Source organism: Astatotilapia calliptera, chromosome 15 (genome assembly GCF_964374335.1).
Source record: "Astatotilapia calliptera chromosome 15, fAstCal68.1, whole genome shotgun sequence".
NCBI classification, from domain to species: Eukaryota; Metazoa; Chordata; class Actinopteri; order Cichliformes; family Cichlidae; genus Astatotilapia; species Astatotilapia calliptera.
Genome location: NC_137436.1, coordinates 38,216,562 through 38,460,788, shown reverse-complemented (window position 1 = coordinate 38,460,788; position 244,227 = coordinate 38,216,562). Strand labels below are relative to the sequence as shown.

The window sequence follows — 244,227 nt, the reverse complement described above, 5'->3', positions numbered from 1 at the left end:
GACCTTAACCACCAAATCCATCATTGCCATCGCTCAGCATGCGAGTTGGATGCAGAGCTCGACCTGCTCCATCACATCCACAGCTTTCTATTAGAGGATGGCGTTCCTGAAGATGCGGTACAAGGAGAGAACGATTAGTCACACTGCACACTCTTCCCCCACTTTTCCACCCCCAACCTCTTTTTTTTACAGCAAAGACGAGATGAGGTCTGCTGCTGCGTTCACTTCCCGTATGTCCTGGTGAAGCACAGGTGGGATGAGATTTATGTCAGTTTGTGGATGGAACATATGCCCCTCTTCAACGCCACACTTCATTCTTCTCATACTTTTTCTTTGATGCAGGCACTTCCTCCTCATTCCTCAGGTTCTTTCCCTTAAAATCTAACAGCCGATTCAAATCATTTTCTCACCTACACGGGAATACTCTGAAGCTTCCCGTCATCGTTAGCTGTTCCCGATGGAAATATTCCTGTTTTCAAAGTGCTGGAAGTCAGTAAAAAGCATGAAAACATGCCTGCTGTGAGGGACACAAAGCCCACGCTCTCATCAGGACATTAGCAGATCTTCAAATAAGGTAAGGGCAGCCTCAGAAGAACTACAAAACATGCCATCATTTATTTAATAAAAACGAAGGCAAAACACAGATGTTTATGTGACGCTTCTTCGAGTGACTCTTCACAATCATTCTGCGTCTGAAAATTAAAAATATTATATCATGATTTTAGTTTTAGTTTATGAAGGCCTCTGAGGGATTTTGAAAAAAGGCAAATCATTTTCTTCTTCCCACATTATAATTAGGAGGTGCAGGCTGTATTATAAAGTATTCAAACCTCCCGTCTTACATTGTATTCACATCAGATCAGAGAAATTCTATTAATCCCAGAGGGGAAATTGATTTGTCATAGCATGCAGCAGAAGTATAAAAACAAGTGTCGCAATAGAGATACAGATAGATTCATTTACTATTAACTCTAATGTTTATGAGATATTAGCAGGTATCAGGTGCTTCAGCAGCCCCAAAGCTCTGATTCTAGAATCGCCCCTGGCAGGTATTACAGGTGTACAGGTGTAATACTTAATAATTGAAAAAAAATATACAAGATATTCAAAAACTGCAAGCTAAGAATGGGAGGTTATACACTCTATAATACAGCTCTAACACTGCTGTGTAATTACAGTGTGAGAAGGAGAACATTGTTTGTTCTCTCCACTTAAATAAATAAATAAAAAAGTTTAAGACACTTGAAAAATGGCACAAAAAACAAACATATTTTGCATGTTTGGATCTTAACAAGATTCCAAGTAGAGCTTCAACATGCAACAAGAAGAAAAGGGAGTGAGACATAAAAACATGATTATGCAATTTATTGAAAACAAGCTTAAACTGAAACAAGCTGTTTGACAGCTGATCAAAATTTTAGGACCACGCCTCAAAAAAACCCTGTAAAGCCCCCAAAACAGAAATCAAAGTTCCAAACATGAACTCAGTAATGAACAGCTCCTCCGTTATTGTAGATCACTTTAAAAATTCGTTGCGGCAGTGGGAACATTTCTCCAAGTGGTGAATTGGATTTAGATCAGGGGAACATGCGGGATGGTCCAAAAGAGTGATGTTATTCTCCTGGAAGAAGTCCTTTGTCCTGCAGGCATTGTGTACTGTAGCGCTGTCCTGGTGAAAAACCCAGTCGCTACCACACAGACGAGGGCCTGTTTGACCCCCCCTGCACCTCCTGAAGCTCCATTGTTCCACTGAAGGAAAAAGGACCCCAGACCACCATGGTGCCCCCTCCACTGTGGAGCATAGAAAACACCTCAGGTGGGATCTGCTTGTCCTGTCAGTAACGTTGGAAACCATCAGGACCATCAAGGTTACATTTTTTCTCATCAAAGAATAAAACTTTCTTCCACCTTTCAATGTCACATGTTTGGTGCTCTCTTGTCCAAACGGTCGGTTCTGTGGCGTTCAAGGAGACGAGGCCTTTGAAGACGATGGTTGCGGGGCTGCAGTCAGCACCAGTAACGGCCTTAATTTGGGTCGAGGATCGTCTTGACGGCTCAGTGCTGGTGAAATTTTTTTGGGTCTTCCACTTGACGTTTTTGTTCCATAACCCTTTAAGATCATGTAAGAAATTCCAAGTAACTCTTTCTGCGTCCTACCTCAGCAGCGATGGCGTGCAGTTCAACAACCCGACTACATTTAAAAAGGGAACATTTTCAATAAATTGCATGCTCAAAAAATGTTTTGTCTCACTCCCATTTCTTGTTGAAGCTCGACTTGGAACCTTGTTAAGATCCAACCATGCAAAATAAGATTTTTTTGCTATTTTTCGAGTGGTCTTAAACTTAAACTGGGCTGTACTTATCATTATATTTCTTTTACTTGAAACTAAAACCAGTCATTGTGAGGCTCAAACCTTTGGCTTTGTGCTTACAAAACAACAACAACAAAAATTTCCTCTGACCTCTGGGAAAGTGTGGAATAAAGTCTGGAGCTCTGAATTCCTCGATGAGTACAACTACAAAGAACCATACAAGGAAAAAGTGATCCCCATTCATGCAGTCCAAGTTAATGTCTGTCAGCGAACTGGTAAACCAGCTGCTGAGGAAGAGGAGAAGAGTGAGCTGACTGAGCATGAAGTCATCGTCTGTGGATGCAGCGATGGTGACTGCTGATGAAAGGATGCAGGGTTAGCAAGCTGTTAAAGCAAACAAGCAGACCCACCGGAGAGAGCTCGTCGGTCTGGTCTGTGAGCGGACGGGACCGAGGTACCACACAGTTCTTGGCTGGACTAAATGGCCAGCGAGTGATGTGCCGGTGGTCCATGATGGCGTTCCGGATGTTCACACTGGACAAACCTGGGATGTTGTGGATTTTGGCCTCAGCGGCCTGCAGCTCATAAATGTCCTTCTATCTCTGATGGTGCAAGCGAAAGACCTCCAACAATGATAATCGCAGCTGGCTTTCATAAACAGTGTAACTGTGTTGTGCCTGCTTATTTATTCCATTGCCTAATGTCGGTTTGAAGAGAAAAGGGAAAATTGTAAATCAATGCTAGGGTTTAAAAATTAAGCCAGAAGCAGCCAGTCATCAATTAATCAACGAGGAAATTAAATTCTGTCACCTAACTGATCATAAATATCTCTGATTTGAAGGTTTAATTCTTTTTTAAAACAAAAATCATCAGTGAACGGGAAATTTTTGCAAAGGATTTAACTTTGGACATTAAAGAACTGCGTCTGAAGTATGCACTGATCTGCAAATTGTAAACGTGAACCGTATAAAGTAACGGTATGTGTTAGACTGACAGCACATGAATGCCAAAAACACAACTGCTTTGCAATGACATGAGCAGCGTTCTCCACCTGGTTGTTGTTCAGTTCAGCCATGTTGTCCATATTGATGTGTTGTTTGTGTCTCTGTTAATGATTGTGCCGGGGTTTTTTAATATTGCAATATTTCTACTTTGTTCCCTTCCTTATTTCAACCAAATACTTTGTTTATGATTCATTCTTCAGATTACTACTTTTGTTTGACTTTGATGATTACATTGAATTCATTAATTACATTTTTTGGCTTTAAATTAAATACATTTTGGAACAGTAAAAAGCTACAATGCCATAATGCAGTATTTGCCCCCTTCCTGATTTTTTTTTTCCATATTTGTCATATTTACTTATAAAACATCTTTAAAAAATTTAAATGATCGTTTTATTTCAAGGTTCAAGGTTCAAGGTTCTTTATTTGTCACATGCATAGTTATACAAGTATAACACACAGTGAAATGTAGCCTGACACGCTCCTCGACATGTGCAAAAATTGGGGGGGGGGGGGGGGGGTGTAGAGGAGGAACACACACACATATTATATATATATATATATATATATATATATATATATATATATATATATATATATATATATATATATATATATATATATATATATATATATATATAGTATATACACTGGGTGAATGTGCAGTAGAATGTGCAGTAGTAGCAGCACAGTAGCAAAAAACTACAACACATCAAAAAGTAACACATCATGCCACAATCTAAAGAAACAAAGCCACAAAGCCATTTCTGATGCTTTAGGACTCCAGCAAACCACAATGAGAGATATTATCTACAAATGGAAAAACTTGGAATAGTGGTGAACCTTCCCGGGGGTGTCCAGCCTAAATTACTCCAAGAGTGCATCAACGACACAATCAGGAAGTCACAAAATAACCCAGAACAAATCCTAAAGAACTGCAGGTCTCAATCCCAAGCACAGACCTTATGTGCTAAAGTAGAAGTACAGATACTAGTGTTAAAAATACTCCAGTAACAGGTGAAGTACTGATTCCCCTTCTTTACTCAAGTAAAAGTGAAAAAGTACAGGTTCTAAAATCTACTCTAAGTAATAATACAAAGTTAGCATACCTCAGTTTGTTTTGCAGCACATGAATAAAAAAAATTACTTCACATCATGTGCAGATCAATACTTTATTTATATAGCACATTTAAAAGACCAGAGGTACTCCAAAGTGCTTCTCAATAATAAAATATGAAATTAAATTAAATATTGGTACAGATACATTTCCAGACAAAACAAAGCACTAATTAACCCGTGTTAAAAGAAATATTTCACACCTAGTGTAAAGGTTAGGTAAAATCAACGCAGAAATATCAACAAACCCAGTAGCTTTAAAATTACATACAAATGCAATAAAAGTACAACGTGTACATGCGATAAATCACTAACTAATCTAAAATGCAAGATCAATTAAATATGTTTTCAATCGTGTTTTAAAAGACTGAATCAATCCCGATGAGCGAATATCAGCTGGGAGACTGTTCCAGAGGTTCGGTGCAGCAATGGCAAAGGTACGATTTTCAGCCGGGACCGAGGTTGCACCAAGAGCATTTGACTCGATGGTCGAAATGCTCTCCTGGAAGTTACAGGCTGAGAAGTTCAGTTAAATAGCACGGCGCAACATTATTTACGATTTTGAATGTAAGCAATAAAATCTTAAAATCAATCCGATATTTGATGGGCAGCCAGTCAGCAAGTATCGGGGTGATGGAATCAAACCTTCTAGTACCAGTTAAAAGGCGTGCCGCTGTTGTAGTTTATGAAGGGCAGATTGGAGGCCCAGGTAAAGGGAGTTGCAGTTGAGGTAACAAAGCGGGGCAAACGACAACCGACAAATATCTGACTTTTAAAAATAGGACTTACATGTACACGAAGTTCAGATATTTATTTAAAAATGTAGTGAGTCACAAAAATAAATACTCAAGTAAAGTACAGATACCTGAAAATTGTACTTAAGTACAGTAACAAATCGAATAGAATAGAATAGAATAATCTAATGATCTATAGGGATTATTATAGGGATAATCAAGGGGAAATTTGGTTCTAACAGCAGCAAAAAACACACACATATATATACAAACATATATACAAACAGAACAGGACACAGGACAGAAACACACACAATTTTTACATCATGGACATTAGTTACCAAATCAGACTACTGTACAGTTATTAAAATGAAAGTACAGATAAGTGGTAAACCCAGGGTGTAGTGTGCAAACAGAGCAGGACACTGAAAAATGTTTAAATAGTTAAGAATATTTAGAATAATCAGAAAAGTACAGATTGTGTATTGTACCTGTGCATTAAAAAGTAAACGTGTAACTTCCAATAAGTTAGCATATATAAACTGAGAAAAGTAATGTGCAAGTTATAATAGTAGTAGTTGTTCGGTTGATTAGTGCAAGTTGCAACGCTGATGTAAACATCTATGTTTGTTGGGAGCAGTTCTGATTGTACAGTCTGACAGCTGCAGGGAGGAAGGACCTGCAGAAACGCTCCTTCATGCATCGAGGATGCAGCAGTCTGTCACTGAAGGAGCTCTGCAGTTCAGCAACATTTACATGCATGTGGTGGGAGACTCTGTCCATCAGAGGAGTTGTTTTGGCCAGAGTCCTTCTGTCTCCCACCACCTGCACTGGGTCCAGGGTGCATCCCAGAACAGAGCTGGTCTTCCTGATGAGTTTATCTAACCTCTTCCTCTCAGCTGCCGATAAACTGCTGCTCCAACATACAACACTGTAAAAAATGACAGATGCCACCATAGAGTCATAGAAAGTCTTTAGAAACGCTCAGTCGCCTCAGCAGGTGGAGTCTGCTCTGACCCTTCCTGTAAAGAGCATCAGTGTTGTGGCTACAGTCCAGTTTATTATTCAGGTGAACACCCAGGTACCTATAAGAGTCCAATATCTCAATGTCCACTCCCTGGATGTTCACCGGTAACAAAGTATTTGTACTTTGTTTCACCCCTCCTCTGTTAAGGTCAGAGTTCATTATTCAACTACAAAAGAGAAAATGGGCAAAAATGGCGTCCGTGGGAGAAATCCAAGGAGAAAACCACTGCTGACTAGGGATGGGTACCGGTGTCCATGGCACCAGTTCTGACATAAACGGTAGTAACCAGACCGAAAAGCAGCGCACATTTCGGTGCTTTATTTCGGTGCTTTTTTTCCTGAGCTGTGATACACTTCTAGCCAATCATTTTACGTTTCCGAGGATAGTAGGCGGGGCCAGGTACGTGCGTTCTTTTATGCAGAGCTACAGATTAAAAATGCCCAAGGCGAAGCGGTCAAAAGTCTGGCTGTACTTCACAGCAAAAGATGCAAACTCAGCAGCAACAAGTGCTTTAAGCTGATACTGTGATACTGTCAAAGGAGGTAACACCTCGAATCCGATGAAACACCTGGCGACGCATAGCGTTTTGTTAAAAGCCGAGAAATGCGCCGTACTTGATAGCTTGCTGCAAGACCTCACACCGAGCGCATCTACTGTGCGTGGGTTGCCTGTTATCTGACCCGGAGTTAGCAACATCCCCCAAAAAACCCGAAGAGGAGAGTCCTGGCCCCTAGCCCTGCCAGTGTAGCAGAAATGATGACGGATGATGATGCAGCAGCCGTTCTTCTCTGCGTGAGTAGCTAATTTACGTTGAGTAGGCTAACCACGTTATTACATTAATGCATGTAAAGTGAACTAACAAACATCATCATAGCTACATGCGGCTGTCTTCTTGTTTGATGGCAGATGCTCCCTTCACCCTGGCTAAAAAGGCTAAAATGACCAAAGAAAAAGTGGAAAACAGTTAAACATGAGAGGTTTTGGACAAAGTTTGTGTTTTTTCCATTGTTTAAGCACTGCTTCCAGCCAAGAGTGATGCCATATATGCCCCATAGCTGCAGAAAAGGCTAACATTGTTATCTTTTTACAAAAAACCAGCTGAACATGAGAGGTTTTTGGACCAATTTTGTGTTCTCCATTCTTTAAGCACCGGTTTGAGCACCGTTTGAGCACCGGCACCGTTTCAAAAGTACCGATTTGGCACCGGTATCGGATAAAACCTAAACGATACCCATCCCTACTGCTGACCAAAAAAAAGGACAAAGGTTTGTCTCATATTTGCCACAAAAATACCTCGATGATCTCCCAAGACTTTGGGGGAAATATTCTGTGGACTGATGAGACAAAAGTTGGTGTTTTGGAAGGTCTGAGTCTCATCATAAAGTCCCAGCATAAAACTAACACAGCATTTCAGAAAAGGCCCATGGATGTAGTAGCGTGATGGTCTCGTGCTGCTTTGCTGCTTTAGGACGACGTGCCATAACTGATGTAACCATGAATTTTGCTCTCTGACAGAAAATCCTGACAGTCTGTTTGAGCCCTGAAACTCAAGCACACTGCAGCAGGATTGTGATCCACAACACACCAGCAAGTCCACCTCCGAATGGTTCATTCCTCTTTAATAGAATAGAATAGAATAGAATTCAACTTTATTGTCATTGCACATGCACAGGTAGAGGGCAACGAAATGCAGTTTGCATCCATCCAGAAGTGCTTTAGTGATATAGATATATTACAATATATATTAGCAATAATATAGATATGTGAGTATATTACAGAAATGGGTCTATTATGGTATGTTATAATGTACACGGTATGAAGTATGTTGTGAATATTCTATAACTATAAGTATGTACAGGCTGTAGTGAGTAACTGACATCATCATTTTTACTCAGTACATTTGTATTTAATCAGATTATCTTTGTGTAATATTAAACCCTGTTTGATAATGTGAAGCATGGATGTGTGACAAATATGCAAAAAAACTAAGAAATTATGAAAGGCTTTCATAGCACCATATGTGCAGTTGAGCAATTTCACAAAATTGCATCATTTTTCAGTGTCAGCTACAGAAACAGGCCGTGCTTGATAAGAGCTCACCTAAGTGCTAGAGTGCTGGAGTTTACAAGAAATCTTGTGTAAGAAGTGCAGTTGGCATGAACCACGACTCAGCGCAGAAAGACCGACTGAGCAAATTAACAGGTTGCTGCACAGGCTACCCGTGTGGGTACAGCAAGTTCTGGGTCTCGTTGTCACGTGCCATGCCCGATCCACTAAAGTTTACCGTGTTGATACTCGTTTGGCCCTGCTGGACCCCAATAGGTGACTCATGTCAAAACAGTTTCAAGAGTTATACAATGCTCTCCAACATGGCTGGAAACCGTCAGCAACAGCTGGGCAGGACAAGTAGCAAGTCTCGGCTCTGCATTTCATCCCTGAGCAACACTTCACTGATTAATCACCCTCTCCGAGCACACTTTCCACAGCTGATGAGAACTGCATGAAGCTCTGGATCCTGATCTGCTGAGGTGGGGTTACCCCCACTCGTAACACGGGCTTTCCTCCCAACAAATACTCTGATATCAGGGAAGCAGACACATCACAGTGTGTGTGTTTATATGTTTACAGAATCAACAGGCCTCGACCCTTTTTCATGGATTGGTCTTTAATCTAATGGATTAAACAATAAATGTACTGTGATGTTGCTCTCCAATGGCTCGGGATTTACTGCAAAGACAGTACAAGAAGCATGGATTCATTAAGGTCCTGATTTTGGATTTTTCTTGCAGTGAATCTTGTTTAAATATCCGCACCAGTACCTGTTTACTGGGAAGAGCTTGGTTACTTTGCTCCCAGCTGCTTTTGGGAATTCAATGAGTATCTGGCCTCTTTCCTCCCACTGCCTAAACACTCACAGGCTGAGCACCCTTGCACCCCTGAGTTCCCTGCAGCTGTCCTCTGGGTGTCAGAACAGCTGGATACCAGACCTGACGGTGATGGTGGTGCTGCGCTAGCAGCAGCAGGCGGCTCGTATTCCCCAGCTGCTGGAAAGCCCGACTGCTCACTGTGCCGTCTCTGGGGAAGCTTCACTCAGGATAAAAAAGAAAACTGAACTGAACATAATAGGAAGGAAAAAAATCGAGCGGAGGCAGCCGGGTCAGCTCACTCTGGGAACGCAGGCTGTGGAGACATAACCTAAACAAGCACAAGCTCTGGAGAGTGGAGCGCAGACCTGCAGGCCGGTGAGGGTGGTGCATGGTACAGCACATCACTGCACACACCTCAGACACCACCACCTCCTCCTCACCCATCCACCCCCTGCCCCCCTTTGGTCATTCAGAGGCGGTGGAGGATTTCGCGGTATGACCATGTGCTTATAACACTGAGCCTATTCATGCCGTCTGCCCATTCATCATCAGCATTTAGGGAATACAGGCAGGACTGTTTGGATTCTCAGCACAAGGCCGCTCCAAAATATGAAACCTGAACCCCCCGTCTGTTCAGTGTGAGCACGGGTGGAGTAAACATTTAGTGCTCATGCCTGAGGATTTGGAGACCACAATTGTTCTGTGCAGCACTGAAGTATTTCTGGCGGAACGATGGCTTTCCTTCATCCTACTTCAGTTTGAGAAGCTTTCTTTTCTCAGAGGCTGCCAAGACGCATCTCTCAAACATTTTATCCTTCCAGGCAGCTTCACTGTTCAGAAACACAAAAGAATAAATGCGATCTACGTGACTTTTCCAGCCTCATGCTTCTTATTTTTCTGGTCTGTTTCCCAGAGATTTTATAAACCAGAGGTGGAGCCGAAGTGTTGCAACAGTCACCGCAGACTGAAATCAAGTCACTAGAAAAACTTAAGTAGAACAATTTCTTTGTGTGCATTGTTTCCACTGGGACGTCCCAGTGGAAACAATGCACACAAAGAAATTGTTATAATTTAAGAGCGCAACAAGACATTAAACATCTGAAGACTTGATCCCAGTGTCCACACTCACAGATCTGTCTGTTGCACATTGGATACTTTATCAGGTACGCCTTGATGCTGTGTATTTGTAGCATAGATTCAACAAGGTGCTGCAGACATTTCTCAGAGATTTTGCTCCATAGCATCACACAGTCGCTGCAGATTTCAGATCATGCACCAGAAGCCTTTGATACAAGGCAAGATAGATCCATACTGTACTTTAAAGTTGTTTGCACCACGTTCTGAAACTACCATCTAAATATCACAGCAGAAATCTTCTAACATTCTACTTTAGTTAGTCTGTGTAAATTTTAGCCACAGATTCCCATCCTTAGCTAACAGGAGTACCACCAGGCGTGGTCTTCTGCTGCTGTAGACCATTTCTGTGCATTTGGAGATGCTCTTCTGCAGATCTCAGCTGATTTGAGTGGATACGTTACAGTTGCCTTCCTGTCAGCTTGAAGCAATCTGGTCATTCTCCTAAGACCTCTGGTATCAACAAGGCATTCTCACTCAGAGAACAGGATGTTTTCTCTTTTTCAGACTGTGCTCTGTAAACCCTGGAGATGGTTGTGTGTAAAAATCCCATCAGACGAGCAAGCCTTTCCCATTCGGATGCTCAGTTTAAACTTCAGGAGCTCATCTTAACCATGCCTAAATGCACCGTGTTGCTACCATGTGACTGAGCGATCAGATATTTGAGCACCCTGATGATGCTGCTGCTTCTTTCCTGTTCATCGTCCTCTTGTTCCACAGCAAAAGCTCAAAAGTGATGTGATGGAAAGGAAAAACAGCTCAAAGAAGCAGCCTCAATAGTCAGTTGTTATTTTCATTAAAGTGTCAGATAGAAGAGAAGCAATCACAGCCTATTGCTTAATTCAACACTTTGGGGGATTTTTTGCATTGGAACTGAATGACTCACTCTACTGGCGTTTTCCACTTGTTTCAACAAAATAAGTCTTCAGTCACCACTGGTCCTGGTGACTTGTTAACATGAATATCTTCACAGGTTCAGTCCCTGGCAGCGTTGATGGCTCTTGGCCTTCTTAGCGTTTGTTCACATGGTGTTTTTATAGAGGGTAACGTCTCCAGCGGCGGCTCTTCATTTCCCCACAGGCGAGCAGACCGCAGACTTCCTGGAAAAGGCTCAGTGGCACGTTTGCAGATCAGTGAGCCTTGCACATAGGCAGGCATTAGGTGACCTTTAAAATCAAGTCATGTTTGTTAACTGCAACAAGTAGATGGATTAAGCATCTCTTGACGGCTTAATGGGAAAACACACAATGCTAAAATCTCCATCCACATAGCTGTGAGCTAGTATATTAGAGGTAAGGCCCTATGATCCCCTATGACAGACCTTCCCAAAGTGGGGGGCGCAGAGCCATTGAAGGGGGGGGCATGAAAAGGAGAAAAGGAAAAGGAGTAGCCAGCACGGGGCTCCCACACAAATGCAAAGCAGGAGATGAAGCATCGCTGAATATGTTTCCAAACCAACTTCATTCTAAGCCAAAGACTAGAAAATCTGGTGAAGCAAATCTTCCCTTTGGCTTCACCTTCACAAGTGCTGAGGTAGGTCTCCCTGCAGGATTGGTTTTCCCTGTGTAGGGAGCAGCGCTGGGCTGTTTAAATCACGGACAAACAGTATCCCACATTCTTGATTTTCTACTCCTGACATTTTGGAGATGTTAGCGCTTTATACAGTAAAGTTACAGCGGGATAATATCAGGCTGATCCTGCCAGGATTTGTTCCCTCGGTTCAAATCACGGACAAACAGGATCCCACAGCTGTTTATGTTTTTAAACCCATTTTGGACAGAGAGATATTTTTGAAAAATGTATTGACAGCAATGTTGAATATTATTACACAGGAACAAAACAACTACACGTAAAATAATCACACGTGACGCCTCTGCCTTTCTAAATGAAGGGACAGTAACTGCGTGTGTGTGTAAGCATGTAAACACTGCAGACAGAGACAAAATACTGTTAATCTGACTATCTGCCATTCTGCAATTCATCTCATGTAAACAATAACGTGGCGCACAGCGTGACGTGAAAAAGGGCACATACCTTTGACGTTGCATGACGAACTCTGTATTCCTCGTCCACACATAAACCCAAAAAAGGGGTTTTTAAAAATCTCCGTTTTCGGTGATTCGAAACGCTGTTTACGTGTGAACGAAACGGCTGCGTTTTCAAAATCACCCGTGTAGGTGCGGACGCAGCGTAAAAGAGTTAGTAGTTTATTTTCTTACTACCTGTAATTTATCGCAGGTTACTTGTATTTGCTTAATTGTTTACTAAATGTTTGAGGTGTGAAAAAAACGCAATGGAGCAAAATATGGGCGTGTGTGGTTGGAGGATGTGTTTGTGCGTGTGCATGCGTGGGGGGGATATTTTTCTTGTAAAACAAAGGGGGGCCCAGCAAAAAAAGTTTGGGAACCACTGCCCTATGAGCACTCTCAGCTGGAAAGAAAAACTCCCTTTCCAGAGGAAAAAACCTCCAGCACAACCAGGCTCGCGGAGGAGCAGCCGCTGGGGGTTGAAGGGAAAGAGAAGAGGGTGAAAAAAGATAAGATAGAGACAAAACCCACAGTATGAGAGAGAGGATAGAGTTTAATGACATGCAGCAGGGATTTATAAATATACAGGAAGCTATCAACTGGGATTTTCCCACACTACCATCTCTGGGGTTTATCATCTAACCAAGCAGCAGTTCTCTGGGTGAAAATGCATCGCTGGCGCCAGAGGCCAAAGGAGGGTGGCCGGACTGCTTTGAGCTGACTCAAATAAGTCCTATTTTCCTTTAGTTTGCTGTGGTGGTGTGTTTATACCAGGACATTGTGGGTTTACAGAGACAGAGAGTGGGTGTGGGTAGGTAAACCAATTCAGAGCCACCTAAAAGAATGTTGTCTATACAAGAGATGAGTGGGAGGGGTGCTAATAAGAGGTGAGATGCAAAAGGGTCTGGTCAGTGATTATGGGGTACCAGGCTACAAGCTGACCATCTCCATCCCTTTATGTCCCAACTTCCTGCCCTCATCCCAAACCGGTCACAGCAGATGGCCCCGCCCTTCCCTGAGCCTGGTTCTTCCAGAGGTTTCTTCCTGTTAAAAGGGAGTTTTTCCTTTCCCCTGCCACCAAGAGCTTTCTCCCAGGGGCTCGTCTGATTGTTGGGTTTTCTCTGTATTATTGTAGGGTCTCTACTTTACAATATAAAGCGCTTTGAGATGACTGTTGTTGTGATTTGGCTTTATATCAGTTGAATCAATTGCAATTGAATCAAATCTATTGATGGCTGCTTCCAGCAGGATAACGTGCCATGTCACCAATCTCATTAATCACAAACTGCTTTCTTGAACAACACAGTGAGTTTGTACTCAAATGGCCTCCACAGTCACCAGATCTCAGACCAGTAGAGCCCCTTTAAAATGTGGCAGAACAGGAGATTCACATCATGGATGTGGAGCCAAGAAATCTGCAGCCACTGTGTGATGCCATCATGTTAATGCACCCTACTGAATCTTTACTGTAAATACTTGTCTTTACTGAGTGCACCTGTGCTATAGCTGTGCAGTGGTAGATTTTAATCCTGAAGAAGCTGCATAAAAAAAAAAAATTACAGCTTGGAAACAACAGAAATGTCACCTGTAGCACAGAGTTACAGCCACTATCCACATCCACCTAGTCTAGCATGACTTCCAGGTAGGAATAAGAGTTTTCTGAGGCTTCTACTCCTTTCTGAAAATTAACAGCAAAGTTCACAATGCCCACTTTGGGAATATGATTCACAAATAAAGCCTGCTGCAGTCTCCTCCTACTCCGCAGCGACAGCCGAACAGCATATTTCTATCATTCACCACCGTTTCACCCTGCGTTATAAAAGGTGTAGGAGTTTCTCTGCACAGCAGGCTGATGCTTTAGAAGAGGCAGGACAGCTGAAGCGAGGTGAACCTGGGTCAGCGGCAATATTGAAAGGGACTCGTGCACTTTGTTCCTCAGAGATGTTTAACCGAAGAGTGTCTGGTACAGTGGAGTTAAATGATGGTGGTGCAGACACTACTGAAGAAGCAGGAACATTAGTTTGCAGCAGACTAAACACATAGGTTTCCCTATCTCTCACACACACACACACACGGGTACGCCTATAAATCATCTGAAGTGTTGGGCATGACTGGCCTGCACGCCTTTCATTTAAAGCAGCTGCAGAAATAAACGTGCCGTAATTATTAAAGGTGGACCGAGACGCATGGTAATGGACTTGTGTTGAGATTGGCACCCGGATGGATTTATGACTTCACTGAAAAGGCAACTGACAGCATGAAGTCTTTATGCGCTCTGAATTTAGGTGATAAAGTAACCAAACACACAGACTCGTGTGAGGATTAAAGCCTTCAAATCTGGTGCAAATTAATAAAGTTAATAAACTAAGAAACTCAGACCTGCACAAAGACCATCTGAGCTGCTTTTTCAGGTCAAGTGTTTAACCTCTGAGTAAACACCCAGAGCAGCCCTCCCTCTGCTGGACAGACAGATTAGACCCTTTATTTTGATTTTCCAGGGAAAACCAAATCAACTCGGTTTTTCAGTTAAGAGACTGAAGAGAGAAGAGAAATCACGATAGCTGCGTCTCTTACCATCAAAGGAACATCGACAGATGTTTATTAACAAGCTGTGTCATAAACAGAGAAAATTATTTTAGGATTTTTGCCGTTTTCAACATATTCGTCGTCTTTTGAAATTCTTGTTTCTTTGACACTTGTTTTTTGTAAAATAAATAAATAAATAAGCGAAATCCAGCATTTGAAAATCAGAAAATTAGCATGTGTGATTATTTTTGTCATTGACTGGCACCCGCATTCAGCGTGAAGTACAAAGCAGCTGCAAATAAGCTGAAATTATACATCAGAAGACAAACGAGTCAAAGCCTCAGGGCCTCAGCTCTCCAAAATCAGTTTTAGACCCCCTTCATTATCTTGTAATCAAGCTGTCTCAAATCACAGATTATCCTCTTTACAGGAAGCAAAGTATAATAGGCCAAAGCAAAGACAGCGTGACGATAACGAGCGTACAACAGCCGAGAGGAGCGTCTCTGTCGTGCTCTTTAAGAGTCCCTGAGAAAGAAGAAAAGTCCTTTGGGCTTGAAGTATTGTTGTTATTTATTACATTTGTCTGTTTAAACTTTTTAAGGACATCTTCAATCACTTTATAGGTCCCTTACTAGTACTGGTTTGGACCTGCTTCTGTTTCTGAGCTGCTGCAATTCGTCATGGCAGAGATTTGACAAGGTGCTGGAAACATCCCTCTCAGGTTTTGATCGATGTTGACATGATAGCTTCACACAGTTGCTGTAAAGGAGAATCTCCGGTTCATTTGAAATCACCGTAATGTTATGGGGTGGTGTGTTATCCAGCCAGAAGGAGCCATGGGACACGCGGTCTTAACAGCTGGACGTGTTTAGCAACAACACTGAGGAAGGATGTAGGATTTAAACGATTCTCAGCTGGTACTCAGAAGCCCAGTGTGCTAGAACTACTTGTTGTTCCTAGAGTATTTAAAAGTAGAATGGGAGGGAGAGCCTTCAGTTTTCAGGCCCCTCTTCTGTGGAACCAGCTTCCAGTTTGGATTCGGGAGACAGACACTATCTCTACTTTCAAGATTAGGCTTCAAACTTTCCTTTTTGCTAAAGCATATAGTTAGGGCTGGACCAGGTGATCCTGAATCCTCCCTTAGTTATGCTGCAATAGACGTAGGCTGCCGGGGATTCCCATGATGCATTGAGTGTTTCCTTTCCAGTCACCTTTCTCACTCACTATGTGTTAACAGACCTCTCTGCATTGAATCATATCTGTTATTAACCTCTGTCTCTCTTCCACAGCATGTCTTTATCCTGTCTTCCTTCTATCACCCCAACCGGTTGCAGCAGTTGGCCCCGCCCCTCCCTAAGCCTGGTTCTGCCAGAGGTTTCTTCCTGTTAAAAGGGAGTTTTTCCTTCCCACTGTCGCCAAAGTGCTTGCTCATAGGGGGTCATATGATTGTTGGGTTTTTCTCTGTATCTATGAAGCGCCTTGAGGCGACTTTTGTTGTGATTTGGCGCTATATAAATAAAATTGAATTGAATTAAAAAAAAAAAAATACCCCACAGTACTAACACCACGAGCAGGGGCCTGAACTGACGACACGAGTAGGATGGATCAGTGCTTTTCATGACCCTACCATATGAATATTGTGTAAATGGTAGCCTCACTCTCCTCTTGTTAGCCGACAGGAGCAGCATCTGGTGTGGTCTTCTGCTGCTTAAGCCTATCGGCTTCACAGTTTAACCATATTGCGTTCAGAGATGCTCTTCTGCATATCTTAAATGTAAGAAGTGGCTATTGAGATTGCTGTTGCCTTTCTAGAGCCATCTACTACCACTGACTGGATACTTTTTCAGACCGTCCCCTGTAAAACCCCAGAGATGGTTGTGCAGAAAAATCCCAGCAGATCAGCAGTTTCTGACACACTTGGACCAGCCCCCCGTCACCAACAACCGTGAGTGGAATTTAGGATTGTTGTCTAGTTTGATTTTAAAAGGAAAGTTTTTTCTTTCTTCATGAGCAGGCTGTGAGTTAAGAAAACCTCTCTGTCGTACAATAACCTGTTAACAGTGTCAAACGGCTGTTTGATGATTTTAATGAAGTCAAATGAAGAACTCAAAGTAAAAGAACCAACACTGAGCTGAATCCTCAAGTCTGTATGTATTGAAATCCTTCCATATTACAGGTATAACGTACAGTACATGTATATTGGTGTACAGACAGGCAATTTAAAAAAGGGGGCTAAAATTATTGAACGATACAAAGAACAGCATATACAAAAGCTTATTTAATGATTCAAGTACCTTTAACTTTATACTTCAGTCCTCTGGAGAATTCAAAAGCATCTGTACAAAATGTACAAGAATTGTATCCCAAGTTTCATCAGCCCCAGGTTTCCTCTGCGATTAACATCTGACTGTATGTCGTGTAACTTTCAAAGTGAAGTGCAGGAGAAGCGAGGAACACAGAAACTCACAGTACAAAACTTCCATCAGTGAAGTTGCAGAAGTCGAATTTGAAGATTTCACTGAACTCACCCGGAGGCGTCTAAACTGGATCCATCGGGTTAATGTCTCAGCTCAACACACGAGAGGACGGAAACAACAAATGTCTCACAGCAGGTGCATTACTCACTAACACATCCGGTTACTCTGCATCGCTCTGAGTTTACAGGTCTGTCATTTTCAAAACATTCCCAAAAACCTGCTAACAAATTTCATTGAAGGGTCGGTGTAGTTTGCTCCTAATTAGCTATGAGAGACTGTGTGCACCATTTACATGTCTGAGTAAACCTCGGCCTCTGTGCTTCAGCGACAGCCGTTCAGTGGATCTATATTTAATCTCGTCTTCTGTATAGTTAGAGGCAGGAAACAGCACAGTGCTGAATTCAGCTGGTCTGAACACGCACACAGCAGATTAATTGGACAGAAAAGCACTGATATTGCTTATAGATTCATCCATGAAATAAGAAGATGCTCATTTTCAGAATTTTTAGTTTTCTGCTGCTTTTTAGTTACGCTGTCAGGGGCAAATGTGTACTTCCCAATGAGTTGCCGAGCGGTTTCTGGCAGTTGTGAGTTGAAATTGACCACAAATGCGTATTATATAAAGTTGCTTTGGTTGCTAGCAGATTGCCACAGTTGTGGAAGTCTGCACAGCAGATGCTAAGTACTTTTGAAGTGGTAGTAAATCTTGAAAAAAGTCTGACCAAAATAATGAAACGATGATAAGTCAGTGGTAAGGCACAACTTCCATATCTAGTTTGTGTCGCACTTTTTCGAGCTTCACTAAAACTCAGCGGTGTTTGCGGATGACTGTACACCGCCCATGCAAACTATAGGCGACAACTGCAATCTACTAGCAACCAAAGCAACTGCAAGGAGCTATCTGATGCCTTTGCGACCGCCAACAGCGACTCATCAGCCGGTCAGAGAACTCACATTTTTCAGTAACGACCAAACCGAACAGCAACCTTGCACAGAGGAAAAAACAAAGCCAACAGTTGTGCGTTGATTGCACTGAATTTTTTGGTGTCAAAGACCAAGCGTGCAATACCCTCAACCTTTAGGTGACCACGTGGGAGGGAGCGTGTCTCCAAAGAAAGCCGGGACACGGACTGACTGCATTCGCTCTCAGACAGATTGCTGAGAGTTTGCAGATAACTGTTGATACAGTCAGTCTGCAGTGGTGAGGGCGACTCATCTGTGATGCACATCTTTACAATAGGAAACTTGACTCACCTGGTCTAAACCGGTTGTACCGTGGTTATATTCCTACATCAAAGCAAGGCTGATGAGCACCTGCGTCATTTTGCAGTTAAATTGCCGTCCTGCAGCAACTACATCGTTATTTATGGAAGAATTACTGCTTCAAATTTAAGCGATTTCATGCAACTGCCAACGTGACCTCATTCAATCACAAACTGATATCAGACTGACTCCAGCATCTTCTTCCCGTCCTCAAAGCTACACCTATTTCAAAGGCAACAAGTTTATTGCACAGTCGCAGCAACGTTTTTGGTACAGCCACTGTATTTTGTGTGACTGCAGCATTAGATACATTACAGACAACTGCTAAGCTATAAAACACATTTTACCGCGCGCTGCTGTCGTCTTATTAAAGGGCTTGTATAACGATCGATAGCCGACTGGTTTACAACAGCAGGAGGATGTTTTGTTTTTCTGACGAGCTGCTGTGAATGTCGAGCCACTCGACTATGGCAGGATTGACCAGCATTAACTGTTTTCTTTTAGTTTTTCATGGATCTACTCTGGGAAAATGCCATTATGATAAAAACAGCGTTACACTGTCACACCGACAAACACCTGGAAAATTATTGACCCATAAAATAAAGCGTTGCCTGTATCTACACAGTGAAATCATCCCAATAATGACCGATGGTTTTTCAAACCACTGCAGGTACTTGTGAGAAATTACATTTCTAAAAAAGAAAAGCATTTAAAAATCAAGTCAAATCAACTATTTAACCTTACATGTGAATTCATTCTGGGTTTGCTGCTGTCAGAGATCACTGTACACTTCAAAGCCACCATCCAAACTGGTAGACGTCTGTGGTGATTTAACATAAAAGCATACGGACACTTATACACTTACTGATGATTCTCTAAAGAAAAACTTACATTAAAAAAAATGCTGCAGCTCATTAAAAGAGTCCCAATGAAAAGCAGAAGCAGTTAACAAAAAGCATGAAACAGAGCCTTTAAAAGTCTGCCGTGGGCTTACTTCTCTGTGCAGCTCTGATGCACCACAACTTTAACTTTATTAAAAAAAAACAATAAGTGTCCTTCACCGTCACAAAGTGTGACAGCAAACATTTAACTCAGTCAAAGTAAGCGATAGCCTTGACGGCATCTTTACATTCAGTCTGAGTGTAATTATCATTGGATTTAAGACTATGTGAATCCTTCCAAAGGCGTTAACACTGTACCATTTACTTACTGTTATACATCCTATTAACATGCACAGTTTAAAAATAAAAAAAATCCACTGTTGAAGCTCCCCTTCAATTGAACGAAGCACTCGCCTTGGTGAAAACGAACTGATGAAAGGGAGCTTTGGCTACATTAGATACGGTCGCTGGCTTTGATGGGCCGTTTCTGAATGAGTGTGAATGCGAAGTGGACATCATTCCAACTTTTGTTTTTGTGAAAACAGCCCTTCTGACCGCGGGTGGACGGCGCTCTGCAGCGTCACGGCCGCTGCGAGTCGTACTGCTAGTAGCGGTTCAGCTTGTCTGGGTCATTGGAGGCCATGTGGGTGAAATCCTGGAAAATGTCCTGGTACGTTTCATCTCCTGTAAAAACACGGGGGAGAAAAGATGTGAGTAACAAAACTTTTTTTATTTTCTTAGGAAACAGTGTAAGACCATAGACTGTATATCAAAGATGGACATTTTGACCTTTAAAAAAACAAAAACAAAAACTAGATAAACAAACAAAAGGATTATAATTTACAAAAATACATCATTTTGTAATTAATAAGATTTAAAACTAGCGACTGGTCACTTCTGTACAGTAGTATTTTTTGCAACCAGAAGGGTCGCCCCCTGCTGGTCATTAGAAAGAATGTCGGTTTAAGGTACTTCCACAAAGCAGTGAATTTATGCTTCAGAGTTAAATCTGCACCGCCTTAAGATACGGCTGTGAAGTAATGAATCCTTCTTTGAAGACCACTTTAAGTCCACTCCCTGGGGGGGCGCACGTGCAGCTGGTGCACTGTAAAGTCCCCGTTGGTGAGTCTGTGTGGTCACAAAAAACAGAAACGTGGCATCCCCACAGACCCTTGCGGTCCAATCTATATCGCTCAACGTCTGTGTTAAATCTAGCCGTCAGTAACCTGAAGAAATGCATCTGTACATCGTGTTAAAGCAGCTGCAACGATATTTATTGGCCTGTTCAGTACAGTAAATTCCTTCTGTGCATTTGCTTCCACTTTTTCCACCAGAGTTTCTTTTTTTTTTTTTTTTATTCATCAGTGAGAGAAAAACAATTATTGCCTCAATATAACTCGCAGATTTCAGTAAATCCCTGGAGGGAGACTCAGAAACTATTGCAATGTGAATGAGGAACAAAAAGTCCAAAACGTAAGGAACAAATATGTTTGCCAGGATTTTATTTGTTTCTATTGTAGCTGGCACCGTATCTAAAAACACAGAGTTACTGTAAAGTAATCACAACATAATCCCCGAGCACAGGTCTGAATACTGGCAATCATGCCGGCCACTTGGTAGGCTTTACAACGATTCACCAAAGTCGTCTAAATCAACCACGAAACCCTACGCTGTAACCTGACGTGCCTCTCCCTAGAAATGCACTGTGATTGGCCCGTTTAGTACCATCCTTCCCTCCTATTCACATCCAGCTATTTCTTCTGTCGTTGTATCGCAAATCAAATGAAAGAGAAACGATCAATTCAGCAAGAGAATCTTAATTGCCAACGTAGTGGCAACAATGTTACCCCGAACACAGGTGCCACTTAAGTGGTTTTTGTAATTTGCAGTTCCACTTTCAGCCTCATCATCGGACAGTTATCGCAAAGGTACAGCCAGACGTCTGCGAGCCTGCCTGTTTTTGTGACTCCAGCTGCACAGACTCTACATAGGACTCAGACAGAATTATGGAAATTATGTACATCTTTTATATACAGTCTATGACAAAAACACTTCATTGTAGATACGTTTAAGAAGGAAAAAAAACTGTTTACTGGACTGCTCATAACTTATGTTCACTACAAACTAAAGTATTGACGGAGCTGCATGAAATAATAAATCCTCCATCTCGTATCTTCTGCTGTAGCACAAATGTTTTGTTTCCTGCGTAGAGGCAGGTGTTTAAACAATGTTCACAAATAGCTGAACTTTTCCCCATATTCCCCTTCATATTCTGCCAAAGTCTTCAAGTTGTCAAGACTACAGTGATCATAAACCCCAATGCCCTCATTGTGCAGATGTAAAGCAGGTAAAACATGCACAGAGTTTCATGCAAAGTGGGGAGGGGGCTCATGCAGCGACAGTGTCATCAGTGTCAACAAGAGTGAAAAAGAAAAAATAATTAGCCATACCTGTTAAGAGTGCTGGCGTGGTTGCGAAATATGAAACAGAACAATGTAGAGGGGAGAAAAGAGGCGAAGGACAGAAGAAGCAAAAGGCAAATGTTTGAGGAAACAGTCAGCGAGGCCCTCGTTAGCAACGGGACACGGACTCGGAGAGAAAAGACAGCCCACAGACAGCAAGTTTGTTTCATCAACAACTGTATTGTGTTTAAAGTGCAGGAGTTTATGTACAAAAATACAGTTGTGTTGGCCTCAGCACCCCAAAGAAAGAGAGAAAAGAAGAAAGGCACAAACTCTGGGGAGGAGAGTGAGAAAAGCAAAATACAAAAAGTGACAGAACAGATTTACATAAAAGAGAACGTGAGAGTGTGTTAGGAGGAAGAGAAGAAAATTCCACCTTAATCAGATCAGTGGTTCTCAGTCGGTTTTAAGGGTAAATTTCTTGTTTTGGGGGGTTTTAAGAACACGACATGATGTTGTAAAAGAATAGTATTTAAAAACATCGTAAAATTATTTTTAAAAAATCATTTAAATGCCAAGAAATATTAAACCGAGAACCACGGCTCTGCACTTCAAACACTCGAGTCAAGAGAACTTCTTTTAAAGAGAAAAGAAAAGGAACAGAGGACTGATGAGGTCACCTCTCCCTCACATTCATTAACCCTGAATATCCCTCATCACTCTCAGCACTCATCAGCTGATTGGAGGGTGCTGATGAAGAGGCGCTGGAGTACCAAACATGTTTTTAAATCTCCTTTTCTGCTCAACACAAACATCCTCTTACAATCACTGCTAACAAACCTGCTGCTGACCTGTTCGGCATCAGCAGCAGTTTCTAAATCAGTCTCTATCAATAACCATTAAATAAACAACAACAAGACAAAAGAACTTCTAGTTATTTGTTGTAAGGTCCAAACAGCTACTAACAGTGCATCTTCCTCCAGCTGTGCATTTCGCCCTTAGTGTAAACGCTCCGTTCTTCGAGAAGAAATGAGCTCAGCCCTCCTCTTCCTGTGTGTCAGCACACACAAATGAATAAATCCTTTTGCTCCACAATCGCACACAAACATTTCATAGAGAACTACTAAACACCAGATCTCTAACATCCAGGGACATCCACACAAATCAGCGATTAGAAACGTTGCATTGACGCTCTGCCTGCAGCAGGGGGCGCTGCTCTTTCAGTGACCGTTTCATCAAAGTGCTTTGGCGCCCTCCGAGCAGTCGGGGCAACATGAGAGAGACGATGTGGGATGAAACTGGGGTACAATTCAATCATTCATTGCCTGTCAGCAAACCTCACCCTCCTCTCCGTCTACATTCATTTTGAAAACCTAGATTGTTTTACAGTTTCTTTGCTTGTTTTTTTTTTAAATAATAAAGCTCCCATAATGATTAACGTGAATATAAGCCAGGACAAGCAGGCGATCAAAAGCTATACATGGTTACATGTGGATACGTTTCTAGACTATTGCACTATTGCTGCTTGAAATGTACCACCTTCAAATCCACTAACATTCAGGACGATTAGTGCAAGGGCTCTAAAAGTCCTTTTGTCTTACAATTCTGGATTTCCCATGATTATGGGCAATGAACAAGCACACTACAACCAAGACACTTAAAAGAAAAGTATGCGAACACAAGAGTCCTCATGGCACTTACTGCTGTGCAACCAGAGTCACTCTAAAAACATCATTTACAGCATGTACAGTAAGAATACCTAGACTTACTAGAGTCATCTCTATAAAAGAAAACTGCTCTAAAAACATCTGTCATGTAACACCAGAAAGATGCGTCATTAAATAAGTAAACAGGACTTGACAAGCAGTTAAGACTTCAAATAAGAACCATACAGTCATGGGAAAAGGTACAGCAGTTGCATAACCATTAACAGGAAGGTGCATAAATGACTTCTGAAAGGTCAGTTGGAAAGGAAAAAAGATTACAGACACGCCTCTCACGACGATTTTAAAAAGCATCATTCAAAAAGTCTTGATTATTGCCAGATACTGTAGTAGAAACTGCCCTCCCTCTGAGGTCTGAGTGTCACTGGATACTGGTGGCAGTTACTGGGCAGATTTATTTATTTTTTTATTTATATATATATATATATATATACTTTTTTTTTTTTGCAAAGATACTGTGACTGCTGGCAGAAACACAACAGGAATTTAAAAATAACAATTACTTTAATCAAAACAAAACAAAAACCTACCTTCTAATCACCTCTAAAACCGAGGAAAAATATTTTTGTGCTATCAGTAACTTGACATGAGTAACAGTCACTTAAATGGAAAAGGTGGATGTTCCAGTTTGGAACAAAAACTAATACTGCCCAGAGTCGATGGCTTTAACCCTGCCGCTGAGGGACAAGGTGCAGAGCTGGTGGAGCACCTGGCAGGAAGTTGTAACAGCAGGACACACGAGCACAGCTGGCAGAGTTAGGCTCAGCTCACTTAAAGGCCAGTGGATTAAATTCCTCTCAATAAAGAAATCGCCCAAATTTTTAACAATACCCCTGAGAATGGATGATTGGGGGTGGTGCTCTTTTAAGTCAGCTGACCCCAACTCCGACACTTTATGTTTCCTAGGCGTCGTTGGCTCAACACGCAGCGGCTGGTTATTCAGATTCATCCAGCTGCAAACTAATAAACTCCTGCATGCACTTCCTGTACTGCATCTCGGTGGGGCTGTTGGAGTTATATTGACCTGACTGGCTGTAGGGCCCCTCCGCCTCCCGCATCTCCTCGTTCATCTTGGCTAGTCGCAACCTGGGGAGCGAATAAAGAAACAGGGAATTAAAGGTAACAGCACATCTCAATCCACTCTGTAATCTAAGATTAGTACCACGACACTCACAGGGTGACAATGTCTGCGTTGGCCGCCTCCACCGCTATGGACAGCGGTGTTTTCTCCTCAATGTCTGTAGCGTTTTGATTCGCTCCTCGTTTCAAGAATAAACACACTTGCCTGCAACGGAAATGCAAGTTGTTTTTTTTTGAGTGTAAAACATAATCCGCGTTGCATTTGTAGTAATAAAGGTGGGGAGAAGTGGAAACAAACCCCGTGTGTCCCAGCATGGTGGCATGATGGAGGGGACCTCGGCCCTGAGCGTCCTGTTGGTTCACATTCGCTGCATTTTGGAGCAGAAACTCACAGGTGACCAGAGACCCCTGAAATTTACAGGTGTTTATAATGACACATGCCTTTCTTTCAAGAAGCACAACACATTAGGTCTAGATTTGTTTTAATTCACACACTATGCTTTTAACAGGTAAACATGGAGGAGTATAGATATTAGTATCTGCAAATGTCTCAAACCCAAACTAAAGGAAAGTTGGATTAAACTAAACAGGTGTGATATCGTTTCCATGAAGTCAAATGCTCGAGTAAATAAGAACGTCTCTGTAATTTTTAGATAATACTGGCGTTCATCACTGCTACCCTGCAGGCTCCTAGTCGATGCATGTATGGCATTAATATCCAATTTCTAGGTGACTTCCTTCTTGAGTTATCGTACAAGATATTCATAAAGCTTGACCTTAAGATCGATGTTCAGTGAGATTCTAACTCCTCACAGATTATTAAGTAGATATTTAGTAAATCGCAACCCCCAATCCCGCCCACTCTGCAGGCAGAGGAGCCTTTTACGACCGAGAGGAAAAAGCTACGAGTTTATTATTTGGCTGAAACTTGACGCAGACATCGAAGACAGGCAACACTTTATTTCATCCACCTGTGTGACATAAAACTGGTGAAAAGGTTTTAAATCTGCCGACCACTGAGTTTAGCGATGTATCGTACCAAGCTGAATTACTGTAGCCATACTGACCCCCTGCACTGCCATGATCAGCGGGGTCCTCTTTTCCTCCTCCGTATTGACCCAGTTGACCTCGGCTCCGTGGGCTAGCGCCTCTGCCATGTCCGGCAGGCTGCGGGCGCAGGACGCCCAGTAGAGCTGAAGACCCGGGCTGTACTCCTTGGGTTCATAGAAAACCATCTCCTTACAGGGTGACGGAGGAGGCAGTGTGGCGGGCATGGGCATGGGTGGAGTCTCAGCGGGTTCTGAAAATGAGAAGATGGGTGTGAGCGAAGTCAAAGAAATTTTCCTTCTAACTGAAAAATACTATACCTTCTACAACACGCCTTACAACACAAAGCATGTATGATTGCATAATGCCCTATTTCTCTCTCAGAATCTCAGCGTCTCAGCACAGAAGAGAACAGAGGTGAGTGCGTCTTACCTGCATCTGCCAGGCTGTCATTGGAGGGGGTGGTGGCCAGCATCTCCCTGCTCCCATCAGCACTGTTCTGGATGCCGCTGTCTGCACTTTTTACTGTAAAACAGAGTCTGAGTCACTGCTTGTAGAAGAACGTGAAGATATTTGCTGAGCGTATGAAATAAAAGGAGCACTCTGCTACTGCTGCTTGTTTCTGGCAGTGGAAAGTAACTCTTATCAGAGCTTGTTTGTAGCCAATCAATGTGTTCGGCCTCTCAAACTTATTTCAGCCTGATTAACAGAAACAGCAGGTGTTCCTAATATTTTTTACTCAAGGTGCCGACAGTGTGGGAAGAGAAAGAGAACCGGATGACAGATCCCCGCCTTCACCTTAAATTCCAGGTCCCTAAAAACCAAAAATATGACACAGATATATGCGAAAATACCAACACACTAAACAAAACCATGTGTGAGAAACACTCCCCACCCCTCAGTCCAAAAGAAAAAATGCAATACGGAAAACGTGACTGGATGGCTCATTAGCACGGTCCGTATGAAGAAGGAAATGAGGAGGATGAAGAGTTGTTAGTCCTCAGCCCAACGCCGTGACTTCAAATGGACACAGGGGATGGAAAGCAAGCGAAACACTAAGCATTCAGTACTTACTGCTCCTGAGCTTGGAGGAGGTGTCAAAGTAGGAGAAGAGCGAGTCAAGCTCGTCAGGACAGAAGAGAGAGTCCCGGCGGGCCTCGGCACCACTGGCAGCAGCTACGCAAGGGATGATGGGAGTTTGGAGAGCGAAGGGTGTAAATTGAGTGGCAGGGTGGGGTTATAGGGAGAGGCAGTCAGGGCAGGGGTTAGTTCGGAAGCACAGAACAGCCAGAGGGGGAGGAAAGGACAGAGAGATTTAGGGAAAGGGGAAAAGCAGGGTGGAAGCACAGACAGTTAGACTACTGGCTCGGCTGACGCTGGAAGAGACAGACTCTACGGAAAGCAATGGGAGGCAAAGAGAGCCGAGACATACGCTATTCACAAAGAACATGCAGTATGCCGATGGGTGGACACTTCTTCATGGTAGGAAGCGTCGCACGAGCAAATCCTTCTTCGTGTGATGTATTTATTTAGTTTGTTTGTTTTTACTGGAGAAAGTTCTGATTCTGAGGGAGAAACAACCAAACTCTGAAATCAGATTAATTAATTTTGTTTGGGTGCTATAAAAAGAAACAAATTAAAAGATAAAGATACATTTAAATGAAAAAGAAAACAACAACATGTTAAAAAAAAAAAAAAAAGTATAAAAAAATATTACAAAATATGTTTTGGAGGCAATGATCCACTAACAGTTCGAATCCCGAGGCTTGCAGCGAAGCTAACTGTCGGTTTAAAGCTGTGTTTCTCATTTACTTTGAACTGACCTGTCTGCCCTGAAGCATTCGAACCAGGTCGAAGTTTTGGTGTGGGTGGAGGCGCTTTTGGTGGCATGTGCTCAGAGTTGCCGCTCAGCCTCTTCTCCTGTTTGCTCAGAGAGACCACTTTGCTGCGAAGCTCCTCGTCTGACGGCCGGCGTACAAATCGACGATCCACATACTTGGCTTTGATGTAGGCCTCGACCTCGTGCCTGTGAGCGAACCAGAAAAACATTTCATTTATGAATGAAGTGAAAATGAAAGTTGGCCGTCAGTGAGTCATAAGTACAATTTACTAGGAAACAAAATAGGTTACAAAAGCAATTTTTTGGTCTGAAATTACAAGCATGCTCTCTTGTAACTCGGTACCTCGGATCTCCCGGCTGTGGTTTTCTTGCTCCAAGCTCCTCTCGCCGAGCTTCATAGATCTGGTTGATTACTTTGTTGCCCAGTTCACACATTAACTGGAAAACATGTAGATTAACATCAGTGGACTAATGTTACTCCAGACATATGTTACTCTTCCTGATCCTTAATGGATTTTATTAAAAGGCAGAGTGATAACAAAATAAAAACTGTGTGTGTAACCAAGGCAGACCATTCATGTGCATTTGTTTGTAAACCTTCTTCTTACTCACCTTTAGCAGTTCTGGTTCCCAAGTGTCCAAAGTCAAAGAACGAACCTTGGAGAAATGCACTCCCAGACTCCTGTAGGTGGCAGAAGCAGGAAAAAAAGCAAGACAGTGTCAGCTCTGTGTACTTTAAATTGTGAAAGCGATAAAATGTTTTTGTTTTAGCTTTGTGGTGAAAACTGTGGTCTCACATGTTCACTCACAAAAACCCATGCACAGTATGGAGAGAACAGATTTACAGACAACACAGTCCCACTGTCTGTGAAATATACAAATGCACGTAGTGGGAAAGGAAAAAATTGTTTTTGATGTGTCCTCTAACAATCTTACTAAATTCACACAAATCAGGAAAATTGCAAAAAGGCCCAGTGTATTTTTGGGTTGGTATCCTTGATGATCAATGCTGTACCGTGAAAGCGTGGGAAGCGACCTGACGCTTTTTATCTATATTAAACTTTAATTACATTTACCCAGGAAAATAATTAAAGGTTATCACAACATCTCAGTTCACACACCAGTGAGTTTACAGTTCAGAAACCCCTGAAGACATCTGTGATCCCGACGGAGGATTTTATATACTGGAGCCAACATACTTTGCATAACTTCTAGTTTTCACAGACCTAACATGAACTCTTAATGAACTGCATTCCTGCAGTGTGGTAGACAAATAAATAAAATGTTCCAGAAATGTCCAGGTTTTCTTCTTTTTTAACTTCTTTAAATTTTCTAAGCAATTAAAAGTTGGTTACTTAAGAATTTGATATTTTCCTTTAATCCTTTGTTATGTTTTGCTTCATCTTTATGTAAGAAGTTGCTCACAGCAATAATCAAAGAGCTGTTATAAGGATTTGCTTATGAAAATATAGCATTGTACCTGTGGATGCCAGAGCACTGTATACACAGGGTGATGCCCAGGTTGATGCTGGCCCAGCGGGGCTCCGGCTGCCCACAGTCGCAGCAGCAAACATTGCCTGGGATGGCCAGGACTTTCTGCAGGGCACTCTCTCCTTTCAGTGATCTCTCCTTTGGCTCCCCTCCAGAGTCCAGGCTCCCTGTTGATGTGGACGACTTCCTATCCAGCTTCTGACAGGAAAGAAACGGGGAAGGCGCACAGACAAAAATAAAGGACAAAGCAGACGTATTAAAATGAGTAAATAAAAATTGATCTTCAGGGGAAAAAATGCAAGAAGCAAACAGTCAATGAAAAACTCTGTTATTTGCATAAATCTACACAAATAAGTGTTGCAAAATTAATAGAAATCCTGCCACATTAGTTTTGAGTCAAAAGACTTTGTATCTTGGCTTTCTGGTGTATGTGTGGGTTTTTACCTCACTGTCATCTCCCTTGTCGCGGAAGGCGGTGGCGATGCTGTTCTGGACAGCTTTGATCCAAGCCTGTCGCAGCTTCTCGGAGTCTGCCTGCATCATACAGCTCCTGTGGGGGCAGACAAGCGTCACACAGCTGCTGTCGGCTCAGAGCAGGAGTGTCGGCACCAGAAGGCGGGTAGGCTGGTGCTCCACCTTGCCACCTTTTTAAAAATACTCATGTGCTCATTAAGCTGACAGAGGGCGTAACGTCACTGACTCAAACCTACTTGGTGGGTGACACGACTTCAAAACAGAAGCGACGCTCTATGTCCTCGCAGTGCTTGACTGTGCATAGCCTCAGGTCTTCTACCACCACTGTAGGGTTGTCCTGCAGGCACAGCAGAGGGACTTACATCCAGCAACAGGCGCCCACTTCTTTTACCACAAAGGTTATTGTTCGCAGAACTATATTGTCCAGTTTCCTTAACATTTTTATTAAGTTGGTAGTGACAAGTTCTGTCGCACTAATAATAATTACAGTTGGGGTTATTTTGTTGTAGCATGATGCAAAGCGCAGAGTATGTAACAAAGCCCCAACTGCTCTTGCTCTTTTGACTTTGGTACTATAATCTGGGACAAAACTAAATGTTAGGCCTCTGTGACACAAGCCTCGAGGCCGGTCGGCAAACACCTGGCAACCACAGGCTGCTAAGGACAAATTTGCTGATTGGAGAGTGGTTGCTGGCAGTCACCAGGTGAAAACAGCTGCATGGAGGTATATGGTGCTGCGCTGAAACCTTCCTTGCAATTGCCTTGGTAGCTAGCACACTGACCTGTCTGCACACATGCACCAACTCTTCACTGAGCAGCAGTGAAACTTTGAGACTGTAAGCCTTCAAAATAAAAGTTGTGTCTCACAGCTGCACCCAGCATGTTTACAGAAGCACGACTCTTCCTCGGTTTGCTAAAGCTCAGTGACTAGTTTTTGGTGCAGCACCCTCTTTCTGATCAATTTCATTAGCAACATCCAGCAACCGCTCTCCAACTGGTCATTGAAAAGATTTTTTTCCCTAGCAACCTGTGGTTGCAGACTTGTCTCTAAACCTGTGTGGTTGGAGAGTTTTCATATTCTGACAAGGATAAATGTACATAAAGTAGAGATTCATTTAAAAAAAAACAACTAAACTTTTCCAGTATATAAGAGGACTTTATTGTGAGCTCTTTCTATCAAACACACAGAAACCAGGCGCACAGCTGTGCCGTCCAGTTAAAAATACACAGAGAGATGTTTGTGCTGGAAGTCAAACGCGTGCATGACTGTCATGGTGGCCGTGCAGAAAGTCACTTGACATACCTTAAATTTCTTCTGGTAAACCAGCTGATTGTTTTGGATGGTGAACCAGCGCCTGAAAGAAGATCACAAGTTTATTAGAAGATAAAGTCACATGCAAGTGATGCTCCTAAAATAAGACGCTTTGATATCTTCTGATGTGGATGAGAGAGAGTAATCCTAAGGCATGTGAACACAACACACACAAAGACAAACTATGGTATTCTGCAAAAGTATATGTTGGTTTGATTCATAACATGTTTATATCCACTTGGGGAAAAAATGGTCAAGAGGAAGCAAAAACTTGAGTCTGTATGTTCTCGATTTCATTTGTGTTGATTTACAGGAATTAAAACACAAAGATGACAAGATGAATGGAAATTCTTCCAAATTATTAACACTTCCTGTGAATCTTAGCTAGCTTTACTCTGCGTCTGTGATTAATAATCATTCTTAAAATGCACTTGAAGCTTTTCCTAGGATATCAAAGTATATAAAACTCTGCAATCAGTCCAAAGGAACCACTTCAAAATAAACTCTATACATTATACCTATTCCATGTCTTGAAGGCATTGCTGGCCCTCTTAAACAGATAACCCTCCATGGCGATGCCGTTGTCTGTATCCACATTGTACTCCAGCTTTGTGTCGTCATTCGAGAAATCCTGAAAAATAATAAGGAAGGAAGAGAGGAAAGCAAACAACTGAATTAAAACAGGAAAAAACACATTAAATCTTCTGATGCTGGTGAGTTCCTCTTGTTTATCTATATCAGGGTTTATCTGTATAAGCTAAGTGAGTGTCACGGCCCCGCTGACCTGACTGACGATTCGCGAACCAGGAAAGACAAACAGCAGCCACAGCGTACGAGCACAGGCCAATAATCTATAGCTACCAATGCAATGTAATGTAATGCTTGAGAAAGAAACCTAAGTGAAAAAAAAGTGTGTCGAGATACACCGTATTTGTTAACAATTAACAAAAATCCAGCAACAAGGCAAACCAACATTTGTTATTTAAAATACTGGAGACACGCAGAAGTATACAAAGCAATAAACGTGGTGTTATGAAGCTTTTATTGCATAGCTTCTTACAGCAGTAGTGACGCACTGCTCTTCAACGTGTAACGCAGGAAAAAAAAACAACCTGTCATGCATCCCATCTCTGATTGACTCTCAGTCGTACGTGTTGTCATGTGACTGCCCTCTCAGTCTGGCTTTAACTACCAGAGCAGCTGCCACACTCCTAACACCCTCCCAGCTTTCTCAGCTTCAGGTGACACCGGACACCAGAAGCATGCGCGTGCGTGTGTGTGTGTGTGTGTGTGTGTGTGTGTGTGTGTGGACTCATTTTACATCAGGTGTCACCGTCTCCAAAATCAATTACAGCTCGATACATCAAGATCTGTTACTGTGGCGAGCTGGGGACTCATCCTCTCTGTTGTCCTTCTAGAAAGATCCACAGTCTTTTTTGTAACTCAGACTTAACTCATTCAACCTGCATTAGAAAAGCAGTCATCGGCTCTCAAGCTAGTTGAAGCTTAGTTGAAGCTAGTTGAAGTCTTTCTTATCTGTTTTGAAAGTGTATATATATATATATATATATATATATATATATTTTTTTTTTTTTTTTTTTTTTTTTTTATATATTTATTTATTTATTTTTTTCTGTACGAGTTGTTAAGCAACTTTAAAATGTTTTTTTTTTTCCCCCTTACATACCTAAATCTGGGTTTGGGGTTGTGACAAAACATTACATTACAAAAATACAGCACAAAGCTACAGCACCATGATAATGCTGGAAAGTGTTGACACAGTGGGTCATTTCAGCAGTTATCAAATGTCACCTGACCATCGCAGATGTGTCAGATGCATTTCCAGAGAAACACTTCTTTATAGGAATTATTTAACATTTCAGTTTCCTAATATCATTAGTTAATTAGTCTCATTAAAAAAACAAAAACAAACAACAAAGGGATGAACGTCGGGGTGCCAAACATACACAAGTAAATTTATACTGGAGAAAATAAAAGTAAAGACCATGAAAACTTGTGAGTGTAGTAATCTGTTTTTTTTTTCTAAAAAATACCCATTTTTGCTTCCATATTCCAGCTTTAATAAAATAAAAATAATATAATATAACCCTTTAGTTCACACAGGGTACAATCAGGTGTTTTCTGTTATTTTGTTTTGCTTTGTTTTATTATATTTCCTCTTTTCATTGTCTTAAGCCATTCTAAGCATACACAGGTTCACCTCATTTAGTTGTCATGTAATTAAATAAGTAAAATTGCTATAGCCATTAATATCTGTGAAACCATTTACCTGATTTGGAATGTTTAAAGAATATTATGAATATTATAAAATTATGTAAAGCTATCAACAAAATATCTATGCCTGACCTGCAAGATTGTGGTTTCTACAGGGCTTCAAATCTGCTGTCAGAGACTTCATTCTACATTAACTTTTGGTAAACTCCTGAGAGTCCATATTCATAGATTCACAGTATCAGATATTACTCTAAAATATCTGAAGCACCTAGCTCAAGCAGTTTTCTAAATAAGGGAATTTTGGCTCCTCAAAAAATTGCTGCAGGAAAAACATCTAAAATCTGCCGTTATTCCTTCCTCTGAAACATTTATATGATTAAACTAATGACAGCAGGGACCAGAAAATTTAAAAAAAAAAATCCTACTAAATCTGATTCATTCCTCTGGATTTTTTTCAAGGAACATCTGGGATTTTCAGGAGCAAACACTGAATGATCCACGAGTCTCTCATGGTAACTTCCTGAATGTACAACCCCTGTTACAGCCCAGAGATGTAGATGTAACCCATGAAAAATATGTCCTATTCCATGTTGTACCGAAAGGATATGCACACATGCACACACACAAACACACTGGCAAGCACAATTTTCCAGCACGACATACACTGGAATGAGTCGAGTTATTTTTGTGCACAAGGGGAACAAAACGTGTCTGCGTTTAGTTTCTGATTAGGGACACAATGGAAAGTCCAGGCATTAATAAATCCCCGTCTTCCTGAAGGTGGGACAAAATTTAAGTCCCATAACTTTTAACAATTATTCTTTAAACTTCAAACACTAGAAACAGCGGCCCCTAATTTCAGCTTGATGTGTGGTGGCCGTCACCCACACATCAAACAAATGCTACAAATGTTACTATTAAAGAATGACAGAGTTTCAGCTGCTGCTGTCACGTGAAAAACTTTCCAGTTCTTGGTTTCAACTACTGGTTGAGAAACCTGACGTGACCACTTCAGCTTGGGAAAGTATCGTCAAACCCATGACATAAACCTAAAAACAGGTAGTGGCTGAAACAAAGCTCATAGGCGCTTGTTCTTAGTTCCTGATTTTAAATATATTATCTAAGAAGTAAAGAAAAAAAAAGTTATGAAAAACCGCAAAACAAAACAAATATGTAGAAAAGAAAAAACCCCGGCATTAAACCAGAAGACTTCAGTGACGCAGACACTGACAATAACGATGACACATCAGAATGAAACGAGCTGCATTAGCAACACTAATGCATGTGCTGCACTTCAGAGTAAGAAAACAGACAGAGATGCAGATAAACACTGTAATGAGGTCCTGCAACGCATGCAGGGGAGGAGATGAAAGGCCGAGAATCGATGCATTGACTCTACGTACAGAGGTCGACCTCCAAGCGCAAAAGTTGCTGTAGTCTGGTAAAAAGTGGAGCTCTGTCACCTCCTAAAACACCACACACAAACACACAGCGAGAGAACGACACACAGAGAGAAGAACATTGCTTTTGCTAATGCTAACACAGAAGAATCGGTCACGGATGTAAGTGTATGAAGCCACAGACACAAACACATGCTTTACAAGTTCTTATCGGATGCACTCACCAGATACCAAACGTAGTGAAAGCGACTGAAAATCCTCATTTTCCCCAGATTATTGCACACAAATCAATTTGAATGTGTGTTTGCTTACGCGCGTCTCTGTGCAGCATCCCAACAACAGAAGCTACCTGAAGCAGTGTGGCCTGTCTCGTCAACAAACCCTCGCCACCTCCTCTCCTGTGGCTGTGCGTCTATCAAAACCTCCGTCACAGCCTCTGCTGCTCCTCCTTTAAGTGAAGGTCACCAGTGTGTCTGTGTGTGTCTGTGTGTGTGGCTCTTGTGACTGCTGGGTTAGAATAATCAAGTGGACCACGCAGAGGAGTTCGAGCATCAAACATTTATAGTGACTACAGTTTAACACTCAGTGCGCTCAGCTTTTCCCCTCGCTCTTTCATCTCCCTTGGGTGTGTGTAAATAAAGTAGCCAGTCTTTCAGGCAAACTGAATATCTGTAGCATTTGACCCTTTAACATGAACTGCAACCAATAAATAAATAAACGTCTTCTGTAAATGCCGGCTGAGTGTAGGCGTTTCTTGCACAGCTGTTACAACTGCAGTCACTTGTTATTTGCTCACTCTATGAGATAAAACAGACATCTTCAGCCCATCTCAAGCTTTCATGTAGCTACTGAAACATGCACTGAGGTGTCAGTGCTTCGAGTTATGCACACATTAGCAGAAAGGAAGTATCATAAGCACAACCTCAGGACCCCCCTGAGGACTGAAGCCTCCTTCCACACATAATGATGGGAAAGGATTTCAACTCAGATAAAAGGCAGTTACCAGTAGCAACGACTCATTTTGTTTGGCAGACATCAAACACATAATTCAATTCACCAAAAAAAAACTATTTTAACTCCTGAGTAAATGTCTGGTTTTAACAAAGTTGGGGAGCAAAAAGTGAAGCGCGGGTGTGAAAGTCAGAACTACTACTCAACTTCTTAATCCCATAGATCTGACTCCTGCAACAGCAGATCAACAAGCGTCAAGTCAGGCCTATATTTGATTTAAGTACAGTGGCCTATCTTATCAGACTAATGTCATGTTAGGGATATTTAATAAAGAAATACCAGCTCTAGAGGTTCTCTAAAGATATAGTGGCTTTTATCAGTGCGCTTTACTTCATACAAGTGTACTACACTCTGCAAATAACAGAACCTTATTCAGGATGACAAAATCATGTGCATGTTGTCAAAAAAAGCTATTTTCACTAAAACGATGTGAGCTGAAGATTACAAAAACGCACAGTGCAGGAAAAATGAAGAGAAACACTGCTTACCTGCAGTGCAGCCTGGAGGGAGTAGAAGAAGAGAAGAGGAGGAAAAAAGAGCAGAAGCACAAGAAAAGAAGAGACAGTTGGTTAGGAGTGTCCACGTACAGCCAGACAAGAGAGCAGGGTGGGAGCCAGACCGCATAAAAATAGCATCTAGATAAATTGAGGGAGGTGAAGTGGGGGATAGGTGCTCAAGGACAGGCGGGAGCTGGCACACGTACCATCAGTGACTGGGTAAAACAGGAAACAAGGATAAATAATGAGACTGAGGGGACAAAAGGAAAGATGGAAAAAAAAGGATGTCAAATGAAAGACGGGGCAGAAGAAGCTTCGCACATGCAGAGACTGAAACGAAGGTCACTGACAGGCAGACAAATGAACAGAAGCCCAGCAAACAACAGCTGGGTAAGGACACAGGCAGTCTGTGGGATGTTCAATTAAAGTTAAGAGCAAATTTACTGCCACCACATAATGTAATATAACAACCCACATCCTGTCGAGGTTTTTGTCTGCTGTGGGTTTGTACTCTGCTATCGGAAATGCTTTCAAATAACAAGAAAAATACTAGGATTAAAAGCTAAAGAGTTTAAAAATAAAAAAAGATCTCATTTGAGAAGCTTATCTTTACTTTTGCCAAATTAACAAATTATAGGAGAAATATGAAAAGCATGACTCTGGACAGAGACGCCGAAACCAAACCTTGTTTGTTTGGAAATGGGTTTCCGTAAGCTATCAATATTGCACGGGTGTGTGGCTTAGATGCTCCACAGGGATCACCTTACACCTGAGGGTGGAGTCCTACCTCCATTCATTCAAATGATAAACATGTTTCTATAAATAAACCAGCATATTCAAGTTGTTTTGGGAAGAATTCACTTTTTTTAAATTGACTCCAACTCCAATTATAAATCCAATCTAACCATTTTACTGACCAAGATTCGCAGCAGGCCTGTTAGAGCTGTAAAGGGCAAGAGGTAAGTGTAACCGCTCGATCACAGGGCTCTACCTCAAAGTGTTTTGATACATTTCCCCCAAATGTTCATATTTGTACATAAGTTACCCTGAGAATAAGCCTGGACGCTTTCACTTGTCATTCGTGCTTTTCATTCACATTAGTGCAGCTAATTATGGTGTTCTGTGGATTGAAGGTTATTTTCGTGAGCAAGTGCTGCAAACATTTTTGCACAAAATTGAGGGAACAAAATAAATAAATAAATAACACCAGATTTTGAGTGTGTTCGCACCTTTTGTTGGATGGTGGAGTGCTTCTGCTCCATGTCCCTCTTCTCTTTGGCAGCATCCACCACCAGCTGGTCCAACTGCAAGAGACAGAACAACCAGTAAGCCAAGCACACCGAGCCGACCGGTGACAAGCGTTTCATTCAAAATGACAAAACTAAACACTAATTAAGAAAAATATCTATTTATTTCGAGTTAAGGAATGAATGATCCAGTGCCACCACATCTTTAAACTGCACCTAAAAGGTCGCGTGAGCATGCGTGCGTTGATGATGCTAACGCCACTTTCCACGGGCCAGACTGAGAGAAACATGCTTTTTCTCCTCTAACCAAAATGTACTCCTCTGAGGAGAAATTAGACGGGAGATGATTAATTCTCTTTGTCCCTGTGAGCAACCGACACATGTGGAGAGGAAAACAAAAAATCTTTTGAGCTGTGAAGGAAGAAACATTTTTTTCTTTTTCTTAAAGGCTTCAGTGAAGCTCTGGAGGTCACTGGGTGATGCCGAAAATATGCCAGTTTGCCTTGCAGCACTGAAATTCTGCTCTGTGCGTCTTTATAGTCTGTCGCCGCAACGTGACCTAAATTGGCATCACCAGCCTCAAAAACAAAAGATTCAGTATGTGATTGCAGGGCACCGATTTAAGGGCGAGCGGGGTTCAAAGTTTCATCAAGCAAATTTTGCAGCAATTTTCTGCTTTGTATCAATAAACTAGATGGAAATTCATACATTTGTTTCCTTTCTTAAAGCAGAGTATAATAAACGTGTGGTTTCTTTTACAAAATACACACAAACGTGTTACTATCACACAGTTTCAGAGACGCTTTGAGGGAGCTGCGTGTTTTGTTGTGCTCAGAGAGGAAATGGGTGGATGGCTGAGCAGCAGGCTGATAACACAGATGGGAAATGTTTTCCCTGTTGCCTCTGCAACAACTAGTCCGGTCTGCCTGGAGCTCATGCCATCTATCGAGGCCTGTCTTTATTTTCAAAGATGCTTCTGTGCGTAGCTCTCCTCACATTTTGTGACAGTGACTCATATTGCCTTTAACATCTTATCTTCTCAGGCCGAGACAAACGTTTGTCTCTACTAACATCAGTTCGTCATTTACGGACCACAGCCGTCAGATTAAATCACTCCTGACATGTAGCTGCAATGACAACGTCTGTGATTCATGGAAACGATATGAAACATCTTTCTGAATGAGCATTAAGCTCACGTGTGCTTGATCCTGAGGCTCTGTGTCACGGAAACATGAAGTCAGCAGTACATTTATGTCTAGAAGCAGCATTACGGTTTCAACTAGCGGTGGAAAAGCGGCATGTTTGACACGAATCACTGTGAGCTGTCAACCGAAGCCAACAAAAAGAGAACATCAGCAATATCAGTTCAAACTCTAAGTCATGTGATCTTGATTTCACCTCCCTGTGAAGCTACTGTCTACACACCAGCTCACATTTTCAATAAGTATTTAAGTCTTTGGTTTTCATCCTCCTCTGTTGTTCCATTTTTCATTTTTTTAAGTTTCTAAACGTTTCCAGGTATCAACGCCCCCCCGCAGCTGCTTTTACTCCAGCTCAGGGTTTATTCATCTTTCTAATAATTTACTCGCACTCTTGATGACTTTCTCATAGTTTAGAAGCATCGCGTCATATTATCAGACCTGTTGGCAGCTCCTCCACACCTCCCTGCACAGCCTCTCCACCTTCTTCAGCTTCATGATGGAGGTATAATGCACCGTCCACGGCCGCTGCTTTCTTTAGCACGGCCTTTGATCTTCCTCTCCTTCTGGTTTGTGCTGCCCCAAATTCAGCACGACAGGCTTGTATTCCACAGCACAGTTAAGCTCTTACTTGTTCATCCACTTGAAAACAAACCCTCTGTCTCTTTCCCCCCTCCGTCTTCAGGGTCTTTTTCAGTTCTGTCCTTTTTTCCCCTTTTCCTCACACAACACTCTCTTCTCTCTCCGTCGGTCTTTCGAGTCCATGCCTTTCTGTGCTTCTTCAGTCACATTTAGCTTCAAGAAGATTACACTCTGCCTCTTATCCTTTCCTAAAATCTGCTTTTCAAAGAGGTCCAGCCTTCCTTCGCTTCTCTCTCTTCTTTTTTTCTGTCAATGAGAATTTTCCAACTTCAGAACACAAGGGTAAGAAACCACACGCTTCTCTCCAACCCAATTAAGAGCTGCTGAATGGGCTCCTCAGATCTGGCTGTCAAAAAAGTCCCCCAAAAAATCCACACTGCATTTCCTTCTTTCACAGTTTGGCTATACGTTCAACAAGCTCCTCTTTTCTCTACTGCTCTGCCTCTTGTAACTGCACTCCTTTCTCCTTGGTCCTGGTCTGCTGCTTCAGCCTCTGAGCAAACAGCCTATATATTCCACAGCCCTGCTTCTTTCACTCAGCTGACTGTCAACCCTCCGAGTCCAACTGTGGGAAAACCCATTCCAGCTCACAACCTTCTTCCTCATTCCCGCTAAATGTAAAAGCTTCACTGTGATTACAATCTTCAAGTAACATTCAGGCTCAGAGGAAGGGCTTTGTTTATGAGAGGATGCACACAGACACACACGAGGGTGGAAACTGAGTTGACGAAAGTACTGCAGTACACACAAACCCACACATATACACGGACGAGATAGAAACACAAACACAGAGGGAGAAGAGTGGCGACCTCAATTTGCAGCTGAACTTATGGTTGGGCAGATGCCAGCATTTTCGCATTGTCATTACCAGAAATACTAGTTTAAAAATACACACACACACAAGTTAAAATGAAAGGTGACAACAAAGCAGATGAGCATGACAACAATGTGAAGAGATGAGTTTCAGAGTAAAGTGTTGCAACATCTCCAGAGGCTTGGTAATGAACTAATCATTTGATTCAGGTGTGTTGATCTAAAACCTGGAAGACACCGGCCCTCGAGGCCTGGAGTTCCCCACACCTGCTCTAATGGAAAAAGAAAGACAAGCAAACCTGTTTCTTTAGAAAAAAAAATAATGTAAATATTAGTCTTTCCCTCATAATATAAAGCGTTTACTCTTTACAGTGCACTGTTATGTAAACTTGGAAAGCAATTATTCTGCTGCTCTTCTAAAAATAACATCACGAGTTTACGATATCTTCCAATTAATCAACAGGCGTGGCTGAGCGGCGAGCACTGCAGTGGATTCGTTTTATGCAGAGCATCAAACTAGAAAGAATAAAACCAAAATAGCAGCGAGCTGTACGTACGCTGCGCAAGCCGAAGGAACAAAAGGGAACAACGGCAGATAGATATATTTATGTACAAATATGAGCGCCTTTTTAACTGTGGCTGTGTGTTTGGATCCATCAGTGTCTGAAAGTCCTGGAAGATTTTTATATTTGGATACAGGTAACGTAGGAACACACCAACCCTAATTATGGGTGCATGTGTGTGCAGAGTGTAGCCTGTACCTGCCCTCCCAGCTGTTTCATAAGAGGCTGCAGTTCACTGAAGAGGTCATAACCTTGGTGGAAAAACGTCAGATGGGCGTACATGAAGGACAGCATCTATAAAAAAAACAACAACAACGTGTTTATTAAAACACTTAAGAGGAAGAAGGGTCTTTCCATCTCCATTCATCAAATTTAAACAGAAAAAAACCCCAAGTGACCATCACAGGTTTGTCTTTCTACTGGAAAAAGCTCATTCTTAATAGGAAGCATGCAAAATTTCCCTACTGTAAAAGGTCCCTTAAAATCCTTTGTCTAAAAACACCCGTGTCACATCCTACAGCGTTCCAGCATCATTTTTTAACTCTCCCTTGAACACCAAGTAGGAGTAATCATGGTTTCTCTTTTCTGAACTGAGCAGTTTCTGTTTCAAGCCTGCTTCAAAACACAACGACTGGCTGTGATTTCTCTCTACAGCTTACCAGGGCTACCCTTGGAAAAACCCGGACTCTATACTAATAGTCATCAAACACCAGCTTTATTGATATATCTCGAGGCGTTAAATCTCATCGTTAAGAGTGCAGGAGAGGTCCTCAAATAATGGAGGGAAAGAGCTAAAGGAGGCATTTTAAATTTTCATTATCTAGAAAACTATCTGAGCTCAGTCCTTCGAAATCATTTAGGCCGAATATCTCATCTTATGGCTCTAAGAACTAAGGACTATAATGAGTTAACACAGGAATATTTGGATGTATTTGTCTGATCTCTGACAGCAGATTAGGAGGCCTGAAAAAACCAAAAGTGTACAGTCAGGGGACTGAGAGTTTATTTAATGATAATGAAGCTTACACATGAAAACACATTTTCATCTGTCTTGCTCCTTTCACTCAGAGCAGGTTTCTGTTAATATTACATGTAACATTTGGGATTTTGACGAGTCATTTTCCCAACATGAATCTTCCTATTTGAATTTTTCCAGGCAAATCTGGTCATGTGGGAGGCAGTTGATGAACTGAGAGTGAACGACCCAGAACAGAAAGCTCATTTCATTTGAGAGAACGAGTAAACTTACTGATTTTAGGATCTCCGACCTTCTCTTGGACTGTAGCACGTTTATCTGAAAGTTCATAAAAACCAAAACAGTGAGAAGTAGGGATTATTATGAGAAAATATCTGGGACAATGCGGTATCTGACAGAAAAATGCAGAGAGAGAGTAAAAAGTGGAGTGGAGATGGGGGGGAAAGACTTAAAGAGCGTGAGACAGAACAGAAAATGAGACGAGCTGGTGGAGATGAAACAAAAAGAAGTGCCTGAGAAAAATCAAAGAAAGCTGACAGGCGTGAAATGACTACTACTGAGGCTGGATAAAATCGCACCATCTCCCTCAGCATTAATAGGCAGCGTTTCATTATGCCAGCACCAGGGGGAGCCCTCTGCCTCATGTTTAGGGATGTGGGTTGAAGCCTGTCTCACTTTTCATCTTTGCCTCATCGCCTCCTGTCTCTCCGTCTCCTTCTGTGTGTGAATGTTTGTGAAGAAGGCTCTGCCATTCGTCCAGACTAATTACCGCCGTCCTCATCTGGCCTTGGATTTTCTCATAGCTTAATGCTGCAGAGCAGGGATGTGTTGTGGTGGAAGGCCAGCTTCAGAAGTAATCCCACACTTCGCTTCATACTTCTGAATTAACCTAAGTCCAGCGGCCCCTTTTTGTTTGTGTAGTGAAAACAGGGTCACCATGCTTCAATACCCCGGAGAATAAAAGTAAAGGAAATGTCTTTTATGGTCAGCAGTAATTTCATGGCTGCAGGTTTTAAGGCAATTTTCTCAAGCGACTCTAACCACACTTGTGTTTATACACAGATGTTAACTCCCATCCTGGGGAGGAAGCTTATTTTTTTCCATCCCCAAACCACAACAGTTGACGCATCGCGACTTTTACAAGCCCCCCTCCTTCTCGATTACAGTCAATTAGTAGCTTTGACCAAAGCAGCACCTCTAAACGATGGTTATTTAACTCTCAGTGTGCAATATAGTGTCAACACTACAGCCGCAAGCAAACTATCAGAGCAGTTATTTGGAAATTGGTTTGTAAAGCTGCAGCAATTGCAAACTTGTGGGAATGTAACATTTCAATTTGTCACGTTTGGTTTGTCAAGTTTTTACGCACAAACAACTTTCACTTATCTCTAATAGTGGTGAAAACAATAGAAGTGGTAACATACGGGGGTGGGTTACTGAGCGAGATGCTTTTCCATTTTTCCAGACTAGCAGCACACTTCACCATCAGTGAGCCAGGAAATCCCTGAAGTTTAATATTTTATGCTGCAGCTCTACGTGGCACAGCATAGTAAAAGAGACATGCTTCACTCTTAAAACGCCGTGAATGCGAGTCTGGCTTACAACCTCACTCATATATTTTCCTCTCCCGCTACCATCTTGCATGTCACTATAAACTGCGTACTGTATAATCAAGCACAAATGCCACAAAGATGAAAAAAATAAACTAAAAAGCACAAAAAATAAAATAAAGTTAAAGTCTGTCTCAAATGTTTCCTGCAAGCACCGCTGCAGAAGTTAGTTTTTAAAGTGCTGACAGCACTGTCCAAATGTGAAACTTTAATGGAGACCCATTTAAAAATCAGCTGAGCTAGCTGCTAGCTTATAGATTTCCTATAAGCACACTAAAAAGCGAGATAAAAACCAGACTCGTTTCTCACAGCCAGGACTCTTTTTTTTATGAGATGGTGATTATAGAGTGGGCCACTGGAGCAGACTGCCAAACCTATATTAAAACCTCCAGTTTGGTTTCAATTCACCATCTCATTTGCTCAAGGAGTGAAGGGTGCCCATACAGCATTGTCTGTTCTTTTGGGAGGGAGATTCAATAACAGGGCCGCCAGCTGCCTTATCAGAAACCACAAAGCATTCATCAGCACTGCTGTGGCTGAGAGCAGAGCTGATGGATTCAATGGCACAAAAGCACTGAGTAAGGTTACAGCAGAAAATATCTAAGTGGCTTTGACAGAGAAAATGAGAAAGAAAACGAGCAAAAGGAGACGAACAACATTAATTCAAAAACTGATTTTGGAAACTGAAGAAACTTTTCCGACTAACCAGGTTATTAAACCTCTTTCTGAGTACTTTTTTTGTTCACTTTGGATAAAACAGAATCAAACGCAGCATTCCTGTGCAAAAATAGCATTTTTTAATTAAATGCTGAATAATAAGTTCTCATCCAAATTCTGAACATGACAGCGTGCACCTCAGCTTTTTTGAGATCCATACTTAAAAGCTGAATGTCAGCAATCTGTTGCTATATATAAATATAGTCTGACTGAAAACTGCCTCAGTTTCAAGTCAAAATCTCCCTGAAATAGCACCGCATTTCTTTTTTTAGATCATCCTACGTGTAAGCATAAAACCCTGTTACTGCTATTTAAAATGCACAGTAGGCCACATGTCAGTGCATCCCTTGCTGTCATTCAACATCCAGCGGGCTGTACCTGTAAGACGTAGTCGAGGACAATGTGCCGGAAGCACTTGCGCGTGGCAGTGAGGATGTTGGTGGCCTCCTCCACCTCGTGCTGCTTGTTACGGGGAGCTTGGGCATTCTTGATCAGCGCCGTCTCCTTTTCCTCGCTCACTTTGTCAAATTGCTTCTTGGCTTCTTTGAACTTACGCAGGTCACTTCAAAGGAAGAGAGGTTTATTAGTATAAACATGACAGCAGATCCTGGGTTTTTGTGCGTCTCTCAGGGTACTCCGGCTTCCTCCCACAGTCCAAAGTGATGCAAAGCTTTGGGTAAACTGGTGAATCTAAAGTGACCATAGAAGTGAATGTGAGGTTATAGCCTGCACGGACGGACAATAACTTATAGCCTTATGACAAAGCCACTTTCAATTGTGTCCAATTAATCTTATAAAAAGGATGTGGGCTTTTCAGCAGTTTGAGCAATCATATATGATCGTTTATACTAATCGTGATGCGTTTTACAACAACCACAAACTTTGGTGGCCGAGTAGGACTGAACTGTACGAGCATAAAGCCAAAGGAGCTCAACATTTAGTGTCAGAACTCAAGAGACACGACAGCTAATGTCACATTTTAGACTATAAACATGTGAAAGACGAAAGCTTGCACTGAAAGACTGAATTCTTACCCTAATTTAGGACAAACTTTAATGAGTTTCCACGAAGAGTGGGACTTCAATAATCTAAGACGTTAAAGTTTAAAGGGAAAGGTCCATAGTTACAGGAATCTCTGAATATGAATGAGCACGAGAATGGTCAGGCAACAGGAACATGTCAATTTAAAACAAAGGCAAACTCCTTGACCTGCTTCTTGTTAACCACATGCCCCACACTTATCATTTGCAGCCATTTTCCTGAGTGAGATTAAGTCACATTTGAGCACCACAAGATACTGAGTAAAGTATAAGTGCTGCTGATGTGGGTGTTTAGTCCTGATGTGCCAGAGGCAAAAACTGCTAATCCTTATAATGAAATAAACCAGAGAAGCAACTCCTTCCTGTAATTATACAAGCTGCCCAAATCTCTGAGCTAAATTAGGAGAACTGAGGAGGATGTTATGAAGCCTACATAGAAATAAAAATATTCTCTTATGCAATTTAATGACAATGCTGTCCGCATCATCCTGTAGTGTATTTACTCCTGAATATTTTGTGTTTGAAGCTGTGAAAGGTAAGTTAACCAGTTTTTACTGTGGTTAATTAATACTCACTCTTTGACAAAGGTTTGAAGCTGCGTCTTGATTGATCTCTGGGCCTGATCGAATAATATCTGTGAAACAAAAACAGACAGAAAGCCTGAGTGACTGCTCCTTCCCATTTGAAGAAAAGGTTTCTCTCTAAACATGTCGAGGAACTTAAGAAACAAAAACCTGACAATTTTATTCTCTTTCTAAGCCCCCGTGTGATTTCTAAGTTAGTTGTCAGCATCTGCTTAGGAGGACATTTGTTAACATCACAGGGTGCAATTAAGCAGCTAAATTTACTCAAACGCGCTGACTTTGTAAACTCCCCTCATAAAGACACAAACACGAGAAATGACGTGATTCGTTTATTCTCGCTCATGAGTCATACCCTCATTAACCTGCATCCTTCCTTAAAAATGAGCTGAACCAAGCAAAAGGAAAAAAAAGCCAGACGAATGCATTAAATAAGGCTTCGGCGCATATCTGTAGTCAAAAACAGACAATATGAGCAGTGTGGTGCGGAGAGGCCTTCACTGACAAACAGATTGAGCACTGTGAGGAGATCACGTGCTGAAAGATCGCTGAGCAGCAAAATCCTATCTGACAATCAGCTGATGTGACCGCAGTCTCCACCAATGAGTAACAGTCTCAGGCTGTTAGGGAACAAGGCAGCTAAGTTAATATCTCTACTAACTAGTACTAAATATCCTGGAATTGCAGTCTGACCTAAACATAGAACTAAAACTGTGCAGAAGTCAGTTTAACCAAACCTGAAAGGCAACAAACATCTCACTGAGGTGACAACATCTACATTATGTTGCCTCACCTAAAATTTAAAGCCTTTAGAAACTACAGTATGTAACCATGTTACTTCTATTCAACTGTAAATTTTGTATTTCAACTAGCAGTAACGATCACAGTGCAACGCTAACGCCTGGAGGCTCAATCAGGACATGTTAGGCAGAGGTAGTGGAGATAATTCCTGACAAGGGGACTCTCTAAATTCACTGTAGAGAAAGAGGCTCTAGCCTAATGAGAAGCCCAACAGAGGAAAGTTTCAAGCGCCACCTTAATGCCGACCAGAGACTGACAAGTAGGGAGTTTAAGAAGGAAAGGAATAATCACATAATTAGATCTCTCCTACTGGGCTCCTTGAAGAGTGGGGAAAAGGCATCATGTTGGTTTATTTTAAATGATCTAGCATGCAACACATCTGTTATGGTCAACATTATACTAAAGCTCTTCACCTGTCTGCGGGATGAACTAAACACACAAACACTTTACACCAGTTATGGATGATTTATTCCAACAGATGGATTTCAACCCACACACACAACCAGATCTGCTTATGACATCATGGACCGTTTTACTCCAGGAATTATTTTTATTTTGTAACAAAAGACAAGAAATCCCAAAGCGTTTGTGACTAATGATGGCTGACAATGAATAAAAAAGGAATTTATTGCAGCTGACCCAAGGAGCTTTTTTTAAAACCACTGTTTACAATAGGCATTGTTTCCTGTGTGTTTTTAGCAACACCCTGCTTCACATATTTTACAGCAATATGAAATCTTCCCCCAGGAAGATGCTTATTATAGCCACTTTCTTCACATTCAGCCACCATAGTTCAGTTCTGTGCTAAGCTTTTAAAACATGTTCACTGGACATTTTCTGCTTCTCTTTCTCAGCACAAGGATTTTTTTTTTTAAACGATCTGGATTTTATAGTCACTTGGGGGGGAAAAAACATGCATCCGGTTTTGGTCAGCGTACCGTGTGATAGTTGATCATCTCCTGCAGACTCTCGGCAAACTTTGTGAGACTGGACTGTGAAGAGAAGGAAGAGGACAGCCATGAAGGCAGGCAAAGAGACAAAGCAAGAATAAAACACAAAACAGCACAAGGTCAAATATAATTAAAACCAGTGGTTCAAAATGCCTGCTAAGCCACAGCTGCAGGGACAAATGCTCCTCAGGTATGAGAGAAAGGAAACCCTGGTGTTTTTGAAGCAACAATAGCACTTTGGGAAAGAATTCTTTTGGCTAAGTTACACTTTTCAGATACACGCAGTGGCTCAGCTTCAAACCTAAAGGGAGAGGCGGTGAACAAAATACACAAAGGCAGCCAGGAAGTGCTTGCCTCGGCATGCAAAATTTATAAGAGAGAACAAAACAAAACATCTGACCTCTGCGAGACCCAGCGGACAGTGCGAGGTTCTGCTAGCCCTCAGTTTTCAAACTTGGATAAATCTCACCATGGATGCAGAGTGAAACCCATTTAGAGTGATCAAACAAAGAGCTAAAGGCTTCTTCACATCTGGGGACTCTCATGAAGTCAGTAATGCTTTTACACCATCTGTGATGTTTATTTTACTGAGATGTAGAGTTTTCAAAGTTTTACTGGATATTACAGGAGGACTGTCACAACACAAGCTGGAGAAGAAGCAAAAAAATACTTCAAAGCATTTTGTGCAGATAAGATGGAGCAAAATTATATTTTTGTTTACCTCAATGACCTCATCTTTGGTGGACTGCTGTGCAAGCTCCCGGATCCCATTAACAAACTGTTTGTTAGCTGCGTTGTAGGCTTTTCCAGCATCAATCATCCCGATACACAATTTCACCAACTAGAAAGGAAAGAGGCAGACGTCAGTGTTCGAGGGGGTAACGGAGAAATGAAGAAATGCATTAACAATAGAAACACTTCAGTGAACATAAACTAGAAACAGTGCTAGAGATTTCTTCAGGGCATTGTCTCTTATTAATAACAGTGGAGTTCTGCTGCTGAAAATAGATTTGGGATTTTTTGTGGAAACTGGAAACGCACAGAAAAGGACTAAAATATAAGATACTCAGTGCTTACTCAGTTTATTGGTAATTAACAACAGCCACTTCTTTCCCTTCTGACTCATTGAGGGCAAAGATAATTCCAGGTTATGTAAACTCCCAACAAATTCTGGCCACTCTCCATCTACTCCCACACAGCTGATGACACAGAGGCTGAATGTGCATCTACAGCCAAAGCAGCTACATGACACGCTAAGAAAATGCCAATTTTAAGCAGCTTCCTTCAACAATTACTAAATGTTAATGAACACCTAAAAGCTGATCAAACGCAGACTGACCCTGCTTCACGACTAATTATGAGTGAAGTTTGAGTCGGAAAGAGAATAAGCAATGCTGTCACTCAAAATGAAGCATTTCGCTTAATATTTAACCTCCTAAGACCCGAACTCTTTCACAGCAGCATTTTTAATTTCTCTTTGATATTTGGGCTGATTGGGACACGATGAATGTAAAAACAAAGAATTACCAGATTTTTTTTTTACCTGATTTTTGTTTCTAAGAAAAATGAGAGCCACAAATGAGGATATTCGTTTAAAATTTTGATAGAACAGTAGCAGTATAATGTCCTCGTAAGTGGATATCAGGCTCTTGTAGAGCAAAATTGAGTATTTTGGCCTAAATAACCCAAAATGTGACGTCCACATATGTGGACGCCAGGTCCTAGGAGGTTAAAAAATGCTCTTTTCCCCCAATCATATAACCGTCTCAGCAGTGAGGATACAAAAGAAAAAGACAGGCTCAAAGTGGAAAAAAGTGAAAGTGCTACAAAACATTAGAAGCACAAGACAAGTGGGTCAACACCTTACTCTCACACACATTTACACACATTTCCAGCATGCACACGTGTCATTTCCTTTCCATTTGAACAAAATACTTATCTTTAAATATGATTACACTACAGCTGCCTCAGCCCTGCTGCATGTTGTTAGGGTGTTTTCACATTTGTGGTGTTTAGTCTGTTTAAATCCATTGTGCAGATGTTCATTTGCGCAGATGTAAACGAGGTAACCGCACACCGAGACCCTTTGGAGGAGGTGGTCTCACTCTGGTTTAAAAAACACCCATAGATCTAGAGATGTATTCGCTTTCTGTTGTTGCTCTGTAAATAATTTCTTGTAGCACTTCAGGAATGCTTCAGGTAGACATGCTTTTTCATTGTTCTCTTGGTTCATTTCCAGAACATAAAAAGAGACTTAACACTGATGAGGGAAGCAACAGTTTCACAGAAACAGAACCACAGTGACACCATTCAGAAGACACCAGTATGTGAAAGGTTTCTACTCCATTGTTTGGAAACAGGATGTATGAGAGCAGATGTAATGTGTACACTGTCTCTGTTGATTTACTTCTGATCCAACATGGCTGTGCACGTTATGGTCACACAGGTAAGCAAGCTTGAAGGAAAAGCTGAACTCTGGTATCTGAAGACAACTTCACTTCACCCAAGTCAACACATACACACTCAGACACACACACACACTATCACAGCCATACTCACGCAAACACACCCACTCTCTGGCAGATCCTTCCTCTCCACAGCAAGAGGGGAAGTGAGGCTGAGTCACGGAGGTGGAGTGAGGAGGAGGGTGTAAGAGTAACACTGTAAGACTAAGTCGAGGAATAAAGAACTGGATTCTTCTACGGTCTCACTCTAAGCAAGAGAACAATTCTGTGGGCTCTGTGGCATCAAGACGGTACAACCGTTGATAAACATGACTCTGTTTGGTTGGATTAATGTCAGTTACACAGGAAAAAACCCAAAAGGCATGAATTGATTGTTGGGGGGGAAAAAGAAATCTGCACAAAAGCTGGGAAAAGTACCAAAGGCACTCTTCAGGACTCAGGACTATAAATAACACTCCCGAAATATCTCTGCACACAGAAAGTTATTGAGCCAATTATTTTTTAATTTTAATAAGTAATCAAGTGTGAAACAATTCTGTAGCTTTAATATGGATTTCATCAAGTGCTTAACAGTCTGTACTAGGGTTGGGCGGCATGTAAAAATTTTATGTTAACGTGTTAACACTGACAGCACATAAATATATATATAAAGTCGCCAATTTGGGATGAAAGAGGTCAATTCAAGGATGTAACCAAAGCAGTGTCCCGCCTGTGCAGACCTATAGTGCGAGCAAACTACTCAAACACAGCTAACTTGCATGAGCATGCACGTGGCCACCATCCGGCTGAGTATGCTAGGCTATCACCAGCTTCTGCAGCTCCATCAACAAGCATTTGATGGAGCTTTTTTTTTTTTTTCCCCTTTCTGTTGACTGGTTCTATTAGCTCCATCTTTATTAGCAAACTTACTCATGGACGAATAATTAAATTGCCCCTTGTAAAAATGATGGCCGATGGGCTCAGCCTATCATTGATAGTCGATATATTCGTCCAGTCGTCCAACCCAAGTCTGTACCACTAAATACGATTGTAAATACCATCCTACGCATGAGTATTTCCTATTAAAAATAAGCAAAACAATAAAAAGCTTTGATAAAAGAATAAATATGCTGAATGGTGAGTAAATGCTGAGCCAGGCAGTAGAGTGGGTCGTCTACCAATCAACAGGCGATGCATGCATCAGTGTGAGTGTGTGAATAACCCTGATTTTGTTTGTATACTACTTTGCATTACTTCATCCAGACCTATTACAAAAACTGGAAACTCTTCTTAAAACATTAACCTCGTCTTTTATCATGAATTCATTTGGCCCCTCCATGAAATCCATTTTTCAAATCCCTAATAATAGGCACACATCCCTTTTCGTGATTTTACAAACGTATGATTTTGATCAACAAAATGCCACAGTTACAATAAAAGACTTGGCATATAGATAGATATTTAATCTGGTCCAAGTAAACCATCACATTGCTGGAAGGGTAACGAGTGCGTTTACTCGTCTGCTTTCATTCAGTCTTGCTCGAAATGCCAAGGAATACAGCGAGGACAAGTCCGAGGACAAACCTGACCTGTTACAGGATGGCTTATGTTGCTGCTGGCTCACACGGTGGAGAAAACGAACAATTAAACAATGTTTTTTCATGGGCGGTACTCACTTTGTCAAGCTTGGATTCCAACTCGCACACATCCCCCTCCACTTCCTCTATGGTGGCTCTGTGAGGACAGAAAATGCAAAGGTTTGAAGTGAAGCGCAACCATGACTCAATACTTCATTGACATTCGGATGCATGAACTGTGAAACAGAGAAAGAAGGTGTACTCAGAGGCATTCTGCTGGAAAGCATGCATACCCTTCATCTTCATCCCATTATCACAGTTCTCCTTATAACCCTCCTGTGTCTACAGAGCAGTTAGGTTAATCTCTGTTCCGCATTATGGCACTTATGTTGATCATAAGTAAAAAGGAAGCAATATACTGCATGCCAATATAAGCAACATAATTTATAGCCACACAGCTTCATCTTTGTCACGTATGCAACTGAAACTGGGTCAAATATTTGTCTTTTATTCAACATCTTGATCATTTTCAGACAGAGAAGAAGAACTTAATTTAATTATAGCAGTTCGGTTCCCCCAACATTCCCGTATTCCACAATTATAGTTTCTGAAAGCGGCAGCTGCAGTAAATGACAATATCCTCCCGTTCGAGCACGTGAGACACACAGACAGACGTCTAGAAGCAGACAAACTGAGAGCTGCCATTTTGGGCCTGAAGTCAGGTCTGGCGTCCTGCCCTCTAAAATGTGACAGAGACACAGCTCGCCTCTCCACAAGATCGACAGCCTACGAGCTTCAGGATACCACAACAGAGGGAGAAGAATAACAAATACATCATCCCAGCAAAGGATCTGTGGATTAATCTCCCCTTGATGTTAATTATCGCATTACTAAGGCTTTTTTAATGCAGGATAGACAAAGAGTATTTTTTCTAAAACTGCATTTATTTATGCTTAATCTGGAGTAAAGAAATAATAAGAAATAACATGGCAAATGCCAACACTTGATAATGATATATGGATTTATTAGACACAGATGTATCTGCAGAAAAGCAACAAGGTCTTTAAGGTGCATCTAAAACATACAACACAACAGCGCCTTTAGCATTAAAACACCAATTTAAGGAGTGCACTGCAACGATATAAGCTCACATATCCTAGAAAAACACATTTAAAATAGGAGAAAAGCTCTGAAATGATGGTGCTAGTGGTGGCACATTATGAAAACTTAATGAATGCGCTGCTGTTAAGTCATGTATCATTAGTTATGCAGTGCAGCTCAGATGTGGCCTTTAGATAATGCATGCTTCACATTTATAACCATTTAGCAGCAGTAATCAACACTGAGGCAAGTTTATTCTTAAGACAATAGCAGCATTAAAACTGTTTACATCTACTAATACAACAGTATCTGTTTCTTATCATGGCGATTCTCTCCATTTCAGGCCTATCAGCCAATCGCCCTTAGCATAAACTCACTGAAGATAAGAACAACAGTTTTACATTTCAAATACAATTTATTCTACTGCAGGAAAAAATGTGTCCAACATCATGCAGTGCAGTGCATGAGTGCCATGTGTCAGTGTAAAGCAGAGGGATTAAGAACGTCACCCTGCAGTAGCAGCGGACGGCTTTCTCCAAACCCCCTGTAGCTGTTTGTTCTCCCATATGGCATCAAACTAAGTCGTGGACATCTGGTCAGTGCCGGGGATCCCTCAACAGGAGAGGCTTGGATGTATGCGCATACTGAACAGCAGATACTGTGAAGTGCAACTGTATGACTTAATTTTATTGTTATTTACATGTCCTCGTCTTTCTTCTGTATGTGAAAGGGATTTTGTTGTTGTTGTTGTTGTTTTTTAATGCAGGATGCACAGATGCAGCAGTCACAATCGTTAAAACTATAAACTAGAATTAGCTTGAGTTGCTGGCTATGCTACAAGGCGCATAGGATAAACCTGGTGGTAAGGCTAATCTGAATATCATGCATGAACAGCAAATCCATCACTCAGTAAGTTCAACTGTGGGAATGCCAAAATCAAACTGCTGAGCTTTCAGAAACTGATATATGCCTTATTCAGCTAAATGCTTGAAGAACCTGCCACATAGAGAAGTCCTTTGCTTTGCAACATGTACTTTATTGCACAAGTAATCTCATGTACTTTGATTAATACATGTTAACATAAAATTACATTAGCTGAATAGATCTTTTTTTGTCTTCTGTGCTTCATAATAAGTATAGGAGGAAGACAGCAAAGTGCTTCTTTTTATGAGTCTTAAATAGCAGTCCAAGTAAAGTCTGTGAACTGAGGTCTTAAGTAGTCCAACAGGGCAGAAACAGGGTCAAAGGCAATAGATGACTGTGCCTCTCTCACACAGATATTAACCGTGGTCAAAAGAACATGCTACAAGCCCCGTTTGTCTTTCTCTGCTGCCACGGGCAAAGGACATTTCTCCAGTGATTCACACAGAATCACCACTGCTCTGCCGGCCGTGTCGAGCGTCCGACTTCAGGAGGATTTGACTTTTGCTTGGTGATGTAGTTAGTACAAACGTAAGGAGTACAAACATTTGCCAACACTAAAAACAGAGGGAAGGAAGAGTTAGTTAAAACATGTTTAAGGAAAGCTTTAGTTGTACACTTTACAAAAAAGTGAATTGAATTATTACAATAAAATTACCCAATAACAGACTGTGTTTGTCAGTCAGTCAAATTACTATCTGATTATGTGTTATCTAACATCTTGTCAGGCCAGTTCTTGCTTGATAAAAGTCACTTGATTTCTCTGCCCAGGGGCAAACAACAACATTTAGTATCCAGGTCACAAGTATGAACTATAATAAACATCACTGAAATGAAAGAAGACTGGAAAACTCAGATACAATCTCAGGAACAGACCTAGAAACAATTGTTTTAATTGTCAGTCAGTCAGTCACTGTCATGCTTTCCAAGTAACCGCAAGAAGAAGACCATTTCCTTCTAATCTGAAAAGCTGAGCCTGCAAGCTAAACTTGCAAAAGTGCTGACAGGATAAGAAAAGGAGGGGCTTTGGCAAAACGAACATTTGGGCTATTGCCTCATAGCTCTGAACTTGGAGCATATCCAGGCTGAAACTGGATAATGAGCAAAAGAGGAGAAAGCAGAGGAAAGAAGAGCCACAAAGCTTTGGAAACACCAAGATCGACACTGAAGAGTCATAAAATGTGGTCCCTACTAGACTAAAGTCACCAAAATAGACAAAGAAAACTCTCTCTAAAAGATACCTGAATGCAGGCATTTAAATTAATGAGCAAACTCTAAGTGTGGGTTGTACAAGTGCTGCTCTACATAAACAAAGTGATACAAAATCCACTAAGTGACAAAGCCCTCTTTTCTGTAGTCTGTAGTCAGGACAGTGTGAACCACGGTTTTATCACAGCCTCATAAGACTCCTTTCAATAGAGTTGTCACCAGGTTAGTTTCATGAATTGTGATGAGTGGTATGACAGTCAAATTTCACACTGCTTTACATCATAAATCAGCAGGAAGCAGGGAAAAAAATGTCAAAACAGGTCATCTGGGGGAAAAAGGCCAACAACAAAAACAAAACATCATCCTAATTATGAAGCACAGTGGTGGGATCATCATCATGGGGCTACTTTGAAATCTCTCAGAGAACCAACTGGTTTTAAAGTGTATCAAAAACAATGTTTATAGGTGAACGTCAGAACAGAAGTTCATGGCCCGAAGCTGGGGAGAGGTTAGATGGCTCAATAAGATTATGTGCTTATCAAACAAATCAACAACAGAAATATTGAAAAATCAAGTAAAATTCAGAACCAGCCCTTAAACCAAGAAATATTGGAGCATGACTTCAAAAGGGCAACACTAATGAACTGAAGCAGCAGAAGTTGAAAAGCAGTAACATGAAAGGCAGCATTTTCAGCTGGTTTGGATATACTGACTGCTGACAACTCTGTTTCCACTCCTGGAGTGAGCCAAGCTGAACAGCTGGTTCTAGCAAATGAGACTGAAAGTATACTTGTTGCAGGGGAGTCTGAATACATTTACATTTACATTTACTTCTTATATACAAGTTAACATTTACAATTGCTTTTATATCTGTAGTAATTTTGACTCCTAAATACATGAATCCTTCTTTTGCATTTATAAACAGTGATTTGATTATTGGAGATTCTCTTTCTCTTGATTTAAATAAAGCACTGATGGTATCGTATAACTTATTTAATAACCTGAAAACTGTCTGAATTTATCAATTTGTTTAATGAGATTTACCTGCCAAATTTGACAAAAAGAGGAGAATATCATTAGTAAAGAGATATAAAATGTTCTTGCCCACCAATTTGGATCACTAAGAATCTACATTCTTAGTCTAAAAGGATTCTGGTCTCCAAAAACAGAACAAGAGAGGTAGTTTGTGCAAAAACAGCATTCACAGAGTGTAACCAGTAGATAAAACAAAATGCAAACTCTCTGAACTATGGTATCATTCAACAACAGAAAACTGTGCAAACTATTTGGAAGGGTCACGATGCATAGAGATACCAGATCCCTGCTGGTCCATAGCTGGTGCTGCTCATTCAAGATCTAAAGAAAACATATCCATATTCCAAACCATTAAAGCTTTAAAAAAGCACTCTCTTCCTCCCTCTGTGACAAGGCATCCAAGAATAAATTCCAGGAAATATCCATATGACTACTAGCTTTTTTATTACATGAAACAATAAAAATTAGGGAACTAAGCCTGGTTTAAGTGCGGAGTGGGTGTGAGGATCAAGCCAGAGCTAAATAGGGAGAGACGTGTGGTATAAGACAGACTACAGGCCATGAAGAAGTAAAACGGGGAGAGAAAAAAAGTCTGCTTTGTAAACCACATCAGAGGCAATTTCAGCTTCAGCGAGGCCATGTTTATGTCCTGCTTCCCTTTATGTTGACCCAAAAAGGCACTGATCCAAAAGCTTATGTCAGATAGGACTCCACACCACTGTACATCAAAACAGAAGCCTCCTGCTTGGAATATAATATTACAATATTCTTATATTACTCTACATATCTTATAACACGATCCATCTTCCATTTTGTAAGCCAGCAATCTAACAACAGTAGACAGTAAACAATAGCTTGCTTCCATACTTTAGGAAATTAATTCAAGTCATTTGAATCAGTTCTAGTTAGTCGCCTGACATTCTGCCTCTTAAAGCTTTTGAGTAAACATCCACATAAAAAGGTTATTTTAGCAGGGGGTGACTAAGATTCTAACACTGCCAACAACACTAACAGCAGCTCCGGACTTTTACTGTGCTAGTCTACAAGCACTAGAGTCAATGATTTGTCTGGATAGTAAAATACTGTATAAAAAGAAAAGGAGACACCTAATTCTTTAGCAGCGATTCAGTGACCACACTCCAAAAAGCAAATAATTCCACCCCTGGAGCTCTGTGAGGCAGCTGGCATCTGCCCAGCTGCTTGTGTCTACTCTACATAAAGAAGTCAGGCGGCCGAACAGGTTTGTCATTCATGTTGCTACCGAGTCTTCTTCAGGCCTGCGGTACGGACCTCAACACTTCAAAGACAAAAGGAGACATCAAAGAATATACTTTACACGTATTTCTGTCTCACTGGAGAATATTGTGTAATGCAGAAGCACCGGTTTGGTTGAAAATCTGTTCCCCCGTTGCACAATATCGGAAAAACTATTTATCATGTAATGGTCATACAGAAGTAAAACGACTTCTCGGTTCACCAATTATCTGATTTCAGGAAGTTAATATGCACTGTTGACACAGAAATACCGAGCTCCTCTACCTCCAGTGACAATAACCCGTTTAAAGCCATATTCAAGAGAATACAGGGAAGTTTCCCTAGTTGTTAACAATACTATTTTCCAAATAAAATAGCTCAAACTTCATAGTTAGCCCCAAGCAGGCTTACTTCTAAATTACTATTACTAATCCAATTTAGATGTGTCAGCCTGGCATTACATCTTTACTTTGATGTCTTCCAAATATATCTAGCGTACTGTCAGCCGCCCTCGTCTTGTCTTACTTCTGCCAAGAACTTCTTAAAATACAGGAGGAAGATTATTTTACACAGTCTGCTTTTTTTTTTTTTTACTTCATTACTTCTCGCAGAAAAGCTGACCACTTTGCATGAAAACGGTTTATTCCACTGGACTGAAATAACAGTGGTGGTAGAGGCAAACAGTTGGAAACATGAAGAATAGGGTGAGATTCAGTCCCGTGACGTAGATCCTGTAATTGTTAGAGAGTGGAGCAGTGCTGTCACAGAAGGGGGTCCTCCAGTGGTAAAAACCCACCATTAGACACATACACACAAACACGTGTCGGCATCGTCAACAAGATGAAGTCATTATTTAAAGATAAACGCTTACTAGCTTTTGGAAATTCTGGTGTGGGATTGACTAAACATCAAGGCCAGCTTCACATTTGGTCTTCCTATGTCACAAGGAAGTAGCAGGAAGGAAACGCACTGATGAGAAAGAGTGGAAACTCCAGCATTTTCACTAGACGGTGGCGTTAATGTGATCCACAGATTAATGTGCTCACACACAGTTAGGTCAGTAGGTTTTTTGGATAATGACTAGTGGTGCAACGGATCACGGTTGATCCAAAATCCGAACCCACTCCACGGTTCGGTACGCATGTGATCCGAAGAGTCGAGAAAAAAAAAAAAAGTATGTGTATAGTGCGTGTGTTGGGTCTGTCAAGCGATAGTTATGGCCAGCGCTAGCGATCCAAGTGGCGGAGCAGAGGAGTTTGCTGCATTTAAGCAGCCCTTTGCTGCCCAATCCGACCGGGCTAAAGCTATTACAAAAGCTATCGGGGTGTTTAGCTGCAGACGGGAGGCCGTATTCCGTTGTGCAAAACAAGGGGTTTAAACTGTGATGAACGTGCTTGAGCCACGCTATGATATCCCGTTGCTTGTCCACTTCAGTGTGACAAGATCGTTCCAAGCATGTATGAGCAGGAGAAGTTTAAAGCTATGGCTGAACTGTCCCAGCCATCTTCTGTTGATCAAACTACAAATGGGTCTAGCTCCAGGGCAACGGAAAGCCACGTGACTGGGACCGCTCGTTGTATCACAGCGGAGTGGTAGATACAAAGCCCTGTACTGCCCTATAGATTACATTAGATTAAATGAAACTTTATTTATCCCTCGGGTGGGTTCCTCCGAGAAATTCAGTTTCCAGTAGCACAGCACCGACAGAAGTTGCAGAATGTGAGCAGAAATACACACATATATAAATACAGAGTATACAAAAGGGATAAATAGAATAAATAGGAATAAGAATACAAGGGAACGGCACATTTCAAGTATTGTGAGTCTATTACACCGTTGGATATTAACAGAAACTATTGCACAGTGAAAAGGCACTACAGCTTACTTGTTCCCCCCTCCTTTGTCCCCGTTTCCCCTCCCTCTCCCCTCCAGCAAGGAGTTAAACAGATTAATGGCGTGTGGGACAAAGGACTTTTTAAGTCTGCAGGTCCTTGACTTTGGGAGAAGCAACCTGTCACTGAACAGACTTCCTCTGGTTGTTTATGGCCGTGTGCAGAGGATGCAGAGGATGCCCAGCATGGTCCATAATGTCCATATTGCACCTTAATTTGTTTTTATATAAGTGCGTGGAATGAGTCTTCAGTTGAATGTTTTTTAATAGGCAAAAAATACTTAAATAAGTAAATGGCGAGTCGAATTTGTCTTTTTTTTTTTTTTTTCTATTTTTGCTGATCCAAAAATTGATCCGATCCGTGACTTGAAACCGTGATCTGATCCGAACCGTGAGATTTTTGATCCGTTGCACCACTAATAATGACACATGTTTAGGAATTAAAGTCAATCCCCATTTACATTTTCAGTAACTAACATAATTGTTGATCTAATGATTATTTTTTAATACTTAGATAAAAAAAACAAAACGTTGCAGTCAGCAACTGCCGGAGGTGTAGAAACCATGGACATTATCCCTATGACTGTGAAGTGATGTACAATCAGCTTTTACAGCATTTGGCTGAATCTGAGTAGAGAGTATAAACCTGTACACTTCAAAGTTAATCCTGCTAATTCTATCAGCAGTCACATCTCCAATAAACACTAGTGACCTGGTTCCACTAGCAGCCGTACATGCCCATGCCACAGCATTACTCTCATGATGTTTGACAGACCACTACTTTGGCTCCTTCTCCATACTTTTTTCTTTCCATCATTCTGGTGCAAGTTAACCTTCATTTTTTTCAGGCTCTTTTAGATGTTTTCTGCCAATGTCTAAACTGGTCTTGTTGATCTCGAGTGTACCCAGAGGTTTGCACCTTAATGTAAACTCTCAAAGTCACAGATCACCCACAATAGTTGTCTCACAGCTGGCCAGTGCATTCATTCTTTTAAAGAATGAAATAGATTGTTAATGTGGCCACTCCTTAATTATTTACTTTATTTTTAGTTTGGATTTCAGCCTAAAGAATACTAAAAGCCTCCTGTGAAGATCCCCTTTACTTGCATTAACAGCTCACTGAGCCGTGAATTAATTATCCAATCAGTTTTGAGCCACTGAAAATAGGTGACTGTGTATAAAACTAGCTGTGAACCCCTAAACAATTATTACAATACTAACTCTCTAATATTAACTGACTATTTTGCATAATCATATGTTGATTGTTTGAATTAAAATCTACTTTAATGATGTAAAGATGGCAACACTACAAAAATTGTGCCCATGTCCACAAAGTTACAGGTTTAACTGTATTTGCTGTAGACGAGGGGAAAACGATATCATCAACAATCATTGTTCAACAATATTATGTATTTGGAGAGCTATAAATAATAATTATAACAAAAGTATTTTCTTAAGGACTTACAGAATATTCTCTCATTTAACAGATCAATCACTTATAGACAGTGAAAAGCCTGCCTCATAAAAAAATCCAGAGTTAATAATTATATACCGAAGGCAATGTGTAAAATCCACAAAATCTGAGGCTTTGAAAAAGCATTTTTAGAGAGATAAATTAACAACAGCTTCTCTCTGCTTCATCCTCTCTGATAAAATAATTGTATACTTGAAAGTTAAAGTATTTACACGGATATTTATGTGATATAAAGAGCAGCCTCAGTCCTCACATTTCATTCATTTTAATTGGCTTAATAACCATTAAAAGGAAATGGACCAGAGCTTAATTAAATCAAACTGCAAATAGCCCAGCATGATAACAAGCCCACAGGTGGACTCCCATGGGAAGCTAATCAGGATGTATCGCACTGCATGGTCACACACCCAATCAGAAGCACGTACTCGCGTAATAATGATTAAAAGGGACGCAACAACAAGGAGAACTTTTCTGCCACTTACAGAAATTACCTCACCGACAACTAGTCTGAAAACATTTCCATCATACTATAATTTTCTTGATGGGATAATTTCTTGTGTGTCCTATGTAAAAAAACTGGAAACATTTCAGTTTTACAGATGTTATGATCAGTTTAATAAATGGAGCCTATAGTATCCATAACTTTCGAGGTCCTTAAGCTACCCCCACATTGCTTATTTCATATAAAAAGACACTACAGATAATTGCTTTTGTTGGGGACATTGCAGAGTGGAACAGCATATAAAATATGTAAAACATCTGTTCCTATACTTGTGGAGAGAAAAGCTGCTGCACTCTGGAGGGAATTTTTAACTATCATACTTGAAGAGGAGCCAGGAAGCTCTCGAGTCCAACATCTATTCTCAAGTGGAAAACTAGGCTACTAGGGTTTACTGCCAAAAATACATAACTTTTTTGCACTAGTGAACCTCTCATGCAGCCCGAACACATGGTTTACAACCAAAGACAGTTTCTCCAACAAAAATGAGGATGAAAAAAAAACAAAACAAAAAAAAGTAAGTGGGGTGTGCCAAAATACCACTTAAAAACAACCCTCTCTACATTTGGGGGCTCCATATTCTCCAGCACCAAGTTGAAAGCAAACACCAAACTGGAAACAGATGTTGAGCAAGTGAGAGCTAATTCACGCTGGTGCGTATTACATGTTTTTATCCATACTCTGTGTCTCCTGCGTCGTCGTCGTCTTCCCTGGCCAAACACAACGAGAGGGGGGTTGGATAAACGGCAGCAGAGCTGCGGTGGTCGAAGTGGAAAACTATGGTGCAGTAATCTCTAATAACTATGGAGCAATGATGAACCTACAGCAGTGTTTAAGTCAGGAAATGCTAACTGATGACTCATCCAAAAGGGGGGCAAAGGTCACAAAAAAGCACAAACAGAGACAGGGCTATATTGTTACCTTGCTCAGACAATCATGGGAAGTGGATGTGAATTAGATTAACAGAATAAAACACAAACTGGAGTTTTTAGACAAAAAGTAACGACAACATTTGTCGAGTTCTATGTGTTGTATCACATCTGCCCATACAGTGGTGTTTCCTACTCATAGATTTTACCTCATCACATACATTTGGTGACACATTTAAAAACAGTCCTCTTGCTCTCATTCTGAAAGTTCAGTTGCTGCTAGCCAACTAACACCGACCATTCCTGTCTCATGTTACCAGCTGACTCACGGGCCAGGTTGCCGTGGCGGCCCTCAATATGATTCAGCTTTTTCTACTGCAAGTCTCTCATCCCACAGCCTCCAGCCCCGCCAGTCTGAGCTGCAGCTCAGCTCTGGAGATCCACTGTCAGCTGGATGCATGGGCGTTTCCATAAGTTTATAAACCAGGGTGGGACAGAGCGGGCTAAGAACAAAATAGAGGTGCCGAAAGGAAATCAGAATATTTGATGAGAAATACAATCAGTGTAAAAAAATTGGGATAGAAATTGTCCAACTGAAAGTGGTGCTGCACGAAAGTTTAAACATAACTTTATATTTGATAACTGTTTGTTTGTTTGTTTTGCAAAGTGGAAAAAAAGTATGCTGGCTTTTTACTTAAGTAAAAGTTAGAATCCTGCTTAAGCAGCTTAACAGTGCACAGGCTGTAATATCAAAACACACTGCCCTGACCAAAAACAACCCCCCACAATCTCTAATATTTCATTGGATCACCTTCAGCATTTGGTGTGCTTATGTCAAATGCCTGAGTGTGTCAATGTACCATTTCCACCAGGGAAGAAAAAAACTGGTCACTCAATATATTCAGCTATTCAACTGACCTCAATTTTTGGGTGGTACATGATGATGCTGATCCCACACCTAGACCAAAAGTAACAGTATCCTAGACCAATGTAAAGCTCTTACACTTTGCTAAGTAAAATCCAGGTGTTCACCCAAACTAAATGTGTTTACCATTTAGAATGGCACTTGTCCAAATCATTATGACTTTAATGTTGCAGCTGTTGACTTATTATATTTCATAGTTTGATCCATAGTAATGCAATGCTTTGGTTTTAGTGTGGATTATAAAGCTGGCATCCAAAATGTAGAACAGTAGAAGCACCAAGCAGCATAACATAGAAATAACTGGAGAAAAAAAACCTGCTAGAAAACTACTACGAGAAAAAGTACTATAGTGAAATCATTGAGTTAAGCACTAAGTTACGTTCCTACAGGTTCTATCCATGATGTCCTTCAGTGGTGCAAGATTACATGTACTCTGGTCAAACAGCACCGACATCGGTGGCACCGGCAAGTTCAGTGCAACCGATGGCAAGTTCAGAAGTCCTGGAGGAGAAACTCACTGCTTGTTGTTTATTTGTCACAAACTAGGCCAAGTACTTTGCCTGCTGCATCCAAACCCCTCCAAGAATTCCCTCAATAAAAGTGATAACTTTTATACTTTTGATAGGGACAGGCAGAGAAGCAGAGTTATTTACATTTAAACAGACAGAACGAGAACTACTGTAAAGTCTAATGATTAATTTTGACTTTAGGTTAATGTTTTACAGGATTAATCAACAGATTCTTTGGTCTCCAGAAGTCAGAAAAAGAGCACCTTTTTAAAGCCCAAGGTGACCCCAAACGAGTATATATTCATCAAACATCATCTAACTGATCAACAGATTACCACTTTCCACATCTTTTGTGCATTTGTTTTTGGAATAAAGCAAGGACAAGGTAATGGTGTCATTTAGGTGCTGTAACAGGTGCCGCAGCAAAGTTACAGGTCAGAGAAAGGTCAATCACACACCGCCTCAGTGCCGGGAAAAGCAAAGCTCTAATTAAGAAAAATAAGTGCCAAGCCTTTTTATACTGCTGCAGCCTTGCAATGAATTACCTTAAAAGATGCTCGGACCTGGCTCATGATGATGACTGTTCTTATTTACTAACATAAATAAAAAAAAGTCAGGCAAGTCTTGTATACAAATGAGTGACTTTCAGTATTTCAGATTCTGCTGGATATACATCGCAAACAAAGCCTCTGCACTCCCACTGAACAGTTTCCTTTCTTTGTTTGAAAAACTGCCTCGCTGACATAGAAAACTTCAAACTGTATGCAGTGACTCAGCGCTCTGTTATCCACAATCAATGAAAGCAAACGTAAGTGTGATGACGCAAAGAGGTGAGGGCTTCAAAGCCTGTGGCAGCATGCAGCACCTCGAACACCTCAAATACCAATGAGCTGACACACTAAGCAGCACACCAGTTAGAGCGCTTTAATAGTAATAATGTGTCCAATTTAAAACAGTGAGTAAAAGGGAGCAATCGTGGTCACACAGCCTTAAACCAGGCAACAACGACCGACTGGGACATTTCCCCTTTGTTCAGCCCTATGAATACAATCCTAAAGGAAATGCTCAGTCTCAGAAAAACAACAACTGCAACAACAACTTTCGAACATCTGTTCCTCGTTTTTGTGAGAGAGGATGTTGCAGCAGCAGCAAGGGAGCGCGAGGGGCTGTGCAGGGAGGAAGAGGGAGGAAGAGGGGAAGATGCTTTTTGTCTCAAAACACTGGACAGTTCAAGGCCACTGTTAGAGGAGGGAGGTGAGAGCCATTTTTACACAAATTTCAGAAGAAGTGTGTGTGTGTGTGTGTGTGTGTGTGTGTGTGTGTGTGTGTGTGTGTGTGTGTGTGTGTGTGTTGGGGGGGGGGGGGGGGGGGTGATTTCAGAAATGACCACACGGAGAACACGTCACATGGACGGTAACACTATTTTTAAAGTCACCAGTGATTTGTCTTTTTTTCACTGATCAGCTCGTAACTGAAGGAGGAAAGAAGCTTACTGCTTACGCTACTAATATGTCTTTATATGGAAACGATCATGAATGTGTCAGGTTACTTTAAAAGCAAGATAATGAGCGGACAGTGAAAATAGACATTGGGTCTAATTAGAAATATAAGTGTGATCAAACAGAAAAGTGAATTACAGATGCAGTGCTGCGCACAGTAAACACAAAGCTGGCTGTCATGAAAAAATACACTATTAAGCAGGGTCATGCCAGTCAAGGATCCTGGGACAGACTCTAATCTCTGCGTTCATATTTAATGTATTTTACTATGTTTACATAATTTATATTGGGGGTAAAAACAGGCGCTGGAGCAGCTTTCCACTGCACCACGACTCTCAGCGAGTCTCTGTTTGGTTTCCTCGTCCCAGCAGCAGCCTCCCAGACTGGCCCCAGCTCTCTTAGGGACAAAAATAGAAAAGTAGCAGGCGACGAACAGCTAGCTACTTACTGCTGATTGGCGTGAGGGTTTAGCAGGCGGCTAGCCGTATACTTTTACCCCTGAGATAAATAAATAAAAAAGCAGCGGACGGGACAATAAAAAAGCCTGGCTGTCATCACTCACCTGAACCTTGGGGAGTCCTTCAAACACTCCTCGAAATCCACAGTTATCTTCATTTTTGCTGCAGTGGGTGAAGCCGCAGACCTATGCTCTCTTTTGATTAAAGGCAATAATCCAGGCTGAGTCTTTCTCGCTAATTAGCTTGTTTGCTAACGCTGCCGATTCTCAGTCCGACCAGCTGGCTCCACTCCGTCACCCCCTCTCTGCTAGCCAGCTAGCCCCGGAGGCCAGCAGCTACGATGAAAAAGTGGCGGTAATGCGACCATAAACGACCGTAACGTTGAGTGTGGGGACTGCAGTTTGAGGCGGAAGGGTCAGCGTGGAAAAACGGAAAGTGTCGTCCGGTAGCTAGGTCATAGCAGCCAGCGGGAGTGGAGCGCACACACTACACACACACAACTCCGAAGATCGTCTGTCGTGGTCAGAGAGGGATCCACCGGCCAGTGCGCATGTGCCCCATTGCTGAGGACGTATTGAAATGTAATTCACAAAATAACGCGCAAGGCAGGAATATGACAACTATATAACAACTAATAACTACTCATGAAAGTTCATTACTGACTTTTTTAATAAGGTTTGACCCAACAATCCTTGCTATTTCTACATAAGCGGTAAATGAATAAACTAATTCACAAATAGATCCAGTAATAACTAAGAATATAGGATATTATTGCATCCTTCAAAGTATCTATAATATTCACTGCTGTGGAAAAAGTATTTATCTCCTTTTTACTTTCTTATGTTAATTTATTTAATTTATTTATTATTATTTATTTTGCATATTTGTCAGACTTTCGTGTTTCAGATCGTCAAACACGTTTTAATATTAGACAAAGATAACCCAGGAAAACAAAAAAAATGCAGTTTTCAAATGATTATGTCATTTGTTAAGGGGGTTAAAAAAAACTACCTGACCTTGTCTGACAAAGTAAAACAAAATAAGAGATCTCAAAAAGCAGCACATCGTGCCAAAATCCAAAGAAACTCCAGAACAAATGAGAAACTGGCATTTATCAGTCTGGAAATGGTTATAAAGTCGTCCCTAAGGCTTTGGGGCTTTAGCAAACCATGGTGAGAGTCATTATCCACAAATTAAGAAAACTCTGTCAGTTTTCTTAACCGCAGTCAGGACTTAAATGCAATTGAGATGCTTTAGCATGACCTTAAAGTGTGGACTAAAAAATCCTCATCGTGAGTTGTTGTAAATGCTTGTTTGCAGTTCTTGCTGCCCGGGGTGGCACAAATAGTTATTAGGTAACAGGGAGAGGTAGGTTTGGATAACTTTATTCCTCTTGATAAATAAAATGATTATTTAAAGACAATTACTCAGGTTTGTTTAATATAAAAAAATCAGATTATCTGAAACATGAGAAAAAAGTGGGAAATATGCAAAATAAGAAGAAGAGGGAAAATACTTTTCACTGCATTATATATACATTACTCTATAAAACATATAAAGACACAGTTCGAGAGAAACAATGTGGGACACATTAGTGATGCTGGGAGGTGGTCTGACATTTTCAAATAAACAGTAACTTATAAATAAAAAAAACAATAAACTGTGCAGATGGCAGGCTTGGTATTTAGGATGTGAATAGCAAATATATTTTAATTTAAATACAACATTTCCAAGGATAAAAGCTTAAATATATTTCAAAATTTATTATTAATCTTTTTAACACATACATGTGCTTTATATTTCATCCTGTGAGAAAGTGAAAATAAATCTTTCTCACTTTCCTTTCCTTCAGTTTTCTTGTACTCTGCACTCAAAACATTCTGTGCAGGACATTTGGAAATGAAGAGATATTTTCCCCTGATTATTACCAAAGTCCTTCTCATTTAAAGTCTCTGATATTGCCCTGCTTCATACTGTCACGTGCAATGGTCCCAAAGAGCTTTTCCTTTTGATTTTCTTTTAGGAAACCACCACAAGACGTAGCCATCAGCCCACAAATGATAAGCTGACTTTAGTATCTTTAGTAACTTTTAATTTAACTGCTTTTATGTCAGCAAAATTAAACATAATTGAAGGTTTTTTCAATAAGTTTAGACCCATTTATCAGTGCACCCCTAATGAAGAGGTAATGTAATGACACAAATCAGTGATGTGGATTTAAAACACACTTTAACTGGAATATAACAGAAGTACAAACTGTTCTGATAACACGTGGAAATCACTGTGACTTATAAAGCATCTGCATGTTTTTATTTGACAAAATAACATAAACAAATTTGGCTAATGTAGCATAAATCATTATGATTCTCTAGTCTGCTCACATATACTTTATTTTTTTAGTTTGTAAAACAGAAAAAAAAATCCTTTTATGGGCAAACTGGGCTTCAGTGGTTGTTTACAGTACAGCTCCAGATCAATGTCCAGCTGCAGGCTTTACTCACTTTGAATTATGCTATGAACTGATATGGATCCGTTTATATCTTTTATTCACTGTAACATTTAACTTTTGGGTGACGGCATAAAGACAGAGAAAGAGCAAAATAAACCGGAAGTGTGGACATGTAGTCAAATTCACCAAAAATTATAAAGCTGTAGCTTTTGTTTTACCCAGATTCATTGACGATGATTTCACTAAGCACTGTGCTGTACTGTAATCGGTTTTGGCTTTGCAACCTGCTCTTCTAGGGTTAGCCTCGGGTTTGATATCTAAACCTAATTATTCTCAGACATTACAATAGGTCATCCAACTGCTTAGATTGCTTTTGAAGGTGACACTGTAATGTGTATCCAACTGAACTGAGTTGTGCAAATGCAAAAAGGGCTGATTATATTTGCAAACAGCATATTCCATTAATTTTATTTACAAGGCACTGCTGGCATCATGAATGAGAGCTGAGCTCCCCTAAACGTTTAAACTTAGAATCGCCACTGGTTCACATTTCCCGCACCTGCAATGTGCACAGAAGGTGTTGCATTAAATGTGTCCATGATTTCCCTACAGGTGTGACTGATACAGCTGACTAACTCTTGCCAGTATCGTGTTTTATGTTGGAAACCAGGCGTGTGAATGATAAAGTTATATTAAAATTGACGTTGAAGCTTTCAGACTGTTTTAATAGAAAATATTTTTATATAAATGAATTTATATGTAAAGAAAATATGCTCTGCTCAAAACAGACTCCCTGTTTTTTCTAGTTTGGCATAAAATATGAATCTTTATTATTATAATTATAAAGCAATTATAATCTTGCTGGTCCATAACCTCGAAAACAGGCAGGAGTGATGGCTCTTTCATCGCCGACACGATCTCTGAGGTGGACGGGATGTTCCCCACTGTGCTTTACACTTCAAGTACACGAGCACTCCTCCACGAGAAACAGTGAGTGGAATAATGAGCACTTTTCCCCGGGAATGAAAACAAGTTCGCCTGCCTCGATTACAGTACAGCGACACTTTGAGGCTGAATAGGACCTCAGATGATGCATTTCTTTTCTTTTTTCCTTGCCGGAAACACACACACCAGACGAAACACGCAGAATAATCCTTTGCACGGAGAATGTCAAGCTTTATCCTCTGAGAATGACTAGAAATCCTCCGGGAAGATGAGATGTTTTGTGCGACAGCGCCATCTGGTGGCAGCCTACTGTTAAGAGGGTTTGTTTTTTGTTGTTTTTTTTTTTTGCTTATTTAAAGAAAATCTGTATGGCACTAACTTTAAATATGCTTGAAATAATTTCATTGTTGATATATTTTATGTGCTTTTTTACTTTTAATTTGTTTACGCACCATTAGCTCAGTCATTATATAGTGAAAGTCAACTGTGATGGGACTGTAACATGGTTAATGTAAAGTAGATCACCTGGAATCAGGCAGAATATCTGCTTCAGCTTAATGGAAAAACAGATTTTTATCTGTGCTATAATGCAGTGCAGACTTCTGAAATAAATCTGGGGTTGTTGGGCAGCAATAAAGTACCTTAACGTTAAAAAGCAGACCTGAAGATTTTTTGAATATTGCATATACGCACTAGTGTTAGGTACACCTGTTTGGCTGCTTGTTTTCTAATGTCTAATGTGCTAATCGCTTAGTAGCAGCTTAGTCCATTTATCCATGCACGTCTGAGGATCACATTTGGGGAAAAAGGCAATGTTAAGTGCAACGTCGTTGTTGGTACTCCGGAAGCTGGTCTGAATGCTTAAGAAACTGGGAATTTCCCCATACAACCATCTCTATGGTTAACAGAGATGAATTGCTCAATAAAAGACTGGAAAAAACTTTGCCTGGTCTGATGAGTCTGGTCATTGCTGACACATTCAAATGGTGGTGCCAAAATTTCATGAAAACATGGATTCATTCTGCCGCGTATCACTACAGGTAGTAGTGGCATCATAAATGGCTTCTTCCAGCAGGATAATGCAGCAGGTCAAAATAGCTCAAATCATCCCAAACAGGTGCGTTAAACTAATAACAATAAGTTCCCTCCACTCAAACAGCTTCCACAGTCACCAGATTTCAATCCAATCTAGCATCTTGGTGATGTGGTGAAAAGGATTCACACCACGGATGTGCAGCCAACAAATCTTCAGTATCTGTGTGACGTGATCGTGTCCACGTGGACCAAAATCTCCAATGTTTCCAGCACCTGATTGAATGTACGAGGGGGAAAAAGCAACTGTGTATTGCTAATAAAAAGTCCAGTTAGGTTAGAAGCTTCAAATATCTGCGAAGTCATTGTTAAGTATTATAACTGAGTTCAAGAGACTTTTTTTTTTTTTTTAAAATGGGTACTTTTATTTCTGCCAACTTATATGAGGACTACTTGGGGGAAAGTATGTTAATGGAATGGACACATTTATTTCTTAAAATATGGATTTTTCTACAGCTTTTTCTTTTAAAAAAACAAAAAAAACAACAACAAAAAAAAAAAACTAGAAAAACTAGAAAAAAATCTTTAAAAAAAATTGGATGACCTAAAATGGCTTCTCTCTCTCTCTTCACACTCATGTCAAGAGAAAAAGTTTAAACACCCAAAAACTAGAGGACCAAACAGTTGTGTGAGCTGCAGTTAAGAAAAGCTGTGTAATTTGTGGCTTTAATCAGACAGACACACGTTTAGTTCAGATTTTCTTGCTCCAAAACAAACCACACGACAGGAATTCCTAACAACGTGTGTTTAATGGTCAGAGACAAAAAAAAGAAAGGAAAAAAAATATATAGACAATCTGATGATGCAAAGAACATGCAGTCTGGTAGTTTAAAAAAAAACAAAACAAAGTACAAACACAGATTCAACATCCATGTCACTCTGAGACAGTGCAAAGTCGTGGGGCTGCTTAACAGTCTATCATCCTTAGAAAGCAAACCGGGGGGGAAACAAGTTGTGCGAGACACGGGAAACAAGCAACGGGGCATATCATGTTCATTTTACACACATGTACAAAGATACATGAGAGGCACGTTTTCTTTTGATGGGTAATAACCACCTACGGGGTCATCGTGTCAGATTTTAATCTTGTCCTTTTTATCTAAGTGAGAAGATGAAGTCCTCTGAACTCTTCTATCAGTCTATGGATTCAGTCATCGAAGAAGAAGAGCTTCTAGAGAACATCGACTTCCTGTTTCCTGATGAGAACCCTTTGATAATTAGCTGCTCACTTTACAGAGTTTCTCTTAGAAGGTGTTTTTATATAAGACTTTAAAATAAATCCAGAAGTCCAAATGTTTCAATGATTTTCCGCATTCCCACAATATAAAGCTCAATACTTTCAATCACAGTGAGGAATTAAAGGGTCAGAGGGAAATGAAAGCTCCAAACACGAGACGGTCAAGGCTCCTGCACGCTTTTCATTTCAAACACCTCCTCTTTGTTTACTAGACTCAAGTCGTACAGTGTGTAGTCGGGATCGGGACCTTTGCTTTCTTTCCTCTGTTACTCGAGTCAGACTACGTTGCAACTTCCTCGGCGCTTGCAGGAACACCAAACATTACAAAAAACCATCGAAAGCCACTTCCGACGTCTCCATTAAGGTCAGTAGCATCAGCATCTCCTTCTACAGAGATCCCAAACTGCATCACACCAAGATACTCGACAAGTCCGACAACTGGTGTGTGATGAAGCTTAAAACACAAACTAAATAACATAATCACAGATTCTGTCAAAGCTCTAATGCAGTAGGCAAATTACGCAAGAGCAGAGCCAGCGCTCCAGTGGATGTTTTACCTCAGCAGCAAGACTTCAATACAGCCCCCAAAACACTGTTTAAATTACCGTCACTGCTCTGCCGAGGAAAATAAGAGAACACTCTTACCGTTGATCTTCCCTCATATCCCAACATGCACCAGCAAAACAAACCGATTTTAGTTTAGTCTGATTTAAAAAAAGAAAAAGGAAAAAAAGTGCCTCAGTAGACGTCACACAGGCCGAATTTCTCAGTGGATTCGATCAGGTGCTGATGAGGCACGCATGTTTGTAAAACCGAAATGATGAAACTGAGAAATACCAGGGGAAAAACAAATCAATGTGCTGATGTAAATACAGTTAATGTGTAGCCATATGGGAGAGTATCGAGGTGAGGCACTGCAAGTAGTGGCTTATAAACCAAAAAGCCCAACAGCCCCACGGTCAAGACGCCGTCTCAGCACAGCCCTCAATCTGAGATGCACTGCTCTACATATTACAAATGTCAGGAGTTTAATCAATGTAAGGCATCAAATTTTGATTATTATTATTATTTTGGTGGCAAAATTTAAACTTTGTGGGCTACATACAGAATCCCCAACTTACTTTAATACCATTACACTAATGAGAAGTCTTCAGCATAACTGTTAAGAAACGTGAGTGTGGATGAAAGCAAACAAACAAACTGGTCATCATTTGGACCAACTTTTATCACAGACAGTACTGAAGGGGGAAGGACAACACAACAGAGCAGCGGGTTATAAAGCAAAACAAAAACATACCCAAAAAAAATAAAATATTCACAGCCATCGGTGAAGGAGCCGTCGTCATGTCTCGGATACGCCTTTGAAGAGGTCGTGGGGTTTCCCCTGGCTTCCTCCAGGGCTGATGTGCTGGCTCTGTGGCCGACAGAGGAGCCGTGTGGAGCGCCCAGACGGGAGTCCTGGTACTTTTTTTTTTTTTAAAGGCCTTGATCCTCCATTCAGGGTCAGAATCACACCCTTCACTGCGACGCCAGTTCAGAAGAGGCGGGAGGAAGAAATTCTTGGCAACAGGAGAGGGAAGAGGAGGGAGCAACAGTCTTCTTTTGTGTGTTGTACAGACTGTGGAGGCTGAAAAAACCAGTGTGTCATATTGCACAGTTGGAAGGAAAAGTAGAGCCAGACGTGTGACCGGGAGTTTAATGGCTGCTGAGAGTTGTTATATGGGTGTTGAAGCGGTGTTTTGCTGTGTTGCTCAGTGTTAAAAACATCAGCAGCGTTGTCTTTCTGATTCTTGAGTCGACAAATACACGCACACACAAACACACGCAGGGCTGAAGGTCGGAGACGGCATCTATGAGTCCAGAGAATCAGCTGGAGAAAGAAAGAAACAAAGACATGAGAAAAGACAGGAGTGGATATATTTTGATTTTATTCAGCTTTTTCATCCTCTAATCAAGTAATGTATTCCCTTGAAAACTTTATTCAAAAAACATAAACACAGGCTGTTGGCTATAAATTGCTACCTGGGCATATGCAAAGAGTTGAGGCATAAACAATAAGAATAATGAATAATATCACAAACTAACCACTTCCTACTACCAATTTGAATTCACTTTTTATACAAATAAAAAGTGAATTCAAAGTGCCCACCAGGGGGCCCCAGCTCACACTTTGGGAATCACTGCTCTAACAAATACCCAACAGGCCGCAGTCTCCCTCCCCTCACCTTCCTGTGGCGGGTCAACACTGATCTCCTCCGTCTCCTCCGTGTCATCTCTCATCTCCTCGTCTTCGTCAGCTTCTAGCTCGCTGGCGATGAGCTGGCGGGCTAGCTTGATGTTTAGGCCCTCATTGTAGTGCATCTTCCTCATCATCTGAAACTGTTTCTTTTTGGCTACAGGGGACAGAGACATTTGAAATCACTTTAATTTGCCAAAAGCAGCGAGTTCAATGCTGGCATGTTATAACTATAATGATAAAACAGAGCTTTACTTGTGACTCATGGAAAGGTTGATGCACTGTAAAAGCATGCAACAATACATCTGCATCTGGCATCAGTAAACAATCTGCAATAGACAATATAGTAACTATAGAAATAATGAATAAGAGGGAAACACACGTGCCTGTTTAAAAAAAAAAAAATCTCAAGCATGGCATGACCTGCAGTCTGGACATTGCAGCGAGGGTCGCTATAGCAACTAAAAGAAGAAAGCCAACATCTTCACACAAAAACCTCAGCAATCATATGGATCGGTTTCACTGACATCCAAGAGAAATGTTCCAGTTACACTTCCAGACTCAAACACCATCCTTCCTCCATCAACAACTAAACACAGAAATTTTCATTCCTTCCCTAATGCCATGTACTCCTGTGGTCATGGAAACGCTCCGATTGACTTTGATTAGCCCACACCGCATCCTCGAGGACACTGATAACCTTCACCGGTGAGTCAGAGTGGATGTTGTGAATGTTTACGCGACTCCTGCATTTCTGCTGTTTGATCCAGCTGGCCTTTGTGTAATGTAAGCAGTTTTGTGTGGAGCCTGTTTGAGACCTAACAGAGGCGCTGCTGGCCTGTGTTTACGCCTCACAGTGTCAGTGATGCGGCACTGGCCAACTCAGCATTTAATGCACACATCTGAGACAGTAAAGGTTACAACGAGGTTTGGCCAAGCAGAAGCAGAGTTTCTAATGTGTGAAACAGTGGGCTAATTAAACCATTTCAGACACTGCATGTACGCAGAAATACAGAGCAAATAAAAACATTTAGTGTCAGTACTTGTTGATGTAAGACTATTTAATAATTTAAAAAAAGAAATAACTTTGTGGCTGCATAATAAAACTGTATGAATATTGTCGAGGATGAACGCTGCTACTTTTGCACGCTGGCATGTCCCACTGAGATGAAACCCCGGGATAGTTTACTTCTAATTTAATTAGATTTTCAGATTATTATACTGCAAAAAAACCCATCCAATCCCATCTTTGGGCTTGTCCATTACATAAATAAATTAACTTAATTAACAACAGATAATCTGTGGTAGAAAATTCAGTGTTAGAGTACTTTAATGACAATCCTATTAACATGCACTAACACACATCTGTTGTTATTGCTTTTAACAAATCTTATCATCCTGTTGTGTCACATGATTAAACTGCACGTCCAAAAACTGCTGATGATGCTCTTGCAGTTGGGAGGATATTGACCGGATTTGTGACTTTCCAGACTGTTCTCTCGCTGTTGCCTGCACGGGCCAGATATAAATATAAAAGCCAGCAACAGTAATACATTCTGTGTGTGTGTGTGTGTGTGTGTGTGTGTGTGTGTGTGTGTGTGTGTAGGAAGTCAGCAGAAGGTCAAGAGCACACCGAACACTTGAGCTCTTTCTCAGTCTGTCCCCTCTCTGCCAGCACTTGGCTGTGGAGTGTCACTCTGCATTTAGTCACCCTCACAGCTGTGTAGGACACTTTGTGTTGAGGTGGAAGGAATACATAAACAGGTGAACTGCAGGACGCACACGCCAAAATAGGCTGCAAGCCCATGACCGCTTCAGAGAAAAAAAATTGCAGTATTCCACTGAAATCTGAGTGGATGTCTACCTTGTTCTTCGGGAGTGAGCTCCTCTTCCTCCTCCTCGCTGCTCTCCTCCTCTTCTTTCATGAAGCGAGGCTCTGAGCCCTCTGCTGCCACCAGCCTTAAGAGAGAAACAGAAAGGGCATACATTAGGAGATTCACAATCCAATTTTACTTGTCTTAATTTCGGTTTCACTCCATTACACAAGTGTGAAACCAAACGCAAACAGGCAATGACTGATAGAGCCTCAAAGTCACTGTGAGTGGTTAAAACAAACAAATAAACTGGAGAGAAACAAAGCAGGAGAGGCATTAGGGGAGGTGGAAAAACGAGTAGGCAGAGTGAAAAGTGCAGGGATGAGAGTGTGCGAGTACTCAAGCATGAGATAAAAATAACAAAGAGCTTTAACAGAGGTGGACAAAATGAATAACGAGTCATGGCTGAGTGGATGGTAGTGAAAATGTGAAAGTGCCCACGGGGAAGCTCCCATTTACTGTGCAACTGCTCTCCAACCAACCAGCTCGAGAGCTGTTTCTATGTGCTGAAACAATGCTGGCGAAGCATTGTGAAGACAAGAGGAAGAGAGATGGCACGTGAGATACAGTTAAGAAGCAAAGGTAGCACAGGAAAAGCACAGCTGGATAACTGATGGATGACGGGAGCGAGAGAGAGAGTGGATGCTGAGGATCTAAACGAGGAAGAGCGCAGAGGAAGAGAGCAGCTGCTGCACTATCTGGAGGGTTTAGTGTAAAACAATGGCTGGCACTCATTGCACAAGCAAACAAAGGAGGCTAATTGACTTCCAAGCCTGAAGCTAATCGCTACACTCTGGAGCACACACACTCGAACGAGCTCATCCCCAACTGCGCCGATACGCTTATGTAAGCACAGTAACTCGCAGCGGACACGCTTCTCGAGCTTCCCGTTAGCGTCCGCATCACGGCTCGGAGTGGCTTCTGAACACAGACCTTTTGGATCGCAATAGCAGGAGACAATAAGATGTTATCCACCCTCCTGCTTTCCATTTGTGTCCATGAATTATGACACAAATCACTTGTTTTGTAAAAGCACCTATCTTCAGTATGCCCTCAAGCTTCAGCTCCTAATTCAGTATTTTCACTCCAAGAGATTACATGTGGAGTGCATTCAAACTGGATTTGATAACACACATACTGTAAAATTCTCAGATTTCAAATACAGACAGTGCCATAGTGGCTTTAGCAAGCGTGTTACAGTATAGAAGAAATTTGTTGGCAGACCAAAAACAGGGTTTAGCCCCAGCCTGAGGACAGCAGAAGAACCTGCAATGTTAGCTGGGGGTTTGTTAGCATAAGCAGTAATAAGATGTCCATGAAAGAAAGCACCTCAAACTCATTGATAAGCAAATCGTGTTTACATCTGTTGTCATCACCAAATACTTATAAGCCCAATACAACCCTGAAAAAAAGAAGCTTATTTCCGTTCCTACTCTTATTTGACTTCATCATCCGTGATAACCTCACAAATCTGAAGCTAATTCCTTTACAAATAGTGACACTGTTGCTGCAGCATGGCAGATAACTGCAAAGTGACACAGGCACTCAATAGCCTTGCTTTTATACATGAATATACCCAGGTGGCAACAAGTTGAGTCAACTCTCATTGCAAAGCATCGTAGACAAGTTGCACTCGGTGGCTCTGATTGACGATCAGATGGCAATTATTTGCCAACCTTGGTTGGAGACAGGTTGCTTCCCACCTGATGTGCGATTGATTCCCTTGCAATTCAAAGTGGTCACCGAAACTACTTGCAATAGGTCACATATTTAAAAACGAATCAGCAGGATGTGACTATATGCTGGCATTATAGTCCTTCCAACTTCCAGCATACATTTAAGTAAAAACACTTATTCATCGGAGTATATTTGAAGTCATACTTTAACTGAATGGAACAGCTGTTAAGAAAAACACACAGACTGCTTCATATGTTTGTGGATCAGAATATTACTACAAGTTCTGTCACTGGGACTAATTGTGCAGTAACATGGCGCTCAGTGTCTGAAAGCCATCGGAGTCATTTTTATGCACATTCCCGTTGAAGGACAACAATGATAGCGTCTACAATCAGCTGCACCCTCGCTTTTCATTTGCATTTGTCTCCCAGCACTCAAGTTCAATTCTTACTTTGATGCCAGGTCATCGACTGCAAGTCCACTTTGGCCGTCTGAGTCACTCAGTGCCCCTTCATCTTCGTCATCCCCAATCATCCTGAAAGAGAAGTTTATAAAGTGGATAATGAAAGCAGGGCAAGAAAAAGTCCTGAACAGTCAGGCACCTCTATAGAAAAAGAAACAAATGATAAACTGCCCTGTAGAGTGCTGTTTTAGTAATATTTAAAATGATATTTTGAACCTGTTGTAAGGTGTGCTGGGTTCATCGATCTTCATCAGGCCGTAATCTTTGTCAGGTGGATGGTATGTGGCCAGGATGTTCATCTCATCCCATTTCTGGGACTTCTTCCTGTAAAATGGATGGAAGAAGAAGGGTTAAACAGACAGTCACTCAATGTGGACCACTGCGCACCCAGCTACCATCCCATCCCAGTTTCCTCCAGGGAGACGAGTGAACAGATTTAATCTAGGACTGAATGTGCCCCAGTTTTCACTCAGACCGCATTATTTTGGGAACACACACACACAAACACACACACACGGCCCAGAAATGTCCTCCGCACCAGTTTGTCCCAGCAACTACCAGGAAGTGCCACGGCCTTTGCTTTTGTGTCAAGGTAACACATTGCAGATGAGGGTGTGGGTTTAAGTGGGTGGTGAGGCTTATCAGCTGTGAGTGAATGAGGCCAAAAGTCCAACAACTGACTCATTTGAAACAATCGCATCAAGAGTTGATTCTGGTTCCATCTCTCTTTAGCACGTCTGCTTCTAATCCCTCAAATGGTTTTATTCTCATCTGGGGAATAAGGTTTTCACCTCGGCTTTTGTTCAAAAATTACACTAATCCGTGCTACCCTTTCAAATCCTTAGAGGAAATGAACTGAGACAAAGACAGCAAATCAGTGCTGAATTTGAATTTTTGCTCAGGAGGATAAAGAGAACACCTGCCACCTGCCAAGAGGAGTGATGCTGGAACTGTTTCTTTTAACTCACAGAAGAAGATGTTTTTGCACTGCCAAGAGTTTGGCAGATTTCTGTAGACTTACTTGTAATAATTTCCATTTTATATTCACATTTATTTCTCCTTTCAGTTTATTCCAAGCCAAGGAAACTTTCTACTTTTCACACATTTAAAACTTCTAATTCCAGACATGTTCAGCCAAACAGCCTCAATTCAAGGTTATCAGGGTCTGGTTAACCCAGCTCTGCTTTCTTCTGCTAAGGTACCACATCTTGACTTTGTTCATGGAACAAAAGGTCAAGTATCACGGGAGACAGGAAGGAGTGGGAGGCAGGAGATGCTTAATCCACCGCCTCCTGCGACAAGCCAAAAAAGCTCCACAGACTTGAGCGCTACAACTGCTTGATGTGAATGAACTGGTTCATTAAACTGTTTACATGAAAGCTTCAAACACAAGAGCTGCGTTTATGTCAATTTCTAAACAGTTGGACTCATGCTGAACTCAGACTACACGAGATGTTTGCCTGTCATGATGGGGACTGCCTCAGATTAAGTGATTATAGGATGACAAACTCTCTCCTTTTCATGCGTGAGAGGCATGACAGACAGCACGCATCTCCCTGGTCAATCCGGCGCGCTGCCTTTCCTGACGACATTAGGAAAGAGGGCATAGTCAGTGTTTTTTAATGTAAACAGATCAGATACATGTGCAACATTGTCCCTATTATGTCACCATGCTAACAGTGGTACACAGCTGGGCGGTGGAGAAAAGATTCTCATCAGCTGCCAAAATGCTTGGTGCTCACCAACCTCACAGAAGTGCCACCGCCCAACCCTCCAACGTAACAGCTTATTTTTACTGTCAGGATGTTGCGATGCATTCCAAGGCAACTTTAATTTTTGTGCATTATGACAAAAGAATCAACTGTTGGAGGACTTCACCCACTGCTGTTCCCAAACCAAAGCAAAGGCCCTGCGATGTCCGGGCTGGGCCAGGCTGATGTAGCTTTCCCATACATGGATTACGGCTAATCTCAGACTTACAAGACAAATTCAAAAAGGAACTCCACTGGAAGAACAGGTAGATCTCCTGGCTTGTCACAATGACACATCAAAACAGAGGATTGGAACAGAGGATTAGTAGATCTCAATACTGATATAAACCTTCCAATCGCCAAGTTTGGCTAAAACTTGAGCACCAAATGGGACAATGCTGTTGGCCTGAACTGTGGCTCACAAAGTGGCCTAGCAGTGGAAGAAAATACTCTAAATAAGCTGCTTTTGGAATGAATGCACAGAATCAATGTGCACTTTTTACAAATATATCAACCACAAAGCTTTCATCTGCATCAAAGTATTCATGACCTGAGATTGCTGTGGCTCCTTTCTTCCTACTTGACAAGTTGGGGAAAATTTCAGCTGCAAGAGTCAAATCAGACAAGACTAAAGACAAGCAGAGCTTCAGCAACATAACAGCAGACTAGGGTCTTGGAAATAAACAGGATTTTGCACATTAGTGTTTTGTTTACTTCACTCTAGTGTTTCATTTATATTTATAAAAAAAAGAAAAGAAAACAGAAGCAGACCCCTCTGTTTCATTCCCACCAAACATCTTCACTAAGTCATTAAGAGCATCGTGAAAATTGTAGTGCAAAGATGAAGCACCTGCCTCTGCACGCGAAGAAAAAACAGGACACAAGCAACTACTAGTACACACTAAATATAGAGCTCTATCTCTTATGTGATGATGACTTCCTCTCGAAGGTGGTCAACAGCTGGCGACATAACGCTTCAGGAAAACTCATTAAATAGAGTGAGTCATCACTGCGAGCTGAGCCGTGCTATCAGGTGGCATAGGCAGAGGGCGGTGAGGAAAGGTCCAGCCCCTGTGCCCTCTACCGCAGCATCAGCCCGCCAGCAGTAACAGCAGCGGGCACAGTTTATAAACAGAGGTCAGTATAAATTCACAAAATATACTGCTTCCTGAGTACTCTAAGCGAGTGCCATGACCTGGCTCACGGGGAAACAACATAAAAAGGAAGCGTGCCAAAGGGAACGCTTAATTAAACCAAATGAAAGTGCCAAATTAAATATTTACAACAGGGAGCGTGGAAAATTAGCATTAAAGCAGTAGCAGCCAGGGAAGGAAATGAATACCAGCCACAGGGAAGAGCTAATCAGTTTTTACAGGTGTCCCAGTTTAACTTTGAATTTCACCAAATATCAGCTCTGATCAAGACCACACAACAGGCAGACGGCCTGAAAAGAAGGCCATGAGCCACCTCCTCAGTTACTGCTGTGCAGACTGTGGTGGTGTGAGAGGAGAAAAAACAAAGCAAGCCAATACCAGGTTTGTGTGAGCAAATAAGGATAACTCATGGTTAAGATAACCTCCTATTAAATCCATCTGCTGACTGCAAACTGTTGAGCAAGCAATAGAAAAGATAACGTAGACAACCATTTGAACATTTATGTAGTCGTTATCATTTTCCCTTTGTCCCCTCCAACTGATCTACTGTAAACCACACTGGTAAAAGTGGCCTATATCTGCTTGCATTTACAGATGGTCACAGCCAAATAGTCTCACAATTATTAGACAACACAGCAACTTTTTGATTACTCATTTGGCAGGTCAGTGATAATACAGTGAGAATTATTAAGATATATACTTAACAAGTGTGCGCACCCTTGGGTACAGCACAGAAAAAGATTACACAAAGTTTGAGAGACGGCCAGCTAGAATTAGGACGAAAACTATTCCTTAAGCTCCTCTGATCTGCTCAGACTGTAGAGGAAAATGTTCAGGGGAGAAGCGGAGCAGGGTGGAACACAAATTAAATGCACTGGCAATCACGATGACGTCACGAATCCTAAACTTCAAAGGTCAAATGTTTCATTTTATCTGAACAAAACTACACCCGCAGGTGGCATAACACTAAATTACGACCCACTCCTGGGCCATGTGCCACAAAAGAGTAAGATATCTGCACATTTTACTGCTTCTTAAAAAAGCTGTGGTCACACTTTAACCTGGTAGACAAGAGGCTGTTAGACACCTGTTGATCTTTCCTCGATAAAAAAGCTGGCTGGTCAACTGTGTTTCCAGTTTCAACTGGAAACACAGTTGACCCCATCTGACCTGTACAGAGGAGTGTAAAATGACAGCCAGAGGTTAACAAAGTTTTGTCTACTATCCATGTTATGGAAAATCAGAGATTCACTGCCTACCAGTCTGACACTACATCATACAGCCATGATGAGGCCTGCGAGACAGTTAGGGAAAGGTTGGATTTCATGGAGGCATCAATGAATTATATATGACTGGGTGTGAGACTCAGACATTACTGTTAACTAAATAGCAGTGGGTGATTAAAGGGACAAGGAACAGTGCTTGTTTTTTAGCCTTGAATGCAGAAGGAATATAATCCCCGCTTCTAATGAACCCTATTACTTTATTTTCTTCTAAGATTTATCTTTGCTTTTTCAAATCCAAAGCAATCTCGTGGCAGTTTGTAAAGCTGTCACACCTGCTGCTCTGCAAACTCATGTCTGTGGACATGTGTTTTGTTTTCTTGAATTGAATCTGCTCTGTCGTGTTTGTAATGATCTTGGTCCACGTACAACACAAGATCAACATTTTCTGCTTTAAAAAAAAGCAAAACAAAAAAAGACAACTTCACCCACATTTAGGGGTGGCTGGTAGGGCTGCTCAATTAATCGAATTTTAATCACGATTACGATCTGGGCTTTCAACGATCATTAAAAATGACTGAGCCGATTATTAGCCCCTCCCTCATTTATCCGCGACACCTTAAAGGCCGGTCCGTGAAAATATTGTCGGGCATAAACCGGTCCGTGGCGCAAAAAAGGGTGGAGACCGCTGATTAAGAGGACCCGAGGGAAGCTCAGAAAGCTAAGCAGAAGTTATTTGGAGAGTGACTGCCATTGGTTGAAAAGAGTTAAAAAAAAAAAAAAACTTCAGTGGTGTTGCACACTATTTTATATTATTTTTTTAAAGTCATTGTTAACCCTTTAAAGCCGGTCAGAGCAGCACGCTCCGTTTTGCGTAACTATTTTTAAATCCCTGTAGAACCTGAACCGTGTAAGCTAGCGCAATAATTTGTTTTGCATATGAAACCGGAGGAGTTGTACTTACATCTGATGCCATCAGCTTGTCCTCGGTCACGGTTTCGTTCCACATATAGCTTTGCAAAAACTGCATAAAAAGCGCTTGCAGGAACAAAAGCATAATATTCCAGAAACACGCTTTGCCGTTCCTATCAGCTGGTCGTAACACTTCCCACAGTGAAATGATGCACATGCTGTTTTCTTTGCAAATTTGCATCATAGGATTGTTTTTTGTTTTTCCTGCAGTATATAAAAATTGCTGTATCTCCAAAATAAAACTATGAAGACACTCAAAATAAATTTCCTGTGGTGGGAAACTATTTTTTGCAACTTTGTGGTATTTAAAGTTTTGAGGGATAAACCTCTTAAATTTCTCCAAGTAGAAATATATGTAAACAAAACAAAAGCGATTTTCAATTTTTTTTGTAGTTTATTGCACTTTTTTGCAATTTATGTAATTACTATGGACTTAATGCATACATATTATTAAAATATGGGCTATAACAGTTGTATTGATGTATAGCAACTTGAAATGCTCCCACAAATGGCACTACAGCATGTAAAAAAAATAATATAAGCTCTGGTGGACTTGGTTCTATAGTAGGTCTTAAAGGGTTAAATAAATATCGTCAAATAATCGTGATCTCAATTTCAGTGAAAATAATCGTGATTATCATTTTTGCCATAATCGAGCAGCCCTAGTGGCTGGGGGTTGTTGACGGAGCGACTCCTTTTTCCGCTCACATCAGAGCCATATAGGAGTCACATACCATTCACACTTTTGCATTATTTATTAACACATAATATGTGATTAATTCAAAATACATAACTTGGTTAGGTTTGGAAAAAGAAAATCACAGCTTGGGCTAAAAATGCAATGGCTGCTAGTTATTTTAGAACTGTTTTCATGGTCACCATGGTAACGTGTCCAAGATTCTTGTGAACAACAGCTCATTCAGACATGCCAATCTTTCTACTGAAACACAAAACTTTGTATTTGTGCCAAAGGTCATGATAAAAAGGCCCCAATTCATGTCCATGAACACAAATTGCTGGAATAGCGGATCCTGTTTGTTCTAAGAGATGATAAAGAAAAAAAATTCTAAAAGGTGCATCGCACTGACTGTAAACCACAGAGTCAGACTGAGAGTGCATGAAGCGCGTAAACACGGACAGGTGGTCACATAAATGAATGGTGGGTTTTTGTAAAGCTACTTCAGGATATCCTGCTGGCAGAGCGAGCTGGTGGAGGGAATGGGATGTTTTATACAATTGAAGATGATAAGAAGGAGAACATGTTTGTGCTGTCGCTCTTTGTTAGTGCTGCCAACTTAAAATCATGGCAGAAATTAGCCTTACCAACTCTTTTGTGAATGACACTCAACAGGGCAAATCATTCGGTATATAAACTGCCTGTATTCTACAATAAAACCTTCAGATAATAAGCCTTTAAATACATTCATTCACACACTGACTATTGGGATGTTTAAAAAAAAAAAAAAAAACCTGCTTTGTAACGCTGTGCTGGTACCTATGAAGGAGATTTTGACCTCCAAATACAGGACACTCATTAGGACAGAGATAAAAATACAAGCATTTAAAAAACAAAACAAATCCTGGATCCTGGACTACCTCACCGACCGACCACAGTATGTGAGGACTCAGGGCTGTGTGTCGGACAGGGTCGTCTGCAGTACGGGGGCCCCACAGGGAACGGTTCTGGCTCCGTTCCTCTTCACCATCTACACTGCAGACTTCTCCCACAATTCCACCCAGTGCTTCCTGCAGAAGTTCTCTGATGACTCTGCAATAGTCGGCCTCATCACTGATGGGGACGACAAGGAGTACAGAGGTCTGACCCAAGACTTTGTGGACTGGTGCCAGCTGAACTACCTCCAGATCAACGCCAGTAAAACCAAGGAACTGGTGGTAGACTTCCGCAGGCACAAGCATTCTCCACTGCAACCACTGAACATCCAAGGTATGGACATTGAGGCTGTGGACAGCTACAGGTACCTTGGTGTTCATCTGAACAATAGACTGGACTGGACTCATAACTCAGACGCCCTCTACAGGAAAGGGCAGAGCAGGCTGTACCTGCTGCGGAGACTCAGGTCGTTTGGAGTGGAGGGCCCACTCCTGAAGACCTTCTATGACTCTGTTGTGGCTTCTGCTATCTTTTATGGCGTGGTCTGCTGGGGCGGCAGCATCTCTGCTGGGGACAGGAAGAGACTGAACAGGGTGATCCGAAGGGCCAGCTCTGTTCTAGGATGCCCTCTGGACCCAGTGGAGGTGGTGAGTGACAGGAGAACGGCGGCTAAGCTGTCATCCCTGATGGACAACATCTCCCACCCCATGCAGCAGACTGTGACAGCACTGAGCAGCTCCTTCAGTGGGAGACTGCGGCACCCACGGTGTGGGACGGAGAGATTTCGCAGGTCTTTCCTCCCCACTGCTGTCAGACTCCATAATAAAGACTTTAACTGATCAAGCACACACATCCATACATATGCAATAATACTAAGTGCAATAATCCTTTCTGTCATCGTTGTATTTTTACTCAGTTGTATATAGTATTTGTATTTGTATTCTATTTTTATCTTATTGTATATTTATTTTATTTTATTCTACTGTATATAGTATTTTATTCTATTCTGTACAGTTGTGTACTGTATTTATTCTTATTGTATTCTAATTTTTGCCTCATAACTTTTGCACTGTCCACTTCCTGCTGTGACAAAACAAATTTCCCACGTGTGGGACTAATAAAGGTTATCTTATCTTATCTTAAAAACACTGATATTTAACAAATGGCCAAAAATAACAAGACCATCTCTGTTGAGTAAGGTAATACAGAGTCATTGCTTTAACTATACGCAAACCAGTGATGTACATGTGTAACCCCCCCTCCCAAAAAAAGTCCCATTTAGAGATAGAAACCCTGGACTGATAAGGCTTTAAAACTCTAGATGATTCTGAAATCAGCTTTATTGTGCATTACATCTTCCTGTGTTGCTTAACCATTTGATTCTCAACAATATCTATCAGATTAAATAAACAACTTGATTATTATATCTTGTGGCTTTTTTGTTTTGATTTATTTTGTTGTTTATTTGTTTTGGGGGGAGGGGATGACGAGCATTTACCCAAGGTTTTGAAAATTATGAAAAATGTTTGAAGACAAAACATTAACATCTATATTGGTACAATATGAGAGCATGGATGCTCTGCATGCAGACAGTGTTGACACGGTCCAGCTCGAGTTCTCCATGGATTTGGTGCTTGGCTGCACACGGGATCCATCCAGAAAACTCTTTTTCCTCCACTTCCTCGTCAGTCAAAGAGAGGCTATTTTTAGAACAGTACAGAAAAAGCTTGATTCACTGTTGAATTAGGAATTCACTATTAACTGCCATCCTGGTATGGCCTAATTTCTCATGCTGCAGCTCAGAGAGAGCTCCTCCTGTCTAGACGTGATGGCACAGGATAAACAGCAGGCACAGTGGATGGTAAATCACAGTTAGCCTCTGCCAAGTAAAAAGAACTGGATGGTTACCCTTTGAAAGTAACCAGTAAGACATGTGGAGGGTTTATTCATGAACATGATAAATGCTGTTATTGATAGAGTCCAGTGAGCTCCCAAAAATGTAGCAGCATTTGGCAGGTGGGTGGTGTTAATAAATGTCCATGACTATAAAGCACACAGAACTCATTTCATGTAGTGCCTCAAAAGCCCTCATATGTTGTGTACATTCATTTTATTGACTTCATCACATCAACATATATAAAGCTGTATCCTGTAAGCAGGGTTCATTTTTTAAAAGTTTAGCCCATACAGCAAATGTGCTTTGCAGTGACTCAAACTTGCTCAAGGGTTCACTAATGAGGGATCTGAACCTCTCTGCATTAACCTTGATAACTTCCTGTGCAAACGTTATTCTTTTTTGCTTCAGGTATTCCTCCTGTCACAAATACCCGACTAAGTCACCATTTTTGATCTTATTAGGATTTGTGTCCACTCCTCGATCACACTATGCCACGTCTCCTAATGTCACACATTACCGGGATAATCAAAAAACAGCAGAGCCAAATGGAACCACCTTGCTTACTTATATATGGTCCCTTTGTTAAAATTTGACCTTGTTGGCACTAATACAACCTAATTCAACAGCTTCAAAAGTTTGCTTACGCACAGTTGCCTGAGGCCAGAGAGAAAACAGAAAGTTGGCTGTGGAAATGACCTAACTGGATTCGGTCATTTGGTTCATGTTCCCTGCCACAGTCAAATGCATATGAGAAGGTGAGGCTCCAGACAGAGAGAAGATAACCTGCAGCTCTTGTCAACTCAATCCTCAGCACAAGTACCTAACAGGCAACAGGATGGCTGATTAAGCAGTTCTCTGCACCGGTTTCTGCATATCAGCATTTCATTAGGTACCCTAGTCACGTCCCTGTGAGACTATTGGCCCACTCTGATTTATTTGCCCTGCAATGGTCCCGAATCTGAAGCAACCCCACCCCCATCCTTGATATCCTTTACTACTAGTGGTTATGTGAGCAGTCGCGCTGGCCAACATGAAGTTGGATGTTAAGCCAAATAACGTGAGGTGCCCATAAAATCTGATAGGCAGCTGGAAATAAAGGTCAAATTAGATGTGTTCAGAAAGCAGAGGTTATACCGAGCCTCATGAATATTCAACAGCAGTGTTATGAGATGTGAGTGTGTCCCCCCTCATATCTGATAAGAATCCCACATTATTGCTGTTCATATCAATCTGAGTTCAGTGAGGCAGGAGCGCATCTACACCCTTTTTATTTGACTAGGTGGGATACTGTCACCTGTTCTCTTCAACTTATATAAGGATAGTCTTTCTAAAACACTAAATCAGGGAGAGCCTTATTAACCATTTGATATATGCTGATGATTTGGATGTCCTGTCTCCTTATGGTGCTGGCTTGCAGCAGCTGTTTCAGGTCTGTTGAAGGTATGGTTTACAGTATGGTACTGAATTCAACCCTTGAAAGAGCAGAATAATAATCACCTTGACTAAAGTGAATCAGAATCCTTGATTTTCCCCCCACAGCAGATTTGTGGTGCTCTGGCAGTGTATCAAAAATGCAAAAGCTTGAGGTAGCATAAAGTGATGCATTCAGGATCTTACTCAAAGTAACATGATGTTTGTGACTGCTAATGTCCTGTCCTTTCATGCTTTGCTGAGCAATTCTATATGCCGATGAACTGCTTCAGAAAATATGATTGTTTCTAGTTTGTTTTTTAAGGTTTGTTTTTCTTAAGTGATACAACATATTTCTTTTGCTTTTCGAAACATGCATGAGGACGACCATGTTTACCACAGACAGTTGTTTCAGTGATAATGTCAGTGTCAGACATAAATATCAGAGGAAAATGAAAGAGGACACAAATCTGAAGTCTGGCAGACTAATCAAATCTTTGGCAACACGTAGTATTTAGTATAAAGTTTAAGCCGTAGGGACAGTGTGGTCTAGTAACAGGGTGTTGATTGTAGCTGTGCTGTAAATGTCGTAGATATCGATCACTCTAATACATCCTTTAACAGGCAAAGTGTTACACGGTGCTTGCATTAGACATGCATCGCATGCAGTGTATTTCTTTAACATGCAGAGGTTTTTTTCCTTATCCAAATCTTGATCCATAACCATAAAACAAACCACTTGCTGCTTAAAATCACTGGCAGAGAAGGTTGATGAAATTAATGGCCTTAGATTAGGTCATGAAAATCCTCGATCCTCTCGCAATACATTAGTCTACACATCCATGCGTAAACGCGCCACTTTTTGCCCAACTTCACGTTATTATGCCTATTATGGTAATGGTCATCTGAGAGCTGTCACTATCGCGGTAACAGCTCCACACCTTCTTTTACTAGTGCTGATTCATGCTACTACACAGTGATGGGCACTGAAACCTCTAACAGAATAACCGTTTGTTAGCAGGCGTTACAGTCACACTGCATGTGGTGATTGTTTATTACAGGCTAACCGCTTCGAAGGGGGTGTAATTTACACTAATTTACACCGTGTAAACGTTAGCGCTCGGTCATACCTCCCATCAAGGTTTAAATCAGAGACAAGACATCACTCTCTGATAGTTACAGAAACACCCAGAAAGTTCTCAATTCGGCACCACACATTGCCGGCAAACATTAACAGCCAATGGGGTGACAGCGGGGTAACGTTAGAAAGGCTAACAAGTGTTTAGCCATCGTTAGCTAACGTTACTCGGCTACCAGCCTCAGCACAGCTCAGGCAAAACTTACTGTTGGTCATCCTCCGAGAGCCCCGGGACTTGTTCTGTAATCTCTTTTGGCTCATCGTCGGGCAGCGACTTGTTTGTAGCGCTGTTCTTGTTTTTCAGGATGCCTTTTATCGGCCGGGGAGCTGCCATTCCCACACGCTGACTGTCAGACCGGTGCTGGCTTTCAACTATTTCTCCTGCGCTGGTTTTCTTATTCTGTGATTTATACGATTCAGTTACAAAACACAGACCCTGGTTTAATGGTGCACTCCGTCATAACTCAGTGCTCGTCCTCAAACTCCGGAGAAATCTAGTCAGGATCCTGCATGTCTACTCTCTCCCCGGTTGTACACTGACTGGTTGGGCGGCGGGGTAACAGCGCTACTAGCGGGTCTGGTCGACGCGACATATCGCGGGATTTCTAAACGAGATTTCATTTTTTTCATCTGGTGCTGCGTTTTTGCGCTCGGAAAGGACAGATTTTTACAAAGACAAGCCATTTAAAAAAAACTTACAAAAGACAATAACAAGATTATAATTATCTAAAAATAACGTAGGCTGTCACCTTTAATTGATAGGGTCAATTCTACATAAACGTGCTAAAATGTATTTATTTTTCACATTTTTAAACACTACAACAATATTACAATATAACTTTTTGACTTCACATATTCTCAAAAATGACAGCTTAATGATTTTAATGATTTAATGATTTTTTAAATAATTTTTGTACATTTACCTTACTCCTTCGGCAACTCTGATCAATTGCTTGCTTTATTTAAAAAAGAGAAAGAAATAAAGAAAGCAAAAAGCAACAAAAGTGTCTTGAAAACAGTTAAATAAGAAAAAATGACACTTCACTTTCACCAACAACACTTTCTACATAATTTACATGCTTCAACAGGAGTACGATGAAAGGCATTTAAAACCTCAGGAAATATTACTTCTTCAATCTCTCAGCACATTTAGTCACAGAAGAAGAGGAACGCAACAAATCCGGATGAGATTACCATTTTCAATCAGCTTTGTTAAAAGTGTGACATTTATTTGCTACAACAATGAAATTATTAGAATAAGAGTTAAAAATGAGTAATGATGGACTCCTTTTGATCTTAACCCTGAAGTCTAAAAAAAATTGATAGATGTAAAATTATCAATTTATTGTGTTTAATGTGCCGGGGGGAAAACACACAGTAACACCAGTGACACACATCTGGGGACACATATGGCACACAGCTGCGGTATACAGTACTTTAAGAACCATTGATGCTTGAAAGAACTGCATGAACAGCTTTTGATCAAGTTTATTTGCACAGTCAAATAAAGTCACTGGTGTTACCAAGATCCAGTTATTAAGTAAGGGCTCTAGTGTTATGTAAGGGAACATGCCAGTGACAATTTTCATGAAAAATGCCTTTTACAAAATGGCTGCTACAGGGCATCAAACCACATGGTGTCAGTCATATTTATTTAAAAAAAATATTGCATTTTAAATGGTAAAAAAAATATTTTTAACATAAAAGCAAAGCTGTGGCCACAAGCACTCATATTGTGCTTGAATTGATGTATAACTGATTTAATAACCAATACTGTCAAAGTGATGGAAGGTGTACTTGTTCAAATAACATTGTTTCATTTTAGGAAATAAATAATTTGTAACTTTGAAGCATTTGTGAATGTGTGTGTGAATGGGTGGATGACTGGATATGTAAAGCGCTTTGGGGTCCTTAGGGACTAGTAAAGCGCTATATAAATACAGGCCATTTACCATTTACCATTTTTTTAAGTGTAATATTTCTTTAAGGGACAGAAAAACAGACATTTCCATTGAATGACCTCTTAGTGGATACTTTTTAATTCTAACAGTGCGTGTTTCACAAGAGACATGCAGCCAGAGGTATAAATGTCACACCACTTTAGCAGAATGATCTACGTATTTGCACTCTACCTGTGTGCCCCTCTTTTGTGGGTAAGTGTATCAACTGGTACTCAGCTCATCAATGACAACACGGAGCTCCTGCAGCTGAGCCTGTGGTGGTTTGTGAAGCACCCATCTTCAGCTGCTCAGTTTTACAAAACATTTACTTTTTTCCCCCAAAATCAAGGTGTTTTTATATTCCCATTTAAAATCCTCTTTTTTTTAATGACCAGAACTACACTTTAGCTATAACCTTTGAAAATATGATTTCAATTCTGTATCCTTGATCAAAAAGTGTGGTTTTTTTTGTCTTTGAGTGTGTTTCACTTTCATTAAAAGAAATGAAATCAAACAGACTACATTCTTAAATTTCATTGTGACTCAGAAGACACCCAGTAGTTGTTTTTCTTAGTTGATTTATGTGAACAGCGATATGCTAAATTTGCTCTTAATAGAAACCCTGTGACAGTCATATCAATGCAGTCTCCAGCCTTAATGTAAAGTATTGATGGGTTGTCCAACTGCAGTTATATACAGCACCTTCAATTACATAGCCTTGTTGCCTAAAACTATTTTACAGCTGCTTCCTTTTAAAAAAAATGGCAACTACTGTCTTTAACCGTTACTGTAAGTGTGTTACAAAACTGTGCAATGGTGACATGTTGAGTTGTGTCATCCCTGATTCAAGGCCAGTCCTGACTTGGACTTTTGTCTCATAATATGTTGCATTCACAAACACATTTTCAGCTCTACAGGATAACTTTATATCCGTGACTTCAATCTTTCTGTCCTTCTTTTTAATAAAAGGCAGAGACACAGGGTGGCAGCCTCACTAAGCCTGGGGGTAAAGTCTCCCTAGCATGGCTCTGCAGTGTGCTGGGATCGATTGCAGGCTGCTTTGTTTTGCCCCAACTGCAGCAAGTGTTTGGATGCGATGGGAAGGCACATATTTCTAAGAAATACAAGTGAGCCCAGCTTGTCAGCTGCAAAGAGCGCACAGTCCTTGTGACCATGCTGAACTGCAATTTTCAAAGGTTTACAGCCTCCAGGGTCCCGAGAAGCCAAGCTCAAAATGCTTTTGGTGATAAAGAGTTCAAGGCTGAGGGTTTGGCTGCTCTCTGCAGCTGCTTGGATGAGACACTTTCCGGTGTCTTGGTGTGCTGTTGATTGGCACCACAGTCAGTAGGGACGAAGTCCCACTGGTTTCCCAGGATGTGTCCCCTTCTCAAGCAACCAACCCAGCAGATTCAGGTGGCTGGAAGTGGTGGCAACATACAGCGCCACCCACAGCTAAAACTAAAACTAATTACCTCTACAGCACTCACCATAAAACCACACACTTTACAGAGAAGCACAGAAGAAAAGCCTGACATACCTGTTTCAGTGCCATAGTCCAGCCAGTTGCATGGGTACAGTTGGACACCAGCAGGTGTGCAGAGTCTGCACAGATACCATTGTTTGCAGTTTGGTCACAGACGTACAAAGTCCTGCGACTGGTAACAATCCTCCTGTCACAGTATTGAAAAGGCACATCATAGGCCTTTGTTCACTCGGAAACAATGGCACAAAGATGTGGAAGTTGAGGCAAAAGCACAACAGCAGTCATAATCCTCGTCCTTCTATTAGTGGAAACGTTGCAATCTGTAATAGAAATGTCGACTAAACTAGCACAGATTGTAGTCAACGCCTTAAAGTGGCATGTTTTTTTTTTTGTTTTTTTTTAAAGGTTATGTAAAAACTGAACACAGGGAGGACACAAAGTATCATTATAAAATGATTCAAGAGTTTGGTGCCACACAGTGGTTGTAATTATACAGTAACATGGAGAAAAGCGCCACCTTTTTTTGACTAAATGGACTGGATTATACTGAATGTACCTGAAAGGGTAAAGAACTGCTTTACTTAAAATGAATGCTTTTTATTTACTTACATTATAAACAGAGCTCTAATGTGGATGTTTGTTTGTTTTTTTCATATACTAAATGAGTTGTTAGATGTAAAACAACACGACAAAGTGAGCCGGACCGAGGCCGACACTATAAGATGCACACAGGTGTGTGTGTGTGTGTGTGTGTGTGTGTGTCACCTACTAAAAATAATGAGGACAAACTAGAGATTTTACACAGCTGTAACTGATTTTTCACTCACATTGTAACATCTTGATTTTTCTGTATTAGCGTAGCAGTCGGACATAAGATCTACTAATTTCAGCACCTGCATTTAAGTGAGATGATTAATGATAGTGTGCAGTGCAGGATCCTTCAATAAAGCTTCTGTGGTAGAAAGCATTAGACCATTAACAAGTTTTAAATCCTTTCCATCTTCTCCACACCAGCATACGTCATACCTTATCATCTGCAATCTGTTGGACACACCCAGCAGTCTATAGCACCACCCTACCTTTTAATTAACCAATTACCACACAGTGTAAAGGGATAGTTCATCACTTGAAATTCTATTTTATGTTACATTAAATCCTTGAATTGTTACCTATAAAGAATATGGAAATACTAAGAATATATAACATTCTAGACTGGTTACATTGAGATTACAATGTTAAGATTACATTGTGTACATTATAAAGTCTGGTGCAGTAGAAATCTGGGCTGCACGTGACAGTCCAAACTGGAATTTGATTGATGTCACCTACACAGCTGACCTGCTTCTGTTTTCACAGTGATGTCACCACATGTGACTCTTGGTCACAAAGTTCAGATGGAGTTAAATATTTGTTGTCTGACACTGCAGTATGAACACAGTGTGGTCTACATCAGCATGTTGCTGTTCTAATTCTTGATTTTCTTTAACTTTAGGTCAGCAGTAAGCCTGACTTCATCACTCAGCCATTCTTTTGTTTTCAGCTAAAGTGCACAAGCGAACCAAGAAGGGGACGGCCGCGAGACAAAAGGTTGCGTGGGCTCGTTTGGAAACACGTCCCCGACCCCCAGCACTCTGATGTCAGCTCTTTGCTCTGCTATTTATTGAGAAACTAAAGAACAGCCCAAGTGTGTTCAAGGTTGGAGTAATGTGAAACGTTTTCTGGATTTTATAGTTCTGTGAGGTTTAACAAGAGGCCGCCCATTTACATTTGACCTTTCAAAGTCTAAAGGAGATCCTGGTTTTCCTTTTGTTCACTGCTGACCCAAATGAAACAGTTTAACGAGATTCTCGACCTACATTTTATAAATATTCCTGTTTATAGACACAAATCAGGACACACACATACTGTCTGAATGTGGAGACATACATATATCAAACAAAGAAAGCCACAGGATTGTAAAGGTGGATGCTTTTATGGACCACACATGCTCCTCTTAAATTTTTTTTAAAAGTCCATTTGTATTTCTTTTTAATTAAACCATGAAAACTTCAACCATTGCAGGTTTCAGTTTTTTCTTATGCGTTTTTAAAAATTACTTATTTAATAAATACTCTTATATTTCTAAGATATCCCCCAAAATATTTTAATTATATATTAATCCTTCCGTGCTGGTTGATAAAATGAGAAGGGAGCACTGTAGTTCCCCTATTTTACTGAGGAATAACTTAGATCTTAAAAAATATGTAAAAGCTGTTTTAACTGTTTTGTAATAAATACTTTTTACTTGCCGATTAAATTGTGACGTTAAGTAGACGAAAAAAAAGAAATGAAAAGTGTTCATTAGGAAAAGTATACCCTTTACTGGTGTGATACTTTAGGCCTGGGTAGTAATTTTGGAGGTGGTATTTGAGATGACAGGCTGAAGTTTCAGCTTGTTCGTGGCTTGGGGGGAAATTTTTCTACATGCTGGTGTTTGTGTGGATGGATTTCTGCGTATTGCTGTGAGCAATTCTTGTATGCACCTCAGATGGAATTCATTTCCTAATGTTTATGATGCATGACACATACAAGCTATTACTAAATGATGCACACACTTTGCCTGTCCTATTGTTGCTTTAGACAAAGGCACATAATTGGCACATGGAAGAGGGCATCATTTTTTATTATCCTGGTTATAAAACAAAATTAAAACGCGTAACACAAACTTGAAACAGGCTTTGTTATTTAGTCATTAACATTTTCAAAGGGTCAGCAGGGAGCTCCATTTTTGATTTAGCAGAACTACACACTGGATGCCATTCATTTTGCATCCCCAAAGGTATTTGTGCACTAACTGGAGATCTTTTGCTTGTTAGCCAACTGTGTGAACCACTACATTATGGAGCCATTTACTAATATACTGACTTCATGTGATTCTATTCCTGTCAATAAACAGATTAACCTCTATTTAACAATTAATTGCACAATGGATTTTATGGAAGAATATGCCACCTGTAAAGATGCTGGTAGCAGAACTTCTTTGAGTAATGTGCCCCATCACTTACCCTGAAGATTCACTAAGATAAAAAACTGAAACAGGCATGCCTCCTTCAGTGCATCTATCAACACATGACTCTAACCTGTCCTTTATGGTTGGGCTTAGCTTGAGGCAGAAAGGAAACAATAACATAACTGTAGGTTTGGAAAGGCAAATAGGTGTAGAAAATGAAAGAGCAGTTTAAGATCTAGGTAATTACAATTTGGAGTCATGGTGCCCTCCTCCCTCTAGGTGCAGAACCACTGTCTTTCTTTTTTACAACTCTTTATATTCTACTCGTCTCTACCTCTCTCTCTCTCTCTTTCTCTCTCTGTGTGTGTGTGTGTGTGTTGTGACTTTTCCAGGACTAGGGTGTGGTCCCATCTCCACTTACTGCCCTCTGCACTTATTGGAAGACTGTTGTTCTGCTCCATGTGGCAGTATACCTCAGGGCCACGTTCTACTTTAAAACACTTACCTGTCAACTTGCTGACCTTGATCTTGGGACTTACTTGCTTGTTTTCTTCCTCCTTCCTGCCTGTTTAGAAACTTTCCTGAATATCTGCGTGACCCACTCTCTCTCAGTCTCAATTGGAGACTCACCTGTTCACTCTGGAACCACAACACTCCAGAAAAGATGCAGAATACTTACCTGAGTGAAGTCCTGGTCTTTGGAAAACCACCTTTGATTATTCTCTTGAAACTGATCATTTAAACCTGTTGAATCATTCACCTGTGTCCTGTCATTGCGTCCCCAGCAATCTTCCATCATGGTATGAAGAGTGACGAAGTTTGGCCACATAAAACAAAGTTGTGAACATGTAGTAAACGCTTTACCCCCAATATTAGGTTAAGGTAAAAGCATATTTCTGTGCCTCTGTTTTGACATCTGTGTCTAATATTTTTTTGATCTCTGTAACCATCCTAAAGCCCAATTAGCCCAATTAATGAGCTTCTCAGTCAGGAATGATTGCCTTCAAATTGTTTGGAAATACCTTTATAAATCCTTTCTAAGCTGATGGGCAGCAGCAATTGTTTCTTTCAGATCACTGTTCTTCTTTGGCATTGTGTTATCTGGATGAGAAAACAGCCAAAACATCTGCTTTACTAGAGGTGCTTGCCCTCGTTGACGATCAGTCTAATGAGATGGTGTAATTAATATGTCATGTGTTGTAGCTGTGGTTTATCAGAAGCGAGATAAGGTAAATAGAAAATATTACTTAAAGTGGCATTTCTCATTATAAATCGTTTATTGTTTTAGTCAGTGATGTATACAGTACTTTACTTTTAGTGACAACTATTTTCTATTTCACAACTATTTTCTGGCATGTGTATAAAAACGTACAAATAGATAAAAACTACAACCAATGATCCTTTGAAAAAAGAAAAGATGCACCCCTTTTTCTTTAGAGGGTGCTAGAGTTTTAAAAGTGAGTCCATTGTATTCTGAGGGGCGGATGCTAACTTCTGTGGCGATAAGAAGAACCGTTTGTTTCCCCGGTTTAAAATATATGGTTTCTTCCAATTTTGACTTCTGTTAGCAGGAAATCTTCTAAAATCTCTGAAGCCACTGCAGTGCAACTCTAAATGTAGCCTGGCAAGCCCCCCTCATCCGAACAAGGCTGTTAACGGCAAATGATTGTACCGTCACGTGGATCTGTTTACGTCTTGAGTCACTTCCGGAAAAACTGACGATTGACAGGTGCTTTATCCAATCAGAAGCTGGAAGTAGAGTAACGGAAGTGTGCGCTATCGCTTGAAAGAAGAAGCTAGCTGAGGGATTAAACTGTTTACGGTCGGGTTTTTTAACCCTCCGCTCTAACGGAATGTAGTATATCAAAACCTTGAACTTGCATATGTATTTTTACACAGCTTACAGTAGAGGAAAGCTATGTCGCTGTCAGCAGCTCAGTTCCTGGACGAGATAAACGCGCAAGCAGAAATAAAGGTAAACACCCGGGAGAAGCGGACTAGCCACCCATGCTAACCTAATGCTAAGCATTGTAGAGGGACGCTCTGTTTTTGTAGCTAGCTGCACACCTTTTAGGGTGTCCTCCCTGATTTATTTATGTACACAGCTACATCCGCAAAAAGCGTTTCTATTTTAAAGTGCTTGACATTACCGCTGTCATTATCGTGGGAGGAACTGTCTTGTGTGTAAAGGGTATAATTATTCCCTGGGGGTTGGTTAAACTGTTTTCTGATGTGTCGCTGAAAAAATTGGGGAGTGTGTTTCCTCATGTCACTCATGTCAGGCACACTAATAATTAAATATGTCCATCTTGCCGTCATTGCACGAGGTTTTTCCGTAAAATGCTGCTGTCATTTGATGTTTAGTCATCATGTGCAGGTCCCCGCGATGTTGCTTTCACTTCCCCTTTGAGCTTTTTTTAGTTATTAAGAAAGAAAACTACTATTTTACTCCGGTTTAGTCTTTTTTTTTCTGGCTATGCTGCCACAGTTTTCACCTTACTTGCTAATAATTTGTTGGATTTGGATCTAATAGTTGTAAGCAGCTGTTGTCGTTGAGAATGCAGACTGGTAAGAAAGCATGTTTGAACATTTTTTTCTTTGGATTAATCGATAGCTCTATCACGTTGTGCAAATAAACCTTAGTGTTGGGTTACAAGTTTATGTTGTACTGTATGTACCGCCATAGCTCATCTTTTCTATGCATCACTGAGATAGGCGGCTTTAAGTCTGTATGTCATGGATCATTAAATAATAATGCATAAAATTATTTACCTTGTGAATTCATTAGGTGTAATGGCTAATTTTAAAACACATCGTGTTGGGTGGAGTCCTCAGAGATCCAGGACTAGACCCAGGACCAGGGCACAGTGTGATGACAGCAAAAATATGTCATATTTTTATTTCATCTTGATGGATGAAATTCTAGGAGTGGATTTAAGCGACTTTTCTTCTGGCCAGCGAAAGCTGGCCACAAAGTTATGAGGCTTAGTATCTCTCTGCATCACACCACTTTATTGATAGAATATCCTCCACAAACCATGCTCTCAGTTATACCTAATACAGGTGACGGAAGTAGGATTTGACTTCAGTGTGCAGCTGTGGGTGTGTTTGGTCTTCACACATTCAACCTTGATTGCCATCTCCTCACCGTTGGCATGTTGGTGCGGATTCCCAACTCTCAACTCCATGGCTTCACCTTTGTCACCTGTGTTAGGTTCGTGTGAGAGCTCAGTTTGTGGAGGTTTCTCATGGGATGGTTGTCAGTCAGACAGAATGATGGAAGCGGATTCTGGCAGCTCTTGTAACCCCAGCTCTTAGCTCAGTCTTTAGTTGCATTCCTTGTTAATCCTTTAACACCCAAGTATCACACATGCTGCCTGGAGTTATTTTGTAAGTTTGGCTGTAAAATGAAAAAGTAATTCTCATCATTCAGGAACCATTTGAATTTCCTCTCTAGCCCAATGTGGTTGAGGGGTTATGATAGTGTGAAGTACACACGGTAAACTGCTGCAGAGCTGATTTTTCTGTGTGTAGACAGCAGTACCATGTGAATGCTTTGTGCTACCGTGACACAACGTAAACTAGTCTTCTCTTCACAAATGTTAACAGAGTTAAGTTACTTAAAGAGTGCTTGTAAATAGGGCTGTTCGATATAACAATATATATTGGATGACGATATAAAAAAGTCTATCATTTCATTTTACGCTATGGCAATATTTTTTTCATCGTTTTGATGGTCACTGTAGTGGCTATATTAATTTCTTAAAGTTCTCTCTTTCTCTTATATTTAATAATATACCACACTACAGACAGACAAGCGCTTGTTTCTATGTGTTTAGCAACAACAACGGTAACACCATCGCGTGTCCGCTTGTTTATGTTTCACGTAAACCTTTCACAATAAAGCTCAAGATCCTGTTGAGACTTTTCAAAATAAACTGAATCACTTGAAAGAGCAGATTATTTACGGATGAGAAGTAAAAAAGAGCCGCCAGGTGCTAAAAAATAAACCTTAGACTCAAACGTTAGAATAGGCTTTCTAACGTTTGAGAAAGAAAACGGCAGCCGTTAAAACTTATGTCTAAAAATGTATCGTTTCATGCATCGGTTAAAAAACTCGACTCCAGCTACATGACGCACAGCTGGAAACACTTCCCGCAAGTCGAGCTGCCCGAGATTCACAGAATTTACAGAAAATGTTACATTTTTGTGATTTATATCGTTATCGGACGATAGAATTCTTATATCGGGATATGAGATTTTGGTCATATCGCACAGCCCTACTTGTAAAGTGGGCTCACTGGTGGACCCACTGGTCCTGGGTGGCAGAGCAGAATATCTACCGAATGAAAGTCAGTGGATCGATCCCTGACTTCTTCAGTCCACATGCTGAAGTAACCTTGGGCGAGATGCTGAATCTCATGTTGCATCCACTGGAGCGTATGTGAATGTTAGAAAGCTCTTAGGCATAGATGTAAGTGGTGTATGAATGTGTGTGTGATTGGGTGAATGACAATTGTAGTAGAAACCTCTTTAGGTCCTCAGCTGGGTAGAAAGATGCTATGTAAGTACAGGTACATTCCTGATTTAATATTAAGTGGATAGAAGAAACTGAATTTTTAATTAATGTAAAATTTTAAATAGTTTTTTGCTTTTTTTGTGTGAACAAAAGAATCTATTCTTTTCAAGACTTGCATAGTAAAGGGGATTTATTATGCCTCTTTCTAGCTCTATATACACATTTCATGGACTCCACTAGAGGAGCTCTGCAAGTCATCGTAAACTAGGTTTTCATGCAGGCTTTGAGTATTCAGAGCTTGCGCCTCACGGGGATTACTTTACTTATGCTAACCTCATTATTTGAAATAGTCTTTAAAGAAAACATCTCATATTATATCTGTCTATCTAGCTCTCTAAAAGAGAACAAGACAAACTCGTAATGAGTCCTGATTGGCTGGAAACAGTTACTTAAGTAAAGGCGAAGCCGTAGAGGAAGTACCTAAAGTTTCAGATCTCTCTGATTAAAAGTACTTTTGTTTTGAGATTGTTTGACTTGGCTGAGGGCATCAGGCTCTGCCCTCACAAAGCAACATGCTGTACTTGAGGTGCTCAGTAAAACCTTGTTTTGTGGGAAACGGCAGCAGCATTAGCAGGACAGTAGGGAAAGTTACATAACAGCACTTTTGTTTCACACAGATGTGATCAGAGCTCAGAAGTAAACAATTTAAAGTGACTGTGCAGATTGGACGGCTAAGATGGGCGTGATTCATGATTAAATCCACAATAGTTTGTTTGTAGCTCAGATTGAAAGAAGATTCGCCTGTTATTTGTACAAGCAGATATTTTTATGTACATTTAAATCACTAATTTTAGGAAACGAAAAAGAGAACTTTGTATTTCCAGATTATAATGATTAAAAGAAGTTTACTTCGAGGCAAAAATGCTACAAGTCTCAAGTTTACATATAGTACCTTAATAATAAGTGAGAACTGGTGTTGCTAAAGCTGTTAGTGCCCATCTGTACCCAGCATCGCTACTACAGTAATCTAGATAAACTAGACATGTGGCATTAGTCTGTCAGTGCGTTACATCTTAAGCATACACGTAAGATCAAAAGTTCACATCGCATACACATCCTTCTGACTCACACGCTCTTCCTGTATTAATCTGATTAGAAAACATTTTCTCTGAAAGGCTCACAGTAAACTCGAAACTCCTCATGAACTGCTCTTCCAATTTGGCAATAACACCTAAGCTTGGAAGGCCTTCAGCTCTTAGTTTCTCCTGACCAAATCACATGCTCCCCTCCACTTTGCGACCTTGATCCCTTTTAGCTCTGATGTTTGGGATGAAGCTCACTAAAAGAAAACAACATGATATTCTAATATTGACTTGCAGCGATAATCTAATGAAAATTTGCTCCAGCAGCAACCTGAAAGTCATGCTTTTTGTCTTTGTTTGCCCCCCAATAAGGGTCCCTCCCAGCATCCAAAAGAAAAAAAAAAAGATTTTCTGATACTAAACCTGGGATTTATACCCTGCTCACACTTGTCTGTAAAGTTTATTAATAAGAGCAATGAAAGGAGACACAGGGGAGGTGCTACAGTTGATAAGTTGTCTTTTTTTCCTTGACAAAAACATTAAGTGTATGATTCTTCAAAATTAACAGATATTACACAAAATTACACTCAGATTCAAAATGAATGCTTTGTGTTTACCGGATGTACTAGAAATGGAGTAAGGCTACACTCAGGCAGAGGCTTATACATTATGCTTATGCATTGCTGCAGCAATCTCGAAGCATTAGAAAGCGTCATCAAACAGTCTAATATGTCGATGGATGAAACCTGACAGGCACTGTAGCTCATGTGTTTGACAAACCTGATACTTGGCCACTTTGAACTCTGCTGTGGACTAAATTATGGGGGGGAAAAAAGCATTTTGAAGTTAAGAAAGCAGCGTCTGGTTTAGTTGTTGGCTTTCAGTGTTATTAAAGGATTGACTTGTGAACATATATCAAAGACTTGTCTGCTGATCTGTCAGTTCTCTTCTAAGAGAACAACCTGATTCCTAGAAGGTCTTTGGACATTAAGAGGGTCTAGTTTCTACGAACTGTCTAAACCCTGGAATAAACTTTATTCCCTGCTTTATTTATTTATTTTGTCTTCTGGCTGTAAGCATTTTCAGATCCATATTTTTGTTCTATAGGCCTCTATAGACCTAGAGGCCTTTTATAAAGCTTCCTGTTGACCTAATAGAAGATTTCATCGTATTGGGGGAAGGGTGTAAAATTCAGAGAGATATAATAATCAACCAGCAATATTCTTACATCAGTCCACTGTGCTGTAGTTCATACAAAGGCTATCACCTCATTCAAATCATTACTTCTGAGTAGACCCGATTCACAAAGTTTCTTTAAAGACTGGGTGCTTATGATAATGTGGTGATACTGAGCTAAAATCACAAATATTTTTTGCTAAGTCCATTTAAAAAGTATAATTTAATTAGGTCATCTAATATTGGCATAGTGGACAGTAAACCTTATGTGTGAAGCGCTGAGTTTCCTTGACAAAAAAATGCCATTTTCCGAGTTATTCCTGGCAAATTTGCCATTTTTCTGAAATTTGCTATGAAGCTGTTGGTGTTTAGGCTTTTAAAATGGGTCTAAGTGTACACCAATGTCGTTTCCAGGTGTGACCACAACAGTTGGCGTTTCGGGGTCCAGCTACAGGCCAGCGTGCGTGGTCCTTTGTGTGCCTGCTTCGTGTTGTTATAAGTGAGTGGCTTAGCAGCTGGGGGTTGCAAAGTGATGCCAAGATGCTGCTGTCCCTGGGAATGCTGATGCTGTCGGCCACACAGATTTACACAATCTTCACCGTTCAGCTCTTCGCCTTCCTCAACCTGCTGCCCGTGGAAGCCGACATCACTGCTGTAAGTAATCCTTTACGCAAATGCATTTAGAAGACTAGTTATGCTTCTTAAAGGAAAACGTTAGATTAAGAAACTAAACCTGCCTCTTTATGTTTTCATAAGTGTCTTGAACTGCTGGTGAATTAGTTTTCCTTTCTTTCAGTTCTCATTTGACAACAAAACGGACACCTTTGATGATTTGCCCGCAAGGTTTGGCTACCGGCTCCCCAGCGATGGACTTAAGGTGAGTGCAAAAAGGCACCAGGTTTGTTTTTATGACTTCTGGCTTAGATGTTTGCTGGGAATTTTTCACTTTACAGCTCCATTGGATTAAAGTTTAAACAGCTAAGATGCAAAGTTCCCAAACTCGAGGAAAACTATTTTACATGTCCCGAAATCTGAGCAAAGTAAAGATTGTTACATGTACAGTCAGAACAAAACCTGGTTGTACAAAACGTGTTGATGCATGTGACAGAAAAAACCTTTTAAATGCGTGTAATCTTTAATGCTTCTAAAATTGCATTAACATGACTAAGTTTATGAAAACAGTGGAAATATCAATAGAAAACAAAATAGTTGCCAACATGAAAGGCTGATTTTTATAAAACGTGCAACTCTGCTACAGAGACGTACAGATCACACCCCAGATGGGCTCAAATGAAGAGCTGTTAAGATTTAATTATATGTGGTGAAGGTGCTGTTAACCATTGTTGCTTAGTGTTGTTGTGAGGCTTCTGTATGACACTGTGCAACCAGCAGTCCTCTCAGTGGCTCTCCTACCAAGCTCACAAACAGAAGGGGTGATTCATGTCTGCTGCCTAAGCGGGTTATTGTGGTGCTTCTCACAGTGAAGAGCTCGCTTGTTGTTATCGTACAAAGGCTTTTCACACCAGACCAAGCTGATATTGACATGCTTTGTGCCTTGTTTCGTATTTTCTGTTTAATGCCCGAGTTAAATGATCTCTACTCAGTCGTATGTATTGATCACACTTATCTGAATTTAAGAGCACCATAACATGAAATGATTCTTGTAGGATTGCAACAACTTGAATATGAACTTGGCTAGTTGGGCGAGGCATACAGCCACGTGTTTGTAATTTGGCTTTCTTTTACCACCACATCCTTCCTTTTAACACGCATACAGTGCACCTTTGCACTTGGTGTTTGGTGTAAAACTGTTAGAGCCATTTATATACAAGCCTGACCTGTATTAAGCAACTGGAAATTATTACTTATTAAAATTCTTGCAATGGGGTCGTAGACTGCAGTGTCACCTCCAAAGTTCCTTCTGAATGCATACTGCTGTTACTTGCAGTGTTTGTTAAGAACTTGTTAGACCGTAAGACTCTTGCTCCTCTGCAATGCCAATAAAAACCTTTGGCATCACAAGGCAACAGAAGCTTGTTTCCAGAGGATTCCCCCTTGGGGCTGGACGAGGCTTCAAACAGAGCCTTCGCTGTTTCCACTTGCACAGCGTGGGCTGTTTACAGTCTCGATGCAAAGCTACTGCAAACATAGCTGTACCCACCGTGCAGGGTGACATAGAGGTGGGGTTAATGTGCAGCACGACAGAAAAGTTCTGTGAGATTTGAGGATGCAGAAACTGGTGAAGGTTTGATTTTTCCTTTTAATGCTAGTGTAGTCAAAACATTTCATTCAATAATTCAATTCAATAAAACTTTATTGAGGGGTTTGAACAGCCGGTTCCGCTTCCTTAATTCTTCGATAAGCCAGGGCTAAGCCAGCTCGATCAGCAAGAACCTGTTATCATGGTTCTGAATAGGTAGATATCTTCAGCACTCAGGCTCACCCGAGCCCAGACTTCTCGTTGAGAAGGGGTGTCAATTGCATTCAGAGACCAGTTGATCAAATCCATAATTGTCTTTTAGGTTTTAGAGAACAGACTGTGAGAGAGTGTTCCAGGGAAAGTAATACAAAAAACACGAGACAAGACAAGGACATTAGAGGCTAAGCAGGGAAGCTAAGGGAGAGGAGGAGGAGAGGAGAAAAGTGCAACCGCCTTCGTCAAGAGCAAGAGCAGAGCACGTGTATACATTCAAAGGTAAATGTATACATGTTTTGCACAAATACTTTTTTACTTGGTGATTTTAAGTTGTTTTTATGCCTTTTCTGCTGTAGACAGTCGTCGGCAGAGGTTTATGTTGTCTGATTCTCCATCCGTCCCATACCAGTGAATATTATACATCGGGATCACTCTGAGGGAATTTTTTGAAATTTGGTTATATTGATTACACTGGTTAGATTTCAAGTTTAAGTTCATTCTGACACAATGAAACATGTTTTGTTTTGTTAGCAAAACTCAAATTTTTAAGTGAATTTGACAAAGTTTTCACAGATTAAAGAATTTTACACCGGGTACCTTGCTGATGCAACCGCCAAGAGCTTTATGTCTCCTCCTGGAATGTGTAAACACTCCACTGTCTGATTGGTTAAAATGATGGCAGACATTGTATAGAAGAACACCCACTGAAACAATTTTAGTTTTAAATCTTTGGGAGAACTTTGCAACAGCAGAAATGGAAATGAAAGAATTACTTCGAGGAACAGGAAGCTCGACAAACTTCTTCTTTTTTTTTTTTTCATCGGGTTTTGACACAATTGATTGAAGATTCTATATTTCCTCTTTTTTAATGTCCCGTGACAACAGAAAGTGCCCGAAGGCGTTTGGAAATTGCAGCTGGATGTTGAGATTTGATTCTGTCCGGTCTTTGGTGATGACATTTTATATCTGAGAGATCAACGTTCACGTCTGGTCAGACCTGGATTAGAAGTGCAAGGTGACTGGTTGGCAGCAGCTTACGATTAGTTGTGATATTATTGCCGACACGAGCAATTACAATACCATTTGGCAACTTCATGTGATGTGAAGTGAAGTATTATACAAAGTTCACCATCATGGAAAGTTTTAGTCTTTATCAGCTCTGCAGGTGATTCTGGAAGGAATCATCTGGGTACTGCGACCTCCTATTTATTTATTTATTTATTTATTTTTTAAGACAACAATAAATCCAACTTGAAATAACTGCCCCCCCTCCTCCCCCCTTTTTCCTTTATGCAGTTGAGTTATTTGCATACCACCGCAGTTTCAGATGTTTTGTTTTCATTCCTTTTTTCATTTTATTTTATTTTTTTTCACCCACTTTCATTTCCCCAATCCGAGCCTGGTCAGTAGTCACAGTTTCACCTCGCTAAAGTTTACTCTGGAAAGTCCGCGGTTTGGCTCATGCAGCAGCAGATGGTGACCGACTACAGCTACGCCTGGCGTTGTTGTTGCTAAATGATCCTCAGGCACCCGTTTAAAAATAAACAGCTTTCTATTATTTAAATGGGTCTAATGCTGCATTCAAAGACTAATTGGAAAAAAAAATAGTCAAAAACCTAAAAAAAACTTATCGGTATTTGTTTAGATTTCTTTTTTTAAACTACAAATACAGCGCAATATATCATTACTGTAGTACATGTAGCACATAGTGATTACTGTACTATAGCTCAGTTTGCTTGTTAAACCACAGTAGAGAGAAGGCAGGAAAGCCGAGAGGATGACCAGGGAATGATCTCAGGTCAGATTCAGACCTGAGCCTTACAGCACATGGGTTGCACCAGATAGTTCTAATTATTGTTTGTGTCTGGATGACTTAATCAAGCTTTATACTCTTTCTGTGTGTGATGAGTAACTTTGTGCCTATTGCCTAACCAGGCCATAAATGGATCTGACCAGTCAGACCACTGCGTTTGACAACGAGTGCGCTCATAGCTCAAAATACAGCCTGGTACTGAATATACAATGATATGGAAATAGGGTTATTTTACTATTTTACCTCAGTCGCAGCTAGAAGCTGCTCTGGGTTGATTTCTCTGCCTCCTCAGATGTGATCCCAACAAGATCTCAAGAAGTTAATGAACCCAGAATCTCTTCTGTTCTGTCTAATTCTGGGACATACACATTTCCTCAGTAAAATGTGACCCAGAAACATACCACTTTTTTTTTAAACATATGTACACTGCAGCTGTACTGCGTCAGCGTTATTTCTGTACAGGATGAGTGCAATAAGTTTCAGTAAGATTGTCCCAAAACCAAAATGTAACACTAAACAGGGTGAAGTCAGTGTCTGTCTGAATAAAAGCAAGCTCTCACTCAGACAGCATGACAAGCTCGCTGGCCATGCATGAGGTCGGGTTTTGAAGTGCTTTATGCAGGTGAACTAATAATAATCATCATATCTGAGAGTGGAATCACACAGGTTTTAATCTGCTTACAGAAAGCCTCGGTCGAGCGAGTTATTAATTGCTTTGTTTCTATCTCTCTCAACCCCGAGCAAAGCTGCAAACAAGCCCTGTGGTGAGATTTACACTGACGGGATTAAGTGTAATCACTGTGCAATCATTTGAAAGAGTTGGCTTGGCTCTTGAATTCTGCAACAACACAAAGTCCCACAGTTTGTTGGCACTTAGGCACTCTGTTAGCACTCTCTGCAGTTGTTTGTACTCTAGTCAGTAGGAGAAGAAATTAAATCGTTTTCTGATCCTATTTAACGCTGACTCTCTTTAAATGTAATTATCAGTTTTATTTTGGAGAGCGCTACTCCACTAACAGGTTTTATTAATTATTAGCCTTTATTTGAAGCGAGATTTAAAGAAAATGCTTTGCTGGGTTAATTGCTACTACCGCAGCAGCTCTGCAGTCCCACCTCTTCTTTGTGTTCTTTGTGACATTCGCAGCTGGTTAGTTGTGCAAAAGTGCTTGTAAGAATATTTGAACCACTGCATTCTTTCCATCATAATCATGTTAAATGAGTTGTCCTCAGATGGTGCTTCTTCCACATGTGGTTTTCTTGCTATGATGAGCTAAAAAAACTGTTACGGAATAAATTAGTGCTTTTTAAGAGTTACTTTTAAAATTTCTTTTATCTATAATGTGTTTACCCTTTTTTCACATCTCTGGAAGCATCACAGCTGAGGTGCACTGTCTTTATTATTATTATTTAAAAAAAATGCCTAGATGTTGATTTAGTTAGACTTTAAGGTGATATCGTCTACTGGTTAAGTGCGGTCTTGTTGCACAAGCTGAACATTTGTGTCATCTCGGTTTGTATTTTCAGGATCCACCCCCAGGTATTTCCTGTTTCCTCCCCGGCTCCTGTCTCTGCATTCTGCAGTACTTGCAGATGTTTTGGGGGTCTTTTTTAAATTGCTTTTTATGTACAACAGAGGGCGCTCTTGCCACTGGTTTCAGGAGTCAGGAGGAATGTGAGGCAGTAGCACAGTGATGTCATTTAACAGCAAGGCTGGGCTGCGCTGGAGGCACCCAGAGGTGACGACAATGTGGGAAGCGGGTGATTCCTCACGTTCCTCCGGTCTGTGATATATCAGAGAGCTCCCTGGTCTTTGAATTTGATCTTCCCATTAATGTTAAACTAAAACCAGACACTGCCTTTAGTCAGCATCTTTCTCTTCCGTGCTGTCGTTAACTTCCAGCTGATTTGTTGGCATTTCCCGTGTTGAGTTCAGCCGGTGTTCTGGAGGCACAGAGGTGTGGCAGCTGGCAAGATGTGCACAAAGAATATCAGTTTCCTGCTGGTTGAAACTGGCCTTATGTGTGTGGTAGAAAGTGCTGACTCTCTTTGATATACTGGGCTGGCTTTGTATATGTGAGAGAGAGAAACACAGAGCGATGGAAGTGAAGGCAGAGTCCCAAAGTCCCACAGCAGCTCACACTTCCTGTCTACCACCCTGCCTTAGACACACACACACACACACACACACACACACACACACACACACACACACACACACACACACACACACACACACACTGGTGTTAGTTACACTTCCATTAAAGCGGCAGAGGTTTTTGAAATAGCTCTCCTCGTGTTGATTTCTTCTCCGTGCATCTCATCTGGTTCTTTGCTTAGTCACTTCTATTTTTGTCTCCATTCAAATTTTTTTTCTGGTTTTCCTATTTTGTCCGCAGCTATCTTTTGTGTCTTTTGCTGTCTGTGCTTTTGTACATCTTTTATCACTCCCAGGCTTTCTCTTTCTTCTCACTATCTTCTTCTCGTCCATCACTTCAAAGCTGTTGTTGGCTATGTCACTAAGGCAGGAAGCAGCAGCAGAGAAGAAGAAAGAGGATCAGATTTTTGAGACAGTCTGAGAACAACAGCATCCTTGATATGTAGCTGACTGTAATATGTATGTGTCTTCATTCCAGTGGAAAGTTCTGCATTCATTATACATGCATCACAATGTCACATGAATATGGTGCATGTAGGGGTTGCGAACCAATGTTGCAAACCAGCAATTTATTTTCTCCAGCTTTCTTGATGGATGCTGCTTATCTAGGAGGACAAAGGTTTAAAGCTTTAGATTAAGGAACGAAACTCTGTTGTTGACGCATGTTAACCACACGCAGGCACACGCAGATCCCAGAAATCTCGCCTACAATGTAAATCTTGGAAAGAACTGAAAAAAGGCACCTCAGATATGTTTGAAGTTTGAAAACGTGATCTAATTCTTGTTTAACTTGTGATATAAGTGAACCAAATAAAGATAAATTTGGATGGAAGTCACATTACCCCTTCATAATATCCCCACAGGGCTTCCTGATTGGCGCTCGACCAGAAAATGCCTGCGAGCCCATCGAACCCCCGCCGAAGGAAAACTTGACGGGCAACTTCATCGTCCTCATCAAGCGGTTTGAATGCAACTTTGACATCAAGGTACCATATTCACACCAACGATCACACACAGTATATTACCCCAGTTATTGTGTTTGAGTCCTTGTCTGAACATCTCTAGTCCTGTTGTTAAGGTGCATACCCGAGCAGATCCTGTGATATTCTAATTGCACTGAATGATTTTGACTGCTTCCTGTGTGAATGCTCATTTAAAGCACTGAGAGCAACAGAAAACGCACGCTATTTCAGCAGCTGTAGACTGGTCAGGGCCCTGCCACTGTGTGCTTCACAGCGCATTCGTGTCAGCAGGTGGTGTTTCTGAGTGGATTCTTACCAAAACTCCTAGATCAGCTCATCGGGGCAGAAAAACAGGAAGAGGCCATTTCCCTAAACACAGTTTCCTGCCTCTTTCTTTTCCTCCTGCAGCTTTGTGATACCTGATGTGTGGAGTTGAAAAATGTTGGTTCCCAAATGAGTTTCCCAAAAGAGGCCTGAGAGCCGATCCTCATCAGTCAAGTGTGTTGGGAGCATAGTTGTTTCCCTCGAATGGTAAAGCAGAGTTAGAGTAATGTCAATCATGTTGTAATCCTGACCTGTCAGTTTAAAGAGGAGAGGGAGCTTCTAAACTCGGATAAATCCAGACTAATCTATGTAATAAAGCTGCCCCCCTGGAGTTTTCTAGTTGACTAGTAGCTGCTAATTCAATGGATTAGACTACGAGTCGATTAAATACATTTCTGGGGTTAAAGAGAATGTGATTAAGCTTCATGTCGCTGCACCGAGCATCCGACTGGCTATTTCATGTGGCCAGCTTTGGGATAATTTGTTTTTAAGCTCAAATTGGCTTGAGGGGGCTCTATGTCATCTTTTAGCTTTTTAAAAACCCACATTTGGGGTTTCCTGTCATGTGTAACTAGGAGCTGCTGATAACGTCGCTCTGCGACTGACTGGCTTGAGTGTCCATCAGTGAGGTCACTGTTCGTCCTGTGACCAACCGACCAATCAAAAGTCCCTCTGTCCTCATTGACTGTTTGGGTGACTGTCAGGGGGAAGAGTGGCCTACAGTGACTCTGGGTTTAAGCTGCTTTTAAATGGCTCAGGTTTCGAACACATTTTATTGATTTGCGCAGATGTGGAAAAGTATTCACCAGACTTTATTCCCTCCCACATAAAATCCATCTGTAAGATGAGAGCCAAATACAAATCACAAACATTATGTGCCCTTTTTTTCCCCAGAGGTCTTGAGGACACATTTTTGCTATATGAGTTTCCATAAAGACGTTCGTCAGGAACAGCATCTATCCTGAATCTCTGCCAAAAACTTTACGGTTCCTCTCTGAATAAAAAAAAAACATCAACCTTGACATTAGAATAGCCAAGAGTAGTCATTAGAATAATTTGGCATTTTACTATTGATGGGGCACCCTGACCTGACTATTTTGGATGATCTGTGCCCAAATTAAGTTTTTAAGTGTTAACTCTGATATGCCTCACACTGCCTGTTGCTCACAGATTTGGAGTAGCAGAGAGGAGAGAAAAGAGATGCAGCATTAAGATGAGTAATGGGCTAAAGGAGAGGAAGGCATGCAGCCTCTTGTTCCATTTATCTGTCTCATTTTCTTTTTTTCTTGTACTGTTACCTTTTCCATTCCCCCCTCCTCACCCTCCCCGCTCTGCCTTATACCGTCTGGGTTGTGCCTTTTTATTCATTCAGTCTCACATTTCCTGTTTTCTCCCCCCTCCCCCCCCCTTTTTAAACTCGTTTTATTTTCATTTGCCATCTCTCTCACTTTTTCTCGCCTGCTATTGAAACTGTTGAGCAGCCATCAGCCATGTAGCCTTATAAGGTCTTACTGCTACACACACACACACACACACACACACACACACACACACACACACACACACACACACACACACATAGAAACATGTTGACAGACAGGGCAGTGAGGTGTTTCCTGAGCTGGATTGTAACCAGACTCCACATAGTTGTGTGTCAGACACACACACACACACGATATATACACAATGCACATATTCTGCTCCATCATAAGCTGCCATTTAACCCTCTGTGACCCTCCTATGGAGCAGCTGAGATTTTTAAATTAATTATGTTTTTTTTTTAACCGTGTGTGTTTCTTGAGAGACTGAATCATCAGCCATTAGTCATAATTAATTTTTTTTTTAATTTTTTTGGAGCTGCTGATATTTCACAGCTTCTTCTGATTAAAGTGAAATTATTATTGTGTTAAAGCTTCACTAATTCTTGCCATCTTACTTTAAGCCAGAATTTCCCTTGTCCTTCCTAGCTGCCAACTGTGCATCCCACCACGCTTGTGATGTCAAACAGCATCACAAACAAAAAAAAAAAACCCAGTGATGAGTACAAATACTAAAGCTGCTGTACTTGGTGTCCCTGATAACATAATAATAATGAGTATGCCACCAAAACACGTATGATTTGACTCATGCACATGTTGTAATCATGTTTGTTGACATCTGTTCCATAAAAAGGACAAAAATATACATATATGAAAAATATTCATAAGGAAAGCTGTGGATGGATGGAGGAAAGGAGTTCTGATTCTTGTTGCTATAACCACATACTTACTATTTATAATAGTTTTAAACTTTACAGCAACACCATAAAGATAAAGGCTAAAACTAGTGAAAACTAATAAAGCCCAATTTGATAATTATGAGAGTAAACAGACATTTGTCAGTAATCTCTGGGTGTGGGTGTCGGGGGAGGTCGTCTTTATGTCTCCTACTCTTTCTTTATCACCTCTCCAATCTCCTTTCCCCCTCTCAGTCTCGCTCTCCCTCTTTCTGTGAGGTCTCAATTCGACCTTAATGATTGGTCATCTACACCATCATCACTTGGAGACACACACAGACATGTGGCTTGCCCCCTCCCCTTAGCACTCTCTCAATCACCCTCCCAGTTGTTTCTCTTTCTTGCATCCCTCCCTCCCTATCACACACACACACACACACACACACACACAACCTTCCACCCTTCCTCCCTCTTAGCCGGGCTCAGTTCCCTCCAGAAGCTGCAGGGAAACAAAGGAATAATAGATTCCATCTTGACTGAAACCAGGCGCTCATCTGTGGGGGTGTGTGTCTGCATGTGTGGGGTGCAGGGGTGTCACCCCTGCATGCCTGCAGTTTCGTCCTATTGCCCTCTATTTCTTTGTCCTTCTGCAGCCTCCTGCAGCTATTACACCTAGCCATTAGCATCCAGTGATCAACAGCGCAGAGTTGTAATGGATCCTGTGGCAGTAATGCCAATAAAACAGACACTCGAACACTTAACCCTTCGTCAAGCGTTAGCACCTCGTGTGTGTGTGTGTGTGTGTGTGTGAGAGAGAGAGAGAGAAAGGGAAGGTCGTAGGAGTCTGTATTGAAGCAGGATCGGAGATAGGGAGGGGTGAAGGGATGTTAACAGGCATGCTTGCTCATCGTGTGTGTGTAAGAGCAAAGCATTCCTCCATGGCCTTTTTTTTTCTCTTTCTTTTTTGTAAATAAATCTCCAGAGAGCGAGGGTTTGCACTTCCTGTGGACTGGGATTCTTTGAGGTGGTGTGGAGCCCCTCATTGGTGACCTTTCTGGGAGGAGGAGAGAGAGCGGGACAGGAAACTCTATACCCTTTTCCTCCCCCTCTCATCCATGAGCATCCCCTCCTTTTTTCCCCCATTTCATCCTTTGCTGAATGACCATCCATCCCCCCCCCCCCCCCCCCCCCCATTTCCCCTTCAGTAACACACACACACACACACAACAAGTCTGTATATGTTGCGATATAATATTCTAGTTATGTAATACAGACTCTTCTTTTACTCCTATAAGCTGTCCTTTTGAACAGTCAGTCCCTCTGCTGCCCTCTGTGTGATTGTTTTCTGGTTTAAACGGTTCCTACTGATCCAGTCTGTGAATGTTTTCGCTCTTATCTGGTTTTGGGTAATGTTTGTGCAACAACTGTGGCAGGTAGAGCTGACAGCTTTCTGTCTGGTGGAAAATTCCCAATCATTGACCTAAGTCGTGCTATGATTCATTCGAAAACTTACCGCTCAAAGTCAACCATTCAGTCTGGTGCAAAAGCTCTTTGTTCTGTCAGGAAGCTGCTAAATCCAGGCGATAAGATTACACATCAAACATTAAAAAGCCTCTTGCTACCAGAGTTTAGTTAAACATAGCCTGTAACCCTGTACTGATGTGATTCAAGAGCATGGTTGGAGAAAACTGGCATATAATTAGGGCTCACATTGTTACTTTACTAATTGTAACTTTGGTTTGTTGTTCATGAACTCAAAAGTCATTAAAGAGTATTTTTAAGAAATAAAGGAAATTGGCACTAAAGGTTTCCTCTGAACATATTACATCTTCCTGAATCAGGATGAGTTCCCAGAGCATGTTTTTGTTTTAACCCATATCCATGTAATTCTACTTTTCAATTTCTTACATGGTTACTTTTTTAACTAATGCAAAGTTTTTTTTCTTACTAGTCTGAATAGAAAACTCAAAATCAAAGCCAAAGTTGAGTCTAACAATCTTGTAACTCTCAACAGTGAAGTACTGTCTTGAATTCGGCATGTTTACGCTATTAATCCCTATAATAAAAACATTTGTAATGGATTTGTCTTCCTGTTCACTGTCACATTAAAAGCTTACACTGATTTTGAGTGGAAATGGGTTGTACAGAGTAAATTCGGCAGATGTTTTTATGTGATCTGTGTCGATGAGAAGTTACAAAGTGCTTATTCACCAAGTCAAAATGTTGCTGCAGAAATCCAGTGAAGGAAAAGCGCGATAAACGGGTGACCGGTTAAACTTCATCGCTTTAGGCACAGTCAGATCATCCTAAAGATGCTGACGGGCGACCCCCGGTACCACGATTGGTTTCTAGGGAAAAATGTGTATTCCCCAACAGTTTGGTGAGTGGTTTCTGTAACGACTTTCCAATAAGCTGGCACATTGGTGTCACATCACCTAAGCAGTTTCTGGTGCGTGCCCCACATCTGTACGCAAGTCCAAACATCTTTGTGTCTGCTAGTCTTTTTTTAAATTCTGTAACAGTCATAACACAGCTCTCATTCGACTTATGCACCCCAACTCCAGATTGTCACTGCCGGCATACCTGCTGCAGAAAACGCGGTCAAAAACTGTTGCGCTTCACTGAATGCATGAACCTCTTCCTGTATAACTGCAGTAACTCGAAAGATAACGGCTTCCTCCTGTCCAAATGCACAACAATAGAAACAAACAATTAAATGGCTCTTACACTTGCTGAAGGTTGCTGTCTGTTATTAGGTGAAAGTCAGTCGTAAAGATGGACTGGGGAACCTCCTTGCGATTTCTTTGGTTGATTGTTGCCATGGCTGCCCGTAGTTTGATTACAGATATTAAAGAGGCAAACTTTTCTGAAAACACTTGCTAGCTAACCATCGAGCTGCAATGACTTGGAAACATAAATGGAGAATGTTTGCCTTCAATAGGCACAACTTCCATACCGCCTCTTCTGTACAAACTACATCAGTCACAGGGAGGGTTTTAATGCAACACTGTATCCATGTGCCAGTCTCCATGTGACAAATCTCACCTTGTAACAGCAACCCATCTGCCAGCAGGTGAAGTCTCTCCTTAAAGACCCTCCCACTTGGTTACCAGGGGATTGCTGACTGATCTTTAGCCCTGTGTGGCTGTGTGTGGAATAACACAGTCCATGTATTCCTGGATATGAGTACAAATATAAATACATTGAAAAGTCACAGTTCCTGACTTTTCCTTCAACGCCACAGTCAAAGTTGGTTAGCACTGGTTCTGGTGGCTAGTAATTCCCCTCCTAACCTTGCTTCCCACATCTGCCTTACAGTAAATACTTTTCAGTGCACAGCCTGTTTGTGTTGCAGTGACCTCACAGCCCCCAAGCCCCCCCCCCCCCCCCCCCCCCCACACACACACACACACACACAGAGTCTTCAGTCTTTATTTAAACAATGATCTAGCTTCCTGCACACACTCACTCAGTCTTATGACAGGGCATGACTATGGCTGACTGGATGTATGACTAGCTCGTGTGTGTGTGAGAGGGTCCTGGTTTTTTTTGTTTTTTGGAGCTTGTTTTATATCCATTGCAGTTTGTTGCGGCAGGAAGCTGCTTAAGCTGCAGATCCATTTATATTCACATATAAAGGAACTGTAATGCACTTAATTGCACACAAATGGACTAATTTAGAGAGCTGATTTGGCTCCATGTTTCAGTCATTGACCTTTGTTCTCCTTTTCCACCTTTCTAGTTACAGGTAAAACTCTACACACATTTATACATATCTGTATTAATACAAGCAGCTATTTAAAAAAACAACAACAACAACAACATCCAAACATACGTGTAGTTACAGACAAACACACTTCAATACCTTCAGTTCAAACATAGTCTCTTTCAAACCCAGGCTTGGATTGCACAAATTAAAGCTGTAATGTGTTATCAGCGAAAACATGGCCCCACCCTGCAGTTTGCAGATTTATTGAACTCTTTATCTAATCGCTAGTCTGGACCTTGAAACTAAAACCCAGCTCTGCCCAGCATTCCTCTGAAAACCCGAGGGGAGGGAGGGAGAGTGAGATGAAGGAAACCTGAGGAGTTGAATGAGATGAGGGCAGGGAGGTATAATAAAGGCATGAGAGTGGAAATATCAGCAAAGGGGCTGGGCATTTCTGAAGAAGCTGGCCATCGGGGTGATATAACAAGGGTAATGAGGGGGGAGAGGAGGAGGTTAAATTTAGAGAAGAGAAAGTGATGGAAATGAAAAATGTGGTGTTTTGTAGGGAAGGGATGGGTGGGAGGAGAAAACAAGGAGCAGGAGGGGAGAAAATGGGAGAGAGGCAGTTAAGAGCAGAGAGGAAGAAGGCAGTTAAGACCTGATTTGGAGCTGCAGTAATGGGAAGCTCACATTTGCAAAAAACTTGCATTGTCCAGCTTTTAAAATCATTTAAGGCAAGAAATGTGAACAAGATGTCCTGTGCTGCTCAAACTCATTTACACAGAGCTGAGGTCAAGACTGCTCCATGCAAATTTAGCGGCTCCAAACAAGCTCCACGCTGTCGTTGACTGCACGAGACACGAGAGTGGAAGTCAAATAGATAAAGAGGCAAAAGCATGTCTTCAGTATAAGAGGAAAGACAAGTCAGTGTTGTTGCTGCAGGACCGCATGCAGTGCTGGCAGCAGATAGATAAGAGTGAAGATGCAGTAATTCTTCACACGCACACGCAGTGGTGATGCAGCAGTAGTTAGTGATGCTATCAGCAGTCTCTTTCCACACTACTGTGTTAGAGATCCCAGTATGTGAGCAGAAAGAAGGCCGGTGTAACTGCAGCACAGCGGTATATACTTGGCTGTATTTTCTTTTCTTGAATCCTGCAAAAAATATGAATAATTTTTTTAAATTCATTTTTTTGTGTATTCTGTGACATGCATGTAACAGAACACATTCCTGATAGCTTTGTAAGGCAGCACAGTTTGGTGTACTGTGTCTCTCTTAGTGTCCAAACAAGTCAAGTCCAGCTCTGGCCAGTGTTTGTGCACCTTCAGTCAGCTGAGAGCTAGAAGAGAGTGAGTGTGTGCTTTTACACACACTCTCTCTCTTCCGCAGTAATCGAAGGTGCAGTGACCTGTAGTAGCAAGCTACTTTGAAATACCTTTTCCACCATTTTACGGTTGACTGGAAACACGTTTCTTTTCCTTCCCTCACATTCACACAGTCGGATTCATTCACAGGAAGCAGCTCGATACGAGAGCAGAATTCGGCTGCTGTTGGCCTCCAGGTGGCTTCAGCCTTCCTGCTTGAAAGTCAAATAAACTCTTAAAGCTGATGAGTCCGGAAGAAAGAAGACATTTGCAGGGAAATTTAAATTGTTCAGCTTTATTTGCATTCATCTGCGTCATTTGTTTTGATTGCAATCATTGATTGGATAAACACTCAAACAATTAGGCGATCTATTAATTTATTCAGCAGTGTTGATGAGAGGAAAATACCAGTCATTTGCTGGTTTCAGGTCCTCAGCTTCGAGGATTTGTTGCTTTTCTCTCTTGGAGATATTTTTCAGTGACATCTTTGGACGGTAGTTGGTTGGACAAAAGGACCAGTCGAATCTTCTTATGGTCAGAATCTTATTAGATCTACTTTTAGAAAAGATTAAAGAAATAATGAAGGTCAATATAAAAACTTCAGTAATGATGAGAAATAAAGATGGGAATTCATTAGAATTTGGTGGTTCCATTGTGAATATCTCTTATCGATTCTCAGTGGGTTCTCATCGGCTCTGCTCGCAGAAACACTACCATCGCTAAGAATCATATAAAAGACATTACATTTGTACAAATTCATTACACGCCGTGGGTCAAATGTTTGTGCATGTTGGAGGTATCTGGAGCGTCTGGCTGCTGGGCTGGGGTTAGCAGTCAGTCAGCTAACGTCACTCTGGGTTCTTGGCTAGTTTAGCGTTAGCATGCTGTTTGTCCAGGTACTTGCAAAGACTCAAAGTTGTGTTAGCAACAAAATGCAGCTGTTTCTGTCGTGGATGCAGTTTCCACGTTACCATTGTGCTCCTGTCCTTTATAAATTTCATTTATAAAGACAAGACTAAAGATTCCAAGGAATTAAACTACTAGAAATCAGTTCTCTACAAGAATCGGTTCTTAATTCCCTAATGCTCAATATATTGCTTTGTCTTTGATCTAATTATATTAGAATCCATCATCAGTTCATGTGCATGTTTCACATCTGTATTCATTTTAATACAAATTTCTGCCTTCACTGTGCGCTCGTATGCCACATTGTATTTTAACCTCCTGGATCTTGTTAAGTTCACTCGCAGCGCTCCAAAAACAGCAGCCTCTTAAGTCGAGTTTAATCAGCCTTTTTTTTAAAAAGCCATAATTAGTCAGTTTTACAAATAAACCTTCACCGTCTGCACTGCTGCCCAGTTTAGAATTGGTTCGATGTGCACCACGGGGTGCCGAGAAGAGAAAACATGCCGCGCTGCGCTTTGTTTGGAATCCAAAGTGTGCTGGTACAAGAAAAGAAAATGATGTGAAGGTTTTGGAAAGCAGAACCGGGGGAAAAAATGACCAGAGCTAGAAGTTTCTAGAGCCAAGTCATGCCGTCACATGACGACAAAAAAATGAAGCGATACCCTTCAGAATCTACACTTGCCCTCTCTCTGTTTAAGTTTGCAACTTTTCCTACATTCTAACCAAATTGGATGTTTTTTGGAGTGATTTGATGCTTAAGTATCATCGCACGAGGATACCTGCTGTTATGATCATCCTCCACAGATGTTTGAAAAAGAACAGAAATCATCATTTATCTCTGTTTCTCATCACATTGACTTTTACTACGAATTTCTGTTTTTCTATTATTCCTAGAGGCTTCTTATTTTCTGCCTCCTGTCGTCACCTCGTCACACACACACACACACACACACACACACACACACACACACACACACCTCCCTGTTTCTCTCCTTCCTCTCTGGAATGCACTGAATGTCCTTATCTTTGCCCATGCAAACACAAGGGTGAGCCAGCAGCAGAGGTTGAATTCCTCTGCAGATCCCAGGCCGACTGGCTGCACCACAAACTGGCATCTAGACAGCCTACAAGTTAAATGACTCCCTACACGCACTGAAGAATGCTCCGTAAAGACGAGACGTAAAGCATGACCTACTTGTTTATCTTTTGGCCATATTTTTGGCGTCTGGCAGCTGTTGCACTTTCCCATTTATGCAACTTCATTTCCAGCAACCTTAACTTAACAACTGAACCAGAGACATCCTCATAATTTCTATCCTGCACATTAGTCTGCCCTGTTAAAACCCAGCGCTTTCATTATACATGATGCATCTTTGGCCCCACACAGTTTGGTTGGGAGATTCAGAAGTGTTATGCTGCTAACTGCTAATGTGGCATTAGAGCTGCTGGCCTCAAGTGAAGATGACGAACAAGCTACAGAAATCACTTCTTTCAGGCTAAACATATTTTTATGAGCACTTTGAGTGTAATGGTGGCTTTCAGTGATGTTTCCTGTTGATAAATTGGTCTTAAACGTGTCCAGAAGAAGTTAATCCATCACATAAGACTGAAAATCACAGCTTTGTGATATGAACCAAAGTCACACACACACCTAGATGCAGTGTCTTGTATTCCGCTTCTCCAGACAGCTTTCCTCCAGACGCTCGCACACAGGAGCCATTGATCCCTCCACACAATGCAGCCTCAGAGGCAAACACATGGAATCACAATGCGGCGGCTGCCATACACGCAGCTTTTACGTATGCTTGTGCATAAAATTACTATGACAAGGAACACACAAAAGACAGAGCTGCTCAGTGTTGGTGTCCATGCAGGCCACAATAACACACACACACACACACACACACACACACACACACACAGGTCTTAATGGATTTGCTTGCATCATAGCGGAGTACAATGCTTGTCTAAGGAGCCCTACTTGAACAGCGCAGCTGGCACAAATACTCACGACCAATCATCGCTCAGATTAGTATGAGCGGCCCACCCCGCCTCCTCACCCCACCCCTTACCCCACTCCAGACGACTTTCAGATATTTTACACTGTGGCCCAAAGTCCTCTCTTTCTGTTCTCCTTCATGTTTCAGGTCACATGCTCTGACTCATTATTCACATCAGCAGTTCTTCAGTGGCTTCAGGTTGCGAATCGTATTTAAGAAAAATAAACCTGCGTTCTTTGCTTTGCCAAATATATTGTCTCTGCTTAGGCTCCATCATCTGCCAAATCCTTAAGAATACTGAGGGGTGAGCTGGATAGCAGGGACTATTACTTTGTCCCACAGAGAAACTTTCTGTCTTGCCAGTCATCCTCTCACCCACCTAAATATTGCAAACCAAACCCCACCCTCCCCACACCACCATGGTAGTTGTGACTGCCCCCAGCAGGACAGCACAACCAAGAATTGCAGATAGATTTAGTTTTGTTCCACTCTGCTAAATGAGATTATAAATGTATTTCTTGAGGAGCGGCAGCGCTGTGGCTGCTTTAGCTTCCATGACTCCCTCAGGATGTTACGTCATCTGACGCATGTTTTTTCCCCTCTAACTTTCAGAGGAAGCATCTACTGTCCCACTATCTCTGACCGTGTCAGAATACCTAATGATTCACTCTAAGATTATATCGTCACATCCCGTTTCCTTCACCACATCAGCCACAACAATGGCCGTACAGGATACTGTAGCCCATAAAAGCTGCCTCACAGACGAAAGATCGCATTACATCAGTTTTCCCCACATCCCCTAATGCAGCACACATGACTGCTGCAGGAAGGTTCCCTATTTTACTCTGTCTATTCATGTTTTGTGTGTGTGTGTGTGTGTGTGTGTGTGTGCGCCTCACACCTGTTGCATCTAGCAACCAGAGGCATTATGCCTGCTCTTTCCAACCATGAAGCTGTGCTGATTGTTAAGATGTTCTGCTGTATTGAAAGCGTGCGGTTTTCAGAAAATTATTTGTCCGTGTTTGAAATGTTGTCTGCTGTGTAGACTCACAAGTTTGTTTTATCAGAATCGGCTTGTTTGGCCCAACGTAAGTCTGTCTTTTTACCTTTTGACCTTTTAATTAAATTCAAAGTCTTGACCAAATAATATAAGAGTCTGGACAGACATCATAGTGATAATCTACAGGAGGTTCTCATGTGGTTTGTATTTCTGATTTCACCAGACAATTAAAGTCTAGTTTACTTTCTCTTTTTTTCTTGTTTTAAGCTGATGTCTCATTTATAATTGTTAAACCATCTAAATAAGTAACCCTTTAGAGTTCTGGATTGTCAGACGGGAGACAACCCAGAGCTTTTGGGGTCGTCCTAAACGATGGAGACTATCTATTCTGTGTGTTTGACTAAATGCTAAAAATCTTTGTCCAAAGTAACTGCGCAAAGCTGGCAAGTTTTTGGAAAAACCCTGGCCTGGGACATTTCTAGATTATGAAGAGGGGAAAAAAAAGGTTTCAGAGCATAGCTGCTGCACTGACCTACGCAGAAAACACGTTACACACTAGTGCAGGCGTCTGTTTTGTAGAAGAGGTGGGCGGGTACACATCTATGATTAATAAGAGTGTGATGAGGGTGGGATGTTTATGCAACACTTTAAAAAACATACAAACGCATGATAATAGTCTTTGGCTAAAGGAAATGGCCAGTACTGTCTCAGCCTGGCTTAAATTAAAGAATTGCATGATAACGAATATCTGTTTTCAAACTCACAATATTTTCAGGATATTTGTGACGATGCAGGAAAAATCTGAGTGACCTTTTATTGCAGTTTGCAGAGCTTTTTTTTTTTTTCTTCTTTTTTTTGTTTTTAATTTTTAAAAAAAGGTGCCAGCAGCAGGATTATAGTGTAGTAGGTAATAGCTAGTGTTTTCCCTGGAAACTTTAAGTAAAAGTATAAAACACCTGTTTTATTTGAACAAAATAAAACTTGGGAAAAAAAAAAAAGCCACCCGTGGGTGGCACTTTCTAACCAGCTGGTTAAAGCCCTGCGTTTCCTCCATATTACTGCATCAGTGATTTCCATGCACTGTTTGCTTTTCCCGTCATATGGATTCTAACTTCTGAGTGATGCAGTCATGCTTGGTTGAGTCATTTGTGTACGTTTGCATCGCACATCAGCAGCTGCTAGCTGCCCGCCTGCATAGGCTGATTGTACTCAACTGTGTTTTTTGCCTCATGGTTTCCACCTTCAGCAGGAAAACCTTTCAAGTCCTGTGTTTTGATGGAGACTGTTGAAGTCGCTTCCCTTGTAGGGGGAAAAATAATCATCATTTGACGCTGAAACGCAGCTCTTACTGTCAGACATGCCCGGGTTTGACTCGTCGTTGCTCACACAATATCGCGACATGACAGTTTTGCATCATGTAAGTTTATATTGGTATTAACGCGGATTAGACGATATAGATAAGATAAGATAACTCTTTATTGTCATTGCACAGTCATACATAGTACAGTAGTACAATGAAATTGGAAAAACTGTCCTACGTCGGCACTACATATAACACAACACGACACGATATGACACATCACAACGTAACAAACAACACAACACAGTATATTAACTTAGTATAAAAAAGAAGAATAAGTGTATGTGTATTGCACACTGTTATTATTGCACATTAATTATTATTGCACCTTGTTATAAATATAAATATTATTGTTATTGTTTTAAACATTGTTACCTCCCCCTAAAAAGTCCAGGGAGGTATCCAGTCAGGTCAGCTATTTCCATTGATCAGGGCTATTGCCCTGTTGTAAAAGCTGTCCTTGAGTCTATTTGTTCGGGACCTCAGCAGCCTGAACCTCCTGCCAGACGGCAGCAGCTTAAACACCCGGTGTCCTGGGTGTGTGCAGTCCCGTAGGATGCTGCGTGCCCTCTTGAGACAGCGAGTGCTGTACAGGTCCTTCAGGGAGGGAAGAGGATGTCCAATGATTTTTTGGGCCATGTTGATGACCCTCTGGAGTGCCTTTCTGTGTGCTGTGGTGCAGCTGGAGAACCACACACCGATGCAATATGTCAGCACACTTTCAATGGAGCAGCGGTAGAAGACGGTCAGCAGCTCCTTCTTCAGGTCCATTTTTCTGAGGATTCTCAGAAAGTGGAGACGCTGTTGGGCCTTCTTTAAGACCGCAGAGGTGTTAGAGCTCCATTGGAGGTCTGTGTCTATGTGCACACCCAGAAACTTGAAACTGGAGACCCTTTCCACGCACTCCCCGTTGATGCTGACAGGCTGCAGCTCGGACTTCCTCCTTCTGAAGTCAACTACCAGTTCTTTTGTTTTGGTGGTATTGAGGTCCAGGTTGTTGTCTGCACACCAATCTGACAGCCTCTGAACTTCAGCTCTGTATGCAGTCTCATCTCCCCCTGAGATGAGCCCCACCACAGTGGTATCATCTGCAAACTTGATGACTGTGTTGTCTGGGTGGGAACTAACACAGTCATGTGTGTACAGAGTGTACAGTAGGGGACTCAGTACACAGCCTTGTGGAGAGCCAGTGTTGAGGCTGAGGAAAGATGAGGAAAGATGAGGCCCCACTCTAACTCTCTGTACACGGTCTGAGAGGAAGTCTCTGATCCAGCGGCAGGTGGTGGAAGGAAGTCCAATTTCCAGCAGTTTATCTATTAGTCTGTCCGGGAGTATCGTATTGAAAGCAGAGCTAAAGTCAACAAAGAGCAGCCTGGCGTAACGGCCCTGCACTTCCAGGTGAGAGATGGTGGTGTGGAGCGTTGTAGCAATGGCATCTTCAGTTGATCTGTTAGCTCTGTATGCAAACTGGAGCGGGTCGAGTGTGGGTGGCAGGCAGGACATGATGTGACGTCGGACCAGTTTCTCAAAGCACTTCATTATAACAGGTGTTAGAGCAACTGGTCGGTAGTCGTTGAGGCTGCTAATGTTAGTACGCTTTGGCAGTGGGACAATTGTGGCTGACTTTAGGCACGGCGGGATGCAGGACTGGGACAGTGAAGTGTTGAAGATCTTAGTGAAGACCCCAGCCAGCTGGTCTGCACACTCTTTTAGGACCTTTGCGGTTACCCCATCTGGTCCGGTGGCCTTCCTGGGGTTCACTGCCCTCAGTGTGCGCCTCACCTCATATTCCTGCACTATGAGGCTTGGGCTGCTGCTGTCCGATGTTTTTGCTGCTGCTGCCTCTGGTCATGTACATGCCTCTGGTCATAGTACATGCCTAATGCAAATAGTTTTTAAAGATTTACATTGCAAAGTATTAATAAATTGTCCAATTAGAATTGAAATGCAAAGCTTGTGTTTGTTACTACATGTTGTGTTCTTACTTATTCTTGATGCCTGATAGTCATGGCTTGTTTTTGTTGTAGAGCACAGAAAAGCACCTGTAGGGTATCAGATTGAACCATGTTGGCTGTTTGTTATAAATAAAATAAGAAATTGTAGCACATTTGAAGCAGACCAGGCATCAGGACACAAAGCCATTCCAGTCTAAATATCTTTTCTTTTCTTTTTTTATTCGTGCTGTTCATCTGAGCCTTGGTTGAGAGGGCCGCAGGCAGAGCATTGAAGCCCAGACTCCTCTCTCTCCCTGTCCACTTACTCCTTCTCATCAATTCCTACCAAGACTTTCCCAAGCCAACTGAGAGATGCAATCTCTACTAATATATGTAATATGTTTTTGTAATTACTATTATGGGTATCTTCACATCATTGGACTCTCATATGGTCTTTAACCTGTAGCCATTACAAATACTTTGTGGCTTTCTCTGTGCCCCGTTTCCCATCGTTTCCTTGGAAGCTTCCTATTTTGTATCTTCAGTTAAAGCTCATTCAGTGTTTATGCTGCTTGTCTTTCTAGAGAGTGAGCCACAAAAATGTTGAGCGGTACCACATGCTTCATGCTGCTCTGTTAAATAATGAAAATCTAATTTGGTCACAGTATATGACAGAAACTGCTGTTATCACATATACTGCTGTCACTTTTATCCACCTGACCCCCACCACAAATTTTTTCAGATTGACAATCGGATGAAAACGGTTTTGCCTTTTGTTTGTTTGTTTGTTTGTTTGTTTGTTTGTTTCAGGTCCTCAATGCCCAAAAAGCCGGCTACAAGGCAGCCATTGTTCACAATGTGGAGTCGGATGACTTAATCGGCATGGGATCCAACGATGGTAAGATGCTCCTGTTATCTAGTTCAGTGCTTTAATGGGTGCTTGTTGGGTGGCCAAACAGTCTGAACCTCCTTTCCTTTTTGGATGTCTGTCCTGTGAAGCTAACAGCTCAGTAGTGCTAAAATTTGGGATTAAGTGTCGAAGATCAAGGTCACGCAGATCGCTTTTGTATTACAATATCATAACATGTTACACAAATGTGTGATAGGACAGAAATAATGAATGGGTGAATTTTCATAGCAAGAAGATCAGCTTCACTCTGCACAAACACTTCTCTGGTCTTTGTTCAGCAGCATAACTCAGCAGCTGGTGAACCTTTAAAATCTTTCCTCACCACACTCCCTGCCGGTGGCTGATGCCCTCAGACGTCGGTGCGTTGGTGGTTCTTGGTGTCTGGGGCTGGGTGCTCATGTATGTACCGGCTCACTCCTGGTGGCCGTTTGGCGGGGCCTGGCGCCTGTGGCCCAGCTGGGCCCCGCCAAGCGGCCACCAGGGGCGTGGGGCGCCCTCTGGGCCTGGGGCCCGGTCCTCTCTGGCACAGCTGGCTGCCGGCAGAGCCCGCGGGCACATCACTGCAACCCCCTCTGGCCTCGGCTCCGTGGCTGCTGGGTGACCTCTCGTTTGGGGCTCTCCTCAGTTCTTCCCAGGAGGGTGGCACAGTTGCCCCCCTGGTGGTCCTCCTTGGGTCCTCGTACTCTGGGGCCTCTGGATTTCTGGGGCCTGGATCTCCTCCATACCTACTTCATGCCCTCGGGGACGGGGCTATGGCTCCCCACACTCCCTAGCAGATCATTACATGGAGAAACCTTTTGAATACAAGCGTGCTGATGCACACAGGTGTACACACAGGTGTTCACAGACACAAACTACACCTTTCTTGGCTGCTACCGCAAAGCACATTGTGCGCTGTCGATCTTGCGTGCTGCACAATAACATTTAAAATTTAGTATCTACTGTCAGCTAGTTTATTGTGATGGTGTTGTATTTATTATGTTGCTCTTTGTTGTTTGTTTTCTCCTGTTTTTTCTTCTTCTCTTGACAGGTGATCCAGGTGTTTTTTTTTCTTTTTTGTTTGTTTGCTTTTCTTTCTTTTTTTTCTTCCCTCCTTTCTCACCATCTCTTCTCCCCCCTAATTTGTATTTCTCTCCCTCTCTTTCTTTCATTCTTTCTTTCTCTCTGTCCTATCGTCCAGTCATGTCTGTCCCGTTTGCAACAACTGAAAATAAAATAAATACATAAGTATAATAATGGTCAATCAAATGGACCAATATGGCAGGGCCATGATGATCCACTTGGTAAAGTAAATCCACTGGGCATCTTTTTTTGGCCTTCAGACAACAATTCTGACGGCTAAAGATCCAAATGGGACAGACAGAAAAAAAAAAATCTTTCAAAAGGATGCATCGATGTTTGCAAACGCTCAGGTGTAAAGTATTTGACTTATTGGGGAAGTTGTTTTCTAATCAGAAGGACAGTGGTTCAAACCCTGGCTCCGCCAACCTGCTTGTCTCAGTATCTTTGTGCAAAATGCCGATCACCACACGTGCCTTAGATGCATCTATCAGCGTGTGTGAACATGTGAAATGTGTGTGAATGGGTGAATGAGACTTGAAGTAAAAACGCACTTTGAGTGCTCAGAAAGGAGCTTTAAAAGCTGCAACTGAAAGTAACTGAGTAATTCTAGATGTATGTAACTTATCCATTTTGTTTGTTTTGGGTTTTTTTAGTGGATATCATGAAGCAGTTGGTTATCCCGTCTGTGTTTGTGGGCGAGGAGACTGCCAACACTCTGAAAGAGGACTACATGTATGACAAGGGGTAAGCTCAAACCCAAATCTCTCCATTTTCTTCTTCTTGTTTTTTTCTTTTCCTGCCCATCAGTATAAATAGAAGCAGCTTCCTGCTCGGCTCCTCTCACACTCCACTATGAACAATTCTTACTTTCAACACGTAGAGGAGAGCTGGCTGCTTTATAAAGCTGGATCACTCACCGGCCATTCTTTGCTTTCCAGCCAGGAGTTTAATTTGTTGTTACTGTAAAACAAAATGCGCAGCGTGAACTGTAATATATCAAGGGGAGGACTTGTCGCTGCCGATCACATGAGCTCAGAGGTCACAACATTAACGTTTCATTTCTCCACCTTAACTCGGTTGGTGTTTGTGTCAGATACACCCTAATACGTGAGGGTTATTCCCACATGCTGCGCAGCCAGGGAACGAACACCAAACATGGTATTGGCATATTTGCATCAGCGTGGGCCAGTTTGGTTGTTACATATTTGCCTGAAGCACAGATAGTCTGCTGCAGAGAGACTTCTGACTGAAATAAAATGTCATTATGTTGATAAGGGGACCTTTATGTGACTGTCACACAGCTGAAAAGCACTAAAGGGAATCTCCTTAATGTGGCAGCTCACAGCAATGAGCTATAACAGAGTGCTGTTGGTGTAGGTCACAGTCAGCAGCATAATGCGTGTCTGTGAAAAGGAAAGGTTAATGTTTACCTGTCCTGCACCTGACAGCGCTCTGCTTTTCTTTTAGCGGCCACGTGGTCCTCCTGCCAGACTTCAGTCTGCCTCTGGAATACTACCTGATCCCCTTCCTCATCATCGTGGGAATCTGCCTCATCCTCATTGTGGTCTTTATGGTTGGTAAATTTAAGATGTCTTCATTTTAACTCAGGGTTAAAGCATTTTACAAAGGAACAACTAAACTTGTGTAAAGATGGATAGTAATTTGTTGTTTTACTGCCATCGATTTGATGATTAAGAAGTAAAAACAGTCAAATCCACACTGGTCTGATACTGAAAGGGCTTTTTTCCTCGTAAGGACTCTTACTTGCTGTAAAAATAATTCTAAATTATTTTAGGAAAACCAAGTTTTAATCCCAAAACGTTGTTCTTCATCAGGCACCAGACTTCAGCCCAGGTTGAAGTCGTTTCATTTTTTATGTTCCTGTAATAATTAATCCACCAGTATTTGCAAGCTGTTTCATTGAAATGTTAGTTTTAATGCTGAATTGTAAATATTGTTGTTAATCATGAATTTTTGAATTGACAGTTTTACAGAAAAGCAGAAAAAATAGTAAAGTGCATTATTAATTTTAATTAAAATGCCAAATCACATTAATTTACTTCCATCCCTGAACAGAAAGACATTGTTTTCATGGTTGAATGTTATGCTTGATTCATTTTTTTGGCTTCTCAAAAATGTCCAGCGTGTTAGCTCAAATTTTGGTACGAAAATAATAATTCAGTTTATTTGCTTAATAAATAGCAATAACATTAAAAAGTTTTAAACGTGTTTTTGAGCAGTTTCTTGTCTTTATGACAGGTGGTCTAATAAATTTCTTATGGACTGTAAATTTAAGCTTCTTTGACTTTACTTGCACAAGATCTGTGTGTGGTTTGCGCTCATTTTGACAGTTTTGCTCTATTTGTGCTTCGACTAGATCACCAAGTTTGTCCAGGATCGACACAGAGCTCGGAGGAGCCGCCTGCGCAAAGATCAGCTGAAGAAGCTTCCCATCCACAAGTACAAGAAAGGTAGGAAAAGATCAGTGGTTAGCATCGAGGCTTCACAGGAAAATCTCAATAATTTCACTTCCTGGCTCAATAAAGGTTAATTTAAGAGTTCTAGGTGGCTCAGTTTTTTGCTAAAGCTACTGTGTAGCACAACATTATCATTATGCCCATTATATGGAACAGTGCTACATGTCTGTTAGCAAGGTTTCATTAAGTTTGTTTTCCTTTAGCAAAAAATATTCCAGCATTGTGTTGACTCCCTGAAGCAACCAGGCGTTTACACATCTTTTAGTCTGACCTCTGACCTTCGCGATCTGTAGAGATGCTATCTTTGCTCTTTCGCTCCTTTCTCTCACATGATTCGGCCAAGAACAGAGATGTCATCGATGCATTGCGACACACCACCGCTCCCTGGAGCTCTGCACCTAATCGGATTAATATGGACTTGATTTTTTTCCACAAAGGCAGATTAGAGCTCCTCTCTGTTGAAACTGGACACATGACTGATGGTTTGGAATGTAATCTCAGTCATGCTGGGGGCCGGCTGGGTCGAAAGCTAAGTGTAATTTGGATTTTACCTGTCAGGCAGATGTACAGTAGAGCATGTACCGCTTGTTTGTAATAGGAGAGAAAATGTGATGAAGTAAAAATAGATCTCTGCTTTTATTTTTGTGTAAATATTTGAGTGTTTCATCAAAAACCTCTGAAAGCTTTTTAAGTAAAACTCTGTGGCTTCTCCTTCTTTCTAAGTATAGGTGTCAGGCTGACTATAGCATTGTTTTGAAAGGCAAATCCTCGTTGTGTGTTGGGTAAATAAGTTTGTCTGTGTATTTAGATGTTTGCCGGCTGTGTTACCTCCAGCAGATGTATTTTGCGGGCTGGAAAGCCCCGGACTGCAGTCGTCTGTGCAGGGAAACACCGGGGAGCTTTTGTAGAGAATGGGTGGTGCATAATAAGTATCCCCCTTGCAAAGCTGCTAATTGAGGGGGGGTTGAGCTGCAGAGCTGCTCCTCCCTGCCTGGCAGTAATGGAAGCACGTGCAGCAGACCAGCTAAAAGCAGCATGTGCTGCTCTGGTCACTGTTTCTGTCACGTTAGGCTCTGTGGTTTGTGCGCTGTCACGGATGCGTCTGCGAGCAGTGCCCACTCTGACTCAGGGTTTCCACCAAGCACCGCTGCAGTCACCCTTTACTGCTCAGGTGAGTTCGGACGGTCAGGAAACAGCCTCCGGGGCGGCGTCTGCACGCCTGTCAGCTGAGTCAGAGCGTTTAACAACATGGGAAGGGGACACCAAATCTCCACCTAATCACCTTTTGAGCTCTGCTCTTTGGAGCAATGCTAACCTGGCAAGAAACAAAGTGTCAGGTTTGAGGATGGGAGGGCTGTCGCAGTGGGACAGCACCCCTGTTGTCTGATTTTGTGTTGTTAGGCGGTGCTTACCTCAGGTAAGAGGAAGGCCTCAAGCAGGATTTGGCCTCTGGATTTGGAATGACTGCAGCACTATTTCTGATGTTTGTGTCACGTAAAGGGAAATGGGCTGTTTTTGTAAGTGTTGTGAGTTAGTGATATACTAAGTACATACACCAGTGAACCTCTATGGCTATATGGTTTCCACACAAACCCTCATCTAGAATGCAAAAGCTTGTCATTTATTGATCATTGTTTACAGCAGCTGGTTGTATGTGTGTGTGGGAGGGGTTTAAGCGCCACATTGTGACTTGTATTATTTTTAGCTGTAGCCTTGCTTTGGGACAACTCGACTCCACACAATTCAATGTGATGCTAAGAAAACTTGCATCCTGCACCGTTGCTGAAGTTTTTGGCACCGTGCCTGAACTTCATCGCTGCAACGGTGCAGCTTCAGACTGGGAAAAATGTCTAATGTTGCCCTTCTTGGCCCAAGTTGCAGCGGATAATGCTGAGCTCGGACTCCGGGGTGCTTTGATCAGATGCAGCTTTAGTGAGTGGGAGTACTCTGATGCTGTGTGGCTGTTGATCTTGAAGCTGCAAATCTGAAACCCTGAACGGTTTTGCAGAATATTACATGTTCAGGTGCTTATTTTGAAATGCAGTGGAAGTTGCAGTGCAGAACGTTTTTCTGCAAAGGTTCAGTGGGCATGTTCTCGTGTTAAAGGTCTCGTAAAACATTTAATTCACTGATACCTTTTTGTACTTTGTTTAAAGTGCAGTTACCTCGATCATTTCAAAGCTATTAAGGTTTTCGTCTCTTGGCTGATGTATCATTTAGTGCTTCCCTGTCTCAGCTTGGCTACAATAATCACACCAATGTGGAAGCAGCCAGCAAGCCCAAATCGATAGCTTACCATTTACTTCAGGAGGCTTGTTAGTGGCAGTCTTGGTATACATCTAAATCTGTAATGGCTTTGCTGTGTGTTACTGTGAGTCATAGGTCAGGGGAGCTAAGAAATGTAGCATGGTGTGGAGTCACTTTGGGAAGTGGAAAGATGCTTGCCAGCTAATAATCGTCACCGCAGCCTGAGCTCCTGCTGTGCTGGCAGGATGTCTTTCTGCTGATGAGAGTATCTGCTCCCCATCTGACAGAGGAGCTCGCATCGGCAGATATCTGTCCATCACTTCAGCAAATACTTTAGTAGAAATTGATTTGCAGGTTGTAATTTATTTTCTTTACACCTTTGATGGCTACTAAGGGGGCCAGAGTGTGCCAAGAAAATATCCTCCCCACCGTTACACCACCACAGCCAGCCTGAAGTGTTGATGCAGGATTGGATCAATGCTTCAAATTCTGACCCGGCCATCCGAATGTCATCAGACAAGGCAACATTTTTCCAGTTTTCTATTGTCCAGTTTTGTTGAGCCTGTGCAAACTGCTAACAGGAGCGGACCCTGGTGCGGTCTTATGCTTTAAGGCTTGATATGTAGGTGATCTTCTGCATAGCTTGGTAGTAACGAGTGGTTATTTGAGTTACTGTTGCCTTCCTACCAGCTTGAAGAGGCCATTCTCTTCTGACATCAAGAAGGAATTTTCTCCCATTTTTTTCCAGCATCCGTTGTGTGGGGAAAATCCCAGTAGGTCAGCAGTTTCTGAAGTACTCGGACCAGCCCGTCTGGCACTAACAACCACATTTAGAGTCACTTAAATCACCTTTCTTTCCCATTCCCATGCTCAGTTTGAACTTCATATAACTGGCATATAATTGGTTGATTAGATACTTGCATTAAGAAACAGTTGAACAGTTACTCTTAATAAAGTGGCTGTCGAATGTATTTAGACAAAATTGAATATTACAGAGTTTGTCTGAGTGACTGTGACAGTGATTTCTTCTAGGATGCCCATTAAGAAGGCACAATGGTCTCGCTTGATGGTTCAAGCATGAAAATGATGTGAATGTCACTCTGTGGCTTCACAGTCACTCAGTGGAACATTTTGGACCAACACACAAAATGCCAATTTACCAAAACATCAAATTTACGAAGACAGAACTCCATTAGAGTTCCAGACAGTCGGTGAACTGATGCCATGGCACATTGAAGCTGTGATAGCAGCAGGTGGTTGTCGTGCCGAGAGATAAAATGATAACATGGTAACCTAAATAGCATTTTTTTTTCTCATACCCAGCAGAGGACGACTTCTCTAGTTGCAAAAAAAGTCTGAGGAAGTGACCCGAGCAAGCGCCAAACACTTTCCTGATGAGTTTATGGTCTCATTGAAGCTGGTTACTATGTAGCTCCTTCCTCCATAAAGACAACATTTGATGATTTCCTGTGTACCCTTCAGTGTATATATATATATCAATAAAGACGTAGTTTGATGACCATTAGAATGGTTGGTGTGTGCATAGGCAGGGACCACCCTCACTAACTTCTAATACAAACCCAGTCATTTTATTCTATAGGCAGGTCTGAAATATATGACCGAAACCGCTCAGTTCAGAAAAGAGCTTTAAGGGGTAAAGAGTGAGGGCAGGTCATGTGGTGTTACCACGTGAGCGTGCAGCGTCGTTCGCTTGCTCAGTCACATCCGCTGCTTATTCATCACTTCAAGGCACTGACACGGTACAACCTAAAATCTACAGCTCAAGGCTTTAAGACGGGCGGGGCCTCACTGACCGGTGTGTGATGTCACGCTGTTTGTCCATCTTGCACATACAGTCTGTGGGCCCGGCACCTTATTGAGACACATGATGTTTTCTTTTTGTAGTCTGCTGTCATGCAGGTCGTTCGGTTAGATAAGTTCGACTTGGCCAGCAGACAGTGCTCGTAAAGATATGGGTCAGAGGGGGTGATGGTGGATAACGTCACTTGTGTGCATGGAAATGGGATTCCTCAGACTGAAATGAATAGTAAGCGAGACAAGGAGTGTCTGCACAATGCCTTAATGAAAGCCACAATACCCGTGCAATCAGCGCACAATGCCAGTATGTAACATAAGACCTGTGCCGGCATACAGCATTATGTAATTGCAGCTGTGCGACTGCCGGCTAAGCACCACACTGCCATTAACATGACATATGCTCCAGTTTGCTTACAGAACCTTGCATCAGCTCCACTGACAGCCTGACATTTGAAAGCGAGCTTTGACGCCAGTTTTTGTCAGGAGCCGGCGTCTGACAGTTGTATGAGTCAGAAAGTGTGAATGCACACGTGCAGCAAACTGACTGGAAAAAACAATAAATGAAGGGATTGATTTTGACCCTTGGTTTTACTCCTCCTGTGATCTTTGACCTGCAGTCTGTTCCTCCCTGTGTATGATGAGTCACCCCACCCCTCCCTGCAGCTTTGCACATTCAAACCAAGGCGAGCACGCATGCACACACACACACACACACACACACGCACACGCACACACACACACACACACACACACACTGACTGGACTGAGCAGCTGCAGTGTCTCAGCCGTCGGTGTGTGAAGCATGTTGATGTCAGTATAGAGGAGCCCTCTCTGTCTCTGAGCTCAGTGGCCTCCTTGCCAGCTGTCCTTGTCTGGTCGGCGGTGACAAACTGTAGATGCTTCCCCCCCCCCCCCTCGTCCTTTTACCCAGTTTCTGTCAGCCTCTCTTTCATTCGCCTGCCCGCTCCAGCTCTGCTGCTTGTCTGAAGTTCAGTAGGACAGCGTGATTCCCTTGAGAGCCAGGAATGCTGGCAGGCTGGCTGATTAATGGGGAAAAATGGAGGGGAGAGGAGCTGCACCAGCTCTCAGAGCTTTTTAACGTGTGCTACTAGCCCCGAAACGTAATTGCGAGGGATTCCCAGCATCTGAAAAGTTGCCAGATGTGGCCTAGATGTTTTTCCAGGGTCCAACAGCCCAACTTTTAAACTAGGATGAGGAGAAACCACCATCCTGATGAAAACCACGCTACTCTAGATATGTTATGTACCCCACGTAGCCTGAATCTCAGCTCACAGAAATTGCGTTATTGTGGTGGAATATTCGAGAAACGTCCCCAGCAGTTTCTTTGATCAGCTCATGGGGGTAATTTGTTCTGTGACGGGTGTCGACTCGGTTAGACTGTGTTCTGCTGCAGTGCTGTGCAGAGCCCTGGGCCTTCCTGGAGGAATCTCTTCGAGTTTTCGAGTGAACAGGCCATATTTGGCCGTTCTGAGCAGCCTTAATAAAGTGCTAACAGCTTTTGAAGTGTAGCAGAAAGCGATCCTCGATGGCATTTTTATTTATTTATTTTTAAATGTTATCTCCCCAGTGCGAGGCCTCAGAGTTCACAGAACAGAGTTCAGAAAGCCACTGAACGTTTTCTCTGCTCCTCAGAATAGCTCAGTTATTGCCACAGTTCAGCATTTCCTGAGTGGATACTGGATCCTGGATCTGTGCCTGCACAAACTCTCCCTCACCCTGCGACTGTTCAGCACTGGCAGCGAGGAGAGGAAAGGATGGAGGCCGCCCTGGAGTCGTGTCAGAGGAGTGTTGGGCGAAAAGAAAATTCGCGATGATTGTGGTTGTGTTGGTGTTTTGAGTTAAAAACAAAGCTGAAAGTGAAACGGCCGAGGCGGAGCCGCAGTCGGACACGCTGCCTCGAGTTGGAAGTCGATGATGGAGGGAAAGGAAGGAGGGGCGGTTGATGTGACTCCCCGTCCTTATACGGTCACACGCGGCTCTGGCGCGGACACAGAGAGCTCAGTCAGGGAAAACATGCTCATTTAGAGCTTACATAAACACACCGACCCACAGCCCCCTGCTCTCCCGGCCTCCCTCCAGCTCAGGCAAGGAAAGAGGAAGGGAAGGAAAAGGAGAAGAACGCTGTGGAATTTGAGAGGGAGTGCGCTGATGAATTCCTGAGCTTTCAGTGCGCACAGGGAATGAGATGCTGCTCTGCCCTGCAGGCTGAGGATGGGATGGGTGGTGCAGGGACAAAGAATCGAAGGAAATCGGACTCGCGAGGCAGCCGGACTTTGTGAACCTGCTCGACCTCAGTGACCTTCAGAAACATTAGCACTGTCAGAGATCACAGTGCATTCATTCTCTACTATTAAGCATGCGGCATCTTTATCAATGAGTCCCATCCCTATTAGAAATTATGACTCTCAGGTGCTCAGAAAGCCACTTTCTTTCAAATGTGTTCAGTTAAAGGGAGAATATGGTTTCTTTCTCCCCCCCAGGTGATAACTACGATGTGTGTGCCATCTGCCTGGATGAATATGAAGAGGGAGATAAACTCAGAGTCCTGCCGTGCTCTCATGGTGAGTGACTACAAAATACCCACAGTTACACTGACAGAAGCCAGTTACTCTGATTTATTCCGTTTGGATCGTTATCATTTTATTAAGTAGATAACGAGGCTCCATCGTGATCTTATTCTCGTACTTTAACCTTTGCTGTGACAGCCATCAAAGGCTGGGTTGCATAAACAGGATGCCCTTTGTGTTCTCAGCCTACCACAGCAAGTGCGTGGACCCGTGGCTGACCAAGACTAAGAAGACGTGTCCGGTGTGCAAGCAGAAGGTGGTGCCCTCGCATGGCGACTCGGACTCTGACTCTGAGGAGGGGGAGAGCGGCCCCGAGAACGAGGAGGTGTCTGAGAGCACCCCGCTGCTGCGCTCCCTGGCCTCCACCAGCGCCCACTCCTTCGGCACCATGTCCGGGGCGTCGCGCTCCGAGCACGACCAGGAATCCTCGGAGTACGAGGACGACGAGCTGGACAGCAGCGACACCGAGGAGGAGGTCACCGTGGAGACCGTGGTGGTGCAGATGCAGCAGCCGTGCTCCGAAGGCCACGAGCACGACCTGCCCCGAGCTTGACCGACGTGTCGCTTAGAAGCTCCTCGGCCTGCCCGACCTCACAGCTGCAGAGACTTTTGTTGTGGGCACAATGCAGAGTCATCCCAGTTCTTCTCTCACTGCTTACAAATCCATTGTAATTTCCTTCTCACAAAATACAAATCTTAAGTTTTTGTTTTTTATCATGATTATGGACGAAGCTCCAGTCTGCATACCTTTGGCATCGCTTTGGCCAGACTGATGCGTACAGTACACTGCCATACTGTACTCTTTATTTAGTCGTAAAAAGATGACACACAAGCAGACGAGTCCAAAGGTCCCGGACACACGATCAGTAAATGTACTGTGTATATAAATATAGATCACAATAAAGGACATCTTGCATTTATTGTATATACATGTTCATGCTACAGTGACACAGGTTGGACCACTATGCACCATTGGTTTTATAAAATTAACACTTTGAGCCACAGTGATGTGGTTTGCCAATTTATTTCTATCATTAACCTTTGTTTTGTTTAAGGAGCTCTTGTGTTTTGTGCCACAGTTTGTTACAGTGATTCACACCAAGAGAAGCTCTAGTTAAACTGGTCTGAGTGACACACTGGAAGAAGAGGGTGTGCTCTCCGTGTGGTGTCACATGAAGCTGTGGGTTACACCAGTTCAGATTGTGAGAACTGTCCGTCGCCTGTGGTGAACTTCATTTCGTTAAACTCGAGCAGTTGCTGTTCGGTAGGCCTCATGGTGCACGCTCAACTGACCCGATGTATTTTTAAGACTGTTTGTAGTAAATAATCAAATTTTTTTTTTCATAACACAGCTTGATTTTTTTCGTTCGTGAATCCTGTTGCCTTCTCATTTCATGTATTTTTTGTTTTCCTGCTCAAACATCTCTGTAAAACTTCAATAAAACGCCTGACGAAGAAACTTGACTGAGCTTCATTACTTGAGCTGAAAAACATCCTGCAATTATAGGTTTCTTGGTAACATTCAATAGTCGTCCAAAACGGCCTAAAACGTGGCAGATCTGGTCTTGGTTCTTCAACACTTCCTCGTTTCCAGTGGAAGGGGGAAAAGAGCTTGGTTTTTTTCTTCAAAAATAGTCTAATCTCAGCTGTTCTGTAGCCTTCTAATCATCTTTTCTTTTTTAATTCATATTGAAGTTTAATGTGCTTGTATAGACAGTAAATTTACAACATTTACAAAGAAATAAAATGCTTTGTTTGGTATCAAGCAATGCCACAATATTTTTTTTTTTTTCGAAGAAAAGAAAATACTTCCCAAAACTTTATTTTTTTTAAGAAAGAGGGAAAAGAAAAACAGCGGGGAAGAGGGACGAGGATAAAGGAGAAAAAAAACAAAAAAGCAGACAAAATACATATCAATCACCTGTTGAGAAAGAAAGGGAGAGAAAACAAGCAGAAGAGCAACATAATAAACAACATCATGATCTATGGGAATATAACAGTAAATATTAAACATTATGCAGCACGTAAGATCGATGGCGCACAGTGTGCTTTGAGGTAGGAGCCAAAAAGGGTGTAGTTTGAGTGTGAGCACCCGTGTGTACACCTGTGAGCATGAACGCGCTTGTAATGATCTGCTAGAGGGTGTGGGGGGCCACAGCCCCGTCCTCCAGGGCATGAAGCAGGTATGGAGGAGATCAAGACTCCAGACATCCAGAGGCCCCCAGAACACAAGAGACCAAGGAAGAAAAAGCCGCGCCACTATCCCAGAAAGAGCTGAGGAGAGTCCCAGATGAGGGGTCACCCAGCAGCCGCGGAGCAGAAGCCAGGGGGAGTTGCAGTGACGTGTCCGTGAGCTCCGCCGGCAGGCCCAGGCTCCAGGCCCCGACAAGCAGCCATCAAGGAGTGAGCCGGTGTGTACCTGGACGCCCATCTCCGGACACAAAGAACCACCAACGCACTGATGTCTGAGGGCATCTGCCACTGGCAGGGGAAGTGGAGGGGGGAGATAGACCTCCATACCTTAGAGGGCCTGAGATGTCCCCAGAGAGGTGGCGTCTGATACCCAACCTGACATATAGACACAGACATACAGGCACACACAGATACAAACATCCATTCCCACCCTCATGCTCTCATATGCACTTACTCCACACTCACCCAACGTGGAGACAGACATAAAGAGACGCTGTACACACGATCACACTCCCCAAGTGTACTCTAAGCCCCGGGTCTAGGTACCCTTGCCCCTGGAGGGGGAAACTGCACCCAGACCCAGGTGGTGTTACCCTTTTCCCTGCGGTGGGGAGAGGCAGACCGCCCCGACTCCGCAGCAGCAGGGAGGCCCCACACTCCAGACCCCAATCGGACAGCCAACTCCTCCTCCCAGACCCCCCGCTCCAACAGGCCGCAGAGAACGGGGGTGTGAGGACTCCAAACCTCCCTCCACCCGCTCATTGTAGTGTTGATGCATGTGTGTTCTAAGGTGCATTTAAAACCCAGGAGGGCATGGAGCTACCTGCCAGAGAGCAGCAGGTAAGCGCATGGTCCCTCCTGCTAGCCCTCAATGTCTACGTGTATTTAAAATTGAGAGGTGGGCAACGACGCCAGGGGTGAGGTGTACCCCCTGATGGTCTTGTGGATTCCGTGTAGCGTGCCCACCCCCAAGGTCCTATATGTATGTGTTATGAAAGTCTGAGTAACGTGAATGTCTAAGTTGTGGGATAAAATTGAGGCACAGGCAGCCAGAAGGGGACAGAGGGGGGGGTAGCCTCCCCTGCACCCTGGTGACACACCTTTACCCCAAGGCCCTGCATGTGTGGGTGATTGTGGTGGAGCGGGAAGAGGGAGGCAGCTGGAGATGGGGAGAGAAGGAAGGGCGGGGCAAGTGACCCCCTCCCTGGGGCCAGCTCCCCCCGCTGACCCCAGTAGGCACCCCCATACTCTGCAACCCACCAGGGAAAGGGGGCCCAGGCCCATCCAGACCGGGGTCCAGTTCAGCAGCGCCGCCCGGCCCCACAGAGCCCGGGACAGTCCACCCAACCCCACCACAGAGAAAACTGCACCCACCCCGTCATCCACTCATCTTCCAGACTACACAAGACAATAGACGCCCAGGCTGAGATCTTCCTCCACCTCTCCTGTATCTCCCCCTCCTGCAGAGTGAGTTCCTGAAGAGAGGAGACCTCCTGCAAGATGTAACAGCCTCCCCCACCTGTTGAAGAGCCCCCCAGGTGGCTCGATGCACTGGCGGCACCCTGCGCCAGGGCTGGGCCCCCCTTACACCCTCATGCCTGGTGTGACATAAGAAAATAAATTAAACTTTTCTGTAGAGGAAAACTCATTTGAGAAGGACTTCACAATCTTACACTCAGATCTGAAGAAACACTTATGTTCTGGGACTAGCCTTAACCCGTGTCTGGGAGCTCAGGCACCTTAGATGAGGCCTAACCTGACGGTAACACCTGCAGTTAGCTCAGTCCAAACATTACCACAGATTCACTGAGAGTAAAGTGTTCAGATCAACAGAGAAGACAGTAAACTCACAATCTGGTTGGAATAAATTTATTTGATCTGTCTGTAAACAAGGTGATAAATCAATTTATGGCATTTCTTGGTTTTATGCATATGAAATCAAATGCATTAAAGAGACTGTATCCCAGATGTAAGAAGAAAAAATAAAAATAAAAAAAAAGTGGTGAGGAAAGAAAATGAATAGACCGGCAAACAGGACTTTAAACAATTTTTTTTCCTTTTTTTTTTTTTTAATGAGTACACATATCCCACAAGGCCTAAACAGTGGAGCTGAAGCTAGAAAAATAAAGAAAAAAAAAAGTGCCAATGAAATGACCCCTTCATGGACAGTGGGTAACAATCCGTTTTACAACAGCAACAGATCTCTCTACGTTATGGCACAGGATACACAGGTTCTGCAGTTAAAGTTTCGACAACACAGCCATGAGCGTCTTTGTTCCAACTAATCCCATCTCCCATTAAGAGTCATTTCTACTGTTATTTTTTATTCCCCCCACTTGGACGTTGTTAGCAGTGCTGAGCGTGGACAGGCTGATTCCCCAGAGCTCAACTGACTAGAGAAAAGGCAATTTATTCCACAGTATTATAGTTGTCAACACAGCATGGGGCTGCTGAAATGCAGTTGTGTTTCTTCTAAGAGGAAAAACAAAACCTAATGATCATTTTCTTCATAAACTCCCACCCTTACCTCCACTGATACTTCACTTTTTTTTTTTTTTAACTTTAGTATTACTGTCTGGTTAGTGTTTCCTTCATCAGAAAGAATAAAAAGCAGCCATCCTTCACATGATTTAGAGCGAGTGTACAAATACCCGACCTTCAACTATACTTGGTCCTATATAAAGAAAAAGAAATTCAAACTGGATACACTCCAGAAGGTTATATGCTGGGATGTCTACTGTCCAAAAAAAAGAAAGAAAGAAAAAGGCAGCCTTTAAAAAGAAAACAAAAAGAAATTAAAGAATATACATTACAGGAGCTGGCAAACAAAAGTATTAAGTGCCTGAGCCGTTGTTATTGTGGAATGTCCGTGGGTTGTCATTTTTCGTGTAATAGGGGAGGGCTGCTATGCCAGGAGGAGAGTCCCACACCACCACCACATTTGGAAGGACAGAGGTGATCACAAAAGTCCTCAGTTGGATCCCTTCTTACAATCTACTGTGGGCTCGAGATGATCTACAGGGAGTGGAGAGGGGCTGATCTCGCCAGGATCAAATAGTGATGCCCCAGAGCATCCTTGCATTTTTTGTTCGTTTTAAAAAACAAAACAAAACAGACTAACGGGTGATATCTGACGGGATGGGAGCCGGAGTGGCGAGTAGTGTTTGAAGACTGCCCAGTGAGGTTTAGTGTTTACTTGATTTGAAAAGGAAAGGGAGGAGCAGGGAGGGAGGAAGTGAAAATTTGGCAAGAGGGACTTTCAAAGATTGGGGTGGATGTGTAGTGGTGGATCAGAGAGGGGAGCGACGGTGGTCCAAGATGCACGCAGTCTCCCCACCAGGACGTGGAGGGGTGGGTGGGGGCAACGACAGAGGAAGACGTGACGAGCTTTAGTGCTCCAAAGGCATCGGCTGCTCGGGGAGGGAGTGTGTGTGTGATTAAGTGATGGGCACTAATGTGGACGAAAAATAATAAAAGAATAAGCTTCAAATTAACCACTAAAGCCTTAACTGTGAGTGTTCAGCGAGAATTTTTTTTTTTGCTGGTCTTTAAGTACAAATTTGTCATGACATCCTGTTAGCAACATGCTCATCTTTGCTATGGATCAACTGAAGAGTGCTTAGAGGGGTATTAAAGAGTACACAGAGCAAGTGCTTTGGGGGGGGGGGGGGATGAGTGGGTTGGGGTAATGACAAAAAAAAAAAAAAAAAAGAAAAAAAAAAACCCCACACAGCAAAGACAGATAACAAATGGGGAGAAGAGAAGGGAGAAAAACAAAAACTACAAACTAGGACTGGAAGTAGTGTGAAATGCAACAGGGTGGTAAGGGTGAGCTGCTAGGTAGCTGGGTACAGGCTGCTTTAGTATCCGGACTTCCTCAGGTACTCAGACATCTGAAATGCTTTCTTGTTGAGCTGCCCTCCATGGACACCTTCCTTCCCCATGACAATAACCAATGCTGGAGTACACAAAGGAAAAGAAACAAAATAAAATGAACAGGCATGTTGATTGCAGGGCTGGAAAAAGAATAACACTCAATGCCATCTCGGCCAAATATGGGGACAGAGCTCGAACCCTGTGCCGTTTAGAAATGCTCCTGGGGTTGTTTAAACGGGACCGTTCGGGGACGCGGGGGAAAACATGGGCTCAACATTAGATGGAACAGATTTTTTTTTGCTTTGTTTTTCCCCCCCAAAATTTTATGCTTTTTTTTTTTTAATTTTCCTTTGTTTTGTTTTTTTTTATTTGTTTTTTTTAACCCTACACCGCATAAGCTACATCAAAACTAAACTAAAACCCTGAATCCCTCAAGTATTTTGCCATCGAGTATGCCTTCTTATTCAATCCGCCTCCATGGACCCCTTCTTTGCCCATTACCAAGACCAAGACTGAAAGAAAAGAGACAGAGAAGGGACATTTAGAGAAGGTGCGGAGATCACACAATGAAAAGAAGAAGAGCACAGAGCTAAAGCGGCAAAGGCAGACGAGACGGCTACAAAAGGAAGACAATGGCACAGAAAGCAGAGCGGTGCCTTCAACTCTGAAGGCTGTGCAGAGCTCCAACATTCATTTTCTTATTGGTGCTGCTGGTGGCGACAGGTCACGTTACAGTTAGGAAGACAGTAAGTGCAACAGGAAAATAAACGTGAAGGATGCATGCAAAGCCTTGTCGTCAGATCTGTGATGCCCAAACAAGCAGAGACACAGAGCTGGAGTTAGCACAGAGTCCAGTGCAATAGCAAACTGCCACAAAGACTCAATGTATCGTTTATTATTTTATAAACTATTAAGAGGACACTGCTCTCCCAGCATGCTGTGGTTTAACATGAGCTAAAAGCCAGATCAAGGCTTTACTACACTTTAAACTGCTAAACGTAGACCACAGAACTCTGAAACTAGTCCAAAGTCCCTTTACAGTGATGAACAAATTCAATGCAGAGAGGCTGAAGTTTATCTAGTCAGTGTTTTAGCCACTGGTGGGAGTCAGTCTTTGTTTACCAGGTCAAATGGCTGCAAGAGTAGCTTCTATGTCCATTTTAGTTACATGAGTAAAATATCCAAATAATACCTGCTGTTTGGCCAAGAGGGTGGGGCACAAAGCCTAGCATTTCATGGCTGTTTCTGCTCCTATCAGTCTGTTTAATGTGTCATTATGCGCCATGACAGCAGCAAAGAACAAGAAAGTGAAGTTAGGAACTATTAACCATCACTAATGCAGCAGCATGCTTGGCATACCTCTCCTCAATACATGTGTTTAAAAAAAAAAAAAAAAAAAACACCCTCATGTGCCTCAAGTACTAGGACAGAGTGGAAGCGAGTGGGAAAAACAGGTGGTGAATTTGAAAGGGGGGGGGGGGGGTGTTAAACCAGAAAGGAGGAAGATGCATGCATTCCAGAAAGGATTTCCCAGAAATCCTGATCCCAAAAGTGAGCCCAGAAACTGATGATGCAGTCTGTTTGCTAGAGTACCTTGTGGCATGAACTGGGCAGGACAGGACATCGGGGCCCACACAGGCAACATGAAAACTGACAACTCTCAGGCAAGTCCTTAAAGACTCAACTTCAGCTTACTGAAATATTATCAAGGTTGTGACCCATGACAAGAAATACATTTTAAAAAGCCTTTAATTTAACCTACTGATGGTCACATTTAAGACTGAAGCTTAACAATTTATCTACTTTATAACCATTTCCACAAAGAAATGATACCCTTTAATTGTTCCGATTCTTGGCAGCTGTAAGAAGTTCTGAATAAACTGGAGGCAAAATTATTAAATTCACATATCAAAAAAAAGGTAAACATACAGACACTTTACTAAACCATAACTGATTATGATTTTCTCATTTGTAAGCTGCTTAGTCTTAAAGTGTTAAAGGTAAACCATACCAATTAAACTGCAATATAACTCTAGCGGGGAAATAAACTCACTCTTGGATAATAGTCATAGCAATAATCTCTGAATATGAACTTCCTGAGCTCAAACAACCTGAATATGCATTTCTACATGGAAGCAACTGCGGCCTGTTATCGACCGTCACTGAAAGTAATATCCAGACATTTTACACCCATCTGTCATATATTGAGGAAAGGTGCAGTCAACATCTACCCCACATGCTTGCACAAGACAATAATATCGTTTTAAAAGCAAAAATAAACAGCTAAACTAAAATGGTAAAACTCAAAGCAGGTTACTGTGTAACTACTCAAGATTTATGCTGCTAACAGCAGTATACCTGATGCTTACCTTTGGCTGCTCTGCCTACAGAAACATTGTATGTGGGCTCTCCTCCTTGACTCTTTGTTCGGATGTCCATTGTCCAGTCGTTGTCAATTTGGAGGCTGTCTCTGATTACGGAGCACTTTTTATTGCCCAGGGTCAGCCCACTGGTGAAGAATCCCTCTCGGTCCTTTCCTACTAACACATCAATTTCTTCAGGCTAGGAGGAAGCACAGAGATCAGGAGGTCAGGTACATCGTCGTTAAGATCAATGCAGAATATTGCTTATGTGGAGACACTTGAGGGTTTCTCCACAAACACAAGTATTGCTCCATAATGTGGGTGCTGTGAAGCCTCGAGATTGAGCAAGAGCCACACACACACACACCAAATTATTTGGCTGTTGGCTGCATTGTCCAGTGTTAATCTGTTGTCTTCGATCAAATTTTGGCAGTTTTAAAAATTGGTGCAAGATGATGCTGATCAAGAGCTGAAAGACGCTCATTACAGGGAAGTTACTCATTTCCTGTGTTTCCCTGGCACAAGAAGATCAGCCAAACTTCTTTTACACATCAGCACCAGCCCAGATTTCACAACTGCTCCATCCTCAAGTTTAATTGCCCAGCCTCCTCTCAGCTCAGAATCTGCTGTCCCTCCACAACAAAAACATCATTGCTTAATATATAAATTGAGAAACATACTGAAATAATTTGGAATTTATTGTAGTAAAATAGTTCTAATGATAAATGCCCAACTCTAGTCTGTGAAAGCCTTGTGCCCAGAGCTTGCATTCATGTTTAACCTGCAGCTTTTAAATTACAAGAGGGTAGAATTAGTATTTATTGCCACTACTGCACAACATTCAACTATGACTGAATTTATGCACAAGATGTCCAGAGCTGGCTGGACTGTCGTGTAATGATTTCCCTTAATCTATATATAGTTAATGGGGGTTTCAACATCTAACAGGATGTATATCCTAAACTAATCTGTACATCTTACGAGTTTGTTCTGCACCAGGACCCATTTAAGGCGCCAACATAAAAATGTATTTTACAGAAGACCTCCAGGCTAAATTTGCATTATCATGAAGTATTTGGTTTGACGGATTACTCTGCAAGAGGCCCAAAATATACCTATGGGATATTTTAATTAATATGGTTTACAATTCAGTCATTAAAATGTATGAGGTCATAGTTTCCATCTTTGACAGATTGCCCTTTCCCCCCTCAACCCCAGTCAACAAATTTCAAACCACACTGTATTATTGATGTTTCTCTTTAAAAGATTAAGTCTTGTTGAAAAGTGCCCCCCCCCCCCCCTTTTTTTTTTTTAAGTGTGTAATGGTTTTTATTAGTCATCTTAGCACAGAGGGCAGTATTTAGACTGATAAAGAGGACCATCCAGCCCAGGGCAGATGAAAGCACGTGGTCTGTTTCAAGGAGTCTCCTTTATGCTACCGGTGGAGAAGTCCTGAAATCTCGACCATACCGCAATGACGAAAACGTTAAGCTGCTAATATTTCACTTTTGGGGACAACTTATTTGTTTTCTTTGAAACTCAGTACAGTAAAAAATATATATATATATACATATATATACACACATTTTCTTTCTCAAACTACTTTATTTGGAGCGAACTGCAGAACAAAAGGCGTTGCCCCTTGAGTCCAGAAGTGCAGAGTCATGGCACACCGTCAGGAAGGGAAAACGGCAAACTCAAAGCACGTCGTAAGATAACGATAGCATGGCGGCTACCTACAAGCCCAGGCCAGGGTTGCTAATTTGGTCACTTCAACCGGGAATGAAAAGCCGCCATCCCCACATGAAAACGACTTCAGATCCCCTGAAAACCTTCTGTATTCATTAAAAGGAGATTCCTTTTACCAAATGCAACCACCGGGCATGCTGGTTGACAGCCGGTAAAAGCAAGCTTCTTTTACACGCTAAAAAGTCCATTAAGGAAACTGCTGTATTTCAAAAGGAAAACGCTGCCGTTCCATAGCTCCGAGTGGGCACTCCCAGTTAACCTCAGATAACGAAACCACAGTCCCCGCCACATGAGCGGGGTTTTTTATTTTATAATAGCCAGCTAGAACTGCTAAATCTTCGTTATATTCACGTTGGAACCGGAGGAGTCCCGATTAAAAACGTAGATGACTGGCAAAATAAATTTAACGGACAAAATGGAGGATGAAGGAAAACCCCGAATGTGTCTGTTAAACAAGTTAGCTTTACTTTCAGTCGACTGAGTTTTATTTGTTGTAAAATAGGAGCATCCGACGCATGCTGTCCATAACACGGGGTGGCATGCTAATGAGAAAAAACCGAGATCCGAGCCCAGACGTCTCGGTTAGCTCCCATGGACAAAAATGAATAAGAAACTGGGAGCGTGTCCGCCATCTTGGAAAAATGATGGGCGGTAGCGGTGGAGAGATTCACAGAAGCCGAATAGGAAAATTGAAAAGGACCAACGGAACGCCAGCACGTAAGGAATGCGTGCGAGCGCCGCCAACCCTGCGCCGTTAGCGTTAGCTAGTAATGACTGAGGATGATGGTGGTGGGGAGGGAGATGACCGGCCCGATTTGAGCTAACCGTGTCGTTCGCTAATCACTGGTAACACTGACTTAGTCTGCATGGAAAAGCTTATGGTAGCCGAAACTACTAAGCAGTTTTTAAACATGCGAATGACTAATTCAGGATACAATAGTTTTATAGGACTGCCGTTTAATTTTCTTATATTACTGTAGCTTTTCCAATGCGGCTAGTTACTGTTAGCAGCCAAGTTAGCCGCTTTAGCTCGAGTTCGCGGCAACGATGATCTCTAGCTTGAGCGCTTCGGTGCTGCACAGTTATTTTAAAAGGGAAAATGGCTTAAGCGTTAAGATAGTAGACGTACAATAAAAGCGGGAAAAGAAAGGTGGGAATTGCAGGCGACAGGTTGAAAAGCAACGGCGCACACATGCCAGTGGATCCTATGTGTGACCACCGGATACCATGTGTACCCACACTGCTTCGCTTATCCCCCATTCAACAAGGCCTGGCATGCAGACAAACGTATAAGCGACATGCAAAAATGTGCATTATGCTCATACACAACTAGGAATACCGACGTACAGCACATACGTACCGTTATGTTGGCAAAGGTACCGCCGACAAAAGATGCCCAGACATATTTGGCGTCCGCATACCCAACAATGGCCGCGTCCTGGCAGCTGCCATCGGCCATCAGGTTGTCCACGTAGCTTTGCCAGGACATGTTTGTGAAATTAGTTTTAAGGTGAAAAAAGTAAGCTAAGTCACGATCGCCTCTTGAACGACGAAGAAACTGTGAGAAAGCTGTATTTATCGGTGGTTACACGGGCCTCCAGCAAGCAAAAACCCCCCCGGCACCGTTACGTCCCGGCTTTCTTCTGGTCTAGGCAACGAAGAGGAGCCGCTGCAACCGGACAGGCGCTTGGGTGTAGTCCTGACTAAATCACTCCGCCCGAGTCGTTGTTCGTCTCTCCTCCCATTGTATAATATAGGAAGCGGCGGAGGAATATCATGCTTTATCGCGACAGCAATAAGGAAAACGGTATTTTTCTCAAGTGCATTAATAAAGATTTAGCCAATCTTCCAGATTTTTTAAGGCCTTAAACTTGATTAAAAAACAAGTTTACATTTGCAAAGGAGAATTTTAATGGTTTAAGGCTCATGTAAAGCTTAGACTTCAGTAAGTTAAAGTTTAAAAAGGCATTTTGTTTTTACACAGTTTATTTTTTTCACTTTATATTGATCATTTAAGACACGCTGGCACCCATCTCTTTATTTAAACACTGAATTAGAGTTTTTTGTTAATATTAAAAATTACATTAAAAGTTTTATAGTTCTTGATTTAACATTCCAGTGATGGCTACGCAGTCCAGTTAAGCATCTGAGAAAATTCTTCCTGGACTCTGTTAACTACAATGGTCATTTGAGTTACTGTGTCATATACAGAATGACACCTGCCAGAAGAAGCACTCTCAAAAGATCACAGGTGAAAACAGAGAGAGGTAACTGAAAATTATTTCATTGTTTAAGCTCTCAGGATCATGAGAGAAAACCTGTTGTACCTGTTGGGTAGTGCATGTGTCAAACCTGTATCTTATAATCCCAAGAGAAAAATATGAATGTAATATAATGTGAGGCAGCCATCATTAGCACTGTGTCAAAGGGAAAAGTTTTTTTCCATATATGTGCCTAATGTTTACATGTTAAGCATGGTTTATGCTCGAGAATGCATTCCAGTGAATACGGAGCAATCATGTTTGTTTACTTTTTTATGGGAGTTGCTCATAATTTTATTCTGTGTTACTTCTCTAGAAGTGCTCTTACAGTGTGGCAGTATGACAGTTGTCACAAAGTATGTAAATTTAGGATTTTTATGGTGGCAGGCCTAAACTGTCCTTTAACCTTTTCCAAAACTATTTCTTTGTTGCAATTTCACTGTTTATTTGGTGTTGCTTTGCAAGTTTAGCTCAAAGAAAAGAAAAGAAAAGCCTCACAGCATCTCACACAATAACCGCACCCACTGAAAACAAAGGGGAAAAAAACCATAAATAAATAATAAACATAAAACAAGCTCGTTCTTTGGGAGGCAGTTGGAATAAAAGGAATAAACACAGCTGTGTTTTTTTAAGAGTTCAGAGTGCACATGTGTGCATCTGTCCAGCATGCTCTGATGACCACAAATATAGGGGTGATGAGGACGCTGAGCTTCTACAGGTGCAGCAGTTTGGTTAAGGACGCGCACCAGCCAGTCACACACCTACGGATGATGTCAGCCGTGCGTCAGATCTGTGACTACGAGGCTGCTGTGTTTTGTATTTCTATCTGTTTGTGTTTGCTCCATGGAAACCATTAATAATCAGGCCACTCTTGTGATCAGTGTTCTTAAATTAGAAGACTGCTCTGCTCCTCCTACTCTGGTGATATGTGTGTGATCTTCATTTAGGGAACCCTTCCCTGGGGTTTCTTCTTCTCTTCCAGCTCTACGCAAACTAGCTTAAACGTATGTGCTCAGGCACCTTGGGTGGCCACCTCTATTTGGCAGGTGTAGAAAAACAAACAGAGGTCAGCCAGCGTGTTCAGTGACAAAGAGTGAAAGGAGAAAGTGGCATTTGCCGCCCAGATTAACGTGACTCTCAGTGAAAAGACATGTGTTAGGAAGCTGGCGTGCCAAAAACTTCCCAGAGGGATTCAAGTGAAATGAACTGGGAACTTGGAACCATTGCAGGATTTGGATATCAAATTGAAAACACTAACTGGAGATAAATTGTTTAGACTCAAACTAATGTGAAAAAAGATTAAACAACTGTAGGTAAAATGGCTTTTCTTTACATTGTGGGCATTTTTTAAGTGTGCCATATACACAGGTTCCTCATTCTGAGTCTTTTCAGCACATGACAGTCTTATCTCTTTCTAGAAACATCTACTTAATCCTTGTTCTCTCTTTCTTCCTGCAGAAGAATGGGCGCGAAGAAAGTTATTAATTGACCAAGGTACAGGACTTGAGCAGGGCAGAATGACTTGTCAGTCAGGCCACACCCATATCCTCATCTCCCATTGGATGCCGACAGTTTCCATGGCCACCTCTGTTTTGCACTTCTGCTTGGGCAAAATAGTACCACTCACAACCACACCACTCAGCTTCCACATGAGTCATGGAGATACAGAAAAGAGCTTACTTGTTTGCCTTAGAAAAGGTTTGCTTTTTTGGACAAGAGCATTGTCATCATAGCTTGATATCGCCGCCCACCTCAGCCACCCCACTCCTTTTCCTTTTTGCAAATGTATGCATTCCTTATTTTTCAAGCATGACAGAACTTAAAGTTCTCAAGGATCAGTGTTTGTAATGGTATGAAAGTTTTTCATATGCTCTGATGAAGTGAATAAAAGCAGGATAAAGTTGCTGCAGTTTGTTTTTTGTCTCACTTTCTCACTGAAATGAATAGACTGGATTGGAGAAAAAAAAGTTTTCAGTGTTTTCTTGTAGTGTAGCGCACGCCCCGATTTCAACAAATGTGTTGTGGTATCCTGTTAAACAGGCTGTGTCGAGGCATTTTGAAAAAAGCAGGACATGTTCAGAGTACAAGGAAGCAAACATTGATATGATTATATGTGCACCAAATTGCACTGCACAGCCTTTTTGCATTTATTTATTTATTACCTGGACTTTGCATCACAAGGAAGTTCATCGTCAATAACCCCTGTCATGGGCTGCAAATGCAGGTTGAGGAAGAAGCCTTTAAAGAAATACGTTTTTATATTTGTGGAGTATTTCTTGATAAACTAATGGGACAAGACAAAAAAAACAACCTTTTTGGTTTAAAAAAAAAACAGGTCAAACATGTTCACTCCTGCTTTATAAAAAAAGGCAATTATGCTTTCAGACAATGTAGGGTTTTATCAGATGTTTTGCACACCTGTTCAACTGCCCCTTAATGCAAATATCTTATCGGCCAATCACAAGGCAGAACTCAGTGCATTTAGGCATGTAGACATGCAGCAGAAGACCACACCAGGTGCCGTTCCTGTCAGCTAAGAACAGGAAACTGAGCTTACACTTCTCAAAGGCTCTCCTGAATTAGACACCAGATGATTGGAAAAACTTCACCTGGTCTGCTCCAACATTCAGATGGCAGGGTCAGAATTTGGCGTAAAGGACATGAAAACGTGGCTCTATCCTGCCTTTTATCAAGCGGCGTTGTGTCAAGGTGTTGAGATATGTTCTGGGCACACTGTGGGCCCTTAAGTACCAGCTGAGTATCTTTTCAACACCACAATCTACCTGAATATTCCTATCGTGTTCATCCCTTTATTAGTACAGTGCACTCATCTTCTGACGGATGATGCACCATGTCACAAAGCTCAGATCATCTCAATGTGGTTTCTTGAACACAACAATGAGCTCACTGTACTCAAACAGCCTGAAGATATTGTAAAAGAAAAAAATGCTGTTCTCTCTGTATTTTTATTGAAGAAAATATCCATGAATTGCTCCACTGCATGTTTTCAAGGCAGCTCTATGGCACTGAAAGATAAATGATAACAAGGCTTCATAAGCAATGCTGAAGACAAAGTTAGAGAGGCAAGGCTAAGATAGTTTGGATATTTTTAGAGGAGGGATAGTAGATATATTGTACAAATGGTGTTGACTATGGAGATACCAGGCAGGAAGAAAAGTGTAAGGCCTGAGAGAAGATTCATGGATGTAGTGAAGGAGAACATGCAGAGGGTTGGTGTGGCAGAGGAGGATACTAGGGATAGGGTGAGATGGAGGCAGACGATCTGCTGTGTCGCCCTTTAAAGGGAGCAGCCAAAAGAAGAAGAAATGTATGAACAGTGACCACCAGCATGTTTACGATGCAAAGAGCCGAGTTATTTTTAATGTAACATTATAAATACTAGAGCAGGAGGGTTAGAAGTTACCAACCTTTAGTCCTGCACGGCAGAATCGGCAGGTAGCTCTGCTTTGTCTTGAGAAGCCTGAACTGCACTCATTTCAGGACCTTTTTTCACCACAATTTAACAAAATTATTTATTCATGACCCCCAGTTCAGTCTTTGTTTTGTGTAGCAGCAGGAAAAAAAGGACCTATTTTTGACTCATACATATGAAAGTAGTAGAGTCCATCTGTTAGTCGAACCTCGGATGCAGGAGGAACAGTGTGGTTTTCATCCTGGTTGTGGAACACTGGACCAGCTCCTTATTCCCTTGAGGATACCTGAGGATGCATCAGAGTTTGCCCAACCAGTCTACATGTGTTTTGTGGACTTGGAGAAGGCATTCAAACGTGTCCCCCTGAGTATCCTATGGGAGGTGCTTCAAGTATGGGGTGTCTGGCCCGTTGATACAGGCCATTCGATCCTTATATAACTGCTGCAGGAGCTACGGTCTGCATAGCCGGCAATAAGTTGGACTTGTTTCCAGTGGGTGATGGACTCCGCCAGGGTTGCTGTTTGTTACAGATTCTGTTCATAATTTTTATGGACAGAATTTCTAGGTATGGCCAAGTGGCAGAAGGCTTCCACTTGGGTGGTCTTAGAATCGCAGATGATGTGGTTCTGTTGGCTTCATCGGGTGAAGGACTCCAACTTGCACTAGATTCGTTCGCAGTCAAGTGTGAAGCAGTGGGAATGAGAATCAGCACCTCCAAATCTGAGGTCATGGTCCTCAGCTGGAAAAGGGTGGAGTGCCCACTCCGGGTCAGGAACGAGTTCCTTCCCCAAGTGGAGGAGTTTAAGTATCTCAGGGTCTTGTTCATGAGTGACGGGAGAAGAGTGGGACAGACAGTTTGGTGTTGTGGCTGCAGTGATGTAGATGTTGTACCTGTCTGTCATGGTGAAGAGAGAGCTAAATGTAAAAGCGAAGCTCTCAATTTACTGATCGATCTACGTACCCTCACTTATGGTCACGAGCTGTGAGTAGTGACCGAAAAAACGAGATTGTGGATACAAGTGGTGGAAATTAGATTTCTTTTGAAGCGTGGCTGGCCTCTCCCTTAGAGGTAGGGTGAGGCGTTTGGGCATGCGGGAGGGGCTCAGTGTAGGGCCGCTGCTCCTACATATTGAAAGGAGCCTGTTGAGCTAGTTCGGGCATCTGACAAGGATGGTTCCTGGGCGTCTCTTAGATGACCTGTTCTGAGCATGTCCCACTGGGAGGAGGCCCCAGGGCAGACCCAGGACAGGACTTGCTGGAGAGATTATATCTCTCAGCTCGCCTTGGAATGCTTTGGTGTTCCCCCAGAGGAAGCTGGAGGAGGTGGCCGGGGAGAAGGAGATCTGGGCTTCTCTGCTTAGGCTGCTCCCCCCGCAACCTGGCCCGGATAAGTAGAAGATGGATGGATGGGACATGAAATTTCTCAAAGGTTAAGATTAGTGCTGTCAGCGTTAATCTTGTTAAAGTGACATTAACTCCATAACTGCATTAACGTGGCAAATCTCCGATAGCGATAGGATCGCCCTGTGCATGGGGCTGCACGGCGTCAACGCGTTAGCGCGGTTAGCTTGTTAACGCATTAGCGCCGTGATTTGCGTTAACTCACTAATGGAGATTTGCTGCGTTAACACGGTTATGGCGTTAATGTCATTTTAACAATATTAACGCTGATAGCACTAGTTAAGATGTTTCAGAGTCACTGAATAAATCAGTGTTTTGGACAAAATTATTTCCCAAACTTTTTGTGCGCAATTCACACATTTTTAAAAATACAGTATGTTTGTCACTGGGTTGTTAAGCTGTAAAGAGTTATGCTGGGTGATTTAATGCTAAAGCGTGCTCTCTTTTGCATTTTTCCACACGCTCAGCAATGCGACTGCTTGTTTCATGAAACAAACCCCAACGTAACAACGTAACAGACATGGTTTAAAAAGGAAACTGTGCTTCTTTGTTTGTTTGTTTTTTAACTTGAATTCCTTCCTGGGGCAGCTTGGGTGCAGTGCATTAAATATTGAGCAGCAGCAGGTAGAGAAGATGGAGTGCTGGAGCAGCTCCTTTCCTAGAAAATGTCTCCTCTCTGCTCACCAGGTCCCGGCTGTCACAGACAATAGAAAATCAATAGCAGCCAAGACTGAGGAGGCGATGGATACTCACCAGTGGATGCACACATGCTCTCCATTTGAGAAAGCCCATGGACAGCTTTGACAGATGAGCCATCAGAAGCATTTTCATTGGTTCTTTAATAGATGCATGTGATGAATTTCCCTTCAAGAAATGTTTAAATATAAAGTATTTTTATCCAATAAGGTCAGGGCAGAGCTGGAGAATTAAAGTTTAAACATATTTATTGGTTAATTGAAATACAAAATTTCATGGCAACAGTAACATCTCCACACAGGTACCCACCCAGCTTGAGTGGACGTACACTGATCGTGACAGTAAGTGTGGACGGCACGCACACATGCAAATGGATTCTCAGCACACAAACGTTTTCTCATGTGAAGACACTTGTAAAATGTGGGCATGCAAATACGCGTGACCCGTATAGTCCACGACACACGCGATAGCTACCTTGTGTAAACCCACCCCCAGGACGATGATGTGGCCAGAAGGACTGGCCTGCAGAGGTTAGAGGAAAAGAAAAACCTGGAGAAAGTAGAGATGAACTTCTTTGATTTCCTATTTGTTCTTAGGAATGACGATAAAGATTCGATAGACTCTTCTTCATATTCCAGCACCCATATTTTAGTCTTCTTGAAATAAAAAGGTAATAAAAAGACAAAGGAATGAATCTGATTTTATTTGTATTTATAATCCATCATTTTTGAGTGAAGCAGCCTTTCAGCAGCACGCTACTGTAAACGCAGCTCTGCATTCACTGGTGCTTCTGTGGTATGATGTACGGACTGGATATAAAGCACCAGTGTTCTGCTCAGATGAATAGTCATGATTCATAGTGAAGGATGAAGAGAATCTGAATCTCATTGTGGAGGGTTATTTTCATCCTCGGATCATTTTTTGTTCTGTGTTAGCTTCTTATGACGATTGTAGCTCCTTGTTCATTTTAGTATTGTTTTGAAGACATCTTCAGTCGTACGCAGGTCGCACAGAGTGAAGCGCACTCATGAGCAGTCAGATAGATAAACATACCTGTGGCAGGTTTATGTGAAAATAAACTGATGTTATAGAAACTGAATTTTCGAAAGTGTAACATAAGTAAGAAATATCATTTCATATATGGCGACTTAGACATGCTGTAGGTCTTGGGATGTACAAAGGCATGCATGATGCTCCTCGCTCTGTTTCCTTCAAGTCAAACCTCTTGGCTCTTTCTGCCCTGCACTATGAAAAAGTCACCTGTTCCTTATCCAAACTTTGTGGCCGTGTCTTTGAATTTTCTCTCTGAGATTCTGTAGGTGGTGCTGTTATCTCTCTGTTTTACCTTCCTACTTGCTCAGATTGAAAATAGTGAGATTCTTGAGGGTTTTATTCACCAGTGGCACATTAGTGTTTTTGAAGACAGAATAGATCTTAATGTGAGGTAACTATGAAACATTATGAACACACAGATATCATTACCCACAGCGGTGTGCGCTGCACATCGAAACATGCTACTGCCATTGTAAAAGAGCAATGGGAAAGGGAATGATCTTCAAAGCCGATAAATGTGCAGTTTTTACAGCATCTTTGAAACAATCACAAAGACATATGTTTCTTTCTGTCAAAAAACAGAACAACACCAGCCGGTTTAAATTGGAGTTGTTATAATTTCTTTATTTTCTGTCAGATGAACAATGTTACGGTGGTGGATTTTGAATAATGAGCTCAGTGTGTGTGCAGGTGGGATGTAGTGTGGTTGTAAGGCCATGTGGTCAGCTCAGGCACAACATCTGTGTGTAAGGAGCAGATAATTAGAAGAAACTTGGCTTCATAAAAACCCAGTTTAAGGCAAATAAGCATCATCCTGAGACGAGCAGAAGAGGTCTATTTTGAAGATGGGAGCTCATTGACTGTCATTGTGTTGTTGTTGGTGTTGTTGGTGGAGAAGAAGCAGGTTCAAAACACTGCGAAACTCAAGTTGAGCTAAAAAAAACTCCAGTTGATGCACTTCAGAGCAGCTCCTGAGTGGCTTTTTTAGAAGACCGAAACCACAAGGTAAAATCCTAGAGAGCAAAACTGAGTCACCACTTGTGGATGTTTTGTTTGCGTTATTTTCATGCTCATTTGATTAACACAGCAGTAAACATTTATGCACAAATGCCTTCGGTCAGGTGGACACACTCCTGAAGGTGTCCATTTATGACAGCTTGGCTCCTGGTGAGCTGCTGGACTGACCTTTATTTATTCAATTAACTATAAAGCTCTGAGGACACATTTGCGACACCTGGTTAACCCTTTGAAAACCCCACCCACTGTCGTATATGAATACAGTTACACATATCTGCACGGTACCCACCCGCAAACCACTAGCCACCCACTCACCCACACAACTCACAGCCACAATGCAAGTCTTCTTAAAAGAGCAGCTGTCATTTGCAAGTCAAAAGAATAGTAAATGGGGTGCGTCACTGCAGCATATATCGCTTTGTGTGTATGTCTGTGCGTGTGAGTGAGTTCATTTGACACCAGTGATCTTTGATTTTACTCTGCTGGATCTTTTAATTGCTTTTTGATTTATGGAGCCATAATGTTGCACACTCGGACCAAGTAATAGGATTTAACAAGACCTCCATTTCCCTTCATCATCTGTGGGTTGTGGGCTATATGTGTGAGCAGCATTCTTCTTTGTTTTTTTAATTTAATTTTTCTTAATCCATTTAGTTATTTTTCTCTTTTTAAATCTGATTTATCCTTTGTTTTATTGATGTATTTTTTTTAATTTTATTATAATCTCTTAATAGCTTTTTTAAACCATCCCAGTTTATATATGAATAGATATTTAAATGCACACAGAGAAAGCGAGAGAGTGCTTTTACTGCCCAATGACGACACCTTGTGGTTGTAAGTGTTTATTGCAGCAGCCCAGGGGCGTCATGATGGCAGTCTGACACAGATGGTGCTGGAGAGCTGCTGGATGAGGGGAAATAAAAGACTTGGCATTGTCACCGCGAGAGGTCCTCGGGCAAGAGAGAAGACGAGTCCGAACAGGGAAGTTTATGTAGAATTACATCATAGCACTCTTCCAAATCGATGAAAGCTGGCAAGTAAGTACGGTGGGAAAAGTTGTTGAATAAGTTAAGCCAAAACTCTGTTGCTGTCCTCAGGTTTGTTTCGAGTATTAACAGATGACACAGACACACACATGCTGGCACTCGCCCGTGATTTACCCATATACCACCTTCTCATCTAAAGGCACAGGAACAGACTTCAACTGCTCAGGTCCTACAGCTTCACCACAGGTTTTCTGCAGGCTGTCTCTATAATGAGAGCTTTCTATGCTGTGTCACATTAAAATTTCAAAATGATTCATCTTTTGAAAATTCTGCAGGCATTTACCTGCCGTGAAGACCGCCCTCGCTTTAATCTGACAACAAACAAATAAAATAATAGGCGTAGCTGCTGTAGGGGAAACACATTAGTTTCTGCAGGATTATTGATCTGGTGTCAGTGTTAGCAAACAGCAAGAAGTCACACTTTTGTTTAAGCTGTTTTATCCGATTATTTAATGTTCTTTGTCTATTTTTTAATTTAAAGATACATAAAAATGAAACATTGGCGCAGTTTTGTCCTCCCAGGCAGCAGCTTTGTGCTGTTTCTTGTGCTCTTCACACATCAAGACATTTTCCTTTGAGAGATCATTTTTAGAAACACTGGAGCCAACTTCTGTAATTAGGAGCAAGAAGATTCACGACTAAAGATGTCTGTGAAGATTCTCAGTCATCCAAGTCATCGTAGTCTAAGGAGCTTGGAAAGAAAAGCGTCTGGACTTCTTTAAGTTTCTTCAAGACCTTTCACCCAATGACTGTATAAAAGATTTTTTCTGCTGTTTTCTACAGTCATTGGTTTCACCTCTCATCCAAGAAGCTTCTTCAGTTCTAAGAGCAATTGGTGGAGAGTCCCAGATTCACGACTCAAGGTTTTTATCGTCATTCCAGCACATGTATTCACAGTGAAATCAAATGACCTGCACAGTTAACACCAACAATCTAATTTTTAATCAGACAATATTAAAACATCTGTAACAAAATGAATGCTGTTAATGCTCCAAAGGTAGTCGAACGTTAAAAGTCCGCTATGCCCCAGTAGCACACTCTGGTGCAGCTGTCATAGCTGATTCATTAAGTAGGCTTCAACGCAGTCACATTCTGATAGAAAATGTACATAGAAATTGCTTTTGCGATGCTCCTGCACAGCAGGGTGCACACTCATTCAAGGAAACATGTCATTCATCCTGGAAACCGCAGCAGATTTTCAGATTAAATGTGCCCCAGTTCTTGGTGGCACAGTATTGAACTGAGTCTTCCTGCAAGACCCTCTTTGCCTCCTACATGCTAACATCCTCAGCTTTTAAAAGCCAGATTCACAAAACCAACCAATGTCACCCCCTTTGAGCACAGGATCAGAACCTGCGTGGGCCTGACCATATTCATTTTGTTTATGGGTTTAGGTTGGGTTGAGAGGTGCGCGTGGGTGTCCTAATCTCCAGTGCTAGCTGGATAGATCGCTGGAGATTGGGACACCCATGCGCACCTCTCAACCCAACCTAAACCCTCCTGATGGCCCTCACTGTAATCTAGATCAAGTCTGGCAATTAAGAAAATAGGTTGTTCAGGACTTGGAACACAATGAGGAGATTAAGAGATGGAAGTACACCTGCTGGAAAAACAGTAGGGGAACATTATGGCCCGTCAGGCCAAAGGTCGCAAGACAGTGAGTCCTGTAAGGTTGGTGGGAGGAAGAGAGTAGGAAGGATAACACAATGAATGTTTGCAGATGTGCTGTTTGAAGAGTGAGAGGTTAAGTAGGCTGTCGGTAATCATTTAGTGTAATGCAATAAATCGTCATGCAGATTTTTGACTTGGGCAACTTTATCAAAATTGCCCAATTTTCCTTTAACGCTGCAGCGTAGCAATAGTCAACACCGCCCAGAAAGTACGTCTTGTTTTGAAATCTATCCTATAAAGAAACCATATATGTAATTTGCTCAGAGCAAAACTCGTTGAGTCATAGGGGGCAGGTGATGACCCAAATACTCTATCAAGTGTAGGCACATATATACAGTACAGTGCACTTTCCTTCTTTCCCTGTCCCATTTAACTCGATGTCTGACGTACGGTTAGCTCCATAATTTGTTGGACTTTTTCTTTTTTGCCTCTGTACAGCACAACAGTCACGTGTGACCCAAGGTGCAGGCTTTTAGCTTTAATTGAAGTGTTTTTTTGTTGTTGTTTTTTCAAAGGTTCACAGAAGCTCTTTAGTAATTACAGCAATTTTGGAGTCTGGACAAGCTAACCTCATTTTAAATATTCTATCAACACTCATGTCCTCGAGAAACACCAGTTACCCCGTTCCCCCGGCAGCCACACGTGCCCACACCGTAACACTGCCGCCTCCATCTTCGACAGTAATGTGGGATGCTTCAGACGACGCTGGCTTCCTGTTTGCACATTGTTGTACATCCTCTGATTTTAGACCTTGACAGCGACTCACCTGTCTCCTCGAGAGCATTCTTGGCCTGGTTAGATATTGTGAAGTTGTTTTTCTTGTCTTATTATAGACTTAAGTTGCTTTCTGTAGTCTTTCAGGCCTGTTGGACCAGACAGCTGATTAGGCAACTCTTAAAGTTTCTGCTATCTCTCTGAGAAGTTTGTTTGTTTTTCTGCTCAGTGATGGCCTCCGTCACTTGAACTGACTTCTCTTGGGGCCTCATATTTGAAATTAAAGTGAAAAGCTATAAAACACAAATTCAAAACTTTCTCACTTTCTTTTGAAGTACCAAGGGAACAGGCCTCACCAGTCATCAGTCAGTTGTCCAATTAATTAGGAGCCTCTGAAGAAGGGGACTGTGACTTAAACTAAACGGAATTAAAGCTGATGTCTGCACTTCAATCACATGCTGGTTCTTTGATTTAACAACATCTGTAGTGGTGTACAGAGGTAGAACTACAAACTTTGTATCTTTGCCTAAAAAATTATAGTCCTAACTGTATAACTCTTTATTTTCATTGCACAGTCACAGTGTCAAACTGGAGAACCTTCCCACATCACCGCTACATGAAAGGCAATCAAATCACAATAAATAATTACCATATGTATAGAATAAAATATAGACAACATGTGCAGAGTTAAAAACGTATGTGTGCAACATCAGGTATTAGCACTGATCAGGGCTATAAAAGCTGTCCCTGAGTCTGTTTGTCTGTGACCTCACCGTCCCAAATCTCCTGGCTATCAGATACTCATCACTGCTTATCAGTGCTGATAATCACATTAAAATAGGCCGCTTTTATTAACCTATAAAAGTCTTGGGCACAGCAGAGATAGGTGTCAGCATGCTTGCCCTCATAAACATGAAGCAATCATTTTGCAATAGAAAAGCCGAGGTTTATGTATTTAAATAATTAACGATTAAGGAAAATATGCTTGGTATAAACTGAATGTATACTAATCTAGTAAATTTTATTTTGACCAGATTCTATGAAATTTAATGTTTTAAAATGTAGCTAAATAACACGGATGTAATGAAATTATTTAGAGTTGGTCATTCTGGCGTAAATATTTTCCTCAGCTCCTGGTCTCAAGGGCCGGTGTCCTGCAGGTTTTAGATCTCACCCTGGATCAACGCACCTGAATCAAACGATTAGTTCATTACCAGCCTCTGGAGAACCTCTAGACATGTTGAGGAGGTCGTTTAGCCATTTAAATCAGCTGTGTTGGATCAAGGACACATCTCAAACCTGCAGAACACCGGCCCTGGAGGCCTCAGAGCATGCAAGGATGCAAGCTGCAGCCCTGAGAAGTTCTTCTGCATCAATGATGAATACTTCATAGATTTTAGCTTTAACGACTGCAGAAGGAGGCGGCTGGATGTTTTAAACATCGCTTCTTTTGATTTTACTTGAAATAACCCACATCTCATCATGCTGACATGCACGAGAGCCATCTGTAGCTTGAAATAAAAGGCTGGGATCAAAGAACAAGTTTGACTTTTCACCTCTAACACAACCACAAATGTAACTACAAAAATCTATAAACATGAAATATTGCGCTCAAACAGGCACCTTTTTAAAAACAAAAACAAAAACTACATTTTGATATTTGTGTGCTAGTTATGTGTGTGCTGGAGACACAAAGACGCTTGCAATCCTCCGACTATGTAGGAGGTTTGTTTAGGAATAAAGACTCTGTTTCATCAGATAAATCATTTTCTGGGAACGAGATGTTTTTGTCAAAATGATTCAGCTGAACGATCGAGATAAACATCTGAAGGTAGAACAGAATATAATAACTGCAAATTTTCCACCAAAGACAGTTCTCCTTTCCCTCACAAATGCCTGTTTATGCTCGCTCTGCTTAGGCAACATGCGCCCCTGCATTACATCATACAGTAGCTTCGACGAAATAACCCAAAATCCCAAAAAAAGGGGAAACTGTTCGAGGGGATTGGAGATTTGCTCTGTTATTGTTTTGCTGCAGTTCTAAACTTTCCACATAAGCATGAAAAACATACAAGGTCGGCTCTAAGTGGGCGTGCACACTATTGTTTGCATGCTCAGCAACCTGTAGCTGGATTCATGAATCATCGAGTTTCTCTCTCTCAGACACTTGAGAGATAGTCCTTTAGGCCTAGTGGTTGGATAAAAGAGATTTCTACTGTTTTATTTGGTCGCTGCTGCGTTTTTTTTGCACAATGAAGCCATGAAGCCGTCTCGTTCAGGATTAGAGCTCAAAAATCTGCCCTCCCAAGGAATGTTCTCTCACTTCCCCTAACAGCGTTATTCAACATGTTGCAAGGGTTTTAAACCTCCAAGACCTTTAACTGTGTGCTTCTAATTATTGGTGGCTTGGTATTTTCATAATTAGGCAAATTAAGCACTTCCGTCTTGAACTGTTATTAGAAAATTACCGGAACATAGGAACATATGCATTTCTATTTCAAGCAAAGACACATTCAGGCTTTAAATAGCACGTCACTACTCTGACTGAGCACTCAAAGTACTTTTTTTTAATCACAAGCTTCATTCACCCCATCACACATGAATTCATGCAGTGCTTTATAGTGGGAGTACGGTTGGAAAACTCCTTACATATTATATGCATGTCTGCGCTCTTATTGTTTATGTCTTGTTCAGGAGTGGGAGTTTGCAACACAGTGTAGGAGTAAAACACCCCCAAAAAGGCTTGTCCTTTGTCTCTAGTGCAACGCTGAGTAGCACTTGTATGAGATTTTAGACCAGTGTGCAAAAGATCACACTGCACCATCATCACCAGTTGGGGCGGCTGTAGCTCAGGAGGTAAAGTGGGCTCCTCCAGTCTGCATGGGGAAATATCCTTGGGTAAAATACTAAATACCAGGTAGCTCTTGGTGCGTTCATTTGAGGGTTTGTGTGTGTGTGTGTGTGTGTGTGTGTGTGTGTGTGTGTGTGTGTGTGTGCTCAAATACAGTAGAAAAGCATTATAACAATAATAAAAAAAAGAGAGAGATGCTGCTATGGCTCATAGAAACCATGCTTGCTCTGCATCTTTCCTGCACTGTAATTTTGTGGTTTTTCTGGAGAAATTAAGGTGGTGCAACAAAAAGGTGAGTCAAAGCACATATGACTGGTGCTCCCAGCAGTGACTGCTAATTAATTTTTACTGTAGTTTCTGTTAGTTTCAATAAATGAAAAACAAATGCAGACATCACTGTAAATCTCAGCACAACTAGAAAGCAGTTCCCTGAACTTGTGATTTGGCTCCCAGATCCAACATTAAATTAGCCTACATGTTCTAAGATGACATTGAAGTCTTAGTCCTCCAGCTATAATTAGATTTTGATAAATTGCATTACATGTATCATTATAGTGTATGTGCACTCATCTAAGTAATACTGACAAACCGCTCTGTTGCTCTGTAACGACATGAAGCCCTCCTCTCGGGGAAGAAGACAAAGCAGGGCCTTCTCACTTCTTTGTCCCAGCTTAAAATTCTGAAGGGATTGCACTGAAGATGATGAATGCAGCTGCGTAGGGACTCAACGCCTCTGATTCAGAGTTTGAAGGGAAAATCTTGTCCAAATTCCCTGGTAGTCTCCTGAAGCATGACATTGTATGCAACCTGCCTTTGGTTTTGAAGGAAATTAGAAGGAACAAAAACACATGTTACACAAGCAGGTTCAGCAGAAATGATTTCACATGCAACGCCGATGTTGCCTTCCTTGTGTGTTGATGTTCTACACACAAGGAAGTCAACTCTATTAGTCAGAGTTTTCACAGTTAGTGGAAAAAGCTCCAAAAGGAAAAAAAACGATTATTCCGGTGAGTTTCGACGAGTTAGGTGACATATGCAGTACACTCAGTGTCAAAACAAGCCACCGAACATCACGTTATTTATGTATTGCAACATTACTTGAAAGCTCGGTTCAATGCCATGTCCATATAGGGGAAATCTTTGCATTTTATGGATTACATCACATACTGTGTTATATAATGTCAGAATATTGTGCAACAACTCATCTGGGCTTCCAATAGGCTTCCCCTGAGAGGATTTATGAGGTAAAACTATGGAATGAGAGAAAACTATGAGCAGTAGCCTCCAAAAATATAGCAGACTTTAACTCTGAGCTGTTTCTGTGCATCGCTCGAACTCACAGCCGGCCTCATGTGGGGGGAACAGAGCTGCACCTTGAAAAGCATACTCATCATGGCAGTTTGACTTTATTTAACACTTACTTTTATTAGCAGTCAGACATGGAGAAGTAAATGCTCCCGGTCAGGACTAACAAGTCAAGGTGTGTTTTCTGTGGAAACGGAGCCCAGTAAACCTGAAACCGTGCACAAGGTTCACGTGGATGTGACTTTTTTTCACTTTCAGGCTGGTCAAGTTGCCCTGAACCAACCCCTTGTACACTTCTCTCTTGGGAATCTCTTTTTTTAGCGAGTCCTGATTGATGTTTGGTCAGGCTGTTTGTTAATCATGTACTCTCAAGGGCCACAATGCTTTGCTAAAGGCCAGAAGTTCCTCAGGTTGGGCTGCTGAAAGTGACCGCTGGCCTGGACCCCGGGCCCCAAAATACAGGCGGCACAAGGCCTGTCTTGTTCCTGTGGTGGCAAACTGAAAGTGGACCCAGCGTGCTGGACTGGGACACGCTTCGCAGCACAGCCTGGTAGTCTTCGCCCTCAGACCAGAGTAAATAAACACAACCAGCTACACAAACACTTTGGCTGGGGCTGGGAAAGCCCACGCACAGCCTGCTACTAAAGGAGAGCATCTAAGTATAGAGGGCTTGTTGCAACTGATGTTGCAATATTGTTTTTACAAGGAGTTGTTTCCAGGTCCATTTAGAGAGAAACACAAAGCGATGTTCAGCTAATAAAAACATATCTAACCGTGAAACAACATACCAGAGCTGTGTGCAACAGAAAAATTACATGTTTTTACTTCAACAGTGTGGCTTTTCCCTGCTGTGCTACCCAACGATTAAAAAGATTCTTTATATAGTTTTCAACACTTGCATTCTTGCTTCTGCTTTCATTAGATTTTAAATAAAATGAGGTCTATTGCTTCGACATTTAGTCATGAATTCTCATGTTGTGGGCTGTTTTCCATCTTTTCTGTCTTATCTAAGAACCAAATGAAATTGTTTTTGTCAAGCAGACCTTGTGAGTTGCCATCCGGACATTATGTAACTGTGTAATTTAATGAGAGCGAGTTGTGTTAGGGGAATAACATAGCAATGCTATTTTCAACCTGCGCTATTCATCATCCTTGAAAAAAAAGCTTTAATGAAAATGCAAAGAAGATCAGAGTGGAGGTAGAGGTCGTAGGGTTGAAATCTGGAGTCTCTGAGCTGAGTGAAGTGTCCTTGTGTTGCATTCAAACAGAATTCATTCGGCTTTTTAGTTTTACATCAAACAAAATATTTCCAATTTTGTTCTGAACACTTGCAGGAAGTGACCGAAGCAATAAAGTGCAACCTTGTCCTTCTCATACTTTGCTTGAGTGTTTCTTTTAAAATGAAACACTGACAGCAGCTTCCTTAACCTTTGTGTGGCATTGTGGGACTTCACACTGGCATCACACATTTATTTATACAGTAATTAATTTTAAACTCCAGCTCTCTACTATGTCCAATTATGTCAGAAGTTTCTTCCTGTTGAAGCAGAGTTTTTCTTTCCCACTCTCACCAGGAGCTTTAAGACAGCTGTAAGTCATCTGATTGTAGGGTCTTTACTGTATAATAGAAAATGTGTTGAGGCGACAGTAGTAATTTGGTGCTATAAGTAAAATTGATCTGAAATGAAAAATGTGTTGTTTGGGTCCACTGGACCCGTGGGTCATGAAAGTGTAGAGGTAACCAGCTGTAAATTGGGGTTGGGAATAAACAGCTTCTCCTGTGTTGAGCTGTTTATTTGATGAAGACACTTGAAGAAGATTCTCTGCTCAGGGATTTTAGACGAGAGAGAAGATTTACTGGATAGTGTTAGGGTTCCTGAGTCCAGGACAGAGTGTTGAGTTTTGGGCCTTGTTGCAGTATTCAATGATGTTTCTTTGGTTTTAAGCCCCTGGCTCCTATCTTGGTTTTAGTTTACATCTCTTTCCTCTCTAATGTTCTTATGTCTGTTCATGTCTCTGTGTTCTGTTTTGCATTGCTTTGTCTTGATTTTGTCTTTGATTTCATGTTTAGTTACTTGCTGTTTTGTCGGTCCTTTGTCTGCACTGTCTAGTTTAACTTCCCTCTCCTCGGTATTCCTGATCTATCTCCCAGCTGTTTATCCCTCACCTCATTATCATGTGTATAAATGTCCTACCCTGGTCCTTCGTTGCCTGCTCAGTCATTGCTGCTTGTTTCCTCCATGTCAACACGCAGGAAACGGACTCCAACCCAGAACCTTACAACAAGGACTCCAACCTTCAGTAGACCAGGTGCTGTAGCAACAAAATCAATTCAGAGTGTAGTGAAAGTGAGTTTGAAGAAGCATCAGTGAACTCTGAGATGAGCCAACTTTTCAGAAATTCAAAACAGGAGATGCTCCCTGATTTAATCTAAATTCTGTTAGATTCAAAAAGAACAGCTGCATTGTGTGTGTGAAAGATTGGCAGGACGACACATCATCAAGTACAAGAAGCACTTACACAACACAGATATTTTTATAGGCTGGCACAAACAGACTATTCAACTGGGCTGAACTCTGCTTAAGATAAACATGTTTTTTTTTTCACCCATAATTTTCTGTTTGTGACAAAAATACAAAAAACGAATGGTACCTTTTTAACTAGGGTCAATTCTGAATATTAATTATGTGGTCTGCATTGTTTGGAACTGGAATAAAGTAAATATCTGTTAAGTATTTTTACTTAAATAATCATGGCTGTATTGACTTTAAAGACCCACAAATGCTGGATGAGTAACAAAAAAATGAACTCTACAAAAGAGTTAAATACATTTACTTGGAACATCTGTACTATATTTGACTAAATTAAAAGAGCATGAAGGGTGCTGACCTTAAAAACATAATTTTGTTTGTTTGTTTTATGTGGGGAAAAAACCCAAGAAACCTTCTTCCTTTGTGAAGGCAGATTAACATCTTTATTTCCCTCATGAAATAATAAATACAAATAATAAACAGAGAAATGAAGCAATACTTCTAACTACACTGTGCAAGTCTTTAAACATATTTATTCTGATGATAGAAACATGGAATTTTTCACTTGGACGTGGATGTCACTGTGCACATTTAGCTACAGCAAAGAAGAAAGTAAATAAATCTATTTATTTTCCTACATTTTAACCTTTGCAAACAATCACAGATGAGAAGTGACAGGAAATGAGAGGAAAGAGATGCAACAAAGGACCCTTGAAGGAAATTTAACTGCAGCTTTGTTCAAACCACCATGATGACTCCCCCCAGCCTGTCGCAACAGACGGCTGCCCCATCCTGAGCTGATGTCTTCCTGTTATAAGGGAGTTTTTCCTTCCTACTTTTGCCAAGTGCTTACTCATACAGGGTTGTTTGGGATTTTCTCTGCATTATTGTAGGGTCTACCTTACAATAACAAGCGCCTTAAAGTGACTGCTAATGTGATGTGGCGCTATATAAATTTAATTGTGTTGTAACCTATCATCACATTTCAATTTTTCAGATCCCTTGCAAGCTTTCACAACTTACCGCTACAAGCAAAAATAACAGAGAAATGTAAGCTTTGTGACAAGTCATGAAAAACAATCCTTCTTTACTGTAAAGCAACTGAAGCCTCTGAAATAATCAGCTATGACACATTTATTTTTCTTTGTGTCATGCACTGACCTTGTGACAAACTACCCAGCAGTTGAGCACAAGCCTTTGCTTTTTTCTGACGCAATAACCTCTAGCCATCAGGTCATTGGAAATAAGTCAATATCAGTTACTAGTGTGGATAAAATCTGGAAAAATAGGTTATGGTGTTGAAAACTAGACTAGATTAGACTTAGTTTAATGTCACTGAAAAAGTATAGAACTCAAACAATAAAGAGCAGTTTGCCATCTAATCCAAAGTGCAAGCAATATATGAACACATGCATATACAATATGTACACTCTGAGATAATACACAAGACTACACGCCCCCCATTTTGCCAAAGGTTTTATGAGCCCATATCATTAAATCTGTGTGATTCACATCTTGGGATTCGTATCTTGTGAGTAGCAATAGAGCCACTCATGCTGTCTGAGTCACTGCGGCCGCATGAATTCAAGTTTGCATTGTGAAATCACCTGGCCAGCAAACACATTACTCAGATATGAGATGTGTCACAACCGGGCTCCACCCTCCCGCTCCTCCTCCCCTTCTATTTTTAAACAGGTTTTACTTCTGTCCATAATGAAAATATTTCTGTCCCCAGAGGAGTGAGCGCTCAAGGCCACATGTGTTAATGCCCTCCAGTTTATGGGCCTTTACGTTACTATAACAAAAGCTACTTTTTAAGAATGTGTTTTTTTAAATGGTAAATGGCCTGTATTTGTTTATTTTCTAGTCCCTAAGGACCCCAAAGCGCTTTACACAATCTGTCATCCACCCATTCACACACACATTCACACACTGGTGATGGCGGCTACATTGTAGCCACAGCCACCCTGGGGCGCACTGACAGAGGCGAGGCTGCTGGACACTGGCGCCACCGGGCCCTCTGACCACCACCAGTGGTCAGAGGGCCAGTTTATTTTAACAAACTTAGAGAAACAAAATGATAATCTGAGATAATAATGGAAATTACACAGCAAGAATGACAAACTAATGGGAATGACACAAAGGCCATGTTTGGAAAGCACTGACAGCAGCTCTTCGTGTCCGGTCATGCCGGATGATAACCCAGACAGTCTGAGTTTGTACCAGGATTAAAAGGCTTCATCGTGTGGGCAGTTTCAACAAATAAAAAGATATAAATGTGGATTTTGTTTCATTTTACATTTGTTTGAATTATAGTCCAAATTAAGCAGTTGAAAGCTTGTGAAACAGGTTTCCCACAGATATACTCACATATACAATTTACAAAATTATCTCTAACTCAAAAGACAAACAGCTTAACCCTGTGTGCACTGAATTTAACAAAAAACAAATACTGTGTGAACATATTCATAATAATAATAATAATAATAATAATAATAATAATAATAATAATGGATTGCATTTATATAGCACTTTTCGGGGCCATCAAAGCGCTTTACAATTCCACTATTCATTCACTCTCACATTCACACACTGGTGGAGGCAGCTACAGTTGTAGCCACAGCTGCCCTGGGGCACAGAGTGAGCACCATTTTTGCAGATATTGTATGAAAACGAATCGTTAGTTATGATCTGCTGCCTATCTTGGCCAGGTCTCCCTTGAAAAAGAGGTTTTTAATCTCAATGGGATCTTCCTGGTTAAATAAAGGTTAATAAATAAATAAATTAGTTTGAAACTGTGCAAAAGCCGCTTCATCCTGTGTGCAAGAATCAGAAGAAAAATACCTTATTAATCCTTAAGGAAACTCCAAGACAATAAGAACAGTAACAGTCTGAACTAAATTAAATAATACAATTTATTGCAAAGTTAAATGATATAATATATTTAAATGAATGTAATTATAAATATCCACAATATTACAGCGATTAAATATATGATATGATTGACATTTCACTGTAAACTATAAAACTTGTTATTTGTTATTTTCACTATAGAGGATGTGCAAAAGGGTGTAACTAATGTACTTGTGTACTGTACAACAAGATGAAGGAATTGTATGGAGAGAGAGAGACACAGGCAGGAATGATTTCCTGTGTTGTTCAGTGGTGCTTTTCGGTAATCTCAGTCTCTCACTGAACATGCTCCTGTGACTGGCCAGCATGTCGTGGAGTGGGTGGGAGGTATTGTCTAGCAGGTATTATAAGGTATTGCCCTTATCTTGGACAACATCCGCCTCTACAACACCACCTTAAGGGAGTCCAGCTCCATCCCCAAACATTACTGGCCTCGAGGATCAGTTTATTGAGTCTGTTGGCATCTGCGACCCTCAACCTGCTGCCCCAGCATGCAGCAGCATAGAGGATGGCACTGGCCACAATAGACTCTGACAGCATTGACCGACAAATGTTGAAAGACCTCAGCCGCCCCAAGTGCAGAGGTGTTTTTAACAGAGCCCAGTTTATTGTCTATATGTACTCCGAGGTATTTATAGTCCTCCATTGTCCACACTGAACCGCTGGATTGAAACAGGGATCACTGGTTTCCTGGTCCCTGCCACGCTGCTTGGCCATGTGTACATTCTTCCACATGTTGACTATTGCAACCCCCCTCAACCCCCCCAGCTCCACCCCCAACAAAAAAACAAAAAACAAAAACACACACAGACAAAAAAACAAAAACACTAATTATTTGTTTCTCACAAACACTCTGTCATATAATTTGACCTCTGGTCAACCTGCCCATGAGCCAAGTGAATCATTTCCTGTCTCATGGACACAACTGGGAATGACAATTGGCAGTCTTCCAACAACTGTGATGTATTGGAATTAATTGTTTTGACAAATGACACAACTGATCTGGACCCGTATTTTCTGTTAGGATGTGTGAGCTCACAGATTTCAGTGAGGGATAAAACTTTAAGACTGAGTGTAATTATCAGCTAGACGTTAATGGTGGTAAATTAATATTTTAAAAAAATTACAACCACAATCCCCCCAAAATTAGGACAGTGTGTAAAATGTAAAACAGAACACAGTGATTTTCAATTCTCATAAATCCAATGAAAAAGACACATCCAATGTTGAAACTTCCAAAACTTTAAGGAAACAATAAGGTCATTTTGAATTTGATGGCAGCAATACGTGTCAAAAAGGTTTGACAGGGCCATGTTTATCACCGTTATCACCTTTTAACAGCAGTCCATAAGCCCAAGGAGACCAGCTGATGGACTTGGATCGGAGCATATGTTGCTGTAGAACCTGTATAAGCCTTTCAGGATTGATGGGGCCTTTCCAGATGTGCGAGTTGTCAATGCCGTAGGCACTAACGCACTCCTATACCATCAGAGACACAGGCTTTTTAAAGGACTAATGATAAAATAATGAGCTTGATGGTCCCTCTTCTCTTTAGTCAGGAGGATGGAACGTCCATGTTTACTAAAATGAATTAAAAATTTTGATTCAACAGTTTTCCTTCTTTTTTGCATGATAGAGCTTTAACCTCGTTTGTGGATAGCATAACAAACACAGTGTTCACAGTGTTTCTGAAATTGTGTCCAAATTTGTGGAGGAGGATGTTTGCAGATTTGTGAAGTCTGCATCTGTAAGTTGCTCTTTTTATATTATGTTGCCAGATACCCTAACCTACAGCATGTTCCTCCAGTTGTGTCTCTCAAATATCACTTTCTTTTCCAGCTTTTTGTTGCACCATCCAAAATTTTTTGAGATGTTTTGCTCCCCTTGAATTCACAATTCGCTCATATTTTCTATGAAATAGTTATATTAAATATTACATTATATGGTTTTTGAGATTAGAAAATGATTACATTGAGTTTCTATTTACATAGCACCCTTACTTTCTTTAGAATTGGGACTGTGTGATAAAAGCTTCATGTCAACGTTTTCCAGCAGCAACAGCCTAATGTGAGATCTTCTCATGTGTATGATCTGTTTTTCACTTTTAAGTTGTAGTAACTTTTAGTCACAGATATTAATACACAGCACTAAGCTGAGTTACTTAAGCAAGCTTTGAATGATTATGATAGGCGCTCTAAGATTAATTAAATGATTCATCCATAAACAATTACCCGTCATGACTCACTGCCACGACTCTATAAAATATTAGGTATGGATCAAAAGTACATGTGTCACGCATTATTCCCGTATAGAAACCGATTCTTGTAAAAGAGGTCAGTTTAAAGGCGTACAGCTAAAAATAAACTGTTGCTTTTTTAACTAAGAAGATTTATGGGGGCGCTGTCGAATATGAAACGCTGTAATACATGGCAATACACAAAAGGTGGATTTAAAATCAGTTTGAAAACACAAAAAAACAAACAGTTCAATCTATAAACGAAACACTGGCGGAATCGTTCCGCTTCCACTGCGTGTGTGACGTCAACCGGAACTGACGACGGCAATGAACGGAGTCGTTTTTAATGTAAAAGGTTTTAACGTAAAATAAACTATAGTTTTTTTTATTTTTGGCAGGTTTAAATTGAAAGATTTGATATATTTAAAAATGTGCCTTTAATTTGTGAAATTCACTTTTAAGATATCCGAAAAGTAGTTTGACCTCCATACCCAGGATGCACTTCGGCTTGCCATCTTGTCGCGTAAGGAGAGCGGCGGGCAGGAGTTAGCTGCCCGTTAGCTCACAGCCGCCGTAGTAAAGTGGTTATCTGTCAGCTAGTTGCTAGTAGCTGCTGCCAAAAGTGAGCTGTCCCCACGGCGAGAGCCAAACTTCGCCGACTTTGGGACGTTTTCTTCCCACACTGCTGGATTATATATTATTTTTTGACAAGCCGAGGAGTTGTTTACATCATGATGTCGCACATGCTGGTGCCGAGGTAGGGAAAAGTAGCTAACATCAGATAACTTGGCTAACTGCTCAGAAGTACATATATAGCTGAGAGAGGAGAGTGGTCTGAGACACCGGGCCCGCCTCAGACTAAAGTACCGGTGGCAGCTGCTCAGCAAGAACTTTGACAAGGGCCTGTTTACAACTCCGCTGCCGGGACACAAGGAAGGCCGACCGTGTGTGTATGTGTGTGAGGGACAGTGTGTGAGAGGGAGAGAGAGGCCGGGAGGAGGAGAAGAGCTTCGGCCCGTCTGCTGCGACCGGACACCGCGGAAACGTTGCGGGACTCCTGTCGTGGTCTGGCCTCGGTTGTGACACGTTTTTTTTCCTCGGACAGGAGGGAGAAGAAAGAGGAACGGTATGGAAATGTACTGTGACGGTACATGCCTGTGTCAAATCCTTTATCTGTGAACACTTAGCAAGAGCAGTAAGCACAGCTCTTGGTTTCATCTGGGAGCTGACAGAACTTGACGCAGTTAGTCAACATGTCGAAAATGCAGGCGAAGAAGAAAAGTTGTTTCCAGATCACGAGTGTAACGCAGGCTCAGGTGGCGGCGAACACCATCCCTGACGACGCCGAGAGCTTGGACGATCCGGACGAATCCCGGACGGAGGATGTGTCGTCGGAAATATTTGACGGCTCTCGGGGTGAACTGGGGGTGTGTGACAGGAGCTCATCCGAGGAAACCTTAAGCAATGCCGGGGAGTCTCAGGAGGGCCAGCTGCCTAACACGGGGCCTGTCAACGGGGGGCTCTCTCATAATATCAGTATGGTCTCTGGGCGTGCTACCCCACATAGTGTTGGAGGAAGTGTGGGCATGTCAGCTACAGCTCAGCCCTTTGTTTCAGGCTCAGCCACCACTGCGGTCCCTGGTTCCACTGTATCTAGCACTGCTGCTCAGACAGCTCCCGTGAGCACCAACTTTACTTCCCGTTTCAGAGTTATCAAACTTGACCATGGTACTGGAGAGCCCTTCAGACGGGGCAGGTGGACATGTACTGAGTACTATGAGAGAGATTCAGATTCAAATATTAATCGGAGTGACAGTATAAAGTCCACTTTGACTCATGACCTCAGTTTAGACCGGGACAGTGGATTAGGAGCCACTGGTAATTCTGTCTTCACTAGCAGTTCTCAGACTTTGGACACCACCACGGAGAGCGGCTACTCTGCCTCTGTTGGAAACCCCGCCCACCCACACCCTTCAGAGTCTTGGCAGCAAGGCTACAGCTTGGCTTCTCAGATAGGAAGCGGAGCAAGTGCCTTCCAACCCACGGGGTACACAACTTCATCATCACAGCAATCATATCAGGCTCAGGTTAATATGTTGCCTGTAGCTGCTCAGACCTTCCCCTCTAACAGCTTCAATGGTGTGCACCAATCTACAATGCAGCAGAATACTTCCATGCCTGCTGCCCCACAGGCCCAGCAGTTTCCTTACTCAACTCATCAGCCCCACTTTGGCTCGAGCGCTCAGAACCTTCCTGTGACTTCCATTGCTGTAGGACCCCCAACTAGACAAGTGTCCCCACCTGTAATGACCCCTACTGGTCCTGGATCAGTGGTGCCAGGTGGAGAAGCAGCTTCAGCCCAGGGCCTATCGCTGCAAGCTGGTGGCGCACCATCTATGGTAGCCCCCTGTCAGGCCGCTGGTCAGACTCAGCCTTCAGGAGGGTTAGGCATTGCTCCTGCACCTTCCACCACCACTACCTCTCACAGCGGTGGCCATAATGTGCCTTCCACAGTGCCCAGTATAACCAACACTTCTCCGGGTGTGCCAAGTCCCGGACACCCAGGAGGACATATCCAGCTCCAGGGGGCTCACGGAGGAGCCACAGTAGGCCTTCCCCCCGTCTTCAGTAACCAGCCAGATGATAGCGGACCGAATACTGATGCCCTACCTCAGCACACTGCCGGTGTGGTGCCAGAAAAAGATGGTGTGAATCCTCTCAGCGAGGGCCCCAACCCACCCTCTCCTGCTGTCAACAGCCTCTTTGGCATCCATATTACCATGGATATGGACGGGGACAGGTAAGAGAGTAAACAAATGCCTACAAGAAATTTTCATTTATTTATTTGTACTTAAAATCTAGCACTAATAGACTTCTACAGCTAGCGACTTTGTATCTGGAAGTGTGCCCTCACACTAAGCATTGTTGTTTCATTCTGGAGCAGTGTGGTCATACTCAACACTGTGTAGAACACCTCTTTCGTCATCACTGCCCAAATAAAGCATGTTGTGACTAAGTATTCAGTAGTACAAACACAAAGCAGTATTTAATTTTTTTTTTCCGAGTTATGTTTTTGAGGAAGTTTGGATTCGAGGAGTAGAGGGCAAATAAAAACGGGTGTAGATGGGAGCTAATTTCTGTCTTTGTCAGTAATGGGGCACTCACACTGGATCAAGTCCATACTGAATAGTTGTCTTTTCACCATCCCTTAAACTCCTGTTCAGCCACAGAATGTGTCTCTGCTTTTGACTGGACGATAACGGGCTCTCGAATAAGTTGCAACACAGACAGTAGGTGTTATGCAGCCACCTCCCCAAATGTGGCTTTAAAAAAAAAAAAAATTCTCCTTTCTGTCGAGAGATGGTTAGCATACTCACCATGAGCAGTTTTCCCAGTCTTCCCAACCTTGTTAATGCAGACGCCTCACTTGCTTACACAGTGGGCTTCTAATGTACACGTGGTCTACTTTAGGGTCTGTCGAATGGCCTTTGCAGACCTTGAGCTGAAATGTTGCTGGTCTTTTCGACGCAGACAGTACTGCTGGAGAGGTGATGTCTGAGCCAAGAATAACCTGGATGGCGTACACACACACACACACACACACACACACACACACACACACACGTGTGTTGGTCTCTGTTTATTAATGTGCTTATTGTGCATGACATAGTTAGAGCAGTAGGGTGTGTGTGTTTGAGGAGAAGAGTCCTGATTTTTATTGCCTTTAGTCCAGATACTGATGAAGCAAGTCATATTTGCTGGAGATTTTTTGTCTTAGCAGCATTAAACAAGGCTGAATATAATGAGCGGATCGCAGTGTGCGTCATCATAAAGTGCCGATTTCTTGCTGTGCACGTGCGTGAGACTGAGTGAACGAAGGTGACATCAGTGATTGTGTAGATTGTGGCAACAGGACAGGACGTGTCAAGAAGGTGGTGTGGACAGACGGGAGACACACACCTACATGACAAACACCTGTGGAAATGATAGTAGGCACGTAAGCTGTTTGTGTGTCAGCAATGACACAGCTGACCAAGTCAGCTGAACGATAGCTACCTTCTGCTCTGTCTACTTTAAGGTCTGTTCTGAGTCGTCAATGTTGAAACATCAACTTCATTCAGTGTTGACTCATGATATTCTGATATATTGTCTTTGTGTGCACTCGCTCTGCTCTAACATTGTAGCAGTACTGTGTGCTGACATAGGTCCATCACAATTAGCATTACAGCAACATGGATAGTGTTACATTGATCTAATATCAAATGCCGCCCCTCTAAACCCAGGCTCAATAGGTTTAGTTAAAATTCCAGTTCAAAGATTCTTGGTCCTGCACATGACATGGGGCATATTCAACTGATGAAAAACTAGTTGAGCTCATTCGGCTACATGGGGTGACGCTTTCTGATGCTTAGAAATGTTGTTTAAAAGCCTTTTTTTTTTTTTTAATTTAAAATTTATTTATTTATTTTTTTCCCCTGCCCCGAGGTCTGACCTGAAACTGTAAGAGATGCTGTGCCCTGTTACAAGCATACAGAGTAGATTTTGACCTTTTGGTTAAAGTTCATATGTCAGTACTTCAGTTTTTCACTTTTCCTCCTTTGTTGCTGCTCGTGGCTGCAAGTGCATGTTGCTATTTATGAAACAAATATAACATTTTATCTGTTTCACGTGCTCATTTTTCACAGACCTCAAAACCTTTGTGAGGAGAGGTTGTGGGGAAAAACGAGTTGGGCTGCCGGTGGCATCATTTTTATGCACATCTCTTAAAGTGTCATGTTAACTTGTAACTCATAACTCTTGTAAGTCTCAGATAGAAACGGATTGTAAAAAAGGAAAAGTTTTTAATGAAACACACCCAGCTTGTCCTCTTCCCGTTGGGTGAACGATCGCTGTCTCGCTTAGGAATCTGTTCCAAGTTTCATTGTTCTGTTTTGAATTAGAGTGCATCACAAAAAGTGGAACAAAGCATTGTGGGGGTGGAGTTGTGAGATGACAATGATTTTCCTCCAGCTTGGAATGGTTAGTGTCTATGCTCGGCGGTCTTCGCCAAATAAAGTGATGAAGCTGCCCCGGGACAAATCGATTTCCATCAGTTGGAGCAGTTGGCTCTCAACTCTCCCATTCCTAACTGTTGTAACGCCTCAGTTAGGAATGTTAATTAATAATGTGTAATTGATGACATTGTTTCAAGCGGCCCAGCAGTGGAGGCTTAATTATGCAACAGGATAAAATGCAGTCTGCAGCTAATTCTGAGACTGTTTGCCATTTTGTTGTTTCATTTTCAGGAACTGAACATAAATCAGATTGATTATGTACCTGTAGGTCATGTGATTATGCTTTAAAAATGCCTTCTGTTTTCACGTGTTATTACTAAAAAATACTACTCCTGGTTTATTTATATCCCGGTACTTTGCCCCATGCCCTCCACTTCTTACTAGAGCCTTTTTCCTTACATCTGACTTTTCTCAGCTGCTCCCGCACAGCGTCCACCTTTCCCTGCCCGATACCGTTGCCATTTTTCTTGAGGAAGTTCAGGCAGGTCCTGTTTGTTTTCTGTTTGTCTTTTTGAAATACTGTTTTGACTCATTTTCTGTGCTAAAGTGTAGGTTTGGCTGAGATGAAGCTTCCAAAATGGTGAAAATGAAAGATTAATTACAGCTTCTGTATATTGTTGCAAGTGATTATCTTGTATGGGTGGTGATCATGTAGATTATATGGCTTTGAGACCTTTACAGAAGCAGATTAGTGGTGAGAAAGCCCACGTCCGAATCAGTCTTTACCTCAACAGACCAACAGTACAAAGTCCATGTTTTTTTTGTTTTGTTTTTAAAAGGGAAGAGAAGCAGTGTCATGTGTCTGACATGTTTTGCTCAGACACCTACTCTCACCAACAACATGAAAGAGCGTTTCTGTAGTGAGGACCCATCCGATCTGCAGAATCTGCCATCATGTGGTGACAGAGAGGGCAGTGCCGTAAACTGATTGTCATGACGTTGTCAGAGGTTTACATGTGGAAATGGCTTGTTTACCTTTCCTCACCTTTGTGCATATAAGCACCTTCATATTTGAGAGCTCCACACTGAGTTGTATGCGAAGAATATGAACGGCAGTAACCCAAGTGAAGGGAAATTTCCGGTCATTCTGCATGTTTGAAACAGCTACCATATAATCACACGCTTTGGTTTATAAACTTTAGGTTTCCACCAGATTAAAAGACTGCTGCTCTTATCTGCAAAGCAAGCTGATCTACATGTGCCAACCAAAAGAGGGCAAGACAGCTGCCAGACTTTCTCAACTTCCCTGACAGTCCACTAATGTCAGCACAGTAAAGTTGCGGAAACTCAAATATTACGCTGTGAATTTCTCCTCATTCACATTGAATGTCACACAAAGCTTTGTGAAAGGTCAGACGCACAGTGAGTTCAGTTTTAGGGGAAACTGTGATTGATCTGCCTCCAGAGGAGTTACACTCCTGCAGCATTTTAGGGGAAGAGTGATACTCAGTTAGTGGAGAGTCATTTTACTGGAAGGGGGGCAACATTTAATGCAGATGGCATTCTTTAAAGCAGCTGCCAGCAAGAATGTGTTAACAGTGGATTGACTTAAAGCTGAGTAAGAGCTTAGCGAGTAGCTCAACGGTTAGCCTGTAATGGTTCTCAGCTGACTATTTTGTCACAAATGAGTTGTTTTGGATCTCATCTAAAGAAGAATACTTAAGCCACCTTTTCCACAGTTTCTCTCTTCCATGCCTATAATATATATTGGTAACTAGGGCTGCCACAAACGATTATTTTGATAGTCGACTAGTCACCGATTATTTTTGCGATTAGTCGACTAATCAGATCATCATCCACTGGACGTAAAACTACAGCTTATTGCACCAGCAGCATCTGCTCTTATATAACTATCATTAGCTGACAGCTTTAAGTGTTTACGGTATGTGCTAACTAAAAATAAAGACAAGATGATCGTTTATTAAATTTTAATGAAATTTGCAGATTGTTTCGGTGAATTTTAATAAACTCCTTGCTATCTAAAATATAACAGGACACTGGAGTATATTCTTGAGCATCTCACACTTCTGATAATCAGTTGTTTATTCAGCTGTGTAAAAACTATAACTTTAATCTCAGGATTTTCTCAGGAACAAATAAAATACTAAAAAAGCCAAACAATAACATTTTGAAGTTATCTAAGTGACTTATATATATTAACCTGAGTAGCGAAAGACGGCAGTGGGTTTGAAAACGATTTGCCGGTAAGCCTTGCCCCCGGCTAGCTATCGAGCTAGTGGGTAACAGACTTCTCCGAAAACGTCGGAGCGCTTTTGAAAATATGTGGTGTCTTGATAAACTGAGCAGATATTTGAGGTTTCCACAGCTACATTCTCGCCTGAAAATATGTTAAACATTTATTTTGTGATCCAGAAAGAATAATAAGAGTAACATTAAAACTAACTAGCTGCCGCCATTGTTGGAAACTGAGCTGGGCTGCGCTATGAATTCTGGGACACAGCTTCTTCTTCTTCGGGGTTTAACGGCAGCTGGCATCCTTGTACATGCAGTGCTGCCATCTTCTGTTTCAGTCCGTTATTACACTCCTAAATCCTACAACTTATTCCTGCGTCTTTTGGGATCTTACAAAGCTTCAAACGACGCGTCGACTATTAAATCAGTCGTGGACGATTTTGATAGTCGACGTAATTGTGACTAGTCGACTAATCGTGGCAGCCCTATTGGTAACTTTTGGTAATATTTTTCCTTAAGAAAGCATGTCTACTTTCAGTTTTGATAGTCTGAATGTGCATGTGTTGTAGTGCCTTACCCCCTTTGACTTGTAGTTGGAAAAGATTGAGAACAGTGTGGGATGAACAGGCAGGTTTGGGGATGGTGTCTGTGTGTGTGTGTGTGTGTTGGTTGGTTTGGTTTCTATAGTGCCTGGAGACAAGGCAGCAGCTATTTTCCACAGATAGCTGACCTGCCTGAACTTCCAGGGGACATATTCCAGGACTGCTGAATGGCTGTGATTGTGGGATGCCCCGGGCTGGAGACTGAGCAAGCGGGTCTGCAACAGCTCCGTTTTTGGGCGAGACCTCTCAGCTTGCCCTCCTGTCTGTCTCCGTCTAGCGTGCCGGCTCTGTTTCTTGAAACGGAGCTGGTAACACACTCTGTCTGTTTCTAAACTGCTGATGCAGTTTTTTTTGTTTGCCATAACTGTCTTTTCTGGTTTAATTAAATAACAGTGCTGTTCTTTCATCAGAAGCCTCAGGTCATACTTGGGCTTCCCTCTGCTTTAAATTTGTGCTGGAAGTTTAGGGGTTGAGCAATCACCAGCATTTTTTACATGCTTAATAACCGACCAAATCTGGCTTTTAATCGTGCCTCCTCAAACTACCCTTACAGTGCTGATTACTGGTTTCACTAACTTGGCCAAAAATGGCCCTCTTCATGTGATGGCACAGTAAATTGATTTTAAGATTTTTTTTCTTAGGTTTTTTTATTTTATTTTATTTTTATAAATAAAGACTCACAGAGGTCAGTGGTGTGAGGTAAAGTGGCGGAAAAAGTTAGCATAGCAGGACCCACCCTGTTATCGCAGCAAGATGTGGTCAGGGGATCACTTCCAAATAGGACGGGTCTGCCAAGGCAAGTAAACAGCCAAGAGCCTGGCGGGCCACTGTAGCTAACTCAGTTTGTGCTGGAAGCAAAGCAATTAAATCAACCTGAGTACGTTCCAGGAATGAGGACAATGTCTGTAAACCGATGGTGTTTTTTCAAATCTGAGTATAAAACAGGTTCGACTGAGTGGTTACAGTATGATAGTTATGCTTCAGCTCTTTTCAAAGGGTGGCCTCCCAGGTGAGGGACTAGCTGTTGACAGGTCCTCGTTGCCAGTTTGTACTTCCTACATGTGACTGATGTGTAATGTTCCAGTCCATGTTAGCGATGTCACCAGAAGCAATACTTCTGCTGTACCAATCGATACCTAAATTCTGAAAACGCAGTGTTATTTGTTTTTTATTTGGAAACTGTTGACAGCGGATGTACAGAGGCAGTGAGGGACAGCATATGGCTACACGTTTTAAAGTCTAGCCTTATCATGCTGTAAGAAGAAGCAAACCCACAAACGAAGGAAAAACTACATGTGGAAGACGTACACTGGTGCAGCCTGATACTGAAAAAGCAAAAAAGCTGGATTGAATGTTGGCAACAATGAACTGATCCATGGTTTGATCCATTCAGTCCTGTAGTGTCGTGTGTTGACTGTGCGATAGCTTAGCTGCTAGCAGCAAAACTAAGCTTAGCGATGTGGCTGCAGGTTGGAGATATTTCACAGCTGCAACACTCACACATTCTGTTTGTGTGTTTGCAAAAGTGTTTTCTTAGCTACAAACGCTGAACATGAATCGACATGATCAGAAAGACTTCACCACAGCGATGCTTTCTCTCGACGCTTGTTATTTGGTTTATATATTATATTTGGTTTAACAGTTGTTGGGAAGTTTTTAGTAACATAATGAATTCTCCCCAATTCGATTATATGACACTTTACTCCAGCTGTTTGGCAGCTCCCCATGCAAAAAGCCTATGAGAAGGAAAAGTAAATAAATTCGATTAATAGCGCCTTTTCATTTTAAAACAATTTTCATTTAATTCACACAATCCTCACAGTTAGGATTACAGCTTATTAATTTAAAACTGGTATCGGATTGGTAGCTGTAGATGCCCACACCCAAGGTATTCGATTGGATTGGAAAATGCTGGATTGTTGCATCTCTGCTTAGTAATGCGTGCAGAAGGTTGGCTGACCTGTTGCTGGCTGTGAATTTACCTGATATTACACGTGCTATTTGCACATCGGTGCAGGTGGATACCATGTGGACTTTTCACCAGTCAACTTATTAGTGCAACAGCATTTGATGTGCCGATCAAACTCCGTCAGTGAAAAGCTTGTCACGTGTACAATTGTTATGTAGCAGATGATAAAATGCTTACCAGCGGTATCTGTGATTACCAGGAAACTGTATCATGGTTTGTTTTCTTGAGGTTTCTTTATTTAAAGTCTAAATGTAGTTTTGTTTTTTCTCTTTGCGACTGCTAGTGCTTTCAGTTTTAGGAAGTGAGTTTAGGCTAAGGGCCAAGAAAATCCTTTTTCCACTTTCACTGGCCTGTTCAGACCAAAATTGCATGCAACTCGGTGACCATTAGGGCACTTTTGCATGTTTAAAACGGTACTCTTTTTGACAACTGTGGCGCTTCAGTGTCTTCTTCCTCAGAAGTCACCTCACTTATGTCCGACTTTGTTATCTCCATCTGTTGGGTTACGGTAAAGTAAGATATTCTGATACAAAATAGAGGAAGTGAAAGAGAGAAAAGCTTGTCAAAGTTTATTCGTGGATTGTTTCTTTGCAAGTGTCAGATGCTACGATTTTAGGGCAACTGGGCAGAACTGGTCACACAACCAAGTTTCACTTTCTTATTCTCCTTTTGATTAATTCTAAAAAAAAAAAATGCTTAAAATGAGAAATCAAAAGAGGGCAGAAGGAGAAGGAGCTTGTAATGGGGAAGGGCAGGAAGAACGAGAACATTCAAATAATTTGGGGTTAATGCAGTGGAGAGGTGATTCAGCAGTTCTGGGATAATGTCTTTTTGTGGTTCAAGGCTGACCGCAGATCAGAGCTGTTCACGAATAGAAGCCAGTCGGCTGCAAGTCTGTGGGATATAAAAGTCTTCTGCTCAGCAACAACCAGTTGCTTTAGAAAATGCGGAGCTGTGTGTCGAGCCATTCAGTCTTCTTAGAGAGAGAAGCAATGGCTGAACAACGAGGTTTTAGAGCCTCGGGCCCCGCAGAGCCCAAGATGTCTACATAGTGAGTAATGAGGATGTGTGGAAAGCATGGCAGGCAGCTGCATTTGAGTCATCCATCCTCTCAGAGCTCTCTCCTGCTTTCAGTGGGTTTAGTCTGGCTCACTGGTGCCTGTGACTCTTCACTGCTTTCTGGTCCTCCTCTGTGTATGTTGCAGTATGGCAGCGTGGGACTGACTGAAAGAGTGAAGTTGAGACTTTAGGACGGTGCTCATGTTTGGCTGCCTCTGTGATTGTCCTTTTCAGTAACCAATCACTGCCAGTTTTTTTTCCCTCTCCTTAAGTCCGTCTTCTTCCCATTGAGGTATTTCGAGTGTGTAGCTATGCAGTTAGACAAATCAGTTTAAAATCTGCACCTCATTTGACCTGGACAATTTTGGCAAAGAAAATAAAACGCGTTACAGTGGCTTCCTTTATTTTTTTTTGCATTTTTTCCCCCTCAAAAACACAGTTTAATCTGGTTATGTGGGTGCAGCACTGCAGTCAGTTTTGAATGATTTAGTCACAAGTTCTCTACAAGTAAGGAAGACGAGCACAACCTGCTCGAAAGGTCAGCCGAGATCATATTTCTTTTGCAAGATGAATCTTGCATCCATTTCTGTCATCAACTGAGAAATGTGCAAATTCTGTAAGAACTTCCGTTTCCTTTCATCCTTTGATGTACACTTTCATATTCAGTGGCCCGCTTCCTCTGCCGTCTTCCCCCTTTTCCTTTTCTGAAGTTGAGTTTGTCTCGAGTGTCTCCTCTTGTCTGCACTATGCCGCAGTTTAAGTTTGCCCCCAACACCGAAACACCTTCTCTGATGTCTTACAATGAGCAGACTTCTGCAAGGAAACGGACGTGAGTCATTGTGGCTGGGTAGTCTGATAACCATACAGTCGCTCATTCAAACCAACATCTGAACAGATGGCACCTTGGCTTATCACTGCATCAGGATGGATCTGTCATAAGTGCCTAAACTTGTTTTCTTTACTTAGGGAGCCTTTGCAGATTTAAATCCCAGCTTCTAACAAATAACTTCCTCTAATTATCTTCAAGTATCTGCGGGTGTAGCTCAATGAAATATTTATTCTTTTCATAACGCTTTGTTGAACCTGTTGTGTCATCCCCTTATGAATCAGACTTGATTTCTTCAGGGGGGAAAATGCAGAAATTTGTAGAAGCACTAATCACGCCCATGTTGTTTCCCCCCCCCCCCTTTTATACTCTTTAATTGCGAGCACTAATACTTTGTTGTTTTTCTTTCTTTTTTTGAAAAACATTAATCAGTGTGAGACAAGTTGACCTCTCAGACATCACCGTGGTGAGATGGGATGACTGGTTCCTTCTGAGCTTTCACACCGTCGTGCCTTTCTACTTTACGTCTGAGTCAGCCTCTATGTTTAACATGTTAAAATATTTCACCCACATTCTTATCAGCTGCTGCAGAGCTGTGAAACATGAACACAGCTGACACAGCGCTGCGCTTCAAGAATCCATATTTATAGTTTCTGCACTTAAGGGCTAATCATCCTTAAAAAAGCACTGTTGTTTTCTGTGCACCACTCATCCAATTCATCACTTTGCCACCCCCCTTGCTCTAGCTCAGAGCGAGGTTAGCCAAAAAAACTCAGTACCAAACAATGGAAAATATTCAGCTACCACTTCCCGTGTTGTCAGTGGAGTGTACCACATGAAGCAAGGCAGCAGTTAAGGCCAAGAAGGGTAGTGCGTTGGGATTTTATCGCTGAACTAGTTGCTGCGAGAGACCACGAGAAGCACTGAAGGGTAGTTGTTTGATAGATCCTGCTGTATGCAGTCTGAAAAAGTAGCTTATAATGAGCATTGGCACAGTGGCAGGGGTGATCTGAAAGCTCTCTGTGTTGCAGTGCACTCTGCAACAATTAAGTCTTTTTTTTTTTTTTTTTTTTTTTCATCCAGCTTTCCAGGCATTGTGAATTGCAAAAGTGCATTTTAATGTAACTGACTTTTCACTAACAAACATGATAACTTTGCACTATATTTGACATCATTGCAAAGAAGTAAAATGAACCTTTGCATTGTACCCTCCCTGTAGGAGATAAAGATCTATATCAGGTTGAGTTTACCTCAGGGCAGTAAGTGAAATGCCCACGAGACACACCCAGTGTGTGGTATTTTAAAGGAGTTGGCTGTGATTTGTCACAGGAATCTGCTACTGCTTCATCTGCATGAGGGTATGAATGCACAGACAGCTGGGAGGGTCTTGAAGAACAGGCCTTAAATCAAAGCAGCTGCACTTGCATTGGAAGTTGCTACGTGTGAGTTATTTTATTTATTTTCGGAAACAATAAAGGGAATCAACTGCTCCCAACCCAGCTTTTATAGTCACTAAACTAAACTCAGGGAGCACTTGTCAGATAACGGTGCTCCCTGAGTCGCCCTGCTTTCCTGCTTGACCTCAGAGTTACGTGTGAGTGACAGGCCACTGTTGGTACAGAACAGCTGACGAGTCAAGACAGAAACAGAGCTGACGGCCAGTGTGGCAGAGTTCAGTAGGCCAGTGTCATGCTTCAGGAACCGATTCTACACTTTATTTAACCGGCAAAGTCAGTGAACACGAACGCAGCAAAGTGAAATTGAGCAGAAATGGTGGCTTTGTAGCTCCAGGCTGAAGCTATCGGTTGCCACCCAACTGAATAAGCCACCGCAGATTGTGAATTAGACTGACTCATCGGTGCTCATGGTAACAATTATGTGTAACTCAAGCAGAAATTAACACCCAGTGCTTACGAGAATGCTCATATCAGCGTGACATATTTTCACGAGGTTTTCTCTGACTTTTACATGTTTGCTTTGCTGAAGTGTTTTGCTGCCTGTTTTAACATTGCTAAAACCTGAACTGTGATGTTGTTCATTGAGGTTTTTCTAAGTTGAGCCACAGATGCCCCAACAAACCTCTTTTATTTCCTGCTTTCTGTAGCCTCCCATAAGAGAGTGGGTGGGGTCGTGCCGTCACTGCTGGGATTTTGTCGGCTACGGACGCGGGCTCGACCCCATGAAAAGGGTTACATCCCCGTTGGCCGATGAGCCGTTTGCGCTCACCGTGTTACGAGGAAAAATTCATACAACTGCTCGGTCCGCCGTCCACTTTCCAGTATATTTGGCCCACCATCAGGTCACACCCACACAAATGTAGTTTTTGGTGACCATAAATGGGGAGATGGCGCTCCAGAGGTGGGCTCAAAGAAAAATAAGTAGCATTTCAAAACCGGGTTGCAATCCCAAGTTAGGTTTATAGAGTCTGGTTTTGTCCCTAAATTTGTATTTATTTTTTTTTAAAGTTATTTAAGAAAAAAATGCATTATTAAAATAAAAAATTGCGAGGCATTCATGTTTTCCTGTCACACCAGAGATTATGTCACTGAAGTTAACAGAACACGTAATGTAAACTGTTCTCAGAATGTTATCATTACCAAAGTATCTAAAGTCATAAATGGTGGTTACTGCTCCAAATGGTTCTTGCGTGTTTGATTTGGCAGGTCCTTTTTTCCACATGTGATAAATGGCTGTGACAGCGACCCTCCTTTATTGACAAAAGCACCGGCTGTTAAATCCCTCGTCAAGCATACATCATGAGACCAGGGAACAGTCTCTCAGATGTGACAGTATGGCGACTTTATGTCAGACTGCACAGCCAACAGGAGGCATCTTTTTTTTTTTTTTTTGGTAATCTTTTTGTAGAGTATTTTCTATTTTCTTTATTGCAGTAGACAGTTGATGGTGCTTTTGTTCAGTGTACCTGAGTGTACAATGGGACATAAGGTGTATCTGCTCCAAAAAGTTGTGAGAAAAACCTAAAGTAATTACATTTTTATTGTATTATAAAATGGATACATCATTCTTTCTTTTCTGCTTGCCTAGGTTTATGTAAAATGTACAAGTTAATAAGGAAAGGTGAAGTGTATGTTTTTTTTTTTTTTTTTTTTTTTGTTTTTTTTTTCCCGACTGGCAGCAGTCAGTTGGTGTTTCTGTGACCTGATTAAGTTTGTCATTTTTGTTCACTGTTTTGAGTCAGGTAAATAAATCCAGGACAACCTGTACTTTGACAGCATGGATCATAAATTACCTCTCCTTAAATCTCAGGGCCTGTGATACTCTTTGAGGAGTCACGCAAGCAGTTGCTCGAGCTGGAGGCACTCTATGGCTTTTCACAACAGCTAATGCAGGAACAATGAGTAAACTGTAACTCTGATTGACAGAGAGTCAGAATAAGATCAAGTGTAGTCATGTGCACTTGTGATAAGTGACTTCCAAATTGATGCCTTAAGGCTGCGCAAGAGTCTTTTCGCGTTTTCTAACCAAAGTCCCCAGCAGCTGAAGGTCAAATGGGCAAGAAGCTGTTTTCAGTGCTCTTTAATATTCACCTTCAGCAGCAATGCAAGTGGCAGCAGGTGAAGTAAAGCAGTGGTCCCCAACCTTTTTTGCACCACGGACCGCTTTATGCCCGACAATATTTTCACGGACCGGCCTTTAAGGTGTCGCGGATAAATACAACAAAATAAAACTAGTACCGGTACCAAAAAAAAGAAGATTTATTCATAATACACGTGAAAAGACCCAGGAAAACCAAGTTAACGATAAAAACGATAACAAAATAATGCTGAAAACCGATAAAACTCCTGAAAACTATACATTTCACACCTGAGCCTCAACTCTCGCGGCCCGGTACCAAACGACTCACGTACCGGTCCGAGGCCCGGGGGTTGGGACCGCTGAAGTCAAGTACAAAAACGTCATTAATTTTTGATTATTCTGCAAATTGCCAAAAGATAAATTGAATTGTGAACTATGTTTCGTAAAGCCGAAAGTGACTTATTCATAGAGAACTCTTTTTTGATACACCAGAACGATTCACTGTTACCTTGGTCATTTACATGACTAATAACGGCTTCAGTTCCTCACATTAACTTTCAGTTTACTTGTCAAATGCAGCTCAGCAACAGCAACATGTATCCATTCTGCATGTGTGACTGTGACTTCAAGCACAAGAAGATTCTTTAAGGTTAAGAGAATGAAGCTGCGAGCAGTCTTCGTTTCTTCTGCAGCAGTGCTGTGATGTTAACAGTGGACTGCATCACCGCTTTGGTTGTTTTTTGATTGTCACACACACAAACTGTGATGTCACCTCTGCCCCGAACCAACACCATACTCCGTATTAGTCAGCGGGCTGCAAAAATTGAGGTGCACAACTGACTGAAAGAAAACTGAACCATTCATGATGGCGACATCGGCAAACCAAAACTAAGAGGAAACAACAAATATAAAACTAGGTAATGATTCGATCCCTCCAACTGGGGCTGGGCAATATAGCCTAAAATCCATAATGCGGTAAAATTTGAAGCATGTGCGGTAACGATATATATCGCAATATATAATTTTTCTTCTGTATAACGTATTTTCCACACTAATACGGCACACTTGAAATCCTTTAATTTTCTCAAAAATTGAGAGTGAACCTTATAATCCGGTGCGCCTTATGTATGTATCCTGGTTGTGCTTACTGACCTTGAAGCGGTTTTGGATTGTTGGAGCATTACGGCTGCCGTAGTCAGGAGCCTCGCAGAGTAATCTGGGTCCAAAACTTCTCCTTTTGCAGTCTCTGCAATGCTTTTGACCAAAACCGGTGCAGCTTGATGACACCATCATTATGCGCTATCCCGGTATAGTCAAAACCTCTACCGCTGGCCAAATTCATATCGTTTCTACCGTATACCATTTATACGGCCCACCCCTACCTAAACCTGCATGTCTAATAAATAAAATGGCAAATTCTTTTTGTAAAACAATAAAAAAAACATTTTACACTTTACTGGAGGCACTGTGGCAAATTTAAAAATGGACAGCTTTATATTCTTATCCAATAATTACAATATTTCAGTTTCTTAAGCTCTTAATATGCTCTGCTTCACTGTGAGGCGTCAGTGAAGGGTGTAACGTGGCTGTCACAACATCTAACTAAACCTGAAATGTGAAATTAAATTGAGTTTAATAAAAGGAGGAGAACAATAATTGTTATTTTAGTTTTCGGCATCAGGGAGAAATCCCAGAGAAACAAATAAAATGTTTGACAGAGTGGATTCATATACCAGTATATACACATGTTGCCATTGGTGGTGTTCAGGCTTGGTGCTTCCTCTATTTTGTGATAAAGGCTCCTTTTAAACTGTCACAAACTTAAATTATGACAACCTGTTGCTTTGGTGTCTCATCTCTGAGCTGGATTACCTTCTCCCTGTGGGTGAGGCTCCTGACTACCATATCTACCTCACCTGCGCTTCTTTACTATTGTTCCTTTTTTAGGGGGGAACAGAAGTGCTATGTTCACACACAATCTCTTACCAGTTGCTGACAGTGCGGAGCCTTGTAACTGGTGTACATTTTCTTTCACTTTTACTTGCTCTTCCTCCCACAAAGGCGAGTGCCAAGTAGTCTAAAGTAGACCTGCTTTATTGAGAGAGGACCTAAAGGAGCTTGCTAGCCTTCTGCCCACTTTAAAAGAAAACAAAGTCTGTTTATTTCCTTGAAATGAGATCTAAAACAGAGTGAATGCAAAGGCAAACAAAGTCTCTATAGTCCTGTGCACTGTAATATAGTGTGTGGTATGAAAAACCAACCTTTTGCTCAGGGTAATGCTGAGAGGTGTGTGGTGACACGGTGGTTCCATATTTCCTTATAACTGCTTCCCCCCCCCCCCCCCCCCCTTATTTTTCCCCTCTTTCTCTACTTCCTTGATTTTTGAATGACTCCCCTTCACTCATCTTCTCTTCATACCTGGCGGCCCTCTTCTTTCATACAATGACCTCATTTTGCATGCAAAATTTTCCCCATCCCAATAAAACCAGGTATTTTGGCTCTGTCAGAGTTGATGTGACAGCTGCTGTCATGAAGTCTGTTGTTTGGGAGCTCTATAAACTGACAGTGTCTAAATACCGAAGCAGAGATGCAGAAAACTTGGGTTTACTGAGCTGCTGTTGGCTGGGAGTGGCACATATAAATCTATCAAGGGTTCGCATATGAAAACTCAGTGGTAGATCAGGCTCGACAGTCACTAGTACAGTATACAGTAGTGGATGGTTAACCCCACTCTTCTAGTTTTGGAACTGAATTCCTAAGCCACGCCGGATTTTGTTTTTAGGTCCTCCAGGGTGTTGTATATATTTAACCTGCGTAGTTTGTGATTTTGGTCGACCACCCCTGCAGACACTGTAGGAGGAGGCTCCATAGAAAGTTTTATATTGAAGATGCAGACGTGGCATATTAACCAGCACGAACCTTATAATAATTATTTTTCTCCCAATTTGTAGTCTCGTCTGTCCAGGATATTTTTAAAAAAATTTTTTTTTTAGAAATAGTGCTGATTATAGTAAGACAGTTTCTCAGACATGGATTAAAGCAAGTCCTCAACTACAAAAACATTCAATGATCTCCAATGGAAACAAGTTTCAGTCTAAGACTATGCTTAATCCATGTCTGGGGAAATGAGCCACAAAGTTTGGAGTGGACATGTCAAAGCTTTAAGTTGGCTGTTCATACAAATGACATGATTCTTGTTTTCCACCTCAGTACCCTGCAGACTTACCTTTAGCCTCCTTGACTCACTGCTCAAACCCAAAAAGGGAAAGACCATCTCTGAATCGAGGAGGGAACCTAATCTCTCACCATCTTACAATCATGTGATTGCAGCCATTCCCCAACTCTCTGTGAATTGTACTCGTGGTAATCAATGGTCATGGCAATTCGCAAATTAATGATCATGAAACTGATCTCACAGCCCTTTGTTAATCAGTGGTTCTAGTTTCGGTCATTATGAAAATTTACTGTTTTTAAGTTGGAAACTGCAGTCAGCTGAGACTGAAGAAGTCACTCGGATGACTGACAAAATGTTTCTCTCCTCAGTTTTACCTCATTGTGGTTCAAGTTCTTGCTCTACTTCCTCACTATGCACATTTCTGTTTTTTCACTCATGCTTCTACTTTCTTTTTTCCCTTCCTAATTAAAATGCAGGAACCCGTCCACTGCTTTCTACCAGGCTTTCCGGCCTAGCCGATTACGAGGGTCAAAGCCCATCAACGATAGGTATGAGCTCGGGTGTTTTAACTTGTGTGTGGCCTTGACTTGGCTGGCTGGCTTAACCGGACCCTGTACCGCTTTCACCTTGTGCACCCTAAAGGAAAATGTCCATCTTCAGCAGCCTGTAATCTATTTATGGAGTCCTGAAGTAATTAATTGATTTTACTCATTTCAGTGTGAGCATCTGTCACAAATTTCCAGAAACAATTGGAGGATGATTGTTATGTCAGGGGTGGAGGAACACCAGGCCTCAAGGGCCGGTGTCCTGCTGGTTCTAGATGTGTCCTTGATCCAACACAGCTGATTTAAATGGCTTGACTTTCTCCAGAGGCCTGGTAATGAACTAATCATTTTATTCTGGTGTGTTGACCCAGGGTGAGATCTAAAACCTGCAGGACACCGGCCCTCGAGGCCTGGAGTTCCCCACCCCTGATTTATATAGTTTACAAGTGACTACAGCTGTACTTTAAATTTATTGTAGAAAACGATGACCTGTTCTGGATAAGATTTTATTTCCTTTTCTGATAGATGTATCTATGGATCTATTTCCATATATACTTATATTATTTAAACAGCAATTTTTCAGCCAGAATTAAACCAAAGAATAATTGGCTCCTTATGTGTCGTACAGATTTTATCGTTGAGAGGAAAAGACTGAATGTATCGAATGATTACCAGATTATTAAAGAAGTCTAGACTTTTCTCCTTTATTGAAATAAAGAAACATCACTTTGGGACTCATTACTTAAACGGCTGGTCAAACTGGACATTTCAGCAGGTGTGAGTGTGTACAGCACGCAGAAAGCATGGCAGTGGAAGAAGCACTAGAGCTGATCTGGCAGCGTTTCACATCTCTGTGACACTCAGCGTATCTGTGGTCTGCCAGTCACGAGGATCTGGGGCTCAGGTTTCCCTTGTCCCTGCGATGTGTGGAGCTAAGTGCTGAAGAGGTTTAGTACTGAGTATTGCAGATCCAAATGTAATAACATGACCAATGTTTTTGTAAGCCTGTCATTGGTATGATCAGATGAGAAGTTGGTGATTTTTAAAAGTGTTTTTAAGCTTAAGCTTAATTCTCAACCTTTAAAAGCTCATCCTTAAAAAAAAAAAAAGAGTCCATGTCAGAGCTGTGGCATTGTGCTTGTTACTAACATGCCTTGGCTTTCAGCTGATTTATATTAACCCATAATGGATGGGATTATGTGTAAATTTGAGAACTGTTTTTTAGTTTTTAAATTAAAAAAAAAAAAAAGTATTAAATCCCCTGTTCCAGCTCCAACAAATGTCTCTTCAGGGAGAGCTCGATTTTTCTTGTTACCTTTCATAGACTACAAGATGACAGTAGTCAAAAATTACTTTGACAGGTCTAATAAAAGAAGAGGCGATATCTTTCATTCAAAAACGGCTACACAAAGGTAGCTGTCCAGATTGACTCAAACAAAAAAATTGTAACATTAAATTATTTTAATATCTTAAAAGTTATGTTAGACATTTGTGTATACATTTCTTGCGTGTGGCCAGATCCATTTATTTTATTCTTTTATTAAATGTTTAAGTCCTCTAAATGCTTTTACTTGCATACTACCGGTGATAATTTAATTCATTTATTTTTTTTCTTCATTATTCCCATTGTTCCACCACCAAGACAAGAGCTGAAGCACAGGTATGTGCTCTTTCTCAAAGATTACAGTAAAACTCCCAAGCTGAATTTTATGAAATTGCATAACTATGGATTTGCTTTGAGTTGCTAATGAAATAAATCAATCAACAAATGCTGTAATCATCATATTGTACGTATATATCTGTATGCTTACTTTGCACGAACACTGTCACACACACAGCGATTATTAATATCTATGTTTTTAAAAAACAATCCTTGGATTTCAGGATGTCTATTACGTTCATTTCATCGCCTCCCTGTTAATGTGATGCTAACTTAATCCGTTTCACTCGGGGCTAAATACGGGATGAAGAATTTGAAAAAGTGCCACGAGCCTGGTGTTTGCTAGTATGTATAATGCATTTGACAATCTTGCTTTATTTAGAGTTTAGGCTTCATTTTCTGTGCTTAATGATTTATTTTTTTATAAGCTATTTGTTTCGTTGCATAGGTACCTGTCAATAACGCAGACAAATGAATGGCACTTGTTTTGACTTGGGAATCCGTGGTTTGCATTTACCATAAACAGTTTCTGTTCCCATGTGCTCTCATGGAAGCTGCCAACAGATACCGGCAAACAAACTTTGAAGTTGAGGTGTATTTATCGTTTAAGTCCTTAAACATGCGGTTGACTTGTTATGTCATGAAGTGACGTGCAGAAAATTCTGGGGAGTCTTGGGAAGAAGCAAGAAAATAAATATGACTTAATAATGCCATATATTAACATTTATCCTGTGATATATATGTGACAGAATGAAATAAGAAGTAGAGTTTACAATTATTGAGCTTTAAATGATTCTTGTTTCAAAATGTCATTCTTGGGGATATTGACTAAAATTGCACATATCATCAAGGGTTGGTGGACTTTTGGAGTAGTTTATCAATGCTTGTGACTTTAAACCTCTGTTGCCAAGTGACAGTAAGTGGTGGAGGGATTAGCAACCAATCAGACATTGTGTGTGATATAATAATAATAATAATAATAATAATAAGAGATTGCTTTTCGGGGCCCTCAAAGCGCTTTACAATTCCACTATTCATTCACTCTCACATTCACACACTGGTGGAGGCAGCTACAGTTGTAGCCACAGCTGCCCTGGGGCAGACTGACAGAAGCGAGGCTGCCATATCGCGCCATCGGCCCTTCTGGCCATCACCAGTATGCGGCAGGTGAAGTGTCTTGCCCAAGGACACAACGACCGAGACTATCCGAGCCGGGGCTCGAACTGGCAACCTTCCGGTTACAAGCCGAACTGCCAACTCTTTGAGCCACGATCGCCCCGTAATACTGCATTAAGCACGAGATCGTCCATATGACCTAAATAAGGGTCCTTGTTTACTTGACAACAGTAGCAGTTGAGCAACAGTGCGTCGTCACAGCTGGCAAAAGACTCTGTGCTTCTGTTTGTTCCTCATCCAGCTTGGCTTTGCCTATGGGCTCTGAGAGTAACAGAGCAGCTTTATTCAGAACTTTTCAACTAACCCCAGGTAAACCTGAAGGAGACGCCTCATTCCACCTCCCTTTGTCCCGAGCCAGCTCTCCTGCAAGGTCGGACTTGTTGGAAATGAAGAGGGGAATTGCACACAAACAGTTTTGAGGGCCCTTTAAAGCATTCCTCAAAATGAGTGGGTTTATGGAAAAATGTAAAACCTCAGTTGAGCACAGTGCCCGCTCATCTTCTCATTTTTAGACAAGTTTCTGATTGGCTTTTGGGATCAAAACGTATTGGTGCCAAATCTTCTGCTGCTCTATCAGCAATGCAGAGCTTGTAGCTTTACAACCCAAATTAGTTTTAAAACCACAGGTTGCTGAAAGCCTTTTTGGACACGTGTGGAAAAATGCTGCATTAGAAATTTTTGCTTGTGACTAAAATAAAACACGCAAATGTTATTTTAATTTTGAAAACACAAAACTCGAAAAACACTCGAAGGCACGCATTATAGCTTTTTCTTTTTTTCTTTTTTTTCTTTTTTTTTTACATCAGGATACAGATTTAAATTTGGACTGTTTGGTAAACTGAACATAATTTTTAATATTCACCCATAAAAACAGTGGCAGTGAGTTTGTACTTCATATTTGTATAATTGTACTAAAAATGTGCATTCATGTGTAACTTTTTTCTCTTTGACATTCAATTCAGTTCAATTTTATTTGTATAGCGCCATATCACAACGTTGCCTCACAGCACTTTATATTTTAATGTAGACCCTACAATAATACATACAAAGAAAAACACCCAACAATCATATTACCACCCTATGAGCAAGCACTCTGGCGACAGTGGGAAGGAAAAACTCCCTTTTAACAGGAAGAAACCTCCAGCAGAACCAGGCTCAGGGAGGGGCGGGGCCATTTGCTGCAGTTGGGGTGAGAGAAGAAAGACTGGATAAAGACATGCTGTGGAAGAGAGACAGAGATTAATAACAAGTGATTCAGCAGAGAGGTCTATTAATACATGTCATCTAAGACACTCAGTCTTAGGTTTCCCATGCAGTGATTTAGTTATTTTTTTCAGTTTTCTAACTGCTAATAAGAAGTATAACCACAGGATGCAGAGTTGTTTCTGGACATCATTTCACAAACTCAAAGTCTCACTGGTCTGTAGTTGATCCCCCACAGCTCTGCTTTAGTCTTCCCTTGTAAAAAAACTCTGCACATTTATTTTTTTAACCTAACAAGATTACAACTTGAACTCTGCTTTTGTAAACATAGCAGGAAAGCAATCTGTTGTCTGTGTTGAATGGATTTATTATAAGGCTGTGATTAGTTCCACGTAACCCACAGGCAGCAACCCTTTTACAGTCCTCTGTCCACAAAGATCAACTCGATGATTATGGATAATAAAGAATAGACAGATTTATATTTGGTCAGAGAACACCTGATTGGTGGCCTCAGGCCCAGCCAAGGCTCAGCCAGCGGGGACTTATTTAAACCAGATCAGATATGTTAGCACTGTTTATGACTCAGAAACGAGCAGTCATTGTTGGGGAGAGGATTAAAGTTTAACTCTTGAATGCTGAAGTTTCACTTCTGATGTGCTGATTGGACAACACTGTCATGGTAAACTTCTTCATCAACTTAGCTGCAGTTGTCTTCAAAATAGAACTGAGAAATATAACTTTTATAAACTGTCACCATTTATTGCACCTTTGTTATTTAGAAAGGAAAAAAAAGTGTACTTTACTGTAGGGCTGTATTTCTTGGACTTACTTCAGATTGTAATTGCCGAAAGCCTGGGGGCGGGTCTTATCCTCATCAGATCCATCCCAATACATTTGCAGTGTCTTATCTGTTAAGGAAGTACAGTTATTTTTAAAAAATGTAAAGTTTACCCAACAGCTGTGTGGGAGTCAGGACAGGACTGGACGTGCACAGAGCACTGATCTCATATGGGACACCTTTTTTTTTTTTTTAGATTCATGGAGAATTTGATGGATGGCAGTCATATCCATGAAAGATCTTAAAGCTTGCATAACACACCACTTGTCACAAAGATTGTACTGTTTTAGTGGCAGCATTTTCATTCTGGCTACTTTATCTTTGGAAGCTGCTGACATTTGATCTGTTTTTATCCAGAAAGGGTTTGCTGAGCACACACAGGCCTTTCCAACATCGTGTCTCCTAGAGCTCGAACAGTTAAAGACATTCACACTTAGTTATATATCAGGGTATCTCCTATAGCCACTGACTGACCATTAAATTACCAGCTGAACCACCATGAGGTCAGACTGATATATGATTTACAGTAGACGATGGACATTGGCAGTTATTGGTCAGAAAACACTAAAAATGGCTGTTTTATTTTGTCTGACCAAATCTGCAAAGTCACCAAATTAAAAGCCAGTATCCTGTTTTTTGAGGAGGAGATTAATTTTTGTCTTTGCTGGTGTTAATCATTTATTTAAAGCACAGCGATTTAGTTGGTGTTAAGTAGTCAGATTGTCTTGTGGTTGCTTTTAAAATGCAATGTTTAGAACATTAAACATCAGCGTTTCCCAAAAGTCCCCTTGAAGTGCCACTGATAAAGACACTGACATGTGTATTAGGGGTAATTAGACTGTACTACCTAACGACATTAGTCTGACCCACACCCTTTGCTTCAGAGAGTAAACCCAAATGAGGCTGAGTCATTGATCCTGTGATAAATGCTCCCCTGAATGCAGAGGCCCGTTAACGCTGAGGTGCCGGGATTTTTCCATTAAAGCCTCAGGAACAAAACTATTACGTATGCACATTCCAGCGGGGGTCTTAATCCAGATTGAGACAAACAAGTGGCGAAGCTCAAGTCTCTCAGGCGTTGAAAAAGTGTAATTTGATCTTGCAGCACATTGTGTTTAGGTAATTATGGTCAGAGGACCCTTGAGCTGCATTCTCACTGTTTGCATATGGGTTTTGATGGATTTCTGTAGGAGCTGTCGAGGTCGAGTACAGTCGCCATTAACAAAAAAAAAAAATGTAACCAGCAGGGTTGCTGGTTACATTTTTTTTTTTTTCTTTTTTTTTTTTTCTGCTGGTCCGTTTGCTTCTTACCGCCTGCCCCTTCTCCTGCAGCAACACAAAACGTCAGCTTCACTAGCAGTAGTTAGTTGTAGATGGGGAACAGATTGCAGATGTTGCTTTGGTGAGCTTGTCCCCTAAACCAGCAGCTTTTGTCTAGTTGAATTGTGGCCTACATGTACGCGACTGGTCTCTTGATATGTTTTCATGCTTGTTGGTAGGTATGGACATCACGTCTAAGACTGTGCTATGAAAAAAAAAAAAAAAAAGGCCTTCTGTGGACTGCTTAAATTAACAGTGATGGACGAAGTTCATCTGCCGTCTGAAGAATTCAGATTTTATCCTCGCTTTATAAGCCCCGAGGGACTTGACTGCTTCTCATGCTCCCCGGTCATCCGGTTTTGTTTACCAAGATGTCTGCTGGAGCTGTCCATGTGGTGGAAGGACGGGCCGGTTCCCTTCCAGTCACATCGCGTATGTTAGACGAGGAGCTGCTTGTGCAGCAGTGTAGCGATATTGCGCAACAGATGAGGTTGCAGTGGGGCAACTCCTCCGGCCTGTTTACGAGGAAGCTCGGTGGCAGCAGACACGCCCACTTGTGACTTGGATTTAGTGCTGGAGAAATAAAACTTCCCCGTGGTCTCTCTTATTTTGTTTAGACTCCATTGTGTCAATATGGACCACCCCTTATATAGACATGCTCCCAACAATACAGCATCCAAATATGTGCCACGTTCACAGACTCGTATTAACATACTTGTCACATCCTGCAATTGTCACAGTTGTTTGAAGCTTTGCTGCCCATGGAGGACAGAAGTAGTTTGTCGAGATTGTTGTCTTTGGGGGATTATTTTAGTTCAGTATGCAAATATATGTGCTTGCAGGAAACATAAACTGCAGTAAACCACAAGAATTCCCTGTGGGATGTGTAACCTGTTTCTCCCCTTTTTAATATTCCAGTTTCAGGTTATTTTCATGAAAAGCATTGAGGCTGTGTTGACTCACACGTTTCACACACATTAGAAGGTAAATTGTGCCCTTCCTGATAACTGATTTCAATATAGAACATTTTGACTAACGAGTTTCTAATTGCGGTTTTGCTAGTGAATAAAAAGTTTTATTTGTGTGGCAGGAAATAATCTGAAACTGTTTCTTCAGCTTCACATGTGAGGATTTGATTGATTTATTAGGCTGATGTGATCAGAAACTGAAAATCTAAATATAACATATTTCTAAAAAAAATCTGTTCATGTCGGCAGACATTGCATTGACTGAAATCCAAGTTTCCTCTTCTTTTTGTTTTTCTGTTTTTAGTACTTGTTTCTGTGGAAAAACTGGATATGATCTGATTGATTTAAGCAGATGGGTAAACATGAGGGGCTCACAGGTCTGCTGCCGAGAACGCCCTGTTGCAAAAATACTGGTTTCTTTGTTTTCAGAGTGAGTGATCGTTTAGTTGAGCAGAGTGTTGTGGAGCCTGCTTGGTTGTTTGCTGGGTCACGCAGCACTTTTGACCCCTTTCAGACAGATAAAAAGAGAATTGGTCCCCTGTAGCTCCGATGGAGCAAAAACATTCTTTGTTTTTTATTTTAAAATTAATTTTACAGCTGCGTCATGATTAAACGTAAACTTCAAGCTGATTTGTGCCATAATAATGAAGTCATAGCTAAACTGCTGTCTTTCTGAAGCTGCTGAACTTTTGAATCGCAGCTAATCGGGGGCATCTGCTGACGCCAACTGGCGCAGCGGCAGAACTACACCCTCCTGTCTTTTCAAACAAGCGGCCGGCTGCAGCCAGCGTTTGCATCGGTACAAGAGCCACAGTGAGTTGTCAGCGAGCACACTCATCTGTTGTTGCAGCCCCCACCCTCCAGCTATTGTTTTGAAATATGATCGTTGAGGGGGGTTATTACTGTAAGACAAAGGTTTAATTTATTCAGCTGCCTTCCCCCACAGAGAGTGTTTATGTGCTTTGGGACGGGGACGAGTGCCGGTGCATTTGTGACCCTAATGGAGAACACATTGGCGTTCTGGTGCTGTAAAACAGTGTGTGATGATTTAGGGAGTTTGTTTGGCTCCTGCACGTGTCTGCTGTGATGTACACGGATCCAGGTGGAGGATGGGTACACCGTGGAGTGTAAGAGGAGATGGGCTCGGTGTCAAAAGGGAGGCACGCGTGGTAGAAACTCTGCAGCCAGCCCTGGTGGCTGTGACACAGATGTCTGGGTTTGAATGCATTGGCCTCGGGGCCGGAGGTGGCCAGAACTGGAATGTGCTGCCTATGGTCCCGGAGACTTTGTTTGGGGGTGGTGGGGGGTGGTGAGTACATTTGTACTCTGCTGCAGTCTGCGGGGAAGGCCCGTGTTGAGGTTAACACAGCCAGTGGTCCTTATATAAACCACCACATGTCTTCTTCCTTGAATAAAATATACAGTTTGCTTTGTTTTCCTTGAACATGGAATGACAACAACATGTTTCTTCCTTTCTAGCTTTTTCTTTAACTCTTCAAGTACAGATTGCAAAGCCAAACTTTTCTCTTTTTTTTTTTTTTTGTATTTTTAATTCAACCTGCATGCCTCTTGTCTTTTGCTATTGATAACAACACATTCCAGCCAAAGCTCGTGGACATATCTCTTTCACTGTCCCAGATGTGGAAGTGCTCAGTTCAAAGGGTGGAATGTGTTCTGTTGCTGCTGCCGTCATCTATCGACTTTAAAATCACATATCTGAATGAGATTTGTGCTGGAATGCAACTCATTTACCTCACCGTCATTACACATCTCTGACGTCCGTCCATCCCTTTGCTTCCGCTTGTCCAATTCAGGATTACGGGCAGTGGAGACGCTTGAGCCTCTCCCAGCAGTCAAACGAGCCGGAATGTGGGGGTACACCCTGGCTGCCATTCTTATCGCAGACTAATCTCAGACGTTTAGTTAAACCATTTTAGGTGCTTGGTAAACCACTGAGTGAGTGGAAAAATAAGCGGGCAGTTTGAAGTCATCTCATGTTTTAATCTTGGTGTTTTTACTGGAAATGACAGAGGAGGAAGGGACTGCTTTGCTAATATAATTAGCCGAAAAGGACATGAATTTATTCCTGTGATGTTTTAATGCAGTCTTAATGTGATCAATAAAACCACCAAATTCTTTTTAAAACAACTGTTGTTTACCGCTCCTTGTTGTGTTTTATGCACAATTTATATGCCAAACTCCGCAGTTTGACTCAAAATTTCAAGGAAAGACAGAATAAACGTGGAGAAACAGGCCTGCAGAAGCCTTGTAATGGTGCAGATGGAGTTTAAGGCACTAACTCAAGATATAGGGTACATACAGAGCTGTGCCTCTCCTTGAATTAAAGCTGAGCCTTTAAATATGTTCCCGTGTGCCTCTGGAGTGGCTGTTCCGCACGTACGTTTCGGCTCTGAATAATGTAACTTGTGAAAGAAGCTTCTCGGAGTAAATGAATGGTGAGGGGAGGGAGGAGGCGGCGAAGGCTGAACTCCGCCTCACCATGTGACCAAGCAGTGGTTTTAAGAAACCGTGAGCCTCCACTCAAACAGGACAGTTGTTTGTGTTTGTTACTCAGTAAGAAACGTGTAGCCGCGAGAAAACTTCAGGAACCATGCGCTGCAAAATGAGCTACAGCCTGCCCTGCTCGCCGGGAACATCCCCGCCACATTCAGGGCGTTTGGTGGCCTACAGAGCGCGATGCGTCAGGTAAACACCTTTAAAAGCTGTTTCTGTGTCCGCGCGTGTGGGCTTATTTTACGCGTGCATATGGAGACCGCGTTTGGAGTTTTTACGGCATCTTTGCGTTACTAACTGAAAACATTTACATACCTGCATCCTTTTTTATAAACTCTTATTTACGAACTGCAGACATTTGGCTCCTTGTCAATGTTTTTACACGTGCTTTGAGTGTTGCTCGGTGGCCATTTGCGCTCGTTTTGTCCCCCGCATAGTTTGAGGTGTTTTGCCAGCAGCTGTTCCGAGTGTTGACCACTCTCTTCCCGAACATATGGCATCAGTTTGATCTGTGTTTATACCACGTGTCCCCCCCACGAGATGTCCACGGAGCCGTACACTACGTGCGCTCTAGCACGCGGAGTGTAAATGATGGATAGACTGGTACCAGGCTGATGTTAGCGCAATGTGCGATTTCCACGTTCTTTTTTTAATTTTAATTTTTATCTAATTACGTTTAAAAAAGATGTAAACATAACGTAAAAAATGTTTTTTTCTTAACTTAAGCTCCTTACAACCCCCAACCTCGGTACACAATAATTGCGTCTGTATTTAATTCAAAGGAAACTGTTTCACATCTACTTTTATCACATTCTTATAACGTTAACCAATTTTTAACATCGTGGACGCTCTAAAAACAATAATTAGAGGCAGTCTGCACATTGTGTTCCGTCTGCTGCTCCAGTTCCCAGTCAGAGCGCCGTCCAGCGGCTCCAGAACACATCGATTGCCTTTGTTTTCGCTCCACAGCGGAGCAGGGCGGTGATCGTTCGAAAACAAAGGCGCTTTTTGTGGAGGAGGTTAAAGGGCAAACGTTTGGTTTCATGAGGATTTGTAGCACGGACTCGTAAGTTAATCGTTGTGTTTTAATTAAACGCTTAATCGTCGCTTTCTGGTGAAGAAATGGTGAGATGTAAACTACAGGGTTGAGCTCCTCTGAGGCCACATCAAGATGTTTTTATAACGATGTAAGAGGCAGAGAGGAGCTAAGTGGGTGCTTGGTATTTTATGCAGATACAATTTAGAAAAGAGAGCGTGCACTGATGATGTAATCTGATTACCGAACACGTTTTGCAAGACTGACCAGACTCCCTGTCTGCCATGCATAGATGCAGTCTGACCTGGATATATGTGCAGATAGTTGAATTTTGATTTAGCTGTTATAACAAGTGGAACTTTGTCTTGGTTTCTGTGGGTTGCTGCTATGCTCTGATTCACTGGTGGCACATTTGAAAGTAGAGTCTGACAGCTGTTTATACTGAACAGATAGTGTGAGCGATGAAAGCCAACTTCACTTAATGCAGGCGTGTAGAGCAAAGGCTTCAAGTCCGGGTTATAAAGCTGTTGCTGAAACAGAGTTTGGTGTGTATAACAAGACATGTCTTCACCTTCCACCTCAATCTTTCCCGTGCTTCTGGTCTCTGAAAACGGCATCACGTTTGTAGCGTGCCGTCTTGCATTTTTGCGTTTCCAAACATGGGCCCTCTGCCAGTTTGTGTTAAACACAATGGAATATTCACTAAAAATAGTACGCGTTTTATTTTTGTTTTGTTTTTTCCTGGTCTAATCTCATTCTCTAGAAGCTAATCTGCATGAGTGAAAACGCTCGAGGGTTTGCTTTGATTCACCTGAGCGATGCAAGTGAAAACTCAAGTTGTGGGAGAGCCAATTTTGGCACTTAGTGAATGTGAAATGTCCAATGGGCATAAGCAAGATTGATATCTAAACTTCCTCCTCTTCCGTCCACAGTGCCTCGGGAGCCAGCGTCGTTGCCATCGATAACAAGATTGAGCAGGCAATGGTGAGTTTTTCTGCATATTTAAGTCATATCAGAATGAATCCTGTGATATGGATTCCTTGCCAGTCTGTACAATTACACATTTCACAATAACTTTTACCTTGCTGATGTTAAGATAAGTGCTTGAAAGAGGATGAACGTGAAACGTCTTGTAGAAGGAAAGAGGAAAAATTAGCCTCAAATCTGCTCAAACATTTGGTTTCTGTGCTGCTGGTCCCTTTTGATTGACCGGGGATTTGTTAAAAAGCAACTGCAGCAGTGACGCCTCGGTACAAAGACCACATTTATTTTTCTGTGCTAATTTTAGTTTGTCCTCCCTGTCAGGATCTGGTTAAGAGTCACCTGATGTACGCTGTTCGTGAGGAGGTGGAGGTGCTGAAGGAGCACATCAAGGAGCTGTACGAGAGAAACTCTATGCTGGAGCGCGAGAACGCCGTGCTGAAGTCACTGGCCAACTCGGAGCAGCTCAGCCATCTGACCAATCAGCTCACCCATGGCAGCAGATCGCCGCCGCTGCAGCAGCAACACCCGCTCGTCACAAACAGCACCCCCTCTCTGGTTCACCACGAGGGAAGCCAGAGCGTCCCTCATCAGCCCGACATCACCTCAGCGTGATTCCCTCTTTATAAACTGTCAGAAACACACGTCCCATGGACAGGAGTCTGTTGGCAAAGGCAACAACTAACTACTACCGTCCCCTTAACCCCAAACAGCAAATGGACTCGGCTCTGTGTTCAAAGTGCTCCACTTGAGGACAAATCAACAAAGCAACATCTGTGTTTGTCACTAAGAGCTGTGTCAGCGTGTGCTGATGTCATCAGGCCTTCACATTGTTTAAGACATTTACCATCCTGTGCAAAGTCTTATTCGGGCCTTATGTTTGGCTGCAACAGAGCTGAAAAAGGAGAAGATGGGGGGGGGGCAAATGGGTGGGGGGTGAGGGGGAGCAGGGCAGCCAGTGTGCATTTAAAAAAAAACAACAAAAAAAAACAAAAACCAGCAACTGCATGTTGATGTTGTGTAGGGGATGGCGGGGGTCAGAGGGCACAGAGAGCTGGATTTGTGGGGCAACAAATGGGGGGAAGACAGCAGCGTGTACCTGCGAGGGACCAGAGGGGTGACGTGGATCCTTGGAAACATCCAGCAGGGGCTGACCTCCCAGTGTCTGCACCCAACGTCATTGCAGGGCTGGAAGAGGCCAAGAGTGCAGAGAGGGTGATGGAGAGGTGGTTTGGAGGATACGTCCTTCCTGAGCGCAAGAGGACGCCGCCGGCAGGCGGCTCAGCTCGAGCGGATCGAGCCGACAGCCTCGGCTTGTTATATGCTGCATCGAAAAATCTTGTGTTGTTCTCAGAGCCACCATACGTTTGACATGAATCATAATAAATTTTCATTAGTTCAGTTTTAGTATTTGCGTTTATTTATTTCAGGGCTGCTATTTTCATAATGTAAATGAACAATGTCATGGAGATGCTTATTAAAAAACAAAAAAGAAACTTCTTTTTTTTCTTTTTGGTATTTTAGAATCTGTCGGGTATTAAATTTGATAGATTCTTGCAACTCGTAGTTCTCAACAGGTAGGCAATGTTTCCAAAAAAGAAACTTTTTTTTGGCCTCTTCATGAAATAGTGCTAACACTAAAGCTGCGCTTACATTAGATGAAATCCAGGTTGAATGTATATTTTGTAAAGTGTAAAGTATTAAGAGCATGGGCAGTTTGTACGGGAGAACACCTGTTGTTTAAGATAAATATATGTGATGGGATGTTTTGATAAAGAAAACTGTTGATTAACTTTTTCTAGACTTTCTTTGTCAAAACAAATGAATTTGCTGGGTTTGGCTTTGGGGTGATGAAAAGCTGTGAAAATTGTTTGACCTACTTTATAACCAAAGACACAAAGCTGTGTAAGTCTTTCTTTTCCTTTTTTATTTTAAACCGCGCACTTATATATATTTTTTTCTACTCTTTCCTTCCTTGTGCTTCTTTGTCGCCATTTTGCATATTCTGCGTGATCTGTTATCAAACCACTTCGGTACCTCATGGTTTTTATCCAGAACTCTTGTTTTTCTGTTGAATGAAAATCTGAAAGTTTCCGAGAGAGAAAATTGATAGGAGGTTGGAGTAAGTAGCTGATGGTGTGAGTTAGAAGAAGAAGAATGGAAGGAAAAGTCTTGTGCATGAGGCGAGAAAAGGAGCAGTCTTTGTTTTCATCTAAATGCTGTTAAATTTCATATGCATAGAGAAGGGTTTGTTACATTGCAGATTTTGATGAATGCACCATTTAATTGTAATGAATAACAGTTTGCTTACAGTGGAAAAAACAAACTAAACAGCAATACTCAAAACAAAACAATCCAAACTATTAAACATTTCTCACTTTCAAGCTGGAACTCAGTCAGCTGCGTATGAGCATATTATGGGATGTCCTGTCTGCAATTGCATCTTTTGTGCCTCCTCTGCCGACGCTTGCTGTCAGCAGGCCATCGGCATCTCTCTCTGTGGCTTAGAACCAAATTGCTTGGTAATTGTACAATCAGTCATCTTTCTTTTCTTTTTTGGCAAATGGGCTTCTCTTTTTTTCTGTTCTTTCATTTGAAGGAGATACCGTGTACATGCCAAATGTACTGTATGAAAGTGATCACTGAGCCTTGGAGAAAATATCTTAACGATGCCCTTGTAATGTGCTGTTCAGACAATTCTAGTTTTCAGTCAATGACAACAACAAAAAAAAAGATAATAAATTACTGTTTTATTATGAGAATGTCTTCATGTGTCTTTATTCTTCCTTTCGCAACACACGGGGGATATGTGAAGTGTCATCCTGCCAGCATTACCAAGATTTATTTTCTTGTAAGCAGCAAAATTACAAAATAAAATTTGTCACATCCTGTGATTTCACCTTTAAATCATATACTTACTGTTTTTGTTTTTTTCTTTTGCCTAAATCTGGCTTTTTGTCTCCCAGAGTGTCAAACAGGCAAATAAACAATACTGTAAAATAAAAAAGTTGCTGTAGGTTACAGGGGTCCTGCATGGGAACAAATACAGAAGTGAAGTCGATGATGGCAGAAAAACGGGGTCAACCTGAGAGTTGGCTCATTAACGTTTAGTAATTGTGTGTGAGGTGGTTTTGTCTGAAGAGGCACAGAAAACATTCGTGACTTCAATTTTCCTGTGAAATGAATATAACAAACATGAGAAACTACATTCACTGGCCACTTCATTAGGTACACCTGTTCACAATAAACTTTATATGGGTGAAAAGTAACACAAAAAGGGATCTGGAGAATCAGATATACACACAAAGCACTACTACTGACAAGTACTTGCATGCTAACCTGGCACCACGCTGCAGTTATATAACACCACGCACACTGGAATGCCACATCCCTTCATCCCCCCGAGGTTTGCCTCCTAGGAGACTTATCAACAATACAATTACAAACCTCTACTGCTAGAATTCTCTGCACTACTATTGCCAAGGTCTTGTGTATGTATAAAACCTGTCATTACTGGATTATCTATATCTATGTGTTAGTAATGAATTAATAATACTGTATTATAATGATACTGATTAATTGAATACCTTATTTACTCTCCACCCTGTTCACAGTAGCTGGAGCTTGAGTTCAAGGACTTGGTCAACTTGAAGAGTGGGCTGCTTTGGAGGGGCTCCAGCTCACTTTCATCATCATTCCTGTGAGCAACACAGAATTCAGTTTAATATTATCGACAGCCTGCTTATGGGCTCATCTGGGTCTTCGGGACTGTTAAAGAGGGTCAGGTCTAGGGTCGACTCAGCTCTGTAGCAGCGAACTTGTCTCCAAATTGACGTGTCCCATTGAAAGACAGTAAGACAGAGGAGAATTTTCACTCCATGAATCATAAAACAGAATTGCTGTTGACCTGGGTAACCTCTTCCAGCAAAGCTACCCTCTGTGTATAGTCTGTGAGTCGGCTCTCCATCATTCCAGTGCTGCTGACTTGGGGACTGTTAGTTATTCCATATATTCTTCACCAATATCTTTCTTAATTTTACTATTCTTTTTCTTCCTAATTCAATATTGTTATTACAAATATTATTATTTTATCTTCCCCTCCCTTTTCCCCAGACTGATATGAGGAGCCTCACGCTCACCACTTAGCATCGCTGCCAAATTCGTCAGCAGTGTCTTATCATGTTGGTGTCTAATCATGAGGACATGGTTGAGAGGACTTGCTTTAGCTCTAACTGAGCAACAGAATGAGGAAGAAAGGTGATTTAAATGACTTTGGATGTGGCATGGTTGCTGGGAACTGACAGGTTAGTTTGAATGCATCAGAAACTAATCTGGGTTTTCCCACACAACCAGAATTAAAAAAACAAACAGACTGAAAATAAGTAAGCAGCAGCTCTCTGGGTAAGAATGACTTGTTACCTGAGGTCAGGGGAAAATGACCAGACTGCTTCAAGCTGATAGGAAGGCAGCGGCAACTGAGATAACCACTTGTAGGAACAAAGGTATGCAGAGGAGCAGCTTAGAACACACACATCTTTGAAGCAGATGAGCCACAGCAGCAGAAGACCACACCGGGTGGCCTTCCAGTCAGCTTTGAACAGGAAAGCCAGACTACAGTTTGCATGGACTCCTCCAATGGTGGATTGAAAATAGTTGGCAAGTGACAAGTCATGATTTCTGCAGCAACATTTGGATGGTATGGCCAGAATTTGGCATCAGCCACAATGAAAGCATGGATCCATCCCACCTTATACCACTAGCTCAGGCTGGTGTAATGGATATGTGCTTGACATATTTTGCTTCCACCACCTTTGAATCTAACCCACGAAGAATTAAGTCCATCTCGAAGGAAAAAGGGAGTCTAGCAAGACTTAACTAGCAAAGTGACTGATGAATGATTGTAATTAAAATAATTCACAATGAAAACAAAGCTCTGACCAAAAATAGCTGTTTACATGTGTAACGAAGCATGCAGCCCACTATGACCTCATTATATCACCGTAACAATCATCTGTCCTCTTCCAAAATTCCTCACAGACTGATAGAGCTCTGAGGAAAAACATATCTCATTCTGAGTAATTCGTTTTTCCAAGGAGGAAGTAACTCTGCCTGCTTGCCTCAACGTCTCCTGAAGGAGGACGGAAACTGACACCAGCTCATATGAAGGCATCACTCATCGCCTGCCTGACATCTCAGGCATAAATTTGAACAAAGGTAGTTATTTTCAAACCAACACAGCTACAACACCTGAAACTGAAAGGTCTTTATTCAGCTTATTCGGAATACCGTGCTTTTCTTTTCCAAGTATCCCTCTGGCCTGAGTCTCTCAGTTAGCTGAGTTTGTGGTCACATGTAAACCAATTTAACTCTAAGTTGTTTTTCTGGGACACTCTTATGTAATAAATCCTTTTCATTTATTAAAACGGACCCTCGGCTGTCATAACCTCTTCGGTACTGGCTCAATTTGATTTTTGGCAACGACCGAACAGGCAATAAACCGAATGCCCTTCCCCATCAGCAAAATATGTGATTTATGACTTCTCTGGAAATATATGCCACATGCAAATATCTGTCGGTGTGATTATGTGAGGATAAATTAAGGAAACTGCTCTGTACGAAACTGAATAAGCATGAAATCATGTTTGCACTTCAGTTAACATTTACTTATAAAAAGTGGGAAATTTTCTAAACCCATGTGAGCTTCTTCACAGCCACCTTTTGCCTCTTTGAACTGCAAAACATCAGTCGACACATACAGCTAATGCTGTTTGCACTGGGCTGTAAGAGTCTTTCTTAAGCTTCCCTTTCTTTCAAACCTCTTTCTCTTGAAAACTGTGAATGCTTTCAACATTTATACCTAAAATCTGGAATAACATGTATCAGGAGTTGGCCTTGTCTGAGTCAAACAGCAGGTTGGTTGATCAGCCCTTACTTGCACTTTTCTGCAGAAAACAGCGACTTCCTTGGAACGCCGTTCTCTGTGTTTACAGGTGGCGTCATGTGGATCCAGTTTCCTTGTCTGAGCTTTACAGAGTTGCATCTAATCTCATCAAGGTTAATTCAAGTCAGATTAAAAAGAGAATGAAGATTTCGCCCTGTTTTATTTACCCCTTAACTTTTAGACAGCTTTATTTGAAGTTTTTGGTTTTTATGTCATTGCATTCATAATTTTTTCATTGCTCTGCCAGGAATAATGAAAGATGATCTGCATTTTGCACAAAATGGCAAAATTCATACTTTAGTTTTCTCAGTTTTTCTTCTATCTGCTGAAATTTAAAGGGCATGTATTTGTGGCTACGCTACAACACAAAGGATGCAAACTGCACGTTGCTACAAAACTAAAGAACTGGATGGACCAGGTTTTTGTGTCAGCGTGACAGGTCTTCCCAACCACATACTTTCCACACATTATAACATGCGGTCATGCGGCAGCATGTTCACCCCGTATTTGCTCAAAACTGGGAGTGTTTCAAACGTCACTGTGAGCAAATACAGTTCAGCAAATGCAACACTATGAATGAAGGAAGAACGCTAAAATCAACATTTCCGCTCCTTGATTTGACTTCGATCTTGTCACCTGACATGTTCTGACTCATGAACATGTCAGGTGACAGGTAAAATGTGTGTCAAAGGTCAAGATGGGTCATATTAAATATGTTGAGCGCAACTTAATGGTTTATTAAACCCTGTTGGAAAGCTGCTGGTACAAAGTTACATCACTCCATTCTCCTGCTTCACTAAATTTCAAATGGAAATATTGAATTTAAAAACTTAAAAACATTCTATGATCATATAAATCAGATTAGCTCTGATGAGCCAAGCAGGACATCTTATTCTTTAAAGAACATTTGATTACACAAAAATATCACATGAAAGCATTTACCCCGTCTAATACCAAAATTAAACTGTTATTTCGAGTTGGTTAAAGTAAATCCAATAAATATGTCTACTTTGAAACTGAACATTGTTGATATTTCCAGAGAGTACGGAAATAAGGTCGGACGTCTCTGTTACGGTCAAAGTGTTCCTTACGTCTGACTCAGCTAAGAATGTCTAACGTTGTATAACACAGACACGCACTGTCAAATAGCACAGAGGAAGGAAGTCTTATTTAATCACAGGGGTGATTTGTACATGGCGAGGGACTGTCCACGTTATACATGTCCATGTGCGTTATGCAAGGGCAATTACTCACCATTCAGTCATTTGTAACCACGCCTGGCAGTTACTGAGGATGAAAGTTTGCTGTTACAGGGAAACACTGTACTCCGCTGACTCTCCACTGCCATCAGGCGTCACAGCAGAGTCCTACGGCCTCGTGCAGACACACAGTGTAAGACTGTGGCGCCATCATGTGGGGAGGGCAGAAAAGTAGCTTCGCCGGCCACTTTATTAGGTACACCTGCACAACCGCTCATCGACACTCATATTTAACTCCGTTAACAGCTGGCTGTAACCAAGGTCTGTGCCATTTCTGAAGGGAAAATGGGGGGTTCAAGCCGGTAGTACCCAATAAAGTGGTCTGAAAGTGAAAAAATGTCATTTCTGCACTATAATCCTTTCGACTGACTCTTCTGGTTGCTATTTATTCTTTCTATTCTATTCTTGTCTCGTTGTGAACACATTTTTAACTAAAGTAAAAAGATCTTTCTACGGGACAGAATTGAAACCGGAAGAGATTCTTCTATTCTTATTATTGTGCATACTGGTCAAGTGGGACCACTGCCACAGGGATAAGTAATAATAATAATTAATATTATTTGTATTTTTTCACGCTATATATCTATCTATAGATATAGCTAGATGTATTGAAGGCATAGATACGACACTTTAAACAGCGTGAAAAAATACAAATAATAATAATTATTATTATTTGTATAAAGAGAGAGAGAGAGTCCACTGTAGTTACAAGTAGATTTTCAGATTAATTCCCTCATTTATTATATCAGGCTGTCCTTTGTAATCATAATAATTTCTTTTTTGAGTAAATGTTTCAGTCTACTGCAGTGTAAAATTATAACGGTCAGTGGTAATTCCCTTGCTGTGGTTATGGGTTTAATCTTTGCTAATATTTTAAAGTTTCAGCTTGAAAATACAGACCTGCAGTACTACTCTGTAACAACAGGTGGCGACATGGACCGGGTTTCTATCTAGTCTTCTAGAAAGCTCTTTCCTCACCCGCCGCCTAAAAGCCATAACTCTTTATAAACTTATTTATAAAACACAACTGAGCCTTTTATTTTCAAATTATTTGCAAGTTACTGAGGGCGGTATTATCTGGTGTTATTTTAAAGTAAGCACTGTTACGTTAAATAGTGGGCAGAGCTACGCAGAACACCACCGCCCACTGATGATTGTAGCAGGTCATGCGGCCTCCTCTGTTTTGATCCACGGCTTTGACAGACAGGGTAGAGATGGCGGAAGACTTTAAGTCCGGGTGACTCTTTCAAGCAACTCTGCTACTGCGATACATCTCTATTGTACCTAACAGGACGGGATATTCTCCGAGAAGCTGGCGGCTTTGTACGGCACTCGGTTCCTCCCTGAGGACATGGAGATCAGGGCAGAGGGAGAATCTGAGGAGCGCAGGTGAGTGACAGGTTAGGCAGCGTTGGTATACGGCTAACACCCATGGTTTCATAAACAAGGCAACTAAAGAGTTATGTCACTGGTTACCTGTGATCTTTGTTTAAAAAGATGACCAGCAGTGAACGCATTTAAGCTGAGTCAACTGTAAAAAAATGCGAGCCTAAGTAGGTTTGAACACTAGTGAAGAACTAATACCAGTATTACCCGTTAAGCTAGGCTAGGCTAACCTGACATGCCAAGGTTTGACAGGCTGGAGCTAATGGCTCTATCCCAAAGGTCTCCTGGTTTATTATTTACTGTGTTGTAAAAAAAATATGGCGTTGTTAGACTGCACATTTGGAAGATGACGGAAAGGCTTGTATTCGTTAGCGTTATTAGAGCTGTTAGCTGTCATACAGTGAGATGGTGCTAACAGCTAAACTGACCACATAAAGTACCTGTTGTCTAATAAGATTAAAATATGGGTTATATCAGCAAACTAAGCAGGTGGTTATTTTTATGAAGGTTTACTGAAGATCAGCAGAATTACTGACAGTGCAAGTACTGGAAGACTTTTGGGAAGTTCAAGGATTTCCAAGTGTTTTCCCTAGCAGATTAGAAGGATACATGTTTGCCGATCCTCTTAGTTTGCACAGCCCGGGGTTTCTCGTACATGAACACGCACAGATAAGAGTGGAAGGTAATCCTTAAAACCTCAATCTCTCCGAGTCTAGAGGAATTTTACCCCTGGATGTGGAGGGGCTAATTACATAACTTTACCCCTCTCACAGATGCACCACGCTCCGCAGTATGTGCAGAATGCTCGCTAACCTCCGGCCTCGTCCCCCTTACACTCCTGTGTTACACATATTATGTGATTTGATTAGTTGGCTCTGTGTCTTAACTCGTGATGCTGCTGCTGCTCAGAAATTCTGCTGATGCCTAAGAAAAGACCTTGTGCTCACTGTTGTGCTTCTTCCAGGTTTTATTGACTTTTCTAGCTGGCCGTTCTACTTTCACACACCGTCTCTGCCTGAGATACTGTTTTTGATCTATTAGGAAAATAAATTGTTGTGTTTGTCTTTGGCCATGTCAGCCTAGATCAAAGAACTCTTTAGTCTGGTTTCACAGCCTTACAACACATAATCTTCTCTATTTTGTTGCAGTTGTGTTTTTATATTATCTACTGGATTTATTTAACACCATGGAGCACATGTCCAGTTAAGTTCTCCTATAATCAAGGAGTTCACCCTCAGTTGTTAACGTGAAGGTTTCTTTGTTTAATTTTTTTCATTTGTGTGCTGCTGGTGAAGTCTGACTTGCTGAGCTGAGGGGGAATGAGGAAGTCCTGTGAGCCAGCAATTTATGGCTCTTGGGGAGTGTCTAATATCTAGTATCTGACTTTTTTTTTTTTCTTCCACTGCTGACTGTATCCTAAAGATAAGGGTTGACTCAGTACTCAGTGGGTACATGTCAATGACTGAATTTGTTTTGCAGTATACTTCATGAAGGTACTTGTAGAATTCAAGTGGGCTCTCACTAGGTTCAAGACCTGCCTTTTATTTACATTTGTACACAAAATATTGATGTTCATGATAGAACGTCATGAACATCAATAATGGGTTCAAACGTACTGACCTTTCCTGATAGGCAGACTCTTGGCTATCGGGAAAAGTCAACATGTTCATGTTGGGATGTAATCACACTGCTCACACATTCAGTAATCCTCAGCATTTCCAATAAGTCATTGAATTTCTGATTGTTTCTGAGAAAAGAATTTTGGTCTAGATGATTAATGGATTAATCAGCTGCATTGCCAACACCAGAACCTCTGTACCTCCTCCCTCTTTGTTAAATGTCTTCTTGCTTCCCTGTTACCTTCCAGAAAGGAGCACTGGAAGCTGCTGTCCAGCCTGAAGACCACAGTGGAGGGCCTCTTGTCCACCAACAACCCTAACGTGTGGTCGCGGTATGGTGGCTTGCAGCGGCTGCACAAGGACATGAACAACATCCTCAGCCATGGACTGAGGAATGAGCAGGTCAGCACACGAAGCCCATATCGATCTCAACAACAAACCTTTTTTTTTTGTTTTTGTTTTAACAGAACAAGGATGGCATTTACTAAAATAACACCAGCATATTCGCATGCTTGGGGGAAAATAAAGAATGCTGATTTTGCTAGATACGTCCTGTGTGTTTTGTATCTTATTTCCCGTGCTGTGTCTGTGCCATCTGATTCTGGTATGAAGACAAAAACACTTTGTGTTGCACTGAAGGTGCATTTACCCTGATCAACTGTATCAACACAGCATGCCTGATGAGGTTTTGGTGCATGCATGTATTGAGACTTGGGATGTTTATGTGAGTGATATTGACAGAAGTGCTGTGTTTGTATTGAAAAACCTGTTCTGATCTGACAGATACTCTCCATATCATGGTAATGGGAGTACCTGCTTTGGAAACAACCTGCCCTCATATTAAATTAAAAACAAAAGTGAAACACAAATGTGAACTAAACCGGAAAAAAATAAAACCATAATAAATCTGGCTGGGATGGAAGCGTGTGATTTTTATCAGGTGGTTTACAGTCATGTGGGGGAAAAAAGTTTTCACAGGACTGTGCAGTCTTGTGAAATCTAAATACACCCTTACGTCCGTGAATTAGGAGGATAAGACGCAGGAAAGTGCAAATGTATTTTATTAACAGATCATCAGGAAGGGTGAGGACCTCCTGTAGAAGCAAATGTTTTGGTGGTTTGATCGTCAGTTAGCATGTTAAGTGCTAAATGATGGTATAATGGGGGGGAAAAAACAACAGAACAGGTTTGGCTTGTTTGACAGCGTTACCAGGGGAAGACTCTTCTCTCTAAAATGAACATGGCAACAGCGCTTAGGCTTGCAAAACCACATCTGAACAAATCATAAGACTTCTGGAACAATGTCCTTTGGACAGATGAGAGCACTTTGGAGAGTTTTGTCCATAGTGCACAGCCTCATGTCTGGTGAAAATCAAACACAGTATACCAGTGCAAACACCTCATACCAGCTGTCAAGAACTGTAGTTGAGAAGTGATGATTTGGGCTTATTTTGCAGCCACATAAATTGGGACATCTTGCAGTTGTTAAACTCTTCTGCATATCAAAGTATTTTTGAGTCAAATGTGAAGCCGTTGGTCCGACAGTTAAAGCCTGGTCAAAATTATATAATGCAGCATGAAAATAATCCCAAGCACAACAGAATGGCTGAAAACAAAAAGAATCACAGTAGTGCAGCCGCCCAGTCAAAGTCCAGATCTCAGCCTGATTGAAATGCTGTGGTGGAGCCGTGAGAGCTGTGTATAAACAAATGCCTGCAAATGAACTGAAGTGGTGTTGTAGAGAAGCTGCTCCACAGCAATGTGAGAGACTAATAAATTTAACAGAAAATCATAACTTATTGTTACTAAGGGCGATTCTGTAAACTACCAATTCACCAAAACTTTCTTTTTAACTAACTGGATGAATATATATATTTTTTCAGTTGCCCTTCTAAAATTTAAGGAAAATATGATATGAAACACAACTCTCGTTCTTCATAATGACTTGCTGTATTGGTTGAAGCTGATACTTTTGAAACTGGGTCATACACGCCTTTGGCCTTGTGTTGCAGGTGTACTACAAGCAGAGAAACTATTGGCCGTTTGTTTGGTGTGTTCGCTACATCAGCCCACAACTCGCCTCCCATGTTGAACAGGTATGCCCAGCCATGTTAAAGCTGGGATGTAACTTTTTTTTTCTTAATCTTTCCTGACACTTAAATATTTCTACTAGACTTTCTGTGCATGATTCAATTTCTTTCTTATTTGAAACTGTGATACAGACTCTTAATACATCCTCTGGCTGAAACAAGCTGCTTTAGCGCTCACCCACTTTAAGCCGGCTTTCTTCTGATTGGCTGGCCTTTACAAACAGAGATTTGGAACAGCAGTTCAAAAATAAAAAAAATTAAAAAGCATCTTTATTTAATCAAACACTGCAAGTTTTTTGTTTTTATATTGTGATTTACATTTTTTTTCCCCCCTAAATAATGTGGCAAAATACAGTATACACTCTTTTGGCTCTGGTTCTCCTTAACTAAATAATTAATAGTTGCTGTTTAGCAGTGTTTGAGAAAAATATGCTACTGTGATTTAATGCTAAGTGTGGTTTATTTACGCTACATTGGTTGCTAATGCGGTTTTCATTTCTAAATCAGTTTCTTTCTTCGTTTCTCTCGCTTCGTTTCCTACTTCTGAGTCATCTTGTTCAAAGCTTTAAACACTGTCTGGTGGTGTTGTTGTTGTTTTTTTTATTTTTTATTATTAGTTTACTGTAAATGTGAAACCTGTAAAAAGAGCTAATGTTTCAGTTCTCCAATCCTTGTTCACAGCTACCAGGGATGCACACATGCATGTTTATATCTTTTATGTTGTTGCTGTTGCTGTGTGTTTTAGTTTTGAAAGTATAGCAAGTTTCCTGAGAGAGCTGCAAAAGCAAAGAGTAAGCAATTACATAATTTAGGCTCAGAAAAAGCATTTGTTTACTACAAACCAAACACATCTTTAGTGTGAAGGTTGCATTTAAGAAAATGACACTGTTGGATTTGGAGGATTTATCTTTTCTGGAGGAAAAATGATAGTTTACCTTTTTTTTTTTTTTTTTTTTTTTTTTTAAAACCTGTAATGTGCTCTTGTCCCATCAAGCCTGAAGCGCTAGATTTGCTGGAACTGCCTCCCTTTTGTGGAAAATCCCCATAAAGTGATGTTAGAATGTGTTTGAGAAAAATAACACGGGCCTTATAATAAATTTATTGAAAAATCCCCCCCAAACTCACATGATCTGATGGCCTGGGTAGAGCCACTACACTTGCTTAGATTGCTGACTTTTTGCTTCCTAGTTTGTTGTGGAAAACGGTCTGCCTTTAACCCCAGTCCTGTCTGTCAGGAGGTAATGGAGTTGTATAACAGCAAATGGACTTGGAGTAATCTAGTTATCCTCATTATTCCCCTGGTGTTACAGACCAGCAGGGCTCACTCGGGCATAATGCAATCACCATGTGATGATTGTTGTTCATATCTGAGCCGCCGTCCTCTAGTTTTGTGCTGCTTTTTATCATCTGACATTCCACTTGTTTTTCTCTCTTTTCAAGCCTGGTGTCTATTTCTGTCTCTTCTTCCTAAACCCTCTTCGTAGCTTTAGACCAACTGGTGGGAAACACTTATGGGGAATGTTTGCAGGAAAACTCAAAAGAGGAGCAGTTAGGTTGACTCAGTGTTGGCTTAATGTTTCTTTTAACAATAGAAACTAGTTTGAAATATATAGAAGAAGATCTGGGTAGGTGTTAGAAACAATTAACTGCCAAGGATGAACTCCAAAGCCAAAGCCAGCACCACCTGCTGAATGGTCACAAAAACAAAATCCAGTTAAGGAAATGTTTATGGCCTCATCAGCCGAATTTTTTTTTTTTTTTTTTTTTTTTGGTTTACAAGTTTGATCACATAATTAGAGATGGAAATGTGCTTTTACAGACATATAAAAGTTTTAGCCTGTGTCAACACTTTCCCATCTGCTGTTCTCTGTCCATCCTCAGTTCAGGCACCTGGAGCCGGTGCTAAGCACTGGGATGAAGAGTGCTGGTGAAAGCTACAAGGCTGAGCGTTGGCTGCTTCACAGCTTACAGGTTCACATGCTGTCATCGCAGCTCCGACCTTTGCTCAAGCATCTGGGACACATGCGTAAATACTACAATGGTGAGCCACGTTAATAACAGCCCAGGTTGATATACTTGTATTAGAGATTGCTGTGGTGTATAAGTTGTGTTAACTTTGTTTTCCCCCCTCTCTCGTCTTTCAGATGATGCTTTTCTGCTGAGCGAGCCTCATGTGACCGCCATGTTCCAGTGCCTGGAAGCTGTGGAGCAGAATAATCCCAAACTGCTCGCCCAAGTAGACACTGTTGGGGTGGGTTTTCTGACATCTTTGCACATATCACCTGTTTATTCATGAAAAGGTCACTTGTGCAAATGTTTTTCATCGCTGTTTCACTCAAGTTTGACCAGACTGTAAACACATCATTCAGTTTTTAACCATCACCCATCTTTGATGAGTGGTGTTAAAGTGATTTAATTTTTCAAAGAAAAGAAACTCCTTTTACTTTTATTAAAAATCTTTCTTTCCGCTGCCCAGCTGTCCCCTCTGAAGGGCCCACCTTGCCTGGGACTACTGAAGAGCCAGAGTCTGTGTGTCTTGCCCGGATCTGGTGGGGCTTGGAGAAACGCCGACAAGGCTCCCAGTAGAGAATCTCTAAGCCGCAGACTCACCACCTCCAACTGCTCTCTGCGAGAAGCAGTCGCCACCAGCCAAAACTCTGCAAGCGCTACAGCGGCTGGATCCTCAAACAGCAACAGCACAAGTGAGAAAAGAGGCTGGGTTGTGGATTTATTTTTTCTTATACTTAAAGTGTCTTGATGCATGCTCAATCATCCAGGTAAGTAAATCTCCAAAAGTTGATTCTGTTCATCTGGACGTCGCGTTCTCATTGGGAGAAACGTTTCGTCACTCATCCAAGTGACTTCTTCAGTCTCAGCTGACTGCAGGTTTCAATCTTATAAACAGTACATTTGCATAATGACTGAAACCAGCCCAGTGAAGGAACAATGGGCTGGGAGGTCAGTTCCTTCATCATAATTATGCAAATTCTCATGACCATTGATCAAGAACCGTTGATCAATGGCCATGAGTATCATTCACAGAGAGTTGGGGAATGTCCCCTCTCGGGTGGATTTGTGGCAAGGCGCTATGAATACACTACAGTTTGTATGTGAATAGGCAGGCTGAGTTAACCGTACAGAGGCCTGATTGTTTGTTGGCAAAGCCAATTGGTGAAGAATGTGTTAATGCAGTTGGCGAAGTCAGTGTCCTGAGCTGAATGTGCTCACTGAAATGGACAAGGGTGGTTAAAAAATAGCTTAAGTGGATTTAAAATCTCTGCAGCGTGTCACCATTTTTAGACAGTCGGTTTGTATAAACAAAAACAGACATGCGCGATACTTATATGTATGTAAATACTTACATACGCAAGCCCTTGTGGGGCAGAAAATTCTGGGAGTAAAATTTGAATATGTGAAAAACCAAAAACCCATAAGCAAAATCTGAGTACAAATCTTAATCTGTCCCATTTGTCTTGCAGACACTACCTCTCAAACCAGCAGCCTGGAATCTGAATGGGTGGTTGTCACCAGTCCGGGGGAGAACGCACGAGGTGCGACACCCCCACCTGGCTCAGCGTCCATCCCTTCAATCTCATTAACGGACACAAACTCCTTCCTTCAGCCCGAGGCTGACGAGTACGGCGGTGACTCTGACGATGGTCCAGAGTATTTGGCCATCGGTAACCTCGGGCAACGCAACGATCGACGCAATTCCCAAAGCTCCACCCACAGCAGCGAGCGGGGGGGGAACACGGACCAATCCCTGCAGCGTTCTACTACACAGGCCCCGCAGAGGCGTTCATCTTTTTCAGAGGGCCAGAAGGGGCTGGGGAGGGGGCTCAAAGGACACACTCGATCATTCTCTGACACGGGGGTCAATCAGAAACTCAGGAATGGTGAGTAGGAGATTTCAAGAGTTTCCGTTTGGAAGGGATTGTTTTATTTATTTAAATTACAGTGTATAGCAATTTTCTGTTTAATTAAGGAGCCTCTCTTTCCTATGAGAAACATTTAAAGATAAACTTGTACTTCAAAATTGATTGTAATACTTCCTAAAGCGGTGAACTTCAGCTTCAGCTGGTAGCCAGTTCACTTCTTGCTTAGTTACTTTGTGTTGCATGTTCATAGATCACAACGTGGCCTGTAGTACTTGTGGTATTTATTTGTAATTGTCTGGCGTGTTTCTCTGGAGCGAGTTTGTAAATTTCTCATGAGTTTAGGTCATTTTCAGAATTAAACTAACCCTAATTTTACTGTAAGTAGCAGAAATGTACCTGACTAATGCAGTTAAGGGTGAGGTTAAGCTGTAGTTCTACCTGCGTAGTATGTGTGTTTTTTCACAGCTCTCTGATATGCGGTTAAGCCGTGTTCTCGCACGCTTCCTGTCTGAGGTTTTAAAGCTTTCACCCAGTTAATATCGGCTGCGTTTGCTCAGACTGTTTCCCCTTTCTTGGCTTGAATTAATCATCTCTTCTTCTGCTCTGTCCTTGTCTTATCTCTCCCTTCTACTGTTTGCACAAAGGAGGGGGCCACAGAAAAATCACCATAATAATAGAGGACCCGGTAGCAGGTTGGCGGTGCAGTTTCACTGTACTCCATCACATGACTTCTCATCTCCCCTCCGCTTTTTAAAAAAAAAAAAAAAAGTTCTTTGTGTGCATGGTGAAGAACTCCATCCCTCTTATTTTCCACTCTTGTCTTCAGCCCATCATTTGTGTTTTGGATTTTTCTTCTTATTTGTTTATTTAAACCAAATCAGATTGGTGTGAAGAAGTCACTTTATCACTTTGCTTTCTTTTGTTCTGGGACTCTATTACAATTCACACCTTGGCTCATGTGACCCTTACGACTCGCATGACAATGAGGTGGCTCAATGACTCTCAAAATTGTCAGTGTTACAGCCCCATTAGAGGTTAAATACCTGGGAGTGTCCCGTCTATTTGAGAACCCAAAAAGCAACATTGCCTTTAACTGAAGTGTGATGGGGGTGACCGGCGACCATAAAGGTTCCCTAAGACTACGTGTCAGTATTGTATTCAAAGAATCATGTAGTCTTGTCTTTTCTTCTGATGTTTTGAAGTTTTAATATAAATTCTGGAGCTCACAGAGAGGAAGATTCCCAATGCAAAACATAACTTTAATGCAGTATTGTTTACATTTGCAAAGCAATGACAATGTAAACAATACTGTAAGTTTGTGGTCTTTAAGTAAAAGTGGGTCACTGAGTGATATAGACTACCTCTGTTTCACTCTGCAGTTAGGCTGGTTGGCACTCAAAGCCACATTTGTTTCAGTGTAGCCATACACTACACAATAGCCTTAGACGTCATTGTCCAACACAAAGCATTTAACCAGCTGCTTTTCCTGCACTCAAGCATGTTTGCATCCATTTCTCTTAAAAGAATACTGTAATGAGGTGAAGGATGTATTAACACACATCCTTTTTTTGTGTGTGTGTCTCTCAGAATCAGCAGGCGAGGACTGCTGCATGAAAGACTACAGCCCGTTCTCACCTCAGCACAGTGATACCAGCACATCCAGTTCTCTTTACATGGAGTCTTGTGAGTTTTCTGTGTGAATACTGACACGCATATGTCAGCTGACGTCTTGATGAGTTTTGTTTATTCAAAATGCAATTAGGTCATTAAATAGAGATCGACAGACCACGCGACTTTCGCGTATTGCATTGTAGGTACGAATGGCAGCAAAATCAAAACACTGCATCAGGCGCTAGCATTTCCAGCACCGGTAATCGTTCATTCTGCGGTTTTAATCCCTGCTTGCATTTTATTTGCCCCCAAAACAGTTGCGTACAAAACGAAGGCGAACACAGCAGGTCCGTACAAAGACAGACTTGATGAAAAGGCAAAAAAAAAAAGTACGAGGAAAAAATCAAAGGAGTGAAAGGGTCAGACCATACAAGCATACAGAGTGCGCTAAAGACGTTGGCGTGCTGCCCAACTTTCATCACACTCATATTTAGAATTATATGGTCCTAAGTGTGAGTGCATACACTCACGAAATGTTTAGTAACTTCAGATCCCTGCAACAAGCCCAGGTCCAGTTTATTTTGGTGTGTCTATTTTCTGATTTGGACTATTTCATTTTACAGCTGTCGTTAAAATTTTTCCATTTTCTCCTGTGCAGGCCAACGCAATTTATTTGTCTTTTCAGGTTGTAGTTTTACACAACATTTTCAGATCCAATAGAAATAAAATAAGTTTTTCATAATTCATTCAATTTATTGTCTTTATTTATAACTGGCATTATTGTTTCATTCTATTATAGATTCTTACAAGAAAGAGGCAAATCCATTATGCTTTATTAGCTGCTTCGGTGAAAAACAAATCAACAATGCAAAAAAACAAAACAAAAGAACCACAAAACATTTCAAAACAACATACTGGAAAACAGTTATTCATCACTTGATTGCTTCAATACAACCCTTGGGCACATATATGTCGGACTTTTCGTGGCTGTTTTGATCTCGCTCTCCCTCTTAACCGATCAAATCTCGCTGTGGTAGCAGCTTTAAACTCAGTATGACCCAGGTCGATAGAGGGTGCCCAGTCTGGACCGCAGCATTTTGTAGGCTGGTTTTCCTGCAAAACACAACAAACATTAGCAGGCAAAGCCACAGTGAACAAAGCAGCAAAGCGCAACGAATTCAGTTCAAATCCATATAAGACTTATTTGTAACCCACATCAACAATTATGTTATGATAAATTACGTGTTAACTACAACAAAAGATTTACCTTTGTGGAAATGCTTGGAGCAGACTAACATGTGAGCTGGAACGTTAGATTTGGTCTTGGAATAGCTGTAATCCAGGCCATCCGTCGCCTCTTCGTGACTTCGGAAACATGACTTGAACAATTTTTCTTCCGCGAAGGAATCCGATAAAAAACGATCTCTTTACCCGTCGGCTTCCCGTGACTGTCATGTGACCGCCTATGGCAGTTAATAATACAACAGCTTCTTGCCATTCTTTGTGTCTCAGTTTATCTCTGTGTGACTGTTGTCTTGTAATAGCTCGCGCGTGCTGCCTCTTGTACCTACAATCCTTTGCGGTTTTACCCCGGAAATGACGTCACATTTTCGATCTCTATTGTCCAATATTATGTAAAATGGATAAAAGTAAATCTGTCTTGACCAACACCCAATTAAAGTGTTTCTTCTGGCAGCCAAAAATCAGAACCTTTTGATTTGTAGGCAACATTATGGCACTAAAATTCCAGTGCAGTGTGTAAATGTCTGTTTTTATGGCTTTGTGTTTCTGTGTATGCTTTGTTTACTTCAGATGGGTCCCAGTCCAGCAGTACCTCAGAGGGGATGTTCAGGAGGCCGTCAGAGGGGCAGAGCCTCATCAGCTACCTGTCAGAGCAGGACTTTGGCAGCTGTGCAGACCTTGAGAAGGTCAGGGCTTAATTCATTGCAAATGTAAATTGAATCTCAGTGCAAACATAATTGAAATGGAGAAAAATGTAGAAATTATGGGTGAAGATATGATGATAGTTACAACCAAATTTCCCCTTGTGGGACAATTAAATTATTATTCTATTCTATTATATTCTCCTTTTTAATTACCTCTGTGTGCTGCAGGAAAATGCCCATTTCAGCATCTCCGAGTCGCTTATTGCTGCCATCGAGCTGATGAAGTACAACATGCGGCGCCAAGAGGAGGGCGAGGAGGAAGGAGACAGTGACAACGAGATTCAGCAGCTGAAGCAGAAGATTCGCCTGCGAAGGCAGCAGATCAGACGCAGCCGTCTGCCGCCATCAGCAAACTCCCAACACGGTGTGCAAACATCAGTTACATGAAATCCTTTTGTCATCTGTACACAGACACAGTACTTCCTTCATGTGATTCTAGGTCTCTCAGTAGAGAGAGAGCTTTTTAGTTGTCAATCTTCAAAAACAATGTGTCTGTTTAATTAAAGTAGCTTTCACTGATGCACAGATCTTTAAAACAAGTATCAGCTTTTAATAGATCCTCACATTTAAATCAGACAGTAAGAACCTGCTTTTTTCACTTGAGGAACATTTCTAAACTTAGATCCATCGTGTCAACAAGTGAACTTGAGATGATCATACATGCTCTTGTCTCTACTAGACTTGACTTACTTGTCCAAACAAGAAAGGGCTAGCTCGTCTACAGGTTGTTCAAAACTCTGCAGCGAGGCTACTGACCAGCTCGAACAAGGGAGCTCATATGACCCCTGTTTTAAAGAGCATTACAGGGACCCCCCCCCCCCCCATATTGCTGATTAGATTCATACACATACTTCCACTCGTAACCTGAGGTCATCAAACCAAAACCTTTTAGTGGTCTCCCACACTCGTTTTAAAACCCGAGGGGACCGATCTTTCCAAGCTGTTGCACCCAGACTAGAATGCACTTCCCCTATTTCTACGGTGTTTGGACTCAGTGGAGACCTTCAAAAAGCAGCTAAAGACATTTTTATTTCAAAAAGCTTTTAATTAGACCAGGGTTTTTATGATGTATTTATGACTGTATTGTGTTTTTGTAAAGCACTTTGTGACACATGTCTGTGAAAGGTGCTATATAAATAAACTTTACTTACTTACTTACACATACAGATGGACCACAGAAATACTGGAGAAACCATTTATGATTTTTTTAAAAAAAAATTTTATTGCACGTGTTGTTTATTTCTGTGTCCTTTCTTCTGTGCAGCTTTTCACTCCACTGACAGTGGAGGCTCCAGGAGGAGCTCTCAGGACTCCTACCAGGGCCTGTCTGACTCGGGCTCAGCGGAGGAGGTGGAGGAGTGTGAACTGCGAGGTAGAGTGAGGGAACACTGGGGTGGGGTGGGGGGCTAAATAATCAAATATATATATTTTGGAATAATTATTAGTTTTATTCCTAGATTTTATAATTCATCATTGATTCGATTAATTCACTTTCTGGTCATAATTCATAACCTCTTCATCAGCCTGTCTGCTCACCAAGCATGTCACATTTCACCGAAGACCCTAAATATGAATGTCTGAGTGCAGAGTTCACATAATACTAGCTATTTCTGCTGTTGCCATTTATATATAGCTGTTAAAGTCATGTGATCACACACGCTAAGTATTTGTATAGTCATACTCATTTTGAAAGGCGTAGCTATTCTAGGAGGTCTGTCATATTTCTCATGCTACAAACAACCGTAGTCTATGAATTGCTTTGATTCTGCTAATAAGGGTTGTGGTTTTTCTCGTGTCTTGGTGGGTTTTATGTATGAATGTATATACATGTATTTAACTGTACTTGGAAATGAACATCTTTGGGATTTCTGCTAACAGTAGGGCTGTCCTGTAACATTTAACTAAATGTTAACAGAGGATAATTGGTTTGGTTGGTTGTTAGGGGGAAAAAGAAACTTTGACCCAAAAGTTCTCAGGAAGTTACAATCATGGACAGATGCTGTGAAGCTGATATTTAGTCATTCATCTGTCGACCTGATATCATTTACAACTCGTCTTTACTTCAGTCCTTTAGCACTGGTGCTTGTTACAGACTCTCTTTACTGGTTGTTGCAATACATTCAGATGTATTCCTGCTTTTGCAATAATGAAGCAGCAGTTTTATTTGTTGTTGTTTTTTATTGTGTGGTGTTACTGGTAACATTCTTACCTAGAACTAAAATATTTTACTGTTTCCTCAGTATATGAACTCAACAGCCATTTAATTCAATATACCTGTTAAAGTACTTATTAATTAAAACATTAAGCTGGTTGTAATACTGTGTTCAAGTTCAAACCAAGCATCAGAAGGGAAGAAAGGTGTTTAGGAGAAACTGCTAACTTGTTATCTTTACACATAACCATGTGTGGGGTTTACTGAAACTGGTCTAAAAAGGAGAAAATATCCAGTGCGTGGCTATTCTCCAGGTTAAGAAGCCTTGTTGATATGAGAGGTCAGAGGAGAAGATTGGAGTAAAATCATTTCATGTGTTTTCACCCTTGTACCTGCATGACTTCCACATATACATGCTCCTCTGGATGCGGCAGCGCAGGGTGGCACTGACACACTCTGTGGAGTGTAAAAATGTATGCATGTGGTGACAATTTGTGTCTCTCAGATGGCTGTGAGGGTCAGTCCCTGTTGGCGATGTCTCAGAACGGCCTCTCCCTGTCACTCGCCTCCCTCTTCTCAGGTATCTGCGGGCTGGAGTGGTGGGCGTGGCTCCACAGCTACTTACAGGCAGTTTACTGTGGCTGTGCTCCTCTGAGAGGAAGCTGGTGGTTCTACTCCAAACTGAAAAACCTTCTTTCATTAATCGCTCTAACTGTGCTGGATGTGGGTCCTGCATAATTGCCGTGCTAGTTAGTGTTTTGGTTTCATAGTAATACTTTTTTAAAAAAAAAAAAAAAAAAAAAAAACAACTTCCATTTCACCCAGCTCTCACCACTAATTTTTATACTATTGTGCATATAAGGTTTTGCAATATCTTATCTTTACCTGCTTTTATAGTTTTTAAGTATTTAATTGAGAGCTATGCAAGCTGTGCACCAAAGGCATTAAAAATTGATGATACATTTCTGGGTTTAATTTACAACCGAATTACAAAAAAGTTGGAATCTGTGTAAAATGTATATTAAAGAGAACGTACAGATTTGTCTTATTTACAAAAGAACATTTTAAGCTCATTTAAAATTTTACTGGAGCATAGCATCCCTTCATTATTTCACAATAGCTGCTCTCCAGTCCTCAGTTGTCTTTGTTGTACTTTTTATTTAGTTTTTCGTTTGTTTCATTGTGCTCCAAGATCTGGACTGCAGACAGGCCAGTTCAGAACATGGAGTCTGCAACATTCAAGGTGTTCTCTGACAAACATGTCATCCTGATAGGAGCATGTGCTGCTCTAAAACCTGTATATACCTTTCAGGTCTGATGGCTGATGTACAAGCTGCTAATTCCATAGGCAATAATGTACTCGCATACCATTGTTTGAAGTGAGTGCTGATAACACGCTGGATGGTCTCCATCTTGTGTTTGTTCATGTGGACAAAATAGGTTAGAAACACTTAGGCTTCAGCCTTTTGTTTCTTGTGTCCAAACTTTTTTTGAGATGTTGCTGCCATCAAATCAAAACAAGTTAATATTTATGTGTATAATATGTCTCAGTTTAAGCACTTGGTGTGTTTTGTTCTATTAAGAATAAAATGTGAGTTTATGAAATTGGCATTGCAAATGATAGCGTGCTGAATAACCACTCTCAGCAGTGGCAACATGTAGTTTCCTTCCATAACTAAAAACCAAACACAGTTAAGATGCTATCGGCTCAGTCTCATACTCACTCAGTTATTTTATTTCCCTTGTGTCCAGTATCTAATCTCTTTACAAGAACTTGTCAGTTTGGAGATGAGCCACCTGCCTCCTCACCTCAGTGAAACTGTGCTCTTGCCTTTTTGTGTTAGTGCTTGTTGCTCAATGCTCCGGGGTTTTGGTGGTGCAGGAAGACGAATGTGCCTGTACCTGTCGGGGTTTAAAGAGGCTCTCGGGAGGAGACGAGGGAGTTAACCAGTTGCATCATGTGGCTGTTGTACATTTGAGGTTATCACGTATTCATCCATCCATCCATTCATTCATCCCAGTCATTATTCATTACTTCCAACATGTGTCCAATGACCATCTGGTGTTGTCACACATGCGTCCTTCCACCACGTGTTCATATTTAAAGAAGTTAGCTCAGTAACCAGAATGGTGCTAGGATTATTCCTGATAAGGTACACTTCAGGAGGAATAACAAAGAAGCGGTTATCTCTTAGGGGGATTTCATTTAGACATCACAGCTTTAATTTTCTCGTAGCATTTTCCTGAAAATGCACCGTTTAAAGGGAAGGCAAAGAAATTGGCTAACACCACTGACTACAATATCCCAACAAATCTAACAGCTTTCTAACTGTGCTGTAATTGCAACTCACTCCTCTGAACACAGACTGATCAAAAAGATCAATTGTCAGAGCTTCTATGCACACATGATTTACGTTGTGCCACTAATTGAAAATTGCACATTCACACGATGATTTTTAATCATCTCGAGCAATCAGAACAAATGCAACCGTTCAGACCTTTGTATCTGTAGGTCTTGAGTTTGCTTAGTAGAAGCTATTCATAACACACATAATCAAAAGATTTTTAAAATCCATCTTATCTGTTCTGCACCAACTTTAATTGCCTGCAATCCTGAAATTTTGGCTGTAACCTGCACTCATATGAGCAAACAGGAATGTTGATCCTGAAAGAAACTGGTAAATCCATGCAGGCGGTCTCCTGTTCTGCCAAACCTGTGCTGCTTTTGTCTTTGCTCGCTAGTTTCTTTTCTTTCTTTTTTTTAAGAACACGTTTTAGTGATGATATTGAGACTGTTTAGCTTTCACTGCATGTTTTCTGCTTAAGTGAATTTAAAATTAGCTTGAATTAGAAGAGAAGAGATGGTGTGGGTTTTTTTTTTTTTTTTTGTCAAATTTATCTTTCTCGATTTGTTTCACTTTTTAATCTTCAACCTCTTTGATTAATTTTTTATTATTATTTGTTTTTAACTCTGCTTTGCTGTAGCAAATAGTGGCAACAAACCAAAGAAACACCATCCACTCGCCAGTTGCTTGCAAGCCTTTGGAAGCCCTCTCTTAAAAATGAGTCCTGTTACTGTTTGTTTTCACTCGGCCAAATCTCCTTTAACGTTTTGCTGTGTCTTCTAGATGCAGACATAAAGCACAGTGTAAGCTCCAGCGGCAGATCTTTTCTCAGCTCAGATTCATTGTAAGTAAATTTTTCTCATTTCTCTTTACATCATAATTTTGTCAGTTTTACTTTAAAAACTGGCTCAGTACCTCACTAAGGAACAGCCCTCTGGCTCGACAAATCATGAAAGCTCCACTACCACATCGTCGTTCTAGACAGACCAATCACTGCAAGGACAGAGGGTCTCCTGACCCCCTTTATAATAGCCACTGGCCCAACCACAGGCATTTTCAAATAGCCCTTTTCCTCTAGTACTTACTGGGGGCAGCTCAGCTCGACTCGACTCGGTTTTTCAGGTTTTCTGTTAGGTGGCAGTACCTGATACCAGGTACCTTTTTTATTACCTACTGAGCCAGGGTTCCAAACAATCTAAAGCAATTGGAAAATTTGACATCAACAGACTGCATGCCACCAATTTGACACTCAGTGGCGTCACTTGATGAGTCATGAGCGTCTCCACAGAAACCTGGCAACGAGGGAAATGACTACCCACAAAACTCTATGGTTCCCGTGGCTGACAAAGTGCCGTACACTGAGTAGCAGGTATACCGTCACCTCAATGTTGTGGTGTTCATGTCGCATGCAAATGACGTCACTGGACTTTCAGCTGGATTGCTGTATCAAGCTCGTGTACATTGGATGGTACTCAGGTCACTTTTTCATTACAACTAAGTCAAGTTGAGCCAAGTAGGTGCTAGGTGAAATAGGCCAAAAGTATTTCCTCTACGTGCCCATGCCCCATTGCTCTTACTGTTATTGTCATACTAATAACTTACTGATAATACACAAGGACCTATTTGGAGTTGAAGACCAGAGTTGAAGTCACTTAAACAAAACAAAACAAAGCGTGCTTTAGGTTTCCTACACTCCATTGACTTCATTTAGTTAGTTTAATCAATCAGTTGAATTCCAAATTTGAACATTAAAATGAATCAAGTTGTGGATTTTACTGTCCCTTTTTAAAAAATGTCTTGCTTTCCTGTGTGTAGCACCCCCTCCTTCCTCCAGTCTAACTCAGCTGAGTCAGTAGCCATGGGTTTACTCAGGCAGTTTGAGGGCATGCAGCTTCCTGCAGCTTCTGAGCTCGACTGGCTGGTCCCAGAACAGGATGCCCCTCAGAAGGTACATATCCCTGCCGCTTGCAGTTTTCCAAACATGGCACTGAACATTGTACTCAACTGATCATGCTGTCTCCCAGTTGTTGCCTATCCCAGACTCTCTGCCGATCTCTCCTGATGACGGCGAGCACGCAGACATCTACAAGTTAAGGATTCGGGTCAGAGGTAACCTCGAGTGGGCGCCGCCGCGACCACAGATCATCTTCAACATTCATCCTGCACCCAAGTGAGTCCACATCATATGCATCTTCATCTTTGTGAAAATAAATTTAAAAAAAAATAAAATAAATGTATGTATGAAAAATAAATAAAAGCATACTACAGGGATTAAAGTGGATACAGTAGGTGGAGAAGAGGAGTCTAAATTAGGGTTCTGTTAGCACCAATGAACTTAATTTATATTTTTCAGGAATAATAGTGATGACTGTGGGCTCTTTCACAGAAAATTTAAAGATATGCTTATATTTATTAATCATTTCAGACATGCAGTAATCAAGTAAGAGACACAACTGTTTGCAGTTTGCATTTTTTTTTAACTTATTGTTGTCTTTCAGGAGGAAGATAATTGTGGCTAAACAGAACTACCGCTGTGCTGGCTGTGGCACCCGCATTGACCCAGGTATAACCAGCAACAACATAAAAGCTAAAGGAACTGTTCTGCGTGCACATCCTTACCTTACCTCCCTGTGTTTTTGTTGCCTGTCCCTGCCTCAGACTACATTAAGCGGCTACGTTACTGTGAATACATCGGCCGGTACTTCTGCCAGTGCTGTCATGAAAACTCTCAGGCTGTGGTTCCCGGCCGGGTGCTGAGGAAGTGGGACTTCAGCAAATACTATGTCAGCAACTTTGCCCGGGACCTGCTGAGCAAGATTTCTGGAGATCCGCTTTTCAACCTCAACGATATCAACAGCGAGCTGTACAAGAAAAACAAATCTCTGGAGACTGTTCGAGTGAGTTCAGAGGCAGCAGTGACATTATCATGTTCAGACTAACATCACCAACATGCAATATCATTAAGAAAGAGTGTTGGAAAATAATTCACACTCTGTCTTTATCTTATATCCTGTATTTGAATTTATTTTTGCAAGTGCTTCAATGAATTACTGCACATACTTCTGATTTTCCTGGAAAATATAAAGAGATGATGGTTGACTTGAGACTTTTGCATCATACAGTAACACAGCCTTACAAGTCATGTTTATTTTTCTCATGCACAGTGAAGTAAACATAATTTTCTAATGTGGTATTCAGGTTTTGAGGATGCAGCTTTTTCACATGAAAAATCTCTTCAAGACGTGTCGCCTCGCTAAAGAGTAAGAGATCTCTGCTTTCTCGTAGTCCACGATCATTTCACAAAGCTTGGTAACAAACTTAATTCGAGGTTGTGTGTGTCTCTCTCCTCAGCTTGTTGGACAAGTTCGACAGCCTGCCGGGTCACCTGACAGAGGACTTTCACCTCTTCTCCCTCAACGACCTCACTGCTGTGCGCAACGGGGAACTGGGTTCCCGAATGAAAGAGCTGCTGAAACTTGGTACCATGCACGTAGCCGGCTGTGTGGTAAGATGAGAGTCAGGTTCCTCTATAGATTAAAATGGGCTTTTGGACAATAACATCAACAAATACAATGCTTTTTGTTTTTTTTCGTGTTAATCTAAAATTTCCTTATTTCCTTTCCCCTCATCTTATCCTCAGCTGTGCCAAGCAAAAGGCTTTATTTGCGAGTTCTGCGGGAACGACAAAGACATCATCTTCCCTTTCCACCTGAGCAAGTGCCAGCGTTGCGAAGGTGAGCCCTCTCTGCTGGTGGCAGGCCTGGGTGGTGCAAGGCCCTCCTCCCGCCTCTTCGTTCAGTTTACCTGGCCAGATTGGAAGATCCCCAAGCCTCGTAGCCTGGCAAAGGCCCTCGCGATGGGCATGAAAGAGGGGGTGGGTGGGGAGGAGGATTTAGGGATGGGAGTAGATGAGGAGGTGAGGAGTGGAGAGCAAAAGGAGCAGGAGGAAGTGCGACAAGCATCAAGAGACACAGCACAAGTGAGACATGAGAAAGGGGGACTATTTCAAGGTTTTACTGCTGGAAAACTGGTTAAAGCTTTTTCCCGAAATAAGCTTAATGAGGAGGAGCAGGTAATGACAAGAGGGGGGGATTTGGGGAGGAAGGAACAGATGGCGCATGATGACAACGGAAGCGTTGGTCAGCACGGTGGGGTGGAGAGCAGTGAGGGGGAACAGAGCAAGGAAAAGGAGGACAGACATACAAGAAAGGAAAAAATGAACTTCTTGAAGGTTTTTCAGATGGACAGATTAAAGAAAAGCATCTTAAAAGCAGACAAAAGGGACAGCGACAGAGAAATAGGCAGCAGCGTGGAAAGTTTAAATGAAATTGGAAAAGAGGGGAAGGGAGGTGGCAAGGCATCAGTGCTAGGAAGTCGAGTCAAAGGTTCTTCAAAAACAGACGTGGAGGATGAGCGGAAACCAGAAGTGAAAGAGGAAGACAGAAATGAAGAGTTTAAAAAAAGATCCTCAGAGGAAGCACGGGGAACGGCAGACGAAAAGAAAGATGGGGCCCAAGCTGGGAGAACGGGGAAAACTGAATCTGTGGCTGACAAACATCCCGTTATGAGGCTAGAATCTCATCAGCTGACAACTGTTGTCTCCAGAGGGAGAAGCAAGGAGAAGGAGGAGAGTAGTGGAAGTGGGGAAAGTGATGGAGGAAGAAACCCTGGGGAGGAAGGCCAAGAAGAATCAGGAATTGTGACGCGGAGTAACTGGAGAAATCATAAAACTCGCAAAGGCAGGAAAATAACCAGAGGCAGGAAGATGAGGGAAGGCATGGAGGAAAAATAAGACAAGAGGGGAGAACACAAAGAGACGCGACATAGATCATGATGCAGGGGGAGGTGGAGGACACGAGTAAGGAGGGCTGTGTCCTGGGATCACAAAGGATTAGGAAACCTGAGTAAACCTGGAATCAGCTCACAGCAAACAGTTTAATTTCATACATTTGCTGGATTAAAACTAGCTCCTGTTTGTCCAGAACAAGCGATGGATTTCTGGTTGCAGTTAACCAAAGGCCTCACGGTTATTTATCCTTTGAATAAGACTATCGAGCAGTTATTGTACAGTGATTTAATTTTGTCTACCCTTGAGGTACATGTTTTTTTACAGTGTTCAGTCTTGATATTTAAAATGTTACTACCCCAAACGCACATTTGTGGCAGTTAACACTTGTGTAGCTGTGCATTAATGTTTACCAAAACCAGAAAGTCTTACAGAAACCAAGTTGGACAATCCTTATTGCCAAGAGTATGATGATGATGATTATATTGATACCACTCTTATATTTGCCTGTTAAAGGTAAAACAACGGCCTATAAACGTCTCTAAACTTTGCAGATGCACGAGTTGGGCCTCACGTGTTTACATCCAGTGATAAATATGTAGTTTTAACTTTACTTTGCAGACATAAGAGTGGTGTTCTCTAACTGCACAGGACATGCTGAACTGTCCCTTTAGGTGTTGTAATATGTCTTGTGTGTTAAATTATTATTAGATGTTGTAGTCGTACCTTCATATTTCAGCCATCTTTTTCCCTTTACAGTTGGTTTTTGTCACTGAGGTCTGGTGTGTTTCTGTAGTTACGGTGCTGGTGGAGGGGCGATGTTTTTGGGCGGGGTTTTTTTGCGGTGGATCTCTTTCGGCTGAGGTTGTGGAGGTGCTGGCGCTCTACGTTCCCATCTTTCTCTCTGAGCTCTGAGCTGCTTCCGTGTTGTTGGTGTGTGTCACAGTGAAAGAGACGCTGCTCCTTGTAGTTGCTGCTTTTATTCTTCTTAAGAGCTTTTCTGGGAACGGGTGGCAACTATACTACAGTGGTGCGTCGCTCTGAAACGTTTACATCTCTGCATGCTTCGTTTCGGTGGGTGTTTGTGTTTGTCTGAGTCGTTTTCTCGCACGTGTTCCACCTGAGCTGGTGATTTCATTCCCTTTGTTCGTGTGTGATGTCGGCTGAAGAAGAGTCAAGTAAATCTGGACTCTGCTGTTGTTGTTGCTACGCTGCCTCGCCTGTCTGTGTTTTTAAACCCTCTTCTTTTAGTATTTAGGCTTTTGTCGAAGGAACTACTTTAACGTGCGGAGGTGATGACATGGATGTGAATGTGTAATTTATGCTTTTTAGTGCTTTTTATGCTTCTGATTGCTATTATTTAAGCTGGTTTTTATTTTATGTCCTCATAAAATAAACATTGTTTTTGAATTTGAGTTGCCTGTTTTTTCATGAGTCCATCATCAACAGAAAAAAAAGAGATCCCCGTTAGAGCATCGTATGGGAATGAGGCTGAGTAATGAAACGGGACATGTCTGGACAAGTTTCCTTGTGCTGAGCTTATCCCGGGATATGACTTGCCTGACATACCTGCTCCTTGTGGCTTTCTGCCTTTTTCTTCTGCGGCTTTTATACCTTCCCCGCTCCACCCATCGTCCCTCAGCTCTAATTGTGATTGGCTGCTGTTTGTGCAGTCCAAACATGAAACTAGTTAAACTGGTTTACACTGCGCAGGCGTTGCTTTCTTGTTAAGATGACACACAAGCTCAGTTAAACTGGCTTTCTTTTTAAAAAAATGTTTTCTCTCCGCTTTTTTCAGACTGCCACGCGTGTTACCACCGCACCTGCTTCCGCACAGGTAAAGACTGTCCTCGCTGCCAGCGGCTGGCAGACCGGAGAGAGAGGATGGCACGCAAAAACATGGAGGAGCAAGAAGATGAGGGAGGCGGGCCTTAAAGCTGGCAACAGGGGAACCTCAGAGAAAGAGGAGGAGGAGAAGCACAACACGACGATGATTGTAGTGGCTGACCATCTCCCGTTCTGTTCCAGCCTTTGTAACCCGGCGAGACGGCCTTTGCAAACAGCTGATTGCCTCACATGCAGGTTTTACTACATCAGGGCAGCCGCATCACTCAGAAAGAGCACCAAGGCTGGTGTTGATTTTTTCCTATGAATCTCTTTTAGACATGCACTTTACTCTAAGAATGCGTCCTGCTAGAATGGTAGTGATTTTTAGAAATCAGCTCCCTGATTTGGCAATTGGATTAGATTTGTCTGTCCTTTGCTGATGACTTTATTTAAATTTCCTTGTAAATATGAACTGAATATTCTTGCCAGCATCTCCGTATGGTAGTGCTTCTGTTGCTCCAAAGGGAGTTTTACAACAGGGCACCTTTCTTGCTTCAGCTGTGCTGAATCATTCCTGAATTAATAAAATCGCTCCGTGTGTGTGAATGAGAAAACGTGCTGCCTTACACAGATGTTTGATGCTCTTATGTTGTAGTTTCATGTGTGAAAACAGCCAAAGATTCTCGACCTGTCAGAAAGTCCCCATTTTTCACTTTTAAATCTTTAAATTGGGATTTCAAAACGTTAGATTTGAAGAGCTGATCAGTTTCCCAGTTAAGACGGTGTATTTAAATAACCCAGGAGTGCTCTCTTCCTCGCTCCTTACTGTCCTGTTTTTAGCTATTTTACACACATTTGTGTGGCTCTTGGACAAAGCTGCATTCAAAAACACTGGACATTAGAGGAGGTGTTTCAAATCAGCATTGAGTTTTTTTTTTGTTTTGTTTTTTTTAAAGAATTGTGCTGCTGCTTTGTGTGCATTTGGTTACTGGAGAGAGGTGTGTTGTGAGTGTGGGTGCTTGTGTTTATTTGCGCACACGTCTACCTGCTGTGCGTGTAGCCCAACTGGCACACGGCTGCTCGTTGTAGGTTTTGGAATATTGGAGAAGGTTTGGTTAATTGCACTGATCCCATGTTTTTGTTGGAGGGGCCGATGGTGGGACATCACTCTTTGAGTTTTTAGATGTGTCAGGAACATGAACCCTGATCTTGAACGGTCTTAAAAGTTCCTGCCGGTTGAGTTTCTCAACATTGTGAAGATCCACAAGGTAGAAGAGACCATTATCACTTCTTGGGCTAAATTTAGTTTTTTCTTCCAGCAGTTTGAAAGTGTAAACACGACGGTTCACTGTTTGAACACGGAGTTGTGTGCGAAAGCAATTTTTCCAATGGGACTGCTAGCTTGGAGTCTCCTTTAACTGTTTAAACTGACCGTAAGGTTCTGACCACGTATGAGCGTGCTGTTATCACCTGTAGCAGATGATTAATTTCAGTAGTTGAACCAAAAAATATCTTTACAACTCTGATCGTTTTATTTTGATGACTTTTTTTGCAAACCCAGTATTGCACAGAGGAATAGAAATGTCTGATTATTGGCTCTGTTGTGAGCTGAATTGATCACATTTGTAGTCCTGAAGTCCTTTGATAGACTGGATAAAACTCCAGTGTATGTATCCCATCTGTAGATTTGAGTTGTTGAGGTTTTGGGCACATAAGGATAAAATATCTTTATTTAAAACTGCCAGAGACTGATTTTTGAATTTTGAGATGCTTTTTAGAAGAAACACTGAACAAAGTGACTGCTGAGCTCTACTGACAAACCTCCATTTAGATGATTATTACTATTGGTTTTGTTGCCTTTAACATGGACGAGCGAAGGAGCCTTACAGTGCACTACAGATCCAAATGTATGCTATTAAAAAAGTTAATTATTATGATTAATATTGTGTGTTCATTTGCTTTGGTTCTGTAATCATGTTAATAATAAATGACTGGCTAGACTGTTAATAAGTGTCATTCTTCACTTGAACTTTTCTTGGTAAATAAAACTGAAGTCTTGGAAGTTCATCTGCTATGTATGTTCATAATTAGTATTTAATACATCAGAGTCACAGCTGCCAAGACCCAGAGGTGGAGGTTTTTCTTTGCCTGTTTTGTTTTTGTGTGATTGCAAAACAATAGGCTGGCGCCCCCTGGTGGGCCATGAAGGTACTTCAGATCGACTATAGGAGATCATTAACAATAACCCATTTTGAACATTTCCTTCATACATGTAATTTGTATGCAGTTTAAATAAAAGAATGTATAATTTTTAATGTTGCACTTCTGAACCTTTAATAAGCCATAATCCTATTTATACGGTGAATCAAACGATTATCATTTTGGTTTGATTTCTATAAGAGTCTATAGGAAAACTTCATTGGAAGTGGCTCCAAAATCTCATAGATTTTTCTGTTTAAAAACTCTGATTATGATAATTTTGGAGTCCTTCCATGAAAAAGAAACTGAACTAATAAAATAAAGCCAAGTTATTTTAAAAATGAATAAATCCGTAAAAATTAATTGCTGTTTTGTTTGTTTGTTTTTTTGGGGGGGGGCTACTTTCATTTTTGATCTATTTAAAAAAAAAAATAATAAAAAAATAAAAATCCTAATTTGCAAAAGTGAAGCTGTTAATGAAGAATCAAGTCATCAGAAAATCAAAATAAATGAAAACCCAGCTGAAAGTCTTCATTTTCTGCTGGTGTGGTGATTGGAAATGATTGCCTTAGGTGATATCCGGTCACACTGATGAATGCATTTGGAGCAAATTTGGGGTTCAATACTGAAGTGGTTTGCAAATCAAACCTGATCGGTGGACAGCCTGCTCCCTGTCGTCTCCGTACAGGTACTAATCAGGCTTGGCCCAACCCAACATGTGGAGTGCTCGAGGTGGCGGTATAACCTCAAACTGAAGCAGCTTTAATTGTCATAAAATGTAATTTTTAGTTACTCAGTTTCGATGCCAAGCTGTTTAAGTAGCAGAGCTGAAACCATCGCTTACATTTCATTGTCACAGAAGCTGATGTCTCATGTATTTATTTTCTTTGTCACAAATTGCTGTTTATGATTATGCAGGTAAACCACAACCCATGAAATTGAAAAACAATACAATAATAGTTGTAATAGTTTTAATTGCTAATGAATCTTAAAGACAAGTACAACTTCTATTAATGGCATTAGAGTCTAAATGTGTTCAAGGTTCTGGTCTGCAAGGAAAATGATGGTTACTGGATGTAAGCCGAGGCCTGTAAGTTTATGAATGTGTCCCTCTTTCATTATTTTTCTCTGGCTACTGATATGTTTGGGGCGGGAAGCTCCAGTAAATAGTGTCAGGATACAGTAAACCACAGTTTGTGACTGTAAAATGCAGAGTTTGCCAAGGCCAGCTACCTTACAGCTCATTAACTGATGCTATTTTGATTACAGGAATGAAATGCAGATAACAGAAGCAGGGCTATTTTCATTATACTAAATAATGCTGCAATTCCTGATCTCAGCAAATCTAACTCATGCCCTCTTTGCTCTTGGTTTGTGTATTTGTCACACTAAAATGTTTCAGGTCATCAATTCCTTTGATCTGAAACATGTACGTGTGACAAATATGCAAACAAATAAGGAATCAGCACGGGGTCAAGTGCATGCGTGAAGTGAAGATTGCCATGGCACTAATCCATGTGATGCAGTTTTTGATCTAATCATGTAGCAAATGAATTATTCCATATCCAGATGCTTATTATTGTGATAAAGCTCACAAAAATGAAGATGATGTACAAGCCAAACAGCAGACGATCGATCACTGTCCCGATCATTTCCCACTCCTGCGTGGCTTTGGTCCCTTGACAGTATTTGTCCATCTGAACTCGGATGGCTGTGAGCTCTCTGCCTAACATCCTCAGTTGTTCCAGAACTGGGTCCGGAGAGTCCAGAGAAGCTGAAAGTGTAACATCTGAGATGCTCTGATGGTCGGAGAGGTTTGTGGTGCTGGTGTTCGCTGATGGTGCTGTGAAACACAAACAAAACACCCTGAGACCACAAAAAGTGGTTACTTTTTCTTAAGTCGTAGATGGTGATTAAAATCGACTTGACTATATTACTACCGGCTTAAATAAGGATAAGCATAACGTACTTTTCAGCTGAGAGATACGTGGCATGACTGTGGAGAGTTGTGACCTAAAGTTTACGTGTCCAGATTCATCAGGATCAAATTGTTTACAAGTTTTAAAAAAAATTGGTACCTCGAACTGACTGCGAGAAAATGATTCATGCGTTCATATCGAACGGGTCAGACTGTTGTAACGCTCTGTTTGTAGGACTACACCATCATCAGAGTTCTTGCATATAGGCAAATATAACCATTACCCAAGCGTTTATGTCACTTCACTGGCTCCCAGGACACACACACACAGATTTGCCTTAAAAATCCTTCTATTAGTTCTTGAAGCTCTCAGTGGTTTGGCTCTCTGGTACAAGTTAATATAATTCAGTGAAGGAGAAACTTTCAACTCGTTTATTCTTCTTGCATCCCTCCATCCATGGTTTTCAACTTATCCGGGGCCGGGTCACGGTGGCAGCAGCCTAAGCGGAGAAGCCCAGACCTTCTGCCCGGCCCCCTCCTCCAGGTTGTCCAGAGAAACAGCAAAGCGTTCCCAGGCCAGCTGACAGATATAATCTCTCCAGCGTGTCCTGGATCTGCCCCAGGGCCTCCTCCCAGTCGGACATGCCCGGAACACCTCACCCAGGAGGCATCCTTGTCAGATGCCCAAACCACCTCAACTGGCTCCTTTCAAAGAGGAAGAGAAGTGTTTCTACACTGAGCCCCTCCCGGATGGCCGAACTCCTCACCCTATCCCTAAGGGAGACGCCAGCCACCCTTTGGAGAAAGCTCATTTCTGCCACTTGTATCTTGCTCTTTCGGTGGGAACGTACACCGATGGATAAACTGAAAGCTTCGCTTTTACGCTCAGCTCTTTCTTCAACATGATGTACAGCCTCCGCATCACTACAGTCGCAGCACCAATCTGTCTGTAGATCTCCAGCTTCCCTCTCCTCTCACTCGTGAACAAGACCACGAGATACAGTCGTGGCCAAAAGTTTTGAAAATGACACAAATAATATTTTTTACAAAGTTTGCTTCTTCAGTTTTTATCATAGCAATTTGCGAATACTTCAGAAGGTTATGAAGAGTGATCAGATGAATTGCAAAGTCCTTTTTGACATGAAAATAAACGTCATTCCAAAAACCTGCATTTCCACTGCATTTCATCGCTGCCATAAAAGGATCTGCTGACATCATTTCCACAATCTTCTTGTTAACTCAGATGAGAATGTTGATGAGCACAAGGCTGGAGATCATTATTATTACTCATTTATTGAGTTAAAATAGCGGACTGGATTTGTTAAAAGGAGGGTCATTTTTGAAATCATTGGTTACCTGCAAAGAAACACATGCAGCCATCATCGCGTTGCATAAAAGAAATTGATTCCATCCTGTTTTTTAAAACTCCAATTGCTTATTTGTACTATGCTTTCATTTTAGAGTGTACTTAAACTCCTTTATTTGGTGCAGGAACTCGTCCCTGACCCTCAGTGGGCACTCCTTTTTCTGGCTGAGGACCATGGCCTCAGATTTGGAAGTGCTGATTCTGAATCCTGCCTCTTCACACTCAGCTGCAAACCACTCCAGTGCCAGCTGGAGGCCGTCACCTTATGAAGCCAACAGAACCACATCATCTGCAAAAGGCAGAGATGAAATTCTGAGGCCACCCAAGTGGAAGCCTTCTGCCACTTGGCTATGCCTAAATATTATGTCCATAAAGATTGTGAACAGATTCAGTGACAAAGGGCAGCACTGTTGGCGTCCAACGCACCAGAAACATGTTTGACTTATTGCTGGCTATGCGGACCAAGCTCCTGCTCCTGCATCCGAGGTTCGACTAACGAACGGACTCTCTTTTCCGGCACCCTGGCATAGACTTTCCCAGGGGGGCTCAGGAATGTGATCTCCCTATAGCTGGAACACACAATCCTCAGCCATAATGCCAGCATTATGTTGTTTAACCTAACACATAGTCCACTACAGTCAATACAGGCCACAGCTGTTTCTTCAGCTTGGGCTCTTAACAAAATCTTCTAGTAATAACGGGACTATAAAAATAATAACGTACCTTTGTGAGATGGATTGAGGGAGACTGTGACTCGGTTGCTCTTTTGCTTTGGAGGGATACAAACAAGAACAGCTAGATAACGTAACACGAGGACACTGAGCCAGTGAGGCACTGCGCTGTACTCTCTGGGCTTGTACTGAATGTTTGTGATGAACAGCGTCTCCAACAGGCTGGCAACCATCAGCGCCAGACTGATGGAGAAGAAAACATCTGCAGGAAACAGCACCAAAGACAGGAAGAACTCAGAACAGTTTTCATTAAATCATTTTCACATGTGAGCTCATATTCTCTTTCTCAGTCTTAGTTACCATCGTGTTTAAGAAATGTCTGGATTACAGCCATAGATGCCTTATCTTGCTGTGTGTCATTGACATGACAACTAGAGCTAAAAAAAACCCCCACACCCCAAGAATAAATGTGTCTTTAGTAGGTGGAGCCTTTTGGCAAGTTGACACTGATCGGGATCATCCAGTTTTGCAAAATGTACTTCGGTGAAGAGTTTCACAGTTTAGAAAACTTGTTTTTTTAGGAACTGACAGTTTTGGTGAAAATTTGATTTCGAGACGTCTGTTCCACAGATGTTTGAATTCAACCCTTCATAATCCAAAGGACACTGTATTGTCTTTCAGAAACACTGTCTCTAACCTCCTTAAGTGTATAAATACAGCACAGTGTATTTCTTCAAAAGAAGAACTATGCAGCCGATACTACATTTATGTACACTCACTGATGAGCGGTGTTTTCTCCCCGGTAACAGGCAGCAGGTCATTCATTATGAGCAGGAAGACGGTGTAGCCCAGGATGAGTGTCATCTTGAAGGAGGATCTGTCCACGCTCTGTGGGGGCAGCACAAAACTGAAGAGGTCCACTGTGATTAGGAAACAGCTGGGGACCAGGAGGTTGACCACATAGGCGATTGGTCTCCGTCTTAGCACGATCTTGGGAAGAGACAAAAGTATTAAACCTGTAAGAATTTTGTTAGATTGTATGCATCAATCAATCTTTTTCCTTTACAGCGATGTGACTGACAGAAAATGATTACATCAAGTTGTTGCTGCTAAAGTCACTGAATCATAGGATGTACTTAGTTTTTACCAACTGCTTCAGAATTTTGGTCAATAAATGAGATGTCTCATTACATCAAATATTAGAAATGAAGCTTTTAAAACGGAAACTACTTCCAAAATGCTGGACGTAATCCCTGCTGTCCTGTGCCACCACAGCACAGTTCAGTTTCTTTATGTTTCACTCATGCATCATCTGCACCTGATTTTACTTTACTTTCATTCTCACGACAAACATGTTCAATATGATAGCGACTGGTTTATAAAGGCTTCCCATAATTAGGAACTATTAAACAATAAAGTGTGATCAGCTATAACAGTACAAAATAAATTATCAGAAGGATGAAAAAGTCAGTAAAAACACGCTTACATAGTATGTGATCTCAGAGTAGCTTCCACTGTCTAAATGCAGGCTGGAATCGGCAATATTTATATCTGTCAGCTCCCACTCCCCACTGGTTACAATCACATCTTGGGACTCTTTCAGGACCTTTTCAGCTGTGGCGCCTTGAATCATCTGAATATCCGTAGCTAGAGTGACATTCAAGACTTTTGCTTATTTGCATATTAGCACATAGTTTTGTGTTAAAATCAGAATATGGATGCTCTATAGGGATGTTTTAGAGTTTAAAAAAATAATTTTTAAGACTCTTTGAGATTATTATTTTTTTAAATTTTCAGGCAGCCTTACCAAAGTGTATATATGATCCGAAGGTCAACGAGCAGTTTTGGATATCAAAGGGAAAGGTGTAGATTCCCAATTGGCAAGAAGTGACCACTGTGATGGGCTTATCATCATATACATGACCTGTATTATATAAGTAGACATAGGGAGTTTTGGTAGAGCTGGCTTCGTCCAGGCTGGAATAGAACAGAATACAATAATAAAACACTGAAAAAATATATATGAAAAACAATATATTCAAATCAGGTGATGAGTGTAAGAGAACAATAATTCATTATTATCAGGATGTCCTAAAAACTAAATGAAAAGTCTTCAGCTAATCCAAAATGCTGCAGCAAGAGTCCTGACAGGGACTAGAAAGAGAGAGCAGATTTCTCCTGTTTTGACTTCCCTTCATTGGCCATCCATCCATTTGCTTCCGCTTATCCTTTTCAGGGTCGCGGGGGGCGCTGGAGCCTATCCCAGCTGTCATAGGGCGAAAGGCGGGGTACACCCTGGACAGGTCGCCAGTCTGTCGCAGGGCTAACACATAGGGACAGACAACCATTCACACTCACATTCACACCTAGTGGCAATTTGGATTATCCAATTAACCTATCCCCACAAGATGCATGTCTTTGGACGGTGGGAGGAAGCCGGAGTACCCGGAGGGAACCCACGCAAACACGGGGAGAACATGCAAACTCCACACAGAAAGACCTGATGGTGGAATTGAACTCAGGACCTTCTTGCTGTGCGGCAACAGTGCTAACCACCGTGCCACCGTGCTGCCCCCCCCTTCATTGGCTTCCTGTTAAATCCAGAATTGAATTCAAAATCCTGCTCCTCACATACAAGGTCTTAAATAATCAGGCCCCATCTTATCTTAATGACCTTGTAGTACCATATCACCCTATTAGAGCACTTCGCTCTCGCTCTGCAGGCCTACTTGTTGTTCCTAGAGTATTTAAAAGTAGAATGGGAGGCAGAGCCTTCAGTTTTCAGGCCCCTCTTCTGTGGAACCAGCTTCCAGTTTGGATTCAGGAGACAGACACTATCTCTACTTTCAAGATTAGGCTTAAAACTTTCCTTTTTGCTAAAGCATATAGTTAGGGCTGGACCAGGTGATCCTGAATCCTCCCTTAGTTATGCTGCAATAGACGTAGGCTGCCGGGGGATTCCCATGATGCATTGAGTTTTTCCTTTTCAGTCACCTTTCTCACTCACTGTGTATTAACAGACCTCTCTGCATTGAATCATACTTGTTATTAACATCTGTCTCTCTTCCACAGCATGTCTTTATCCTGTCTTCCTTCTCTCACCCATCTGCTGTGACCCCAACAGGTCACAGCAGATGGCCCCGCCCCTCCCTGAGCCTGGTTCTGCTGGAGGTTTCTTCCTGTTAACTCATTCAGTGCCATTGACGTCTATAGACGTCAATTACGTTTTTCAATGGGAGGGGCCAGAATACAACCTCGGGCAGCTTGTCAGTGAATTTTATTTTTTCATATATTTGTAAATAAATTGTTTTGATAAAACATAACCTTTCTCAGTGTTATTTCTGTTTTATAGAAGTGAAAAACTATTTTATATGTTAGAGGTGTCACAAAGCAAGAAATATTAGTGTCAAAGGCACTTTTCTGCTTGAAATGTATTTTTCACAAAAAGCTCATTTTCTCCCCTTTTTTGGTCAAAACAGGCATTTTTGGTGGAACCCACCTCTCTTCTACAGCTGATTACTAAAGAATGGAAAATGGTAGAAACAAGCTTTTTTTTTGGATGAAAGAAGAGAGTCTGTTCTTCATTTTGGTAGGTTCAGCGTTTATATGATCATAACACACAGTTTTCTGTGGCTCTTCAAAAATGAGTAAAAATGCTCAAAAACCCTGGCAGTGGGGAGTTACCTGATTTGAAAATGGCTGGCAGTGAATGAGTTAAAAGGGAGTTTTTCCTTCCCACTGTCGCCAAAGTGCTTGCTCATAGGGGTCATATGATTGTTGGGTTTTTCTCTGTATGTATTATTGTAGGGTCTACCTTACAATATAAAGTGTGATTTGGTGCTGTATAAATAAAATTTGAATTGAGCAACACTGAAAATAAATGTCGCAGCCTGTCCAGTAGGTGGTGCAGAGGGTGGTCGGGGTTCCTGATTAGTTTATTTATCTCCTGCTCCCCCAGCAGACCACAGCAAAGTACACTGCACTCATCAGGACGTAAGCTTCCTTAGCAAAGAAAACCTGCTCTTCCACTTTCTGTTTACAGAGCAAGTGTTGGTCTCCCAGCTCAGTTGTGGACGGCGATGTCTCTCATGACTGCTTTGTCATTTCTGACATTTTTAGTGTTTTAATTAAAAGTTAGTTTCTTCGACTTGATTTAGAAAATTCATTAAACTTACAGCTGTTTTAAGTGAATGTCTGGGACCCAAAGGTTGTCCCGAGGAACCGAAACTCTTTTAGCTGCACATTCCTTCTCATCCCAGTTCAGTCCTTCGATATCCCACTCCTACATTAAACAGAACAACAGCAAAACTGTTCCACAGCACTACAGCTATCATGCTAACTGCTGAAACAGGGAAACACAACATCTGGCATTAAGTCATGTTAGACGTTAAGAAAAAGTTCCCAAGTGATAATAAATATTTGAAATTACTGTTACAGACTTAAGGAAATCTAAAATAACAAGTAATGTATTCTTTATGTATTAATTCAGTGGCCAAACATTTTGATTCATTCTTATGATCGCTCTGGATTGGTTCATTGTGCTGAAAATACAAATAGCTGCAACAGAAATAATTTACAAAATGTCAGTATAATCATATAAGAAATGTGACATTATTGTATTAGTTCTGAGAGCTGTTCAAAACATACCAGGACCTGCCATATGACTGAAGACAGTGTTTGGGATTTTTCATTCTAAAGATGAGTAACATTAGAAAGTATATTAGAGTCATAAGGATTATTAGTTCCACATAGATGACATGATGTTAATATTTTGTGTATAAGCTGTGTAGACTCACCACTCCTAAAATTCCTGCCACTGTTATGCTGATGGATATGTTTATTGGCTTTGCAAAGGTTTCGACAGGACGCAGCAGTTTGTTAGGGAACAAATGATTTGTGAGTTCATCAAACAGGGCAGCAGGAGTTGGGCTGGTGCAGTTCAAAGCCGCCACAAAGCCTGAGATCAAGAAGAGAACAAGCAAATTAAACGTACCATTATGTTAAATGCTTGAACATGAAAACACGCAGGCTCAGTTCTTCCATTTGTATTTTTTTTTTTTAGTGCAGCAGATGCTTATTTTATTACAGCGGGTAAACACGTGAGAGCCGAGTGTGTTTACTCGTTTCTTTTGTTTGTAATGAAAATGTAATTGTACTGAAAACACTGAAAAATAAAAGCAGATCCAGTGCTGCCCTTTATTGAGATAGATGTAACTGAATGACCTCCTTTGTTTGAAAATTAATGACAAAAATAATAGTGATGGGAAAGTTTTTAAACATTTAACCATTTAGCTTCTCTGTTATGTATTAATCTGCATGTATATCACGTATAAAGAAATGAAGGCAATACTTTAACTTTAGTCTCTAAGTTAGGTTTGTTTTTCTTACAGGAAGTTTTAATGCTAAATTTTAATAAATCCTTCATACATTAGTAAATATGTGTAAGGTGTTACGACTGTGCAGGAAGTAAATCAACACATTGCTGTCGCTTTCTTTGTTGTGAAATGTGTTGATAAAATGTTTTCTTGCCTTACCTTGTAGCAACATGAAACAGATGACGATCAGCTCAGCAGCTTTCACACCGGCCATTTTCTGTCTCAGCTTTATTTAGCCCTTATTAACATGACAAGTGGCTGATACTCTAAATTACAACAGCTTGGGTGCCGTCACATACAGATAAAGCTGTGAGGATGCGCAGGTGAAACCAGTAACCACCTTCAGAAACTAATATTGACTTTGCAGTGTGACACACGTACCTGATGCACGCGTCCATCCACACATTGTTGCAAGTGTTTGGATTCAAAGCAGGTTTTTATCACTTATCATCTTCACTTGGATTTGTTCCGTATGAGTCAATCACATGATGACTGTTGTGACAGCTTTTTTTCGCAACAGGCTCTGCTGCTTTCAGTTTCCAATAATGTGACATAGTTACGCAATTATAATTTGTGGTGTGATATTAGGAGATCAGTGAAGATTTTAACTGGCAAATAGTTTTTACAGACCAATTGTATTTTTATTTTTTATTCCAATTTATTCTATTTATCCCCTTTGTATATTTTATTTATATTTGTCTCTGTATTTATATATGTGTGTGTGTGTGTGTATATATATATATATATATATATATATATATATATATATATATATATATATATATATATATATATATATATATATATATATATATATAACAATTCTGTAACTGTAACTTCGGTCGTTGCTGTGCTTTTTGGAAGTCGAATTTCCCAGAGGAACCCACCCGAGGGATTAATAAAGTTCTATCTTATCTTATCTTATCTTATCTTATTTGAGCTGGTTTGATGGAGATAAATGGGCAGCAAGCAGCCTCTCCATTGCCAGAGAGCTCTAGTTTTGTCTCGTCTGACTAAAGGACGCACTTCTAGTGTGCATAATCTTTCTTCAGGTTGTCCTTAGTATACTTCAGTCTGCTGTGAAGGTGTCTCTTTTGCAGAAGTTGAGTTTTTCTTGGTTTGCAATCTTGCAGTCCATTCCTGTGCAGGGTTCTAGTGATTGTCTTCTTTGAGACCACAGTTCCTGACTTGACTAAATCATTCACTCATCTCTTAGCATTTGTTATGGAGTCTTTAAACACACATTCTCTCTCTCACTAGTTTTCTTTCCAGAGTCTTTGAACTCTCTTGATTCCTGCCTCTATGTTGGAAATCCTGTTAAAAAGTCCTTAGGACAATTGTGTTGGTGACAGCTTTTGTTATAGTATCAATAATATATATAAATATGGAATACTGATACATGTTTGCATAGACTTCTGTGGAATATGGAGACACTCCTGGCATTATATGAGCAAAGTGAGACTCATTTTGTCAGGTTTCGTGGAGATGAGTGTAAAGACCCAAACAATCCCTGTTATAATCTCAGTGATGGAGAAGCTTTGATGAAATAATTTGGTAAAAAGTTCAAACTTACTTAGGAGGACCCCACCACGCCTGCTTAAAGAAAAGTAAATGTGCTGATGTGATGG

At 41.6% G+C, this 244,227-nt stretch overlaps 7 protein-coding genes and 2 long non-coding RNA genes across 15 annotated transcripts; 5 read left to right on the top strand and 4 right to left on the bottom strand.

The window, feature by feature from the left end:
- Window positions 1-19,472: 19,472 nt before the first annotated feature.
- LOC113037124 (arf-GAP with coiled-coil, ANK repeat and PH domain-containing protein 2) lies at window positions 19,473-65,196 on the bottom strand. Of its 2 annotated transcripts, XM_080289606.1 has the most exons (24): window positions 64,790-65,196; window positions 51,141-51,198; window positions 47,742-47,861; window positions 47,009-47,062; window positions 45,264-45,322; window positions 44,027-44,210; window positions 41,595-41,639; window positions 40,544-40,639; window positions 37,111-37,185; window positions 31,257-31,369; window positions 30,730-30,781; window positions 29,663-29,763; window positions 29,397-29,502; window positions 28,942-29,150; window positions 28,074-28,143; window positions 27,805-27,899; window positions 27,445-27,647; window positions 26,696-26,797; window positions 26,054-26,146; window positions 25,642-25,874; window positions 24,873-24,982; window positions 24,669-24,779; window positions 24,519-24,580; window positions 19,473-20,052 (listed from the first exon to the last, which is right to left on the bottom strand). In XM_080289606.1, the coding sequence occupies exons 1-24, from the start codon at window positions 64,840-64,842 to the stop codon at window positions 19,973-19,975; spliced, it is 2,484 nt and encodes an 827-aa protein (XP_080145732.1). In that variant the 5' UTR covers window positions 64,843-65,196; the 3' UTR covers window positions 19,473-19,972. The 2 variants fall into 2 exon arrangements, with proteins under 2 accessions (XP_080145732.1, XP_080145731.1); XM_080289605.1 differs by lacking the exon at window positions 19,473-20,052 and having other exon boundaries at window positions 24,283-24,580.
- On the top strand, window positions 63,597-68,734 carry LOC113037125 (uncharacterized). The gene is made up of 3 exons (XR_013901703.1): window positions 63,597-63,982; window positions 68,019-68,124; window positions 68,269-68,734. It is a non-coding gene; the product is annotated as an uncharacterized LOC113037125 (long non-coding RNA).
- A 2,878-nt stretch (window positions 68,735-71,612) lies between these two features.
- ppp1r2 (protein phosphatase 1, regulatory (inhibitor) subunit 2) lies at window positions 71,613-88,385 on the bottom strand. Its single transcript, XM_026142437.2, has 6 exons — window positions 88,022-88,385; window positions 76,875-76,982; window positions 76,647-76,730; window positions 74,509-74,603; window positions 72,634-72,801; window positions 71,613-72,278 (listed from the first exon to the last, which is right to left on the bottom strand). The coding sequence occupies exons 1-6, from the start codon at window positions 88,147-88,149 to the stop codon at window positions 72,259-72,261; spliced, it is 603 nt and encodes a 200-aa protein (XP_025998222.1). The 5' UTR covers window positions 88,150-88,385; the 3' UTR covers window positions 71,613-72,258.
- Window positions 88,386-95,978: 7,593 nt separating this feature from the next.
- Window positions 95,979-135,724, top strand: rnf13 (ring finger protein 13). The gene is made up of 10 exons (XM_026194234.2): window positions 95,979-96,202; window positions 101,419-101,658; window positions 101,801-101,881; window positions 108,252-108,374; window positions 123,974-124,061; window positions 125,789-125,879; window positions 126,603-126,708; window positions 127,513-127,606; window positions 134,179-134,259; window positions 134,451-135,724. The coding sequence occupies exons 2-10, from the start codon at window positions 101,545-101,547 to the stop codon at window positions 134,816-134,818; spliced, it is 1,146 nt and encodes a 381-aa protein (XP_026050019.1). The 5' UTR covers window positions 95,979-96,202; window positions 101,419-101,544; the 3' UTR covers window positions 134,819-135,724.
- Window positions 135,725-140,138: 4,414 nt separating this feature from the next.
- Window positions 140,139-146,173, bottom strand: LOC113006483 (profilin-2). Of its 2 annotated transcripts, none has more exons than XM_026142478.2 (3): window positions 145,807-146,173; window positions 142,704-142,896; window positions 140,139-140,846 (listed from the first exon to the last, which is right to left on the bottom strand). In XM_026142478.2, exons 1-3 carry the CDS (start codon window positions 145,933-145,935, stop codon window positions 140,749-140,751), a joined length of 420 nt encoding a protein of 139 aa, XP_025998263.1. In that variant the 5' UTR covers window positions 145,936-146,173; the 3' UTR covers window positions 140,139-140,748. The 2 variants fall into 2 exon arrangements, with proteins under 2 accessions (XP_025998263.1, XP_025998262.1); XM_026142477.2 differs by having other exon boundaries at window positions 140,139-140,416.
- On the top strand, window positions 144,986-148,612 carry LOC145420400 (uncharacterized). Its single transcript, XR_013901702.1, has 2 exons — window positions 144,986-145,163; window positions 148,166-148,612. It is a non-coding gene; the product is annotated as an uncharacterized LOC145420400 (long non-coding RNA).
- A 21,104-nt stretch (window positions 148,613-169,716) lies between these two features.
- On the top strand, window positions 169,717-202,989 carry tsc22d2 (TSC22 domain family 2). 2 transcript variants are annotated; one of them, XM_026194272.2, is made up of 5 exons: window positions 169,717-172,374; window positions 188,466-188,537; window positions 190,177-190,194; window positions 200,182-200,233; window positions 200,555-202,989. In XM_026194272.2, exons 1-5 carry the CDS (start codon window positions 170,828-170,830, stop codon window positions 200,843-200,845), a joined length of 1,980 nt encoding a protein of 659 aa, XP_026050057.1. In that variant the 5' UTR covers window positions 169,717-170,827; the 3' UTR covers window positions 200,846-202,989. The 2 variants fall into 2 exon arrangements, with proteins under 2 accessions (XP_026050057.1, XP_026050059.1); XM_026194274.2 differs by lacking the exons at window positions 188,466-188,537; window positions 190,177-190,194.
- Window positions 202,990-208,560: 5,571 nt separating this feature from the next.
- rubcn (rubicon autophagy regulator) lies at window positions 208,561-233,077 on the top strand. Of its 4 annotated transcripts, XM_026194764.2 has the most exons (22): window positions 208,561-208,819; window positions 210,684-210,837; window positions 212,448-212,531; window positions 214,407-214,566; window positions 214,670-214,776; window positions 215,002-215,227; window positions 216,005-216,421; window positions 217,048-217,095; window positions 217,991-218,086; window positions 219,827-219,942; window positions 220,129-220,324; window positions 221,225-221,332; window positions 222,618-222,692; window positions 225,241-225,301; window positions 226,273-226,405; window positions 226,482-226,627; window positions 226,956-227,020; window positions 227,116-227,354; window positions 227,656-227,717; window positions 227,809-227,962; window positions 228,098-228,191; window positions 231,042-233,077. In XM_026194764.2, the coding sequence occupies exons 1-22, from the start codon at window positions 208,782-208,784 to the stop codon at window positions 231,176-231,178; spliced, it is 2,916 nt and encodes a 971-aa protein (XP_026050549.2). In that variant the 5' UTR covers window positions 208,561-208,781; the 3' UTR covers window positions 231,179-233,077. The 4 variants fall into 4 exon arrangements, with proteins under 4 accessions (XP_026050549.2, XP_026050550.2, XP_026050551.2 ...); XM_026194765.2 differs by lacking the exon at window positions 217,048-217,095; XM_026194766.2 differs by lacking the exon at window positions 222,618-222,692 and having other exon boundaries at window positions 208,562-208,819.
- LOC113006895 (5-hydroxytryptamine receptor 3A-like) lies at window positions 232,765-242,917 on the bottom strand. Its single transcript, XM_026143136.2, has 9 exons — window positions 242,759-242,917; window positions 242,021-242,181; window positions 241,872-241,916; window positions 241,400-241,506; window positions 239,032-239,201; window positions 238,711-238,871; window positions 238,004-238,214; window positions 237,277-237,486; window positions 232,765-235,112 (listed from the first exon to the last, which is right to left on the bottom strand). The coding sequence occupies exons 1-9, from the start codon at window positions 242,811-242,813 to the stop codon at window positions 234,808-234,810; spliced, it is 1,425 nt and encodes a 474-aa protein (XP_025998921.2). The 5' UTR covers window positions 242,814-242,917; the 3' UTR covers window positions 232,765-234,807.
- Between the last annotated feature and the right edge of the window lie 1,310 nt (window positions 242,918-244,227).

What these genes read in the sequence shown, in the direction of transcription:
- LOC113037124 (XM_080289605.1), bottom strand. Translation starts at nt 64,842, where the DNA reads ATGAAGATAACTGTGGATTTCGAGGAGTGTTTGAAGGACTCCCCAAGG. An exon ending in CTTCAAACCTTTGTCAAAGA is followed by an intron (nt 44,211 to 45,263) that starts GTGAGTATTAAT and finishes CTTCCTTTGAAG; the next exon opens with TGACCTGCGTAAGTTCAAAG. An exon ending in ACAAGGGAGATGACAGTGAG is followed by an intron (nt 29,151 to 29,396) that starts GTAAAAACCCAC and finishes CTTTCCTGTCAG; the next exon opens with AAGCTGGATAGGAAGTCGTC.
- ppp1r2 (XM_026142437.2), bottom strand. Translation starts at nt 88,149, where the DNA reads ATGGCAGCTCCCCGGCCGATAAAAGGCATCCTGAAAAACAAGAACAGC. An exon ending in CTCTCGGAGGATGACCAACA is followed by an intron (nt 76,983 to 88,021) that starts GTAAGTTTTGCC and finishes TCCATTTTACAG; the next exon opens with GAAGAAGTCCCAGAAATGGG. An exon ending in GTCGATGACCTGGCATCAAA is followed by an intron (nt 74,604 to 76,646) that starts GTAAGAATTGAA and finishes TTCTCTCTTAAG; the next exon opens with GCTGGTGGCAGCAGAGGGCT.
- rnf13 (XM_026194234.2), top strand. Translation starts at nt 101,545, where the DNA reads ATGCTGCTGTCCCTGGGAATGCTGATGCTGTCGGCCACACAGATTTAC. An exon ending in GACTACATGTATGACAAGGG is followed by an intron (nt 125,880 to 126,602) that starts GTAAGCTCAAAC and finishes CTTTTCTTTTAG; the next exon opens with CGGCCACGTGGTCCTCCTGC. An exon ending in CATCCACAAGTACAAGAAAG is followed by an intron (nt 127,607 to 134,178) that starts GTAGGAAAAGAT and finishes TCTCCCCCCCAG; the next exon opens with GTGATAACTACGATGTGTGT.
- LOC113006483 (XM_026142478.2), bottom strand. Translation starts at nt 145,935, where the DNA reads ATGTCCTGGCAAAGCTACGTGGACAACCTGATGGCCGATGGCAGCTGC. An exon ending in GTACCTTTGCCAACATAACG is followed by an intron (nt 142,897 to 145,806) that starts GTACGTATGTGC and finishes GCTTCCTCCTAG; the next exon opens with CCTGAAGAAATTGATGTGTT. An exon ending in TGTAGGCAGAGCAGCCAAAG is followed by an intron (nt 140,847 to 142,703) that starts GTAAGCATCAGG and finishes CTTTTCTTTCAG; the next exon opens with TCTTGGTCTTGGTAATGGGC.
- tsc22d2 (XM_026194272.2), top strand. Translation starts at nt 170,828, where the DNA reads ATGTCGAAAATGCAGGCGAAGAAGAAAAGTTGTTTCCAGATCACGAGT. An exon ending in ATGGATATGGACGGGGACAG is followed by an intron (nt 172,375 to 188,465) that starts GTAAGAGAGTAA and finishes ATTAAAATGCAG; the next exon opens with GAACCCGTCCACTGCTTTCT. An exon ending in ACAAGATTGAGCAGGCAATG is followed by an intron (nt 200,234 to 200,554) that starts GTGAGTTTTTCT and finishes CCTCCCTGTCAG; the next exon opens with GATCTGGTTAAGAGTCACCT.
- rubcn (XM_026194764.2), top strand. Translation starts at nt 208,782, where the DNA reads ATGGAGATCAGGGCAGAGGGAGAATCTGAGGAGCGCAG. An exon ending in GGAGAATCTGAGGAGCGCAG is followed by an intron (nt 208,820 to 210,683) that starts GTGAGTGACAGG and finishes GTTACCTTCCAG; the next exon opens with AAAGGAGCACTGGAAGCTGC. An exon ending in AACATTCATCCTGCACCCAA is followed by an intron (nt 226,628 to 226,955) that starts GTGAGTCCACAT and finishes GTTGTCTTTCAG; the next exon opens with GAGGAAGATAATTGTGGCTA.
- LOC113006895 (XM_026143136.2), bottom strand. Translation starts at nt 242,813, where the DNA reads ATGGCCGGTGTGAAAGCTGCTGAGCTGATCGTCATCTGTTTCATGTTG. An exon ending in GACATTCACTTAAAACAGCT is followed by an intron (nt 239,202 to 241,399) that starts GTAAGTTTAATG and finishes GTTCTATTCCAG; the next exon opens with CCTGGACGAAGCCAGCTCTA. An exon ending in GGAGAAAACACCGCTCATCA is followed by an intron (nt 237,487 to 238,003) that starts GTGAGTGTACAT and finishes TGTTTCCTGCAG; the next exon opens with ATGTTTTCTTCTCCATCAGT.